The 288,358-nt window shown below is 46.3% G+C and overlaps 2 protein-coding genes across 2 annotated transcripts; one reads left to right on the plus strand and one right to left on the minus strand.

Moving 5' to 3' along the window:
- Nucleotides 1-95,121: 95,121 nt before the first annotated feature.
- Nucleotides 95,122-129,765, minus strand: TXNDC9 (thioredoxin domain containing 9). Its single transcript, XM_069757522.1, has 5 exons — nucleotides 129,627-129,765; nucleotides 118,984-119,182; nucleotides 114,180-114,298; nucleotides 105,783-106,037; nucleotides 95,122-97,858 (listed from the first exon to the last, which is right to left on the minus strand). The coding sequence occupies exons 2-5, from the start codon at nucleotides 119,158-119,160 to the stop codon at nucleotides 97,738-97,740; spliced, it is 672 nt and encodes a 223-aa protein (XP_069613623.1). The 5' UTR covers nucleotides 119,161-119,182; nucleotides 129,627-129,765; the 3' UTR covers nucleotides 95,122-97,737.
- A 471-nt stretch (nucleotides 129,766-130,236) lies between these two features.
- Nucleotides 130,237-222,686, plus strand: EIF5B (eukaryotic translation initiation factor 5B). The gene is made up of 24 exons (XM_069757523.1): nucleotides 130,237-130,359; nucleotides 156,822-156,935; nucleotides 167,264-167,342; nucleotides 167,600-168,212; nucleotides 168,350-168,561; nucleotides 170,259-170,409; nucleotides 178,620-178,718; nucleotides 178,953-179,039; nucleotides 194,890-194,949; nucleotides 195,514-195,839; nucleotides 196,063-196,170; nucleotides 198,589-198,699; nucleotides 198,819-198,886; nucleotides 199,849-199,990; nucleotides 201,662-201,793; nucleotides 208,418-208,600; nucleotides 208,692-208,853; nucleotides 209,255-209,386; nucleotides 209,493-209,624; nucleotides 212,506-212,582; nucleotides 213,380-213,544; nucleotides 216,789-216,927; nucleotides 218,907-219,068; nucleotides 221,968-222,686. The coding sequence occupies exons 1-24, from the start codon at nucleotides 130,325-130,327 to the stop codon at nucleotides 222,073-222,075; spliced, it is 3,597 nt and encodes a 1,198-aa protein (XP_069613624.1). The 5' UTR covers nucleotides 130,237-130,324; the 3' UTR covers nucleotides 222,076-222,686.
- The last annotated feature ends 65,672 nt before the right edge of the window (nucleotides 222,687-288,358 follow it).

Below are 288,358 nucleotides of genomic sequence, written 5' to 3' on the forward strand. Positions count from 1 at the left end.
GAATAATCATTGGAATCTCTAATGAATTTTCTTTTCTTCCGATCCATAATCTGTTCCTCCAGAGTAGCTATCCTTTCATTAATTTTCGCCATTAAATTCTCAAACTGTGCAGCTGTTTTATATTCACTTATGGCAGAGTTTACTTCCTCCAGTTCCTGCTGTATATTTTTAAGTTTATTGTCCTCATACTTAATGATGAGTTTCATCAAGTTTAAAGAGCAGTTACTTAGTATGGAATTCCACTCCTCAGTAAACTCTGCCGAGTAGGTGGTTGTGGGCAGCTTTTTAATCCGCAATCCTCTCGGGATCATATCTTTTGACACATAGTTGTTTAATGTGGTTTGATCCCACCATACTTTAGTCTCTTGTGTCATGAGTGTTTCTAATTTGTTCATACTCTCATTAAGGGTTGATACACCCGAATCTCCCTCTGGTTGTGTGGAGAACACCTGTGCTGCTTTCCGCAGTCTTTCTCTGGATAAATCCATAGCCACACTTATATGCAAGATGATCAATAACAAAACTCCGCATCTATAGGCAATCCAACCGAATTTATAAGTACAACAGTACCCAAGTCCAATTTCAAGGGAGCAGTACTGGTAGCACGGTAGTCCAGCAATAAATATAACATAGAAAAGGGGTATGTAACCAGCTCACCAGTAATCACCGCAGGTGCACGGAACTCCGCTGCAGACAGGCGAAATGTTCATACTTGAAGAAAAGGATCACAGTTCCAGCTCCTTAAAACGATTAGTTTATTAAGTTCAAAAATATAAAATCCAAATATCCAAAGTGAATAAACTCCCAGCGGTTGGTGCCAAGATGGCGAAGACTGACTGGCAACGCGTTTCGATCACATTGATCTTTATCCGAGCCTCATGTCAGTATGGTTGCGTCTTTCCTATATAGGGAGACTTGTCCAACCATGACACAGATTTAAGTCATATGACTACCTCGAAGGTCCTGTCTAAAACCAAATACTATTACAATAGAAATGCAATAAAACAGTAAAAATAAAAATAATCATCTTTAGCAATAGTGTAGCATAATTTCGTTTCTCTTATTTAGTCCCATTGGAGCCCGGGTATTCAATTGCAGAATCCAATACGCTTCCCGTGTGAGAAGTCGGCGTCTAATATCACCGCCGCGGGGGGAGGAATTGACCCTTTCTATTCCCTGGACCTGAAGACAGCTTATGCTGCGTGCATGATGAATGACAAAGTGTTTTGATGCCGCTGACATGTTTCTATTTTGGTTATCCGTATTTTTTATATCATATAGATGTTCCCTTATGCGTATTTTTAATTTTCTGGATGTACATCCAACATACATTAGATTGCATTCTGTGCATCTGATGTTATATATTACGTTGGACGAGTTGCAATTAATATATTGCTTTATATCAAATTCCATAGTTCTATCCGCATTATGGAAAGTTTTAGCACTGGCAGCCACTTTACATGTGCCACAATTTTGTATGCCGCATCTAAAAAATCCTGGATAATTCAACCAGGTTTTTTTATTTCTTTCCGAACTGAACATGCTAGGAGCTATTTTGCTGCCAATCGTTGGAGCCCTCCTGGACACAACATTAATACCCGAATTCAAAATTTCGTATAATTGATCATCCTCATACAATAATGGCAAGTATTTGTAAATGATATTTTTAATTTTAGGGAACTGGGGACTATATTGAAAACATATATATGGTTTCTTGTTTATTTGTACATTATCTTTATTTTTTTGGGGTGCAATTAGCTCTTTTCGATTTTTTTCATTAACAATTCCCTTAGCCCGATCAATTGTCCATTGAGGATATTTACGGCATTTTAATTTTTTCGTTATCTGATTGAACTCACCATTTAGATCTTTTGATGAGCTACAATTACGCTTGATCCTGGTGAGTTCGCCCACAGGTATTGATTTAATTGTGTGCTTGCTATGACTACTATGGGCATGCAAAATTGTGTTTCCCCTAACTGGTTTATGATGTGTTTTAGTTACAATTCCCTGATCAACATGTCCTGTAAGTTCCAGATCTAAAAAAGAAATACTATTTTTATCCACTTTGTGCGTAAATCTAATGTTATACACATTACAATTCAAGTACTCCAAAAAGTGTGGTATGGTAGATACATCCCCCTCCCAAATTATGAGGGTATCATCTATGTATCTACCATACCACACCAGATGCTCCAGAAAAGGATTAGCCACAGAAAATACATACTCCATCTCCCAAAAGGCCATGACTAAATTTGCGAGGGAGGGTGAATATTTAGCACCCATGGCCACTCCTGCTTGCTGAACAAAAAACTGACCATCAAATGAAAAATAATTATTAGTCATAAGAAAATGTATAACCATAAGCAAATATTCAATCAGGTCCACAGAATAATTACTATGTTTCTCAAGATGATATTGTATAGCCCTCATTGCCACATCATGCGGAATGCACGTATATAAGGATATCACGTCGCAACACAGCCATGAGTAATTAGACTGCCAGACTTTATTCTCAAAGATACATAGGACCTCTTTGGAATCCCATAGTAGTCATAGCAAGCACACAATTAAATCAATACCTGTGGGCGAACTCACCAGGATCAAGCGTAATTGTAGCTCATCAAAAGATCTAAATGGTGAGTTCAATCAGATAACGAAAAAATTTAAATGCCGTAAATATCCTCAATGGACAATTGATCGGGCTAAGGGAATTGTTAATGAAAAAAATCGAAAAGAGCTAATTGCACCCCAAAAAAATAAAGATAATGTACAAATAAACAAGAAACCATATATATGTTTTCAATATAGTCCCCAGTTCCCTAAAATTAAAAATATCATTTACAAATACTTGCCATTATTGTATGAGGATGATCAATTATACGAAATTTTGAATTCGGGTATTAATGTTGTGTCCAGGAGGGCTCCAACGATTGGCAGCAAAATAGCTCCTAGCATGTTCAGTTCGGAAAGAAATAAAAAAACCTGGTTGAATTATCCAGGATTTTTTAGATGCGGCATACAAAATTGTGGCACATGTAAAGTGGCTGCCAGTGCTAAAACTTTCCATAATGCGGATAGAACTATGGAATTTGATATAAAGCAATATATTAATTGCAACTCGTCCAACGTAATATATAACATCAGATGCACAGAATGCAATCTAATGTATGTTGGATGTACATCCAGAAAATTAAAAATACGCATAAGGGAACATCTATATGATATAAAAAATACGGATAACCAAAATAGAAACATGTCAGCGGCATCAAAACACTTTGTCATTCATCATGCACGCAGCATAAGCTGTCTTCAGGTCCAGGGAATAGAAAGGGTCAATTCCTCCCCCCGCGGCGGTGATATTAGATGCCGACTTCTCACACGGGAAGCGTATTGGATTCTGCAATTGAATACCCGGGCTCCAATGGGACTAAATAAGAGAAACGAAATTATGCTACACTATTGCTAAAGATGATTATTTTTATTTTTACTGTTTTATTGCATTTCTATTGTAATAGTATTTGGTTTTAGACAGGACCTTCGAGGTAGTCATATGACTTAAATCTGTGTCATGGTTGGACAAGTCTCCCTATATAGGAAAGACACAACCATACTGACATGAGGCTCGGATAAAGATCAATGTGATCGAAACGCGTTGCCAGTCAGTCTTCGCCATCTTGGCACCAACCGCTGGGAGTTTATTCACTTTGGATATTTGGATTTTATATTTTTGAACTTAATAAACTAATCGTTTTAAGGAGCTGGAACTGTGATCCTTTTCTTCAAGTATGAACATTTCGCCTGTCTGCAGCGGAGTTCCGTGCACCTGCGGTGATTACTGGTGAGCTGGTTACATACCCCTTTTCTATGTTATATTTATTGCTGGACTACCGTGCTACCAGTACTGCTCCCTTGAAATTGGACTTGGGTACTGTTGTACTTATAAATTCGGTTGGATTGCCTATAGATGCGGAGTTTTGTTATTGATCATCTTGCATATAAGTGTGGCTATGGATTTATCCAGAGAAAGACTGCGGAAAGCAGCACAGGTGTTCTCCACACAACCAGAGGGAGATTCGGGTGTATCAACCCTTAATGAGAGTATGAACAAATTAGAAACACTCATGACACAAGAGACTAAAGTATGGTGGGATCAAACCACATTAAACAACTATGTGTCAAAAGATATGATCCCGAGAGGATTGCGGATTAAAAAGCTGCCCACAACCACCTACTCGGCAGAGTTTACTGAGGAGTGGAATTCCATACTAAGTAACTGCTCTTTAAACTTGATGAAACTCATCATTAAGTATGAGGACAATAAACTTAAAAATATACAGCAGGAACTGGAGGAAGTAAACTCTGCCATAAGTGAATATAAAACAGCTGCACAGTTTGAGAATTTAATGGCGAAAATTAATGAAAGGATAGCTACTCTGGAGGAACAGATTATGGATCGGAAGAAAAGAAAATTCATTAGAGATTCCAATGATTATTCTACGAATAAAGTTTATGACTGGGGTAATTGGACTAATATAAACAAAAATCCGAAGTCAATATTGAAACAAAATCAATTTCAACATAAAAAGAAAAGCTTTAAAAAAAGAACAAAGTCACATGTATATTTTACATCATCAGATCCGGAATCTTCAGATAATCAAGGTAGCGCTTCAGATGTTTCTTTGAATGAAAATAGAACATGTACCTCGAAAGATGGTCACCACCAGGCAAAAAACGTAAGAGGCGGGGGGGGAGGAAGCACAGACGAAGGGGGGATGGTAACACGCAACAAGAAATTACATGCGAAGTAAATGAATATACTAATGTGTTGAACTTATCGTCAAAACCCCTATCATCTGATCAAATCCAAGTTTTATCGTTGGGATTAAATTTTGTCCCTGATCAGGACTTTGATTTATTTACTACCGTTATGGATACCAACAAATTCGTGAGAAATTTGACTATCAGGAAGCACTTTCGGAATGAGGACAACTATATGGAGGACTCTAATCAAGAGGAAACTAGTGCTCCAAATAGACTAGAAAATGAATTTTCGTTTATGGACTTTAAGGAACAAGTAGCTTTAATTGCCTTACAGGATCTCGGTGCCTCAGCATTGCCAGATCATGACAGGGTGCATTTTTCTCAAAATTTTACGACTAAAAATCCATACTTTTATCCAGTCCAGACTAGATCTGAATGTATGGACAGATTCCAAGAAAGTGTCGAAAAAGAATTAAAACGATTATATGAGGACACAATAAGTAAAAGGAATAGTAGTCAAAAAAATATATCTATAAAACATCGCAAAGCAATAAAAGAACTTCAAGACATGTCAGACTTAACTATTAAGATGTCAGATAAAGGGGGAGTAGTTGTGGTACTCAACACAACGGATTATCAGAAGAAGATGGTAGAATTATTATCTGATCACACAATATACAAAAAATTGAAATATAATCCCTCTCAGGAAATTATTGACAAAAGAGATCAAATCATAAAAGAAGGACAGAATTTGGGGGTATTAACCAAAAAGCAAATAGAATACCTTACAGTACGAAATCCGGTTATCCCCATCATTTATGGGGTACCAAAAATACACAAAAAAGAAGGTATTCCCCCCATGCGTCCCATTGTGTCCGGAATCGGATCATGTAACGAAAAACTTTGCCAGTGGGTCGATTCTCTCCTCCAACCACTGGTCAAACGCACTCCAGGACACATCAGGGATTCCAAAGAGGTCCTATGTATCTTTGAGAATAAAGTCTGGCAGTCTAATTACTCATGGCTGTGTTGCGACGTGATATCCTTATATACGTGCATTCCGCATGATCTGGCAATGAGGGCTATACAATATCATCTTGAGAAACATAGTAATTATTCTGTGGACCTGATTGAATATTTGCTTATGGTTATACATTTTCTTATGACTAATAATTATTTTTCATTTGATGGTCAGTTTTTTGTTCAGCAAGCAGGAGTGGCCATGGGTGCTAAATATTCACCCTCCCTCGCAAATTTAGTCATGGCCTTTTGGGAGATGGAGTATGTATTTTCTGTGGCTAATCCTTTTCTGGAGCATCTGGTGTGGTATGGTAGATACATAGATGATACCCTCATAATTTGGGAGGGGGATGTATCTACCATACCACACTTTTTGGAGTACTTGAATTGTAATGTGTATAACATTAGATTTACGCACAAAGTGGATAAAAATAGTATTTCTTTTTTAGATCTGGAACTTACAGGACATGTTGATCAGGGAATTGTAACTAAAACACATCATAAACCAGTTAGGGGAAACACAATTTTGCATGCCCATAGTAGTCATAGCAAGCACACAATTAAATCAATACCTGTGGGCGAACTCACCAGGATCAAGCGTAATTGTAGCTCATCAAAAGATCTAAATGGTGAGTTCAATCAGATAACGAAAAAATTAAAATGCCGTAAATATCCTCAATGGACAATTGATCGGGCTAAGGGAATTGTTAATGAAAAAAATCGAAAAGAGCTAATTGCACCCCAAAAAAATAAAGATAATGTACAAATAAACAAGAAACCATATATATGTTTTCAATATAGTCCCCAGTTCCCTAAAATTAAAAATATCATTTACAAATACTTGCCATTATTGTATGAGGATGATCAATTATACGAAATTTTGAATTCGGGTATTAATGTTGTGTCCAGGAGGGCTCCAACGATTGGCAGCAAAATAGCTCCTAGCATGTTCAGTTCGGAAAGAAATAAAAAAACCTGGTTGAATTATCCAGGATTTTTTAGATGCGGCATACAAAATTGTGGCACATGTAAAGTGGCTGCCAGTGCTAAAACTTTCCATAATGCGGATAGAACTATGGAATTTGATATAAAGCAATATATTAATTGCAACTCGTCCAACGTAATATATAACATCAGATGCACAGAATGCAATCTAATGTATGTTGGATGTACATCCAGAAAATTAAAAATACGCATAAGGGAACATCTATATGATATAAAAAATACGGATAACCAAAATAGAAACATGTCAGCGGCATCAAAACACTTTGTCATTCATCATGCACGCAGCATAAGCTGTCTTCAGGTCCAGGGAATAGAAAGGGTCAATTCCTCCCCCCGCGGCGGTGATATTAGACGCCGACTTCTCACACGGGAAGCGTATTGGATTCTGCAATTGAATACCCGGGCTCCAATGGGACTAAATAAGAGAAACGAAATTATGCTACACTATTGCTAAAGATGATTATTTTTATTTTTACTGTTTTATTGCATTTCTATTGTAATAGTATTTGGTTTTAGACAGGACCTTCGAGGTAGTCATATGACTTAAATCTGTGTCATGGTTGGACAAGTCTCCCTATATAGGAAAGACGCAACCATACTGACATGAGGCTCGGATAAAGATCAATGTGATCGAAACGCGTTGCCAGTCAGTCTTCGCCATCTTGGCACCAACCGCTGGGAGTTTATTCACTTTGGATATTTGGATTTTATATTTTTGAACTTAATAAACTAATCGTTTTAAGGAGCTGGAACTGTGATCCTTTTCTTCAAGTATGAACATTTCGCCTGTCTGCAGCGGAGTTCCGTGCACCTGCGGTGATTACTGGTGAGCTGGTTACATACCCCTTTTCTATGTTATATTTATTGCTGGACTACCGTGCTACCAGTACTGCTCCCTTGAAATTGGACTTGGGTACTGTTGTACTTATAAATTCGGTTGGATTGCCTATAGATGCGGAGTTTTGTTATTGATCATCTTGCATATAAGTGTGGCTATGGATTTATCCAGAGAAAGACTGCGGAAAGCAGCACAGGTGTTCTCCACACAACCAGAGGGAGATTCGGGTGTATCAACCCTTAATGAGAGTATGAACAAATTAGAAACACTCATGACACAAGAGACTAAAGTATGGTGGGATCAAACCACATTAAACAACTATGTGTCAAAAGATATGATCCCGAGAGGATTGCGGATTAAAAAGCTGCCCACAACCACCTACTCGGCAGAGTTTACTGAGGAGTGGAATTCCATACTAAGTAACTGCTCTTTAAACTTGATGAAACTCATCATTAAGTATGAGGACAATAAACTTAAAAATATACAGCAGGAACTGGAGGAAGTAAACTCTGCCATAAGTGAATATAAAACAGCTGCACAGTTTGAGAATTTAATGGCGAAAATTAATGAAAGGATAGCTACTCTGGAGGAACAGATTATGGATCGGAAGAAAAGAAAATTCATTAGAGATTCCAATGATTATTCTACGAATAAAGTTTATGACTGGGGTAATTGGACTAATATAAACAAAAATCCGAAGTCAATATTGAAACAAAATCAATTTCAACATAAAAAGAAAAGCTTTAAAAAAAGAACAAAGTCACATGTATATTTTACATCATCAGATCCGGAATCTTCAGATAATCAAGGTAGCGCTTCAGATGTTTCTTTGAATGAAAATAGAACATGTACCTCGAAAGATGGTCACCGCCAGGCAAAAAACGTAAGAGGCGGGGGGGGAGGAAGCACAGACGAAGGGGGGATGGTAACACGCAACAAGAAATTACATGCGAAGTAAATGAATATACTAATGTGTTGAACTTATCGTCAAAACCCCTATCATCTGATCAAATCCAAGTTTTATCGTTGGGATTAAATTTTGTCCCTGATCAGGACTTTGATTTATTTACTACCATTATGGATACCAACAAATTCGTGAGAAATTTGACTATCAGGAAGCACTTTCGGAATGAGGACAACTATATGGAGGACTCTAATCAAGAGGAAACTAGTGCTCCAAATAGACTAGAAAATGAATTTTCGTTTATGGACTTTAAGGAACAAGTAGCTTTAATTGCCTTACAGGATCTCGGTGCCTCAGCATTGCCAGATCATGACAGGGTGCATTTTTCTCAAAATTTTACGACTAAAAATCCATACTTTTATCCAGTCCAGACTAGATCTGAATGTATGGACAGATTCCAAGAAAGTGTCGAAAAAGAATTAAAACGATTATATGAGGACACAATAAGTAAAAGGAATAGTAGTCAAAAAAATATATCTATAAAACATCGCAAAGCAATAAAAGAACTTCAAGACATGTCAGACTTAACTATTAAGATGTCAGATAAAGGGGGAGTAGTTGTGGTACTCAACACAACGGATTATCAGAAGAAGATGGTAGAATTATTATCTGATCACACAATATACAAAAAATTGAAATATAATCCCTCTCAGGAAATTATTGACAAAAGAGATCAAATCATAAAAGAAGGACAGAATTTGGGGGTATTAACCAAAAAGCAAATAGAATACCTTACAGTACGAAATCCGGTTATCCCCATCATTTATGGGGTACCAAAAATACACAAAAAAGAAGGTATTCCCCCCATGCGTCCCATTGTGTCCGGAATCGGATCATGTAACGAAAAACTTTGCCAGTGGGTCGATTCTCTCCTCCAACCACTGGTCAAACGCACTCCAGGACACATCAGGGATTCCAAAGAGGTCCTATGTATCTTTGAGAATAAAGTCTGGCAGTCTAATTACTCATGGCTGTGTTGCGACGTGATATCCTTATATACGTGCATTCCGCATGATCTGGCAATGAGGGCTATACAATATCATCTTGAGAAACATAGTAATTATTCTGTGGACCTGATTGAATATTTGCTTATGGTTATACATTTTCTTATGACTAATAATTATTTTTCATTTGATGGTCAGTTTTTTGTTCAGCAAGCAGGAGTGGCCATGGGTGCTAAATATTCACCCTCCCTCGCAAATTTAGTCATGGCCTTTTGGGAGATGGAGTATGTATTTTCTGTGGCTAATCCTTTTCTGGAGCATCTGGTGTGGTATGGTAGATACATAGATGATACCCTCATAATTTGGGAGGGGGATGTATCTACCATACCACACTTTTTGGAGTACTTGAATTGTAATGTGTATAACATTAGATTTACGCACAAAGTGGATAAAAATAGTATTTCTTTTTTAGATCTGGCACTTACAGGACATGTTGATCAGGGAATTGTAACTAAAACACATCATAAACCAGTTAGGGGAAACACAATTTTGCATGCCCATAGTAGTCATAGCAAGCACACAATTAAATCAATACCTGTGGGCGAACTCACCAGGATCAAGCGTAATTGTAGCTCATCAAAAGATCTAAATGGTGAGTTCAATCAGATAACGAAAAAATTAAAATGCCGTAAATATCCTCAATGGACAATTGATCGGGCTAAGGGAATTGTTAATGAAAAAAATCGAAAAGAGCTAATTGCACCCCAAAAAAATAAAGATAATGTACAAATAAACAAGAAACCATATATATGTTTTCAATATAGTCCCCAGTTCCCTAAAATTAAAAATATCATTTACAAATACTTGCCATTATTGTATGAGGATGATCAATTATACGAAATTTTGAATTCGGGTATTAATGTTGTGTCCAGGAGGGCTCCAACGATTGGCAGCAAAATAGCTCCTAGCATGTTCAGTTCGGAAAGAAATAAAAAAAACCTGGTTGAATTATCCAGGATTTTTTAGATGCGGCATACAAAATTGTGGCACATGTAAAGTGGCTGCCAGTGCTAAAACTTTCCATAATGCGGATAGAACTATGGAATTTGATATAAAGCAATATATTAATTGCAACTCGTCCAACGTAATATATAACATCAGATGCACAGAATGCAATCTAATGTATGTTGGATGTACATCCAGAAAATTAAAAATACGCATAAGGGAACATCTATATGATATAAAAAATACGGATAACCAAAATAGAAACATGTCAGCGGCATCAAAACACTTTGTCATTCATCATGCACGCAGCATAAGCTGTCTTCAGGTCCAGGGAATAGAAAGGGTCAATTCCTCCCCCCGCGGCGGTGATATTAGACGCCGACTTCTCACACGGGAAGCGTATTGGATTCTGCAATTGAATACCCGGGCTCCAATGGGACTAAATAAGAGAAACGAAATTATGCTACACTATTGCTAAAGATGATTATTTTTATTTTTACTGTTTTATTGCATTTCTATTGTAATAGTATTTGGTTTTAGACAGGACCTTCGAGGTAGTCATATGACTTAAATCTGTGTCATGGTTGGACAAGTCTCCCTATATAGGAAAGACGCAACCATACTGACATGAGGCTCGGATAAAGATCAATGTGATCGAAACGCGTTGCCAGTCAGTCTTCGCCATCTTGGCACCAACCGCTGGGAGTTTATTCACTTTGGATATTTGGATTTTATATTTTTGAACTTAATAAACTAATCGTTTTAAGGAGCTGGAACTGTGATCCTTTTCTTCAAGTATGAACACTATATTATTGTCCGGTACGGCAATGTATTTGCAAAAAGAGCATAATGCACATATTGAATCAAAACAAAGCCATATAAAAGCACAAGCCAAAATTGCACTCGTGCCTGTAAGGCTGGGTTCACACTGCGTTAAAGCAGCCGGCTCAACACATGCGTTAAACGGGCTGCGTTAACCCAAGTGCCGAAATTCGCTCGTGCTAGCGCAGATAGAGCATCTGCTAGCACTATATCCACTAGCGGTGACGGACCCGGAAAGGCTGCAGCATGCATCCCAGGGTCCGTCACTTAATGACAGCACATCGCTAGCGCACGCTCATTATGGGTGTGCGCTAGCGATGCGCCTGAAATAGGGGATAATGGCAGCGTTAACAGACTGCGTTACACAGCCTTATGCCGGGGTGTAACGCAGTCCATCTAACGGACTGCCAGAATGTTATCTGAACCCAGCCTAATGTAACATATTCTGTACCATCCTGAAAAGCCAGTACCTTATGCCTAGTACATATTACCTGTGTCCGCACTGTCTCCACAAATGAAATGCCCCGTGGCACCCTCAAACTCCTGACCCCAGTGCGGACACAGGTTATATGTACTAGGCATAGGGTACTGGAATATGTTACATTACAGGCACGAGTGCAGCTTTGGCATGTGCTATTATATGGCTTTGTTTTGATTCAATAGCTGCATGTGGATTTTTACAACTATAAATTATGCTCTTTTTGCAAATGAAAAGGGGAGAAGCCAGCACTGCTTGTGGTCAGAACGCAATACAAAAGTGGACAAGCACATATTAATTTCTAACTGTATATCAAAATGAGACATTTAGCAAACAATTGATCAATTCTTTGAGCCATCCCGCCACTTGACAGCATTCTCATAATGGGGCAGTCCTACTCTACAATTTTTATATTCGCTGTGCATTATGGCCTCCTAAATATGTTGGAAGCAAGAACACATTAATCCCACTTTACCTTTTTTATATTCGCTGTGCCATTACAGCCTCCTAAATGTATTAAAAGCGGGACCATATTGAATGCAAACTGTACCTGTAGCGTTCCAGAATCACACCCATGGCGCCAGAAAGAGTACGTGCAGATAAAGATCGACCAGGTCCTAACATAGACCTTTCAGATCTGACCTCCACACTGCCTGACCAGCACCACAGATGAAGGGTGAGACAGGCCCAGACACAGGTGCACAATCAAACAGCCTGCGGCAGGGCAGGGCTGCTGTATGTGTATACAGCAGCCTAGATCATTCTCAATGAAAACAGAAAGAATGGCGTGCATGACCCAGCGCACACGGCAACAGTGGTGGTCAGCCACAAACCAATATCAAAATAAAAGGGAAGAAGCCAGCGCTGCTTATGGTCAGAATGCAATACATAAAGTGCAAATGCACATATTGATTTCTAACTGTATATCATAATGAGACATTTAGCAAACAATTAATCAATTCTTTGATCTGGCACAGCGAATATAAAATACGTAGAGTAGGACTGCCCCAGTATGAGAATGCCTTGGCGTGGTGGGGTGGCTCAAAGAATTGATCAATTGTTTGCTAAATGTCTCATTCCCAGCGTGGCTTATGCTTCGGCTACCCCTGAACCGGACACTGTGAGCACACAGACCCCGATCCAGAGTGAGGACGCACTCTATGTAGTACCCGGTGGTAGCCGATACCCAACAGGGCTACCCCCACCGGTACTACCCCCAGAACTCCAATAAACCTCAGAGCCCTGAAAAACTGTACATAGTTTAAAACCATTCTCTTTTTGCTAAAAACCCGTTAAGGGTTAACATTTAAAGGGATCCCTTCGTTTACCCGGAATCCCTATTTGTTCCAGTTTGCACAAGTTTTTGCATTTGTTTTATATCAAAGAACATTGAAATCATGAACTGTGCATGATTAGAACTTGTTTGTACATAGTTTGCACCTTCTTAAAGGTGCTCTCTACTGGTTTTACAAGAAAGAAGACTTTGCGAAGAAACTTACTGATGACGACGTGAAAGTTTCTCTTGTCTTAAAGTTTATAAGTGACTTGTTGATTGTTGGCACTACCTCAGGAGAAAAGACTTGAGTTTCCCTCTTAAAAGGGAATGTTCATTTGTTGCACCATGCCAAGAAGTGATAATGTTGCCTTAAGAAGTTAGATACTCGTAATGATTTTATAGTGATAGTATGTAGCCAGAAAGTTAGGTGATAAATTGTTTAATGATGTACTTTAAATAAAATTGAGGTTTTAGGAAGAAAGATGCAGTAGGCCCGTAGGGGTAGACAGATAGTCCTGCATGTGAAGAAGAGGAATGAGGAAAATGTTGATTTGCACACTAAGGGTTAATGATAGTATACCCTTAGAGGGTAGTTGCACTTAGCAAATAGAATACCTGTATGGGTAATTACGTTCCATAGTAAGATAGTAATTGTCTCTTTTCTATTTTGCCTTAACCCCTTTAGCCCCAAGGGTGGTTTGCACGTTAATGACCGGGCCAATTATTACAATTCTGACCACTGTCCCTTTATGAGGTTATAACTCTGGAACGCTTCAACGGATCCCAGTGATTCTGAGATTGTTTTCTTGTAACATATTGTACTTCATGATAGTGGTAAAATTTCTTCGATATAACTTGCGTTTATTTGTGAAAAAAACGGAAATTTGGCGAAAATTTTGAAAATTTCGCAATTTTCCAACTTTGAATTTTTATTCTGTTAAACCAGAGAGTTAAGTGACACAATATAGTTAATAAATAACATTACCCACATGTCTACTTTACATCAGCACAATTTTGGAAACAAAATTTTTTTTTTCTAGGAAGTTACAAGGGTTAAAATTTGATAAGCAATTTCTCATTTTTACAACAAAATTTACAAAACCATTTTTTTTAGGGACCACCTCACATTTGAAGTCATTTTGAGGGGTCTATATGGCAGAAAATACCCAAAAGTGACACCATTCTAAAAACTGCACCCCTCAAGCTGCTCAAAACCACATTCAAGAAGTTTATTAACCCTTCAGGTGTTTCACAGCAGCAGAAGCAACATGGAAGGAAAAAATTTACATTTTACTTTTTAGTCACAAAAATGTTCTTTCAGCAATAATTTTTTTAATTTCCCAAGGGTAAAAAGAGAAAATGGACCTTAAGAGTTGTTGTCCAATTTGTCGTGAATACGCTGATACCCCACATGTGAGGGGGAACCACTTTTTGGGCGCATGGCAGGGCTTAGAAGGAAAGGAGTGCCGTTTGACATTTTCAAGCTAAAATTGGCTGGAATTGAGATCGGACGCCATGTCGCGTTTGGAGAGCCCTTGATGTGCCTAAACAGTGGAAATCCCCCACAAGTGACCCCATTTTGGAAACTAGACCCCCTAAGGAACTTATCTAGTTGTGTCGTGAGCACTTTTATCCCCCAAGTGCTTCACGAAAGTTTATAACTCCCGGGCGTGAAAATAAAAAATCCTATTTTTTCCACAAACATGATGGTTTAGTCCCCAATTTTTTATTTTCTCAAAGGTAAAAGGAGAAATTGGACCCCAAAAGTTGTTGTCCAATTTGTCCTGAGTACGCTGATACCCCATATGTGGGGGGGAACCACTGTTTGGGCGCATGGCAGGGCTCAGAAGGAAAGGAGCGCCGATTGACATTTTCAAGCTAAAATTGGCTGGAATTGAGATCGGACGCCATGTCGCGTTTGGACAGCCCCTGATGTGCCTAAACAGTGGAAACCCCCCACAAGTGACCCCATTTTGGAAACTAGACCCCCTAAGGAACTTATCTAGTTGTGTCGTGAGCACTTTTATCCCCCAAGTGCTTCACGAAAGTTTATAATGCCCGGGCGTGAAAATAAAAAATCCTATTTTTTCCACAAACATGATGGTTTAGTCCCCAATTTTTTATTTTCTCAAAGGTAAAAGGAGAAATTGGACCCCAAAAGTTGTTGTCCAATTTGTCCTGAGTACGCTGATACCCCATATGTGGGGGGGAACCACTGTTTGGGCGCATGGCAGGGCTCAGAAGGAAAGGAGCACCGTTTGACATTTTCAAGCTAAAATTGTCTGGAATTGAGATCGCACGCCATGTCGCGTTTGGACAGCCCCTGATGTGCCTAAACAGTGAAAACCCCCCACAAGTGACCCCATTTTGGAAACTAGACCCCCTAAGGAACTTATCTAGGTGTGTGGTGAGCACTTTTATCCCCCAAGTGCTTCACTAAAGTCTATGATGCCCGGTGTGAAAATAAAAAATTCTATTTTTTCCCCCACAAAAATGATCTTTCAGCCCCCAATTTTTTATTTTCCCAAGGGTAACAGGAGAAATTGGACCCCAAAAGTTGTTGTCCAATTTGTCCTGAGTACGCTGGTACCCCATATGTGGGAGAAAACTACTGTTTGGGCACACTTCGGGGCTCGGAAGGGAAGTAGTGACGTTTTGGAATGCAGACTTTGATGGAATTGTCTGCAGGCATCATGTGCCATTTGGTGAGCCCCTGATGTGCCTAAACAGTAGAATCTCCCCACAAGTGACCCCATTTTGGAAACTTGACCCCCTAAGGAACTTATTTAGGTGTGTCGTGAGAATTTTGAACCTCCAAGTGCTTCACTAAAGTCTATGATGCCCGGTGTGAAAATAAAAAATTCTATTTTTTCCCCCACAAAAATGATCTTTCAGCCCCCAATTTTTTATTTTCCCAAGGGTAACAGGAGAAATTGGACCCCAAAAGTTGTTGTTGAATTTGTCCTGAGTACGCTGGTACCCCATATGTGGGAGAAAACTACTGTTTGGGCACACTTCGGGGCTCGGAAGGGAAGTAGTGACGTCTTGGAATGCAGACTTTGATGGAATTGTCTGCAGGCATCATGTGCCATTTGGTGAGCCCCTGATGTGCCTAAACAGTAGAATCTCCCCACAAGTGACCCCATTTTGGAAACTTGACCCCCTAAGGAACTTATCTAGGTGTGTCGTGAGAATTTTGAACCTCCAAGTGGTTCACTAAAGTCTATGATGCCCGGTGTGAAAATAAAAAATTCTATTTTTTCCCCCACAAAAATGATCTTTCAGCCCCCAATTTTTTATTTTCCCAAGGGTAACAGGAGAAATTGGACCCCAAAAGTTGTTGTCCAATATGTTCTGAGTACGCTAGTACCCCATATGTGGGAAAAAACTGTTTGGGCACTTCGGGACTCAGAAGGGAAGCAGTGACGATTTGGAATGCAGACTTTGATGGACTAGTTCTGAGGGCGTCATGTTCCGTTTGCAGAGCCCCTGATGTGCCTAAACAGTAAAAAAAAACCACAAGTGACATCATTTTGGAACCTAGACCCCCAAGGAACTTACTTAGATGTGCCCCCTCTTTGGAACTAATCTACTGGTTCCTGTTAAGTAAATTAGTAGTGCATGGAGGTGTGGTACAATTTGAAGCAGTCCTTCATACACAGGCCAGGTTTGTCGGGGCAGGTGTCGCATTGATAGATGGTGTCCTTGCATACTCCTCTTTTGTAGCACACTCGGCACCTTTTTTGCGGCTTACTTTTTCTATCAGTTGGCGGGACCACCCCCGGAAAATGCTGACCTGGTATGATACGAGCACCCTCAGTTCCGGAAGTACTGGGGCCTGCTCCTTCCCTCGTGCCTAATATCAGGGCCTTAACCACTACCTCCTGGAACTGAAGGTACGATGTATCAGTGTGTCGTGCACATCGTGACAGCAGGAAAGCGTTGAGCATTGCCATTTGTACGATGTACACGGACAGCTTTTTGTACCACACCTTGGCCTTCCTCAAAGCACTGTACGGTTGGAGGAGTTGATCGGAGAGATCAACGCCCCCCATGTTTTTGTTGTACCCCAGTACACAGTCCGGTTTGCAGACCTGTGTTGAGGTACCCCGTACACTGCTGAGGGCACTGCCATCACCGTGTATGGTGGTCAAGAGAAGGACATCCCTCTTGTCCTTGTACTTGACCACCAGCAGGTGGTCGCTACATTGGGCTTTGCTCTCACCTTTTCTGAGCATCTGCCCAAGTAGCGTCTTCGGGAGGCCTCTCTGAATTTTGCGGACAGTACCGCAGGCTGCGGTACCTCGCGCAGAGAGGGATTTGTAGAGTGGGATGCTGGTATAAAAGTTATCAGTATAGAGGTGATAACCTTTATCCAGCAGTGGGTGCACCAAATCCCACACAATTTTCCCACTCACTCCCAGGATGGAAGGACACTCAGGCGGTTCAATCCTGCTGTCCTTCCCTTCGTACACTCTAAAGCTGTAGGTGTACCCTGAGGTACTCTCACACAGCTTGTAGAGTTTGATTCCGTACCTGGCCCTTTTGCTGGGCAGGTATTGACGGAATCTGAGCCGCCCCTTAAAATGAACCAAGGACTCATCCACACAGATGTCCCTTTTGGGCACGTACACTTCAGCAAACTTTTTGCTGAAGTGTTCGATGACCGGCCGAACTTTGTACAGACGGTCAAAATTGGGGTCATCTCGTGCGGGACACCGTGCATTATCGTTGTAATGCAAAAACTTATGGATGGCCTCAAAACGCGTCCGAACCATGACCATTCGGAAAACTGGAGTGTTATATAAAATATCTACACTCCAATATTGCCGAATTTCTGGCTTCTTCACGATCCCCATATGGAGGACCAGGCCCCAAAACTGCGTCATTTCAACTGCGTCTACAGGAGACCAGTTAGAAAATGATGAACGGGGGTTTTGCTCCAAAAATTGCCAAGCATACAAATTAGTTTGCTCCACCATGAGGTTAACGAAAGCCTCAGAGAAAAAGACTTTGAAAAAGTCTATTTCTGTGAGGCCGGTGGTGTCAAACTTGATTCCTGATTCTGCCACAAAATCAGGAATCAGTGGCTCGTAATTTTCGGGGGGCGAGGTCCATATGGGGTCCGAAGAGGGTCGCGCTGGTTCATTTTCAGGAGTGGGCGCTGCCTGATCTTCTCTCCTGGGGCGTCTGCGTGGCGGTTCCGCAGGACCCAAGGAGGAAGATGAGGAGGAGGAAGAGGATGAAGAATCTGAAGAGTAAAGGAATGTGGGATCCTCTCCCTCGCTATCAGTGTCGGAGGCAAGGAAAGCATATGCCTCCTCCAATGAATAGCGCTGCTGGGACGAACGGGACATTTTTTGTGTGATTATGGTGCTTGGGTGTAATATTTATTGATAACTGTGTACGTGTGGGGGGGGATAGTGTTTGGTGCAAACTATTCTGAAAGGAAAAAGCTAAAGGGAAAAAAAAGTCTAAAACAGCAGGCCCTAGCTCTGATAAGTGAACTGCGTCACTTATCAAAGTTCGGCGGCTGCTGGGTGTGTGAACGGGGATGTGTAAAAAAAAAAAAAAGATATGAAGGGCACGGGTTCAGACGCAGCGGCGGGGTGCGTGGATGGGGATGTGGGAAAAAAAAAAAAGAAATGAAAGGCACGGGTTCAGACGCAGCGGCGGGGTGCGTGGACGGGGATGTGGGAAAAAAAAAAAAAGAAATGAAAGGCACGGGTTCAGACGCAGCGGCGGAGTGCGTGGACGGGGATGTGGGAAAAAAAAAAGAAATGAAAGGCACGGGTTCAGACGCAGCGGCGGGGTGCGTGGATGGGGATGTGGGAAAAAAAAAAGAAATGAAAGGCACGGGTTCAGACGCAGCGGCGGGGTGCATGGACGGGGATGTGGGAAAAAAAAAAAGAAATGAAAGGCACGGGTTTCAGACGCAGCGGCGGGGTGCGTGGACGGGGATGTGGGAAAAAAAAAAAAGAAATGAAAGGCACGGGTTCAGACGCAGCGGCGGAGTGCGTGGACGGGGATGTGGGAAAAAAAAAAGAAATGAAAGGCACGGGTTCAGACGCAGCGGCGGGGTGCGTGGACGGGGATGTGGGAAAGAAAAGCGAGCACGAGTGTTGATCGGTGAACTGCGTCACCAATCAACGCTCGGCGGCTGCTATATTTGGGCACGGACGGACGCGGCGCAAAGTGGGGGTGGAGGGGGAAGGGGAAGGGGGGGGAGGGGTAAGGGGGGGTGAAGTAAGATCGGACCGGGATCGGGGATGAACACTTACGGTTGTAGTCTCTCTTCTTTCTTCTTTCTTCTGTCTTCTTTCTTTAGCAAGAATTGTGGTGTCACAGGCTACTGTGGCACCACAAGTCTCAGCACAGGAGGGGATCTGTCAGCGTGACCGCTCTTCAGGAATCCTCACCAAGTGTGAGGATTCCTGAAGAGCAGTCAGACAGGTCAGGGACAGGTGAGACAGGTCACAGAGCGGTCACACCGCTGCTGTGACCTGTCATTGGTGGGATCGAATGATCACATCGATCCCACCAATCAGAGGTGGCCCTGGTGACGCCGGTGTCGCTAGGCACCAGCCTATGATCGGAGCTCACAGCTCCGATCATAGGCAGGTCACCGGCAGGTCACCAGCAAGTGACCGGCAGGTGACCGGCAGGTCACCATCAGGGCACAGCGCGGGCACACCGCTGCTGTGCCCTGATTGGCAGAGCTGCAGGAGGTGGTGGGGGAGGTGGCAGGCAGATGAGGCTGGATTTCCAAGCAGGGCACAGCGCGGTAACACCGCCGCTGTGCCCTGCGATCGGCGCGATCGACGGCGATCGATGTGATCGTCGATCGCGCCGATCCGGCGGGACTGTTCCTGATTGGCGCGATCGACGATCACATCGATCGCGCCAATCACAGCTGCAGGATCCGGAGCCTTCCTCAGCTGCCCTGCGGCTCCGGATCAGGCACTTTCAGGCAGGGCACAGCGCGGTAACACCGCCGCTATGCCCTGCGATTGGCGCGATCGATGTGATCGTCGATCGCGCCAATCCGGGGGTTTTGGCCGGTGCCTGGGTTGCCAGTACATCGGTACTCGATCCTAGCCTGGAACCTCACTGTTTCAGCCAAGCTGATTGGCTGAAACAATGAGAAAGGCTGTGATTGGCTGTTCAGAACTGAACAGCCAATCACAGCGATTGGGAGGCGGGGGAGGGGACGCCATACCCCAGGATGCCGAGGCCATCTTCCATGAGGTAAGATGGCGTCGGAATTTTAATGTGATCACCGCGACTTAAGTCGCAGTGTCGCATTAAAGGGCATGACGTACTATCCCGTCCCTGGTCATGGGGGCCCACCCCACCTGGACGGGATAGTACGTCTGATGTCAGAAAGGGGTTAAAAGGTAATCCGCATAAGGGATGGTGGCAGTGTTCTGGATCACTGCATTGAGAAACACGTGATGGTGTCTCCGCGGTGTTGGATATTTTGATCTCCCCGAGGTCATTCATCCATATGTTTATAGTCCTTTTACTAGGCACTGCTCCTAATAGCCAGTTTCCTACTCCACACTGATGAGGAGCAAATACCCCGAAACAGCTGTCTGTGGATGGATACCATGTTTTGGCATAGGTGGTTTTCCTTTTTGGATGCTGCCCTTCCCGTGGTTGTTCCTTCCCGGTGAAAGACCTGGCTATTTATTGCTTGCGTTGAGAAACACGTGATGGTGTCTCCGCGGCTTTTCTACATGCATTTGCATATTTCCCATAAGGGATGGGGGCAGTGTTCTGGATCACTGCATTGAGAAACACATGATGGTGTCTGTTGTGAATTCTGCTCTTGGGTTCCCTCCAGTGGTTGTAGCTGGGAATGCAGTTGTCTCCGAGTCACAGTCCTGGCCAGGTGTATCTGCTAATTGCTGTTCTGACTGGGATATTTAAGTGTTCAGGATTCATTAGCCCTTGCCAGTAGTCAAAGTTCCTTGTGAAGTGTTGGATCACTTTCTGGCTTCTTCTGCTAGCTGCCAAATTCAGCAAAGATAAGTGTTTGGTTTTTTGTGTCTGTGGCACACTGCTGTGTGCTTGTTTTTGTTTGTATTCCTGCTCTGATTGTAGGATTCGCTGGAGTTGCAGATATACGCTCCTACATCTTTAGTTAGATGCAGGAAGTTTTTGTATATTCTGCTGTGGATATTTTTTGAAGGGTTTTAATACTGACCGCACAGAACTCTGTCCTATCCTGTCCTATTTAGCTAGAAGTGGCCTCCTGTGCTAAATCCTATTTTTCTGCCTGTGTATGTTTTTTCCTCTCCGACTCACCGCCAATATTTGTGGGGGGCTGTCTATCCTTTGGGAATCTGCTCTGAGGCAAGATAATATTCCTATTTCCATCTTTAGGGGTATTTAGTCCTCCGGCTGTGACGAGGTGTCTAGGATTGTTAGGTACACTCCACGGCTACTTCTAGTTGCGGTGTTAAGTTCAGGATTGCGGTCAGTATAGTGACCACCTTCTCCAGTGAAAGTTCTCATGCTGCTCCAAGGTCACCGGATCATAACAGGTGTCTCCGCGGTGTTGGATGTTTTGATCTCCCCGAGATCATTCATCCTTATGTTTATAGTCCTTTTACTAGACACTGCTCATAATAGCCAGTTTCCTACTCCACACTGATGAGGGGTAAATACCCCGAAACAGCTGTCTGTGGATGGATACCATGTTTTGGCATAGGTGGTTTTCCTTTTTGGATGCTGCCCTTCCCGTGGTTGTTCCTTCCCGGTGAAAGACCTGGCTATTTATTGCTTGCGTTGAGAAACACGTGATGGTGTCTCCGCGGCTTTCCTACATGCATTTTCTATCAATATAGTCTGGAGTCAGAGCGTGCACTACAGATCACGTACACAATTGTCTTTATTACATCATCATAAAGCTCAGTATCTTAAGCGTCAGTCAGTAATGTTAAGGTTGTGGGTTCGAGACCTGGTGTGACTCACAGAAACAAAGAATTACATTTTTTTGTAATTGCTTATTATATTTTTACTTGTTTTTGGGAACAAAAAAAAATCATTTTCTTCACCTCAGTATACAGGAACCATAGAAATACATTGTTACGCACAATATATCTCTATGGACATGTGAGTTCAAGTCCCAGGGAGACACAGAAATGAACAGCAGTGAATATTTAATTTATACACTGAACAGAGAGATGTGGCCCCACCCCTGAGGAAGAGGAGCTGCGGAACGATGAAGATAGCGAAGAGAGACGAGTATAGAATCTGGGAAAAAAACCTCTGATGTGACAGGATGAGGGACTGAGCCCTCAAAGCGAGACAGTCCTGCTTAATCCTGGACAGTTGGGAGCTATGCCTGTACATCTACACTTGGTGGCAATTTATGCTGCTTCTGTAGCTATCTGCTAAGGATGAATGCAGATTTTAACTCTATATACTGGAAGCTTCAGAATGGAGCAAACAAAATGACAGTATGGTGATAACTGAGATTAGAAATAAATGTTGTTGCCACTGCAGAGTGGCTGTCAATCAGCACCTCAGGTTCTTTGCCTGTGAGTCTAGAATCACTATTATCGAAATATTGAATGTGTGAACGTGGCCTTACAGTCATGTGCCGACGAGATGCACTTCCTAATTCTCTCAATGCTCAGTGAAAAACTGAGAGAAGCAGGAACAAAAGCTTGTTGTCACATGACCGTAAGTATGAAAATCGCATATGAGTGAAGTGAACATGTGATGACTGCTGGAACCAGCAAGCAGAGCTGAATCCTGACAGTGAGTATATTACACAATGTTAGGTTTGGCATGCTACAGGGTTTGAGATGAAAATCTGGAGTCACTGTAGGTAATTGCATGCTTCTGAATTCTCAAAGTGCGCACTTGCTAAGACTGTGGCCGCCGGGTCCCCTGCAACTCACCTTGTCATCCCCGCTCCTGCATCCCGACGTGCTGCTAGTCTGGGGTTGCGGCGTGTCTCTCCTGCGCTGCCGGTCTCGCAGTCGGCGACGGTACTTCGCTTCTCAGTAAAACAACTATATTAATTTGGTATTACCATAATTGTTGTGATGGAATTGTATATTTCTAATTAAATAATAATAATTAAATAGCACTTGTCATATATGTAATGGTTAAATGGGACCAATATCCATAAACTCATCTCTTAAGATGGGACATGTCACCATCATATTGAGGTCTGAAGAATTGCTTAATTATGAATGAAAGGAAACAAGAGCTTGCACTTCATTTCAATGCGTATTCAGCTATGACCTTCTGCTGGGAACACGTAATTGAAGTTGGTTATCAACTGAAGAACAGACAAGATGTCTGGACTCAGTTTATACCAGAGATGATGTTCCAGATGTGGACATGATGTCCCAGATGTGTTCAATCGGATTCAGGTCTGGGGAACGGGAGGGCCAGTCCATAGCTTCAATGCCTTCATCTTGCAGGAACTGCTGACACACTCCAGCCACATGAGGTCTGGCATTGTCCTGCATTAGGAGGAACCCAGGGCCATCAGCACCAGCATATGGTCTCACAAGGGGTCTGAGGATCTCATTTCGGTACCTAATGGCAGTCAGGCTACCTCTGGCAAGCACACCATTACTGAGCCACTGCCAAACTGGTCATGTTGAAGGATGTTGCAGGCAGCAGATCGCTCTCCACGGTGTCTCCAGACTCTGTCACGTCTGTCACATGTGCTCAGTGAGAACCTGCTTTCATCTGTGAAGAGCACAGGGCGCCAGTGGCAAATTTGCCAATCCTGTTCTGTGGCAAATGCCAATTTTCCTGCACGGTGTTGGGCTGTGAGCACAACCCCCATCTGTGGACGACAGGCACTCAAACCATCCTCATGGAGTCGGTTTACAAACATTTGTGCAGACACATGCACATTTGTGGCCTGCTGGAGGTCATTTTGCAGGGCTCTGGCAGTGCTCCTCTTGTTCCTCCTTGCACAAAGGCTGAGGTAGCGGTCCTGCTGCTGGGTTGTTGCCCTCCTACCGCCCCCTCCACGTCTCCTGGTGTACAGGCCTGTCTCCTGGTAGCGCCTCCAGCCTCTGGACACTACGCTGACAGACACAGCAAACCTTCTTGCCACAGCTCGCATTAATGTGCCATCCTGGATGAGCTGCACTACCTGAGCCACTTGTGTGGGTTGTAGAGTCCGTCTCATGCTACCATGAGTGTGAAAGCACAACCAACATTCAAAAGTGACCAGAACATCAGACAGAAAGCATTGGTACTGAGATGTGGTCTGTGGTCCCCACCTGCAGAACCACTCCTTTATTGAGTGTGTCTTGATAATTGCCAATAATTTCCATCTGTTGTCTATTCTATTTGCACAACAGCATGTGAAATTGATTGTCAAACAGTGTTGCTTCCTAAATGGACAGTTTGATTTCATGGAAGTTTGATTTATTTGGAGTCTTATTGTTGTTTAAGTGTTCCCTTTATTTTTTTGAGCAGTGTAGTGTATTGAGGGCTATGTAGGGGCCGTTAAACTGTTTGCAAGTATATGTGGGCAGAAGTTTTACCTAGGTTTCCCCCTAAGCACATATGCGTTTTGGACACTTACAGTCACATGCCAACGAGCTGCTCTCCCTATTTTTCTCACTGTTCAATGAAAAACTGAGAAAAGTAGGAAGAAAAGCTCGTCACACGATCTTAAGCAAGAAAATCAAATATGAGTGAAATAGCTAGAACCTGCAAGCAGAGCTGAATCCTGACAGTGAGTGTATTACACGCCGTTAGGATTGGCTACAGGGCTTTATTTTATCATTTAAGTCACTCTATGTGACTGCATGCTTCTGAGTTCTTACAGCGCATGTACTGCTCACTTTTAGCTTTTAGGATACTCCCTTGCCAATGGCAAGAGTGGACGATAAAGTATGCGATTTGTATACTTTGGCCACATTCCAACTAGACATGTCCAGTCTCGATCATTTGGGCACTTGCATTGGTAGCATACATGGGATTAAACCTCTCAGTCATGCTACTATTAAACCCTACACAATAGAATGAATGTGTAAACTACTTTCCAGGGCTTTGTCAGCATTGCTGCAGTGTCAGATCTGCTGACATCCCTTAAAAGAGGTGAAATCCACCCCAAAGTGATCTGACTTATGCGTGACCCATGAAGACTGGTTGTGTTATTTCTGTCACACATTTATTATGCACTGTTCACTTATCTTGATATTTCTCATCAGATCTATTGTTTATCTATAGTTATCAATATTTACAATATATTTTGTAAATAACATTGTGCCTTTAGGTACCGTCACACTAGACGATATCGCTAGCGATCCGTGACGTTGCAGCGTCCTCGCTAGCGATATCGTCCAGTGTGACAGGCAGCAGCGATCAGGCCCCTGCTGTGCTGTCGCTGGTCGGGGAAGAAAGTCCAGAACTTTATTTCGTCGCTGGACTCCCCCGTAGACATCGCTGAATCGGCGTGTGTGACACCGATTCAGCGATGTCTTCGCTGGTAACCAGGGTAAACATCGGGTAACTAAGCGCAGGGCCGCGCTTAGTAACCCGATGTTTACCCTGGTTACCATCGTTAAAGTAAAAAAAACAACCGCTACATACTTAGGCTACGTTCACATTTGCGTTGCGCGCCGGTGCGTCGGCGACGCAACGCACGACGCACAAAAAACGCGCGCAAAACGCGCGCAAAAACGCTGCGTTTTGCGACGCGTGCGTCGTTTTTTGACGAAAATCGGACGCACGAAAAATGCAACTTGTTGCATTTTCTTGCGTCCGACGCTAGCGTCGGAAACGACGCACGTGTCGAAAAACGCGACCAAAAAAACGCACGCGTCCCCTATGTTAAACATAGGGGCGCGTCGCCGCTGCGTCGCCGCTGCGTCGCCGACGCAACAGCGACGCACATTAGCGTAACGCTAATGTGAACGTAGCCTTACCTACCGCTGTCTGTCCCCGGCGCTCTGCTTCTCTGGTCTGGCTGTGAGCACAGCGGCCGGAAAGCAGAGCGGTGACGTCACCGCTCTGCTTTCCGGCTGCCCGGCGCTCACAGCCAGACCAGAGAAGCAGAGCGCCGAGGACAGACAGCGGTAGGTAAGTATGTAGCGTTTGTTTTTTTTACTTTTAGGATGGTAACCAGGGTAAACATCGGGTTACTAAGCGCGGCCCTGCGCTTAGTAACCCGATGTTTACCCTGGTTACCGGAGACATCGGGATCGTTGGTCGCTGGAGAGCTGTCTGTGTGACAGCTCTCCAGCGACCAAACAGCGACGCTGCAGCGATCCGGATCGTTGTCGGTATCGCTGCAGCGTCGCTTAGTGTGACGGTACCTTAAGTCTGGTTTGCTTTCCTTTGCAGAAAGTTTCTCCAGTAAAGTTTCGAAAATCAGCAGCTAGTTGAAGTCTCTGTAAGGGTGTGTGTGGCGTCTGCTTTCACTCTTCAGCTTTTATAAGGCATTGGGGAACTGAAACTGACAGTATTGTGTAACAGAACAAAAGAAATGCCACCTCCTTTCAAAGAGCATACAAAAGAAATCAAACTGAAAGAAATTGCTACATTTTCAGATTATTTTTTTAATTGGACAGAATAAAAATATAAAAAATGAAATAAACACAGTAAATGGGGAAAAATGATGCTGCATGCTACAGGCACTTTAACCTTCTATATTGTTCCTCACACGACATGCAAAAACATTACAAGAGATGAAAGACCATAGAAATTAGCACAACATAAAAAATGCTCATATCCCTAGAACTGTATGGTAGATTAAAAAAACAAACAAAAAAAACCAAAACAAAATTATCAGAGGATCAGTAGGAATAACAGAAGGGCAAAAACTGCCCACTTTTGACCTAATGACAGTTTACACTGCTTTGACAAAATGTATATATGACATATAAAACACTGTTCTAAAGCTTCTCTGGTGCAGACAACTATACAAAAAAATATTATAAAAGGATTGTAATCATTAAAGACATCCTAGCAGATATATGGCAGAAAAAGCTGGAAAAAAAGCTATTTACATGTATAATATATTATAGTCTGTTAAATAAAGATGCTTAAAGTAATTTCTACCATTTAACCCCTTAGTGACGGAGCCAATTTTGTACTTAATGACCAGGCCAATTTTCACAATTCCGACCACTGTCACTTTATGAGGTTATAGCTCTGGAACGCTTCAACAGATCCCACTGATTCTGTGTGGTTTTTTTAATGACATTGTACTTCATATTAGAGGTAACATTTCTTTGATCTGACTTCCGTTTATGAAAAAAAGGAAATTTGGCAAAAATTTAGAAAATTTTGCAATTTTCAAACTTTTAATTTGTGCGCCCTTAAATCACAGAGATATGTCACACAAAATCGTTAGTAAATAACATTTCCCAGATGTCTACTTTACATCAGCACAATTTTAGAAACATCATTTTTTTTGTTAGGACATTATAAGGGCTAAGGCTATGTGCACACGTTGCGGTTTGGTGTGTGGATTTTTCCGCACTGTTTTTGAAAAATCCGCAGGTAAAATGCACTGCGGATTACCCGCGGATTTACTGCGGTTTTTGTGCGGATTCCACCTGCGGATTCCTATTGAGGAGCAGGTGTAAACCACCGCGAAATCCGCACAAAGAATTGACATGCTGTGGAAAAAACAACACTACGTTTCCGTGCGGTATTTTCCGCAGCATGTGCACTGCGGATTTTGTTTTCCATACGTTTACATGGTACTGTGCATGGAAAACTGCTGCAGATCTGCAGAAAAATCTGCAACATCTGCACATAGCCTTAAAGTTGACCAGTGATTTCTCATTTTTCCAACAAAATTTACAAAACCATTTTTTTAGGGACCACCTCACATTTGAAGTGAGTTTGGGGTATCAATATGACAGAAAATACCCAAAAGTGACACCATTCTAAAAGCTGCACCCCTCAAGGTGCTCAAAACCACACACAAGAAGTTTATTAACTCTTCAGGTGATTCACGAGAACTAAAGGAATGTGGAAGGAAAAAATGAACATTTTACTTTTTTCATAAAAAAATTTAATTTAGACCCAAACTTTTTTATTTTCACAAGGGTATCAGGAGAAAATGGACCACAAAATTTGATGTGCAATTTCTCCAGAGTACATCGATACCCCGTATGTGGGGGAAAGCCATTGTTTGGGCGCATGACAGGGCTGAGAATGGAGGGAGCACCGTTTGACTTTTTTAATGCAAAATTGGCTGGAATCAATGGCGGGCGCCATGTCGCGTTTGGAGACCCCCTGATGTACCTAGACAGTGGAACCCCCCCCAATTGTAACTCCAACCCTAACACAGACCTAACCCCAACCCTAAACACAGCACACCCCTAACCCTAATCCCAACCCTATCCACAACCATAACCCCAACACACCCTTAATAATACTAATTTTATTTATATAGTGCCAACATATTCTGCAGCACTTTACATTATAGAGGGGACTTATACAGACAATAGACATTACAGCACAACAATAAACACAGATCAAAACAGATACCAAGAGGAATGAGGGCCCTGCTCGCAAGCTTACAATCTATGAGGGGAAAAAGGGAGACACAAGAGATGGATGGTAACAATTGCTTTAGTTATTCGGACCAGCCATAGTGTAAGGCTCAGGTGTTCATGTAAAGCTGCATGAACCAGTTATCAGCCTAAGTATGTAGCAGTATAGACACAGAGAGCTATTAACTGCATAAAGTGTATGAGAACATGATGTGAGGAACCTGATTATGGTTGAAGTTTTTTGAATAGCCACACAGGGACAGTTAGGTTAATGCACTGAGGCTGTAGGCCAGTCTGAACAAATGCGTTTTTAGGGTACGCTTAGAACTGTGGGGATTAATCGTATTAACCTGGGTAGTGCATTCCAAATAATTGGCGCAGCACGTGAAAAGTCTTGGAGACGGGAGTGGGAGGTTCTGATTAATGAGGATGTTAACCTCAGGTCATTAGCAGAATGGAAGGTGGTAGGGTAGGGTGGTAGGGTGAGAACAGGGAGGAGACTGATGGGGTATTCAGGAACCCTCATAGTTTATCCTCACATATATATGAATCGTTACATGACTTGTGTTTCACCTCTCTTCTCTGAATCACTGTACTCTGAAAAGTTATGTGATCTACTGACAAACCCTATATTGCTTAAGGGAATAGTTAATAATGGTGTTGGTGGTGGGAGCTATCAGATAGTAATGATTAATGAGCGTTGTTCACCATAATTATACTAATTATCTACATTTTTGAATGAGAATGATAATTTGCCATGTGAGAATAGGTTGTTATCCAATCAATGGTTTGTACACCACATTGATGTGAACGCCCTAAGATGAAAGGGTGTATAATATTAGCTATGGAATAAAGGATTATCATTGTTTTCTATGCAGATACAATTTGTCTCTGTGTGAATTCATCATCCGCTCGAGCGTCCTCATAATAATATTTGGAAACCATCCAATATACTCTGGTCCACTTGAGACCACCCTGACGAAGGCACGCCGCCGAAACGCGCGTAGGGGCTGTGGCACCATCTCCTGAGCACCAGCAAGGATCTAAACTTGATTTACATATGGTTCTCATTGTTACAAGTATGAGTGGGTCGAGGGAGCCAGGTATGCCACTATGGCTTGATGTCCTATATTAGGCATCTGTAGTATCTGCTTTCTAAATTCTCACATACAACTATATTTACTTTGGGAACATGTTAATGTGGACTCTATTGTGTCTTTGTAAAGCTGGTTTCTCAGTAGTGGTGCCACATATATTTGTTTGGCTCACAGTCTGAGCACTTTTTTGGCTACCAGATTTTAATTGTGTATGTTTAAATGGTTTTTAGGCAATATTTTTTGTACAATAAAGATTGGTTCAAGATACGCACTTTTTTGTATGCTTTCTTTATATCTATAGCGTAGAACATGTGCTGACTACGCATTTATGTGGACGCTGTATTATTAATTGTTGGAATATGCGTCCTATAGAATAAGGGGTATTTGTTAAGTTTTCCCTAACAAGATGTAGGGTGGTGCTAAGCCATGGAGTGTTTGTAGATAAGGGTAATAAGTTTGTACTGGATTCTGGAGTGGATGGGTAACCAGTGTAATGACTGATACAAGGCAGAGGCATCGGTATAACGATTGGTGAGGAATATGATCCTGGCTGCAGCATTCAGGACAGATTGGAGCGGGGAGAGCTTGGTAAGAGGGAGGCCGATTACCCTTAATAATAATCTTTATTTTTATATAGCGCTAACATATTCCGCAGCGCTTTACAGTTTTGCACACATTATCATCACTGTCCCCGATTGGGCTCACAATCTAGAATTCCTATCAGTATGTCTTTGGAATGTGGGAGGAAACCGGAGTGCCCGGAGGAAACCCACGCAAACACGGAGAGAACATACAAACTCTTTGCAGATGTTGTCCTGGGTGGGATTGGAACCCAGGACCCCAGCGCTGCAAGGCTGTAGTGCTAACCACTGCGCCACCGTGCTGCCTTAACCCTTATCCCAACCCTAACCATAATCTCAATCATAACCATAACCCATAACATGACATTTTTAGATCGCTTTCTATTCCAATTTTTTGTAAGGCAGAATGAACAAAAACCAGCATCTCAGAGATTTTTTTTTTTTTAATGTTGTTCACCGTGTGGCAAAAGTTATAACACACCTTAATTCTGCGGGTCAGTACGATTACAGCAGTACCACATTTTTATAAATTTTTAATGTTTTGGCGCTTTTACACAATGAAAAATTTTATTGAAAAAATATTGTTTTTGCATCGCTTTATTCTGAGATTTGTAACTTTTTTTTATTTTTCCACTGATGGAGCTGTATGGCAGCTTGTATTTTTGGGGGACAAAATGAAGTTTTCAGCAATACAATTTTTATTTACATTTGCCTTGACTGCATTTTTTTTCCAGCGGTCTGATGAAAAAACATACTTTGCCACTTATTTATTTATTTTTTTTACAGAGCTCACTCTAGGGATTAACTAATGTGACATTTTTGTCGATCAGTTAATTCCGGATGCGGCGATACAAAATATGTGTACTTTTTTTTCCTACATTAAAAAGGAGATTTTTGTGAATTCACTGTAAAATCTTTTTTTCCGAGCCAATCATTGGGGGATGGGACACTAAGTAAACACAAAGAGTTAACTCCTCCTCTGCAGTATACACCCCTTGACTGGCCAGTAACGACTCAGTTCGGTAGTAAAGCAGTAGGAGTAAAACCAAGACAAGTAAACTGTGTCCAAAACTGAGGAACAAAATACAACAACAAACAGCCAATAGGCTAACAGGGTGGGTGCTGTGTCCCCCAATGATTGGCTCAGAGAAAAAGATTTTACGGTGAGTACACAAAAATCTCCTTTTCTCCTACGCCTCATTGGGGGACACAGGACCATGGAACGTCCTAAAGCAGTCCCTGGGTGGGGAGCAATTGCACTGCCAGAACCACATGTACCAATGGCTTACTGAGGTACCGCTGTCTGCAGAATGCGCCTGCCAAGGGCAGCGTCTGCTGAAGTCTGGGTATGGATGTGATAGTGCTTCGTGAAGGTATGCAGACTGGACCAAGTCGCAGCTTTACAAAGCTGTTGTGCAGAAGCCTGGTGCCAAATGGCCCAAGATGCACTGACCGTCCGAGTCGAATGCTCCTTTATCCCTGCTGGGACAGGGGTGTTCCTGACGCGGTAGGATTCCTGAATAGTGGAGCGAATCCACTTGGCTAGAGTGACCTTTGAGGTGGGTAGACCTTTCCTATGTCCCTCTGGAAGCACGAACAGGACATTCGCCTTACGGAAGGGAGCCGTGTGAGATATGTACCACTGAAGAGCTCTAACCACATCCAGAGTATGGAGAGCTTTCGTGATACAATGGGTTGGTGCAGGACAGAATGACGGCAAGATGATGTCCTCATTTAGATTAAAGGAGACGACTTTAAGTATGAAAGAGGGAGAGGTTCTCAAGACTACCTTGTCTGGGTGAAGGGGGGTCAGCAAGAGAGCCACCAACTCAGAAACTCTCCTGATTGATGTAATCGCCACGAGAAAGACCACCTTCCATGAAAGGAGGGTGAGAGAGATGTCCTGCAATGGTTTGAAAGGGGCCTCCTGAAGAACTCCGAGAACCAAGTTAGGATCCCATGACACCAAAGGCATTCTATAGGGAGCGACCACCCGGGAGACTCCTTGGATGAACGTTTTAACCAGCAGTCTGGAAGCGATCTTTCGTTGGAATAGAACAGACAATGCGGACATTTGTCCCTTGAGCAAGCTTAGGGCAAGGCCTGACTCTAAACCTGATTGGAGAAACTCCAGAATGGACGGAAGGGAAAAAACCAGAGGAGAACGTCCATGGATATTGCACCATGAAAAGAAAATGCGCCTGGTGCGATGATAAATGCACATGGATACGGGTTTCCAACCGTGTTAAATATTAATTATTAATTGAATTATTCTCAATTCTGTACTGAGCACATTGCGTCTTGCTGACATTACAAAAAGCTATTTCTGTATATATAGCTCAGAGTATAAGTTAACACCATATAGAGGGAACACGTGATCTGTGGGACATATAAATAACGTCTCTTAGTAGGTGGAGGGGGGTCGTCACATTGCTTGTCACGTGGGGAACTGTCACCTCCTGACTTCACCATCATTCTCCATGGACATCAGACAAGTCACACAAGGAAGGAACAGCTGATAGCCATGGTTTTACTCCATGAAAGAAAGATGACTTCTCCATCTCAGAAACGATGAGGAACAAGCGCTGATATTTATAAATGGACAATCTGTTCGTAACTATTTCATCTATTTTTCTGTTTTGCTGCAATGTGGTTTTTCTGTCGACAATTCAATAAACCACTACATTTTTTAATGAAAATATCATGACATTTTTTCTTTAAGAGTAACGCACCTAGTAAAGTCCTAATTAAATAAATGTGCGAAATAAGCATATTTAACATTGGCCAAGCCAGCCAGTTTTGATTTTTTTGTGCTATTTTTGCATGAATTTCCTTCACCTTGCACACGGGGGAAAAGAAGAGCTTTGCTAGATATTGTGCAAGTTTTCAGGAATTCCACTGCAAAACTTCAAGTCACAAAGATCTCACAGAACCTACGAGTAAGTAAACTTAACAGGTGCCAGACGGATTGACAAGCACTAGCATTGGAAGTGCTGAAAACAGACGTGCTGATGACCAGAGCCCAGCGTTGTTTAACAAAGGAATTGCAAGCTGCGATATTTCAAGGTAAGAAAAATGGATTTATTTAATTCGTATGCTAAATCAAGTCAGATGGAATTTGTACGTTTGTACAAATCTAGCTTAGAAATATTTTGGCTTAGCTTATTTGCAGAATGCAAGATAGCAAATCTAAAGATAGATTCTAAGCTAGTATCTAGGAAAAAAGAAAAAGAGCAAATTAAAAATGTTTTACATATGGTTTATGTATTTCACAAGTACGTTACAGGGAAGTCCAAAAAAGACTGTGTAGAAAGAATTTCTAAGGAAATTAATGATGTTCCCAAGATTTACTGTAATGTAAAGAGTGAACAAGATGTGACACACGTGTCTGTAATGGCTACTTAAGGTGACCTTGTGTCTCATGATGAAAAACAAGATGGAGGAAACGTAGGAGACAGGACAACTGACAAAGATGATGTACAAGAAACAGATGTACAAGGGTCACTAAAAATAGAAGACAACTTGGAGTCCCAACAACAACTTCAAACTAAATCTAGGAAAATCTTGTTAAAATTATGCAAAATCATTCCTGCATATGATGATAAAATCTATCTGTGCAGAAATTCAGAGATATTTGAGAGTCTTGCTGATAAGTTTGATTTGACTAATGAGGAGAAAAATCAGTTGTTTAAAATGTGGCTTCCAGTAACTTTTTCCAGAAGGTTCTCATTAAAAATGCAGAATGATGAGTTCCATGAAGAAATGACTGATGTAGAAAGATTAAAAATTTTGATATTCTGTGGATTAAAAGAAAATTATCTAGATATTGATATTCTTCTAAAATTGAAGATTGGCCGGAAAGAATGTACTTTTACATTCATGTCCATATTTGAAAGGTTGTACAAAACTGTCATTACAAATTTCAATAAACAATCAATGATAAATTGTTTTGTAAACAAATTTGGATTCCTAAATTCTGCATCTCGTGTTATTGTGTCACAAAAAGATTCTTTATTTAAATGTGCGCAATCCCTTGATTTTTCTAGAAAACATGAGAATTTTGAAAGAAAATCAAATTATACTAAAACAGACATAATTAAATCTTATCAGAAGCCAAAATCCAAATTTCCAAATCTGAATTATACCCAAAATCACATCTATGAAGTACGAAAAAAATTACATATTTGTTATAAGCCCTATAAAAAAATGCAGGAGTCCTCCACTGAAGCTGCTCTGAAAGGGTTAAAAGCTGAAGGTTCAGATCTGTCTGTAAAGATGGCGGAAATTGACAGACAGAAACAGGTGAGCATGGGGGGTGAGCTGAACACTCCATTATCACAGCTCTCCAAAGATCTAAAAATGACAATTTTAAATAGAGCTTTTCAACAAATTATTGACAGAGATACATTTTGGCTTAGGAATTTGCTAAAAATGTAATTATATTATATGATGTGAAAATGAGTTATACAATGTATTATTTATTAATATGTAATTATTTTATACAATATAATTCTGCAATTATATATATTAATATAATATATAGTAAATACTGTAGCATATTTGTATAAGTAGAAATTATATTAACTGTATTTTTATATGTATAGTGAAATAATTAAAATTTACTCCAGTAATAATACTTAGAATTACATTAAATATATTTATTAAATATACATATGTATACGATATTTTAATTAGTTTGGTTTTAAATAAATATGAAATTAACCTTCATCTTTTATTTTTCCTTAGAGTTTTCATTTTAAAGCAGGAATTGAACAAAAAACCTCTTATATGGATTTATGTCTTTATTTACACAGAAAGTTATAATAACTGCAAGATTTATATATTTAACACTTAAAAGAAATAATAAGTAACTAACATTTTAAAATTTGTGTACTGTAAATTTTTTCCTGTAACAATCTAAAACTTGTTTTTTTTCCTTTGCATGGTAATAATAATATATTTTTTTTCTCCACTGCATCACATGACATGTCACACCCCCGTTTCAATTTAGAGCTGTAAGAAGAAGCTTTAGAAGCTCCTCAACCTTTACAAGTCAAATGGATTCAGTTGCAGGCCCTGTACAAAATATAGCTGTAGAACAAATGCTCAAGTTCTTATGAGTCCTATCTATAGGTTAGAACAAAGTGTAAGATAATGTGTATTTGGGGAATATTCAAAGATATATTAAAATATTAAATTTAATAGTTTACAATGCGCATTGATAATTAGGATACAATATTTTGGGTTAATATACATGTATTCTTATTCTTTGTATGTGAAATATGTAATTTCAACTTCTATGTGTGTCACAGTCTGAGAGACAGATGACAGATGAGTGTATGAGCAGCTGCTAAGAGTGAAGTTAACGTAAAACTAATGTGGAAAGTATGCACAATATGAAAGAGGCCTCATGATTCATGGTATGTTGGAAAAAAAAACTTGTGTTTATGGAAAATAATGCGATTCAGTTAAATTATTACAATATTAAGATATATTTAAATATTATCTACTCAACATATATTTATATATTTCTTTAGTGATTATTATTTCTTGATTTAGTTAATAATTACAATCATACATCAATATGGTTTATCAAGAAAATCTACATTTAGTACAACATTTTTCCAAATGATAATTTTTTGATATTCAGTGTTTTTTTAATGGTTACATAGATGGGTACACATCTTCAAACAAATATAAGTCATGAAGCTGATATGACAGTTATAAAATTAATTATTTTTAATTTTATTTTTTACAAATTAATTTTTTTATTAAATTTTTTTATATTAAGGGGGAAATGTGTTTTTGATCCTGATTACACCGTCACATTTCATCAATACCTCTTCTTCACACATTTTAATAAAGAAGAAATATTAGTAAGGTACTATTGGGTATAATAACATTAAGTATTATAAAAGTCATTTTTTCTCTAATGAAGGATATTATATGCAAAGTTGCATAATTTCAATATTTTGGTAATCCAAGGTTATGACAACATCTAGATAATGGAAATATTAAGGGAATGTGTTATTGAGACATAACATCTCCATTTATCATCAACATATAAAGGCCTTATTTTTATTTTTATTCTCACTTTTATTTTTCATTTTTCATTTTGTCTTACTTCATTTTTATTCTCTATCTCAAGAAGATAAAAATAATATTTAACCCCGTTACCCCCAAGGGTGGTTTGCACATTAATGACCAGGCCAATTTTTACAATTCTGACCACTGTCCCTTTATGAGGTTATAACTCTGGAAAGCTTCAACAGATCCCAGTGATTCTGACATTGTTTTCTCGGAACATATTGTACTTCATGATAGTGTTAACATTTCTTTGATATTATCTGCGTTTATTTGTTAAAAAAAGCACAAATTTGGCGAAAATTTTGAAAATTTTGCAATTTTCCAACTTTGAATTTTTATGCAATTAAATCACAGAGATATGTCACAAAAATACTTAATAAGTAACATTTCCCACATGTCTACTTTATATCAGCACAATTTTGGAACCAAAATTTTTTATGTTAGGGAGTTATAAGGGTTAAAAGTTGACCAGCAATTTCTCATTTTTTTAGGGACCACATCTCATTTGAAGTCATTTTGAGGGGTCTATATGATAGAAAATACCCAAGTGTGACACCATTCTAAAAACTGCACCCCTTAAGGTGCTCAAAACCACATTCAAGAAGTTTATTAACCCTTCAGGTGTTTCACAGGAATTTTTGGAATGTTTAAATAAAAATGAACATTTAACTTTTTTTCACAAAAAATTTACTTCAGCTCCAATTTGTTTTATTTTACCAAGGGTAACAGGAGAATATGGACCCAAAAGTTGTTGTACAATTTGTCCTGAGTACGCCGATACCCCATATGTGGGGGTAAACCACTGTTTTGGTGCAAGACAGAGCTCGTAAGCGAAGGAGCGCCATTTGACGTTTCAATGCAAAATTGACTGGAATTGAGATGGGACACCATGTTGCGTTTGGAGAGCCACTAATGTGCCTAAACATTGAAACCCCCAAGTGACACCATTTTGGAAAGTAGACCCGCTAAGGAACTTATCTAGAGGTGTGGTGAGCACTTTGACCCACCAAGTGCTTCATAGAAGTTTATAATGCAGAACCGTAAAAACAAAAAATAAATGTTTTCACAAAAATTATCTTTTTGCCCCCAATTTTTTAATTCCCCAAGGGTAAGAGAAGAAATTGGACCCCGAAAGTTGTTGTACAATTTGTCCTGAGTACATTGATACCCCATATGTGGGGGTAAACCACTGTTTGGGCGCATGGGAGAGCTCGGAAGGGAAGGATCGCCGTTTGACTTTTCAATGCAAAATTGACAGGAATTACGATGGGATGCCATGTTGCATTTGGAGAGCCACTGATGTGCCTAAATATTGAAACCCCCCACAAGTGACACCATTTTGGAAAGTAGACCCCCTAAGGAACTAGAGGTGTGGTGAGCACTTTGACCCACCAAGGGCTTCACTGAAGTTTATAATGCAGAGCAGTAAAAATAAAACAAAAATTTTTTCCCACAAAAATTATTTTTTAGCCCCCAGTTTTGTATTTTCCTGAGGGTAACAGGAGAAATTGGACCCCAAAAGTTGTTGTCCAATTTGTCCTGAGTACGCTGATATCCCATATGTGGGGGGAACCACCGTTTGGGCACATGGGAGGGCTCGGAAGGGAAGGAGCGCCATTTGGAATGCAGACTTAGATGGAATGGTCTGCAGGCATCACATTGCGTTTGCAGAGCCCCTAATGTACCTAAACAGTAGAAACCCCCCACAAGTGACCCCATATTGGAAACTAGACCCCCCCAAGGAACTTCTCTAGATGTGTTGTGGGAACTTTGAACCCCCAAGTGTTTCACTACAGTTTATAACGCAGAGCCGTGAAAATAAAAAATCTTTTTTTCCCCACAAAATTATTTTTAGCCCCCAGTTTTGTATTTTCCCAAGGGTAACAGGAGAAATTGGACCCCAAAAGTTGTTGTCCAATTTGTCCTGAGTATGCTGATACCCCATATGTTGGGGTAAACCCCTGTTTAGGCAAACGGGAGAGCTCGGAAGGAAAGGAGCACTGTTTTACTTTTTCAACGCAGAATTGGCTGGAATTGAGATCGGACGCTATCTCACGATTGGAGAGCCCCTGATGTGCCTAAACAGTGGAAACGCCCCAAATTATAACTGAAACCCTAATCCAAACACACCCCCAATGCTAATCCCAACGGTAACCCTAACCACACCTCTAACCTAGACACACCCCTAACCCTAATCCCAACCATATTCCCAACCGTAAATGTAATCCACACCCTAACCCTAACTTTAGCCCCAACCCTAACCCTAACTTTAGCCCCAACCCTAACTGTAGCCTAAACCCTAGCCCCAATCCTAACCCTAGCCCTAACCCTAACCCTAATGGGAAAATGGAAATAAATACATTTTTTTAATTTTTAAATTTTTCCCTAACTAAGGGGGGTGAGGGGAGTTTGAGTTACTTTTATAGCGGGTTATTTAGCGAATTTTTTTATGATTGGCAGCCGTCACACACTGAAAGATGCTTTTTATTGCAAAAAATATTTTTTGTGTTACCACATTTTGAGAGCTATAATTTTTCCATATTTGAGTCCACAGAGTCACATGAGGTCTTGTTTTTTGCGGGACGAGTTGATGTTTTTATTGGTAACATTTTCGGGCACGTGACATTTTTTAATTGCTTTTTATTCCTATTTTTGTGAGGCAGAATGACCAAAAAGCAGCTATTCATGAATTTCTTTTGGGGGAGGCGTTTATACCGTTCTGCGTTTGGTAAAACTGATAAAGCAGTTTTATTCTTCGGGTCAGTACGATTACAGCGATACCTCATTTATATTTTTTTATGTTTTGGCGCTTTTATACGATAAAAACTATTTTATAGAAAAAATAATTATTTTTGCATCGCTTTATTCTGAGGACTATAACTTTTATATTTTTTCGCTGATGATGCTGTATGGCAGCTCATTTTTTGCGGGACAAGATGACGTTTTCAGCGGTACCATGGTTATTTATATCCGTATTTTTGATCGCGTGTTATTCCACTTTTAGTTTGGCGGTATGAGAATAAAGCGTTGTTTTTTTGCCTCGTTTCTTTTTTTCACGGTATTCACTGAAGGGGTTAACTAGCAATATAGTTTTATAGGTGGGGTTGTTACGGACGCGGTGATACAAAATATGTGTACTTTTATTGTTTTTTTTATTTAGATAAAGAAATGTATTCATAGGAACTATATTTTTTTTTTTGGGGGGGGGGAATTTTTTTTACATTTTTTTTACACATTGGAATATTTTTTTTTACACTATAACATTGCCCCAGGGGGGGACATCATGTTATAGTGTAAGATCGCTGATCTGACACTTTGCTGTGCACGGTGTCAGATCAGCTATCTGACGTACACTTTTCCTATGCTTCCCGGCGCCTGCTCTGAGCAGGCAGTGAAGCCACCTCCCTGCAGGACCCGGATGCCGCAGCCATCTTGGATCCGGACCTGCATGGAGGAGGAGGTAAGAGATCCTTGCAGCAATGCGATCACATCGCGTTGCTGTGGGGGTCTCAGGGAAGCCCGCAGGGAGCCCCATCCCTGCGCGATGCTTCCCTATACCGCCGGCACACCGCGATCATGTTTGATCGCGGTGTGCCGGGGGTTAATGTGCCGGGGGCGGTCCGTGACCGCTCCTGGCACATAGTGCCGGATGTCAGCTGCGATAGGCAGCTGACACCCAGCCGCGATCGGCCGCGCTTCCCCCGTGAGCGCGGCCGATCGCTATGACGTACTATCCCGTCGAGGGTCAGATAGGCCCAGGTCACCTCGACGGGATAGTAAGTCTAAGGTCAGAAAGGGGTTAATAAAGTAATGTCTAGTACATGAATATTTCTTTATTATATATAGTGATCATATGGTTTCATTATATAAGAAATGTTTCAATTCTGAGTTAAATATAATAATTCTTTCACTCATTCATTCATTTATTCATATATATTCTTATTTTGGTTCATGGCTATACATTTTTACATATTATTGGTCTACTAAATATAGTTTATTAATAAAGTTTTAGTAATAAAGATGGAAACACTTGTTACATAAAAGACACACTGACATTTATGGGTTCCAAAAGAAATTACACCTATGACATAGAAATGTCCTATCACATGAAGAATATGGTTAATAATGTATTATCATTTTTTATTATTATTTTATTTTTCCAAATATGAATTCCATATTAATATTTTGATAATAATTATATGGATATTATTGATTGCTATGGTAAGCTATGATATTACAAGTTAGAAAAATTACCAGATTTGATACACAATACGGAATGAAGACTTCAATCAAGATACTGAAGTTCCGTTAATAAAGACTTTTCATATTTCTAAATTCAATTGATTCTTAAAAGTTTCAAGAAGAAAAAGCCATTATCCAGAAGTTCCACAAGGTAACAATGCAATGATTTCTGAGTAATATTAGACTGTGTCAAATACAATTCATGTCACCACTGACCATCACAACTGCAGCATCCACCAATGACTACTACAACTGTGGCATCCATCACCGACAACTATGAGCACTGTATCTAAACTGACAACCACAATTGGAGAGGATGATGATTCTATGATGCTAAGATGAACTGTTTATCATGTTTTATGATGTTCCAGTGGTTTCTTATCACCTTTAAGAATTCCATCAAAGCTGGTGAACAATCAGGTAATTGTCAGGACCCTACAACCCTGACATGTGTCCTGCGCACTAAGGACTGGTTATGATGCTATGTTTAGCAAGGAAGAGTCAATTTAAACCTTGCTGTGCTGACCAAAGATGTCACACCTGTTCCAAGACCAGTGCGGATGATATGGAAGGATTCAAGATGATTTCCAAGGTAAGTCCAGGTCTCTAAAGGTGACACTGCACAGATATTAAAGTTACATTTCATCTATGAACTTTGTTTTCTTATCAACATTTTAATTTATGGACTTTGATTGACACATGACACACAGTCTCTACAAAATCTACAAGATATCATCTATTTCAAAAGAATTATAATAAAGATTGTTTTAACCCCTTCATGACCCAGCCTATTTTGACCTTAAAGACCTTGCCGTTTTTTGCAATTCTGACCAGTGTCCCTTTATGAGGTAATAACTCATGAACGCTTCAACGGATCCTAGCGGTTCTGAGATTGTTTTTTCGTGACATATTGGGCTTCATGTTAGTGGTAAATTTAGGTCAATAAATTCTGCGTTTATTTGTGATAAAAACGGAAATTTGGCGAAAATTTTGAAAATTTCGCAATTTTCACATTTTGAATTTTTATTCTGTTAAACCAGAGAGATATGTGACACAAAATAGTTAATAAATAACATTTCCCACATGTTTACTTTACATCAGCACAATTTTGGAAACAAAATTTTTTTTTGTTAGGAAGTTATAAGGGTTAAAATTTGACCAGCGATTTGTCATTTTTACAACGAAATTTACAAAACCATTTTTTTTAGGGACCACCTCACATTTGAAGTCAGTTTGAGGGGTCTATATGGCTGAAAATACCCCAAAGTGAAACCATTCTAAAAACTGCACCCCTCAAGGTACTCAAAACCACATTCAAGAAGTTTATTAACCCTTCAGGTGCTTCACAGCAGCAGAAGCAACATGGAAGGAAAAAATGAACATTTAACTTTTTAGTCACAAAAATTATCTTTTAGCAACAATTTTTTTATTTTCCCAATGGTAAAAGGAGTAACTGAACCACGAAAGTTGTTGTCCAATTTGTCCTGAGTACGCTGATACCTCATATGTGGGGGTAAACCACTGTTTGGGCGCACGGCAGGGCTTGGAAGGGAAGGAGCGCCATTTGACTTTTTGAATCAAAAATTGGCTCCACTCTTTAGCGGACACCATGTCACGTTTGGAGAGCCCCCGTGTGCCTAAAAATTGGAGCTCCCCCACAAGTGACCCCATTTTGGAAACTAGACGCCCCAAGGAACTTATCTAGATGCATAGTGAGCACTTTGAACCCCCAGGTGCTTCACAAATTAATCCGTAAAAATGAAAAAGTACTTTTTTTTCACAAAAAAATTCTTTTAGCCTCAATTTTTTCATTTTCACATGGGCAACAGGATAAAATGGATCCTAAAATGTGTTGGGCAATTTCTCCTGAGTACACCAATACCTCACATGTGGGGGTAAACCACTGTTTGGGCACATGGTAAGGCTCGGAAGGGAAGGAGCGCCATTTGACTTTTTGAATGAAAAATTATTTCCATCGTTAGCGGACACCATGTCGCGTTTGGAGAGCTCCTGTGTGCCTAAACATTGGCGCTCCCCCACAAGTGACCCCATTTTGGAAACTATACCCCCCCAAGAAACTTATTTAGATGCCTAGTGAGCACTTTAAACCCTCAGGTGCTTCACAAATTGATCTGTAAAAATGAAAAAGTACTTTTTTTTCACAAAAAAATTCTTTTCGCCTCAATTTTTTCATTTTCACATGGGCAGTAGGGTAAAATGGATCATAAAATTTGTTGGGCAATTTCTCCCGAGTACGTCGATACCTCATATGTGGGGGTAAACCACTGTTTGGGCACTCGGCAGGGCTCGGAAGGGAAGGCGCGCCATTTGACTTTTTGAATGGAAAATTAGCTCCAATTGTTAGCGGACACCATGTCGCGTTTGGAGAGCCCCTGTGTGCCTAAACATTGGAGCTCCCCCACAAGTGACCCCATTTTGGAAACTAGACCCCCCAAGGAACTTATCTAGATGCATATTGAGCACTTTAAACCCCCAGGTGCTTCACAGAAGTTTATAACGCAGAGCCATGAAAATAAAAAATAATTTTTCTTTCCTCAAAAATGATTTTTTAGCCTGGAATTTCCTATTTTGCCAAGGATAATAGGAGAAATTGGACCCCAAATATTGTTGTCCTGTTTGTCCTGAGTACGCAGATACCCCATATGTGGGGGTAAACCACTGTTTGGGCGCACGGCAGGGCTCGGAAGGGATGGCACACCATTTGGCTTTTTAAATGGAAAATTAGCTCCAATCATTAGCGGACACCATGTCACGTTTGGAGAGCCCCTGTGTGCCTAAACATTGGAGATCCCCCAGAAATGACACCATTTTGGAAACTAGACCCCCAAAGGAACTAATCTAGATGTGTGGTGAGGACTTTGAACCCCCAAGTGCTTCACAGAAGTTTATAACGCAGAGCCATGAAAAAAAAAAAAATTATTTTCTCAAAAATGATCTTTTAGCCTGCAATTTTTTATTTTCCCAAGGGTAACAGGAGAAATTTGACCCCAAAAGTTGTTGTCCAGTTTCTCCTGAGTACGATGATACCCCACATGTGGGGGTAAATCACTGTTTGGGCACATGCCGGGGCTCGGAAGTGAAGTAGTGACGTTTTGAAATGCAGACTTTGATGGAATGCTCTGTGGGCGTCACGTTGCGTTTGCAGAGCCCCTGATGTGGCTTAACAGTAGAAACCCCCCACAAGTGATCCCATTTTGGAAACTAGACCCCCAAAGGAACTTATCTAGATGTGTGGTGAGCACTTTGAACCCCCAAGTGCTTCATAGAAGTTTATAATGCAGAGCCGTGAAAATAATAAATACGTTTTCTTTCCTCAAAAATAATTATTTAGCCCAGAATTTTTTAATTTTCCCAAGGGTAACAGGAGAAATTTGACCCCAATATTTGTTGTCCAGTTTCTCCTGAGTACGGTGATACCCCATATGTGGGGGTAAACTACTGTTTGGGCACATGCCGGGGCTTGGAATTGAAGTAGTGACGTTTTGAAATGCAGACTTTGATGGAATGCTCTGCGGGCGTCACGTTGCGTTTGCAGAGCCCCTGATGTGCCTAAACAGTAGAAACCCCCCACAAGTGACCCCATTTTGGAAACTAGACCCCGAAAGGAACTTATCTAGATGTGTGGTGAGCACTTTGAACCCCCAAGTGCTTCATAGAAGTTTATAATGCAGAGCCGTGAAAATAATAAATACGTTTTCTTTCCTCAAAAATAATTATTTAGCCCAGAATTTTTTATTTTCCCAAGGGTTACAGGAGAAATTGGACCCCAAAAGTTGTTGTCCAGTTTCTCCTGAGTACGCTGATACCCCATGAGTGGGGGTAAACCACTGTTTGGGCACACGTCGGGGCTCAGAAGGGAAGTAGTGACTTTTGAAATGCAGACTTTGATGGAATGGTCTGCGGGTGTCACGTTGCGTTTGCAGAGCCCCTGGTGTGCCTAAACAGTAGAAACCCCCACAAGTGACCCCATTTTAGAAACTAGACCCCCCAAGGAACTTATCTAGATGTGTGGTGAGCACTTTGAACCCCCAAGTGCTTCACAGACGTTTACAACGCAGAGCCGTGAAAATAAAAAATCATTTTTCTTTCCTCAAAAATTATGTTTTAGCAAGCATTTTTTTTGATTCACAAGGGTAACAGGAGAAATTGGACCCCAGTAATTGTTGCGCAGTTTGTCCTGAGTATGCTGGTACTCCATATGTGGGGGTAATCCACTGTTTGGGCACACGTCAGGGCTCGGAAGTGAGGGAGCACCATTTGACTTTTTGAATACGAGATTGGCTGGAATCAATGGTGGCGCCATGTTGCGTTTGGAGACCCCTGATGTGCCTAAACAGTGGTAACCCCTCAATTCTACCTCCAACACTAACCCCAACACACCCCTAACCCTAATCCCAACTGTAGCCATAACCCTAAACACAACCCTAACCGCAACACACCCCTAACCACAACCCTAACCCCAACACACCCCTAACCATAACCACAACCCTAATTCCAACCCTAACCCTAAGGCTATGTGCCCACGTTGCGGATTCGTGTGAGATATTTTCGCACCATTTTTGAAAAATCCGCGGGTAAAAGGCACTGCGTTTTACCTGCGGATTTTCCGCGGATTTCCAGTGTTTTTTGTGCGGATTTCACCTGCGGATTCCTATTGAGGAACAGGTGTAAAACGCTGCGGAATCCGCACAAAGAATTGACATGCTGCGGAAAATACAACGCAGCTTTTCCGCGCTGTATTTTCCGCACCATGGGCACAGCGGATTTGGTTTTTCATATGTTTACATGGTACTGTAAACCTGATTGAACACTGCTGCGGATCCGCAGCCAAATCCGCAACGTGTGCACATAGCCTAATTCTAAAGGTATGTGCACACGCTGCGGAAAACGCTGCGGATCCGCAGCAGTTTCCCATGAGTTTACAGTTCAATGTAAACCTACGGGAAACAAAAATCGCTGTGCCCATGCTGCGGAAAAACTGCACGGAAACGCAGCGGTTTACATTCCGCAGCATGTCACTTCTTTGTGCGGATTCCGCAGCGGTTTTACAACTGCTCAAATAGAAAATTGCAGTTGTAAAACCGCAGTGAAATGCGCAGAAAAACCGCGGTAAATCCGCCATAAATCCGCAGCGGTTTAGCACTGCGGATTTATCAAATCCGCAGCGGAAAAATCCGCAGAGGACCAGAATACGTGTGCACATACCGAAACCCTAACCCTAGCCCTAACCCTACCCCTAGCCCTAACCCTACCCCTAACCCTACCCCTAACCCTACCCCTAACCCTATTCTAACATTAGTGGAAAAAAAAAATTTCTTTATTTTTTTATTGTCCCTACCTATGGGGGTGACAAAGGGGGGGGGGGGGTCATTTATTATTTTTTTTATTTTGATCACTGAGATAGATTATATCTCAGTGATCAAAATGCACTTTGGAACGAATCTGCCGGCCGGCAGATTCGGCGGGCGCACTGCGCATGCGCCCGCCATTTTGGAAGATGGCGGCGCCCAGGGAGAAGACGGACGGGACCCCAGCTGGATCGGTAAGTATGATGGGGTGGGGGGGGACCACGGGGGGGGATCGGAGCACGGGGGGGGAATCGGAGTGCGGGAGGGGTGGAACGGAGCACGGGGGGCGTGGAACGGAGCACGGGGGGGCTGGAACGGAGCACGGGGGGTGGAACGGAGCACCGGGGGGGGGGTGGATCGGAGTGCAGGGGGGGTGATTGGAGCACGGGGGGGGCGGACAAGAGACTGGGGGGAGCGGAGCACTGGACGGAGGGGAGCCGGAGCAGTGTACCGGCCAGATCGGGGGGCTGGGGGGGCGATCGGTGGGGTGGGGTGGGGGCACACTAGTATTTCCAGCCATGGCCGATGATATTTCAGCATCGGCCATGGCTGGATTGTAATATTTCACCCGTTATAATAGGTGAAATATTACAAATCGCTCTGATTGGCAGTTTCACTTTCAACAGCCAATCAGAGCGATCGTAGCCACGAGGGGGTGAAGCCACCCCCCCTGGGCTAAACTACCACTCCCCCTGTCCCTGCAGATCGGGTGAAATGGGAGTTAACCCTTTCACCCGATCTGCAGGGACGCGATCTTTCCATGACGCCGCATAGGCGTCATGGGTCGGAATGGCACCGACTTTCATGACGCCTACGTGGCGTCATGGGTCGGGAAGGGGTTAAAAGAACCAACAAGAAGACATCAAGATGAAAACCAGATGACGTCAGACCTGAGATGCTTCAAATATATATAGGGAAGTATAATTATATATTTTATATGAATATTAGTCACGGCTTACCATAACATGAATTTACCTATCATTATATTATTGAGTACGTATAACAATATTGTTATTATTTATATTATTATTATGAACATTAAATTATTTTGCCAAAGAAATAGAAAAGAAGAGAGAAAATCTAATATGTTTACTTTGAGGGTTCCAATCAATGTCTGTCACCCTCAAAAGGGGGAATTGTTAAATATTAATTATTAATTGAATTATTCTTATTCTCAATTCTGTACTGAGCACATTGCTTCTTGCTGACATTACAAAAAGCTATTTCTGTATATATAGCTCAGAGTATAAGTTAACACCATATAGAGGGAACACGTGATCTGTGGGAAATATAAATAACGTCTCTCAGGAGGTGGAGGGGGGTCGTCACATTGTTTGTCACGTGGGGAACTGTCACCTCCTGACTTCACCATCATTCTCCATGGACATCAGACAAGTCACACAAGGAAGGAACAGCTGATAGCCATGATTTTACTCCATGAAAGCAAGATGACTTCTCCATCTCAGAAACGATGAGGAACAAGCGCTGATATTTATAAATGGACAATCTGTTTGTAACTATTTCATCTATTTTTCTGTTTTGCTGCAATGTGGTTTTTCTGTGGACAATTCAATAAACCACTACATTTTTTATGAAAATATCATGACATTTTTTCTTTAAGAGTAACGCACCTGGTAAAATCCTAATTAAATAAATGTGCGAAATAAGCATATTTAACATAGCGCGAATCATGGTAGAAGAAACCCCTAAAGAGAACCCAGCTTGGGCTAAAATCCAGGATTCAACAGCCACACCGTCAAAGACAAGGCCCCGGAGTTCTGGTGGCAAATCGGGCCCTGTGAGAGAAGATCCGTGCGATCTGGAAGGCGCCAGGGGATGTCGGCGACCATTTGGACGAGTTCCGCGTACCATGCTCGGTGCGGGCAGTCTGGTGCGACGAGAATCACCGGTCTCCCCTCAGCTCTGATCTTCTTGATGACTCTCGGGAGCAGAGAAAGAGGAGGAAAGATGTACGGCAGCTGGAACCGCTGCCATGACAGAACCAGTGCATCTGCTCTGACGGCGCGAGGATCGCGGGATCGAGCAATGAACTGGGGAACTTGGTTGTTGAGCCTCGAGGCCATGAGATCCACATCCGGCATTCCCCAGCGAAGACAAATCTGCTGGAAGACTTCCAGATGGAGGGACCACTTGCCCGCGGCAAGACCTTGGCCACTGAGGAAGTCCGCTTCCCAATTCTCCACACCCGGAATGTGGATCGCCGAGATGAGGGAATGATTGGTCTCGGCCCAGCAAAGAATATGGACGACTTCGCACATGGCTGCCCTGCTGCGGGTTCCCCCTTGCCGGTTGATGTATGCTACGGCCGTGGCGTTATCAGATTGGATCCTGATGGGATGTCCTGCGAGAAGTTGATTAAAATTGCGTAGGGTGATACTTAGCTTAACAGAACAAATCCACCAATTAGAAAACAAACATAAACGAGACCTTGAGGCCAGCACATTTGCTAGGCTCTCCTCGGCCAGACAAAAACTGCTAACTATTATAGACCAAAAATCCAAATGCCTCAGAGAAAGATTCAAGAGCCGCTTTTACCAGCTAGGCAATAAAAGTGGTAGACTCTTGGCCAGAGCCCTTAATCAACGTAATCCCAATACCTACATTCCTTTTATTAAAAACAAAGAGGGGAAGAAAGTTTTTAATACCAGAGATATTCTTTACAACTTCAGCGAATACTACAAATCTCTATATAACATAGCGGGTCACTATAAAGAGGCTCCACTACATTCTCTCCGTAATAAAATCAAATCCTATTTACAGGAACATAAATTACCCACTCTACCTGAAGGTGATCTACTTGATCTTGAAAAGGAATTCTCAGTGGAAGAGGTATCTGAGACCATCGGCGCCTTGAAACAGGGCAAGAGCCCGGGCCCTGACGGGTACTCAGCAGGCTTTTACAAGTCATTCAACACACTGCTTAGTCCAATACTTCTGAAGGCCTGTAATTATGTCTCTCTTGGGGGCTCGTTCCCTACACAGGCACTCATCGCTCACATAACAGTTCTCCCTAAGCCGGGCAAGGACCCTTCTACGTGCGATAATTACCGCCCGATCTCTTTAATAAACCTAGATATTAAAATATATGCAAAAATGTTAGCCAATAGACTATGTCCCCTTTTACCAAAACTAATAAACCAGGACCAAGTGGGCTTCGTTCCAGGTCGAGAGGCGAGAGACAACACAATCCGAACTATCTCTCTAATTGACAGAGCGGGCAGAGAGGGGGACCCCCTGTGTATCATGTCAATTGATGCTGAAAAGGCCTTTGACCGGGTCCATTGGGAATTTATTTCTCAGACCCTAGAGGAAATCGGCCTAAAAGAAAACATGCTGCGTAGGATCTCCGCCTTGTATTCTTCCCCTAGTGCTCAGGTCAAGGTAAACGGCACACTATCGGATATGTTCCCGATCAGAAACGGTACAAGGCAGGGGTGCCCACTCTCTCCCCTCCTATATATCCTAACAATGGAACATTTAGCTGTGGCCTTGAGAAACAACCCATCAATTAATGGTATAAAACTACGTTCTGAAGAGCATAAGCTAGCACTTTTTGCAGATGACATCCTGCTATATATTACGTCCCCCTCCACGAGTCTACCAAACATAATTTCGGAGCTACATAAATTCGGCCACCTAAGTAACTTCAAAATGAATTCCCATAAATCAGAAATCCTAAACATTTCACTCCAACTCCCTTTGGTGGATCAATTAAGGAAGACCTTCCCATTTAAATGGTGCTTTGATTCCCTTACTTATTTAGGTATTAAAATAACAAGCAAAACGTCTAAACTGTTTGAAACCAACCTTGCACCAACCCTACGGAAAACAAACTCAGACTTGGAGAAGTGGCACAAGCTCCAATTGTCCTGGTTGGGTAGGATCAACGCTGTTAAGATGGACCTCCTGCCTCGCCTCTTATATTTTTTCCAAACAATCCCCCTATACCTACCAGCTTCCTTCTTTTCCCGCCTCAAACAAATAATCACTCGTTTTATTTGGTCTCATAATCGGGCCCGTATTTCATATACAACATTAAGTAGATCTAAACTGACGGGTGGATTGGGTCTCCCGGATCTCGCGATTTATAGTTATGCATCAATGGGAACTTGTATCCTGGACCTTTATCACAGTAAAAACAACAAAAAGTGGGTAAACCTAGAAAACGATCTTAATGGATGCGACTCCCAAGTTGTTCTTTGGACAGGAGGCAGGGGGCTAGGACCAGGCACCTACATACCCTTCCTCACGCGAAACATATTGCAGCTTATTAAAAACCGAAACAAGGACCTTCAGATCACAACTCTCCCGGGCCCCTTAATTCCAATCTATGACAATTCTGCTTTTCCGGCGGGACTGAATAGAGAGACATTTCTAAATAAGAGAAAAGATTCCAAACCCATCATCCACGACTACTTAAAAGAAACTGGGATGAAGTCCCTTCGGGAATTATTCCCAGAGGAGGAATCTCACTCTGTTGATTGGTTCTTCTATGAACAACTAAAAAGTTATATCCACTCAATATCTAAACAAGCCAATATCAGCAGGCCGCTAACTCCCTTTGAGATGCTTTGCATATCAGCAAATCCCCCGGATCATACTGTCTCGCTGCTATATAAAATCTTCCAAGAGGGGAGGGCTCCACTGCAGGGTTGGCCATTGTTTTTCTCGAAATGGGAGGACGATCTGGGAAGGCCCTTGTCATCTGAAGACAGGGGAAAAATTCTTCTCTTCTCGTCTAGATCGTCATTATGCGCGGTATCACAGGAGAGGAGCTATAAGATTCTGGCAAGATGGTATAGATGCCCCTCCATGGTGCATGCGGTGTTCCCCACGACTCCTGACACCTGTTGGAGATGCTTAAAGGCAATAGGCTCTTGCATGCATATCTGGTGGGACTGCCCCCCCATAAAGGATTTGTGGTTGGCCGTCTTTGAACTTCATAATAAGCTGTCTATCACACAGATCCAACCTTCACCAAGTATAGCATTGTTGTCTTTATGCGACTTGTCAATATCTAGGTTCAAGAGGGGTATCCTCAGACACTTTCTTACCGCAGTCAGAAATCTGATCCCTCGGTTTTGGAAACAAGAAAAATTTCCTTCCCGTCCAGAATTTGTGGCAGAACTTAATAACATTTATAGAATGGAGCAGCTGATAAACCAGTCACCAGGTAATGCAGAAAAAATCTACAACGTATGGGCCCCCTGGATCGCTTTTAGGGAAACTCCTGAACTAGATCTCTGGGTTTCCAGAACCCGACACATTATATAGCTTATTTTCGTGTACGTCCGGGCCATTTCTTGACATGCGTTCTGTCCGCTGGGGTGCGGAGGCAGCCACACTCCTTCCCTGAATTTCCCACACCCTCTTCCATCCCTCTCTTTTTCTCCCTACCCTCCTTTCTTTCCCCTCTCTGACTTTCTATGTTTGTCCTCCCTATATCCAGTTTGATTATGTATGTGTATGTGTATGTATGTATGTATGTGTATATATGTATGTACAGTGGGGCAAAAAAGTATTTAGTCAGTCAGCAATAGTGCAAGTTCCACCACTTAAAAAGATGAGAGGCGTCTGTAATTTACATCATAGGTAGACCTCAACTATGGGAGACAAACTGAGAAAAAAAAAAATCCAGAAAATCACATTGTCTGTTTTTTTAACATTTTATTTGCATATTATGGTGGAAAATAAGTATTTGGTCAGAAACAAAATTTCATCTCAATACTTTGTAATATATCCTTTGCTGGCAATGACAGAGGTCAAACGTTTTCTGTAAGTCTTCACAAGGTTGCCACACACTGTTGTTGGTATGTTGGCCCATTCCTCCATGCAGATCTCCTCTAGAGCAGTGATGTTTTTGGCTTTTCGCTTGGCAACACGGACTTTCAACTCCCTCCAAAGGTTTTTTACAGGGTTGAGATCTGGAGACTGGCTAGGCCACTCCAGGACCTTGAAATGCTTCTTACGAAGCCACTCCTTCGTTGCCCTGGCGGTGTGCTTTGGATCATTGTCATGTTGAAAGACCCAGCCACGTTTCATCTTCAATGCCCTTGCTGATGGAAGGAGGTTTGCACTCAAAATCTCACGATACATGGCCCCATTCATTCTTTCATGTACCCGGATCAGTCGTCCTGGCCCCTTTGCAGAGAAACAGCCCCAAAGCATGATGTTTCCATCACCATGCTTTACAGTAGGTATGGTGTTTGATGGATGCAACTCAGTATTCTTTTTCCTCAAAACACGACAAGTTGTGTTTCTACCAAACAGTTCCAGTTTGGTTTCATCAGACCATAGGACATTCTCCCAAAACTCCTCTGGATCATCCAAATGCTCTCTAGCAAACTTCAGACGGGCCCGGACATGTACTGGCTTAAGCAGTGGGACACGTCTGGCACTGCAGGATCTGAGTCCATGGTGGCGTAGTGTGTTACTTATGGTAGGCCTTGTTACATTGGTCCCAGCTCTCTGCAGTTCATTCACTAGGTCCCCCCGCGTGGTTCTGGGATTTTTGCTCACCGTTCTTGTGATCATTCTGACCCCACGGGGTGGGATTTTGCGTGGAGCCCCAGATCGAGGGAGATTATCAGTGGTCTTGTATGTCTTCCATTTTCTAATTATTGCTCCCACTGTTGATTTCTTCACTCCAAGCTGGTAGGCTATTGCAGATTCAGTCTTCCCAGCCTGGTGCAGGGCTACAATTTTGTTTCTGGTGTCCTTTGACAGCTCTTTGGTCTTCACCATAGTGGAGTTTGGAGTCAGACTGTTTGAGGGTGTGCACAGGTGTCTTTTTATACTGATAACAAGTTTAAACAGGTGCCATTACTACAGGTAATGAGTGGAGGAAAGAGGAGACTCTTAAAGAAGAAGTTACAGGTCTGTGAGAGCCAGAAATCTTGATTGTTTGTTTCTGACCAAATACTTATTTTCCACCATAATATGCAAATAAAATGATAAAAAAACAGACAATGTGATTTTCTGGATTTCTTTTTCTCAGTTTGTCTCCCATAGTTGAGGTCTACCTATGATGTAAACTACAGACCCCTCTCATCTTTTTAAGTGGTGGAACTTGCACTATTGCTGACTGACTAAACACTTTTTTGCCCCACTGTATGTATATATATATATATATATATATATATATATTTTTTTTTTTTTTTTTTTGTATAGTAAATGAATACAAAGGAACCTATCAATGGTTACCAACTATCCCGGCTGTTTTCTATTGTTATTACCTCATAATCTCAGGACAGCCAATAGCAGTATCAATCAGAAAGTTAAATTATAAGTCTTAAATGCTGTAACAATGCTCCTCTTGTTTGACTTGTAATTACTGCCTATCATTGCACAGATTTTCCAGTTTGTATTGTTTACCTTTATTCTTTATTGCTGTGTTCAATAAAAATGATTTATACAAAATTGCGTAGGGTGAGCCTGATCGCTCGAATCTCCAAGACATTGATTGGGAGAGGAGACTCTTGCGCGGACCATCGACCCTGTGCTGTGTGGTGATTGAAAAGAGAGGCTGGCATCCGTGGTCACCACCAACCAGCGCACTGGAAGAAAAGACCTCTCTTGGTGCAGGGAGGACTGTAGCGTCCACCACCTGGGGGATTTCCTGACCTGTGAAGATAGGCGAAAGCGACGGTCGAGGGAAAATGTACTACTGTCCCAGGCTAACAGAGCCTGTTGCAAGGGACGGAGATGAAACTGTTGCGGCCACCATCTTCCCGAGGATGCGCATAGCGAAGCGGATGGAGTGCGGGACTGGGTGTGAGAGCTTGCCTGCCCCCTGTTGTACGGACAAGACCTTCTCTGGAGGGAGAATGACTAACCCGTGGGAAGAATCCAAAATCATGCCTAGGAAGCAGATTTGCTGGGCTGGAACCGGAGATGATTTCTCGAAGTTGATTTTCCAACCCAGGCGAGAAAGAGAATCCACAGTTATCCTGACAGACTCTGCGCATGCATAGTGGGAAGGCCCTTTGATCAATAGGTCATCCAGGTATGGGAGAACTACCACTCCCCGAGCCTGAAGAATGGCCAAGACAGCTGCCATGACTTTTGAGAACACTCTGGGGGCAGCGGCGAGTCCAAAAGGTAAGGCCACAAACTGGAAATGTTCATCCTGGACTGCGAAGCACAGGAACTGCTAATGAGAGGACCAGATCAGGATGTGGAGATAGGCGTCCTTGATGTCTATGAATGCAAGGAACTCTCCTCTTTCCAGAGACGCGACAATGGAACGGAGCGAGTCCATTCTGAAGTGTCGAACCCGTACGAACTTATTTAGCAGTTTGAGATCCAGGATGTGCCGCAGAGTTCCGTCCTTTTTTGGGACCACGAATAGGTTTGAGTAGAATCCCCTGAACCTCTGCTCTCGAGGAACCGGAACGATGACACCGTCCCTTCGAAGCGCCTGTATGCTCTGAAGGAGATGTGACGCCCTTGCTTTGGGGAGGAGAAAACTAGAAGAAGTGTGGAGGGGTATGGAGGAAAACCTGGTCTTGTATCCGGAGGACACGAGCTCTCTGACCCACTCATCTTGGACGACCGAGAGCCAATTTTGGCAAAACAAGAGAAGACGTCCACCTACTCTGTCGGTGTCCGCCGGACATGACGACGAGTCATTGAGTAGAAGGTTTAGCGGGTGCGGATGCCTTGGAGCCAGAGGGTCTCGGTCTGGGCTTTTAGGAACGATTAGGTCTGTATGAGACCTGGGGATTTCTGTTTCCCCACCTTCCCAAACCAGGGGAAGAGGAGGACCAACCGGAGTTGTTATGAAAGGATCGGAATCGAAATTACTGTTGATTGCGAAAGGGCCGTGTAGGTTTTTGCTGAGGAAGGAATTTACTCTTCCCTCCGGTAGCATCAGAAATTATTTGGTCTAGCTTTTCTCCAAATAAACGGCCAGCGTGGTAAGGTAAAGAAGTCAGTGACTTTTTAGAGGCAGAATCTGCACGCCAATCCCTGAGCCACAAGGCCTTCTTGATGGAAATTGTGTTTGCGGCCGCTTGAGCTGCGCAATTAGCCGCATCTATAGAAGCGTTGACAACAAAGTCTCCAGTCTGAGCTATCTGGTCAGCGAGTCTGCCGCCTCTGGGGGAAGATTACTGCCGTGGACAGCAGAGGTTAACACCTCTGCCCAGGCAACCATTGCCTTAGCCACCCAGGTAGCCGCAAAAGATGGAAGGAGTGCTGCTCCTGAGGCTTCAAAGACTGAGCGAGCCAGGTAGTCAATCTGACGGTCAGAAGGGTTTTTGACCGATGAACCGTCGGACAAGGATAGGTCTGTTTTGGATGCGACGCGTGATACGGCAGGATCTACAGAAGGGGAGAGAAGACACTCCTTCATCAAGTCCTTGGAGAAGGGATATTTGGCTTCTGTGGCATTTTGGGCCATAAAATGCTTATCCGGATGTTCCGTGTTTTTGGACGATGTCCTGGAACTCAGGGTAATTAGCAAATATTTTTTGGACACGTTTAGTCTTTTTAAAAGACACTACGTGTTCCTGAGTGGAGGCAGATTCCTCTTCTACCATCAGCGATTTATTGACTGCCTCAATAAGGGAGTCAAGTGTATCCTGACCTATCGAGGAGTCCTGCATTAAAGACTCCTCTGATTCATATTCCGAATCATGTACCCTGCAAGCATCGGGAGAAGGGGAGTGAGAGGTGGAGCTCCCCGATGCTGAAGCTGGAGCGTGTACGGGGGCGAGACATGGGCCCTTTTCCTAGAACCCCGAGATTCTCAAAGCAAAGTATGGCCCCTGTGGTCGGACGGCCCTGCACCGGCGGCAGATTCTGTTGTGGTCGACGGAGGGGAGTTCTGGTTTATAGAGGATCCCCGGAAGGATTCCAGTGCCGTGGCCAATGAATCCATGGAACGCGACAACGAAGCGGCCCACTCAGGAGGGTTAGGCCCTACTGGGTCGGTGGAGACATTGGAGGGGTGAGGCAGAAGGCGGCTGTGCACTGGCCGGGTCACAGTTCTGGCACAAAGGGGTAGTGTGAGCACGTAGCAGAGAAGAATTGCAAGTGGCACATGCGGTAAAAAATACAGTGTGCTTTTGTTGCCCCTTTTTGCCTCCTTAGATTGAGACATAGTATATGTCTGTGCCTCCAAAATATTGCAATAGCAGGGATGCAGAGAAGGGGTTAAGCGTTTTCCTATAGGGAGGAGCAGCTTACCCACGGTCCTGTGTTGGTGTCCCCAGGGAGGAAGGAGGAAGCGTTTGTGCTGAATTCCACGCAGGAGAGGAGTCCCAAGATGGCACCCGAGACTTGCAGGGCTGTTCTCGTTCAGAACGAGAAGCGCCTAAGCAGTGGGCGGGGCTCAAGCAGTGGGTGGGAATTATAAACGCAGCCTAGTCTGGCTGAAAAGTCGGGGACTAAATTTGTGCAGGCTGCCGGCGCCACGCGCCGGCGGGCGCGGTGTACCACCGAATGATCGCCGCTGTCACCAATCAGCGGCGCCTCTCCCCAGGGACCTGGACAGCATCCTCCCACGCTGCAGCATGAGGAGGGGACTACTCACCGAGCCTCGGTGCGACCTCCAGCTCAATTGGTCCTCCCTGCGCCGGAGAATGGAGAGCGTCATATGTGTGCCTGCCGCAGGGGACTTACGGCTACCGTGGGGACTACAAGACGCCGAGGTGAGGGCTTGAGTGCGGTGGAGCCCGGGAGATGCACATGAGAGGTATACTCTATTTGCTCGTCCACCTATATTGGGGAGATCGGGACCGTATAGGACTGGTCTAGCTTAGGCGTGCCCCATTCGTCGCAGGAGAGGTACGGGGAGGTATACTTGCCATGCTCGCCTGTTGATGGTTCGGGGGAGAGCGGACCCTAAAAAGGAGTCCGTCGCTCCCTTCACTCCGTTAGATAAAAAATAAAAATTTACAGATAATAAAAAATAAAATAAATGGTGGGGTCTGAACAGACCCAAGTGCCTCCTACAGACACTAAGCAAGAACTGAGTCGTTACTGGCCAGTCAAGGGGTGTATACTGCAGAGGAGGCGTTAACTCTTTGTGTTTACTTAGTGTCCTCCTAGTGGCAAGCAGCATAACACCCATGGTCCTGTGTTCCCCAATGAGGCGTAGGAGAAATACATGTTTATGGGTACTTTTTTTATTATTTTGTGATTTTATTTCAATATTTTTCCATTTTTTAAAATTTGTTTTACCCCTTTTTACTTAGCTTCTCTATGGAACTTTTACTTTTTTAACTTTGATCGCTGGCATATGCATTGTAATGCTTCATACCTGTCAGTGCTGCACAGACAGAAGCATCTTAGACCATGCTCTGAGCATGATCTTAGATGCTTTCTATAGCTTGGTGACCTGGGGATTGTCATGACGACCCTGGGTCACCATGGCAACTATCAGGGCCATACAATAACATCACGGGGGCGCCGATCTGAAGGGAGAGGGAGACCCCCTTCCTAATAAATGCTGCGATCGTTATTGATTGCAGAATTTAAAGGATTAAACAGCCGGGAGTGGTGAGGGCGTCATCCTTGGCTGTTTCTGCAGAGCTCGGCAGTTAGTAGCACAGAGTTCCTGTAGTGATCGGCAGGGAGGTGATATTTCAGCACCTTCTGCGCGATCATGCTGTGATTGGTCAGTGAGATTGACTGATCACAGCAATCTGAGTGTGGGGACCTCTGGCCTGGGTCCACGCACCTCTTCCCGTGCCACTCAGTCGTCACTGACAGGTGTTGGTGAAGCGATGGCCGGGGGACCACCACTGTGCAGGAAGACTACTGTACACAAGATGAGGTGCAAACAACAAAGGACAGATTTATTGGGAGACAGGGAATGGAAGGGACAAGGAAGGTGCAAACGGGATTACAATAACAAAAGATATTGCACATGAGTAATCTACTCTGTAAAATAACACAGTGCTGAAACAATTAGAAACTCAGTATCTGTTTCACAAGCAACTTTACACAATAAAAAGGTATATTGATGCTACTCTGCATATAACCTTCCTGGCCTTTACTACGCAGGCCACACGGCTACCGTGCTCTAACTACTGAAGCCTGCACTAGGCCCTAACAGGTGCACCAAACAGGAACAACTCACGGTGATGTTGGGGACACCAATACAGTCCCAGGGGGCCCCCGAAGTCCAAAACGGTGGTGCGCACAGATTCCTGTCAGCTCTACGAAGCGTGGTCTTCTCCTTGCCTCTGGATCCTAGGGATGATCCCGGAAATTGTAAGTCCCTTTCTCAGTATCTTCGTGGCTTCACAAACTAGCACAGGACAGCCACCTCTGCTGTAACCCAGAAAAGTCTTGCAAAGTTCACAAGTAAGCTTTCATACCAAGCTGTGGGACCTTTCTTGAAGCAAAATAACGCACAGTTCTCTCTCTCTCTCTTGCAGCTTCTGAACACCAGCACAGTTCAGGCTCAACACTTCCCCTCCTCCTGGGGCAGTTTATCTCCACCGTCTAGCAGGGGGAAGCAGGACATTCCATCGTACCAGACAAGGGGGTGCTGTCTATTAAAGTGGCAGCGTGTTTCCGTCCATAACAGCACTACCCTCTTACATGCCTCCCTTCTTAATGATGGTCGTCCTTGGCCATCACAGCATCAGGGTAAAAGTGTAATGGAGGAGGCAACAAAGGTGTAAAAACAGACAGAGCACACTGTTCTACATATCGGACTGGTGGAACCCCTGCATTAGACCTCTGGGATCTCCGAAGCTCTTGGCTGTCAGGCAAGGCTTGACTATCTTCCAGAGGAACACTTGTTGCAGGGGACATTGTGAGCTCTGGTCTGGTCTCATCCTCGCATGGCGGTACTGGTACATCCATGGGACTACCGTCTCTGGGCAGCTGAGGATCCCCTACTGTGTCAGGCACGGTCCACCACTCATCATCGATTTGGTCATCAGGAATGACAGATTCCGGAAGTGGAGTGGCGCCTTCAGGCGACAATGGCATAGAACAGACCTCAGACCGGCAAGGCCGCAGCATATTTCTGTGAAGTACTCTAGGGGCGGATGCCCCATTCTCAGTCTGTACCTTGTAGACAGGGCCGTTAGCATACACTCGCTCGATAACCTTGTACGGCTGTACTTCCCATCTCTCACTTAGTTTTCCTTTAGGGCGTTTCTCTCTGACCAGTACCCGGTCTCCAGGTTGGAGCGGTAACTCTTGAATCGGTTTGCGGGCCGTGTGTTCTTTTTCTTGCAGTTGCTGACCCGCCAACCGCCGTATCATTTGCAAACGTTGCCGATGCTCTTTCACCCATGACAGTTCGCTCCTCTGGCTGTTCCAAATTCAGCTCGATGATCTCTCGTCCGGCTCTTCCAAACAACAGTAGATAGGGGGTATAACCCGTGGTGGAGTGGACCCGATTGTTGTAGATCCAGACCAATTCTGGCAGATAGTCTGGCCAACACACCTTCTTATTCTCCTCCAATGTTCTCAGCATCTGAAGCAAGGTTCTGTTGAAGCGTTCACAAGCTCCATTGCCTTGAGAATGGTAAGGGGTGGTCTGGGAACGCTCGATGCCATACATGCGATACAATTCTTCCATCACCTTGCCTTGGAAACATGCGCCTTGGTCGGAGTGGATGCGCTTTGGGCACCCATACACCTGGATGAAGTATTGACAGATGGCTCGCACCGCCGATTCTGCAGTCTGGTCTCTAGTCGGAGTGACTACTGCGAACTTAGAGAAATGATCGGTCATCACCAAACAGTATTGCAGCCCCCGGGCCGAGTGTCCCACGAGGAGGTAGTCGATCATCAAGACTTCCAACGGTTCCTTAGTTTGTATGGTCTGGATGGGTGCCCTCTGTTCAGTACTCTTAATGAGGTCACATACTCGACACTGCCGGCAAACCTCTTCCACCACAAGCTCCAACCGGGGGCAATACACATACCGCTGCAACCATTGGTAGGTCTTTGTGGGGCCGAAGTGTGCTCCGAATTCGTGGGCTTCTTTAGCTGTTTCTTGAGCCATTCTTCCTGGGATGACCACTTGCCACCTTACTTCCATATCTTTTGGCTGTTGTCTCTTACGATATAGTACTGACTCTCGCACTTCCAGTCTATCCCACTGGTGTAACACACTCCTCATTTCAGAGTCCAGATTATCTCTCTCTTGTTTGCCAGGCTTCCGCTTTTGCGTTACCCACCATTTCATCTGTCTCAGCCCTTCGTCTTCATCCTGAATGTGTCCCCATTCCTCATTGGTTCTCCCCAGGGACCGGGGTAATGCGCAGGCCTCCCTTCTTGACTGGGCCACAACCATTGGGGGCTTGAATTTATTGAAGTCTGGGGTTTCCTCCTCTTCGAGTTGCTCATCAAGATCCCCCACTGGAGTCTCCACAGGCACTCTTGACAGCCCATCCGCATTTGCGTTTTCGGTAGCAGAGCGATAACGGATGGTAAAGTCGAACTTGGCCAGGCGGGCCATCCACCATTGTTCTAAGGCCCCCAGTTTAGCATTCTCGAGGTGGGCCAGGGGATTATTGTCTGTTCGAACTTGAATTTTAGTACCTGTCAGGAAGCCTGCAAACTTTTCTGTCATGGCCCACACCAGGGCCAGGAGCTCTAGCCGGAAGGAGCTGTAATTGTGAGGGTTTCTTTCGCTGTCTCGCAGGGACCTGCTAGCATACCCGATAACTCTCTCATGTCCATCCTGTATCTGAGAAAGTACTGCACCGAGTCCATGGTCCATGAAGGCTACCATCGATGTACAACAGGAACGGTTGATCGAAGTCTGCGTAGGCCAAAATCGGGGCCGAAGTAAAGGCATTCTTTATAGCCTGGAAGGCCTCGTGTTGTCGCTGTTCCCATGGGATGCGCTGGGTCTTCGGCACTCCAGTGGTCCCCCTCAGCAACTCATTGAGAGGACCAGCCACCTTCGCAAAGTCTTTAACAAACCGGTGGTAGTACCCCGTGTGTCCCAGGAAGGCTTGGAGTTCTCTCACTGTTTGAGGGACTGGCCACTTCTGGATAGCAGCCACTTTTTCTGGCGAGGGTAGAACTCCATCTTGTGACACTATGTGGCCTAGGTACTCGATCTCCCTCTTGAAGAGGTGGCAGTTTTTTGGCTTCAACTTCAGGTTATGAGCCCGCAGTCTTCCGAGTACCTGTCCAAGTCGGGCAAGGTAGTCTTCGAATGAGGATGAAAACACAATGATGTCATCCAGATAGATCAGGGTAGCCTCGAAATTTAAATCTCCCAAACACTTTTCCATCAGCCGTTGAAAGGTGCCTGGAGCATTGGAGAGCCCAAAGGGCATCCGGTTAAACTCGAACAGTCCCATAGAGAGGATGAAGGCGGTTTTCTCTCTGTCTTTCTCTGCCACGGCTACTTGCCAGTATCCGCTTGCTAGGTCCAGGGTGGAGAAGTACTTGGCTTTCCCCAATGCTGTCAAGGATTCCTCAATGCGGGGCAACGGATACGAGTCTCGAACAGTGCAGGCATTGAGTTTCCTGTAGTCTACGCAGAACCGGATGGTCCCATCCTTTTTCTCGACGAGCACCACTGGGGCTGCCCAAGGGCTCTGACTACTCTGCACCACTCCTGAATCCAGCATCTGCCTCAGTAGAGTTTTCACCTCCTGGTACATCTTGGGCGGGATCTGCCGGTATCGTTCTCGAATTGGACGAGCTTCCCCAGTCGGAATCTCATGCGTGATGGCTTCAGTACAGCCGAAATCTTTGGCGTGACGGGCGAATGCGGCCTGATTTTCCCACAGCATAGTTTCTATTGCTTGTACACGCTCAGGGCCCATAGCCTTCACATCCACTTCCATTTGCTCAAGGATGACCCGTCCACTCCACTCCGGGGATGGTGTCTCTTCGTCCCCTGCAGCAACTGCTAGGGTCCACCCCACGCCTTCTTTCGGCGATAAAGACATCTCCTTCTGACTCACCACTTCACCCTTATGTAAGTACACCAGGGCCAGATCTGTCCCTCGTGGCAAGGTGACCTCCTTGGGGCTCACATTCAAAGCTCTTAAGGGGACATGTCCTCGCTGGACCACAGCTATCGTACGAGCTATCATGACTTCTTGATCCACTCCTCCACCTACCACAGGCTGAACAACCACTTCCAACCCATCAAGGTTGCGGTGAGTCCCCACTGGAAGGTATACTATAGTTTCTCACTCGGGAGGTAGGATTACAGGTTCTTTACCAGGAGCCTGGATGACCCCTACTGTCTGATAAGATGGTACACTCTTCTGCGTCCCACAGACGCGGATCAGTCGTTGAAGGGCTTCTTGAGTAGGCTTATGTGGAGTAGCCTTCTTCCAATATCCAGGTCCCCGTTTGGTAAACATAATCTGATCGAGTTCACGTAGGATATTCATTCCCAGTACTACAGGCACATCTTCCTTGACAGGCTCAGGGACTAGCACGATCCCTTTTCTTCCAACTTCTTGCCCACAGATTCGAATATTCATCCACACGACCCCTGTGACCGGAATTGGTTGTTGGTTAGCAGCAAACAAGCGAATCAATGTCTCTATTTCTGGCTTGGCCAGGTTCTGGAAATGCTGCTTGAAGTACGCTTCTGGCATCGTTGTCACTTGTGACCCGGTATCTACCAGGCAATCCACCAGAACTCCTTCAAATTCAGCATGTAGGATGGGGCTCCCAGCGATCAAGTGTTCGTTATGATATGGAGCGGCCTCTCTTCTCGCCTCCCCCGCAGAGTGCCGCACTACTGCGGGGGTTGGTAGTTTAATGGCGGCTTCCACTGGCCTTGAGTATAGTTCCGACAGTCTCTGGCAAGGTGCCCCCGTCCTCCACACTCCCAGCATTGAATGCCTCCTACTCGCCGAGGGGTACTTCGAGCCTGTCCTCGTGCCGCCGATGCCTGATGGGAGGGGGCTTGTTCCCACTGATCCCTTGTCGATCGGGCTGAAGAACAGTTGCATGAGTATGGTGGGTCAGTCTCTTGTAGTTCCCCCACTCTTCGCTCCATCTGGGTCATTTTCTCTTGCACGTTAACAAGGGACCGCTGCAAGTCTTGCACTACCTGGACCAGCACCTCTTGATGGTTTGGGTCCCCTCTGGAATTGGTGCCCTGGACACGCATCACTCCAGATACATAGCTTTCTTCTTTACTTCGGGCCACTGTTTCCACCAGAACTTGACGAAACGTAAAGGCTGGATCTGCCCGGACCCGTTCTGACAGTGCTTGCCTCAAGGATGTGCTGTGTAGTCCCAGGATGAATTGCTCCCTGAGTATCCGGTCTTTAGAGCCCATGCCGCCAAATCCATCTGCCTCCTTTCTGTGCACCTCTTCGAACACTTCTTGCAGTGCTGTTGCTTACTGAGAAATTCCTTCTTCTTCCCGCTGCAGCCTAGAGAAAAATTTGGCGCGAAGATGTCCCGCGCTTGCAGTCTCGCTGTAGATCTCTTCCAGGAACTTCACTAGCTCCTTCAGGGTGCTGCGGGTGAGTTCTGGTTGTAGGCAGACGTTTCTGCGGGCTTCCCCCTCTAGGACAGTTAAAGAAATGTCCGCTTCAAGGTCTGGGCTGATGTTATAAATCTTCAGGGTGCATTGCAGCCGGGACACCCAGTCGGACAGTGGGATATTCTTGCCGTCAAACTTTGGGAGCACACTAAATATGGTGCCCACAGGGAGTGTCCTTGCAGGGGTTCCACCAATGCCCACAGCATCCCCATTAATGTTAGCATTCCCGCCATTGCTGTCTGCTGCCTCCATCTTGGTGACAGTACCCTGCTCGCAGCGCCACTTGAAGCGATGGCCGGGGGACCACCACGGTGCAGGAAGACTACTGTACACAAGATGAGGTGCAAACAACAAAGGACAGATTTATTGGGAGACAGGGAATGGAAGGGACAAGGAAGGTGCAAACAGGGGATTATAATAACAAAAGATATTGCACATGAGTAATCTACTCTGTAAAATAACACAGTGCTTAAACAATTAGAAACTCAGTATCTGTCTCACAAGCAACTTTATACAATAAAAAGGTATACTGATGCTACTCTGCATATAACCTTCCTGGCCTTTACTACACAGGCCACACGGCTACCGTGCTCTAACTACTGAAGCCTGCACTAGGCCCTAACAGGTGCACCAAACAGGAACAACTCACGGTGATGTTGGGGACACCAGTACAGTCCCAGGGGGCCCCCGAAGTCCAAAACGGTGGTGCGCACAAATTCCTGTCAGCTCTACGAAGCGTGGTCTTCTCCTTGCCTCTGGATCCTAGGGATGATCCCGGAAATTGTAAGTCCCCTTCTCAGTATCGTTGTGGCTTCACAAGCTAGCACAGGACAGCCACCTCTGCTGTAACCCAGAAAAGTCTTGCAAAGTTCACAAGTAAGCTTTCATCCCAAGCTGTGGGACCTTTCTTGTAGCAAAATAACACACAGTTCTCTCTCACTCTCTTGCAGCTTCTGAACACCAGCACAGTTCAGGCTCAACACTTCCCCTCCTCCTGGGGCCAGGGCTGCCACTAGAAATTTTGGGGCCCCATACTGGCAAAATTTTCGGGGTCCCCTTGAGACTCCGCCCAGGCTCCACCCCAGCCCCGCCTCCAGGCTCCACCCCTCGAACTGTCCACAGTCCCACCGCTCTCTCTTGGAAAATCTCCACTTCTCACCTATCACACATTGACAGTTCCCATCACCAGATCACACATATAGCCGGCAGCTTTTGTTTTGTCCAAAAGATTTTTTAAGCCGCCACCATAACACGGTAGACACTTTTGGCCGGGCCCTACTCTGCTGTAACCCATTAAATATTTGTTAAAATATGCAATACAATTTAGGTATATTTTTATTTATTTTTCAATTTTTAAAATTACCTATAATATCACATACAAGGAACAAATACCACAACACTATGACCAGATGACATATTACCACCACAGTGATCGAATAATATAAAATACAAGGAACAAATACCGCTACATCATGACCAGACCACATATTACCACCACATAGTGACTGAATACTACAATACTGATCAGTAATAAAAAAAAATCCCACAATACTATCACCATCAGTGCCATTATACACAGGAGATCTGTACTTAGTATGCAGTGTCTGTGTACAGGTAATACAGTGATCACTGGTGACATTGTACACAGGACCTCTGTATATAGTATACAGTGTATAGTGTCAGTGTATAGGTAACACTGACTCACCAGTGACGTCTCTAGGTGAAGTCCTTCATCTTTCATCCAGCACAGACCGCCATCACTTCATCCAGCCAGGACTCGTCTCTGCAGGAAATAGCACAGTTATCTCGAGTTCCGCTTGTAGAACACATTACTTAATTTTCCCAGCCTCTACATTACACCACATGAAGAAGACGACATAGTATCACTCTACACAGTAACAGGACCGCCCCCCATTTAAAACAGTATACTCAAAAAATAAAATAAATACATCACTGCAATAATAATATCCCTTAATTAGCCTCTATGGTAATATTTGCCATCCTAGCCCCCGTGTGTCTCATTCCAGGCTCCAGCCATATGTTCTCCCATCCTGCCCCATATGATCTCCCCATCCTGCCCCATCTGTCTCCATCGTATCCATCCTGCCCCATCTGTCTCCAATCCTGCCCCATCTGTCTCCATTCTGCCCCATCTGTTTCCAATCCTGCCCCATCTGTGTCCAGCACTCTGCCCCATCTGTTTCCAATCCTGCCCCATCTGTGTCCAGCACTCTGCCCCATCTGTTTCCAATCCTGCCCCATCTGTGTCCAGCACTCTGCCCCATCTGTTTCCAATCCTGCCCCATCTGTGTCCAGCACTCTGCCCCATCTGTTTCCAATCCTGCCCCAATCTGTGTCCAGCACTCTGCCCCATCTGTGTCCAATCCTGCCCCATCTGTGTCCAGCACTCTGCCCCATCTGTGTCCAGCACTCTGCCCCATCTGTGTCCAGCACTCTGCCCCATCTGTGTCCAGCACTCTGCCCCATCTGTGTCCAGCACTCTGCCCCATCTGTTTCCAATCCTGCCTCATCTGTGTCCAGCACTCTGCCCCATCTGTGTCCAGCACTCTGCCCCATCTGTGTCCAGCACTCTGTCCCATCTGTGTCCAGCACTCTGCCCCATCTGTTTCCAATCCTGCCCCATCTGTGTCCAGCACTCTGCCCCATCTGTTTCCAATCCTGCCCCAATCTGTGTCCAGCACTCTGCCCCATCTGTGTCCAATCCTGCCCCATCTGTGTCCAGCACTCTGCCCCATCTGTGTCCAGCACTCTGCCCCATCTGTTTCCAATCCTGCCTCATCTGTGTCCAGCACTCTGCCCCATCTGTGTCCAGCACTCTGCCCCATCTGTGTCCAATCCTGCCCCATCTGTGTCCAGCACTCTGCCCCATCTGTGTCCAGCACTCTGCCCCATCTGTTTCCAATCCTGCCTCATCTGTGTCCAGCACTCTGCCCCATCTGTGTCCAGCACTCTGCCCCATCTGTTTCCAATCCTGCCTCATCTCTGTCCAGCACTCTGCCCCATCTCTGTCCAGCACTCTGCCCCATCTCTGTCCAGCACTCTGCCCCATCTCTGTCCAGCACTCTGCCCCATCGGTGTCCAGCACTCTGCCCCATCTGTGTCCAGCACTCTGCCCCATCTGTGTCCAGCACTCTGCCCCATCTGTTTCCAATCCTGCCTCATCTGTGTCCAGCACTCTGCCCCATCTGTGTCAAGCACTCTGCCCCATCTGTTTCCAATCCTGCCTCATCGCTGTCCAGCACTCTGCCCCATCTCTGTCCAGCACTCTGCCCCATCTCTGTCCAGCACTCTGCCCCATCTCTGTCCAGCACTCTGCCCCATCTCTGTCCAGCACTCTGCCCCATCTCTGTCCAGCACTCTGCCCCATCTCTGTCCAACACTCTGCCCCATCTCTGTCCAGCACTCTGCCCCATCTCTGTCCAGCACTCTGCCCCATCTCTGTCCAGCACTCTGCCCCATCTCTGTCTAGCACTCTGCCCCATCTCTGTCCAGCACTCTGCCCCATCTCTGTCCAGCTTTTTGCCTCTGTGTCCAGCGTTCTTCCCAGGGCCCCCCGGATCGCCGCTCTCAAGAAAAAAAAAAAAAAGAAGTTCTTCTTACCTGCCGCGCTCCTGCGGCGGGCGAAGTTCCTTGTCTCCATGCAGCTGCAGCGTGCACTCGCCGGCGACTGACAATGATGTCAGACGCCGGCGACATGCATGCACGCTGCGGCTGACGTCAGCTGCCAGCCTCAGATTGGCTGGCGGCTGTTAACTATTGACGTGCGGGCCCGCGGGCCCGCACGTCAATAGCTTTAAACAGCTGCAGCGTCGGCGCTAAGGGCCCGGTTATCCTGCGGCTGCCGGTAGGGGCCCGGTGAGCAGATGAGACGGGGCCCGATGCGGGCCCCCTCTGCCCACCGGGCCCCATACGCCAGTCACGGCCGTCATGCCCTGATGGCGGCCCTGCCTGGGGCAGTTTATCTCCACCGTCTAGCAGGAGGAAGCAGGACATTCCATCGTACCAGACAAGGGGGTGCTGTCTATTAAAGTGGCAGCGTGTTTCCATCCATAACAGCACTACCCTCTTACATTGGCATGGAACCGTCACTGCATGTTTGATCGTAAAGTGGTTAATGCATTGCAGGATGTAATAGGTCACCATCATAAAGGCAGAGGCAACATTAGTGCAATATAATGATTAAACAACCACTCAAATGCCTACCATTCATGGAGAGGGTGGTCGTTTAGTCTTATACAGTAAATGCACACAGATAAAAACTCATTCATACGTCTGTTTTTCATGTATGAGTGCTGTCCTATTTTGTGTGAGGATAGCATGCATACCTATAAGGCCGGCATCACACTAGCGAGTTTTACGGACATATGAGCGCAGAAAATACGTCCAGAAAATACGCATTGCACACGGCCCAATGATTCTCTATGGGGCAGTGCAGCGCCCCAGAGACCTGGTCATTGCAGTATGACGCTCTGCAAGCACAAAGGAGTACCAGTAGGAGTCGTGCTGTGAGACCGAGGCAACATCCTACTGAGGCACGTAGCTGGTGGCCGGAACACCGCGGGAGTAACTGACTCTAGGCCTTACTTCGAACTCCGCAGGACAGTTAATTATAGGTTGGCTGTCTACCTTAAATTTCCTAAGAAGACATAGGGGGCAACAGTGGGAGAGGGGCGTCTCTAGGGTCCCGGAAGACCTCCAGGCCTTTCTGTCATACGGGTGCGTCCTAGCCAAAACATACTGGTGGACGAGAAACTAGCAACATCTGGAACTAAAGAAAGAGAGAGAGCTGTAGAGAACGAACGAACGAGAACAGCAGTTGTGAGGACTATTCCGAATGTTCAGCAGGGTAGGACTACAACACACAGGCGCTAGTGGTGGGCAACGATTTCCATCTGCGAGGGAAACTCTGGCCATCAGACCGGCCGGTCTCTGATAGCCCTGTTAAACGTGCTCTGGATTGAGGATCCTGAAGTCTTCAGTAAAGAGGTAAAGAGACTGCAACCTTGTGTCCTCGTTATTGCCTGCACCTCACACCATCACCATCCACCTTACTGGGAAGCCCTGGGGACACACTTCACCTGTGGGAAGGTATACCATCCAGCTGCCATTCCATCACCCCAGCGGACCCCACAGCAGCGTCGGTCACCCTGACCGAACACCACAGGTGGCGTCACGAACCCCTGACAGACTGCATCACCTTTATTGGACGCCCCTTAGCAGGGTTGCGGACCAGGTCTAGCCACCGTGACAGCCTCAGAACCGAACCAGGGAGGCCCGCTACCGAGAACGCGTGGCCCTGTGTCTGGGGGGCGCTCCAACTTGGCGTCACGAACAGGATCATACTTAAGCCTGAGAAGCAGGTCATGTGTGCCTTGGAACTGTGATTGAATTGTGCATAAACTGTGATCTGTTGCAAAGACTGTGTATTGCTATTTGCCACAAGATTCCCGCCAAAACCGCCGCCATTGCCGCGCCACGAGTAGCGCAGGAGAAGAAGAAGGGCGTGGAAGTGGGTGTGAGCAAGCTGAAGAGCGCGAAAAGTAATGGCCGCCCAGTCTAAATATTTCTGTACTTTGAGGACGTGTCCGTCAGCAGCCGAGATCTGCCTCCTGATCCTCAGTGGAGGGCAGAGACAAAGAAAACGAAACTGCCCACGAAAGAGAGAGCGGGAAAAGGACAAGGAGGGAGAAGAAGTAAGACATGTGGGACAGTTGGCCCCGACTTCCTGCAGGCCGGAGTGGACGAGCTCAGCGATCAACTCCGGCGGACGCAGCTGAGCACTGAGGCCGGGCGGAAGGAGACCGTCATCAGGATCCTCACCAGACGTCTGTCGGCAGCCTCGTGTGGTCCGGAGCGAGAAAGAAGTTCCAGCGCTCCGAAGCCAGAAAGCAAGGCCCTGCCGGAAAGCGAGATGCTGCAAACAGAGATGACAACGCCACAGTGCAAGGCCCCGCAGTCAGCGTTCCAGATCCCAGTGGAGACGGAGCAGGCCGGCACCGGAGGGACCCCATCTGAAGCAGGTATGAAGAACGACCCTGCCCCAGTGACAGAAGACCTACTGATAAGCTCCGTAGCAGCGCCACCTGCTGCCATGACTAAGACTAACTCTGAACTGACAAATCCTAATCCTACTACCACAGTGGGCATTATTGCCGCTACTGAACCTACTACCAAAATTGACACTCTAACCCAGATTATACCTGAAAAACCGATTAGTGACATTGATACCGCATCGGATGAGAAAAGAGATATGCAAAGCCATAAGACCCCCATCTGGAGTGAGAGAGCTCCTTATGTGGCACCTGGTAGCCGCCAGTATCCAGCTGGGCTACCCCCTGAGTTACAGCACTAAACCTTGAAACCCCGACAAATGTAAATAGTTAACTGTTTCCTGCTTTTGCTGCCTTAAACCCGTCCAGGGTTATTCCTTAAAAGGGGTCCCTTTGTTTACCCGGGATCCCTATTGTTTATAGTTCTTTTTCTATTTTTGCACAAGTTCATCATTGTTTAAAAGACTGCCGGATCATGGACGGTGAATGATTCAAAACTGTTTTGTATATAGTTTGCACCTTCTTAAAGGTGCTCTCTACTGGTTTTACAAGCGAAAGAAGACTTTGCGAAGATAATGCTTCTGGACATGGCGCAGAAGGTCTTGCTTTCAGTGGACTTGCAGACAGAGAGAATCTGCACTACTTTCTAGAGACTTGGGTCCCTCTTAAAGGGAATGGTTACATGATTGCTCTAATAAAAGTTGAAACGTTAATAATGTTGAAATTTAGAAAGGTTGATAATGTTGATAGAGACTGAGGACAGGAAAGTTTGAAAGTGAACCCGTAGGGGTTAGAGAGAGAGTCCTCCTGAGAACTGTAGAAAGATGGTCGGCACAATGACAGTAGGCCCAGCCAAGGAGCTAGGCGGTCCTGCATTGGTGAAGCTAGAACGGAAAGAAAAGTTGAGTTATTTATATAGTATTTTATAGTAGGCCTTTAGTGGGTTCAGCTTATACGCCCTTAAAGGAAAAGTAAAATTATTGTTCAGAGTTTGCACTTGGTAGAATACCCGGCTGGGTACTGAGAGTTATTTATAGTCAGAATGTTATTTAAAAATATTTAACCTTGTTTTTGTTTGTAACGTTCAAGTGTCCTCACCTCCCATAAAGGGAAGCATTGTTCTATTTACTTGTTTTAGCATTACAAAAATGTTGTATGTCTTTTGCTGCTATGTATTGTTGTTCTTCTTCCCAGTCCAGGAGTACTGGATTTAACCGGGAAGGGGGGGGGGGGGAGTGCAGCGCCCCAGAGACCTGGTCATTGCAGTATGACGCTCTGCCACTAAGGGGAGTGATGGTACGTCTGATGGCACTAAAGGAGTTCTCCTGACCAGGCATCACCAGAACACATTACACTTCACACTCCGGCCACTAGGGGGAGAAAAAGGCTTTATTTATTGGGCCACTCCTCACACTGGTAAAACTAGGGCTTGGGGAGGAAGTTAGTCAGAAGCTGACTGGGTTGGATTCAGGCAACATCCCGTGGCAGGGGGTGCTGCAGGGAGAAGACACAGGGGGGTCCCTGTCAGGCGTGGGAACCTGGCAGGTGCCTAGCGAACAGAACGTAACGGAACCGCGCCTGCACTACCTTGCGGCGGTATCCTAAGAAAGAGACAAGAAGGGAAGGATATTGTGGAACAGTGTAAACGAGATCAAGCACAAAGGAGTACCAGTAGGAGTCGTGCCGTGAGACCGAGGCAACATCCTACTGAGGCGCACCGCGGGAGTAACTGACTCTAGGCCTTACTTCGAACTCCGCAGGACAGTTAATTATAGGTTGGCTGTCTACCTTAAATTTCCTAAGAAGACATAGGGGGCAACAGTGGGAGAGGGGCGTCTCTAGGGTCCCGGAAGACCTCCAGGCCTTTCCGTCATACGGGTGCGTCCTAGCCAAAACATACTGGGGGACGAGAAACTAGCAACATCTGGAACTAAAGAAAGAGAGAGAGCTGTAGAGAACGAACGAACGAGAACAGCAGTTGTGAGGACTATTCCGAATGCTCAGCAGGGTAGGACTACAACACACAGGCGCTAGTGGTGGGCAACGATTTCCATCTGCGAGGGAAACTCTGGAAGTGTCCATCAGACCGGCCGGTCTCTGATAGCCCTGTTAAACGTGCTCTGGATTGAGGATCCTGAAGTCTTCAGTAAAGAGGTAAAGAGACTGCAACCTTGTGTCCTCGTTATTGTCTGCACCTCACACCATCACCATCCACCTTACTGGGAAGCCCTGGGGACACACTTCACCTGTGGGAAGGTATACCATCCAGCTGCCATTCCATCACCCCAGCGGACCCCACAGCAGCATCGGTCACCCTGACCGAACACCACAGGTGGCGTCACGAACCCCTGACAGACTGCATCACCTTTATTGGACGCCCCTTAGCAGGGTCGCGGACCGGGTCTAGCCACCGTGACAGCCTCAGAACCGAACCAGGGAGGCCCGTTACCGAGAACGTGTGGCCCTGTGTCTGGGGGGCGCTCCAGCAGCTCCTATCTGCCATATATTCCGCATCCGTAATATACACTATGTTACGGGCGTAGAAAATCGCAGCATGCTGCGTTTGTCAGCGTATTGCGCAAAAAATACGCCAATGAAAGTCTATGGGGGCGAGAAAATTACGGATTACACATGAACCATGCTTGTGACTTGCGAGAAATAAGCAGCGGTGTCCTATAGAAAAGCCGGCAATTCAGCACGGTGTACAGTAAAATCACACTGACAGAATAGAATAGGTAGAATAACAGGATTTTTGGTTGCTTACCGTAAAATCTGTTTCTCGGAGCCTTCATTGAGGGACACAGGAACCATGGGTGTATGCTGCTGCCACTAGGAGGCTGACACTATGCAAATAAAAAAGTTAGCTCCTCCTCTGCAGTGTACACCCCACCGACTGGCATTAAGAACTTCAGTTAGTGAGAAAGCAGTAGGAGAAAAACAATAAGGTTGAAATAACATAACCACAAACATGAGAACTGCAATCATCAAAACAGTAATAGAACACAGAAACTGACTAATATGGGAGGGTGCTGTGTCCCTCAATGAAGGCTCCAAGAAACAGATTTTACGGTAAGCAACTAAAAATCCTGTTTTCTCTATCGCCTCATTGGGGGACACAGGAACCATGGGACGTCCCAAAGCAATCCCTGGGGTGGGAAAAACAGACTTCCATCAGGTCAGAGGACTCACCACTGCCGCCTGCAAGATCCTTCTGCCTAGGCTGGCGTCCGCCGAAGCATAGGTATGGCCTTTGTAAAATTTGGCCACCGTGTGGATGGAAGACCAGGTTGCCGCTTTGCAAAGCCGTAGGATGGAAGCCCTGTGGTGCATCGCCCAGGAGGCGCCGACTGCCCGGGTGGAGTGAGCCCTAACCCCAGGAGGGGCACTCTGTTCTTGACCCGTTAAGCCTCCAAAATTGCCGTTCTGATCCAGCGAGCAATAGTCGCCTTGGAAGCCGGCAGGCCTCTACGCATGCCATCAGGAATGATGAAAAGAGAGTCTGTCTTCCGAAAGGAAGTCATTCTAGCCCAGACCCTCACCGCCCTGACGAGGTCTAGCTTGTTCAACAATCGCTCCATAGGATGAATCGGAGCTGGACAAGGAAGGTAGGACGATGTCCTCGTTGAGGTGGAAGGTGGAAATCACCTTAGGAAGGAGGTCGGCAACAAAAGGCCGCCAACTTGGAAACGCACCGGATAGAGGTGATGGCCAAGAAAGGCACCAGGATAGAACTGACAGGGAACCTCCCTGAGGGGCTCAAAGGGGGAACCCATCAGAACCTCCAGCACAAGATTAAGATCCCGTGAATCCACAGGAGCCCTGTATGTAGGGACAACATGGGCTACTCCCTGAAGGAAGATCTTGAGCTGTGGCCGAGAAAATAACGTCTTCTGGAAGAGGATGGAGAGCGCAGAAACATGGCCCTTTAGAGAACTAAGGGCAACGCCCGCATCCAATCCTGCCTGAAGGAAGGCCAAAATAGAGGGAAGAAAAAAAGGGCATAGGTGGAACAAGATTGGACTCGCTCCAGCGAAAATAGGCTGTCCAAGTTCGATAGTAGATCCTGGAAGGCAAAGACTCCCGAGCCTGGATCATGGTGTGAATCACTTGCTCCTGAGACAGCACACCGGATCGGTCTGGAAGCCTCCAGGGAGCGTCCGTGAGAAGGTTGATGATCTCTGCGAACCAAGATCTCCTGGGCCAATCCAGAAAGATAAGGATGACCGTTACCCCCTCCGCTTTGATCTTCAATAGTTTGGGAACAAGAGGAAGGGAGGGAACAGATAGGGAGGCAAGAACTGCAACCAAAGAATGGCCAGAGCGTCAACACCCACCGCGAGAGGATCGTGGGATCTGGAGACGAAACGAGGGACCTTCCTATACAGACGAGACGCCATGAGGTCCACATCCGACGTCCCCCATTGAAGGCAAATTTGTTGGAAGACCTCCTGATGCAGGGACCATTTCCCTGTCGCAAGGCCCTCGCGGCTGAGGAAGTCGGCAGCCCAATTGTCTACACCGGGGATATGCACCACGGATGTTGCTGGAAAACCGTCACATCCCCCAAAGGAGGATCTTGGAGACCTCGGGAAATGCCAAGGAACTCCGAATCCCTCCTTGGTGTTTGACATATGCCACAGCCATGGCATTGTCCATCTGAATTCGGACTGGTAGACCCATGAGAAGTCTCTCCCAGTGAAGGAGGGACAGGTAAAAAGGCCCGTATTCCGAGGACATTGACCGGCAGCGAAGACTCCAGCGCCGACCAACGTCCCCAGACAGAGTCCGGGGATGAAAAACGGCCCCCCAGCCGAGAAGGCTGGAATCCGTTGTCACAACCTGCCAGAAACGGAAGGAAGGACCGACCTAGGAAGATGAGAGGAGACGTCAGACACCATTTGAGGGACCGTTTGACTCAGGGCGAAAGACGAATTGGACGATCCAGAGAAAGGACAGACTTGTCCCACTGCCAAAGGGTCGCCTGCTGAAGAGGTTGTGAGTGGAATTGAGCTAAGGGGATCGCTTGCGATGTTGCCACCATTCTTCCCAGGGCCTTTATGGCCATTCTGAAGGATGTAAGCTGGGTACCCTGAAACAAGCGAATTTTCCGGCGGAGCAAAGCTCTCTTCTCCTCGGAAAGAAAAAACCTGGTTCGACAGGTTCGGACAGCATGCCTAGGAACACGAGGCACTGAGTCAGAATAAGGAAAGACTTCTTCTTGTTGACAAGCTGCCCGTAACGGGACAGGGTGTCGAGAATGATGGACAAGCTTTCCTGGACCTGAGAAAAGGATGGAGTCTTGAAGAGAATATCATCGAGGTACGGAACGAGTACCAGACCTCTCACCCTCCAGATGACCAGCGAGGCTGCCATGATCTTTGTAAATATACTATAAACACAAGGATGAATGACCTCGGAGAGATCAAAACATCCAACACCGCCGAGACACCATCACGTGTTTCTCAACGCAGTGATCCAGAACACTGCTCCCATCCCTTATGGGAAATATGCAAATGCATGTAGAAAAGCCGCGGAGACACCATCACGTGTTTCTCAATGCAAGCAATAAATAGCCAGGTCTTTCACCGGGAAGGAACAACCACGGGAAGGGCAGCATCCAAAAAGGAAAATCACCTATGCCAAAACATGGTATCCATCCACAGACAGCTGTTTCGGGGTATTTGCCCCTCATCAGTGTGGAGTAGGAAACTGGCTATTAGGAGCAGTGCCTAGTAAAAGGATTATAAACATAAGGATGAATGACCTCGGGGAGATTAAAACATCCAACACCGCGGAGACACCATCACGTGTTTCTCAACGCAGTGATCCAGAACACTGCTCCCATCCCTTATGGGAAATATGCAAATGCATGTAGAAAAGCCGCGGAGACACCATCACGTGTTTCTCAATGCAAGCAATAAATAGCCAGGTCTTTCACCGGGAAGGAACAACCACGGGAAGGGCAGCATCCAAAAAGGAAAATCACCTATGCCAAAACATGGTATCCATCCACAGACAGCTGTTTCGGGGTATTTGCCCCTCATCAGTGTGGAGTAGGAAACTGGCTATTAGGAGCAGTGCCTAGTAAAAGGATTATAAACATAAGGATGAATGACCTCGGGGAGATTAAAACATCCAACACCGCGGAGACACCATCACGTGTTTCTCAACGCAGTGATCCAGAACACTGCTCCCATCCCTTATGGGAAATATGCAAATGCATGTAGAAAAGGCGCGGAGACACCATCACGTGTTTCTCAACGCAAGCAATAAATAGCCAGATCTTTCACCGGGAAGGAACCACGGGAAGGGCAGCATCCAAAAAGGAAAACCACCTATGCCAAAACATGATATCCATCCACAGACAGCTGTTTCGGGGTATTTGCCCCTCATCATTGTGGAGTAGGAAACTGGCTATTAGGAGCAGTGCCTAGTAAAAGGACTATAAATATAAGGATGAATGACCTCGGGGAGATCAAAACATCCAACACCGCGGAGACACCATCACGTGTTTTTCAATGCAGTGATCCTGAACACTGCTCCCATCCCTTATGGGAAATATGCAAATGCATGTAGAAAAGGCGCGGAGACACTATCGGGGTCGTCACGACAACATCCTTCCTTCACCAGTCATTCCAAATCAGAATAAAAGCATTGGTACCAGATAAGAATGAGTCAGACAAAGGCTGGTTCAAACTCATTGCATGCTCGTGTGTCTACATAGTGTAGCAACGTCACAGCAACTGACTTTATTTTCTAATACACAACATTATATGATCTATTGGGGGAAGGTGTGCAGAGGGCGGGGATAGGCAGGGTTTAAGCAATGTATCTAGTATTCAGTCTTTCTGGTTGGCTCTGACATCATCTGATGAATCTTCCTTCTCCACGTCGCTTTAAGTATCATTTCAAGAGAAATGATACTTGTCCTTCTGGAATGTGTAACTTGCTTCTTCAGCAGAGTGAATCTGGGACAAAGGTGAATACTGGCAGCCATCTTAAATACAGTTAAATTTACATTAGTAAGCATGAAGGGAAAAACTTATTGTTTCACAGCATAAGAATATATAAAAGTACAAAAGAGTATAAAGAAAATATATTTTCACCTTGACAATCCCCCCTAAACACTAAGTTTTTCCCTAAAAAGAAAGATCCTTCGAGACTGTCCATGTGATGGGGAAAGGGGAGGTGGATTTCTTCATCCAGACACCTCAGAAGCTCTCCCCTTGTGAGAGGCCTCCAGGCAGCTGAACCCTTCACTAGCTTCACATGGAGTTCTCCCGATGTCCCTAAACTAACTCTCTTAGCATCATCTGAGAGTAAAGGGTTTTGTCTATCTTCTTGAGGGGGACATACTTGGGGATCTCCCCTTGATCAGTGCCATCGTACTCTAGTGGGTCTACTTCTTGGTTGAGGAAGGTGCCAGTCGGAGTTGCCTCAGTGATAACCTTTTTATACAGGGGAATAACACAACAGAGGATTATTGATCTAACTACAAGAAGGGCAATCAGTACTAGACAAGCTTGTTGGAGGAATCCTTTGAGCCCACCCAACCAACCGGAAAAGAAAGATGTGTCTACTCCAGCATTAGTTTTTAATTCTGCTGCTAACCCATTTATCTTTTTAAGGGCTATCATGGTCTTTCCATTTACCCCAGAGTTCTGAGGGATATAGGTACAATATTCCTCTCCCACCATCCCACAGACTCCTCCTTTCTCAGCTAAGATCGTATCAAGGGCTAGTCGGTTTTGGAGAGTCATTCTAGTGTTAGGGCCCAATTCCTCAACTATACCTTGGAAAGCATCACAGATAAAATTGACAAACCTTTGTTCACTGTAATATATGTAATTGATCCAATCAACATTTTTATTAATCTGCACTTGTGGATTAAAGAAGCAAAGCTAGCATAGATCTGGTTCTGGGCTTTAAATTGGTCAGGCACCCCCCTTGGCACTCCAATGCCATCGACATATACCAATAGATCTTCTTCATAACTCATATGGAGCTGATCGAGACTTCTCCTCTTTCTGGTATATTCATCAGGTATCTCCGGATCCCAAGGTAAAATCTTGAACTGCACAGCTAGTTTAACAAGGGTGCATTGACCTGTCCAGGCATTAGGCAACCTAGGACGGAGCTTACCATCTCCACATAACCAATAAATGTCGTACATATACTGTGTATGATTAGCTAGCAAGTCAGTATCTAGGGAACTGTTCTCTTTGCAGAAACCTGTCTCGAAGACCCCTACTGGTGTACCTGTAGTGTCGTGGGAATTATAGCAGGTATAATTATCAGCTAACACAGTTATCCCTCCTGGGACCTTTAGTTTAGGTGCTTCATGAATTAGTGGGACATAATCTGAGCAATCAGTGGGCTTTAAACCCTTCAACAGATTCATAACACAGGCAGTAGTATTAAGTATATCCAATATATCCCAAATTTGATCATCTGGACAATCTGTGGCCCTAACCAATTTATCCCACATTTGTATAACTGACAATTTTATTGGCTATACCCATCTGTACTACTAATCTTTCATGATATTGTACAAACTTATTATTCAAGGATATTGGGGAATTTAGACTGTCCCATGCGGTTACCAATATTATTATATGGAAATACGAAAAACTAAAACATTATGTCCCCTTGTTTGCTACTAGTCTGTTTGACCAGCTTGCAGTGCGATGCGTGGATCCACGTCGGCCTTCCTTCCAGCTTTACTGACATAGGAGTAATGAGGAGGACTTGGTAGGGACCGTCATACAAGGGTTCTAGTCCGTGTTTTCTGACATAGCTTTTCACGACCACAAAACCACCAGGCTTCAAATTGTGACCAGTGTCGGTTTCTGCTGAATCTGGAAGGGAAGAAGAAACTAAAACATGGGTGTTAGCAACATTTTTACTAAGTTGAATAACATATTGAACAGCACGGTAAGTTTCTTCTGACAACTACTGAGACTGGAAATTTGCAACTGAGAACCTAGCACCAAACAATATCTCATATGGGGGCAGGCCATATTTTGCAATAGGGGTAGTACGAATGTGTAAGAGCCCTGGCCATGGAGCCGTAGTCTCCTGCATCATTTTGGTCAATTGTCCCTTCAGTGTGCCGTTCAGCCTCCTAACTTTCCCACTGGATTGTGGATGGTACGGAGTATGGAGGGCTACAGTGGATCCAAGCATTGTCAGAACCTCCTGATACGATACACATGACAAGAAAAGGCCGGGCCTTGGTCACTTTCGACAACTTCTGGAACACCATATCTGCATATAACTTCCATCACCAGTTTCTTTGCTGTGATCTTTGCAGTCACGTTGGTAACGGGGAATACTTCTGGCCAACTGGAGAACATATCGACAACCACCAGACAATATTCATACCTTCAGACTTAGGCAACGTGATGTGGTCCACCTGGAGCTTTTGGAAAGGATAGTCGGGCTTAGCAAGGTGCTTCGGGGTTACACATTGAAGTTGACCAGGATTGCAGGTCTGACAGATACCTCGATGTGTGGGCCCATGCGCCCACGTGGCAATAGCAGGGTACATCCGCTTAGGGAGACACACAAGTTGGTCCCTTTTCCAGCGACCATTGTCCATACGTGCTCCATCAGCTTTCCACTGCTTCACTTCTTCCTTTGGAGACATTCTCTGCATCGTCATTAAGCGGTCTTGCGGGGTCCGGCAGAAAACCTCAGTCTGGCATAGATCATCAGGTTCCTGTAGAGTCAGTGTTTCTTGTAACTGTTTACGCTGAGAGCGTGTGGTCACCATAGCTGGTATGGTCTGTTCAACGGGCAGAAGAGCAGCGGCTTTTGCTTGCATATCCGCAAAGGCGTTACCACCAGTCTGTGGACTGTTCCATAGTACCATGCTCCTTAACTTTGATAATGGCCACCTGGGTAGGTAATTTGATTGAGTCCATGAGGGCTTTAACAGCTTCAGCATTCTTCACTGAGTCCCGGCAGTAGTAACAAACCCTCGATTGGCCCATAGGGCTCCGAAATCATGAGCAATACCAAATGCATACTGTGAGTCCGTGTATATATCAGCCCGTCTGTCTTTGGCCAAAGTACATGTAGTAGACAGATCCTGAAGTTCTGCTTCTTGTGCTGACAGGGAGGGAGAGAGTGCAGCTCCGTGCACTACAGTATCTTCCGTAGTAACAGCGTATCCTGTGTGGAATCTGCCAAAATCATCACCATATTTTGAACAGTCTTTCAGGGCCTTGTAGAGAGGCAGCATTATGCGGGATGCGTCCGGTATCCACTGACACAATAAGTACATAGTCCAAGGAAACGCTGGAGCTCGGTCACATCTTTTGTAGCTGACAGCTATTTTTCTTTCTTCTGTGAGGTGTCTGGCACCCTGAAGGAGACAGTGACCCAAAAATATCACTTGACCAAGGCAGAACCGAAGTTTCGAGGCCGAAACCCGACAGTTCAGATCTGCCAGATACTTGTGAAAACTAACAGTGGCAACAATGGCTTCCTGCTCTGTCTGTGCACACAACAAAAAAAAATTACCCACATACTGAAGCAGCGTGACATAGGGATATTCTAACTGCCAGGGTTAACGACACTATCCCCCCTATTTTTTTTTTTTTCAAACTGATCGGGAAAGGGCATGTAAGATACAGGTTTCATTATATTCATCTGCATAGGGGTTATATAACGTAAATACCATTTGACCATCATCTTGGCTCACCAACTCTCTAGGTCTGCTCAGGTGCACTTATACGTCCATCATATTGTCTTTGTCTGTAAGATGGGAAAGGTTTGTTCTCAGGGTCAGCCAATTATTTTAGCGTAGCTAGCTAGTCAGAGGGCTTCCAGGGATAATACTCCTGTATCTGTCTTACACTACCTGATGTGGTTGGTTCTCTGGTGGTGGGGTGACTAGATGACCGGTTGGGGGTGACATGACTTGCTGGTCTACAGCTCCTTCCCAAAAGGATTACTGTCAGCTTACTCCCAAAAGTTAATGTCCCCACTACCCACTAACCACAATCCTGTGTCAGCTTCTTATATCACTACATGTGATCTTGTCTGGACAGGATTCAGTGTAATTCACTTAGGTTGGGTTGCAGCACAGATTATACAAATATTTCTCCAGTCTGGGTTTGTCTGACCGCAATGTTTACAAGTCCATCTGTCTTATCTTGGTCTGAGAATTAACATGGCGAGGGAGATTTCCAGACACAGGGTTAAAATGGATATTGGAGTATGAGACTGGATTTGTGTAAGGGAGGGGGGCTGGAGCTGAAGTCTAGTGGGCCACTGATAAGGAACAGAGCTGGGAGCTGTGTCCTTGCAGCTGTGGGGGGGGGGGAGGGCTGAGAGTGGTGGGGGCTAGAGAGCGCAGCTGCTGATACAGAATGGGTTAAGTTCTTCTGGAAACTTTGTACTACTTTTAATGCATCGTCCGGAGTGGAATTCTCGATGTCAGGTCTAACTGACATTATTGCCTCTTTCAATTCAGATTTAAAACTCTGACATCAAAACTACCACAAAAACGTGTGAATGGGCTTTATTATACAGTGAAAACCCCAGATCTTTAAACACTACCATAAGACGCCCATAGAACTTCTCGGCAGTCTAGGATATTTTGGTGCCTTGGGGTTAAGGGGCACAGAGCTTACAGTCGGGTGAAGAGACTTAATTTCCTGGGGAGGGACCATATTACCTAACAGGGAGCCCCCCTGTACCAAATTTCTTATTGATTGCTTTCCCAACACATTAATCTCAGTCACTTTCTCAGTTCCTTCTTGCACCACAAAACATCCAGTTTTTTTTTTTTTGTCATAGCAATAGACAACTTTCCTTTTTTTTTTTTCAACGTAACAAAACAGATCTGAATTCACTTTCTCTGTTAATCCTTAATTTGCTATATATATCAACCATTCAACTTGAAACAGGTGAATCTTTTACCAATTTTTTCAATTACACTGATAACCAAACAATCTCCTAAAACAAAACACATTTCACTTTAAACTTACAATAATTCTTACTACACAAGGAGAGGACGCAGCGACTCGACCCCCTCCATGCTAGAAACACGGAACAGATAAGAACATCACAGCATTCCTCAACACAAAGAAGAAAGGCACAGCGCAGCTGTTTGACCCCTCCCATCGGGTGTCTCGGAAAACCACACAGAGTAACGGAATACAGCAGTTCTCAGACTTAATTAATTTCTACAAAACCTTCACACAACTCATATGCCAGAACACCCTAGGAAAACTAATGATTGAGGTATTTTATAACCAAACACGGGCTCTGCATCCTTTCATCTTTCCTCTCCATCAACCTTTTTCCATTCCTCGTTCTTTAAACCTCGCGCAACTCGCAGATGAGCTTGCGCTTGTTCTAACAGTCCTTTATCTTTCAACATGCCCTTTTTGTTCTCTATGAGATGGTGCCATGTAGACGGCTGCAATCTCCCTGTCGAGGGCAATCCTACATGCTTGTACAACCTCTCAACATTCTTGACTGCCTTCTTGCCCTCTGGTGACTCTACTATTGTCTTGACTTCCACAGCATCCTCATCTAACCTGTGGGGCACGGACTTCTTCTGCTTCAAGAGACGCAACATGGCTCACAGAATACTATGCCCTGCTGCAGCCCAGGATCGCTGACAGCGGTAACAACACGGTATTCCCAACAAAAAAAAACAACACGGAGCCTCGCGTTCGACGTGTTATGAATAAAGAGCCTCGCGCTCGATATCCTGTCCCTAACCCCTGAACACCAGTGATTAACAGTCTACCCTGTCACGATATTCTAAACAGTCGGGAGGCGGTCTCCTAGTGAGAGCCCTCCACAGAAAAACAGGTGGTCCCCTCTCGGGACGTCTTAATTACCTAGTTGGTACAATATCACAGAGGCTGCGTCTCCTGTCCCTTTCTCAAAGCTGCCCCCAATCCACAACTTCCTCAATCTTTCACTCTATCACTACTAGGCAATAGTCACGGGTAGGGTGGTTGAATGGAGTACAATGACCGGTGGAGGAGGTGTGGTGTCCACGAGGACGTGCAGAGTGCGACGTCTCTCAGTTGCTGGTTCGAAGCGTGGCACGAGATCGCGCTCGGTCTCACCACTCGACCGGTCACTCCCCAGACCCAAGGAGACCACAGACTAACCAATAATGGCTGAAACACTAGCAAGTGTGACACATACATAGTATGTGATCTCCACTTACCATGTTTGGAGGGTGATCAGTCCTCGAGGTCAGCCACTACGGGTGTCGTCCACGGACGTCCAGGCATGGGTCCAGGGGGTCTCGGATCGCGGGCCACGCCCCACGTTGGTTGCGCCAAATTGTCGGGGTCGTCACGACAATATCCTTCCTTCACCAGTCATTCCAAATCAGAATAAAAGCATTGGTACCAGATAAGAATGAGTCAGACAAAGGCTGGTTCAAACTCATTGCATGCTCCACGTCGCTTTAAGTATCATTTCAAGAGAAATGATACTTGTCCTTCTGGAATGTGTAACTTGCTTCTTCAGCAGAGTGAATCTGGGACAAAGGTGAATACTGGCAGCCATCTTAAATACAGTTAAATTTACATTAGTAAGCATGAAGGGAAAAACTTATTGTTTCACAGCATAAGAATATATAAAAGTACAAAAGAGTATAAAGAAAATATATTTTCACCTTGACAACACCATCACGTGTTTCTCAACGCAAGCAATAAATAGCCAGGTCTTTCACCGGGAAGGAACAACCACGGGAAGGGCAGCATCCAAAAAGGAAAACCAGCTATGCCAAAACATGGTATCCATCCACAGACAGCTCGGGGTATTTGCCCCTCATCAGTGTCTTTGTAAAGACCATGGGAGCAGCTGCGAGACTGAAAGGCAGGGCTACAAACTGTGAATGCTCCTGATGTACCGCAAAACGCAGGAATCTGTGATATCCTGGAAATATAGGAACATGAAAATAGGCATCCAGAATGTCAATGGAGTACAGAAATTCCTATGCCTCCATGGAAGTGATTACTGAACGAAGGGGTACCATTCTGATAGTCGCAGGCGAACCCTTTTATTCAGTAACTTGAGATCTGGGATTAGTCCGAGTAGAAGCCTGTGAATCCTTCTCTTTTTGAAAAGGGAACGATTCCCCCCGCGCTGAGGATAGAGGCTATGGCTACAAGGAAACCCGGAACCAAAGTCGGGTCTTTTGGAGGGCGAGATAAGAAGAAAACGATCCCAGGGTTGAAAAACAAAATCAATTTTGTATCCCGAGGATACACTTCCCTGACCCATGTATCCTCCATCGCCGTAAGTCAAACGCCTTTGAAGAAAGGAAGACGACTGCCCAGCGTGGGAGACGCACTGGGATCTCAGTGAGAATCATGCCGAGGTACATCTTCTAGGTCTAGACCTGGTGGATCTTCCTTGGGAATAGCGGGAGCGCCATGAAGAAGTGGGCCTAAAGGAAAACTTCTTCCTATCTTGGCGCTCTTGCGACCTCTGCTGTAGAGGAAGAGGTCGGCGAGGTTTGGATTGGGGGAGAAGGGAACTTGTCCCCCCCGGTCGCGTCCTTAATAATTTGGTCCGGTCTGGAACCAAAAGACGCGATCCCTGAAAGGGCCAGGTGGTAAGGGACTTCTTAGAAAAACAGGACCGCTTGCCAGGCCTTAAGCCAAACTGTCCGGCGGATGGCAACGACATTGGTGGATGCATGAGCTGCAGGAGACGCGGCATCCAGGGAGGCAGAGACCAAATACTCACTCGCGTGAGAAATCCGGTTGGCAAGCTCCGCTAGCTGTTCTGGTTGGGCCCAGCCAGAATGCCTTACGGAGTTGCTTTGCCCATTTGGCCACAGACTTTTAAACCCATGAGGAGGCAAAAGCCAGGCAAAAGGTGGACGCAGCAGCTTCGAAGGCTGACTTCGCAAAGGATTCTAAAAGTCTACCATTAGATTCCTTCAAAGATGCCGCACCAGGAAAAGGGCCAGACTGTATGGTGGCCCATGTGTTTTTGGTTGTGTAGGTAGATGGTCTGAAGACTGGCGGGTCCACGGAGGGAGAAGCTGTCCAGTTTGCGGTGCTCTGGGGAAAAAAGATATAACACGCCGAGGCGCTGTCCTCTTTGAAAGCATCTGGTCGGATTCTCTCTTTCCCTGGCCATCAGCTCCTCATATTCAGAATGAGGGGCGAAAACTTTGGAAGGTGGCTTGGATCGTCTAAACGAAACCACCTGATCTGCGGGTTCCATAGTGGAGTCTTTGATGCCACAGGTCTGGTTAACTGCAGCAATGAGGTTCTGAACCATATCCCTCATGCTAGTGATTTGGTTAGAATCCAGCTTCAAAACATCTTCCGAAGGCGCCTCCGAGAACGCTTCGCCTGACTTGGGGGAGGAAGACTGGAAAAAACAACTCAGACCAGCGTTCCTGTCTAGATCCTTTGCGGCCAATATTGGTAGGCTCGGACGGACCTTCCTGTGACCTGTTGGCTACAGCGGAAGTCGTCAGGGGCAACCTATCAAGCACAGACACTAGGGTCTGAAACACTTGGGTGAGATCGCAGGGATTGGGACAGAGAGGAGACCCACCCTGGGATAGGGAACTCACTCCCTCGGACAGCAGGGGTGTCCAGGGCGGTGGGCACCGTGGAGCTGTTGTAGCCCAGGCAGAGGGAGGGAAGTCTGCATATGTAGGGCGAACATACAAAGTGATGGACCAAGATAGCAGAAGAAGCAGGAGGACGGGAGCGTTCTCCCTTAGAGTTAGACTTGGTGCCAGAGGGTTAGGGGACGGAAGCAGAGGGAAGTGTCAGTCTGCTGTGCAGATATACTCACAGCAGATGTCCTGTATCTTCCAGGCTGTAGAGGAGCAGGTCCTGCAGACAGATGCACCGCTGGATGTGACGACCCATGGCGACGCCAGAGAAAACAGAAAAGGCGTGATGCAGGTAAAAGGCCCGCTCATTAAAACCGGAAGAGGAGTGGGGCCGACAGCGCAAGCCCTGGACAGGAAGATGGCGCCGGCTGTAGATAGAGTGGTGGCTGGGAAGAAGTGGGCGGAGACAAGCGCACACACCCGGGGGACAAATATGGCGCCAGATGCGGGCACTGCTATGGGGGCGGAGCTAGGCACCGCTGCAGGAAGAAGGTACAGGTGGGAGAAAGCCCGCCCGAAGGAGAGCAAATGGGGGGCGGAGTTGCTGCACCAGAGTAGGCCCGAGAAGCCGGGGCCTAAATTAGAAACCGGTGACCGCCAGAATGTGCCTCTGAAAAGGTATCCCCTCAAGCGCCGGAGCCCGCGTCCAGATGGGGGGGGAGGAGGAGAGGGGGCCTGAGCAGGGCTAAAAGTCCCGCTGAAAGCCCTGGTATTTCCCCTAGGAAAAAGGCCCCCCACTTCCCTAACCTAAAGGTTCTGAGGGAAATAGATGGCGCACCTTCTAAATACTCACCTTCTTCATCTGTATATCTTCTTCCGGAAAAACCTGAGGAAAAGGAGAAATATACCTCATTATTCCGGAATGCAAAAAAGACGTCCAGAACTTGCTGTGGACATCCTCGTCTCCTCCAACCGACAGGCTCTGATGGGCGAGTGGGTGGGGGACGGAGCTAGGACCGGACTTCTGAGCACGCTTGTGTGCTAGGATCATGGTCCTGCTGAGATATCTATGAGGATACGGGGTGGCAGTACACGCCGTACTCATAGTCCATAATTTGGGACTACAAGTGTGACTGTTCACCCTGTATCCCTCCGGAAAACCTGAAAGAAAACAACGCACATTGAGGTAGATAAGGGTCTAATGAAAGACCCGTGTCCACCTCCTACTAACATTAAGCTAAACTGAAGTTCTTAATGCCAGTCGGTGGGATGTACACTGCAGAGGAGGAGCTAACTTTTTTATTTGCATAGTGTCAGCCTCCTACTGACAGCAGCATACACCCATGGTTCCTGTGTCCCCCAATGAGGCGATAGAGAAAAATGTGTACACATAGCATAGGTATATATATATATATATATATATATATATATATATATATATATATATATATATACATATATACATATATATATATATATACATATATATATATATATATATACACAGTTAGGCCCATATATATTTGGACAGAGACAACATTTTTCTAACTTTGGTTATCGACATTACCACAATGAATTTTAAACAAAACAATTCAGATGCAGTTGAAGTTTAGACTTTAAGCTTTCATTTGAGGGTATCCACATTAAAATTGGAGGAAGGGTTTTGGAGTTTCCGCTGTAATAAAAGAAGGGATATGAGATGGTTTACTGTATGTAAACCATGTCTCATATCCTGTCGGGTTTGTGAAGGAGATAGGAAAAGCCGACAATTGAATTACCGGCTTTTCTGCTATCTAGCGCTGAATGAAATATAAATATATATATGTGTCTCACTGATATATATATATATATATATATATATATGACTGTATATGTTTTTAATAATATTTGAGCCGATGAATCCATGATATGTCCATTTTGCAAGCCTGCGAGAAAAAAAATCGCCATACGAAAGCCATACGGATGACACACGGATAAATTTGTGCGTAAAAATCGCTTCCTCGCATTGAATACGGAACAGTGTTTTGGGACAATTACTGCGTATTAAGGCCGTAAAAAACGGACCGTATTTACTTACGCCACGCCTAGTGTGACGCCGGCCTTACAGTCAATGATGCTGATGTTCACATGTCAGATGTTTTTCTTTGACCGAGTGAGCCATGCAAAATCGTAGAGACATATCCAATATTAACAAGGGCGGATACTGACAGCTTGGGGCCCCGCTGCAAGAAATGTGTCTGGGCCCCCTCCTTCTATGGCGACAAAGCTACAGAAATATATATATATATATATATATATATATATATACACACATATATATATATATATGCACATACTGCACATAGTGTGACACACACACACACATATATATATATATACATATATATATATATATACATATATATATATATATATATATATATATATATATATATATATATATACACACACACACATATATATACATCTTACATATATATCTTATTTATACAGTTAGGTCCATATATATTTGGACAGAGACAACATTTTTCTAATTTTGGTTATAGACATTACCACAATGAATTTTAAAGAAAACAATTCAGATGCACTTGAAGTTCAGACTTTTAGCTTTCATTTGAGGGTATCCACATTAAAATTGGATGAAGGGTTTAGGAATTTCAGCTCCTTAACATGTGCCACCCTGTTTTTAAAGGGACCAAAAGTAATCTGCAGCGTTTCCGCGCGGTTTTTACCGCAGCATGTGCACTGCGTTTTTTGTTTCCCATAGGTTTACATTGTTCTGTAAACTCATGGGAAACTGCTGCAGATCCGCAGCGGTCAAATCCGCTGCGGATCCGCAGCAAAATCCGCAAAGTGTGAATATAGCCTTAAGGTACTTGTGCAGTGGCGTAACTACCGCGGTCGCAGCGGTCGCCACTGCGACGGGGCCCGGCAGGTCAGGGGCCCGCCGCCCGGTAGGTCAGACCGGCAGCGATACTACATAGCGGCGCGCACTATCCCTCCAGCTGGCCCTTTAAATGTTCTTGTATGCTCGTGTTTAGTTGCTCGCACTGACAAGGGCCGCCCACGGCGGCCGGCGTCAGTGCGGGTCGCGGGAGCAATGAGCATGGCCGCGGTTTTTGATCCTGCCGCCTGCGTGTGCTCGTCTGCTGCTGCTGCCCTTGCGAGCGCGGGCAAGCAGGAGACCCCGCGTGCACACTGCGATATTTGAAAAGGCTGGAGCGCAGTAGGGCGCGCGCCTCCACCTGTGTCTGACGCTGGCGGCCCGAACCAGCGTCAGAGAAGACTGCGTGCTCGCCAATGCTGCCTGGCTGCGGCCTGGATCCTCTACCGCCGACGCTGGAACCTCCACCTGTGTGTCTGACGCTAGCCGGCCTGAACCAGCGTCAGAGAAGACTGCTCTGCCTCTCACCAATGCTGCCAGCCTGCCTGGGATCCTCTACCGCCGATGCTGGGACCCGACCCACCTCAGCCCTTTATCCTACCTTCCCCCCATCTCAGGGACCTGGGTAAGTCCCACGATGATTTTTTTTTAATGTGTATATACAGCAGTTGCACCTATATAATGTGTAAAGACTGCTATATATACAATATATAGGTGATACTGCTGTATATAATCACCGTATCACCTATATAATGTATGTATAGCAGCCTATATACATTATATAGGGAATGCTGCTATTGATTTATATAGATTGTATAGGTGACACTGCGGTGTGTATATATATATATATATATATATATATATATATATATATATATATATATATATATATATATATATATACACACACACACACACAATTGTACACATATACACAGCAGTATCACCTATATAACGTATATACACATCAGTAGCAGTATTCACTATATAATGTATATAGACTGCTATACATACATTATAGGTGATACAGTGATTATATACAGCAGTATCACCTATATAATGTGTATATATATGTCTATATACATTATATAGGAAATACTGCTATTGATGTGTATATTCGTTATATAGGCCATACTGGTGTGTGTGTATATATACACACACACACACGTACATATATACACAGCAGTATCACCTATATTTAACGTATATACACATCAGTAGTAGTATTGCCTATAGAATGTATATAGACTGCTGTATATACAATATATAAGTGATACTGGCTGCTTCTGTATATAATGATAGTATCACCTATATAATGTATATACAGCAGTCTGTATACATTCTATAGGCAATACTGCTACTGATGGGTATATTCGTTATAGGTGACACTGCGGACGGTGTATGTATATATATACACACACAGATACCCAGCAGTATCACCTATATATAACGTATATACAGTAGCAGTATCTTCTGTAAAATATATATAGACTGCTGTATGTACAATATATGTGATACTGGCTGCTTCTGTATATAATGATAGTATCACCTATATAATGTATATACAGCAGTCTATATACATTCTATAGGCAATACTGCTACTGATGTGTATATTCGTTATAGTTGACACTGCGGACGGTGTATTTATATACACACACACACACACAGCAGTATCACCTATATATAACATATATACAGTAGCAGTATTTCCTATAGAATGTGTATAGATTGCTGTATATACATTATATAGGTGATACTATCATTATATACAGCAGTAGCAGTATATATAACGTGTATCCAACATTTGCAGTATCATCTGTGTAATGCATAGACTACTTCATATTCGTTATATAGGTGATACTGCTGTATATAGTCGCAGTATCTATCTATATAATCGTCTAAGGGTCACTTCCGTCTGTTTGTCTGTCATGGAAAGCCGGCCGCGACCAATCATCGACAGGCACAGTCCGGCCACGAATTGGCCCCTCCCTACTCCCCTCCAGTCAGTGCCCCCATAGCGGTTTAGCAGTCCGTTAAACGGACTGCGTTACACCGTGGCATAACACGGTGTAATGCAGTCTGTTACCGCTGCTATTAACCCTGTGTGACCAACTATTTACTATTGATGCTGCCTATGCAGCATCAATAGTAAAAAGATCTAATGTTAAAAATAATTAAAAAAAAAAAAAAATCGTGCTATTCTCACCTTCCGGTGCCTTTCCCGCTGCTCCTCGCGACGCTCCGGTCCCAATATATTTAATATATGGAGGACTATGTGGAGTGTATAATACTAAATGGAGGACTGAGGAGTGTATTATACTATATGGAGGATTATGAGCAGTGTATTATACTATATGGAGCACTACGAAGAGTGTATTATGCTATATGGAGCACTATGAGGAGTGTATTTTAATATACGGAGCCTGAGGAGTGTATTATACTATATGGAGGACTGAGGAGTGTATTATACTATATGGGGGACTATGGGGAGTGTATTATACTATAAGGAGGACTATGGGGGTGCATTATACTGTACTTCTTATATGTCTCCCCATGACTTCTATGTTAGCCCCTGATGAGTATAATGGTTTATTTTCTTTTATACATTACATAACAATGGCAGTACAGGGGACAAATATATGCCAGGATGCGGCACTGGATAGTTATGCAACTGAGGTCACACTATACAACTTTGCAATAAAGCTATAGTGTGCAAAATTAATAGGGAAAATGTTAATTTGGGTGGAAAATATTTTGGCATGGTGGGGGGGCCCCATTTGAAAGTTCGCACCGGGGCCCATAACTTTGTAGTTACGCCACTGTACTTGTGGCTAGACCAACCTCCAACCCGTTTTGTAAAAATTCTAATATGGATTTAAGAGGGACCTCTTCCCCTATTTTAGTACCGGATGATGAAAGGAATTTCTTCCATATCTTCCCAAACTGCTTTGTTGTAGTCAGTTTCCTACTTTTTAAAAGAGTAGATACCAGCCCTTGAGAGAAACCTCTGCTTTCTAGTAGCTTCCTCTCAAATGCCAGGCTGTCAAGTGTAAGCTCGTAACTTGTGGATGGTGAACTGGGCCCTGGGAGAGTAAGGCTGGGGTCACATTGCGTTTTGGTCAGAGCGCTAACGGACAGCGTTGCACGGCGAAATTAACGCCATGCAACGCGTCCGTTAGCGCTCCCATTGCCCGCAATGTACCAGCGCATTGCTAGCGCGTGTCATTTTCGGCACGCGCTAGCGACGCGCCGGTCTTTTGTAGCGCGCCTCGGACGCTGCTTGCAGCGTCCGCGGCGCGCCCGAGGTCCGTTCCCCGCTCTCGCAGATCGGGGATCTGCGAGAGCGGGGACGTTAACGCGACCCCGAAACGCGACCCTTTAAAAACATTGCGTTAGCGCAATCCGCTAGCGCTAGCGCTAAACGGATTGCACTAACGCAATGTGACCCTAGCCTAAGTTTGGGAGATCTGGGAGTACCCACGGGTCGGATATCGATATTCTCCTCATGCAAGAGAACCAAGGCCTCTTTGGCCAGAACGGGGCTATTAAGATCACATGAGCCCCGTCCTCCCGAATCTTCCTCCGCACTGCCGGAATCAGCGCAAATGGGGGAAACGCGTAAGCCAGCTGATGTAGCCATGGAATCAGGAACGCATCCAACGCCATTGGTTTCCCCAGTGGGGTTATGGAGCAAAAAGAGTTTACTTTTTTGTTTAGGTTGTTTGTAAAGAGGTCTGTGTTGGGTACCCCCCATTTTTCTGTAATCTGGGTGAATATTGCTTGATTTTTCCCAGAAGGAGCAAGATTCATTCTCAAAAGGGTACTTTCTTTTTGGTGTTAACGCCTTCCTTATGGGTTTTTTCCCACTCTTTTTTGATTAGTGCGGATATTGTATCGTTAAGGGGAAAGGCTCTCCTCTTTTTTTGCTCAAGACCTCCGAACATGATGTCCTGTACCGATCTTTTGGGCTGAGAGTCCACTAACCCCATAGTGCTTCTAACGGCTTTAATGAGGCCGTCAGTGTCTTTCAGGGGAAAACAATTGTGACCCTAAGATGAAGAAAAGGATGATGAAGAAGAAGAACAGCAGTCAATCGTATCTCAGTCTACATCATCACTGTCCGTATTAGACACAGGAGACGGGGATCTGTGCCTAGACTTCCTCCGTTTTTTCCCCTTTTAAGGGATCTAAAGGTGTCTTCTACCTGATTTTTTATCAGGGTTTTAAGGTCGGCTGCAAACCCAGGAAGCCCTTCGGACACTGTCTGCTGTATACACGTGTTACAAAGTCTTTTCTCCCAGGTAGCTGGAAGATCTTCTCTACAAAGAGTACAAATCCTATGCTTAGTTTTGCCTAAGCTTTTCTTCCCCTAAAGAGAGACAAATATACCCTTACTGTCACTGACTTTCACGAAGATCACTTACCACCTCACAGACCCATAAATACCGGTTGGGGATGCTCTGCATCTGTCTTTTTGCCGGACGCCGTACTGGACTCCTTGCTATGCTGGGACCTTTGGCGTTCTTTACCGGTATCTTTGTGTCCTTTCTGCTGTCGCCGCTTTTGCTGCTGCTGCGGCGATGCTGGTGGTGGTGATTCAGGTAAGGGTAATGCCCCCAGGTCGCTCATACTTGCAGTGGCTGTGCTGCGCTGTAGGCTGCCGCGGCTTTGTGCTGTGGCTGTGCTGCGGCTGTAGGCTGCTGTGCCACCGAAGCAGCTAAGCAGGGCACCTTTTATGCGGCGGTGATTCCCGCCGCCTAATTTAATCCTGCGCAGTAGCGCTGTTTGCTGGCGCATGCACAATGGCCCACCATCGCGGTAATCCTGGCCAAATCCCGCGCATGCGCAGTTGGTTCCAAGATGGCGCCGCGCATAGCGCGTGTGGAACGCTGCACACCGGAGCCTCCAGATTTCTTTTGCAGCTTGCAGCTGTTTTTCAGGAGGGAGAGCGCCACTCTCCCCGCAGCCACAGAGGGACCCCCCTGGATTGCTGTTTTTTTTAGTATCTTTCCCGAGGAGGTGGCCGCAAGCTCCCTGCCACCTCCCCCGCACACCCTAGAGGCCCAATAGCCCCAGCGGTGGCGCTTCGGGTCACCACACCAGCCGAGGCAGGGGGACCCCCGCTGCCTGAGTCGGACTGATTGGCCCCGGAATCCCACGACGACGTCCTTCTCGTAGGTGAGTCTGTAGGTCTCCCATCAAGGACAGGAAACCAACTGATGTGGGAGAGTGGTACCGCCTTTTTATCTGTAGGTTTCCTGTCCTTGGTGGGCGGATCCCCTCTCACCGTGGTGCCGTCGTGGGCATCAGAGAAATTACTGCTCTTGTGAACAGTTAAGCAAATTGAAGATGAAATTATCTCTAAAAGTTCTAAAGTTAAAGATGGCACATTTCCTTTGTATGTTAGGAAAGAAAATATTTTCATCTTGTAAATTTTAAAAATTACAGAGTGGCATCTTTAAGTGATTGGTAAGATGATCTTTCAAAACTTTTTTTATGAAGCTTCTGTAGAAATTTGCAAAGCCTATAAAGCATTGGATGTCTTTTCAACTTCTTGGTAGGCCAGTGAACCACAGCTCTGATTTTTCTAGAATCCATGCTCAGACCTTCTGTGGAGATATCTCCAAGAAATTGCATCTAGGTTAGTTCAAATTCACATTTTTCCGATTTTCATATAGAGATGATTTTCTTTGCTCCAGGACTAACTGGACAAGCCTATGATGTCCCTCAACGGTATCTATAAATATAAGAATGTCATCAAGATAAGCAACACAAAATGGTCGAAGAAATCTCAAAATACATCATTAATGAAGTGCTGAAAGGTGGCATATCTAGTACTAAAGGTGGTCTTCCACACATGCCTTGGGCGAATCCGTTTGAGATAAGCCCCTCTTTGATCAAGTTTGGTAAAAAATCTTGGCAGAACAGAGCATCTCCAACAGCTCAGCAATTATGGAGAGTGGGTAATCTTATTTCTCTGTAAAAAATACATGGCCGCAGAGTTGAGTTTTTATTCTCTACAAAGAACTAGGGTGCTGGGGATGAGGAAGGTCGAATGAAGCCTTTCTCTAAATTTTCATCCAGGTATTCTCTTAGTACTTTCAATTCTGGTACAGAAAGATTGTAAGCTCACCTAAACTGAATGGTTGCTCCAGGAACCAATTCAATGGGCAGGTGTAAGGACGATGAGGAGGTAGTTGGTTAGCTTTTTTCTTACTGCAGACATCAGTGAACTGCGGGTGCTGATGTGGTAGTTTGTCATAATTCTGATGAGAAATGTCAGAGACTTGGATTGTTTGAGAACAGATGGATTAGTATGACAGTTGTTGTTACAGTACTCAGAGGGAAAGGTAATGAATGGTTCTTGATGCACAGTTGATTAAAGGGTTTTGAATTGAAAACCTGGGATTCCAAGAACAACCGCAAACTTTAAAGAAATAATATGAAAACTAACAGCTTCACGATGATCAGGTTCAATACAGACTTTAAGTTAAATTGTCTCATGAGTGACAGGTCCATTAGATAAAGGTGATCCATCCACAGTTTACATATTTATTGGTATGGATTTAGTCCTTGCAATGTTATCAAGTGTGAATTATAAGTCCATGAAATTCCCTTCTGCTCCAGAATCTAAAAAAGCAGAGCATTGTATTTTTTGTCTCCCAAACCTGTATGGGAATGACAATATGAGAAGATGGTAAAAGTATTTTGTCTTTATTCTGCATTACAGATGAGAAAGGTCTATATTGCTTGCAGTCTTAACATATGGCCGACTTTACCAGGATACGGTAAAAAATTAAATAGGTACACTTTAATAGTAATGCAATGGTCACAAGTTTGTTTAAAGAAATGTGTCCTCATCAGATCTAGAATGGCACCACACTATTGCTGTGTACACCACTAGATCGTCCTCTAACTGACAACAAGTTGTCGTCTTTTCAAAGATTTTGTATCACAATACTGGTATTTTACAGGAAAAGTCCTATTAAGTGATCTGCTGATTGCAGTAGGTTCATCTTCTCTAAACCCAGGAGAGCAGCTATTAGCATACTGAACATTCTGGTGATAAGCTGAGACATTGCCAGAAATAGAAACGGATATCAAATGTAAATAAATAAACACAAGGAAAATATAATTCTTTAGTTTCATCTTTATTTTTAGTCTGTTTAGAAAAAGATCTTAAGTATTTAGTTATGAAAATGGTTTGCATTGCCATATTGATCCTTATAATAAGGCCCAAGGTTCGTACAGAAGGTAACATGGAAGAGAAACTGAATTTATTTGAAGCCTATAAAAGTTCAGTCCCAAGTGGAAACCCATGACCTTTATGCAAACATGTTTTAGAGAGAAGCACACAAGTAGGAGTTCATTTAAAGTACCTGCCATAAATAGTCTGTGGCTTGTCAGAAGGGAATCAGGGTATCACTTAAATGAAGCAGTCTAACTCAGCTGAGCACTGCACCCCTTCAATTCTACTTGACTGTTTCTTGGTACACGTAAATGAAACCTTTCATCTCAGAAAATGCTATTGACCTGTAGATATGAGATTAATCTGCAGATTAATAGTGTTACAATGCCAACCTACTGAAAGTGGGGATACCTGGAGAAAATGAACGTATTTCCTCCCTGGAGCCGCCAGTTTTAAAGAGGATTTACACTATGGATTTAACCCCCTTTCACATGTCCTAAGGCCGGGTTCACATTGCTTTAATAGCAGCCCATTAAACACATACGTTAACGGGCTGCTGTTAACGCAAGTGCCGTTATAGAGCATCTGCTAGCTCTTCCTGTGCTAGCGGTGACGGACCAGGAAACGCTGCAGGCCGCGTCTCAGGGTCCGTCACTCAATGACGGCACATGGCTAACGCACGCCCATTATGGGCGTGCGCTAGCGATGCGTCCGACATTGCATTCAATGGCGGCGTTACCGGACTACGTTACACCACGGTGTAACGTAGTCCGTCTAGCAGACGCCATTAATGCTATGTGAACCCAGCCTAACTCTTCCTAATAATCCGTTTTCTAATATACTTCTATTACCTGCACTGCTGCTGTAAACTCATCTCTGTGTGGCTCTTCTAGTCCTCTGTTGCTATGCAGCCACAGCTACTTCTGATCTGGGTACCAGAGCCGGACGAACCGAGTAGCGCACGTCAATGCAGTCTGATCATGCATGCTCAGATAAGACTTCATTCTCCTCTTTTGCCTGGATGCTGCCGATGCTTTGGAGTACTGACCCTTCAGCTGACAAGCGCTGTGATGTGCTGATAATCATTAAAAAACATATCACAGGGCTTGTCAGCTGAAGGGACAGCACTTCAAAGCTTTGGCAGGATTCAGGCAGAGGAGGAGAGTGAAGCTTGGTCATGCATGGTGCATACTAAGGGTATGTGCACACGCTGCGGATTTTGCTGCGGACCCGCAGCGGATTGGTCGCTGCAGATTCGCAGCAATTTTCCATGCGTTTACAGTACAATGTAAACCTATGGAAAACAAAATCCGCAGTGCACATGCAGCGGAAAAAAAACGCACGGAAACGTAGCGTTGTTTATTCCGCAGCATGTCAATTCTTTGTGTGGATTCCGCAGCGGTTTACACCTGCTCCATAATAGGTATCCGCAGGTGTAAACCCGCATGTGAAATCAGCAAAAAAAAAAAAAAAAAAAGTGGTAAATCCACGGTAATTCCACAGTGCGGATTACCTGCAGATTTACCAAAATCAGACCGGAAAAATCTGCAGAATAATCTGCAGCGTGGGCACATACCCATACTCTGCAAAAGCGTTGAAGTTGGGTCCCTTCAGCTGAAAATCCCGATATATTTTCTAATGATCAGCGACACACAGCAACGTTTGTCAGCTGAAGGGACGACACTCAAAAGCATCAGCAAGAAGCAGGCAGAGGAGGAGAGTGCCGTCACTCACTGGGAGGTAGCCCCATCATCACTAATGACGTGCGCTACTCACTGTGTCCAATTCCAGTCGCAAGATCGGAAATGGCAGTGTCTGCATTACAACAGATTACTATAAGACCTGCTCCGAGATGAACTTACCAAAACAGGGCAGGTAATAGATGTTAGAAAACTGATTATTATGAAGAGTTAGGACATATGAAAGGTGGTTAAATTAGTAGTAGAAAACTTCTAAGAAGTAGGGGATGATTAAAGACATTACTCAAACCATGCTCAGTCAACTCTTAGCGGTGGCAGCAAGCATGCCACTTTAGCTGTTCAGTGAGCTGTCAATCAAAAAGCAGGAGCATGCCTACAGAAGCTGCTGACAGTATATTGAGCAGTGACTGTATCCACTAAGTGCACGCCTCCATGACAAAGCTGGTGGAACTTTCTGATTTAATAAATACCATGTAAATTGTTTATAGGGAACCTAAGTGCTAATTTATTGGTTTATCTCTCCAATAACTCATGGGTGTAAATTAAGAAAAACAAAAACATTTTGCTGTAGATGTATTCTAATCATGTAAGCCATAAAAGGACCCTTCATGTTTATGTCATGTTTGTTGTAAAGAAATAGCTGGGATTAAAAAAAAACTCATTTTAGAGCAGGACGTCAAATGCCAACCTCAACAAATAAACCGAGCTTGTATGAATACTTTTTAATAGGCCAATGTATTTGCACTTCTGTATGGATGGATTGCATATCCCCAGGGAACGATGATCAATGACCTATATCATTTTAGAATCGGACATATAAAGAAGGCTCAGTCACAGAGGAACATGAAGATGTATGCCTAATCGTCATCATCGGAGTCTGAATCGTATTTCTTTCCTCGTATACTTTTCTTCTCCAGCTTTGTGAAGTTAGAACCATATTTCTTCTGACTTTGAAAAGGTGGCTCCATAAGATTTCCACTAGAAAAAAAACAAAAAAAACCCCATAACTAGCCGCAGGATAATAATAAAAAACAACAAAAAAAACTATACACAGAGGTAATAATCTGGCCTTAGTGTATGCATACATCTTAGGCTACGTTCACATTTGTGTTGTGCGCCGCTGCGTCGGCAACGCAACGCACAACGCAAATAAAAACGCACCAAAATGCACGCAAAAACGCTGCGCTTTGCGACGCATGCGTCGTTTTTTGCCGAAATTTGGACGCAAGAAAAATGCAACTTGTTGCGGTTTCTGCGGCCGACGCTTGCGGCAAAAAAAACGCATGCGTCGCACAACGCAGCACAACGCATGTCCATGCGTCCCCCATGTTAAATATAGGGGCGCATGACGCATGTGTCGCCGCTGCGTCGCCCGACGCAAACACGCAAAACGCTAATGTGCACGTAGCCTTACAGTCAAGAGATTACAAGGGTTGTCCTTTTGTATGCACTATGAGGATCCTGGTGATGCATACAATCTTAAAAAAATAATAAAGCACCTAAATATTTTTCTTTCCCTTACAAAGCATTTCAAACCCAAAGTAAAGAACAGTGATGAGCGAATGTGCTTGAATAAGGTGTTATGCGAGCATGCTTGGGTGCTAACCGAGTGTCTTCGGCATGCTTGAATAATATGTTAGAGTCCTCGCGGCTTTGCGACATCTGCAACACATGCAGGGATTGCATAATAAACAGGCAAGCCATGCATAGGTTGTGGCTGTCGAACCGCCGTGAGACATGCAGCCGCAGGGAGTCGAAGATATTTTTCTAGCACGTTGAAGACACTTGGCACCTGAGCATGCTCAGATATGAGTAACACCTTATCTGAGCATGTTTGCTCATCACTAGTCAAAAGCATTAAGCTACTTACTGGTAGCAGCATTTTTCGGAGGCCCATGACAGCACTATGAGAGAGGGGATCCGCCCTTCAGGAACAGGAAACCTACAGATACAAAAGGGCGGCACCTCTCCCCCTGCATCAGTTGTATATTAGAGCCTGAGAGGACTACCGCGGTTAGTAGCACACAAACATACATTATATACAGTTTATGTACAAAAATAATCCATCATATTGAACTATATACCACACGTGAGATCTATCTATCTCATTATATACATTATAGGAAGTGCAACCCCCACGTGAATAGGGAGGGAACTAAGGGTGCTGTCATGGGCCTCCGAAAAATGCTGCTACCAGTAAGTAGCTTAATGCTTTATTCGGACTCCCATGACAGCACTACGAGAGAATTACAGAGATGTAAACTACCTTAGGGAGGGACTATAGCCTGTAGCACCCTTAACCCGAAGGTGAGATCAGAAGAGAACCCCAAGTCCAACCTATAGTGCTTGAAAAAGGTGGAAGGGGATGACCACGTAGCCGCCTTACATATCTGGTCGATGGAAACTCCAGATCTTTCAGCCCAGGATGTAGCCATGGCCCGGGTGGAATGTGCCCTCAGATTCTGCGGAACAGGACCTCCACCTGCAGTATAAGCCAGAGAGATAGCCTCCCTAATCCACTTCGCTAACGTGCACTTTGACACTCTAAGACCTTTCCTGGGACCTTGGAAGGATAGAAACAAAGCCTCCTCTCTCTTCCAAGCATCAGTGACTGAAATATATTCTAAGAGACATCTCCTAACATCTAACGTATGGAGTAACTGTTCTTTGGAATTAGAAGGATTAGGGAGAAATGATGGTAGAACTATCTCCTGAGATCTATGAAAATCTGAGACCACTTTAGGTAAATAAGCTGGATCTGGTCTGAGGACTACTCTGTCCTGTAGAAACTCTGTATAGGGGGACAGCCTAGAAAGAGCCTGTATGTCTCCTACCCTACGAGCAGATGTAATTGCCACCAAAAATGCTGTTTTGAGGGATAGTAATTTAAGTGAGGCTGAATGTAAAGGCTCAAACGGTTCTTTAGTCAAAGCAGAGAGGACTAGATTGAGATCCCAAGGCATTGACCTATTCCTGTGTATAGGTCTGGACCTACTAGCTGCTTTGATGAACCTTGATACCCAATAATTACCAGCAATGTTACAAGAAAATAGGGCCCCTAGGGCTGAGACTTGTACTTTTAGCGTACTCGTGGATAGATTTAGCTCTAGCCCTCTCTGCAGGAATTCTAGAATCTGGTTAATTGGTAAACCCTCTTCGATATTAAAATTTGAAGAGGCCAGAAACTTCCTCCAAGTTCTAGAGTAGATCTTAGTTGTTATGAGTTTTCTACTCTTCATAAGGGTATCAATGAGATTTGGAGAAAATCCTCTGTTTTTTAACAGTGACCTCTCAAAGACCATGCCGTCAAATGGAGACCCTTCACTTGTGGATGGTTGATCGGACCTTGATGAAGTAGGTCCGGGATGTCCGGCAGTACCCAGGGGTCTTCCACCGACATGGTCCTGAGCCAGGAGAACCAAGCTCTTCGGGGCCAGAACGGAGCGATCAGTATGATTCTCGCTTGATCCTCCCTTATCTTTCTGACCACCAGAGGCAACAGGTTTAGCGGGGGGAACGCATATGCCAATCGGAAATCCCATCTGATCAGGAAGGCATCCACTGCCAGCGGATATTCCCTGGGATTCAAGGAACAGAATATTTTCGTTTTTCTGTTGTCCTTGCTGGCAAATAAGTCCACCTCTGGATGACCCCACCTGCGGACAATTTGGTTGAAGATTTTTGAGTTCAGAGACCATTCTCCTTGTCTTAAGGTGTTTCGACTTAGAAAGTCCGCCCTTATATTTTCCTTCCCTTTTATATGCACTGCTGTTAAAGATAGAAAATGGTCTTCCGCTATCCGGAGCAGGCGGTCCGCTATTTCCATCAGGAACTCGGAGCGTGTTCCACCTTGGTGATTCACGTAGGCCACTGCCACCTGGTTGTCGGAGAGGATTTTGACATGGTGACCCTGTAGATACACGAGGAGTTCCTTAATTGAGAATTCAATTGCCATCAACTCCTTCTGATTGGAAGAGGCTGACATTTGGGGGTCCCATAGACCCTGGACTACCACGTCACCCATGTGTGCCCCCCACCCCGTGGGGCTGGCGTCTGTTGTGATTACCCGAGTCACCTGAGTCACCCAGGGAACTCCTGCTGACAGATTGTCTTCCTCTAGCCACCATCTAAGAGATGTAAGAACCCCTGGACTCAATGTCATCTGACCCTGCAAGGAACCCTGTAAGACCCTATCATAATGTAGTACGTCAAACTGTAAAGGCCTGGAGTGGAACTGGGCCCAACGGACGGCGGGGATACAGGAAGTTAGGGAACCTAACAAAGACATAGCCTGTCTAAGGGTCATGGATGGTTTATTAATTGCTTTTAACACCTGTTGTTGGATATGAAGCAATTTATCAGGCGGAAGACAGCATTGTTGGGACTCGGAATTTAACAGCAGCCCTAGGAACCTCTGGGTCTTTAGGGGTTGCAATCGGGATTTATCATAATTTATGATCCAGCCCAGATTTTCCAGTTTAAATATAGCTGTTTTAACCTGAGCCAGGCAATGGTCTACTGAGTTCCCCACTATTAGGAAATCATCCAGATAAGGAACAATGAGAATATCGGATTCACGTAAGTGCGCCATAACCTCCGCAACTACTTTAGTAAATACCCGGGGAGACGTTGAGAGGCCGAAGGGAAGGGCTCTAAATTGAAAATGGCGAACAATACCTCCCATAGACACCGCCACACGTAGAAACTTCTGGAAGTTTTCGTGGATAGGAACATGATAGTATGCATCCTTTAAGTCCACAACTACCATGAAGCAGTGTTTAAACAACATCTTTATTGCAGAACTGATTGACTCCATTTTAAACGTGTTATTAACCAGGTATTCATTAAGGGATTTAAGATTGATAATAGTCCTGAACGACTTGTCTGGTTTTTGAATCAAAAAAAGAGGAGAGTAGAATCCTCTTCCTCTCTCTGACTCCGGAACCTCAATCAGTACATTTTTACGGCATAAAGTCATGACCTCTGACTCTAAGGCCGTCTGCTCAATAGTGGAGGAACGCAAGGGGGTTAACATAAACTTATCACGAGGCCAATGAACAAATTCCAATTTTAGGCCTTCCGATACAATACCTCGGACCCAGACACTATTCGTGATGTTAGTCCAAGCGGAAGAGAAGGTTGACAATCTCCCTCCCACAGGGATTGCTAGTCATTGGTCTGGTTTCTTACGTTCTTTTGAGGAACGGCGAAACATGTAACCCGTACCTCTCCTGCGTCTATCCTCCCATCTAAAATTTTCTCTAGAGGGTGAGGATGCGCGCTTCCTTCCACGACCAAATCTCCTTCTGTTAAATGGACGCCGGTAAGAAGCTGATGACAAATTAGGAAATTTCTTCTTATCATCTCCAGCCTTTTCGAGCAGCTCATCCAAGGTTGGCCCAAAGAGATATTCCCCTTTACATGGGATAGCGCATAATTTGGATCTTGACTGGATATCCCCCGACCAACACTTCAACCATAAGGCTCTACGAGCCGCGTTGGAGAGTCCTGCTGCTCTGGCCGCCATTCTGACCGAGTCCACCGACGCGTCCGACAAGAAAGCCGCAGCATCCTGAATCACTGGAAGCGCACCTAGAATAGAATTCCTGGAGGCGCCTTCTTTAAGCTGGGATTCCAACTGTTCCAACCAGACCATTAGGGATCTGGCTGTACAAGTCGCAGCCACTGCTGGCCTCAAGGATCCGGCTGCCATCTCCCACGTACCCTTAAGGAAGATCTCCGCCTTCCTGTCAAGAGGGTCTTTAAGGGACCCCATGTCCTCGAAAGGTAAAGCTGCTTTCTTAGATGCCTTCGCCACCGCCGCATCTAATTTAGGGGCCTTGTCCCAGGTATCCACATCCGTATCTTCAAAGGGATACCTGCGCTTTAAAGCCGGTGGCAAAGAACCTTTCTTCTCCGGTTTTTTCCATTCCCGGAGAATCAGGTCTTGAATCTTATCAATCACCGGGAAGGATCTGCGTTTCTTGTGTTCCAAGCCGCTGAACATTAGCTCCTGACGGGAAAGCTGAGTCTTAGGCTCTTCTAGGCCCATCGTACCTCTGACCGACTTGACTAACTTATCCACCCGGTCCAGAGGCAGACAGAATCGGCCAGATTCCTCTTCTGATGACGAGGAAGAGAGATTTGAGCGATAAGAACCTTCCTCTTTATCTTCCTCTGACGAATCAGAGATCACCGAGGCTCTCTGTTTTGAACTTCCCGCCTGGGACATAGACCGCAGGGATTCCCTTACTTCTGTACGGATCATCTCACGCAGATTAGCCGTAGAAGCAGATTCTTCCGCTACCTAGGGGAGGACAATAAGGGAGATACCATCTATCTAGCCTGATGTCACTCAACCCTTCCACTCCTGTAAACCTCACCGTCTGTTGTATACAGGAGGCACACAATTTTTTAGGGTAGGAATCTGGTAAGGGAACTTCACATAGGGCACACTCCTTATGTTTCGACTTTGCACTTCTCTTCCCCTAGAATGACAAAGTATAAGGGGCCCGCGTCACTGAGTGAACATTCACGTAGATCACTTACCAGTGTACGTGAAAGAGAAAGGTACCGGAACACGAGGGGGCTCCTTGCCAGTCGAAGCTCTAGATCCTTGCCTGGACGAGCTTTTACGGCTGGACTGGTCACTTCTGATATCCTTTCCCACGGCTTCCTGCCGTACTTTATCCAGAAGTTGAGGCTGCTGCTCACCATCATCTGCCATGATGAAGCTGTGGCCAAAAGCAGGGTTCTATCGCCAACACCTGCTTATATCCCCCTGTATTCCGGTCAGCAGGCCATCTGGCGTGTCCCCATTGGTTCCTGATGATCAGGCTGCAGCTGGGAGGTTAGCGGTGGTAGTACAGAAGAACCGGCGACCGGACCATGGGCGCCGCCATCTTGGAAAGACCGCGCATGCGCAGTCAACCCGCAAACCGGAAGCGCCTGCCGGCTCCACCCCCGGCGCCCCAGCGTTCCGGAAACGCTCAGTGAGCGATGCAGGACGCCGGGAATGCCCAGCAGTGCTCCGGACGGCGCCCACTTCCGACGCCGCAACCACACCACCGCACCTCACTGCCGCCGTCTGCTCAGGGGGGGGGAAATGAAACTTACCAACGCCGGCTTCCGGAGACAAGGAATCCTCCGGACCCTGCTCCCTGCTGCCAACGCCACTGACGTGCAGTCCAGCCTGGACCACCGTGGCGTCTCCAGGACTTTCCGCACCGGTCGAGGTAGGAGACCCCCCCGCTACCAGATTCGACCGGCCGGCCTGGGCTCCTTACGAGATGAAATCTGTAGGATCCTGTCCCTCCAGGAACAGGAAACCAACTGATGCAGGGGGAGAGGTGCCGCCCTTTTGTATCTGTAGGTTTCCTGTTCCTGAAGGGCGGATCCCCTCTCTCATAGTGCTGTCATGGGAGTCCGAATAAAAGAAATTTGTAGCTGGTTTTTCCCAAACAATGGGCAATACAGTCGCAGTGACAACTGTACCATGCCAGAAGAGTATTGTGCGCCGATCTCACCCTAATTACCGTATATACTCAAGTATAAGCCGAGATTTTCAGCCCATTTTTTTGGGCTGAAAGTCCCCCTCTCGGCTTATACTCGAGTCATATACAGGGAGGTCAGCAGGGGAGGGGGAGCGTGGGGGGGGGGGATGTAATTATACTTACCTGCTCCTGGTGCGGTCCCTGCAGTCCCTGGCTTCCCCGGCGCTGCAGCTTCTTCCTGTACTGAGTGGTCACATGGCACCGCACATTACAGAAATGAATATGCGGCTCCACCTCCCATAGGGGTGGAGCCGCATATTCACTGCTGTAAATGAGCGGTAACTGTGACCGCTCAATACAGGAAGAAGATGCAGCGCCGGGGAAGCCAGGGACTGCAGGGTCCGCACCAGGAGCAGGTAAGTATACGGGGAGCGCAGCGCTGCGTGATATTTACCTGCTCCTCGATCCGGTGCGGCTCCGTCTGCAGCGCCCTCTGGCAGTGACGCTCAGGTCAGAGGGCGCGGTGACGTAGTCAGTGCGTGCCCTCTGCTGAGCGTCAGTACTGAAGACGGAGCCGCATGAGGAGCAGGTAAATATTGAAAGCGCCGGCGTCCTGAGCGAAGAGAGGCGAGTATGTGATTTTTTTTTATTGCAGCAGCATTATATAAGGCACAGCTTTCTATGGAGCATCCATGGGGCAATAAAGAACGGTGCAGAGCATTCTATATGGGGCACAGCTTTCTATAGCGCAATAATGAACGGTGCAGAGCATTCTATATGGGGCACAGCTTTCTATGGAGCATCTATGGGGCCATAATGAATGGTGCAGAGCATTATATATGGCACAGCTTTATATGGAGCATCTATGGGGCCATAATGAACGGTGCAGAGCATTATATGTGGCACAGCTTTATATGGAGCATCTATGGGGCAACAATGAACGGTGCAGAGCATTATATGTGGCACAGCTTTATATGGAGCATCTTATGGGGCAATAACGAACGGTATGGAACATCTATTTTTATTTTTGAAATTTATCGGTAGCTGCTGCATTTCCTACCCTAGGCTTATACTCGAGTCAATAAGTTTTCCCAGTTTTTTGTGGCAAAATTAGGGGGGGGTCGGCTTATACTCGGGTCGGCTTATACTCGAGTATATATGGTAATTAGATCCTTGCCCAATCCGCTCAATACTAACTGTACCGCCCAACATCTATGAGCCAAGCACCATGCCAGATGTGCAGGTACAAGGTAAAGAATGAGGTATGTCTGGTCTTGCATCTTATATCGATACTAAGTAGCTTTTAGGTTGGGCTATAAGTCCAACTGAACTCTGTATCAAACCTATAGAAACAATACACTAAATGGAGGCAGAAAAAGAGCCTGCACCTAGACTGAAACATGTCCTACCTGTAAGTAATTATATCGGCACATCCAAGTCTCCATTCCAAGGTCTCTGTAGTGAACTCATCTGTATTCCCCAAGTCAGTAAAGCCAACAATATAATCTCTCGTTTTTCCATCCTTCACTAGTGCCAGAGTTGGGATGACTTTAATTCGCAGTCGTTCACATAAGAATGGAGCCTTCTCCACGTTCAGTTTCAGGAATTTGGTTTCGAAATGCTTCTTGGCGAGAACTGCCAGGTGTTTGTCCAGGATCTTGCATCTATTGAAAAAGGAGCAAAAATTCAGTAATCATTTACCATGATTTTTTTAAACAGTGTATAATAAGTTTGATACTTCCTTCCATATACTGATTTCACTTTTTTATTTTTTATTTTTTAAAGCTTGGATTTCTGTGAGTGAATAGACATACACATACACTCCATAGGCTTCTATGATAAAAGTAACATTTGGCTCAAGCATAGAGCTCTGTGTGATCCAGCAAGTGGGAATAGCCCAGAAGATGACCAGTGCGTCGATGGAAACCGGAGAAGCAATCTGGGAGTACATTAATGCACCTGCACTACAGATGCATTCACACAGATTTAGCCAATACAACTTTAAAGGGATTTATTTTTTATTGAATTTTGTTTATTAAGTTTAGGAAGCACTGAAAGAAATGTCTGCTCCCTTCCTAGTGATGGTGTGATTGCCAGGAGGGAGCAGAACCTGCCATGTTATAGCAGACCTAGATCAGCTCTGCAGTGTGGGCAGGAGACTGATTTTTCCGTGCTATTGAGGCCAATATGCCAACCCCATTAGACAGAGGAAAATAGGCATCAGACCTACCGGTAAACGTGTTTCCAGGAGTCCATCCTTACAGCACCCTGGAGGACGTCCTTCTCCTCCTCCTTGCCGGGACAGGAAACACACGAGAGTTTAAAGGTCCGGTCCCACCCCCAATTCCTCAGTGTTGTAACAAGAACCATCTCATGAAAAATGCAAATAACACTTTAGTGACAGGATCATATCACATATAAAAAAGACGGGGGAGGTGGGGGGGGGGGGGAGAACTGCCAGTGCTGTCAGGATGGACTCCTGGAAACATAATTGCAGGTAGGTCTAATGCCTATTTTCCAGGTCGTCCCCCCTGACAGCGCCCTGGAGAGTACCAAAGCACCTCGTTAAGGCGGGATTACCGCTTGGAGGACCTTTCTCCCGAACTTTAGGTTTCAGGAGGGAGTTCAAGGTTTCAAAAAGTCGTTTTGGGTTGTTGGATAGTGAGGTGATGAGGGTGGTGAAGTAGGATTGTTTGGCCAGAGAAAGGGCAGAGTTATAGGTTTTGAGCATGAACTTATAGTGGATGACGTCTTCTGCTAAGAGAGATTTTCTCCACTGTCGCTCTGCACACCTTGAGCAACGCTGAAGAACGCGTGTTTGCATAGAGTGCCAGGGCAGCCGTTGTCTGTGTCGGGTCTTTCTGCGTGTAGAAGGTGCTGCTTCATCCAGTTCGCATCTCAGCTTCAGGAAAATGGCCGCCGCATTTTCGGCTATTGCGCATGCAAGAACCACTACGCCAACGCCGGGAAGATAAGCAAGAGGTGGGGGAGAAACAGCCATTTCACCACGCCCTTTTGACCAGACCAGCGTTATTGACAGGCGAAAACGGCGACTTTGGTAAGGTATTTCGGCAGCATAGGTGGGGACTCAGGGGACACAAAATACACTATTGTAATGCACAGTTCAGGCCCTATTTAACGGTATTTTTATCTCATACTGAAAAAACGGGGTGACAGGTTCCCTTTAAAGTGTCATGTGCCAGAGATATAGCAGGCAGCCAATATTAGTAATTAATGCATAAGTGCATATTGCTAACATAAGTGAGGAATGGAGAAAGGCTGGGAATGGAGGCAATACATAACCTGCGTAGGCAGTGTAGAACCAGACGCGCGTTTCGCATTTAGCTTCTTCGTTGGGGAAATGTACTACAATTTCTGGAAGATATCCTGGTTCAGCTCCCACTCTGTTGGGCACACCCGCCGTCTGCTCAGGTAATCTGCTATCATGTTCTGAGAGCCTTCCAGGTGGATTGCCGTTATGGATAGAACTGTACCTTCTGCCCAGCTGAATATTGTTTCTGCTAGGTCCTGCAGTGGTCGATGTCTCGGGCCTCCGTGATGTTTCAAGAATGAGACCGTTGTAGGAAAATATTCTGACATCACAATTTGAGAGCGTGAACCGATTTAGTCTTAAGGCCTCCCAAACGGCATACAGTTCTTTGAAGTTGGAGGATCTGTCTCTGATGTTTACTGGCCACCAGCCCTGGAGGATTCTGCCTTGTAGATGAGCTCCCCAGCTCCATGCGCTGGCGTCCGTAGTGACCACTACGTAGGGGGAGGTGAACCATAATACGCCCATCTTTAGGTTCTCGGTCTGTGTCTACCAGTGGAGAGACCTCCATACTGGTCCTGATAGCCTCAAGGGAGCGTCTAGTGAAGATTGGCGGCGATCCCAAATGGACAGAATCTGTCTCTGCAGCGGTCTTGTGTGTGACTGTGCCCATCTGACATGATATACATGCCGTCATTAGGCCTAGTACTTTCATAGCGATGCTTATGGAAATTCGATGTTCCTGTAAGTACCTGACTCGGACTCGAATTGTCTCCTGCTTGTCCTCTGGTAGGTGTGTCTGGAGTCTAGACACACTACCAAGAAGATTTTCTGTGTTCTGGAAACAGGTCAGACTTCTGCCAGTTTATGACCTAGCCTAGATGTTCCATTACTGATATTGTCAGGATCCTGTGATCCGTCAAAGCTTCTACTGATTTTGCCACGAGGAGAAAGTCGTTCAGGTATGGAATTATTATGATACCCTGGCTTCTCAGGAAGGCCACCACCTTTGTGAAGATACGGGGTGCCGAAGCCAGCCCGAAGAGGTCTTGAAACTGGTAGTGGCAGGTCCGGGTTGGCAGTGCTACCGCAAACCTTAGCAGATTCTGTGATGAGGGATGCACCAGGACCTGATAGTAGGCACTCTTCAGGTCGAGAGTGCACATTACAGTGTCCTGATCTATGAGATGAACTGCCAACCGCATAGATTCCATTCGGAATCTTTTGTATCTTACCCAGGCATTCAAAGGCTTTAGATTTATAATAGTGCGGGGTTCGCCGGACGGCTTTGTGATGGCGAATAGGGATGAATAGTGCCTCCTTCCTATTTCTGACAGAGGAACCGGAATTATGACTGCCGCACTGAGCATGTACTGTAAGTCTATCAGTATGGCAGAATCTTCCGAGAACATGGTAGGAGCGATGTACCTTTCTGGAGGAGGGGCGTAAAGCTCTATGCTGTATACCTCTGACAAGGTTCTGCGAACCCACCGATTCTGAGAGATTTGGGCCCAATTTCCTGCAAAGTGACGTAGCCTTCCCCCAATGCAATTGGCGTCATTGGGTCCTGGTTTTGGAGGTCGGGCTAAAGAAGAAACCTCTGTTCTTATTACCCTGGCTACGGGAGCCCTTGTAGGAACCTCTGATGGACCTACTCTGCCCTCTGAAATCATACTGCTTCCTGGAGAAGAATCCTCTCCGAAAAGGCTGGGGCCGTTTAGGTTTGTCCTCAGGGAACCCCTTCTTTTTGTCAGAGGCTGATTCAAGGATACTATCTAATGCTGGTCCAAATACCCTTTGCCCTGAGAATGGGATGGAACAGAGCTTGGTCTTAGAGGCATTATCTCCTGACCAGGACCTTAACCATACAGCCCTCCTAGCAGCATTAGATAGAGAACGGTTTCTGGCTGAAAATCTAACCGACTCAGCCGTCATATCAGATAGGAATGCCATGGCCGACTTCATAATACTTCAATGGTCCTCTGAGGCCACTCACAAAGATGGCCACACGCTGGACCTCATTTTCACCCGCCTCTGCTCCCTTACTAATCTCATTAACGCACCCCTCCCCCTGTCTGACCACAACCTACTGACATTCTCTTCCCTCTCCTCTCCTAGTGTGCAACCCCCACTCCACAAACTCCCTCGCAGAAATCTCAAACATCTCAACTTACAATCACTCTCGGAGTCCCTTCTCCCTCTCACAGACATAGCCTCCCTTCATGACACAGATGCTGCTGCCACTTTTTATAACACCACAATAACAGCAACACTCGATTCGGCCGCCCCGCTCATGCATAGTAAAACTCGTACAATTAACAGGCAGCCCTGGCTGACCAGCCTGACCAAAGAATTAAGACGGGCTTCCAGGATTGCTGAGCGGAGATGGAAGCAATCCCGCTCTGCTGACCACTTCACTACATACAAGCAGTCCCTCGCCAGCTTCAAATCTGCACTCACTGCCGCAAAACAAACTTACTTCTCATCTCTCATATCCTCCCTGTCTCACAACCCTAAACAGCTTTTCAACACTTTCAATTCTCTACTCCGTCCCCCAGCACCTCCTCCCTCCCCCCTCATTTCTGCTGAAGACTTCGCCTCTTTCTTTAAACAGAAGATCGATACGATCAGAGAAAGCTTTGGCCCACAGCGCCCACTGCCCCTCTTAGCTGCTCAACCCTGCTCCTCCAAAACCAGCTTCTCCACCATGACAGAAGATCAGCTCTCCACCCTCCTGTCAAGATCACACCTCACCACCTGCACGCTTGACCCGCTCCCATCCCACCTCATCCCTAACCTTTCCATGGTCTTCATCCCAACCCTAACGCACCTCTTCAACCTCTCACTCACAACAGGTGTCTTCCCCTCATCCTTCAAGCATGCCAAGATCACACCCATCCTCAAAAAGCCCTCCCTTGACCCATCCTCTGTGTCTAGCTATCGCCCGATATCTCTTCTCCCTTATGCCTCCAAATTGCTGGAGCAACACGTCCATCTTGAACTGTCCTTCCAACTCTCCTCCTGCTCCCTCTTTGATCGGTTACAATCAGGCTTCCGTCCCCATCACTCAACTGAAACTGCCCTAACTAAAGTCACCAATGACCTACTAACTGCCAGGAGCAAGCGACACTACTCTATCCTTCTCCTGGACCTGTTTTCTGCCTTTGACACTGTGGACCACTCCCTTTTGCTACAAATTCTCTCATCTCTTGGCATCACAGACTTGGCCCTTTCCTGGATCTCGTCATATCTGACAGACCGAACATTCAGTGTCTCCCTCCCCCACACCACCTCCTCACTTCGCCCCTTGTCAGTCGGTGTTCCTCAAGGCTCTGTTCTAGGACCCCTACTCTTCTCCATCTACAGCTCATAGAATCCCACGGTATGCAGTACCATCTCTACGCTGATGACACGCAGATCTACCTATCCGGACCTGACCTCACCTCCTTACTTACCAAAACCCTGCACTGTCTGTCTGCTATTTCAGCCTTCTTTTCTGCTCGCTTTCTACAACTGAACATGGACAAAACAGAATTCATCATCTTTCCCCCATCTCACTCTACCCTTCCACCAGACCTATCCATCAATGTCAATGGCTGCTCACTTTCCCCAGTCCCACACGCCCGGTGCCTCGGGGTGATCCTCGACTCTGCCCTCTCTTTCAAGCCACATATCCAAGCCCTTGCCTCCTCCTGCCGTCTCAAACTCAAAAATATTTCCCGGATCCGTGCTTTCCTTGACCGCAAAAACGCTAGTGCATGCCCTTATCATCTCCCGCCTCGACTACTGCAACCTCCTACTCTCTGGACTCCCCTCTAGCACTCTGGCACCGCTCCAATCCATCCTACACTCTGCTGCCCGACTAATCTACCCGTCTCCCCGCTATTCCCCAGCCTCTCCCCTATGTCAAGCCCTTCACTGGCTTCCTATTGCCCAGAGACTCCAGTTCAAAACCCTCACAATGAGAAACAAAGCCATCCACAACCTTTCTCCTCCATACATCTGTGACATGATCTCCCGGTACCTATCTACACGCAACCTCCGATCCTCTCAATACCTCCTTCTCTACTCCCCTCTCATCTCTTCTTCCCACAACCGCATCCAAGATTTCTCCCGTGCTTGCCCCATACTCTGGAACTCTCTACCCCAACACATCAGACTCTCGCCTACCATAGAAACCTTCAAAAAGAACCTGAAGACCCACCTCTTCCGACAAGCCTACAGCCTGCAGTGATCCTGAAGTTACTGAACCGCCGCGCAACCTGCCCTACCCTCTCCTAGTGTTTCATCACCCATCCCCTGCAGACTGTGAGCCCTCGCGGGCAGGGTCCTCCCTCCTTATGTACCCGTGTGCCTGTTATCTGCTCATGTTTAATGTATTTGTCTATATTTGCCTCGTATTCACATGTAAAGCGCCATGGAATAAATGGCGCTATAAAAATTTATAATAATAATAATAATAATAATAATAGGAAGGCAACTCAGAATGTCGGATCTAGGGGTCTTATTGGACAAACGTTCTTCCAACTGACCCATCCATAGGTACATAGATCTGCCCACTGAAGTGGCTGCTATGTTTGTCCTAATTAGGGCCGCGGAAGCTTCCCAGGCCCTCTTCAGGAGAATGTCGGCTTTTCTGTCCATAGGGTCACGCAAGTTAGAAGAGTCCTCAAAAGGTATGGCAGTCTTTTTGGTGACCTTTGCTACGGGAACATCAATTTTTGGGATTTCCTCCCATAACTTGACTTCCTCGGGGTCAAATGGTAAGCGGCCCTTAAAGTCACGAGATAGCACCAGCCGGCGCTCAGCATCCTTCCACTCCTCTAGAACCATAGCCTTAATATGTTCACTTATAGGGAAAACTGTCTGATTTCGCGACATAAGTCCCCCGAACATCAAGTCCTGTTAGACTTCACCGAGACCTTGCCGTTTTTTTTTAGCTGTGGCTGGGGGAGCAGTGGCGGTTCCCTTATCCTAAAGGACATAAGATAGGGAGTAACAGGCTAGAAGGCGTGCTGGCATCTTTATCGGAGGTGAGGGTGGAGTGCGCCAGGCGCACTTACCCCTCCGTCCTCGATCATGTCTCCTTCCATAGATGCTATCCGAAGCTGGAGCCAGAAGCAGCCCGGCACGACGCTGGACACCATCGTAAGAAGCGACCACGCTGCTATGCGTTCCACCGCTGGAGCACTCGCTCTACCCAGCTTTCAACACGTCACCGGAAGTGACGTTACCGGAACTGATGATACCAAAAGTGACGCGGCTCCACCGAGACTCCAGAAGCTGCCCGCTCGGAAGCTCTGCGTGCCACGCTGGATGTAGCATTACAAGGACAGCGCCCCCCACGCTGACTGCAAAACGCTATTCCCGCCAGGATCTTCATCCTTGTGGCACCGCGTCCTGAGCCGAGAGCCTCCCACCGGGAGGAACGGCTCTATCCCAGAGCCTCTTCCTGCTCCAGGCCTTTGGGGTAGAGGAACTCCCCCCTAGGAAGTTTCAACCCTGAGCCTCTTGACAGGGGGAAGGATATTGGAAAGCCGCACGATCCCCCTGAGCCCGGTAAGCTTGCGCAGCTCTTCTCGTGTGTCCCTCCATGCAGGGGCAGGAAAAACACTGAGGAATTGGGGGTGGGACCGGACCTTTAAACTCTTGTGTGTTTCCTGTGCCGGCAAGGAGGTGGAGGACGTCCTCCAGGGTGTTGTCAGGAGGGACGTCCTGGAAAATATAAATATTTAAAATCTTGAGATGCCCTCAAAGGTCTTTACTACCTTATAAAAGGCTCAATATGTGAAACAAAAATCAGGAAGGAAATGTTTATTTGCATATCACCCCACCTAACGAAGAAAACAATAAAAACATTTGTCTGGTAAAGAGAATCTAAATAAATGCTTCAGAAGGGCCACACAAATTTTAAATGCATCTTAGTAGTCTTTTGACATCATTAAAGGGAACCGGTCACCCCCAAAATCGATGGTGAGGCAAGTTCACCGTCATCAGGGGCTTATCTACAGCATTCTGTAATGCTGTAGATAAGCCGCCGATGTTACCTGAAAGAGGAGAAAAAGACGTTAGATTATACTCACCCAGGGGCGATCCTGCTGCAGTCTGGTCAAATGGGTGTCTCAGGTCCGCTCCGGTGCCTCCCATCTTCATCAGATGACGTCCATCTTCATCTCTGACCTTTCCGGCGCCTGCGCACTGCAGTACTTTGCTCTGCCCTCAACACGGCAGACAAAGTACACATGCGCCGGAGCCACAGAGTGAAGACCAGAAGAGGATGTCATCTGATGAAGATGGGAGGGACCGGAGCGGACCTGAGACACCCATTTGACCAGACCGCAGCGGGACCGCCCCTGGGTGAGTATAATCTAACCTCTTTTTCTCCTCTTTCAGGTTACATCGGGGGCTTATCTACAGCATTACAGAATGCTGTAGATAAGCCCCTGATGATTATGAGCTTAGCTCACCCGCGATTTTCGGGGTGACAGGTTCCCTTTAAAGTAATAAAAATAAAACGGGTACATTTTTGCAATACCTAAAAGTAGAATCTTTGTAAAAATGGCAGATCACATTTTTACTTTCCTTCACTTCCGTGAAGAACTCTCTCTCACTTGGTATTTCTCTGTATTCTCCGTGCCCTTTGGATATCCATTCCTGAGCAAAAAAAAAAAAAAAGAATAGTCAGGACGCTAATCATTCTATTTGACACCACTTTCAAGCAATGATTTTCCTTAAACACAAAGTAATGGGGTACAACATCTGGATGAAGCAGAAGGAGATAGAACTGGAAAACTGCCTCTCCTGCTAAAGGATTATTCACACGGCCGTATTTTCAGTCCGAGTGCTGTCTGTGAAAAAAAAAAAAAAAAAAAAAAAAAAAAAAAAAAAAGGACAGCACCCGGATCAATGTTATTCCATGGGGCACTGTCTACGACCATTTTTTTTTTTTCATAGACTAAATCTGGGTATAAAAAAAAAAAAAAAAAAACCACAAACAAAACCAACATGCACCAGTTGCTTTTGTAAATTGGAAGAGACTTGCAAATTCAAACAAAAAAAAACAAACAAAAAGAAAAAAACCAGATATTGATGCCACAAGGACACAATACAGCATCAGATTTTTACGGATACATTGTAATTCTGCAATATAGGAAACTGTAAATTCACTTGGAACCACTGATGCAACAATACACTGCAATGACATAAATGGGGTTAAATTATACTTTTATTTGGACAGTGTCAGTCTTTTCAGATGGGCACAAATAAGTAGTCTGGATCCATGATCACTGTTAGAGAAAAAAAACAAACAAAAACACAGACCATTTGAACTCAGTCCATGTCATTGCAGTCTATAGCTGTCTGAATCGCAGAAAACACCCTGGACGCACTGTATATGCAGGGCCTGACCAACTGCATTTATATGTGAGTTGCCTTACAGGGAACGTTTCAACCACAAAAATATTTTTCAACAATTGAAAAAGCGCACAGTATCAATATTTTAGTAAAAATAAATTATATACACACACAATGTGCTGTGGACAACAAAATGGCACCTTGCTTGGGTTTAACTTTTTTTTAGTTTATAATTTTTAACGTTCACATTTCACACTATATAACCTATTGAATAAATTATTCAGTTTTCTACAGTCACGTGGATACCTAATGTGTGCAGTTTTTTTTTTGTTACAGGTAAGCAATAATGTAAAAACACAGATTGTATTGTATCTTTTGTTGCAAATGTTTTATATATATATATATATATATTTTTTTATTTATTTTACATAATTTGTCCCTACCGAGATCATAAGAAATCTCTGGGGGAACATGTGCTTTTCTTTTTCCACCCACTAACTGTGGCATCCATAGGAGCTCCAGTTACAGGGCAAAACAGCACCCTAAAGTGATATACTGTAAAGGCCCCTTCACACTCAGCGACGCTGCAGCGATACCGACAACGATGTCGATCGCTGCAGCGTCGCTGTTTGGTCGCTGGAGAGCTGTCACACAGACAGCTCTCCAGCGACCAACGATCCCGAGGTCCCCGGTAACCAGGGTAAACATCGGGTTACTAAGCGCAGGGCCGCGCTTAGTAACCCGATGTTTACCCTGGTTACCAGCGTAAAAGTAAAAAAAACAAACAGTACATACTTACCTTCTGCTGTCTGTCCCCGGCGCTCAGCTTCTCTGCACTCCTCCTGCACTGTCTGTGAGCACAGCGGCCGGAAAGCAGAGCGGTGACGTCACCGCTCTGCTTTCCGGCTGACCAACGCTCACAGCCAGTGCAGGAGGAGTGCAGAGAAGCTGAGCGCCGGGGACAGACAGCAGAAGGTAAGTATGTAGTGTTTGTTTTTTTTACTTTTACGCTGGTAACCAGGGTAAACATCGGGTTACTAAGCGCGGCCCTGCGCTTAGTAACCCGATGTTTACCCTGGTTACCAGTGAAGACATCGCTGGATCGGTGTCACACACGCCGATCCAGCGATGTTTGCAGGGAGTCCAGCGACGAAATAAAGTTCTGGACTTTCCTCAGCGACCAACGATCTCCCAGCAGGGGCCCGATCGTTGGTCGCTGTCACACAGAACGATTTCCTTAACGATATCGTTGCTACGTCACAAAAAGCAACGATATCGTTAACGATATCGTTATGTGTGAAGGTACCTTAAGAGACTGGCTGAGCTGATCAAGGTCAGCTTTTACCAAGTAGCCTTGATGTGCAGGGCAGAGACCAAGCGATCATGTGGTCACCAGGTCACACGGCATAATCGGCACCGCTCACTGAGTGCTATGTAATCAACCACTTAGGTCTTCTTCCCAGGGTCTCTGGCTTTGTACTGCTAAACTGCAAGGACCAGAGCTTAAAGGTACCTTCACACATAGCAACTTTCCAACGAGAACGACAACGATCTGTGACGTTACAGCGTCCTGGATAGCGATCTCGTTGTGTTTGACACGCAGCAGTGATCAGGATCCTGCTGTGACATCGCTGGTTGTAGCTGAAAGTCCAGAACTTTATTTGGTCGTCAGGTCGGCGTGATTCGTCATGTTTGACAGCAAAAGCAACGATGCCTGCAATGTTTTTTCACAGAGCTGACAACCAGCGAGAACGATAAGTACGTCACTGGATCGCTCCTGCATCGTTCTGGAGTTGCTGTGTTTGACATCTCTACAGCGACGCTCCAGCGACCTAGTTTAGGTCGGATCGTTGTCTATATCGCTGGAGCGTCGCTAAATGTGACGGTACCTTAAGGCTGTGTGCACACATTGCTGATTTTTTGCGTTTTTTCGCTAAAAAAACGCATACATTATGCATCCCATCATTTAGAATGCATTCCGCAGTTTTTGTGCACATGATGCGTTTTTTTTCCGCAAAAAAAACGTATCGCATTAAAAAAAACACAGCATGTTCATTCATTTTGTGGATTTCCCACTATATCATTGCATTTGGAAACCTCCGGAAAAATCCGCAAAAAAAAACGCATGCGGATTTCTTGCAGAAAATGTCCTGTTTTGCTCAGGAAATTTCTGCAAGAAATCCTAAACGTGTGCACATAGCCTTATAATGGCACTTGGTCATTTATTTGGATAAAGAACGGTTTTAGGAAAGGTTTCCAAATACGCTTTTTTGGTTTTATTCCTCATGCACAATCTATCCCCTTCAGGTGCTTTCTCTAATTTTTAGAGGTCTTTGAGCTGGTGAGATTAGCTGCTTTGATGACTCTCATACACAGAACCAGAGGGATTCCGGTTCTCGTATGACAAAAGCAGTAAGGTTTTTAATATTAAGTGTTAGGACTGTCCCAATTAGGGTGTCCATGAAGTGGTGGGATTTTCATTTTCATTTTAATTAAAAAAAAAAAACACGTTGACTAAGTACCCTACTTTCCATGCACTTCTGCGGTTTATTTATTTACTGCAGGGTATTCAATCATTATGTTTCTGTCTCTGGTTTAATTTCTGTTCAGTGGCGCTTACATGCTGCATGCACACCAGTTTGTATCCCAGCTCATCTCTTTAGGTTTTCTTCTAAACCTGAGTAGGATGTGTTCAAGTGCAGTAGCAGCATGGAAGATGGTATACAGCAGTACTCAGCTTTGTAGCTGTGAATGCAGTGCAGGAATTAGGTAAAAAATTTGATATACGGTACACTGCAGCATAATCTGCGAGTTTCTCAACATGTTGAGTGCTCTTCATTCCTTCCTTCCCACAGACATCACAGTAAGCTGGGAGTAAAAGTACCTTCACACTAAACAACGCTGCAGCGATCCAGACAACGATCCGGATCGCTGCAGCGTCGCTGTTTGGTCGCTGGAGAGCTGTCACACAGACCGCTCTCCAGCGACCAACGATGCCGGTAACCAGGGTAAACATCGGGTTACTAAGCGCAGGGCCGCGCTTAGTAACCCGATGTTTACCCTGGATACCATCCTAAAAGTTAAAAAAAACAACCACTACATACTTACCTACCGCTGTCTGTCCCCGGCGCTGTGCTTCTCTGTACTGGCTGTGAGCACAGCGGCCGGAAAGCAGAGCGGTGACGTCACCGCTCTGCTTTCCGGCCGCTGTGCTCACAGTGAGTGCAGGAAAGCACAGCGCCGGGGGACAGACAGCGGAAGGTAAGTATGAAGCGTTTTTTTTTTTTTTTTACTTTTAGGATGGTATTCAGGGTAAACATCGGGTTACTAAGCGTGGCCCTGCGCTTAGTAACCCGATGTTTACCCTGGTTACCAGCGAAGACATCGCTGAATCGGTGTGACACCGATTCAGCGATGTCAGCGGGAGAGCCAGCGACCAAAGAAAGTGCTGGCCTTCTAGCCCCGACCAACGACATCACAGCAGGATTCTGATCGCTGCTGCGTGTCAAACTGAACGATATTGCTAGCGAGGACGCTGCAACGTCACGGATCGCTAGCGATATCGTTTAGTGTGAAGGTACCTTTAGGCTGCTTTGACCAAGACAGATTTAAGCTGTTTTTCAGAGTGAATGATAATTCTAGTGCCAATGGAAGTAAGATATTGCCCTGATGAGGTGCATTAAAAAGCTTCTTCTTGCCACCAGTATTATTGATTTATGCAAGGTCTGCTGAAACAGTAGTGACCATTAAGCCCCTAGATGCTGATCTACAAAGCAACTGCGGCAAACAGCTGGTAATGATGGGGGTGGGGTGTAGACTAAGTTAGGCAGACAGCATAAGTCCTACACATCTTATCGCTCTTCTTGTGCAGAGAGAACGGTCCAAAGTAGGAAATCCCCTCCTTGATCTTCATATACACCAATATGGATCATGGACAGACGATGCCCTTCAGACAAATATCTGACATTGTGACCAGTGTAAGTTACCTGCTTTTGCTGCTGAGCCTTCTTTAATGCCTCCAGACGCTTCTCTTTTAGACGTTCCATTTCATCTTCATCCATCTGATCCAGCTTATCCAGTTCTGCATCTAATTGTTCTTCCATCAGTTTGGCGGTTTGCAGTAACTGATTCTCCATGACTTTGGCAAACATGTCGGCTGCCATCTTTTCAGCAAGTTGCTTTAGCCTGAAAAAAAAAATCTATTATAAACCAAAAAAAATCACTAATGCTCCAGTTGTACTGTACATAGAAGCGGTTCCCACTAATATTATATTGATGACCTATCCTTAAGATATAGCCCCCTCTATACACAATAGATAGCTTCTAGCCAAATGACGGCTCTCCCCCCAGAATCCTCTCAAACACAGAAGCACTTGTCTCAACCAAAATCTCCAGTGTTCTCTATCAGACTCCTCTGGTACCAATTATCTTAAAAACAAAATGATTGGCAGTCATATGTATGGAGCCTGTAGGGATTCACTCTCTCTGGTCAGCATTAGGTAGCCTTCACACAATCAATGCAGTTTTAGTCCACACAAACATGTTTTTAATGCTTTCCCCAGGTTACACAGCACCAAAACAAACTCAAACATAAATCCCTAGCCTTGTCCAGAAAAGACCAAAGACCTTGGCTACTCAAACTGCTGAGCTAGCCCCAGCTCGGTCACACAAAAGAGCTATTGTTTATAGCAACCACTGATACTTGCGGTTCTCTGCACGCGGCCGTACATTTAATCATGATCACATGTCAGATTACAGTCCTTTCTCCCTGAGAAGACTTCATACACACAAGAGCCATGATCCCACCAGGCTAGGTATCCCCTTCAGACTGAGCTTCAGCAGCTCCCAGCGTCAACCAGAAATGTGTAACTCCGGGCACAGCTCACATTGAACAGGCAGGAGCTTCCACATGGTTCACTGTAGCTCTCAAAAACAGACTGCTTATTGAAGTTTCCATTCATTCTCGCTCAGCTACAGTTCACATTTTGGCTGGTCTCTCACCAGTAGCACAGAACTGTACTCCGCATTCAGCAGACTGACCGACCATGAAGCTACTTAACCCTGTTCTACCTGGCTTTCCTAAAAGCTTTATGAGTCTAAATAGCTCCAGTGCCAATGTGAAAATTGAAAGATTACCCTTCTTTTTTTTTCGAAATATGATATGGAAAAAAAATGACATGTCTTAACACATGCAAGACAAAAACCCGATTTAAAACACAGGTCACTTTCAGCTACACATTTTCTTTAACCCCTTAATCCCATATGACGTACTATCCCGTCGAGGTGGGGTGGGCTTTAATTCCCACCGACGGGATAGTACGTCATAGGCGATCGGCCGCGCTCACGGGGGGAGCGCGGCCGAGTGTCAGCTGCCTATCGCAGCTGACATCCGGCACTATGTGCCAGGAGCGGTCACGGACCGCCCCCGGCACATTAACCCCCAAACATGATCGCGATGTGCCTGCGGTATAGGGAAGCATTGCGCAGGGAGGGGGCTCCCTGCGGGCTTCCCTGAGCCCCCTGCAGCAACGCGATGTGATCGCGTTGCTGCGAGGGTCTCCTACCTCCTTCCTCCTTGCTGGACCCGGATCCAAGATGGCCACGGCATCCGGGTCCTGCAGGGAGGGAGGTGGCTTACCAAGTGCCTGCTCAGAGCAGGCACTTGGTAACGCTGCACTGCTCTCAGACAGATCGGTGATCTGTCAGAGTGCTGTACAAACTGGCAGATCACCGATCTGTACTGTCCCCCCTTGGGACAAAGTAAAAAAGTAAAAAAAATTTTTTCCAAATGTGTAAAAAAAAATAAAAAATTCCTAAATAATGAAAAAATAAAATATTATTCCCATAAATACATTTCTTTATCTAAATAATAAAAAAAAAACAATACAAGTACACATATTTAGTATCGCCGCGTCCGTAACGACCCGACCTATAAAACTGGCCCACTAGTTAACCCCTTCAGTAAACACCGTAAGAAAAAAAAAAAACGAGGCAAAAAACAATGCTTTATTATCATACCACCGAACAAAAAGTGGAATAACACGCGATCAAAAAGACAGATATAAATAACCATGGTACCACTGAAAGCGTCATCTTGTCCTGCAAAATACGAGCCGCCATACAGCATCATCAGCGAAAAAATAAAAAAGTTATAGTCCTGAGAATAAAGCGATGCAAAAATAATTATTTTTTCTATAAAATAGTTTTTATCGTATAAAAGCGCCAAAACATTAAAAAATGATTTAAATGAGGTATCGCTGTAATCGTACTGACCCGAAGAATAAAACTGCTTTATCAATTTTACCAAACGCGGAACGGTATAAACGCCTCCTCCAAAAGAAATTCATGAATAGCTGGTTTTTGGTCATTCTGCCTCACAAAAATCGTAATAAAAAGCGATCTAAAAATGTCACGTGCCCGAAAATGTTACCAATAAAAACGTCAACTCGTCCCGTCCCGCAAAAAACAAGACCTCACATGACTCTGTGGACCAAAATATGGAAAAATTATAGCTCTCAAAATGTGGTAACGCAAAAAATATTTTTTGCAATAAAAAGCGTCTTTCAGTGTGTGACGGCTGCCAATCATAAAAATCCGCTAAAAAACCCGCTATAAAAGTAAATCAAACCCCCCTAGTTAGGGAAAAATTTAAAAAATGTATTTATTTCCATTTTCCCATTAGGGTTAGGGCCACAGTTAGGGTTGGGGCTAAAGTTACGGTTAGACGGTTTAGATTACATTTACAGTTGGGAATAGGTTAGGGATTAGGGTTAGGGGTGTGTCAGGGTTAGAGGTGTGGTTAGGGTTACTGTTGGGATTAGGGTTAGGGGTGTGTTTGGATTAGGGTTTCAGTTATAATTGAGGGGTTTCCACTGTTTAGGCACATCAGGGGCTCTCCAAACGCGACATGGCGTCCGATCTCAATTCCAGCCAATTCTGCGTTGAAAAAGTAAAACAGTGCTCCTTCCCTTCTGAGCTCTCCCGTGTGCCCAAACAGGGGTTTACCCCAACATATGGGGTGTCAGCGTACTCAGGACAAATAGGACAACAAATACAAAACTGGGGGCTAAAAAATATTTTTTGTGGGAAAAAAAAGATTTTTTATTTTCAAGGCTCTGCGTTATAAACTGTAGTGAAACACTTGGGGGTTCAAAGTTCTCACAACACATCTAGATAAGTTCCTTGGGGGGTCTAGTTTCCAATATGGGGTCACTTGTGGGGGGTTTCTACTGTTTAGGTACATTAGGGGCTCTGCAAACGCAATGTGACACCTGCAGACCAATCCATCTAAAGGTACTGTCACACTAGACGATATCGCTAGCGATCCGTGACGTTGCAGCGTCCTCGCTAGCGATATCGTCCAGTGTGACAGGCAGCAGCGATCAGGCCCCTGCTGGGAGATCGCTGGTCGGGGAAGAAAGTCCAAAACTTTATTTCGTCGCTGGACTCCCCGTAGACATCGCTGAATCGGCGTGTGTGACACCGATTCAGCGATGTCTTCACTGGTAACCAGGGTAAACATCGGGTAACTAAGCGCAGGGCCGCGCTTAGTAACCCGCTGTTTACCCTGGTTACCAGCGTAAAAAAACAAACAGTACATACTTACATTCAGCTGTCTGTCCCTTGCCGTCTGGTTCCTGCACTGACTGCTGGCCGTAAAGTGAAAGCAGAGCACAGCCACAGCGGTGAGTCACCGCTGTGTGACTCTGTGCTGTGCGACTCACCGCTGTGCTGTGCTTTCACTTTCACTTTACGGCCAGCAGTCAGTGCAGGAACCAGACGGCAAGGGACAGACAGCTGAATGTAAGTATGTACTGTTTGTTTTTTTACGCTGGTAACCAGGGTAAACATCGGGTTACTAAGTGCGGCCCTGCGCTTAGTTACCCGATGTTTACCCTGGTTACCGGGGACCTCGGGATCGTTGGTCGCTGGAGAGCTGTCTGTGTGACAGCTCTCCAGCGACCAAACAGCGACGCTGCAGCGATCCGGATCGTTGTCGGTATCGCTGCAGCGTCGCTAAGTGTGACGGTACCTTAAGTCTGCATTCCAAATGGCGCTCCTTCCCTTCCGAGCCCTCCCATGCGGCCAAACGGTGGTTCCCCCCCCACATATGGGGTATCAGCGCACTCAGGACAAATTGGACAACAACTTTTGGGGTCGAATTTCTCTTCTTACCCTCGGGAAAATACAAAACTGGGGGCTAAAAAATAATTTTTGTGGGAAAAAAAGTTGTTTTATTTTTACGGCTCTGCATTATAAACTTCTGTGAAGCCCTTGGTGGGTCAAAGCGCTCACCACACCTCTAGATAAATTCCTTAGGGGGTCTACTTTCCAAAATGGTGTCACTTGTGGGGGGTTTCAATGTTTAGGCACATCAGTGGCTCTCCAAACGCAACATGGTGTCCCATCTCAATTCCTGTCAATTTTGCATTGAAAAGTCAAACGGCGCTCCTTCCCTTCTGAGCTCTCCCATTCACCCAAACAGTGGTTTACCCCCACATATGGGGTATCAGCGTACTCAGGACAAATTGTACAACAACTTTTGGGGTCCAATTTCTTCTCTTACCCTTGGGAAAATAAAAAATTGGGGGCGAAAAGATAATTTTTGTGAAAAAATATGATTTATTATTTTTACGGTTCTGCATTATAAACTTCTGTGAAGCACTTGGTGGGTCAAAGTGCTCACCACACCTCTAGATAAGTTCCTTAGGGGGTCTACTTTCCAAAATGGTGTCACTTGTGGGGGGTTTCAATGTTTAGGCACATCAGGGGCTCTCCAAATGCAACATGGTGTCCCATCTCTATTCCAGTCAATTTTGCATTGAAAAGTCAAATGGCGCTCCTTCGCTTCCGAGCTCTGTCAAGCGCCCAAACAGTGGTTTACCCCCACATATGGGGTTTCGGTGTACTCAGGACAAATTGTACAACAACTTTTGGGGTCCATTTCTCCTGTTACCCTTGGTAAAATAAAACAAATTGGAGCTGAAGTAAATTTTTTGTGAAAAAAAGTTAAATGTTCATTTTTATTTAAACATTCCAAAAATTCCTGTGAAGCACCAGAAGGGTTAATAATAAACTTCTTGAATATGGTTTTGAGCACCTTGAGGGGTGCAGTTTTTAGAATGGTGTCACACTTGGGTATTTTCTATCATATAGACCCCTCAAAATGACTTCAAATGTGATGTGGTCCATAAAAAAAAAATGGTGTTGTAGAAATGAGAAATTGCTGGTCAACTTTTAACCCTTATAACTCCCTAACAAAAAAAAAAATTTTGGTTCCAAAATTGTGCTGATGTAAAGTAGACATGTGGGAAATGTTACTTATTAAGTATATTGTGGGACATATCTCTGTGATTTAATTGCATAAAAATTCAAAGTTGGAAAATTGCGAAATTTTCATAATTTTTCCCAAATTTCCGTTTTTTTTCACAAACAAACGCAGGTACTATCAAAGAATTTTTACCACTATCATGAAGTACAATATGTCCCGAGAAAACAATGTCAGAATCACTGGGATCTGTTGAAGCGTTCCAGAGTTATAACCTCATAAAGGGACAGTGGTCAGAATTGTAAAAATTGGCCCGGTCATTAACGTGCAAACCACCCTCGGGGCTTAAGAGTTAAGGTGCTCTGACATGCACTGATAGATCAAATTATGAACAAAGGATTGGTGGGTTGAAAATTTGTATTGAGTAATTAATGAAGGGTTTGCAACAACCAAGCATATGGCATAGTGTTGATGATTTCTGTAAAGCGCTGTGAAGGTACTACATACAAACTTTTAATAAACTGAGCATAAATCAATAGTCCAGTGAATGCTTTCTCTGTATGCTTCATGTTTTAGTTTGGTTTTCCTCTGAGCTCATGACTGGAGCAGTTAGTTGATCTGATGCTCTTCAGGTTACTAGCTACTAATTACCAGCAGTTTCAGTTTCCTACTGGGGTAGGATTCAGCACAAACTTGCTCCCTCTTCATAGACTGTCAAGCATCATGATGTGACACATTTACTGAGCTGTACCCTGAGAAACGCTCTGAGGTTGAAAGTTAAGAATAAAGCTAATAACATATATTACAAAACGTTTTATTTGTCATCATCTGTACTACTGATTTATGCAAAGTTTATTTTATTTCTATACAAAATTACACAAGGCCCGTGCCGTAATCCCCTCCACTCACCGCTCACACAGGGTTAATGGCAGCAGTAACGGCCCGCGGTGTAACGCACTCCGTTACCGCCGCTATTAACCCTGTGTGTCCCCAAATATTTACTATTGATGCTGCCTATGCAGCATCAATAATAAAAATATGTCAAGTTAAAAATAATAAAAAAAATCAAAAAACCTGCTATACTCACCCTCCGCCGCTCCTCGCCACGCTCCCGGGACCGCTCCATTGCAAGCGGCAGCTTCTGGTCCGGCTGGAGTGCGACAAGGACCTGCCGTGACGTCACGGTCATGTGACCGCGACGTCATCATAGGTCCTGCTCACACCAGCCCTGGGACCAGAAGCTGCCACTTGCAATGGAGCGGTCCCGGGAGCGTGGCGAGGAGCGGGAAAGGCGGCGGAGGGTGAGTATAGCAGGACTTCAACGGGCCTTCGGAGGGTGAGTATATGTTTATTTATTTTTTTAAGTCTCTATACTACGTGGCTCTGTGCTGGGCAATATACTACGTGGCTGGGCAATATACTACGTGGGACATGCATATTCTAGAATACCCGAAGCGTTAGAATCGGGCCACCATCCAAAACTTATAATATATATATATATATATATGCAGTGGGGCAAAAAAGTATTTAGTCAGTCAGCAATAGTGCAAGTTCCACCACTTAAAAAGATGAGAGGCGTCTGTAATTTACATCATAGGTAGACCTCAACTATGGGAGACAAACTGAGAAAAAAAAATCCAGAAAATCACATTGTCTGTTTTTTTTAACATTTTATTTGCATATTATGGTGGAAAATAAGTATTTGGTCAGAAACAAACAATCAAGATTTCTGGCTCTCACAGACCTGTAACTTCTTCTTTAAGAGTCTCCTCTTCCCTCCACTCATTACCTGTAGTAATGGCACCTGTTTAAACTTGTTATCAGTATAAAAAGACACCTGTGCACACCCTCAAACAGTCTGACTCCAAACTCCACTATGGTGAAGACCAAAGAGCTGTCAAAGGACACCAGAAACAAAATTGTAGCCCTGCACCAGGCTGGGAAGACTGAATCTGCAATAGCCAACCAGCTTGGAGTGAAGAAATCAACAGTGGGAGCAATAATTAGAAAATGGAAGACATACAAGACCACTGATAATCTCCCTCGATCTGGGGCTCCACGCAAAATCCCACCCCGTGGGGTCAGAATGATCACAAGAACGGTGAGCAAAAATCCCAGAACCACGCGGGGGGACCTAGTGAATGAACTGCAGAGAGCTGGGACCAATGTAACAAGGCCTACCATAAGTAACACACTATGCCACCATGGACTCAGATCCTGCAGTGCCAGACGTGTCCCACTGCTTAAGCCAGTACATGTCCGGGCTCGTCTGAAGTTTGCTAGAGAGCATTTGGATGATCCAGAGGAGTTTTGGGAGAATGTCCTATGGTCTGATGAAACCAAACTGGAACTGTTTGGTAGAAACACAACTTGTCGTGTTTGGAGGAAAAAGAATACTGAGTTGCATCCATCAAACACCATACCTACTGTAAAGCATGGTGGTGGAAACATCATGCTTTGGGGCTGTTTCTCTGCAAAGGGGCCAGGACGACTGATCCGGGTACATGAAAGAATGAATGGGGCCAGGTATCGTGAGATTTTGAGTGCAAACCTCCTTCCATCAGCAAGGGCATTGAATATGAAATGTGGCTAGGTCTTTCAACATGACAATGATCCAAAGCACACCGCCAGGGCAACGAAGGAGTGGCTTCGTAAGAAGCATTTCAAGGTCCTGGAGTGGCCTAGCCAGTCTCCAGATCTCAACCCTATAGAAAACCTTTGGAGGGAGTTGAAAGTCCATGTTGCCAAGCGAAAAGCCAAAAACATCACTGCTCTAGAGGAGATCTGCATGGAGGAATGGGCCAACATACCAACAGTGTGTGGCAACCTTGTGAAGACTTACAGAAAACGTTTGACCTCTGTCAGTGCCAACAAAGGATATATTACAAAGTATTGAGATGAAATTTTTTTTCTGAACAAATACTTATTTTCCACCATAATATGCAAATAAAATGTTAAAAAAACAGACAATGTGATTTTCTGGATTTTTTTTTCTCAGTTTGTCTCCCATAGTTGAGGTCTACCTATGATGTAAATTACAGACGCCTCTCATCTTTTTAAGTGGTGGAACTTGCACTATTGCTGACTGACTAAATACTTTTTTGCCCCACTGTATGTGTGTATATATATATATATATATATATATATATATATATATATATATATATATATATATATATATATATAGTATATATCTATTTTGAGAACAACTTTAGCTGATTACAGAATGTCTAAGCAGCTTCTTATGAAGTCTGCTGTATTTGAGCATTTCACGTTAGCTCATGATAAATATTTTGTGTGTCAGTGTATGACAGATGAACACAAATGCTGTGAGCTCAACATCAGTGCATACTAAGGCAGTGATAAAAGTGCTCCTACGAGAGCTTCCAATCTAAAAAAAAAACATTTACAACGCTGTCACCTAGAAGTTTACAAAGCTTTGACTGAGAAAGATCACAGCAGCACCAAGAAACCAGAGACCAGCACTTCCCGCCAGGCAAAGGACAAGGAAAGAGCGTCTCAAACGTCAGTTACAAGATATTTTGTAAGTGACAAAGTTACTGTAACAATGACAGCAGATATGTTTAAAAGACAGTGTACCGTTATTATTTGCACGACCAGGTTTTACAGCTCTTAATGGAGAAATGGCCCGCAAACTTGGTGTTTCTCTGGAAAGAGAAAGTTAGGGTACGTCCCCACAGGTTGGATGATGTTTACATCTGCAGCGTCCCAATGTTACAGCATAGTGGACGGGGTTTCAAGAAATCCAATACCCACTATGCATGCACCAACACCTTATCTGCGGAGACGGACGTGTGACGCGTCTTTCCAGACCGCAGCATATCAATTTATCTTGCGGAGCCGAGAGTCTCCACAAGATAAACGTCACCCATACAATGTATTGGACGCAGTGATTACGCACCATACTGCACCGTGAGAGGTCTCATGTACTGAGGGGACACTATACTGCACTGCAGGGACACCATCCTGCACTGCGGGGACACCATCCTGAACTGCGGGGACACCATCCTGAACTGCGGGGACACCATCCTGAACTGCGGGGACACCATCCTGAACTGCGGGGACACCATCCTGAACTGCGGGGACACCATCCTGCACTGTGGGGACACCATCCTGAACTGCGGGGACACCATCCTAAACTGCGGGGACACCATCCTGAACTGCGGGGACACCATCCTGCACTGTGGGGACACCATCCTGCACTGGGAGGACACCATCCTGAACTGCGGGGACACCATCCTGAACTGCGGGGACACCATCCTGCACTGCGAGGACACCATCCTGAACTGGGAGGACACCATCCTGCACTGTGGGGACACCATCCTGCACTGGGAGGACACCATCCTGCACTGGGAGAACACCATCCTGAACTGCGGGGACACCATCCTGAACTGCGGGGACACCATCCTGCACTGCGGGTACACCATCCTGCACTGCGGGGACACCATCCTGCACTGCGGGGACACCATCCTGAACTGCGGGGACACCATCCTGCACTGCGGGGACACCATCCTGAACTAGGAGGACACCATCCTGAACTAGGAGGACACCATCCTGCACTGCGAGGACACCATCCTGAACTAGGAGGACACCATCCTGCACTGTGGGGACACCATCCTGCACTGTGGGGACACCATCCTGAACTAGGAGGACACCATCCTGCACTGGGAGGACACCATCCTGCACTGTGGGGACACCATCCTGCACTGCGACTACACCATCCTGCACTGCCAACTGTCTGATGTACTGTGGAAGGGAGGGGGAATCATTTTGTGAGGGGAATGTACTGTGGGGGCATCATACTGTGTTTGGGGGGGTGAATTTTGATTTGCACATTATAATGCATGGCAGGGGTCTCCTGTGTGCGCGGATCACCGTGGGACCATGGAGGCAGCCCTTTATATGTAGGATATCATAAGTCCCCATTCATAGACTAAAGTCAGCCTGATCGGCCGATAGCGGTGGGTTTGGCAGACGGTATAATGATGATGATGGGGGAGATAAGTATCCAGTAATGTCGACCCTTTTGTTGTTGGAGATAACAGCAGAGATGGCTCTCAGAGAGCACAGGGTCGGGGGGAGCAGTGTCCCCTTACTTCCGATCTCACTGTGGGGGGCATGGGATGGCACTTGGTAGCAGTCTCGGTTAATACTGACAGTCACGGTCAGATGCGGCAGTGACACAATCATGGCTGTCACCTCAGATACGATGACAATGAGAAGGGAGCGGTCGCTAAGGTAACGGCCACCGCTGTGGGCCGTGCAGAGGCCGCGTCCGGTACCACTAAGGAGGGGTCTCTGCCCCCGCTCCTGGTATCCCCTATGTAGTCCCCACATTACCTGCTGTCCTCACACCGTCGCGTTCACACCGGGCACCGTAGCGACTAAAAAGAAGTTGATATTTTGAGGGAATGATGTCACCGGAAGGGGCGGGGCCTGCTTCAGTCCAGTGAAGACCCGGTAGCAGGAAGCGTCTCCTCTCTTCACGCAGGACTGAAGCAGGCCCCGCCTCTTCCGGTGACATCATTCCCTTATAACTCCGTTCTAGTCACTGCCCTGCTGCCAGGACAATCAAACCTCCTCCAGCGGGTTACGCAGGCTCTCTGCTAAACGGAAGTCACGTGCGCCTTACGCATGACGCTTAAGTGCGGCCGTCGCCATTTTTGTTTCTGGCACGAAATGATGAAAAATGTCTATCCAGTTGTATCCATGCGCCCATCCATCGAGCTTTATCCTCCTTCCTAGACTATACATCCGCTTTTCATGATGTATTATAAAGGAGCATTTCTCGCAACATGGCTCAGATTAATCATTGACTAGGGCCGACACTGCGCTTCCAGTTCAGAACGCTCTCTAGTACGGTGCAATCAATGACGCAACCTTGTGCGAGCAGACGCCTCACCCTATTGGCTGTACGCGGGCAGTAACCGGTGACGATGCGCCGGGGAGTAAGGTCGTGCGCATGCGCAGAAGAAAGCACTAGCAGCTTGTGGGCACCATATGCAGCGAGGTGGTAGAGCTACACTGGCATAGGCACCATGGGCAAGAAGCAGAAGAGCAAGGCCGAGGAGAGGTAAGAGCGGGGAGCGCCCGGGGCCGCTGTGTGGGCAGCTGGCGGGTGGGAATGGCCGCACCGGTGCGATGCTGCTCCGAGGCCTATGAGCGGCGCCTGCGGGGCTGAGGGAAGGGAGGTCCCGGTATTGCAGCATGCAGTGCCCGGGGCAGGATTCTGCATGGCCAGTGTCTGCGCTCCATTACAGTCTGGTGTTCTCTGTTATCAGCCACCCAAGCAAACTGAGGTACTGCCGCCTCCCATATACCCAGCTATGGCATGTCTGTGGTGCCCCATTCCTGAGAGTGGACAGAGGACCTCCCCTGCGGGGTGACAGGCTCCGCCGCCTTACATCTGGGCGCTGCTGGCGGAACCGCCGACATTTTCTAGATAGAACGTTTAGGTATAAAGTTGACAGTAATTTAAAGGGCAAGTATCCGTATTTGGATGTGGTGCACGCGTCCTGGTGACACATCCCGGGCCGGTTTGTTCTCAGCACACGGACTCGTATTGTTTAATTGATCCAGACAAACATCAGTGTTACACGTGGATCGGTGTCTCCGGCGGACGTGGCCTGTTCTCATCCATTGTAATCAGACTCCTTTCCATGTCCGTGTTCCACATAGGTGTTGTGTTTGTTTGTTTCACAGATGCCACACATGCCCATAATAATCTGTGGTGCTGCTCACATGTCCGTCTTATTTTTGGCAGCACAGGTGGCAAAGACCAATACAAGTCTGTGAGAAACACATGCAGCACACGGATAGCATCTATGTACCATCCGTGTGCTGTCTGTATTTAACACTGCAACGTCTAGGAGGAGAGTTGTCATTTACTTTATCCATCCATGAAAAACACTGATGGTAAAAACAGACACACAGATGACACACTACTGGCACAGGCGGGGACACACTGATGACACGCTGATGGTAAGAACGGACACACTGATGGTAAAAAAGGACACACTAATAGCACACTGGTAAAAACGGACACACTGATGGTAAGAACGGACACACTGATGGTAAGAACGGACACACTGATGGTAAGGACGGACGCACAGATGGTAAGAACGGACACACTGATGGTAAGAACGGACACACTGATGGTAAGAACGGACACACTGATGGTAAGAACGGACACACTGATGGTAAGAACGGACACACTGATGGTAAGAACGGACACACTGATGGTAAGAACGGACACACTGATGGTAAAATCGGACACACTAATAACACACTGATGGTAAAATCGGACACACTGATGGTAAGAACGGACACACTGATGGTAAAAAAGGACACACTAATAACACACTGGTAAAAACGGACACGCTGATGACACGCTGATGGCAAAAAGGGGCACGCTGATGACACGCTGATGGCAAAAAGGGGCACGCTGATGACACGCTGATGGCAAAAAGGGGCACGCTGATGACACGCTGATGGCAAAAAGGGGCACGCTGATGACACGCTGATGGCAAAAAGGGGCACGCTGATGACACGCTGATGGCAAAAAGGGGCACGCTGATGACACGCTGATGGCAAAAAGGGGCACGCTGATGACACGCTGATGGCAAAAAGGGGCACGCTGATGACACGCTGATGGCAAAAAGGGGCACGCTGATGACACGCTGATGGCAAAAAGGGGCACGCTGATGACACGCTGATGGCAAAAAGGGGCACGCTGATGACACGCTGATGGCAAAAAGGGGCACGCTGATGACACGCTGATGGCAAAAAGGGGCACGCTGATGACACGCTGATGGTAAAAACGGATACACTGATGAGACGCTGATGGTAAAAACGGACTCACTGATGGTAAAAACGGATACACTGACACACTGATGGTAAAAAATGAACACACTGATGGTAAAAACGGACACACTGATGATACACTGATGGTAAAAACGGACACGCTGATGGCACACTGGTAAAAACGAACACACTAATGGTAAAAACGGACACTGATAACACACTGATGGTAAAAAAAAGACGCACTAATGGTAAAAATGAACTCTGATGGTAAAAACGGACACACTGATGACACACTGGTAAAAACTGACACACTGGTAAAAACGGACACACTGATGGTAAAAACGAACACACTGATGGTAAAAACAGACACACTGATAGCACACTGATGTTAAAAACAAAGACACTGATGACACACTGCTGGCAGAGACGGGCACAATGATGTCACCGGTACAGTTTTTTTCATGTATGTGTTTTATACGGACATGTGAAGAAGGCCTGAAAGGGAACTTGTCACCCCCAAAATCGAAGGACAGCTAAGCCTATCGGCATCAGGGGCTTGTCTACAGTATTCTGCAATGCTATAGATAAGCAATTAAACTCATAAAGTAAACCTCAGGAAAAAATATGTATAAAACCACTATTTATTGTTTAAAATAAAGGCGACGAACCCAACCCATAGTGACCAATAAACCAAAAAAAACAACCAAGAAAACATGCAAAAAAGTGCTATAAAAACACCATTGAACTAATGAGGTAGGCTATATGACCCTAGTAAGGTAGACTAGATACTCTTCTACCTAGCTGCGGAGGTTGACACCCTAGGGGGAACGTACTGGCGCCCACGCTCCACGATGACTGTCCCTAGGGGCCCTAGTGTACCCTACACCAACTAATGGCCACCTCTACCCAGCATCTAAAGGATCCTCTGGTGCTATACAGCAGGGGTCCCCAACTCCAGTCCTCAAGGCCCACCAACAGGTCATGTTTTCAGGATTTCCTTAGTCTTGCCCAGGTAATAATTGCAGCACCTGTGCAATGCAAAGGAAATCCTGAAAACATGACCTGTTGGTGGGCCTTGAGGACTGGAGTTGGGGACCCCTGCTATACAGAGATCTACTGCACTAGGGAAAGCCTGTACCCCAAAATGAACAATGAAGATGATAGACACCTATGGCGGTAGGTGAAAATGCTAACAGCACAACAGATAGTACTCCAGTACTCCACAATAGCGGGTAGCTGCACAAGATAAGATATATTGCTACCAGGCCAATCTGCCTAATACACTCTTACTGGAGCATCTTAATTTGGTACCCCCAATACACCATCGATAGCTTTGTCAAATCAAGACATTAGTGTGTATATGAATCGATAGTACTCATCTGCCGGCATATTCACTCTACCACCATCTATGAACCACGCCTCAACGCGTTTCGCCTGCCATGGCTCTTCAGGAGGCCAGATATAAAGATGCGTAGTGTGACTAATGATAATGGATGACTTAAGCGCCCAGTCTCACCTTAGCTGCTTATATAGCCATCACCGGACTTACTTCCTCGCGGTGCCGTCTCCCCACTTCCTGTGGCGTGCCTCCAGTTGGACTGCGCATGTCCACTGCGATCTGCGCATCAAGGACTGCGCATGTCCATTAAAAACTGCGCACTGAGGACACTGTCTGTAGCCCACTGCGCAGACATCTCCGCGTGTGCCCCAGGCGGAGGATAACATTACGATACCGCGCATGACAGCGTCAAACAGCGTGGTGCCCCCAGCCAAATGGACACACGCGGCAGCCGCCCCGCCTATCACACAGGTCCGGCGGCACATACGATGCAGGGACAGGTACTGCGCATGTCAGAATTGCTTCACACATCATATTCCCGCTGGCCCTCTACACGGATACAGCGGAAAGCATCGCCCCCCAAGGCTATAAGGCAACATAGATAGCACCCCAACAAAGCCTTTATTCAATACCGTAGGTATATATATTCCTCTACCCATAGATTTTTTGCGGTGCATTATGAAAGATTACACTTTGACTCTATAAATATAAAGAATCAAAAATAAAGCAAATCCCGGGGGACCCCCAGACGTGTGACAGCATAGACCACACACCCGCAGGAAAACCCCAACCGAAGGTTGTACACAAATAACGTACAAAACATAGTACGAATAATGCCGACGTACAGGTTGGGCATAAGATAAAATCTTACGGGTTTCAAAAATGAAGAATTACATACCCTGGGCCAACAGAAAATAGGGCACCGAGAGAGAATATATACAGATATCATACGGAAATGGTGGATAGTAGACGGTGAGACACTGATACAATAAAGAAAATAAATATCCTGAGAATGCAAATGCATATTAAATGCGTCATGGAAATCCATGTGAATCCCCAAACATGGGGACCCCATCGAAAACAATGGTTAGGCCATAAATTCAATTCAGCCGAACCTATGGGCAGTAAAAGGTCGCACATCAACAAGTATTACAATATAGGTGAAAGGTTACAGAAAACATGTATAGGATATTTGTTCGTTAATCCCCTTTGGTTCAAGAGACTCCATCCTAAAGATCCATTCACATTCACGTCTCAGAATCAGTCTATCCAGGTTTCCTCCTCTTGGGTTCACTCTCACCACCTCTAGGATGCTGAATCTCACCCCTGTTGGATCTTCACTATGGTGGATATGCATATGTTTCGCCAGTGGGGTGTCCCTCTTATGGCGAATATCGCCCATATGGAGGAAGGTAAAGGCCCTTTTACTTCATTAAAAAATAGAAGTGTAAAGATGCCACCACACGGTGACACCAGTAATATAGATTTGTTTACTCTTCTGGTGGAAAGAGACCTTAAAAAATTGAGGCGAACGGACTGGCAGACTGGGGACAATCTCACAGAAGACGAACGTAAAGCACTGGATGGCCTTAAGTCGAATGATCTGTTGATCATAAAGCCCTCCGATAAAGGGGGGTAATTTAGTGATCATGTGATCATTCTGAGTACCGAGCGATCTGTGTCTCCATCCTACAAGACAGGACTACGTATGCAGTACTCACCACTAACCCCCTGGATCTTTTTAAAAATGAACTAAGGTTAATTCTAGAGGATGCGCTAGTGTGCCAACTTATCTCACGGGGTGAATTTGACTTCATGCTACCACAATTTCCCCTAACTGCTACCTTTTACGCACTACCTAAGGTGCATAAGGGTTATCATCCCCTGAAAGGACGTCCCATTGTGTCTGGGGTTGATTCCCTGACACAGAATTGCGGACTATGTGTTGATCAAGTCCTCAGCCCATTTGTCACTGCTATGCCGTCCTATCTTAGGGATACGTCGGATCTGCTTCTAAAGTTGGAGGGGGTGAACTTGGGAAGAGACGCCTGGCTTACTTCCATTGATATAGAGGCGCTATATAGCAGTATCCCACATCAGGCAGGCATTGAGGGAGTTAGGTTTTTTCTGAAACAAAGATCTATTAGATGCAGAGAACATAACGACTTCGTCATAACATTGCTTGAATATATACTTACCCATAATGCCTTCACCTTCGATGGGAAGTACTTCCACCAGCTCAGGGGCACAGCGATGGGGTGCCCTTGTGCCCCATCGTATGCAAATTTGTTCCTGGGCTGGTGGGAGGAAACCATCGTGTTTGGGGATGAAGAGAGGTGGTGGTATAAATTTATTTCCATCTGGTATAGATATATCGACGATGTGTTTATGGTATGGACTGGCACGAAAGAGGAGTTTACAATGTTTATGGGCTGCTTGAACATCAATGAGGTGGGCCTTAAATTCACATCGGAGATCAGTAAGATAGAGCTAGCGTTTTTGGACATAAAAATTGTGAAAGAGGAGTGTGGGCAAGTAGCTACGAGCATCTATCGAAAGCCAACAAGCACTAACAGTCTGCTACACTGGGACAGTCACCATCCGGTCTCCCTCAAGAGGGGTATACCTAAGGGGCAATTCCTCAGATTGAGGAGGAACTGTTCCAGGGATGACACATTTAGGAGCCAATCTGGCGATATGTTCGACAGGTTCAGAGAGAAGGGATACCCGAGACCTATTGTGAGTAGGGCCTATGACTTTGCAAGGAGAGCAGACAGACAAGGGTTGTTGCAGAAACACAGGAGGACGGAGGTCGAGGACACTGTAAGGGTCATTGGCACATTTGATACACAGCATCATGAGGTCAGAAGGGCCTTTGCTAGACATTGGGATATTCTGAAATTAGATCCAGATCTGACTGATGTGGTGGGTGAACGCCCCAATATAACGTTCAGAAAGGGCCGCTCCATTAAAGATCTGCTGGTACATAGCCAATACCAACGACCCAAACCCGCTGGTACCTGGCTGGATAGGAGGCCTTGTGGCTTCTTTAGGTGCGGAGATTGTAGTCTGTGTCAGTGGATGAAACGATGTAAACAGGTTCGGAGCTCCACTACAGGGAGAATTTTCTACCAACGGGATTTTTCAACCTGTAAAACCAATGGTGTGGTATATGTGGCGTCCTGCTCCTGCCCAAAGGATTATGTTGGGAAAACCAAGAGGGAGTTTAGGAGAAGGGTGGGGGAACATATGGGCGATATTCGCCATAAGAGGGACACCCCACTGGCGAAACATATGCATATCCACCATAGTGAAGATCCAACAGGGGTGAGATTCAGCATCCTAGAGGTGGTGAGAGTGAACCCAAGAGGAGGAAACCTGGATAGACTGATTCTGAGACGTGAATGTGAATGGATCTTTAGGATGGAGTCTCTTGAACCAAAGGGGATTAACGAACAAATATCCTATACATGTTTTCTGTAACCTTTCACCTATATTGTAATACTTGTTGATGTGCGACCTTTTACTGCCCATAGGTTCGGCTGAATTGAATTTATGGCCTAACCATTGTTTTCGATGGGGTCCCCATGTTTGGGGATTCACATGGATTTCCATGACGCATTTAATATGCATTTGCATTCTCAGGATATTTATTTTCTTTATTGTATCAGTGTCTCACCGTCTACTATCCACCATTTCCGTATGATATCTGTATATATTCTCTCTCGGTGCCCTATTTTCTGTTGGCCCAGGGTATGTAATTCTTCATTTTTGAAACCCGTAAGATTTTATCTTATGCCCAACCTGTACGTCGGCATTATTCGTACTATGTTTTGTACGTTATTTGTGTACAACCTTCGGTTGGGGTTTTCCTGCGGGTGTGTGGTCTATGCTGTCACACGTCTGGGGGTCCCCCGGGATTTGCTTTATTTTTGATTCTTTATATTTATAGAGTCAAAGTGTAATCTTTCATAATGCACCGCAAAAAATCTATGGGTAGAGGAATATATATACCTACGGTATTGAATAAAGGCTTTGTTGGGGTGCTATCTATGTTGCCTTATAGCCTTGGGGGGCGATGCTTTCCGCTGTATCCGTGTAGAGGGCCAGCGGGAATATGATGTGTGAAGCAATTCTGACATGCGCAGTACCTGTCCCTGCATCGTATGTGCCGCCGGACCTGTGTGATAGGCGGGGCGGCTGCCGCGTGTGTCCATTTGGCTGGGGGCACCACGCTGTTTGACGCTGTCATGCGCGGTATCGTAATGTTATCCTCCGCCTGGGGCACACGCGGAGATGTCTGCGCAGTGGGCTACAGACAGTGTCCTCAGTGCGCAGTTTTTAATGGACATGCGCAGTCCTTGATGCGCAGATCGCAGTGGACATGCGCAGTCCAACTGGAGGCACGCCACAGGAAGTGGGGAGACGGCACCGCGAGGAAGTAAGTCCGGTGATGGCTATATAAGCAGCTAAGGTGAGACTGGGCGCTTAAGTCATCCATTATCATTAGTCACACTACGCATCTTTATATCTGGCCTCCTGAAGAGCCATGGCAGGCGAAACGCGTTGAGGCGTGGTTCATAGATGGTGGTAGAGTGAATATGCCGGCAGATGAGTACTATCGATTCATATACACACTAATGTCTTGATTTGACAAAGCTATCGATGGTGTATTGGGGGTACCAAATTAAGATGCTCCAGTAAGAGTGTATTAGGCAGATTGGCCTGGTAGCAATATATCTTATCTTGTGCAGCTACCCGCTATTGTTGAATACTGGAGTACTATCTGTTGTGCTGATGTTAGCATTTTCACCTACCGCCATAGGTGTCTATCATCTTCATTGTTCATTTTGGGGTACAGGCTTTCCCTAGTGCAGTAGATCTCTGTATAGCACCAGAGGATCCTTTAGATGCTGGGTAGAGGTGGCCATTAGTTGGTGTAGGGTACACTAGGGCCCCTAGGGACAGTCATCGTGGAGCGGGGGCGCCAGTACGTTCCCCCTAGGGTGTCAACCTCCGCAGCTAGGTAGAAGAGTATCTAGTCTACCTTACTAGGGTCATATAGCCTACCCCATTAGTTCAATGGTGTTTTTATAGCACTTTTTTTGCATGTTTTCTTGGTTGTTTTTTTTGGTTTATTGGTCACTATGGGTTGGGTTCATCGCCTTTATTTTAAACAATAAATAGTGGTTTTATACATATTTTTTCCTGAGGTTTACTTTATGAGTTTAATTGTATATACCTCGTGCCTATAGATATTTTGTTGAGTATTTTTGAATGCTATAGATAAGCCCCCGATGTTTCCTGAAAGATGAGAAAAAGAGGTTAGATTATACTCACCTGGGGGGGCGGTCCCGCTGCGGCCGGTCCGATGGGTGTCGTGGTCCGGGGCCTCCCATCTTCTTACGATGACGTCCTCTTCTTGTATTCACACTGCGGCTCCTGCGCAGGCGTACTTTGTCTGCCCTGTTGAGCAGCCGCGGCAGGAAGACAAGAAGAGGACGTCATCGGAAGAAGATGGGAGGCCCCGGACCGTGACACCCATCGGATCGGACCGCCCCTGGGTGAGTATAATCTAACCTCTTTTTCTCATCTTTCAGGATACATTGGGGGGGGGCTTATCTACAGCATTCCAGAATGCTGTAGATAAGCCCCTGATGCCGGTGGGCTTAGCTCACCTTCGATTTTGGGGGTGACCGGTTTCCTTTCATCTCATTACTTAGTTTATTATAATAACTACAATTTCACTTATCACTAAGGGCAAACATCAGCTTTCAATGTGAATACTATTCTGTAACCATCCTGACATGTTATTTCCATCACTGGATACTAGTACAATTCTTGGAGTTATTTAATCCTTACTCAATTACCTGGGAAAACCGGATGGACAAAGCTTACTGCATTCTAGAAGCAATGAATGATACCAAGTTCATGCTAATGGCACAATGTGGTCATAATTAATTGCTTCTATGGGAGAGTGTTATGGGCTTTGTTACCTATAGGGGTCAGTTGTGATCATTGCCTACTGTAAGTGCTGGACCTTTTGATATCTGCCTTCAGGCTTATAAAGGTGTCAATGTAATATGAGGCTCATTGGTCTGTAATGTCCAAAAAACAAATCCCCCAAAATGCTAACAATCCAAATATGTTTACATTGATTCAAAAGAGTATTCTGTTATCCAAAAATGACCACTTGTCCACTGCATAGAAAACAATAATTTGGTCTGTGAGTGTCGCAGACAGAGAATGAAGTGGCAGGGCACGTGCTGCTCCATGCAACCTCTTCTGGCCATGCTATTATAGTTTGGGGAGGAGGGGGCACAAGTCTTCTAATCTGGCAATCAGTGGGGCTGTCTGAATCTCCCTGGCCAACAATCACCCATGTATCCAGTGGCCATGTTCTATGATGTATGCAGACCAGAATATTCCTTTAAACAATAGTTTTTTTGATTATGCGTTTCCTTTAAACTGCCCTGTAGAGCCAAAGGTAAGGTCAGAGTCAGACGGCCGCATAACTCGGTCAGGGATCGCAATGCTCAGACTGGCCGGCAGCTCTTCTGATCCAAACTCGACAGCATGTGTTTCTATGCAGCTGTCACACTCTGGTCAGGAGAGCCAACAGCTAGTCCAAGCATTGTGTAATCCCTGTCTGACTCTTCCCTAAGTATGAGGTGCCTTCTACATTTTCCTCTTTGCCATCGAGATATTGTATGAGCCCCCATGATTACACTATTTTTACCACCTGTATTGCGTAAAGACGCACTAATCTTCTCAGAATTCTGGTCCAGCATCCACATCAGTAGTCCATGACGTTCGAAAGGGGATCAGGTGAACCTTTACTTACCGGAATCCCCAAAGCCTTGTGTGCATCACTTCACAAAGACGTTGAGCTTTGCCTACAAATCAGAAAAGGTGCTGGTGATTTTGGCAGGCAGGAGGTGCTGTCTGCAGAGGTCCTGTCCGTCACCTACAGACCTCTAACATGGCTTGCTCGTCTACTGGTGAGGTCTGCACCTAAACCGGAGGTTTCTCCTCTTATTGCCCTAGGGATTCATTCTCACCCCTGATCCGTTCCATACATTGTCTAGTCCCTGCATTTTTTGCTGACCGGTCCTGGTTTTGAGCCTCCCACCTCCCTCCTTTTGTATCTAGAATCCATGTTTCTTCTACCATTTTAAAAAATGTTCTTTACTTGCGTATTACGGAGCTATGGGATCGTGCTGTAGCTTTGTGGTATATTGTCAGATAGTAATCGTGGACTCATTGATGGCTCTGTGTCTGAGCAGCCCTTTAGTTAGTAGGTTGTCATTAGCTAGGTGTTTCTTTGGAATCATTGCTGAAAGCCGTGATGACCTCATGGTTCCTGCCTGGCCCCGCTGGGGCTCTGCTGATGCTGTATAATACATGTCATGCTTCCCACTGGTTTCCAGAAGAGGGAAAAAAAATCCGGTATACTAATATGGCTAGAGGTATTCTAGCTATATACATTTGTTTCCTCCTCTGCAGAGATAGTACATATTATTCTTAGTGCTCACTGCATTATTGCACTTAGCCAATAGTGAATACATCAGCATCATCAGAGGCCTCCGTTCACCAGAGGCCTTAGTGCTTTCTTCTAGCTTACATCTGGCTAGTGTGTATCAGCATGCTTGTCCTTTATTGGGCAACCCCTTATGAATGCTCCAACTAAGCTACGTGAAACTTAAAAAAAAATCACTCTTATTCCTGGATATCTGTTTGCAAAATTGTGAAGACTGCAGCAGATTAGCGGCCACTGATGGGATGCAGCGCTCCCGTGACATTGTTTGTCATGAAATCACTGAGGGATATAGATCTCAGAGCGGAGGTAGTACAAATGAGAAATAAGTATACCTTTATTTTAATATTTTATACCGTACATTAGAGCTATTCATAAAGGGTTGGCAAGTAATGGACACCCATTTCCATATATTGGAAAGCTTGGCAGACTGTATTTTCCTGAACAGAGGCCGCTGCAAACATTCTACTATACATTTCCTTCCGATCCATCTCTATAGTAGACCGTTGGCTAGGCTTCCATCCACACTGGCCATTGTTAGGCCAATACCACCTGCTTGTACACACTTGACAGTGGCTACAAAAGCATCCATCCAATCGCTAAAGCTGGAAATGAAGAACTAATAAAGGGTATTTCTATATACGTATTTGATCATTTGGTGTTAATCAGTCTTATGATATGAATATACTGAGACAGGTTCACCAAAATTGCTCAATGTGTAGACAATGTAAGGCTTTGTTCACATGTCAAGTAATTACTGGATGAATGGATCCGTTTTTGGTTTACTGGATCCAGTCAGCAAAAAATGAATCTGTTACAAAAGAAAGAAAATTGGATGGTTAATGGATCCTTTTGGACTTACTCAGTGGTCCTCCTCAGCCACCCACACAGACGGACATACCCTAGACCTGGTCTTCACCCGTCTCTGCTCTCTATCTAACTTCACCACCTCCCTTCTCCCTCGATCCGACCACCATCTGCTCACTCTCTCATCCCTGTCCTCCTCACCGGTCACCCATGTCCAGCAACTTGCGCACCCCCACAGAAACCTTGCACACCTAGACTCCCACACGCTCTCTGACTCTATCCTACCACTGGCATCCATATCCTCACTCCATGACACAGACAGTGCCGCTGCTTTCTACAATGCCACTCTCGCATCAGCTATTGACACAGTTGCCCCTCTCGTCCATGGCAGAGTGCGACGTATCAATAGACAACCTTGGCACAATAACACCACTAAAAAGCTCCGTCAAGTGTCCAGGGTTGCAGAGCGGCGTTGGAAGAAAACACACTCGCAAGACAACTTCATTGCATTCAAACAGGCAACACTCACTTTTAAATCTGCTCTCACCTCTACTAAACAGGTCTACGTCACAACCTCCATATCTTCCCTATCCTACAATCCCAAACAGTTATTCAAAACCTTTTAACTCCCCCCCCCAATACCCCTCCAACCTCCCTCATCTCTGCTGAGGACTTTGCCGCACACTTTAAAAATAAGATCGACCAAACAAGGCAAGTCTTCATTGTTCACCACAACCCCTTTGTATACCAGACCAATGCCCAAACCCTATAACCTCCCTCTCCTTGATCGCTGAAGGGGAGCTTAATTGTCTCCTCTCCAAATCGCACCTCACCACCTGTGTGCTTGACCCCATCCCATCCCACCTCCTCCCCAACCTACCACCACACTTTCCCATCCCTAACCCACTTCTTCAACCTATCACTAACTTCTGGCACCTTCCCTTCTGCTTTCAAACATGCCACAATCACACCTATCCTTAAAAAGGCAACTCTCGACCAAACAGCTATGTCCAGCTATCACCCAATATCGCTACTTCCATTCGCTTCCAAAATTTTGGAGCAGCATGTCCATGCTGAACTTTCCTCCCACCTCTCATCTTACTTGTTCTTTGACAATCTGCAATCTGGTTTCCGCGCCCCCATCACTCAACTGAGACAGCCCTGACCAAAATCACTAATGACCTACTTACAGCCAAAGCTAACGGACAATACTCTGTACTCCTCCTTCTAGACCTGTCCTCTGCTTTTGAAACAGTTGACCACTGCCTCCTACTACAGATCCTCTACTCTTTTGGCATTAAAGACCTTGCCCTATCCTGCATCTTCTCATACCTTTCCAACCGCACATTAAGCGTCTCCCACACTACCTTCTCATCCCACCCTCTCTCTGTTGGAGTCCCCCAAGGCTCTGTTCTAGGACCCCTACTCTTCTCAACCTGTGCACTTGGCCTGGGACAACTCATAAAGTTCCATGGATTCCAGTACCACCTTTATGCTGATGACACTCAGATCTACCTTTCTGGCCCAGACGTCACCTCTCTGCTGTCCAGAATCCCGGAGTGTCTATCAGCCATATCCTCCTTCTTCTCCTCTCGCTTCCTCAAACTCAATGTGGACAAATCTTAACTCATCATCTTTCCTCCATCTCATAGATCTTCCTTACCTGACCTATCTATTGCAATTAACGACATCATGCTTTCCCCCGTACCGGAAGTCCGCTGCCTCGGAGTAACTTTTGACTCTGCCCTGTCCTTCAAACCACACATCCAAGCTCTGTCGCCTCCAGCTCAAAAATATCTCCAGAGTCCGTCCTTTCCTCAACTGTCAATCTACTAAAATGCTTGTGCATGCCCTCATCATCTCCCACCTACTGCAACATACTTTTCTGTGGCCTCCCTGCGACACCATTGCACCTCTTCAGTCCATTCTTAACTCTGCTGCCCGACTGATTAATCTCTCTCCTCGCTACTCCTCCGCTTCCCCCCTCTGCAAATCTCTTCACTGGCTCCCATTCCCTCGGCGTATCCAGTTCAAATGACTAATACTGACCTACAAAGCCATCCATAACCTGTCTCCTCCATATATCTCTGAACTAATCTTCCGATATCTTTCCTCACGTAATCTCCGGTCCTCCCAAGACCTCCTTCTCTCCTCCACACTTATCCGCTCCTCACCCAACCGCCTCCAAGACTTCTCCAGAATATCCCCCATCCTCTGGAATTCTTTGCCCCAACACATCCGACTATCAACCACATTCGGATCCTTCAGACAGAACCTGAAAACCCACCTCTTCAAGAAAGCCTACAGCCTGCACTGACCCCGCTGCCGCCTCACCACTACTGAAGCTACTGCCTCACCAACACCGGAGCTCCTGCAACCCTCAACCTATTGTCTCCTTCCCCACCATCCTGTAGAATGTAAGCCCGCAAGGGCAGGGTCCTCGCCCCTCTGTATCAGTCTGTCATTGTTAGTTTGCTTACTGTAAGGCTAGGGTCACATTGCGTTAGTGCAATCCGTTTAGCGCTAGCGGATTGCGCTAACGCAATGTTTTTAAAGGGTCGCGTTTCGGGGTCGCGTTAACGTCCCCGCTCTCGCAGATCCCCGATCTGCGAGAGCGGGGAACGGACCTCGGGCGCGCCGCGGACGCTGCAAGCAGCGTCCGAGGCGCGCTACAAAAGACCGGCGCGTCGCTAGCGCGTGCCGAAAATGACACGCGCTAGCAATGCGCTGGTACATTGCGGGCAATGGGAGCGCTAACGGACGCGTTGCATGGCGTTAATTTCGCCGTGCAACGCTGTCCGTTAGCGCTCTGACCAAAACGCAATGTGACCCCAGCCTTAGAGATATCTGTAATTTGTATGTAACCCATTCTCATGTACAGCACCATGGAATTAATGGTGCTATATAAATAATAATACGGTAATCATTTTCCATAGACTTCAGCGTTAACTGATCTCTGCTGGTTCATTTATTTATTTATTTTTTAGGCTATGTGCACACGTTCAGGATTTCTTGCAGAAAATTCCTGAGAATTCCGGACATTTTCTGCAAGAAATCCGCATGCGTTTTTGCCGCAGTTTTGACGCGTTTTTGCCGCGGTTTTGACGCTTTTTGCTGCGTTTTTTTCTGGACACTTCCCAATGCATTTTGGAGTGGGAAATCCGCAAAAAAAACAGAAAATTAATGAACATGCTGCGTTTTTTGCCGCGATGCGTTTTTTTTGCGGAAAAAAACGCATCATGTGTATAAAACATGCGGAATTCATTCTAAATGATGGGATGCTTATTGTATGCGGGTTTTTTTGCGGTTTTATAGCGTTTTTATCGGGAAAAACCGCGAAAAAAACCGCAACGTGTGAACACAGCTTTAAACGGATTAAAAAGTTGTCTGCTGCTGGATCAGTTCTAACTGATCACTACTAGACATATGAACATGACCTCAAGGTAGTCTCGGCACTAAAGGGAACCTGTCACCCCCAAAATCGAAGGTGAGCTAAGGCCACCAGCATCAGGGGCTTATCTACAGCATTCTGTAATGCTGTAGATAAGTCCCCGATGTATCCTGAAAGATGAAAAAGAGGTTAGATTATACTCACCCAGGGGCGGTCCCGTCGCGGTCCGGTCCGGGGCCTCCCATCTTCTTACTATGACATCCTCTTGTCTTCACTCTGTGGCTCTGGCGCAGGCGTACTTTGTCTGCCTTGTTGAGGGCAGAGCAAAGTACTGCAGTGCGCAGGCATCGGGAAAGGTCAGAGAGGCCCTGCGCACTGCAATACTTTGCTCTGCCCTCAACAGGGCAGACAAAGTATGCCTGCACCGGAGCTGAGACAGGAAGACCAGAAGAGGACGTCATCGTAAGATGATGGGAGACCCCGGACCCAGACCGCGACGCCCATCGGATCGGACTGCCCCTGAGTGAGTATAATGTAACCTATTTTTCTCATCTTCCAGGAAACATCATGGGCTTATCTACAGCATCTACAGAATGCTGTAGATAAGCCCCTGATGCAGCTGGGCTTAGCTCACGGTCTTCGATTTTGGGGGTGACAGGTTCCTTTTAAGTGAGCCAAGTATATTACACTAACTTATGCTGGATGGTACATCTGGTGCTCCATTATACCACCCATTAGTTGGCTTAGGGCTCCGTCTCACTTGCGATAAATACGTCCGAGTCTCGCAGGTTAAAACCCTGCTATGGCGCCGGCACTCCAGGGCAGAGCATGCAGCCACACAGCAATACATTGAGCTGCACGCTCCGCTCTGGAGTGCTGGCGCCATAGCAGGGTTTTAACCTGCGAGAATCGGACTTATTTCTCGCTAGTGAGAAGGAGCCCTTATTCTGAGGCTATCTCAGACACAGTGTTTATTGCAGTGTGGCATTTTAACCCCTTAATGACCGCCAATACATCTTTTTACTGACCTGAGATATAAGAGACTAGCATCCCCATACAGGTGACAATCCAGCTGCTGTTGGCTATCCACTATAGCTGACAACTTGCTGCATTAGCCACGATCAGTGTTGGCACCGTACATATGTTTAACCCCTTAGATGCTGCTGTTGTCAATAATGACTACAACATATAAATGGTTAACAGTGTGGGGGCTCCCGTCGGCACTCTGAGATCATGATCGTGTGGTCCTGATGTTTGCCATGACCAGTCACAGCCAATTTTCGACTTTACTCTGCCGACTACAGCGGCCTGTTTAGAAGTCGGCAACATTTAAGTGGTAGAAATACATTTTTTCATTCCTGTCATGCCACTTTGCATTCATTCTTTAACATCACTTGAAGGGTTACTAAACTGTGACAGAGGTTTTCAATAGGTCAGGGGGTGCTGTTTTTAAAATGGTATCACCTTTGGGCATTTCCTAATATATAGGACCCTCAAAGTCACTTCAAACCTGAATAGGTCCTTCCAAAAAAAAAAAAAAAGTTTTGTAAATTTCTTTGAAAAAATGAAAAATTACTGCTGCATTTTTAAACCTCCTAAAAGGCTAGCAAAATAAAATAACATTTTAGAAATGGTGCTGATGTAAGGCAAACGTGGTAAATGTTATTTATTAATGTTTTTCTGTGTTATGACTATCTGGATCATTCAAAGTTTCAAAATTGCAAATTTTTTTTTACATTTTTGTCAAATTTCTGATTTTTTTTTATAAATAAGCACAAAACATAGACATAAATTTACCATTAACATAAAGTGTAATATCACAAAAAATATATCACAAAAAACAGTCTCAAAATCACTGGGATATGTTGAAGCATTCCAGAGTTATTACTACATAAAGGGACATTGGTCAAATTTCAGAAATTTGGCCCGGTCACTAAGAGGTTAATTAAACTTGATGTTGAATCCATTCACTTCCTATTGGTTAAGTGACTGTTGTGTGCACAGGTGTACCTGGTGATGTTGAGGGAGGATCTAAATTGATCCTTCACGGTTGACTCAGTGATTTCCAAATTAATCTACAGGGCGTTGCCGGCAACTGAAAATGACCAGACAGACGTGTGCCTCTGTATGGGGGATCGAGCAGATCTCTGGGCCCCCGTTTATTGTGTATCACTCTTCATAGTCATAGAAATTATACTTCAACCAATCAGCATAAGAACACGCTCACAGTTCTTAACCTATAAGAATGCAGGAAAAACTTAATCCATGAGGATACAAAAAAAATGGAAACTACAGATATGGTCATGTCTTCTTGGCATAAAAAAGACATACTAACAGGTGCCTCAGTCTTGTATAGCAATACACCCCCGAGTCCCCTCCCTGGCTCGAGTTAGAACACTCAAGGTCTTTATACCAATTATGAACCATAGCCTAGTTGAATAACAGACTTATGAAAAACCAGATAAAATTACTTCATGGCAGCTATAACCTTTTACCTAATTAAATAACAGAATGTATCTTTAACCAACAAGAAAATGGAGTCAAAGCACAAAATGGAGAATCTTTCTTAATTTGTTCCTTCACAGTGATATGGATAGTAATTTGTGTGCATAGTTGTAATATTATACTCTGCAAGCCCTCATTTTATATTTTTGCAGGTTTTTGTACACTGCCCCTTTTTACAGTAAGCTAGAAAGCTTAAAGGGAATCGGTCACCACTTTTATGGCATAGCAGCTAAAAATACAACCTTATTGAGCGTCTGCTATGCATTCCCGTGCGACAACTCTCGCCTGCTCAGAAATATAGCCATGAGCTTATGTACCGGAACTATGTTTGCCAGCGCATGCACACTTCTGTTTTTCGGCTTTGCCCGCAGTTGGGCAAAGCGTATTGCGCCAACGCACAAGGCTATATTTCTGAGCATGCGTGCGTTTTCGCATAGGACAAGGTGTTACCTATGAAGTAGGACGGCAACCAACAGCCGATGGGTGTGATGTAGAGACCAGAAACCAGTCGGTCCGGACTGAGAAATTGCCATACAGTGCGGGACATAAAAACACGTTTTTGTGAGTATACAAGGGGAGTCAGGGGGTTCTATAATGATGTAGGGAATGTATTGCACACACTTAATAAGGCAATATTTTTAGCTGCTATGCCATAAAAGTGATGACAGATTCCCTTTAGTAGATGCAATGAAATCATGTGTGAACAAGTTTAGTGACTCCTGACGATGCATCGGGAAGTTGAGACCGAGCCACTCGTCACCATTGAGCAAACACAATATGTACAATACCTGCTGGCCAACGGCTAGTCGGTTATACAGATGTTACTTACAATGTTGTCAGCGCTATGTTGTAATGTTTGATAGGCAGAGATCAATGTAAAACTTGACGTTGTTTAAGAGTATTGCTGGTGTGATGGTGCATGTGTGTCCTAATGGGTTATCTGAAGCTGTGACAGTGACTTTGAAGTCCGTAGAACCAGAGTATAGTCATTGAGCTAGCCAAGGGAAGCGTCCTGTGGATAAGTGAGCGTGGCCGACAAACTCTTCACAGTTTACGCCAAAACAAAAGTTGTCTGTTACAGCAGGAGTTGGCAAAGCTGTTGAATGATGCATCAAATTTATTTTGGATCCTGGATCAAGACTGACGTGCAAATGCCGATCTTGATGAATCCGTGCCCCATAGCCTAATGCACTTCTGCCTTGAATTTTATATTATTTAAAGTTTCTTCTTTTTGAGTAGCTGACCTTTTTTTTTATGGCCGAGGTTTAGATACCTTTTTTGAGTGTAACGCATCTAATGTTTGCATATCTGACCCCTCATAGGGTTTTTTTTTATAGGTATTTGCAAATGAGACATGCCATAACCCACCAATTTCCATTTCCTAGGATGCGAGTATACAGATATCCATTGATAGGAGTGCTAACTCAAGGACCACGAATATAATATCCTCCCTATATACGGTACCTTTCTACTAAACTCCAGGATTGCTTCTACTCAACTTGCTGTAGAGAGTAAATGGCGGCAGTTAATCCCCTCTATCACTGATGATCAGTGGAATGATGCCCTAGAGGCACATGCGATGGTGTCGCCGGCTGCAAATAACAAGTTAATTCAACTGTACAGTCATGGTCAAAAGTATTGACACCCCTGCAATTCTGTCAGATAATACTCATTTTCTTCCTGAAAATGATTGCAAACACAAATTATTTGCTATTATTATCTTCATTTAATTTGTCTTAAGTGAAAAAACACAAAAGAGAATGAAGCAAAAAGCAAAACATTGATCATTTCAAACAAAACTCCAAAAATGGGCCAGACAAAAGTATTGGCACCCTCAGCCTAATACTTGGTTGCACAACCATTATTAGCCAAAATAACTGCGACCAACCGCTTCCGGTAACCATCAATGAGTTTCTTACAATGCTCTGCTGGAATTTTAGACCATTCTTCTTTGGCAAACTGCTCCAGGTCCCTGATATTTGAAGGGTGCCTTCTCTAAACTGCCATTTTTAGATCTCTCCACAGTTGTTATATGGGATTCAGGTCTTGACTCATTGCTGGCCACCTTAGAAATCTCCAGTGCTTTCTCTCAAACCATTTTCTGTTGCTTTTTGAAGTGTTTTGGGTGATTGTCCTGCTGGAAGACCCATGACCTCTGAGGGAGACCCAACTTTCTCACACTGGGCCCTACATTATGCTGCAAAACTTGTTGGTAGTCTTCGGACTTCATAATGCCATGCACACGGTCAAGCAGTCCAGTGCCAGAGGCAGCAAAGCAACCCCAAAACATCAGGGAACCTCCACCATGTTTGACTGTAGAGACCGTGTTCTTTTCTTTGAATGCCTCTTTTTTTTCTCCTGTAAACTCTATGTTGATGCCTTTGCCCAAAAAGCTCTACTTTTGTCTCATCTGACCAGACAACATTCTTCCAAAACGTTTTAGGTAAGTTTTGGCAAACTCCAGCCTGGCTTTTTTATGTCTCGGGGTAAGAAATGGGGTCTTCTTGGGTCTCCTACCATACAGTCCCTTTTCATTTAGATGCCGACGGATAGTACAGGTTGACACTGTTGTACCCTCGGACTGCAGGGCAGCTTGAACTTGTTTGGATGTTAGTCGAGGTTCTTTATCCAACATCCGCACAATCTTGCGTTGAAATCTCTTGTCAATTTTTCTTTTCCGTCCACATCTAGGGAGGTTAGCCACAGTGTCATGGGCTTTAAACTTCTTGATGACACTGCACACGGTAGACACAGGAACATTCAGGTCTTTGGAGATGGACTTGTAGCCTTGAGATTGCTCATGCTTCCTTACAATTTGGTTTCTCAAGTCCTCAGACAGTTCTTTGGTCTTCTTTCTTTTCTCCATGCTCAATGTGGTACACACAAGGACACATGACAGAGGTTGAGTCAACTTTAATCCATGTCAACTGGCTGCAAGTGTGATTTAGTTATTACCAACACCTGTTAGGGGCCACAGGTAAGTTACAGGTGCTGTTAATTACACAAATTAGAGAAGCATCACATGATTTTTTGAACAGTGCCAATACTTTTGTCCACCCCCTTTTTATGTTTGGTGTGGAATTTTATCCAATTTGGCTTTAGGACAATTCTTTTTGTGTTTTTTCATTTAAGACAAATTAAATGAAGATAATAATACCAAATAATTTGTGTTTGCAATCATTTTCAGGAAGAAAATGAGTATTATCTGACAGAATTGCAGGGGTGTCAATACTTTTGGCCATGACTGTATATACTTCACCAATCCTACTTGACCCGAGTAGACTACATAGATTTAGCAGATTGGTAACTGATGAATGTCATCGGTGTGGGGAATCGGGAGCGGACTTCTGGCATCTTATCGGGAATTGTGGGATAATACATAGATACCGGAGTGAAGTGATTACTGCATTGGAACGGATAATTGGGATACCAATTGATTGTAGTCCAGAGTTGTGTATCTTGGGAATTGTGGATGAAGAACAATGGGTGGGTGCATTATGATAGAATACTTCTCCGGGAAGTTCTATTGGCAGAAAGGCAAAGCATTAAGATGGATGGGGAGGAAGCCTCCTACTATTAACCAGTGGAAAAAAATAGTGAATGATATAATCCCATATGAGAATATATTATATAGAAATAGAGGATGTCCCCAGAAATTCCATAAGATATGGGAGAGATGGTATGATTCACCCTTAATGTGCCTATCTCCTAATGACTTCATCTAGCTCACGACACGAACCCTGATGTATATTCTTCCAGTATATGGAAAGTGATGGTATATGTAGACTTAAGGAGTGTGTTTTTATGACCCGAATTGGTGAGTTCTGATCCTGTAAGTGCCTTGTTTTTTGCTGATATTTATAGTATTTGCCTATATTTGCCCACTTTTCACTGTAAAGTGCGATGGAATAAATGGCGCTATAAAAAATGTATGAGAATAATTGTCTAAGGGTCACTTCGTCTTTTTGTCTGTCCTTCTGTCTGTCTGTCATGGATATTCATTGGTCCGGCCTCTGTCTGTCATGGAAATCAAAGTCGCTGATTGGTCGCAGCAAAACAGCCACGACCAATCAGCGACAGGTACAGTTTGGCGGAAAAATGGACGCTCCTTACTCCCCGCAGTCAGTGCCTGGCGCCCGCTCCATACTCCCCTCCACTCACCGCTCACACAGGGTTAATGCCAGCAGTAACGGACCGCGTTATGCCACGGGTAACTCACTCCGTTACCGCCGCTATTAACCCTGTGTGACCAAGTTTTTACTATTGATGCTGCCTATGCAGCATCAATAGTAAAAAGATCTAATGTTAAAAATAAAAAAACAAACAAAAAAACTTGCTATTCTCACCTTCCGTAGTATGACGATGCGCTCGCGACTGCCGCCAGCTTCCGGTCCCAGAGATGCATTGCGAAATTACCCAGAAGACTTAGCGGTCTCGCGAGACCGCTAAGTGATCTGGGTAATTTTGCAATTCATCCTGGGAACGCAAGATGGCGGCAGCCGCGCGTTCATCGCCAGAGGTTTGCTGGATCCCGCCGGGTGAGTATATAACTTTTTTATTTTAATTATTTTTTTTTAACAGGGATATGGTGCCCACACTGCTAAATACTACGTGGGCTGTGTTAGATACCGTGTGGCTGCTATATACTACCTGGCCAGTGTTAGATACTATGTGGGCTGTGTTCTATACTGCATGGGCTGCGTTATATACTACATGGCTGCTATATACTACGTGGGCAGTGTTATATACTACGTGGCTGTGTTCTATACTGCGTGCTATATACTACGTGGCCACTGTTAGATACTATGTGGGCTGTGTTCTATACTGCATGGGCTGCGTTATATACTACATGGCTGCTATATACTACGTGGGCAGTGTTATATACTACGTGGCTGTGTTCTATACTGCGTGCTATATACTACGTGGCCACTGTTAGATACTATGTGGGCTGTGCTATATAATACGTGGCCAGTGTTACATACTCTGTGGGCTGTGCTATATACTGCGTGGCTGCTATATACTGCGTGGCTGCTATATACTGCGTGGCTGCTATATACTACATGGGCTGTGTTATTTACTGCTTGGCCTATATTAACGCATTGGATATTCTACAATATGTATGTATGTATATAGCAGCCACATGGTATATACCACAGGCCACGTAGTGCTCCTGTATACTACGTGGCCTGTGCTATATACTATGTGGCTGCTATATACATGCATACATATTCTAGAATACCCGATGTGTTAGAATCGGGCCACCATCTAGTATGATAATAAATACCGTATATACAGTGGGGCAAAAAAGTATTTAGTCAGTCAGCAATAGTGCAAGTTCCACCACTTAAAAAGATGAGAGGCGTCTGTAATTTACATCATAGGTAGACCTCAACTATGGGAGACAAACTGAGAACAAAAAATCCAGAAAATCACATTGTCTGTTTTTTTAACAATTTATTTGCATATTATGGTGGAAAATAAGTATTTGGTCAGAAACAAACAATCAAGATTTCTGGCTCTCACAGACCTGTAACTTCTTCTTTAAGAGTCTCCTCTTTCCTCCACTCATTACCTGTAGTAATGGCACCTGTTTAAACTTGTTATCAGTATAAAAAGACACCTGTGCACACCCTCAAACAGTCTGACTACAAACTCCACTATGGTGAAGACCAAAGAGCTGTCAAAGGACACCAGAAACAAAATTGTAGCCCTGCACCAGGCTGGGAAGACTGAATCTGCAATAGCCAACCAGCTTGGAGTGAAGAAATCAACAGTGGGAGCAATAATTAGAAAATGGAAGACATACAAGACCACTGATAATCTCCCTCGATCTGGGGCTCCACGCAAAATCCCACCCCGTGGGGTCAGAATGATCACAAGAACGGTGAGCAAAAATCCCAGAACCATGCGGGGGGACCTAGTGAATGAACTGCAGAGAGCTGAGACCAATGTAACAAGGCCTACCATAAGTAACACACTACGCCACCATGGACGCAGATCCTGCAGTGCCAGACGTGTCCCACTGCTTAAGCCAGTACATGTCCGGGCCCGTCTGAAGTTTGCTAGAGAGCATTTGGATGATCCAGAGGAGTTTTGGGAGAATGTCCTATGGTCTGATGAAACCAAACTGGAACTGTTTAGTAGAAACACAACTTGTCGTGTTTGGAGGAAAAAGAATACTGAGTTGCATCCATCAAACCCCATACCTACTGTAAAGCATGGTGGTGGAAACATCATGCTTTGGGGCTGTTTCTCTGCAAAGGGGCCAGGACGACTGATCCGGGTACATGAAAGAATGAATGGGGCCATGTATCATGAGATTTTGAGTGCAAACCTCCTTCCATCAGCAAGGGCATTGAAGATGAAAGGTGGCTGGGTCTTTCAACATGACAATGATCCAAAGCACACCGCCAGGGCAACGAAGGAGTGGCTTCGTAAGAAGCATTTCAAGGTCCTGGAGTGGCCTAGCCAGTCTCCAGATCTCAACCCTATAGAAAACCTTTGGAGGGAGTTGAAAGTCCGTGTTGCCAAGCGAAAAGCCAAAATCATCACTGCTCTAGAGGAGATCTGCATGGAGGAATGGGCCAACATACCAACAACAGTGTGTGGCAACCTTGTGAAGACTTACAGAAAACGTTTGACCTCTGTCATTGCCAACAAAGGATATATTACAAAGTATTGAGATGAAATTTTGTTTCTGACCAAATACTTATTTTCCACCATAATATGCAAATAAATTGTTAAAAAAACAGACAATGTGATTTTCTGGATTTTTTTTTCTCAGTTTGTCTCCCATAGTTGAGGTCTACCTATGATGTAAATTACAGACGCCCCTCATCTTTTTAAGTGGTGGAACTTGCACTATTGCTGACTGACTAAATACTTTTTTGCCCCACTGTACTTGAGTATAAGCCGAGATTTTCAGCCCACTTTTTTGGGCTGAAAGTCCCCCTCTTGGCTTATACTCGAGTCATAACCAGGGGTCGGCAGGGGAGGGGGAGCTGGGGCTGTCTAATTATACTCGCCTACTCCTGGCGCGGTCCCCGGAGGTCCCTGGCTTCCACGGCGCCGGCAGCAAAAATTCTTCCTGTACTGAGCGGTCACATGGTACTGCTCATTACAGTAATGAATATGCGGCTCCACCTCCCATAGAGGGGGAGCTACATATTCATTACTGTAATGAGCGGTAAAGGTGACTGCTCAGTACAGGATGAAGTTGCGGCGTCGGGGAAGCAGGGACTGCACAACGACAGGAGCAGATGAGTATAACGGGGAGGGGAGCGCTGCGCTGCGCGATATTCACCTGCTCCTTGTTCCGGGCGCTGCTCTGTCTTCAGCAGTGACGCTCAGGTCGGATGGCGCAGTGACGTGGTTAGTGCGCACTCTCTGCCTGAACGTCAGTGCTGAAGATGGAGTGGCGCTGGAACAAGGAGCAGGTGACTATTGAAAGTGCCAGGGGCCTGAGCGACGGAGATGTGAGTATGTGATTTTTTTTTTTTTTTTTTTTTTAATCGCAGCAACAGCAAATGGGGCAAGTGTCTGTATGGAGCATCTATGGGGCCATAACGTTTGTGCAGCACTATATGGGGCCATAACGTTTGTGCAGCACTATATGGGGCCATAACGTTTGTGCAGCACTATATGGGGCCATAACGTTTGTGCAGCACTATATGGGGCCATAACGTTTGTGCAGCACTATATGGGGCCATAACGTTTGTGCAGCACTATATGGGGCCATAACGTTTGTGCAGCACTATATGGGGCCATAACGTTTGTGCAGCACTATATGGGGCCATAATGTTTGTGCAGCACTATATGGGGCCATAACGTTTGTGCAGCACTATATGGGGCCATAACGTTTGTGCAGCACTATATGGGGCCATAACGTTTGTGCAGCACTATATGGGGCCATAACGTGTTTGCAGCACTATATGGGGCCATAACGTTTGTGCAGCACTATATGGGGCAAATGAGCATCTTATGGGGCCATTATTAACCTTTATGCAGCATTATATGGGGCATATTTTAATATGGAGCATCTTATGGGGCCCATCATGAACTATATGGAGCATTATATGGGGCTCCTGATTCAATATGGATATTCAAAAACACTTAATCTACTGATGTCTCAATTAATTTTCCTTTTATTGGTATCTATTTTTACTTTTGACATTTACCGGTAGCTGCTGCATTTCCCACCCTAGGCTTATACTCGAGTCATTAAGTTTTCCCAGTTTTTTGTGGCAAAATTAGGGGGTCGGCTTATACTCGGGTCGGCTTGTACTCGAGTATAAGGTAATAATAATAATAATTCTGATAAAGACCCTGTTAATTTGAGTGTGCAAATGCTTTGTAATGGAAATTGTCTTAATATGCTATGTTCCATTCTGTTTGTTCGCTTCTCTTTATTTGTTTATCATTATTGAGCTTGTAATGTTACTTACATGGTATTGTGGAAGGTGACTTTATGGATCATTCTGACCTTACACTGTGATATTATATGTTTTCTTATCCCGTGGAATCTTTCAATAAAAAGAGTTAACAAAAAAAAGGTTTTGATATCTAGTTAATGGATTGCATGGACAGCCCTTTTATTGCTGAGTTTGGGAAGTTCCCTCTTTCTGACTCAATCACTTGCAACCTTCTGCACTGCTATATAACGAGATAAGCGCAGCTTTTTGTCACCTCCTGACTGGCAGTGGGAGAAAATGCTTACTTTGCTTGATTGATCAGAGAAGTACGGTACTTATGTTTATATATTTGTTCGCTAATTATTTTATCCCCCTTTTTTGTATTGTATGTTGGTCATTATGTAATGTTATCATTTTTCTTCCTTATTTTTCGCCTTGTCTTGCACTCATGATCCCAAATATCAGTGTCTGTGAAGCACGGCTTTTCATGCCTGATATTTAGAAGCCAAAACTAGAATTGGGTGACAGAGAAATATACGTCTTACACCATCCTTGGTCTTGTCTTTTAGTGCAGTGTTGTCTGTACAAGTGGTATTGTGTTTGCTGAATATTTACAGTATTTTGCCAACTGTATGAATTTTGCATTAATATCTTGTAACGGCCCTAATTTTTTCATAACAATATTCTAAAAGGAAGTTACATTCTGATCTCATACTGAAGTTTTTTGTTTTTTTTCCCTTAGCGGCAAGGATGATGTTGACATTGATGCCCTCGCTGCAGAGATAGAGGGCGCTGGAGCTTCCAAAGAGCAAAAAAGTAAAGCGAAAAAGAAAAACAAGAAAAAGCAAGAATTTGAGTGAGTTTAATTTTTGTTTCATTTGATGTAGGTGCATCAGACAGACTAGCGTCTTCTTAGGCTGGGTTGTTCTCACCGGTAAATTGCTACATCCTGAAATGTGTCTTCATTAGTGATGAGCGAATGTGCTTGGATAAGGTGTTATCTGAGCATGCTCGGGTGCTAATGCAGTATCTTCGGTGTCCTTGAATACTATGTTCGAGTCCCCGCAGCTGCATGTCTGTTCGACAGCCGCAATACGTGCATGTACTGCTTGTTTTAGACAATCCCTGCATGCATGTGTTGCGGCTGTCAGACAGACATGCAGCTGCGGGGACTCGAACAAAAATATAATCAGATTGCTCAATATTGCAACAAACAACCAATATTTTCATATCGACAAATGAGAAATTAGTCTGAAAATTCCAACAAAGAAATTAGAATGAAAAAGAGGGAAAGAAACATTTGTGGGAAACCATATGAATATGGAACTCTAAAAATAAAAAAGGAAGATAGAATTCTTAAAAAAAATAATATATATATTGGAAAACGAAGGGGGGGGGGGGAGATGTGGGAAGTAAGGCGACACAGCACCACCCCATGGCTCATCACTAGTCTTCATGTATATTGCAAGGCTATGCTCACACAGCTGTATTTTTGGTCCAAGTGCTGTCCATGAAACAAACAGCATGTTATTCAATCATGGATCGAATGTCCATGTGCAAGAAAAAAAAATCGCATCATTTTTCAAGTCTCTTCTGTATTTTGGATGAGACGTGCCTATTCAAGTCTATGGGTGCACACAAAAAATCAGATCTGATCTTCTGTATAGAATGTGATTTTCTTTATCGCCTCTCATTGGGGGACACAGGAACCATGGGTGTATGCTGCTGCCACTAGGAGGCTGACACTATGCAAATAAAAAAGTTAGCTTCTCCTCTGCAGTGTACACCCCACCGACTGGCATTATACTTTTCAGTTTAGCTTAGTGTCAGTAGGAGGTGAACACGGGTCTTTCATTAGACCCTTATCTACCTCAATGTGCGTCGTTTTTCTTTCAGGTTTCCGGAAGGGATATAGGGTGAGCAGTCACACCTGTAGTCCCACATTATGGACTATGAGTACGTACGGCGTGTACTGCCACCCCGTATCCTAATAGATCCTTCTCCAGGACCAAGAGCCTAGCACACAAGCGTGCTTAGAAGTCCGGTCCTGGCTCCGTCCCTCACCCACTCGCCCACCAGAGCCTGTCGGCTGTGGAGACGAGGACGTCCATCAGCTCCCTGTACGTCTCATCCCCTTTTAAGGTTAGTACCGGCGTGGGATGTTTGAGGTAAGTATTTCCCATCCCATCCCAGATATTTCAGGGGGTCTTACTAGGGGCTCCCATATCCCTGGTCGTCGTTTGCATGGATTCCCGCAGCATGACCTGGGTTTGCAGATTTATTGCTGCAGATCTTCTCCCATGACCTGCCTTCTATCGGACGCAGGGCCCCTATAGGCTGCCGCGCCGTTTGCCTACCGGCGCCGCGTTTCCATCCGTCCAGCCAGACCTTCAGATTCTTCTCCCCGCGGCGCACTGCCTCTGCGCCGCGGTTTTTCAGGGGGCACACCGGCGCTGCGGCCCTGACAGGCCGACGCACCGCTTCTTCCTGCGGTGTGCTGCTCTGGCGCTGCAGGGGGTTTTCTCTGCAGCGCTCTTCAAGCGGCACAGCCTGGTAGGCTACTGCACCGCCTGTTTTTCTTGTGGCGCACCATTCCGGTGCACCTTTCCGGCGCCACGGCTCCTCTCCGCCGCCTCCTAATCTACTTCCGGTTTGCGCGCTCCTTCACTTCCGCTTCTGCGGGCGGGCTTTTTCCCGCCCGACATACTGTGTCCTGCCCACCGGCGCCTCTGTGTCTGGCTCCGCCCCTTTCCTCCAGGGACACTCTTCTGGTGTGCGCACCGCTTTGCAGCAGCAGCAGCTCACGCAGCGCACCCCGCACCCTCGCACGCATCTTCTGTGGGCACAGCACGATCTGCGCAGAATACAGCACCTCAGGGCAGGAGTTCTCCACCGACAAGTGGGACATCTTCCAGGACCTGGTCCGTGAGTAGCTGCACTGCAGACTGACACCCCCCTCTGCCCCACTGTCCCCTAACCCACTGGCATCTTCTTCAGGGACCTCTCAAAATGTCAACCTCTAAAGGGGGCCGCTCTCGTCCCCCTACTTCTTCATCTTCTGCCTTAGTCAAGTACTTTGCATGTTTGTCCTGTAACAGCAAACTTCCCTCAGGTCAGTCCTCTCCGCTATGTCAGTCCTGCAGCAACTCGATTGTTCCCACCGCCCATGATCCCCCGGCTGGTCCGCCCGAGAGTGATACCCCCATCCCAGGCTGGGCCTCCACTCTGTCACAATCAGTGGCCAATTTAACACGGGTGTCTCAAACCCTGGTGTCTGTGCTGGATCGGTTACCCCTGCAGACCCCTGCAGTGGCCAGCGGGTCGCAGGAACCACCACCCGAGCCCTCCTTGATGAGCCACAAAAGGTCCAGACAGGAACGTCGGTCTGAGTCCTCTTCTCGCTCCATCTCGCCACACGGCCCTCCCCTGCGGTCGGTGTCCCCTCGATCCTCCTCCCCTGAGTCAGGCGAGGCATTCTCTGATGCGCCCTCGGAGGATATTTCGGAGCTGGATTCTAACCAAATCGCCACCATGAGGGATTTGGTCCAGAATCTCATTGGGGCAATAAACCAAACGTGTGGCATAAAGGATCCCTCTATGGAACCCGCAGATCAGGCGGTTTCGTTTAGACGGGCCAAACCACCTTCCAAGTTTTTTGCTCCTCATCCTGAATTCGAGGAAATCTTGTCCAGAGAGAGAGAGAACCCGACTAGACGTTTTCAGAGGGGAAAACGCCTGGGTGTGTTATATCCCTTTTCTCCAGAACTTACCGCCAATTGGACAGTCTCTCCCTTGGTGGATCCCCCTGTTTCCAGGCTGTCCACCAACACGGTGCTTAAACTGTCCGGCGGAGCATCTCTGAAGGACTCCAACGATAGAGTTATAGAATCCTTTGCGAAGTCAGCCTTTGAAGCGGCTGCAGCGGCTCTATGCCCAGCTTTTGCTTCTACTTGGGTTTCTAAATCCATTTCCAAATGGGCCAAAGATCTCCGTCGAGGTATCCTGGACGGGGCGCCTCCCGTGCAACTAGCGGAGCTTACCAACCAGATTTCCCACGCTGGTGAATACCTTGCCATGCGCCGGACCGTTTGGCTCAAGGCCTGGCAGGCGGACTTATCTTCCAAAAAGTCCCTTACTAGTCTGCCCTTTCAGGGCTCTCGTCTCTTTGGTTCCCAGCTGGACCAAATCATTAAGGATGCCACCGGGGGTACAAGTTCTCTTCTCCCCCAGGCTAAGCCTCGTCGCCCTCCTCCTAGACATCAGTTTTGCTCCTTTCGGCCTTTTCGTCGCTTCGCTGCGTCAAACTCCTTTTCCCAGCAGCAACAGAGGCCACAGGCACGTCAAGAGAAGAAGGCGGTGTCCTTTAGGCCCACTCCGTCCTGGCGTCCTCGCTATTCCCAGGGTAGATCCTCCAGGCCCAGGACTGGAAGATCCACCTCGGCATGACTCTCGGCAAGACTCCAGCCCAACTCCCAGGTTGGGCGGCCGTCTTCTCCTTTTCAGGGACGTCTGGATTTCCGCAGTAGAGGACGCATGGGTCAGGGAAGTTGTATCCTCGGGATACAAGATAGAGTTCGCTTCCCGACCCCGGGATCGTTTCTTCCAATCCCGTCCTCCAAGAGATCCCGCTCTAGTTCCGGGTTTCTTCGCAGCCATCGCTTCTCTGCTCAAATCCGGGGTAATCGTTCTTGTCCCAGAAAAATAACGGTTCACGGGTTTCTACTCGAACCTTTTTGTGGTACCGAAAAAAGACGGCAAGGTTCGCCCCATTCTGGACCTCAAATTGCTGAACAGGAGAGTTCGTCTGAGACACTTCAGGATGGAATCCCTTCGTTCAGTAATTGCTTCCATGGAGGCCCAGGAATTTCTATGCTCAATAGATATCCAGGACGCCTACCTCCATGTCCTGATATTTCACGGACATCACCGTTTCCTGCGCTTTGCAGTGCAACGGGAACATTTTCAGTTTGTCGCCCTGCCGTTCAGTCTCGCATCCGCTCCAAGGGTGTTCACGAAGATTATGGCGGCGCTGATGGCCATCTTGAGAGTCAGAGGCCTGGTCCTTTTTCCTTACCTCGACGACAACCTCATCAAGGCTCCGTCCTTTTCTCATGCTCACGAAAGCCTGTCCATTGTTCTCGATGCCTTAGCCCGTTTCGGGTGGCTGGTCAACCGGAAGAAGTCCTGCCTTTTTCCTTCTCAGCGCATCATCTTTCTGGGCATGCTCTTCGACACTCGTCCTTCCGAAAGACAAGAGATCCACTCTTTGTCGGGACATGCGCTTGCTCCAGGGTCCTCGGCCTCCCTCCCTCCGATCGGCCATGAAGGTTCTGGGGAGGATGGTAGCTACATTGGAAGCGATTCCCTTTGCCCAATTTCATTCGCGATCCCTTCAGCAAGCCATTCTGTCTGTGGGACAGGTCTGTCTTCTCCCTGGATCGGCCGATCAGACTCTCTTCTCGGGTCAAGCGGTCTCTCAACTGGTGGCTGACGTCACCTCTCATCTCCCAGGGCAGGTCCTTCCTTCCAGTTCACTGGCAGGTGGTGACAACGGACGCCAGCCTGCTCGGCTGGGGTGCGGTTTTTCGCCACCTGACGGTTCAGGGCCATTGGTCGTCGCAGGACTCATCTCTGCCAATCAATGTCCTTGAAATTCGGGCCATCTTTCTGTCCCTCCGCCACTGGGAAAGGATTCTCAGGGGCCTGCCAGTCCGGATCCAGACAGACAACGAAACGGCTGTGGCATATGTCAACCATCAGGGGGGACCCGGAGCTCCTTGGCCCTTGCCGAGATATCCAAGATCCTCCTTTGGGCAGAGGCAACGGTTCCGGTGATATCCGCGGTGCATATCCCCGGCGTGGACAACTGGGCTGCCGACTTCCTCAGCCGCGAGGGCCTCGCGGCAGGGGAATGGTCCTTGCATCCGGAGGTCTTCCATCAGATTTGTCTTCGATGGGAGACTCCGGACGTGGATCTCACGGCGTCTCGAATGAACAGGAAGGTTCCGCAGTTCGTCTCCAGGTCTCGCGATCCTCTCGCAGTGGTCGTCGATGCTCTGGCCATTCCTTGGTCACAGTTCGGGCTGCCCTAACTGTTCCCACCCCTTCCATTACTTCCCAAACTGTTGAAGAAGATCAAAGCGGAAGGGGTGCCGGTCATCCTGATCGCCCCGGATTGGCCCAGGAGAGCTTGGTTTGCGGAGCTCGTCAACCTTCTCGCGGACGCTCCCTGCCGCCTTCCAGACAGGCCCGATCTGCTGTCTCAGGGTCCGATCTGCCACCCGAATTCTCGGTCGCTCAGTTTAACGGCGTGGCTGTTGAGACCGCGGTTCTAAGAGCGTCCGGCCTTTCGGACCGGGTGATTCACACCATGATTCAGGCTCGGAAGCCTTCGTCTTCCAGGATCTACTACCGTACCTGGAAGGCTTACTTCCGTTGGTGCGAGTCCAACCGCGTTCCATCTATGGCTTTTTCCCTGCCTTCTCTTTTGGCCTTCCTTCAGGCAGGACTGGATTCGGGCCTGGCTCTTAGCTCCCTGAAGGGTCAGGTCTCTGCGCTTTCCATCCTCTTTCAGAAGACTTTAGCTTCTCGGCCACAGGTTAAGACCTTCCTTCAAGGAGTAGCCCACGCTGTCCCGCCGTACAGGGCCCCTGTGGATGCATGGGATTTAAACCTGGTACTGGACGTTCTGAGGGTTTCACCCTTTGAGCCTCTTAGGGAGATTCCTCTATCAGTTCTATCTTGGAAGGTGACCTTTCTTGTGGCCATCACTTCTATTCGCCGCGTTTCCGAGTTGGCGGCCCTGTCTTGCCGTCCTCCGTTCTTTGTCATCCACCAGGACAAGGTGGTCCTCAGGCCTCCGCCTTCTTTTCTTCCTAAGGTGGTTTCCACCTTCCACCTCAACGAGGACATCATTCTACCTTCCTTTTGTCCAGCTCCGACTCATCCTCTGGAGCGATCGTTGAACAAGCTGGACCTCGTCATGGCAGTGAGGATCTATCTGGATAGAACGTCCACTTTCCGGAAGACGGATTCTTTTTTCGTCATTCCTCATGGCACGCGCAGAGGCCAACCGGCTTCTAAAGCGACTATTGCTCGCTGGATCAGAATGGCAATTTTGGAGGCTTACCGGGTCAAGAACAGAGTGCCCCCTCCTGGGATTAAGGCTCACTCTACCCGGGCAGTCAGCGCCTCCTGGGCGGTGCACCACAGGGCTTCTGCCCTACAGCTTTGCAAAGCGGCAACTTGGTCTTCCATCCACACGTTCGCCAAATTTTACAAGGTCCATACCTACGCTTCGGCGGACGCCAGCCTAGGCAGAAGGATCTTGCAGGCGGCAGTGGTGAGTCCTCTGACCTGATGGAAGTCTGTCTTTCCCACCCCTGGGACTGCTTTGGGACGTCCCATGGTTCCTGTGTCCCCCAATGAGAGGCGATAAAGAAAACAGGATTTTTGGTTGCTTACCGTAAAATCTGTTTCTTGGAGCCTCCATTGGGGGACACAGCTCCCTCCCAATGTTTCCTGTTTTATGTTCTATAACTGTTCTCACGTTTACAGTTCTCAAGTTTGTGTTTATGGTTTTCAACCTTGTTCATTATCTCCTACTGCTTTCTCACTAACTGAAGAGTATAATGCCAGTCGGTGGGGTGTACACTGCAGAGGAGGAGCTAACTTTTTTATTTGCATAGTGTCAGCCTCCTAGTGGCAGCAGCATACACCCATGGTTCCTGTGTCCCCCAATGGAGGCTCCAAGAAACAGATTTTACGGTAAGCAACCAAAAATCCTGTTTTTATGAATGCATTGCTATTATTAACATAAGAGACATAATTTGATCTTTGTGTATTTTAATAACTACTATATAGCTGATGATATAAATGCAATCGGTACACAAAAATAAACAACTAGATGAGAGGAAGACCCCATTGCTTTTATTTGTTTTCATTTGAGATTTGCTTTCTAAATGCAAAATTAAGCTACTTTGTTTAAACAAAAGTCTTGCCTTTTAGGGTATGTGCCCACATTGCAGATTTGCACGGTGGCTCAGTGGTTCAAATCCCACCAAGGACAACATCTGCAATGAGTTTCTGTTCTCCCCGTGTTTGTGTGGGTTTCCTCCGGGTTCTCCGGTTTCCTCCCACATTCCAAAGACCTAGTGATAAAGAATTTAGATTATGGGGCCCATCAGGGACAGTGATGATAATGTCTGGATGGTAGATAGTTAGGTAGATGGATAAATAAATAACACCAATGTATACCGATGTTTAGTAATAAACTTAATAAAATGGTACATAAAGAGTTAAATAAAGACACACACGCACACAAACTCTGCCTTAGGCCGGGGTCACACTTGGGAGAAACTCACACGAGTCTCACACCTCAATACTTGGCACTGCCGCCGGCACTCGGACTGGAGCATTCAGCTGCATAGAAATACATGCTTCTGCACGCTCCGGTCCCGAGTGCCGGCGGCAGTGCTGGGTATTGAGATGCAAGTGTGACCCCCCCCCCCCCCCCCAACCTTAAATGCAATATCTGTTTAATTTATTAAAAAAATTGCGTGGGCTCACGTGCAATTTTCTGCGCCAGAGAGGAAAAGCAGCGACTAGAAGCCAATGCTTATAGCCTGGGAAGGGGTTAATACCGATGGATCTTCCCAGCTATGAATATCAGCCCGCAGCTGTATATTTACCCTTTACTGGCTATTAAAATAGAGGGACCCCCCAAAAAAAAAACTGTGAGGTCCCCCTATAATTTATAGCCAGAAAAGGCTATGCAGACGGCTGCGGGCTGATGTTCATAGCCTTGGAAGGGACCATTGCCAACCCGCCCCCGGCTACAAACATCAGCTCACAGCTGCCCCAGAAATGGCCTCTCTCTTCCCACTGCCCTGTAGCGGGGGCATATGGGGTAATAGGTAATGTGAATAATTGAGGACCACATATCTTGAAAACAAGATGCAAAATTACTTGAATATCCAAATGAGGAAAAGTATACCTGTATACCATGTTAGCCGGTAGATAGAAAATATAGCAAAATTGAGACCTTAGTGATGGATACCTCTTAATGGCTTACTGAAAAGATGGTAATAAATGGCAGCTTTCTAGACTCCTAAAGTCTCTTTATCACGCGTCAGTATAACACAAAATCTGAAGTCACATATTTATACACAACTGGTTAAAGAATAGTGAAGTAATAACACAGTGATGTGAAATAGAACTATCAGTATGGGAAGGGTTGAAACAGTTGTGGCTGTAAATTTTTATTACTCTGTCGCCTCACTATGCATAATCTGAAAAAGATTAACCGTGGCTCCTCCTCTGCAGTATACACCCCTGGACGGCGTCAGCCTTCTCCAGTTTTTGCTTAGAGTCGCATAGGAGGCACACTTAAGATTTTTTTTACTCCGTTTTTTCCGACGGATTACAGATGAAGAAAAGTGGGTCTCCTGTGAGACTCCCGGCACAGCTGCTTCCTCGGCCCCTATTACGGGGTGCCCGGTTGAAGTCGAGATGGCTTTTTCCCCATGTCGCTCCTTCCCCAGTCCCTCGGGTGCTGGTTCAAAGTCGAGAACACCCCTCCTTCCCCAATTCCTTTTGGTTTATGGGTTGAGGTCGAGGCGAGGATGAAGCCCCCTGAAGGTGACAACAGCACCCTCCCTATTCCCCCTCTGGGGGCATTAGGTTGAGACGCCTCAGGTAGGGCCTGTACAGGCAGCATTTTGCAGCTCCCAGTAATGGGCCAGCACACTGTGCCTGCATCCAGGGACCCCAGCCCAGCTGCGGGCTCCTGTCGGGGCCGGGGGAGTGCAGGCAGGCATGGCACAATAGAGGCACAGGGCTCCCTGTATCTGTGGCAGCACCAGCTCTATACTGCCTCAGGGGGACCCCTCACAGGGCCCCCCCTTCCGCTTATTGCCCCAACGCTATCCTGCCTTAAAATCGGGGGGGGGTGGGAGGGGCGGTTCTGATCCGACCCCCTCCCGGACTTCCGCGTCGGCCTGGAGCCTTTCTGGGCATCAGGCATCTAATTTAGGCGCCGGCTTAGACGCTCCGGACCATATGATGCACCCCAAATTTTGGGGTGGAAAATGGGAGAAATAACATTTTTATAAGATGGGGGCTGTCTTATTGTCCGCATTTAAGGTACTGTATCTTACCTGAGGGCCGGCGGTGGTACAGCGAGGTCATAGGAGGCATGGTCCCTTCCTCAGGAAGCCGGCGGCAGCAGAAGTGGGGCAATGCTGCAGTCTCTGGGTGTGATGCTGCGTGTCCGGTGTCGGCAGTGAGGCAGAGCATGGAGCAAGGTCCTTTCTTCAGGATACCGGCGGCAGAAATGTGATGACGGTGCGGCCCGGTGTCAACGGTGAGCAGAACCGAGTGCATTACTGGTTTCCCTGCGGCCATCGTCCTGAAGCCGTGGGCTGCCGGAGGCTTCAGGGAAATGGGTGCCGGAGGCCGTGCATGCTCAGATTGAGATCTCGGTGGCCATTTTCCTGAAGCCGAGTGCCGCCGAGATTTCAATCTTCCCACGTGCGGTCTCCGGCGGCCATTCCCTGAAGCCTTCGGCAGCCCACGGCTTCAGGAAGATGGCCGTAGGGAAACATGTGATGCACTCGGCTCTGCTCACCGTGGACACCGGGCCGCGTCGTCGTCAGACTCACCACATTTCTGCTGCTGGCATCCTGAGGAAGGGACCCTGCTCAGGTGCACTCCGCACCGCCGCAGCATTGCCACACCTCTGTGATGAGGGCGAAAGTTTTATTGTCTCCTATTGAGGTGGATTAATAAAAATGTTCAAACTCTGTATCCCTGAACTGCTCCAATATGTACTGTTTCTCCTCTTCCCATACTGCTAGTTCTGCTTCATGTCGCTCATCTCGTTACTGCACTATTCTATGCCCTATTGTGTAGAATATGTGACTCTTCAGATTTTGTGTTATACTGATGAAGAGACCTGAGGAGTCTGAAGAGCTGCTATTTATTACTATCCTCTCAGTTTGCCATTAAAAGGTATCAACCACCTAGGACACTCAATGTCTTAATAATTTTCTATCCAAATGAGATTTTTTTTATATAGCTTTCTGTACTGTATGTATGAAAAAAGCAATGAAAATGTGCCTTTTCAGGCTTGGGGGTAGATAGCCTGGTCTTGAACTTTTAAACAAGATTGTCTTTCACTTGTAGTGAAGATGATATTCTGAAAGAGCTTGAGGAACTGTCGCTGGAAAATCAAGGAGGGAAATCCAATAAGGATTCTGCACAGGTTTGTTATTTTCAGTAATTTATAAGGGTTAGTGTTAGGCGTTAAAGCTTATCGATAGTGAAAGTGTGTCATTTGGAAGAGCATGTGCCCTGTGAACATGATTGTGAGTAATATCACTGCCTTTCCCCTGTCTGGACATCAGAATGCATGGATACTTTGGGTTCAGCAGGTGAATTAGTGCTATATTGTGGTCGCTGGGTATAGTGGCAATATTTATGTTTAAATGATCCTTTTAACAAAGCTTGTTTGGTTTGTAGAAACCAGAAATAGAAGAGACAGAAGCTATCCCGCCAAAGCAGGAGAAGAAAAAGAAGGGACAGAAGGGCAAGAAGGCCAGCTTCGATGAAGATGACGACAATAGTGATGAAATGGAAAGCAAAAATGCAAAAGCTAGAAAAGAAGAAAATACCAAAAACTTGTCAGAGAGTGAAGATTATGATGATGATGATGATGATCATTTTAATAAAACTTCAAAGAAGCGTAAAGGCAAAAATGAGGCGATCAATAAAAATCCACAGGTCTCCGAGGAAGCTAAGGATCATGATAAGGAGAAAGTAGATATTCCCGGATATAGTGATGAGGACTCTGATGATTTCAGCCGAGGTAAGAAAGGGAAGAAGAAGGAACCAAAAGCCAAGCCTGTTACCAAAGCTGATAGCGAAGAGGAAGGGGAGTTCAAAATAAAAACAGCGGCACAGAAGAAAGCTGAAAAAAAGGAACGAGAGCGGAAGAAAAGAGAGGAGGAAAAAGAAAAGGCCAAATTGAAGAAGCAGAAGGATAAAGACACTGAAGTCTCTAAAAGAGAGCCTGAAGAAGAGGCGGCATCTAAGAAGTCTGCGGTAGAAGCAGAAGCTGCAGAAGTAGAGGATGGTATGTGCATACTCTGTAGATACTGTGATCCTCGGGATCGTGTATTATCTGCCTCATGGTAACCACTGGTGTCATTGTGGCTCCTGGCCTATGCTTAGATGCCTATAAAGTGTCTTTATTATCGTTGTCTCCCACAGATGATGATGGTGACAAGAAGAAAAAAGACAAAAAAAAGAAGAAAGGGGAGAAAGAAGAGAAGGACAAAAAAAAGAAGGGCCCTAGTTCAGCGACAGTGAAAGCCATGCAGGAAGCTCTCGCTAAAATGAAGGAGGAGGAAGAACGGCTTAAAAGAGAAGAGGAGGAGCGACAGAGGCGGCTAGAAGAGATGGAAGCCAAGCGTCTAGAAGAGGTACTTACATTCTAGGGCATTGTGATGTGGGGAATGAGATCAAGCCACCTTACTGGCTCTTCAGAAAAATGGCAACTGATTGACAGTGGCTTATTTACCACAGGAGGAATTTCTTATATGAGGTTTAAGCTGGAAATGCAGATAACTCCATACTTTCTGTGCTCTCAGTGACAACATTTTAACAATTCTTGCATAGGTCACCAAATTGTTCATCCTTATAGTTAACCTCTTCCCCACATTGGACATACTGTTGGATTCCCAGATCCCCCTTGATTCAGGCTCCCACTGGTTACCTTGCATTATTGCCGACAGAGCCTGGCTGTGTCACACAGCCATCATCTGCTTTTAAAAGTAGTGAGTGAATTTGAGTTCCACCTGCTGTTATTAACTTCCCAAATGCTGCGGTCAGTCTTTTACAGCGGTATTTAATTCACGCGAAAAGGTGGTATTCCTTGTGCCCATTGGTCCCCTGCGATGCGTCTGCGGGTTGATATGGTAGCCAGGAACTTACTAAAAAATACACCTCCCCCCATGCGCTGTGCCTTGCTTCACTGAATATCGTCCTGTTTCTGGCATTCACAGGAGACCATGATTATTACTACATACTTCAATTCTGTGGTATTGCAGTAAATAGTATAAGTGATTGTACGATTGTGGGTTCAGTGCCCCTAAGACAACTTAGAAAGTTTAAGAAAAAGTTATTTTTCTTTATAAATATAGAGAAATCAATTAAAAGTATAGAAATAAGCATATCGCTGATTCTTGAAAAGTCCGATCTATCAAAATAAAGTTAACCTGATCCATAAACGACGTAAAGAAAAAAAAAACAGGTTCTTTTTTTTGGTCTATACAAAAAATGCAATAAGAAGCGATTAAAAACATTGTATCTACCCCAAAATGGTATCAATATACCGTAAACGTCTGCTCACCGTGCAAAAAACATGCCTTCTCGGCTTCCGTGGCTATAAAATAAAAATGTTACGGGTTTCAGAAAACAGCGACACAAATGTCTTAATTTTTTTTCCAACTCTTAATGAAAATACTATGCATGTTTCATATTGTTATAATGGTGGTAACCTCAGGAATCATGGTTCCAAATAATGTTTACCGCATAATGCTGTAATTTGGATTCCCCCCCTTCATTTTCCAGTACAATGGTTACAATGGTAGCATGAATGTCATTCTAAACTACGACTCGCCTTGCCAAAAATCAAGCCCACATATGGCTATGTGAAGAAAAAAAAATAAAGTTTTGGCCCTTGGAAGAAAGGGAGTAAAAAAGTGAAAATGCAAAAATGGAAACTCTCCATGTTGTGAAGAGGTTGAATCCTTTTTTAAAAATACTCTTTGAAGATGTTATCGGTGGGAGTCTGCAGGTGGTCACCCTCTAATTCCTGGGGCATGTGTCCAGATTTTTTTTTTCTCAACATCCCACTTTGGTTTGATTTCCGTTATTTACAGCCATATGAATTGCCCAATAGTTCTCCTCCTTTTAAATTGAGGAAGTCCCAGGTGGATCCTATTAGAAATTGAGTGAGGCAGGCAGGCCCCTTTTTGGATCTGTTTTGTACAATGAGTACAGCTTATAATACAAATGAAATCTATAATGACCATGTTAGCAGCCTAACATTGTGGTAATAGTTACATGGTCAATAGTAATGGGTATAGATTTTGAAATTACCTGATGCACTTCACAGGAACGTCTGGAGCAAGAACGGAAAGAAAAGAAAAAGCAGAAAGAGAAGGAAAGGAAAGAGCGTCTAAAAAAAGAAGGGAAGCTCCTGACAAAATCTCAAAAAGAGGCACGCGCTCGTGCTGTGGCAACGTTGAAGGTCCTTCAAGCGCAGGGTAGGTATCTATGACTATCACCTTGTCATTTGCTGTCTATATTAGATACATCAGCAGGATTCTGCTCAGTAACCTACTGACACTGTCAGGTTGGCACCATTATACTGATTACAATGATACCTGAGATGATGAAATCCGTCTTGTGGTTGTTGTATAATCTGTCTTTGTAGATTTCAGTTAATGATATGCTCGTGCTCTGGGGCGGCCTGTTGGGGGTCTTCATCTAGTGCTCTGATTACATATTAATCATATTACATATTAATTATAGCTTATGACAGGGCACTGATTTCTCAGCGTTCTGCCCCCTATTTTACATACTGCATATCATATTGTGTGGTTACCAAAAAAAATTCAACTTCATCAAAATGGCGCCTATGCTGTAACATGATACATGCGTATATGCATTTATGCTTTATGCCTATACTATTGTCGGGTAAAAAAAACAAAACAAAATAAAAATGTATCTCCATCAAAATGGCAGTGCCTGAGCAGTAGCGTCTATCACATTCTGATAGATGCTATTGTGTAGGTTCCACCGCCATTTTGCTAGAGGGAAAAAAATATTTAGCTCCATCAGAATGGCGCCGGCGGCGCAGTAGCATTTATAGGAATGCAATAGAAGCTACTTTGAATAGTATATGCATAAATCATGAATGCATGCATCATGCTACAGCGCGGCCACCTGCTCCATTTTGATGAAGTTGAATTTTTTTTGTAACCCTAGAATAGTATATACAGTATGTAAAATCAGTCCCTCAGTGACCGGTCATAAGCCATCAGCATAAATACCTAATCAGAGGACCACGTAAAGATGCTGCGATGAGCGCGAGCATATCATTGACTGAAAACTACAAATACAGATTATACAACAACCACAAGACAGATTTCATCAACCAGGTTATCATTTTAACCCCTTTCTGCCATCGGACGGGATAGTACGTCCTATGGCAGATCCTCTGCTTTTGATGCGGGCTCCTGTTTTGAACATCTGACCTGTGCCCACAATAAGCGCGGGCAGAATCGCGAACCACCCGCCGCTATTAACTAGTTAAATGGCGCTGTCAAACGCTGACAGCGGCATTTAACAAGCACTTCCGGCCATCGGGCATGAAATGTGTGTATTGGTGACCCCCCATCACGTGATCGGGGGTCATCGGTGCGTCGGCAATGGTTGTTGATGCCGGATTGCACCCTGTGGTCGGCGCTCAGAGCAATGCAGTAATTCTGCGACATAGGGGCGATCTGAGCATAGCCCCTATGTAGCAGTGCCGATCAGGCTATGCCAGCTTCCAGCCTCCCATGGAGACTATTGAAGCATGGCAAAAGTAAAAAAAAAAAAAAAATGTTTTAAAAAAATATATAAAAGTTCAAATCATCCCCCTTTCACCCCATTCAAAATAATAAAAAAAAAAAATCAGACATACACATATTTGGTATCGAGGCGTTCAGAATCTCCCGATCTATCAATAAAAAAAGGATTAACCTGTTTGCTGAACAGCATAGTGAGAATAAAATTCAAAACGCCAGAATTACGTTTTTTTTGTCGCCGCAACATTGAATTAAAATGCATTAAGCCCTCACCCGACCTGAGATACCAAAAAATGGAGACTCTACGGGTCTCGGAAAATTGCTAAAAAAATTAAAACATTTCACAAAGTTTGGAATTTTTTTTTTCACCACTTAAATAAAAAATAACCTAGACATGTTTGGTGTCTATGAACTCATAATGACCTGGAGAATCACAATGGCAGGTCAGTTTTAGCATTTAGTGAACCTAGCAATGCAAAGAAGCCACACAAAAAACAAGTGTGGGATTGCACTTTTTTGCAATTTCACAGCACTTGGAATTTTTCTCCTTCGCCTCATTGGGGGACACAGGACTGTGGGGTGTATGCTTCTGCCGCCAGGAGGCTGACACTAAGTAGACATAAAAAAAGTTAGCTCCTCCTCTGGCGTATACACCCTGACACTGGCTACCAGAGAATCCAGTTCTTGCTTAGTGTCTGAAGGAGGCACACCTCTGGGTCCCGGATCCTCGGACCCTTATTTCTTTCAAACTTCATATGGATTGAGAGGGGCGACGGATCCTTTTGAGGGTCCGATCTCCCCAAACCAGCAACGGGCAAGCACGTGCGAGTATCTCCACGTATCCTTTCCCGCGACGTGGGATTGCACTCCGGACTTGGCCCTGACCACCCTAAGGTATTTAAGACCATAGGCTGTACAGGTGCTCTCTGATGTCCGTGTGATCCCCCTGATTTCTACACCTAAGTTCTGCTGTGGTGTTAGAGGGGTGGTGGACGGTCCCTCTCCTTTTCCCAAAGGTGGAAAATGGAGCTAGCGTTAACACAGAGTCATATTCTCTGCCCTCCTCCGCTAGCCCTCTTTTCTCAGAGGGTTCAGCTTGCAAAAATAGGGGACGGATAGGAAAGGGGCTCCTGATGCAAGCGATTTTTACCTCCTAGGCAGCTCCAGGCGTCCCTGCGCCGATCGGCGCCAGGTAATGAGCGGCTCCGCAGTCTCCCTTCAGCGCTGCGGCTCGTCCGGCGCTAGTCGGCGCCGCAGCAGTACAGTGCGGCCGGCGCCGCGGCCTTTCAGGGGCTCCAGGCTCCGGCCTGGCGTCCCGGGTGCTCTTCCGGGTCATTCTGGCCCGGCTTCCACCCAGAACAGACCGCGCTGTGAGGCTCCGCCCCCTCCGGCGCGTTTACTTCCGGTCCGCCCTCTCCTCTCCATGCTGGGGAAAATCGAGGTCCCGGCTTCGGCCTACTACAGGCCGCTCCAACGCTGCAATCATGGCGTTTCTGCCCCCTGAAGACAGCTGGGGATCAAGGCGGCACATTTTGTGTTCGGTTCCACACTGCAACACAGGACTGGGGTAAGTGCTTCCCCCTCCAGCCTGACAGTTGAAGCGCTGTTGTTTTCCCAGTCTAAAGCCCTGGGTATAGCTTTTACAGAATCACTATGTCTAGATAGGTCAAGTCTCACACGGTCCTATATACCGTTTGTGTAGCTTGCCGTGCTGCCCTCCCGTATGCCCAGAGCAATCGTCTCTGTGAGGTCTGTGACTCTGAACGCGCTCAGGAGCCCCCCCCCCCCCCCCCCCGAGTTCCCCAGCAATCTCTCCAGCTCCTGCCCGTCATGCAAAGGCTGGGACTTTTCCACCGGAATGGGTCACGTCCTTTTCGCCCTAACTGAAGCAATCAAGTCCGTTCAGACCCCGGCGGTCAGGGTCTGCAGCCCATCTGTCTCAGAGAAGGCCTCAGGGTCTCAAAAGCCTTCGGCCTGCAGGGCCGCGCTCAAACTAGACAGACGCGTGGAAAGCAAGTTCGCACAGCGTCGCTCGGGCCGTCTGGGGCTTCGGCACCCTGGAGGTCCGTATCTCACTCGCCTTCCTCAGTAGAGGCGGAGAAATTGAGACAGACTATGAGTCAGAAGTTTCCCTTATCTTTGAGGCTCCGGGGTTTCAGGAGTCTGTCGATAGCCTGATTGAGACTGTCAATTCAGTTCCTGGGGTTAGAAGACGAACTCGCCTTACCCTCTGATCACAAGGTCTCATTTTAGCGGGCCAATCGGTCCCATAGGGTTTTTTTCCTCTCTCCCCGAGTTTGAGGACCTGATTCGGAATCGGGAGCTCCCGGACAAGCTTTTTATCGGAGCAGGAAAAAAAAAAAAAAACTTTGAAGGCTAGGTATCCCTTTGCTACTGAGTTATGTAGTAAATGGGCAGAAGATCCTTCAGTAGATCCCCCGGTGTCTCGTTTAGCCTCTAGCACTTTGCTATCTCTCCCTAATGGCTTGTCCATTAAGGATCCTACGGATCGTCATATAGAGAGCTTAACTAGTTCCAATTTTTGAGGCTTCAAGTTCAGCATTTTTTTCCTCTTTTGCAGCATCTTGGGTTACTAAGGCTATATTGTCTTGGTCAGAGTCTTTAACAAAGGCTCTTCAAGAAAGGGATTTGCCAGCAGAGCTGTCAGAAATGTTTTTCTCAGATGCTCTTGTGGGTAGCTATCTGATCAATGCATCCTTTGATGCTGCAGACTGTACCTTCTTCTGCTGCGGCTAATGCAATTGCCATTAGAAGGGCGCTCTGGTTAAGTACATGGGCCGATTCTACTTCTAAAAGTCTTTCAACCTTACCCTGCCAGGGGAGTGGCTTATTCAAAAAATAAAAAAAGCTGGATCAGCTTATCTCCAACTCCACAGGTGGGAAGAGCTAGCTTTCTCCTCAGCAGAGGATTAGACAGCCTTTGCGTCGCCAATTCCAGGCTCGCTTCAGATCCTTTCGTAATACTAGATGGGCTCCAGCATCGGGCTCTGCGGAGCAGGGTCGACCCAATCAGGATCGAGACAATCGAGTCTCCTATACGGCCCATCAGGGGGGAAAGATGCTTTCCCAGTCAACTATATCCAGAGAATCTAGGACTCAAAAGTGTTTGGAGACCTCCTCGGAGTGCCTCCAACAGAGTAGGCGGAAGTCTACTTTTGTTTCTCCAGGTCTGGCTTTAAGTTATCCACGACCAGTGGGTGGGAGAGCTCGTATCTTCAGGTTACAAGATAGAGCTAGTCTGTCAGCCTTCTCCCCGGTTCTTTCCAGGTCCGGGTCCCACTGACAAGACCAGTACAATTCCAAAGGGTCCCTTTGTCTCTGCGGGGTTATTTCTCCTGTTCCAAGAGAAGAAGGGTTTCAAGGATTTTATTCCAATCTTTTCGTAGTACCCAAAAAGGACGGGATAGTAAGACCCATTCTGGATCTGAAACGCTTAAACAGGTTTGTCCGCGTTCGTCACTTTCGGATGAAATCTCTCTGGTCAGTTATTGCCTCATGGAAAAGGGAGAGTTCTTGGCCTCAATAGACATTCAGGATGTGTGCCTACATATTCCCATTTTTTTCTTCTCATCAAAGATTTCTCCGGTTCGCCCTAAACAACCTACACTTCTAGTTCACGGCTTTACCCTTCGGGCTGGCCTCCGCTCCCAGGGTGTTCACGAAGGTCATGTTATCTGCGGTGTCCATTCTGCACTCTCGAGGGATAGTAGTCTTGCCTTATATAAACGATCCTCTGATCAAAGGACCGTCCTTTCAGGCTTGCAAGTAAAAGGCCAGCTTGTTCTAGACTCCCTTTCTCGTTTTGGTTGGCTAGTAAATTTAAGGAAGTCATCCCTAGATCTATCTCGGAGGATTTCATTTCTAGGCGTGATTTTCGACTCCTCTCAAGTCCTGTCGATCCTTTCCCAGGACAAAGTCCTAGCCCTTCAGCGGAGGTGAGGAATCTCCAGTTACCGTACCCTCATACGATCCGATTCTGTATGAGGGTGTTAGGAAGGATGGTTGCAGCTGTAGAAGCGGTACCATTTGCACAGCTTCACCTTCGACCTCTCCAGCATGCAATCTTAGCAGTATGGAACAAGAATCAACTCTCTCTCAACCGCAGTTTTCTGTTGTCTCCCCAGGTTAGGCAGTCTCTTTCATGGTGATTAAACAGCTCGTCCCTACTGGGGGGGGGGGAAGCTTTTTCCCCCAACCTATTGGCTGGTAAGTAACAACTGACGCCAGTCTCTTCCGTTGGGGAGCAGTGTTTTTTTCACCACACAGCTCAGGGGCGTTGGTCTCCTCAGGAATCAGATCTCCCCATCTATCTCTTAGAGATTCGGGCGGTTCGACTAGCTTTGCATTATTTTTGCTATCTTTTGGCGGGTCGCCCGGTCCGAATTCAATCGGACTACACCACTGCCGTGGCCTGCATAAATCTTCAGGGGGGCACCCGCAGCAAGGCAGCCATGCAAGAGGTAAAAGAAATTCTGTTCTGGGCTGAGAGGAATCACTCGGTGATTCCCGCAGTCCACATCCCGAGCGAAGAGAACTGGGCGGCAGATTTCCTCAGCCGTCCGGGTCTGGCGTCAAGGGTATGGTCTCTCCATCCTGAAGTATTTCAGCAAATATGCCATCTATGGGGGACTCTGGATGTGGATCTAATGGCATCCAAGTGGAATGCCAAGGTACCCAGACTTGTCTCCCGGTAGCGAGATCCGCAGGCGATCGCCGTGGATGCGCCAGTACTAACTTGGAACCAGTTTCATCTCTCTTATCTGTCCCTCCTCTGGTGCTGCTTCCAAGGGTAATCAAGAAGATCAAGTCAGAAGGAGCGCCGGCTATTCTGATCGCTCCGGGTTGGCCATGGCGAGCCTGGTATGCAGACCTAGTACAGCTTTTCGCTGGAGTTCCGTGACTGCTCCCCAATTGTCCAGATCTTCTATCTCAAGGGCCGTTTTTACCACCAGAACTCAGGGGTCCTACGTTTGACGGCCTGGCCGTTGAATCTTGGGTTTTTAACTCAGGCAGGTTTCTCCCAAGAGGTATCAGATACCATGATTAATGCATGTAAAACCGTTTCGGCCAGAATTTCTTTACACTTGGAAAGTCTTTCTTTCTTGGTGTAGAGGGCGCGGGCTGCCTCCTGTGCGTTTTTCCAATTTCTCCAAGCAGGACTGGATTCAGGGCTTGCTCCAAGTACTCTTAAAAGGCAAATTTCAGCATTATCGGTCTTTCTTTGATTTTTTAGCGTAGGATTGCTACTACCTGTCAGGTCAGGACCTTTTTTTTCAGGGAGTCGTTCATATGGTCCCTACTTATAAGTCTCCTTTGGAAGCTTGGGACCTTAATTTAGTCTTAAGGGCCTTGCAGGAGGCTCCCTTAGAGCCTCTTGAGGATATTTCCTTGACTTTCCTTTCTTGGAAAGTCTTATTTTTAGTGGCCTTAACTTCCATAAGGCGGGGTATCAGAACTGTCAGCCCTGTCCTGTCGTACTCCCTTTCTACGTTTTCTTCAGGACAAGGTAGTATTCGGACCAGTACCTTCCTTTTTGCCGAAGGTTGTTTCCTCGTTCCATTTTAATGAGGATATATTCTTCCTTCTTTTTGCCTGACGCCTACGCACCGTGGTAAAAAAAAAAAAAAAAAAAGCTCTCCATACGTTGGACCTGGTGAGAGCGCTGAGGAGATACATTTCCCGTACAGCTCCTTTCCGTCAGATGGATGCTCTGTTTGTCCTCCCAGAAGGTCGCAGGAAGGAATGCGCGGCCTCAAAATCTACCCTGGCCAGGTGGATACGTGCGGCCATTCTGGAGGCCTATCGCACCAAGGGCATGATGGTTCCGGCTGGAATCAAAGCTCACTCCACTAGAGCAGTGGGGGGCTTCCTGGGCGATTCGGCATCAGGCCTCAGCAGAACAGGTTTGCAAAGCTGCAACCTGGTCTAGTTTGCATACCTTTGTCAAACATTATAACGTCCTCTCCCAGATCTCTGCAGATGCAAGTCTGAGTAGAAGGATTCTTCAAGCGGCGGTAACGCTCTTATAGACAACAGTAGTCTGGATAATTATTATTGGTGAGTTAATTTCCCACCCAGGGACTGCTTTAGGACATCCCACAGTCCTGTGTCCCCCAATGAGGCGAAGGAGAAATGGGGATTTTTGTGTTACTCACCGTAAAATCCTTTTCTCCGAGACGCTCATTGGGGGACACAGCTCCCTCCCTGGTGGCTACTGTCTTTTTGTATCTGATATTATCAGAGTGAGGTTTTTTCTAGACTTAAGTTTTCTGTATTTATGCTGATAATATTATTTTTATTTCTCCTACTGCTTTTGCACCAATCTGGATTCTCTGGTAGCCAGTGTCAGGGTGTATACGACGGAGGAGGAGCTAACTTTTTTTATACCTACTTAGTGTCAGCCTCCTGGCGGCAGAAGCATACACCCCAGTCCTGTGTCCCCCAATGAGCGTCTCGGAGAAAAGGATTTTACGGTGAGTAACACAAAAATCCCTATTTTTCCGGTTTTCTAGTACACGACATGCTAAAACAAATGATGTCATTCAAAAGTTCAACTCGTCCCTCAAAAAATAAGCCCTCACATGGCTATATTAACGGAAAAAAAAGTTATGGCCCTGGGAAGGAGGGGAGCGAAAAATGAAAATGCAAAACTGAAAAAAGCTTCTGGAGTTAAGGGGTTAATCAGTATAACTGTGCCGATCTGACACTGTAGGTTACTGTACACAATCCTGCTGACAGGTTCCCTTTAAGTAAGCCATTAGATCTGATGATGAAGTATATTGTATTTTTTGCTCGGCATACTTTAGTATTATTAAGCTTAATTATTAAGTACATGCAATTCTTTCTCCTTTTTTCGAACTGAAATCTTTTTTTTTTTTAAGGAGTTGAAGTGCCATCTAAAGACTCTGTGCCAAAGAAAAAGCCAATCTATGAGGATAAAAAGAAGAAGAAGCCACAACAGCAGACTCCAAATAAGGAGGGTAAGTTTGGGCTTCCATTTTATAGACAGTTTTTTTTTTTAATACTAGTTTTCTATTTGTAAATCTTGTATTTTACGTCAGACACAGTAAAAGTGGTGATCTTCTTGGTATAATGGTTAGGAAGATTATTGAATATTTGTATTTTTTATTACACTACATCAACTTGTTTTTGAGGGAGAATAATTAATACAATGAACATTTTAATGTGGGTTCTTTTTATTTCTTTATTTTTAGAACCAATGGAGGCAAGTTCTCCAGTTGATGATCCTGAATCTCCAGTGCTTGAAAAAGAAGAGCCCCCTTTGTCTGCAGAACCTCCTGGTGAGTGATGAGCAGTGTCTGATTACAGTTCTTTTTGTTACACCCAATATAAAGACATCTTGTAGTGTAGAGTGCTTCCATTTCTTGTAACGTAGAATGCTATAAATAATTGTTCACTCCAGCGTCCCTCAAGCACCTGTGCTTTAGAGCAGGGGTCCCCAACTCCAGTCCTCAAGGCCCACCAACATGTCATGTTTTCAGGATTTCCTTAGTCTTGCCCAGGTAATAATTGCATCACCTGTGCAATGCAAAGGAAATCCTGAAAACATGACCTGTTGGTGGGCCTTGAGGACTGGAGTTGGGGACCCCTGCTTTAGAGGCACCAGGGCTGTTCTGCCATCACCAGAACTTGGTGAAAAGCAGATCACTGGAAGTTCTCATTTGGGCAGAACCCAAATTAATTGTGAGAACTTATCTCCCTAATTTAAGGGAACCTGTCACCTGGTATGGCTTACGAGTTACGGCCACCCCCCCTTTCCTGGCTTATATACAGAATTCTATAATGCTGTATATCTGCCCCCGATCCGACCTGTATAAGAAGAAGAATATCTTTTATTATACTCCCCTGCAGGGCGGTCCGGTTCGAGGGGTGTCGCAGGTCCTGATTTACCGGTACATCGTAAATACATTATATTTGCATTGTATGTAAATGTGTTCCTGACTTTGATACAGGATCACATGCTGAGCCCGCACATGACTGTTAAAATCAATCATCGTATACTGTACCTTTAACTGGTGGAGTGGTGCTTCACCTGCATTTATTAACCTGTTAAATCCTGCTGTCAATATCTGACAGTGCGTCGGGGGAGGTAAGGAAGGGGGAGTAATATCTGAATTTTTTTTTCACAGCTTAAAGAAAAATAAAAATAAATATGCAGGTTTGGTATCTGCGTACTCATACTGTCCTGGGGAATCATACTGCCATGTCAGTTTGACTATATAGATAAGCATGGAAAATAAAAAATAAAAAAAATTGTGGAAAACTTTTTTTTTTTGCAACTTCACCGCACTTCTTCAGTTTTCTAGTACGCTATATCGTAAAATAAATGGTGTCATTCTAAAATACAGCTCGACCCTCAAAAAGAAGTGCTACCAGTCATTTTCAGAACCCTACATGTAATTTGACTGCCAGACGGTACACAAACCAATGGAGTACGTCCTGTCCTTATTATTCTCAACATTAGGTAAGAATAAGACATGCTCTTGAGTTTCACCAATCTCATTCTCGGACCCCTCATTTTCACCAACGTGTGAAGGTTGTGGGAGACTCTGGGTCGGTGTACTGTCAGATGAAAAATCGGACAGCACCCGAATAGTGGATTGTACACTAGGCAATTGCATTAACGAAGAAATGAAAACCAATCCACCAGTCAGCATTTCTCCGTCTCCTCAAGCACATAAATGTGCTGTTGGTTTGTATACGTATGAGGCAACAAGAACATGGAGGTCTGGAAATGCTGCCAGGTCCTTCAGGGCTAGGTTCAAGAGCTGCTTGATTATTAAGTATTCACTACTTGGATATTGACCATCTATACGTAGGATAGTCCATTAATATCTGATCAGTTGGTGGTCCGGCACTCCTGTCGTGCTGCGGTTATTATCACACTAGTGGAAATCCCTTTAATAGCTGTTTGATAAATTGCCAAATTCCACCTATAGAATAATGTATAGCCCCCATACCTGGTGCCCTGCTTTTGATCCACAATGCCGCAGATGCGCGGGTCTCCTTGGGTGAAGGCCGCAGCCGCGCGGGTCTCCTTGGGTGAAGGCCGCAGCCGCGCGGGTCTCCTTGGGTGAAGGCCGCAGCCGCGCGGGTCTCCTTGGGTGAAGGCCGCAGCCGCGCGGGTCTCCTTGGGTGACTGATGCAGCCGTGCAGGTCTCCTTGGGTGACGGCCGCAGCCGCGCAGGTCTCCTTGGGTGACGGCCGCAGCCGCACAGAGTGTGTAGTGGAAAATCTAAATCCTACACCTCTACTCTTCCCATGTAACTGCAGTGAGCATTTCTGACTAGCCCCAGCATTTGGGATTTGGATATGCGTTAGTTACCTATTGGCAAATTCCTTACCTGGGTCGGAGGGTCGCTTTGTTCTTGCTGTGGTTGATATTGATTCCTTACATAAGTTCACTTATTGGTATGTTTGCCTGATGGCTTTGATAATTGCCTTTTTCTATTTCCAAAACTGAAGTGTTTCTCACAAACTTTCCAGACTTGTTTCTCCAGTGTGACTCTAATCAGGATAGTGGGACAGATAAAGAAGGTATTACATGAGCATTTCAGCATGGCAAGACCTCTGTTTGTTGTGAGCTTTGCTTCTAATCTGTAGCTTGGTTATATAGCCATTAGCTTTCCTATAGTCCCATGTAAGCCCCTCCTTTAGATTAGTATTCCATATACACCCGCTGTCTATTTTTTAAATTTGCTAATCTGCATTGCTTTTAGTCAATATCAATAGTAAAGATGCAGCCTTAAAATAGAGGTATATTACAAAACTGCCCGACCACCTCCTACATTATTAATTCAGTTCTGCTGGTAAAATCTTATAGCAATGAACAATCTTTGAAAACCGCTCTGATTAGTGATTGAACTGCCCAGCAGTTATTATTATTTATTCTCTGTAGCAAAGACTTCTCCTTTCTCCAATATTCACTCCTGGCTTGGCTCAAAAAAATTATATAAAAACCGCAATGTGTTTTCAGTGTTTTATTTCCCTTTGTTTTACTATTTTACTTTGAAAGTCTTTTTTCTATTATAGTACAAATCATTTTTTGTTGTTTTTTTTTTTTTTTAAACGTTTCAATGCTCTAGATACAATTTTTTTCTGGCAAAAAGAAAATCTGTGTGAAGGAAGCTTACAGAATGGTCTGGACAGAAATGAGACTAAGATTTTGCCATTTCAAACCTTACTAAAGGCATGCTTAATAGATTTGCTAATTATAGGACTTCATCACTGCATGTCTATAGTAAAATATTAATAAATCTAGAGTGTGTGATTTTGATCTTTGATGTACTTCTGCCTGTCCTTTTTTAATTTATATTATTATTATTTATTTTTTTCTCTACATATGTTTTCTATCCCCTTAAGGTACCGTCACATTAAGCGACGCTGCAGCGATCCAGACAACGATCCCGGTCGCTGCAGCGTCGCTGTGTGGTCGCTGGAGAGCTGTCACACAGACAGCTCTCCAGCGACCAACGATGCCGGTCCCCTGGTAACCAGGGTAAACATCGGGGTTACTAAGCGCAGGGCCGCGCTTAGTAACCCGATGTTTACCCTGGTTACCAGCGTAAACGTAAAAAAACAAACAAACACTACATACTTACCTTCCGGTGTCTGTCCCCCGACACTGTGCTTCTCTGCACTGACTGTGAGCGCCAGCCGGAAAGCACAGCGGTGACGTCACCGCTGTGCTCTGCTTTCCGGCTGGCCGGCGCTCACAGTGCAGAGAAGCACAGCGCCGGAGGACAGACAGCGGAAGGTAAGTATGTAGTGTTTGTTTTTTTTATGTTTACGCTGGTAACCAGGGTAAACATCGGGTTACTAAGCGCGGCCCTGCGCTTAGTAACCCGATGTTTACCCTGGTTACCAGTGAAGACATCGCTGAATCGGCGTCACACACGCCGTTTCAGCGATGTCTGCGGGAGGTCCAGCGACAAAACAAAGTTCTGGACTTTCTGCGCCGACCAACGATGGCACAGCAGGATCCTGATCGCTGCTGCCTGTCAAACTGACCGATATCGCTAGCCAGGACGCTGCAACGTTACGGATCGCTAGTGATATCGTTTAGTGTGACGGTACCTTTAGGCTCTGTATCTCTGGGTATGTACTGTTCTGCAGAGACCCAGCATGTATAGGGCGTATTACAAGCAATGCAAATAGTATCAAAATGCGTCTCCTCCAAAACAGAAGAAAGCTCATCACAATGCCACCTATATAGCTGCCCTGTGCGCCAATGTTTGATCCATTGTAGATGCTTCAGATTTTCTCATATCCGTAGTCCTGATTCAAGGCTCCATGATTGGTTGGGCATTGACTTACAGGGAACCTTTATATAGGTGGCACTAGAGACCGTTTTCCTTCTTCTGGAGAATATTCAATTTTGAACGTTTGCTTTTTGGAGTTGGCGGATCAAAATAGAAGGACAGACATTGGGCCGTGTACAGACAAACCCATTGCTTGCTGGTTTCTCTAATTACTTGGGTAAAAACATATTTTTTGTGGAGTATGCAGAGTGTTTCCGCTTATACCTTTTGTGGCTATAGGAGACTGTACAAGTTTTATTAAATAATTTAAGTCCTCTTGTTTGCTCTTTAAGGGAATCTGGTTTTTGCCACTTAATTATAGAAGCAGAGACTCTGATTCCAGTGATGTATCATAAAATCATTGTTTTATGAGCAGGAAAATATTACTAGAAGACTAGTATTCCTGCTGCCAGGTCACACCCCCACTACTGATTGGCAGCTTTCTGCATATGCACAGTGTACACAGAAAGCTGCTAATCAGTGGTGTGGCTAGAAGGCTGACACTATGCAAATAAAGAAAAATAACTCCTCCTCGGCAGTATACACCCTTCCGACAGACACCAGGCAACTCAGTTTTTGCTTAGTGTCTGTAGGAGGCGGACCTGGATCTAATGCCAGATCCACATTTCTTTTTCTTTCAGGGATTGTGTGTGTTTATTAATCTTTTTCCCTTTTGTTTCAGATACACTTCTGGGGATTACAGGGTGCAGTTCTTCTCAATTTGATTCCCCGCATTAAGCGACCGAGAGAGCAGTGTGGTATCACCCACATCGCACCCTCTCTGATCCGCTGGGCAGGACTTTGTTTCATGTCACCCTGAGGTGTTCATGTTTACTTTCGGGGGCCAGTCCTTGCCTTTCCCCCGCCCCCCCATCCCCTCATCCCTCTGCCCGGAGTGGGCTGAGATGAAGAGAGTGGTCACCTGCGGTGATCTCCCCCCTGCGGGGTTGACGCCATCTTCTGCGCCCGTTGATATACCGCGGGAAGAAGGACCACATCTCCCAGGACCCTTTCTGCCATCTAGGGATCCTGATGCGTTCCTCATCCTCAGGTAGGAAGATCTTCAAGCAACAGCAGCCCCCCCCCAGTCCCTGCATCATCGCAATCTCCATGCAGGGGCACTTAACCTTATTATCCAGCAGCACTCTCCGCTGCACGGGCGCTCCGTTACTGGGCTACGGGATTCGGGGGCCTTCGGGCGCTCTTTTATTTAAATCTCGCGCCTCTTTCCTCGCAGCGCGCTTTTTCCACCATATTCCTTTCGGCAAGTCTCTGCCCCGGGAGGCCGCGCCCCTTCTTCTTCCTCATCCTAAGCGCTGGCACACCTTGCTTGCAGCCCAGTGCTGGTATTGGCCGTGCTCCGGCGGGCCACTCCCCCCTTTTCCCTGCCGGCCTATCGAGCGATTGCTTTCTCTTCAGCCGGCTACGCCCCACTGTTTGGCGCGTTCTCTGCAAGAGCAGATGCTCGCAGCCTGTGCTTTCCCGGCCAGCTGCCTCCTGTGCATCGCGTACTCTGGAATACCTCTACATAGGTGGGGGACACAGTGTAACTGCGCTTTTGCCAGGTCTGTAGATTTTTTTTGCTATTCTCCATCCCCGGCTGATTTTCCCCCAGGCAACATCGCCTGCTGGCATATTGCTTCAGGTACCTTTTTCACTATACCTATGCCCCACCCCGCAGGGGCCCCTGGCTATATCCCTACGGTAATTCACTACGCTTGTGCCCGCTGTAAGAAAAAGTGGGCTTCAGGCGAGCCCTCGCCTTTCTGTACGCCCTGCAGTCCTTCCATCATGTTCGTCTCTCAGGAGGCCCCTAATGCTCAGGATGAGTGCACTCCCCCGGAGTGGGCTGTTGCAATGTCTGTCAGTCTCCAACCTGACCTAAAGTGTCTCAGTCCCTGGTTCAGGTACTAGAACGTACTCCACTGCTGATTACTGCCACCAGTGCCACGAATGCTTCTCACGGCGATTCGCTCGCACCTGTCCAACACCCTCACAGGGGCAGACTTGAGAAAAGAACCAGAAAGCGTTTTCTGTCTAGTTCTTCATCCACTTCTCCGGATCCAACTGCGTCAGCCGGAATACCGCTCTCTACCCGTTCCTCCTCTTCGCAGGCGGACGTCGGGTCAGATGTATCCTCTGTCGGATTCTGACTCAGATGCAGATCAGACTTCCGCAACGCAGGATATGGTTGACAGCCTTATCTGAGCCATTATTCAAACGCTTGAGCTTAAGGAGGAAGAGGCAGCTTCTCTGGACATCTCCGTTTCTTTCAAACGGATGAAGTGTCCTTCTAGAGTTTTTCCCAATCATAAGGAATGTGATAACACTACGTCTAGACACTGGGAACTCCCTGGTAAACGTTTTCCAGGGAGGAAACGTTTAGACATTTTATACCCGTTTGCTGCAGAGCTTGTTAGCAAATGGTCCGAATCTCCTAAGGTAGATCCACCTGTGTCTAGATTATCCTCCCAAACAGTGCTGTCCATTCCTGACGCGGCGTCTCTAAAGGACCCAACGGACAGACAAATTGAGGCTCTAATCAAATCAGCTTTTGAAACTTCTGGTACCTCTCTCTGCCCCTATTTCGCCTCTACCTGGGTGGCGAAAGCGGTGTCGGCCTGGGCCAAAACCCTACGCAGAGGCATTGTAGCTGCGGCTCCCGCCCAGGAGCTAGCGGATTTAGCAGATCAGATTTCACTGGCTGGAAAATACCTTCTGGATGCGGCTGCTTGCTCTGCAAGGGCAAACAGCAATATTGTCGCCATTCGCCGTGTCCTTTGGCTGAAGGCGTGGAACGCAGATCCGCTTCCAAAAAATCCCTCACAGGTTTGCCTTTCCAGGGATCCAGGCTTTTTGGAGCGCATCTAGACCAAATGATCTCGGACGACAAGGGCGGTAAGAGCACTTCTCTTCCGCAATCTAAGCCTAGGCGTCCCTTCAATAGAAAGGGACCCCATTCCTTTTGCCCCTTTGCTCCTTCGCCTCCTCAGGTGGTGCTTCTCAGCATGACCGCTTTTCCACTCAAAGGGACCGAAGGAAGCCTTTCAGGCCTACCCCTCACTGGAGAGCTAAAGGTCGCTCCTCCAAATCTTCCAGTTCTCGCGACCACAGATTTTCTTCCAAATTACGTGTCACCTCCACCTGGAAATCTTTCCAGGGTGGGAGGCAGGCTTCTTCTGTTCACAGAGCCTTGGTTATCGGTGGTCGACGACGCCTGAGTCAGGGAGATTGTCACATCAGGTTACAAAATAGAATTTTTGTCTCCCCCAGGAAGACGTTTTTTTCCTCTCCCGCCCACCCAAACATCCCTCCCATGTCCCAGGGCTTTTTCAGGCGGTCGATTCCCTTCTCGCCTCAGGGGTAATCGTCCCAGTACCTTCCAAACAGCGGTTTTCCGGTTTTTACTCAAATCTATTTGTACTTCCGAAAAAAAAGATGTCTCTCTTCGCCCAATTTTGGACTTCAAACGGTTGAACCGCCACCACCTCCTCGGTGATCGCCTCCATGGAACCGGGAGAATTTCTGTGTTCTGTGGACATTCGGGATACGTATCTGCACATTCCGATTTGTGTTCAGCATCAGAGGTTCCTTTGTTTCGCGATCCAGGACCAACATTTCCAATTCATGGCTCTTCCTTTTGGCTTGGCGTCTGCCCCCAGAGTCTATACGAAGGTAATGGTGGCGGTCATGGTCATACTTTGGTCGAAGGGGATTCTCATAATCCCCTATCTCGACGATCTCCTTGTAAAGGGTCCGTCTCGCCGCGACTGCGGTCACAGTCTCCAGATCACTCTGAACACGTTAACCCGCCTCGGTTGGATAAAATGAACAAAAGTCCACCTTGATTCCGACCCAGCATCTAGAATTCCTGGGCATGGAATTCAACACCATTCAGGCTCAGGTCTTCCTCCCAAGGGAGAAATTCCTCTCTCTTCGGATTGGCATCAAAGTCCTAAAGCGTCCTACCCCTCTACCTCTATGGCTCGGCATGAGGGTTCTGGGCAAGATGGTCGCTTCCATGGAAGCGGTCCCTTATGCTCAGTTCCACTCTCATCCTCTCCAGCTGGCCCTTCTGTCAGTTTGGGACAGTATTCCACTCTCCTTAGACCGCCCAGTTCGCCCCCTCTCGATGTGAGATAGTCTCTTACTTGGTGGACGCTATCCACTTCCATTCTGCGCGGGAGATCGTTTCTCCTCCTCCGCTGGCAGGTCATCACCACCGACGCCAGTCTCCGGGGTGGGTGCGGTCATTCTCCACCTCACAGCCCACGGGTGCTGGACTGCTTAAGAGGCACGCCTCCCGATCAATCTCTTGGAAATCAGGGCTATTTTTCTAGCCCTCCTCCACTGGCAGCCCCTCCTCTCGGGAAAACCGGTCTGCATTCAGTCGGACAACGCCACAGCTGTGGCTTACATAAACCATCAGGGAGGGACTCGCAGCAAGCAAGTCATGACGGAGGTGGCAAAAATTCTGCAGTGTGCGGAGAACCATATCAGCTGTCCACATCCCAGGGGTGGACAATTGGGAAGCCGAATTTCTCAGCCGTCAGGGACTCATGTCAGGCGAGTGGGCTCTTCTCCCCGCTGTCTTCGACCAGATTTGCCAAAGGTAGGGCGTGCCGAACGTTGACCTAATGGCCTCCCGAGCAAACCACAAGGTTCCCCAGTACGTATCCAGATCCCGGAATCCGAGGGCCATCGGCTGCAATGCTCTCGTGATCTCGTGGGCCCTATTTCAGATGCCTTACCTGTTCCTGCCTCTTCCCTTGCTTCCATGGTTTGTAAAGAAGATAGTCAGAGGGCGTTCCTGTTCTCTTTGTAGGTCCATATTGGCCCCGCAGGGCCTGGTATGCGGAGCTAGTGAACATGTTATCGGACGTACCTTGGAGGCTCCCAGACCGACCGGATCTTCTATCGCAGGGTCCCCTCTTCCACCCGAGTCTCTGAATTTAATGGTATGGCCGTTGAGGCTGCGATCCTGAAGGACGCAGGTTTTTCTCAAAGTGTCATGCAAACCATAAGATCTAGGAAACCGGCATCTTCCCGTATCTACCATAGATGTTGGAAAGCCTTTTCCCCTACGCCTCATTGGGGGTCACAGGACCATGGGTGTTATGCTGCTTGCCACTAGGAGGACACTAAGTAAACACAAAGAGTTAACTCCTCCTCTGCAGTATACACCCCTAGACTGGCCAGTAACGACTCAGTTCTTACTTAGTGTCTGTAGGAGGCACTTGGGTCTGTTCTCAGACCCCAATGTTTTTTATTTTATTTTTATTTTTTCTGTAAATTTTTATTTTTAATTAACTGAGTGAAGGGGGCGACGGATTCCCTTTCACGGTCTGCTCTCCCCCGAACCATCAACAGGTGAGCACGGCGAGTATACCTCCCCGTACCTCTCTTGCGATGATTGGGGCACGCATAATCTACTCTAGGGCGACGGTTCCTATACGGTCCCTATCTCCCCCCTGTAAGATGGCGAGCACATAGAGTATACCTCTTATGTGCATCTCCCGGGCTCCCCGCAATTAAGCCCTCACCTGTTGGCGTCATGTAGTCCCCACAGTAGCCGTAAGCCCCCTGCGGCAGGCACATCCGTAAGTCCCCTGCGGCAAGCACACTTCAGGACTCTCTCCATCCCCGGCATAGGGAGGATCGATTGAGCTGGAGGTGGCTCCCTCCTCGGTGAGTACTACCCTTCCTCACGCTGCCAGCGTGGGAAGGTGCGGTCCGGGTCACTGGGGAGAGGGGCGATCGTTAGGTGCGGCGTCGCGGCCGTCGGCGTTCTCCGCCGGCCGGCTCCACTAATTTAGTCCCCGGCTTCTTCAGCCGGACTAGGCCACAATTCAAAAATCCTGACCACCGCCAGAGCCCCGACCACTACTCAGGCGCTTCTCGCTCTGAACGAGAAGAGCCCTGTAAATCTTGGGCGCCATCTTGGGACTCCACGGCTGCAGGGAAATACAGCCAAAAACGCTACTTCCCTCTCTTCATCCCTGGGGACACCAGCACAGGATCGTGGGTAAGCTGCTCCACTCCATAGGGAAAAGCTTAACCCCTTCTTTGCACTCATAGCCCTGCTATTAGCAGTTACTGGAGAATAGACATACACTATGTCTCAATCTAAGGAGGCTAAAAAGGGCAATAAAAAGCACACTGTGTTTTTTACTTCATGTGCCACTTTAAATTGTGCCAGAACCGTGACCCGGCCTGTGCGCAGCCGCCTTCTGCCCCCTCCGCCAATGTCTCCACCGGCCCCCGTCGAGCCTCACCCTCCTGAGTAGGCCGTGTCCTTGTCACGTTCAATGGATGAAGGAGTTGCTTCTCCTTCTGTGGATCCTGCTGTATCGCGACACACATCCAAAACGGTCATATCTCTGTCCGACGGTTCATCAGTCAAAAATCCCTCTGACCGTCAAATTGACTACCTGGCTCGTTCGGTCTTTTAGGCCTCAGGAGCAGCTCTCCTTCCATCTTTTGCCGCTACCTGGGTGGCTAAGGCAATGGTTGCCTGGGCAGAGGTGTTAACCTCTACCGTCCACGACAGTAATCTTCCCCCAGAGGCCGCCAGACTAGCTAACCAGATAGCTCAAGGCGGAGATTTCGTAGTTAACGCTTCCATAGATGCGGCTAATTGCGCAGCGCAAGCTGCTGCAAATGCAATCTCCATCAGGAGGGCCTTATGGCTCCGTGATTGTCGAGCAGATTCTGCTTCTAAAAAGTCTCTGACGTCTTTACCTTACCAAACTGGCCGTTTATTTGGGGAGAAACTAGACCAAATAATTTCTGATGCTACCGGAGGGAAGAGTAAATTTCTTCCTCAGCAAAAACCTGCCCGGCCTTTTCGTTATCAACAGCAGTTTCGATTCCGGTCCTTTCGTAACAACTTCACTTGGTCCTCCTCTTCCCCTGGTTCGGGGCGGCGGCAAAACAGAATTCCCCAGGTCTCATACAGACCAAACCGTTCCTGAAAACCCAGACCGAGACCTTCTGGCCCAAAGGCATCCACATCCCTTAAACCTTCTACACAATGACTTGTCGACGTGTCCGGCGGACGCCGACAAAGTAGGCAGACGCCTTCTTTCGTTCCGTCAAAATTGGCTCTCGGTCGTCCACGACGAGTGGGTCAGAGAGCTCGTGTCTTCCGGATACAAAATTGAGTTTTCTTCCATCCCCCTCCGCGCTTCTTCTTGTCTTCTCCCCCCAAATCAAGGGCATTACATCTTTTTCAGGCCATACAGGCGCTTCAAAGGGACGGTGTCATCATTCCGGTCCCTCGAGACCAAAGGTTCAAGGGGTTTTACTCCAACCTATTTGTGGTCTGAAAGAAGGACGGGACCCTACGTCCCATACTGGGCCTCAAACTGCTAAACAAATTCGTATGGGTCCGACACTTCAGAATGGACTCGCTCCGTTCCGTTGTTGCCTCCCTGGAAAAAGGAGAGTTCCTTGGATCCATAGACATCAAGAATGCTTATCTACATATTCCAATTTTTCCCTCTCATCAGCAGTTCCTGCGCTTCGCAGTCCAATAAGCAAACTTCCAGTTTGTGGCCTTGCCCTTTGGACTCGCCACTGCCCCCAGAGTCTTCACGAAGGTCATGGCGGCCGTCATGGCCATTCTTCACGCTCGGGGAGTGGTAGTTCTTTCGTATCTGGACAACCTATTAATCAATTGTCCGTCCCATTCTGCCTGCGAGGAGTCTGTAAGTATCACCGTGGATTCTCTTTCTCGCCTGGGTTGGAAAATCAACTTCGAGAAATCACCTCCAGTGCCGCCTCAGCAAATCTGCTTCCTGGGCATGATTTTGGACTCTCCCGCCCAGTCCCTCACTCCATTCGCTTTGCGATGCGCATCCTCGGGAAAATGGTTGCGGCGATGGAAGCCGTTCCGTTTGCGCAGTTCCATCTCCATCCCCTGCAACAGGAGCTGCTGTTAGCCTGGGACAGGAGTCCGTTTTCCCTCGACCGTCGTTTTCGCCTGTCCCCACAGGTCAGGCAGACCCTCAGGTGGTGGACGCTACAGTCCTCCCTGAACCAAGGGAAGTCCTTTCTCCCAGTGCGCTGGTTAGTGGTGACCACCGATGCCAGCCTTTTGGCTGGGGCGCAGTTTTCAATCACCGCACGGCACAAGGTCGTTGGTCCACAAGAGTCGCGTCTCCCAATCAATATCTTGGAGATTCGAGCGATCACACTTGCTTTACGCAACTTTCACCACCTTCTTGCAGGCCATCCCATCAGAATCCAATCCGACAACGCCACAGCCATGGCGTTTATAAACCGGCAAGGGGGAACCCGCAGCAGGGCAGCCATGCTCGAAGTCTCCCACATCCTGCGCTGGGCCGAGACCAATCACTCGCTCATCTCGGCGATCCACATACCGGGTGTGGAGAATTGGGAAGCGGACTTCCTCAGTCGCCAAGGTCTTGCCTCGGGCTAGTGGTCCCTCCATCTGGAGGTCTTCCAGCAGATTTGCCATCGCAAAGAGTATTCTCCATACTCTAAGTATAATAGAAGAGAAGAAAAAATGCGGCACTCACCCTGAGATAGCTGTGAAGATTGTGGTCTTTTATTGGAGAACAAATGAAGATAACATCCGTCAGGACATCAGGTATGTACGAGGGTGCGGTATAGGAGCTCGGACGACGGCCGTTTCGCACACGCAGGTGCTTCGACGGGTCCGGAGGTACGTCGAAGCACCTGCGTGTGCGAAACGGCCGTCGTCCGAGCTCCTATACCGCACCCTCGTACATACCTGATGTCCTGACGGATGTTATCTTCATTTGTTCTCCAATAAAAGACCACAATCTTCACAGCTATCTCGGGGTGAGTGCCGCATTTTTTCTTCTCTTCTATTATACTTGGATTACTTTGTGGACGTTTATGCTGAGCACCGGTCCCCTTAGCGATTGTGGCGCCTGAACACATAGCTGTCCGCTAATAGTCCTATCTACCTGGATTTGCTCTACCCTAGTGCCGTTCTACCTCTTATATTTTGACATTCTCCATACTCTTCCTCTGCTCCCGAGAGGCAATGCCCATGGACGTTCCCCTCTGGTTTTTTCCATTCCGTCAATTTTAGAGTTTCTCCAATCAGGTTTAGAGTCGGGCCTTGTCCTAGGCTCGCTCAAGGGACAAGTGTCCGCATTGTCTGTTTTATTCCAACGAATGATCGCTTCCTGACTGCCGGTTAGGACATTCATCCAAGGAGTGTCCCGGATGTTCCCTCCCTATAGAATGCCTTTGGCTTCATGGGATCTTAATTTGGTTCTCTGAGTTCTTCAGGAGGCCCCTTTCGAACCATTGCAGGACATTTCTCACCCTCCTTTCATGGAAGGTGGTCTTTCTCGTGGTGATTACGTCAATCAGGAGGTTTCTGAGTTGGCGGCCCTCTCTTGCCACCCCCCTTTTCTGATTTTTCACCCAGACAAGGTAGTTTTGAGAACCTCTCCCTCTTTCCTACCTAAAGTCGTCTCCTCCTTTCATCTAAATGAGGACATTGTCATTCTGTCCGGCGCCAACCCATCGTATCGAGAAAGCTCTCCATACTCTGGATGTGGTTGGAGCTCTTCGGCGGTACATATCTGCCACGGCTCCCTTTTGTAAGTCGGGTGTCCTGTTCGTGCTTTCGGAGGGAAAGGTCTACCTGCTTCAAAGGCTACTCTGGCCAAGTGGATCCGCTCCACTATTCAGGAATCCTATCGCGTCAGGAACACCCCTGTCCCAGCAGGGATTAAGGCGTATTCGACTCGGTCGGTCGGTGCTTCTTGGGCCATTCGGCACCAGGCTTCAGCACAACAGCTTTGTAAAGCTGTGACTTGGTCCAGTCTGCATACCTTCACAAAGCACGATCACGCTTCGGTAGACGCTGCCCTTGGCAGGCGTATTCTTCAGACGGCGGTACCTCAGTAAGCCAGTGGTACATGGGGTTTTTAGCAGTGCAATTGCTCCCCACCCAGGGACTGCTTTAGGACGTCCCATGGTCCTGTGTCTGCCAATGAGGCGTAGGAGAAAATGAGATTTTTGTGTACTCACCGTAAAATCTTTTTCTCCAAGCCAATCATTGGGGGACACAGCACCACCCTGTTAGCCTATTGGCTGGTTGTTGTTCTGGTTTGTTCCTCAGTTTTTGACATAGTTTACTTGTCTTGGTTTTTCTTATACTCCTACTGCTTTACTACCGAACTGGGTCGCTACTGGCCAGTCAAGGGGTGTATACTGCAGAGGAGGAGTTAACTCTTTGTGTTTACTTAGAGTCCTCCTAGTGGCAAGCAGCATAACACCCATGGTCCTGTGTCCCCCAATGATTGGCTCAGAGAAAAAGACTTTACGGTGAGTACACAAAAATCTCCTTTTTCCGATGGTGTGACGTCAACGGTCTATCCCTATGTTTTTTTCCCTTCCTTCGCTTCTCGGATTTCTTCAGTCGGGTATAGATGCGAACCTCTCCCTGAGCACGTTAAAGGGTCAGGTTTCTGCCTTGTCTATTCTCTTTCAAAGAGACCTTGCTTCTCTCCCCCAGGGGAGAACCTTCCTTCAGGGGGTTGCTCATGTTGCACCTCCTTACCATCCTCCGGTCGCTCCTTGGGACCTCAACCTTGTGCTCTGCACACTCCAGTGCACCAATTCGGGACATCTCTTTTTCGCTTCTTTCCTGGAAAGCAGCTTTTTTTGGTAGCCATCACCTCCATCAGGAGAGTTTCCGAGTTGGCGGCGTTGTCCTGTCGTTCTCCCTTTCTGGTCCTTCATCAGGACAAAGTTGTCCTTCGGCCTGTCCCTTCTTTTCTGCCAAAGGTGGTTTCAGCTTTTCACATCAATGAAGACATCGTCCTTCCTTCTTTGTGCCCTTCCCCGGTTCATCCTTTGGAGAAATCTTTCCACAATTTGGATGTGGTCAGAGCTATCCGGGTCTACCTTGCCAGAACTGCTCCTTTTCGTCAGTCCGACCCTCTGTTTGTCGTCTCGGAAGGTCGTCAGAAGGGGCTCCCCGCCTCTAAGTCCACAATTGCTCAGTGGATCCGTTCGGCGGTCCTGGAGGCATACTGTGTTCAAGGCAAACAGCCTCCCCCGGAGGTGAGGGCTCACTCTACCTGGGCTGTGAGAGCTGTTTGGGCAGTTCGTCACCAAGCTATGGCCTCGCAGGTTTGCAACTGTGAAATTCTACAAGGTGCACACTCAGGCTTCTGCGGATGCAGGCCTTGGTAGGAAGATACTGCAGGCGGTTTCGCACTGGCCGACCAAGTTCTCTATTCTTATTATCCCGCCCTGGGGACTGCTTTTGGACGTCCCATGGTTACCTGTGTCCCCCAATGAAGCGAGAAAGAAAGCGGGATTTTTGGTTCTTACCGTAAAATCTCTTTCTTGGAGCCTTCATTGGGGGACACAGCACCTTCCCTTTTATGTTGTACCGTATTGGCCAACGTGCCGTTGTTGTGGGTTGGTACATAGGTTGAGTTCTTTTTACTTGTTCCTACTACTGCTTTTGCACCAACTGAGTTGCCTGGTGCCTGTCGGAGGGTGTATACTGCAAGGTTATTTTTCTTTATTTGCATAGTGTCAGCCTCCTAGCGACAGCAGCATACACCCATGGTTCCTGTGTCCCCCAGTGAAGGCTCCAAGAAAGAGATTTTACGGTAAGAACCAAAAATCCCTCCTTTATCAAAGTTGCAGTAGAGTCAGGGTCTCTATTCCTACATCATGCTTCTCTAAGATGGGATAGCAAAACATGGTAACCAATTGGTCTTAACAGTTTATTGTAATATTTTTCTATTTGTGTCATTCCTGATCATACTCTAATTGTGTTTTTTATATTCTCTCTTACTCTTAGAAATTCAAGATGACTTTGGTGTAGATGACTGGGAAGCGAGAATCAGCGATGAAGAGAAAGGTATTTTTTTCCCTGATTTGCTTATTTGATTAGTTTTAATAGTTATATAATTTATTCTGTTAAATCTTCAGAATTGGGTTTAAACCTTCAGGAAGCGTGCAATCTTGTCAGGAGCTTAGATTTCTTAGATGGCAATCTGTATTTCTTCTAGGGTGGTTCCATTGAACACTAGGCCTTTTTCACCATATTAATCTAGATGTGCCCTTGTAACAGTTCACATTGGGATCACTGTAAAGTTAGAAGCTCATACCTCTTGTGGATTTTGCTTTTGATTTCACCTTATGAATTGCAAAACATGAAGATCAATGGCACACGTGCAATGTAAGTCATGCTGCCGAGTCTCAAATATGCACCAGATTAAAAATCTATACATAAATGAGGATTTGGAAAATCCAATTTACCATCATTGCACTGTAAATTGGCTGGAAATTTTGTGTGTAGACGTTGCTCCCTCAATCTTCAACTGCTGATCCCAGCCTTATTATTAGAAATAACCTGGCCAGAAAGCTTACGTCTTTGAATACCTACTCTGTCCAAAATAAGACTAGTGTGTTTCTTTGACAGATCCAAAAAAAGTTCACATAGAAGTTCAGGAGAAAAATGAAGACGAGGATGAAGATGATGAGGATGACGACGACGACGATGATGAAGATGATGATGCAGAAAGTGAGGAGGAGGATGATGATGATGATGACGAAGCTGATAGCAGTGAGGATGAAAAATCTTCAGAAGAGAAAAAAACTGAAAAGCCAACAGCATCTTTCTCTGCTGGAGGCAAACCAGCTGAGAAAAAGTCTATTGTAGAGCATAGTTCTGAGTCTGAGTCCGAATCTGATGACGACCGCACCAAAGAAGAACGGGCATATGATAAAGCAAAGAGGCGAATAGAGGTACTTGACATTGTTACTCTTCTTTTACTTATGTTTGCATTGACTTAGTAGCTTGTAGTTCAGTCTTCCGTTGTTTATTTTTTTTTAAACCGTGTTTTTTTGTTTTTACCTTTTCACTTAGCTTTAGTTTTAAAATGTGCAGTGGTTCTCCTCTGTTTACTTCTGTATAAGTACCACTCTTATCAAGTCTTACCTAGAACGGAGTTGACTTGTCTTATTTTAGAAACGACGTTTGGATAACCAGAAAACCATAAACACACAAGTTCTCCGGGCACCAGTTATATGTGTCCTTGGTCACGTGGACACTGGAAAGACTAAAATCCTTGACAAGGTATGTACCTGTTTTATATTGTTTGCCCACTACAATATTTATAATGACCAATCCTTAGAATAGGTCATGAATTTAAAGTCAGTGGTGGTCCGCCACCCAGCACCCCACCGATTACCCTTTATTAGCTTCTCAGATGGCCAGATGTTACCATCTTTGGCATCCTGCTCTGTACACTGATACCATACTGCTGCTCCTGGATATGAGAACATGTGATCATTGGGGTGCTGGGTGTCAGACCCCCACTGACCTCATATTCATGACCTTTAAGGATGGGCAGCATGGTGGCTGAGTGTTCAGCGCTGCGGTCTTGAATTCAAATACAAGAACAACATCTGCAAGGAATTTGTTCTCCCTGCGTTTGTGTGCGTTTCCTCCAAAACGCCAAAGTCATACTGATAGGGAAATGTGAACCCCAGTGGGGACAGTGATAAAGATGATGTCTGTAGTGTGCTGTGGAAACCAAGGCCCTTTATTAGGGAGTAAAATAAGTATAATAAAATAAGTCCTCATTTAATGAGATCCTGTCATCTGGACTTTATACCCCAGACTTATGACATGTACGTAGAGATTCTTTACTGTTGAGTAAATCCTTATCGATCTTGTAGAAATTCGTTTGCTGGTTTTAAGAAATCCATAGTTGTATTTGCATGCTGATAAGTTGCAAGTGCATTGGGGTGGGCTCTGCACTTGCAGCTCTTATTTGCCTTTTCCCTGCCTTCTGCCCCCTATCTATGACTGACAGGTAATTGGAACATGAGTGACCTGGAGGCAGGCAACAGGTGGGGGGTAGGGAGAGAGCAGTAGAGATGTAAGTGCAGAGTCTGCCCCACTGCACTTACATTAGCAGACAATTGCAACCATGGATATCTCAAACAGCAAAACGTATTTCTATAAACGCTGGATATAGGAAAGATATATATCTTGGTACCGTGTAAGGCTACGTTCACATTCGCGTCTTTGGACGCAGCGTCGCGGACGCAACGCACGAAAGACGCATGTAAAACGCAGGGTTTTTTGACGCATGCGTTCAACCTTTTTTTTATATATATAGGGTCTTTTCAGTGTCTAGACACCGTCTATACAAGAACGCATGCGTCATACAACGCACAACAACGCAAGTACTTGCGTCTTCTGCGTTGCCAATACACTTCAATGGGGTTTTCAACGATGCAAATGCAACGCAAGTGCGACGCATGCGTTTTTTTTAAATTTTGAACGCAGAAAAAATGCAACATGTTGCGTTTGCCACGCCCTGGCAGGTGCGTCGAAACGACGCATGCGTCGCGAAACGCACCAAAACGCATGACAACGCATGCCCATGCGTCCCCAATGTTAAAGAGAGGGGCGTATGACGCATGCGTTGTTTTGCGGCGACGACGCTGCGTCCAGACGCGAATGTGAACGTACCCTTAGCCAGTAGATAGAAAAATATTTAGAATTGAGAGTCCTCAGTGGTTGATACCTTTTAATGGCTAACTGAAATGATGGTAACAAATTGCAAGCTTTCGAGACTACTCAGGTCCCTTCATCAGGCATAGACTGTCTTTGCCTGAAGAAGAGACCTGAGTAGTCTCGAAAGCTTGCAATTTGTTAAATCTTTTCAGTTCGCCATTAAAAGGTATCAACCACTGAGGACTCTCAGTTCTAAATATTTTTCTATAAACACTGGAAGCTTTTACTTGGCATTAAAGCACCTGTACATACATGCAATTAGCATGGGGTGTAAAATCCTGATGACAGTTTCTCATTAAAAGAAGTGGGCAACCCCTAAAAGTTTCAGTGATAATGACATTTACATGTCCTACTCTAAGTTTGTGTGGCTGGGGGAAACATAGTTGTGTGGTTGACAGTCCTGTCATCAAAGCAAACGTATGCCACCTATGTGTTCTGCCTCTCCAGTGCTCAGTGGCAATGCTAAACCTTAGTGGGCACAAATTTTTATTTTTTTTATGTAGGGAAAGGGGGATGATAATGTAATTTAAGTTGCCATGTTTCAGAGCATAGAATAGCAATTGGTCATGGAAAGAAAGAGAAATATTCTGAAAACTATAATTTGAAAAATATTTTGCTTTTGAAGGCCCTAAAAATCCCAATTAGAAAGAAGTCGGTTAATTGGATCAATAGAACTGGGTATCAGAAATGCAATGAGAATGTTCTTCTGAGACCTTGTATGCTTTTCCGTTGATATGTAACCGGTATCGGAATACATAAGAATTTGCGCATGAGAATTTAAAAAGAAAAAAAAAAGCTTATGGTCACCCTGTGGAAAATATTCACCATCTAAATTGACCAGGATGTGTATATATGGAGAAAATGTTAACCTGAGTTTCACTCTTTTCGGAGAAGAAAATCATGGCCCATGATATGTTAATTTCTACACACCAATGTAAATTTTGTATTTTCTTTAAAAATTTCTAGCTGCGTCACACTCATGTCCAAGACAGTGAAGCTGGAGGGATCACTCAGCAGATAGGTGCCACGAATGTGCCCTTGGATGCTATAAAAGAACAGACAAAAATGGTTAAAAATGTAAGTACTACCTGAAATGATGGCTGCATTAAACTGTCTGAGCAATTCATGTATATATTGGCTAATTAATACCCATTCTGTAGTGAACGGATTTCTAAATGTTGTCATCTTTAATTCAGTTTGATAAGGACAATATGAAGATTCCAGGAATGCTCATCATTGATACACCAGGTCACGAGTCTTTCAGGTATCCTCTTGTCCACTACTTCTGAATTTGTACGAAAGTGTGCTGTTATCCAGGCTAGATAAGACTTGGGAGCATAGTATGGCGCAAAGTTATCTAACCTGTCCTCAAAATAGCTTCTTTCTTCTAGAAAAGTGTATTCCTGTAATACTAGACAGATGGGGCGTCGTCCTTGCCATCTTGATGAGATGTGTTGGAGTCATGCACTCTTGATACGTGAAGAGGAGTACGCCTCTTCATGATTTGGGAGCGCCGGACGAGTGGTGTAAACCTCTGTATGTGCCTCACCACGGATCCTACTCCCTTCTGGAGCAAGATTTGTGGCAGCTCTGACAAGATGGCGTGAGAACGCCACTAGCTGCAGAAGTTTAGCGCCGCTGCCAGTTGCGCCAAAATTATGCAACTTTTCAAAGCTTTTTATGGTAGAATACTGACAAAATCTTTAATGAATCTGGCCCATGGAGTAATGTTTGTGGAAGAAAACAGTCATGTTTCTAATCTCAGATTAGCCTCCCACATACACACCAGACTTGTTTCTGCCGAACCCTCCAATATGGAGTATTCGGCTGACTCCCTAATGTTTATGGAGGTGTCGATAGGTGATGTCCAAATTCGGACTGTTGATTGTATTGTTCTCCTGTTGATAAGCTGTTGGCAGACATGTCTGTCAGCGGGGGTTCTATTAGAGAACATATGAGCACTAGCCTATACCTATGTATGAGGAGATTGCTTCAACCATGCAATAATCTGAGGCCTCGATCTGCTGACAGTCATATTTTGTGTATGGCCCGTTTTTAATCTCCATTTCTTGCTACTGTTTTGAGCTAGTCGAAATTGTATGCAATGAAGACAAAGCTGTGATATTTGTCATGCATCTAAACTATATCCCTTGATTCAGTTTCTTTGTGCATGCCTCTAGGTCCTGATGTAACTAATTCGCACCATGTTGTTTGTTAATTTTCAAGTAATCTGAGGAACCGTGGAAGCTCTTTGTGTGACATTGCCATCCTGGTAGTAGATATCATGCATGGGTTGGAGCCACAGACAATCGAATCATTAAATTTATTGAAGACTAAGAAGTGTCCTTTTGTTGTAGCGCTAAATAAGGTAAGGAATGTGTTTTGTGTTTTATTTTTATTTTCTATTGTTTTATACACTGCTCAAAAAATAAAGGGAACACTAAAATCCCACATCCTAGATATTTCTGAATGAAATATTCCAGTTGCAAATCTTTATTAATTACATAGTTTAAGGCGTTGAGAACAATAAAGCATAAATGATCAATGTAAATCAAAATGAATATCCCTTGGAGGTCTGGATTTTGAATTATACTGAAAATCAAAGTGGAAAATCAAATTGCAGGCTGGTCCAACTTCAGTGGAAATGCCTCAAGACAAGGAAATAATTCTTAGTAGTGTGTGTGGCATCCATGTGCCTGTATGATCTCCTTACAACGCCTGGGTATGCTCCTGATGATATGACAGATGTTCTGAGAGATTTCCTCCCAGACCTGAATTAAAGCATCAGTCAACTGGACAATCTGTGGTGCAACGCGGCATTGTTGAATGGAACGAGACATGATGTGCTAGACTGAATTCAGGTCTGGGGAACGGGCGGGCCAGTCCAGAGCATCAGTGCCTTCATCATGCAGGAACTGCTGACACACTCCAGCCACATGAGGTCTGGCATTGTCCTGCATTAGGAGAAACCCAGGGCCAACAACACCAGCATATGGTCTCACAAGGGGTCTGAGGATCTCATCTCGGTACTTAATGGCAGTCAGGCTACCTCTGGCGAGCACATGGAGGGCTGTGCGGCCCTGCACAGAAATGCCTCCCCACACCATTACTGACCCAATACCAAATCAGTAATGCTGGAGGATGTTGCAGGCAGTAGAACGTCCTCCGCAGAATATCCAAGCTTTGTCACATGTGCTCAGTGTGAACCTGTTCTCATCCGTGAAAAGCACAGGGCGCCAATGTCAAATCTGCCAATTTTCATGTTGCCTGACAAATGCCAATCGCCCTGCCTGATGTTGAGCTGTAAGCACAACACCCACTTGTGGACGCAGGGCCCTCATACCACCGTCATGGCATCTGTTTCTGACAGTTTGAGCAGACACATGGATGTTGGTGGCATACTGGGGGTCAATTTGCAGGGCTCTGGCATTGCTCATCCTGTTCCTCCTTGCACAAAGGAGGAGGTAGTGGTCCTGCTGCCGGGTTGTTGCCCTCTTACAGCTCCCTTCACATGTCCTTGTGTACTGGCCTGTCTCCTAGTATTTGCTCCATACTGTGCACACTGTGCTTACAGACCCTTCTTGCCACAGCTCGCATTGATGTGCCATCCTAGATGAGCTGCACTACCTGAGCAACTTTTGTGGGTTGTACAGTAGACACTGCCTCATGCTACTGTAGCTCTAGGGGTGATAACAATAACAAAATGCAAAAGTGACCAAAACAGCCAAAAAGGATGAGAACAGAGAAATGGTCTGTGGTCATCCCCTGCAGAACCACTTCTTTATAGCCGTTGTGTTGCTAATTGCCTATAATTTCTACCTGTTGTCTGTTCCATTTGCACATCAGGAGAAATTGATTCACAATCAGTGTTGCTTCATAACTGGAGAGGTTAATTTTACAGAAGTGTGATTGACTTGGAGTTACATTGTGTTGTTTAAGTGTTCCCTTTATATTTTTTAGCAGTGTATTTTATGCCTTGAATTAGAGGCCAGTATTTTGTAATATTTCTAATTCTGGTGAGACGAATACTGTCTTTCAGGTTGATAGGTTGTACGACTGGAAGAAAAGTCCGGAAACTGATGTGGCTGCTACTTTAAAAAAACAGAAAAAAAATACTAAGGATGAGTTTGAAGAGCGCACCAAGGCCATTATTGTGGAATTTGCACAGCAGGTGAATAATAAGATTGAGTAGAGACACAACAACTTGTATTTATTTTTTATTTTTTCTAATTATTACAGATTTAAAAAAATTATGAGAATTGTGATTTCTTTCTCGCTTCATTGGGGGACACAGGTTACCATAGGTGTATGCGGCTGTTGCCAGGAGGCTGACACTATTATTATTATTATTATTATTATTATTATTATTTATTGTTATAGCGCCATTTATTCCATGGCGCTTTACATGTGAGGAGGGGTATACATAATAAAAACAAGTACAATAATCTTAAACAATACAAGTCATAACTGGTACAGGAGGAGAGAGGACCCTGCCCGCGAAGGCTCACAATCTACAAGGGATGGGTGAGAATACAGTAGGTGAGGGTAGAGCTGGTCATGCAGCGGTTTGGTCGATCGGTGGTAACTGCAGGTTGTAGGCTTGTCTGAAGAGGTGGGTCTTCAGGTTCTTTTTGAAGGTTTCGATGGTAGCCGAGAGTCTGATGTGTTGTGGTAGAGGGTTCCAGAGTAGGGGTGATACGCGAGAGAAATCTTGTATACGATTGTGGGAAGAGGAGATAAGGGGGGAGTAGAGTAGGAGATCTTGTGAGGATCGGAGGTTGCGGGTAGGTAAGTACACTATGCAAATAAGGAAAAAAATAACTCCTCCTCGGCAGTATACACCCATCGACAGGCACAAATCAACTCAGTTTTTGCTTAGTGTCTGTAGGAGGCGGACCTGGATCTAACCACCAGATCCTCATTATTTTCTTTTCAGGGTTTTTTGTGTGTTTATTAATCTTTTCCCTTTCTCTTTCAGAGTCACTTCTTCAGGTAACAGGGTGCAGCTTCTCACCCTGTTTTTCCCACGTTTATGTGACCGAGAGAGCAGTGTGGTATTACCCAAATCGCCCACTCTCGGACCCGCTGGCAGGACTTCGTTCCCATTCACCATTATGGGTGTTTCAGGGTGACTCTTGGTGGCTAGTCCTCGCCTTCTCCCCTCCTCACCCCTCTCCTTGGAGAGGGCTGAGAGGAAGACGGTGGTTACCGATGGTGACCTACCCCTTCTAGTAAGGGGTTGACGCCGTCTTCTGCGCTGTCCGGAGACGGCGCGGGAAGGAGGATCTTCTTTCCCAGGACCCTCTCTCCCGATGGCCTCTGACGCGATCCTCATCTATGAAGAGGAGCCTTATTCACAAGCAGGTAGTATGACCCCCCAGCTGCAGCGCTCACCGGTATACAGCCCCTTCTTCTTCTCCTCCTCCTTCCCAGCAGTAATTTTTCAAATTTCATACCCTTTTTCTTCTCAAGCGCATGGTTCCCGACATTTTGCAGCCTTCCTCTCCCTCGGCTGTTTTCCGTTCAGGCTACACCCCCCCCATCCCCTCCGGCATTTCTCCCATCGGCGTGCTCCTCTCCTCAATCAAAACCCCCCCCTCCCGCTTTGCCGGGCTAACCAATCTCTGCCATACTTTCAGCTTCCGTTGCTGGGGACGCCCCGCTTGGTCATGGCACTGGCGTTTGGCCCACTCTCAGGCTGGACATGCCCCCTCAGGCATGTCAGTCTATCAGGACACAGGTTTCGCTTCATTCAGCCAGGCACGCCCCCCCCCCCCCCCCTCTTTTTCTGCGCGCCCGGACCAATGGGCCAATTACAGGGAGGCCTGGTCGTTCCTGTCTCCTCAGGAGATTATCCCCGCCCACCTTTCGCCTCAGCACGTTGCATGGCCACAAGGAGCACAGCGTCCATCTTGCAGCCGAGATCCTGCAGTGTTTCCACCTATCCGGAGGGAGACGCAGCTACCTGCACTTCTGCAGCTTCCTTAGCGACCCGCAGGGTGACACAGCTACCTGCGCTGAAGCTGCTGCTTCATCGCTGGGTGTCTGGTAGGCTCTGCATACTCCTACCTGGCCACTTTTCTTCGGCCTTACTCCCCTCAGCAGTATCGCCTTCATAGCGTCCTGCTGCAGTTGTCACTCAGTCTCTACCTATGCCCAACCCCGCAAGGGCCTCTGGCTATAACCCTACAGTGACTCACTACACTTGTGCCCGCTGTAAGAGAAAGTGGGGCTTCAGGCCAGCAGTCGTCCTTCTGTCTGTCCTGCAGTCCTTCCACCATGTTTGCCCCTCAGGAGATCCCTAACGCCCGGGATGAGAGCACCCCCTCCTCCGGAGTGGGCTGTTGCCATGTCTCAGTCAGTCTCAGACCTGACTAAAGTATCACAGTCCCTGGTAAAGGTCCTGGAACGCATGCCGCATCTATCTGCCGCCACCAGTGCCACGAACGCCTCCCACGGCGATTCGCACGCACCTGACCACGGCCTTTACAGGGACAGATTAGAGAAAAGATCCAGGAAGCGGACTCTGTCTAGATCCTCATCCAGTTCACCGGACCCCGCTGCGGCATCCAGAATACCCCTCTACCCGTTCCCCCTGCTCGGAGGCGGATGTCGGGTCGGATGTAGTTTCTCAGTCGGAGTCTGACTCGGATGCGGATCAGACCTCTGGGAAGCAGGATATGGTAGATAGCCTTATTTCGGCTATTATTCAAACCCTCGAACTTAAGGAGGAAGATGCGGCTTCCCAGGATGACTCCGTTTCATTCATCCCTCCAGAGTTTTTCCCAATCACAAAGAGTTTGAGAATACTACCTCTAGACACTGGGAACTTCCCAGAAACCGTTTTCCGGGAAGAAAGCGTCTGGACATTTTATACCCATTTAGTTTAGATCTTGTCAGCAAATGGTCCGAATCCTCTAAGGTAGATCAGCTGGTATCACGCTTATCCTCGCAGACAGTTCTGTCCATCCCTGATGCGGCGTCACTCAAGAACGCTACGGACAGACAAATGGAGGCTTTAACCAAATCGGCTTTTGAGGCGTCTGGCGCTTCTGTCTGCCCTAATCTCGCCTCCTTTTGGGTGGCGAAGGCCGTATGTGCCTGGGCCAAGATACTTTGCAGGGGCATTGTGGCATTGACTCTTTCAGAGGAGCTAGCAGATTTAGCAGACCAGATTGCCCACGCAGGTAAATATCTCTTAAATGCCTCCTTGGATGCGGCTGCTTGCTCCGCAAGAGCAAACAGCAATATCATTGCCATTCGCCGCGTCCTTTGGCTAAAGATGTGGAATGCAGACCCTGCATCTAAAAAATCTCTCACTGGCCTACCGTTCCAGGGCTCCAGTCTCTTTGGGGCAAAGCTGGACCAGATCATCTTTGATGCCACTGGTGGTAAAAGCACCTCTCTACCTCAATCCAGACTAAAACGTCCCTTCAATAGAAAGGGACCCCAGCCTTTTCGCCCCTTTCGGCTTTTCTCTTCCTCAGGCGGTTTCTCACAGCAGGACCATTCTTCCGCTAAAGGGTAAAGAAGAAAACCTTCCTTCAGGCCTACCCCTCACTGGAGGCCTAAGAGCTGCCCCTCTAAGCCCTCCTTATCTCGCAGTCACAGATTTTCTTCTAAATGACGGGTCACCCCCCACCTGGAAATCTTTCCAGGGTGGGAGGCAGGCTTCTTCTTTTCAGGGAGGCTTGGTTATCTGTGGTTGACGCCTGGGTCAGGGAGATTGTTACATCAGACTACAAAATAGAATTTTCTTCGCCCCCAGGAAGACGCTTCTTCCTGTCTCGTCCACCAAAGCAGCCTTCTCATGCCCCAGGGCATCTCCAGGCCATCTCTTCCCTCCTCAGCTCAGGGGTGTTCGTTCCAGTTCCTTACCACGAGCGGTTTTCAGGTTTTTACTCAAACCTGTTCGTAGTCCCAAAAAAAAGACGGTTCACTCCGCCTGATCTTGGATCTCAAGCAGTTGAACCGCCACCTTCGGATTCGCCACTTCAAAATGGAGTTCTTGCGCTCGGTGATCGCCTCCATGGAATCGGGAAAATATCTTTGGTCGGTGGACATTCAGGATGCATACCTACCCATTCCTGTTTGTGTACAGCATCAGAGGTTCCTTCGTTTCGCGATCCAGAAGCACCATTACCAGTTCACAGCTCTCCCATTCGGCCTGGCGTCCGCTCCCAGGGTCTTCACAAAGGTCATGGCGGAGGTCATGGCCATCCTTGGATCAAAAGGGATCCTCATAATCCCCTATCTCGACGATCTCCTGGTCAAGGGCCCGTCTCGCCGGGACTGCGACCAGAGCCTGCAGATCACTCTGGACACTCTGATCCGTCTCGGTTGGATAACAACAAAGAGAAGTCTACCTTAATTCCTACTCAACGTCTTGTCTTGGGCATGGAACTCTACACCATCCAAGCCCAAGTCTTCCTTCCAAAGGAGAAGTTCTTATCTCCGGCAGGGCATCAAAGCCCTAAAGCGCCCTGTCCCTCTCCCCCAATGGCAGTCCCTCCTCTCGGGCAAACCGGTCCTCATTCAGTTGGACAACGCCACAGCCGTGGCTTACATAAACCACCAGGGCGGGACTCGCAGCAAGCAGGTCATGATAGAGGTGGCAAAGATTCTGCGTTGGGTGGAAAACCATGTCCCCGCCATATCAGCTGTCCACATTCCAGGGGTGGACAACTGGGAAGCCGATTTTCTGAGACGTCAGGGGCTCGTGTCAGGCGAGTGGTCAAACTTGTCAGAGATGGGCGGTTCCGGATGTCGACCTAATGGCTTCTCGAACGAACCACAAGGTTCCCCAGTACGTAGCAAAGGTCCTTGGACCCGATGGCCGTCGGCTGTGACGCACTTGTGAATTCGTGGTCCCAGTTCCAGATTTCTTATGTGTTTCCGCCTCTTCCCTTGATTCCAAGGATCGTAAAAAAGGTTTGTAGCTCCGGATTGGCCTCGGAGAGACTGGTAGGCAGAACTAGTGAACATACTATCGGACGTTCCCTGGAGGCTCCCAGACCATCCAGATCTTCTATTGCAAAGGGCCCCTCTTCCACCCGAATTCTCAGTCTATAAATTTAGTGGTATGGCCGCTGAGGACATAGTCCTAAGGAACGCAGGTTTTTCTCACAGCGTCATACAGGACATGATTAAGGCTAAAAAAACGGCATCTTCACTCATCTATCATATGTGTTGGAAAGCCTTCTTCCGATGGTGTGAAGACAGCGGTTTGTTTCCTATGACTTTTTCCCTTCCCTCAGTCCTTGGTTTTCTATAAACGGGTCTCGACTCGGGCCTTTCCCTAAGTACCTTAAAGGGTCAGGTGTCCGCTCTGTCCGTTCTCTTCCAAAGAGATCTGGCTTCTCTTTCTCAGGTGAAGACCTTCTTTCAGGGCGAGTCGCCCACATAACGCCCCCTTACCATTCTCTGGCTGATCCATGGGATCTCAATCTTGTCCTGGGTGCCCTCCAGCGCGCGCCTTTTGAACCAATTCAGGACATTTTTCTCCCTCCTTTCATGGAAAGTGGCCTTCCTGGTCGCCATCACCTCTATTAGGAGAGTCTCCGAGTTGGCTGCATTGTCCTGTCGTTCTCCTTTCCTGATTCTGCACCAGGATAAGTTGGTCCTCCGGCCTGTTCCTTCCTTTCTGCCAAAGGTAGTTTCAGCCTTTCACATTAACGAGGACATCGTCCTTCCTTGTGCCCTTCCCCATTTCATCCCTTGGAAAAATCTTTCCACAAACTGGATTTGGTAAGGGCTATTCAAGTCTATCTTTCCAGGACTGCTTCTTTTCGTCAGTCCGATCCTCTGTTTGTCGTATCTGAAGGTTGTCGAAAGGGGCTCCCAGCCTCTAAATCCACAATTGAACATTGGATTCGTTCAGCGGTTCTGGAGGCATACCATGTTCAGAACAAACAGTCTACTCCGGGGGTGAGGGCTCACTCGACCCAAGCTGTGGGAGCTTCCTGGGCCATTCGTCACCAGGCTTCGGCATTGCTGGTTTGCAAGGCCGCAACCTGTTCGTCGCCAAGGAGGAGTTATTTTTTTTTCCTTATTTGCATAGTGTCAGCCTCCTAGCGACAGCAGCATACACCCATGGTAACCTGTGTCCCCCAATGAAGGCTCCAAGAAGGAGATTTTATGTTAAGTACCAAAAATCCCTCTTTTAGTGGGACATTCTCTTTCAAATGGGATAAAATGTAACACTGGTTCACACTTAAACCATGTGTTAGTTAGGTGAAACTTGCAGGGCTTCACCAGACAGGGCCTCTTTTCTAAATGTATTCACTCATAGAAATGTATAATTTGGTGTCTCTTCCTGTTGTGACAACCCTTTATTTGACTTGACTTTGGGCCCAAGTAAAAAGGTTAAGATTCGAAAACAAGCGTTCCTAGGAATGCCTGTAATCGCCTGACGAACAAGCAAAAAATGCTTGATCGTCAGGTGAAGTGATTTTTAAGCAAGCTTAAAAATAATCGTTCTCAGCAGCACAGATGTATTATTTGCAAAGAACAATCAATTTAGCTATCGTTCTGTGCTCATGGAAGTGTGGTTGGTTGGTCTAACCAGGCTAATAAACGAGTGGATTATGGCTGTGGTCAGCCTGTTTAAATAGGCTATACTCCATGGACATACCAGCAGATGGGGTTAACATCAAGTGATTTGCATCAGATATGACAACATAATGAACCAGTAAGTTGGGTTGCTGGTTGTGTCATTTGACTTCTTGAGTTATGGTTATTTTTTGTGTAATTAACTTAAACTCTGGAGTAATTTGCAGTTCTTGTTTTAATCCAGGGCCTAAATGCCGCCTTGTTTTATGAGAATAAAGATCCACGCACATTTGTGTCTTTGGTCCCAACCTCAGCTCATACTGGAGATGGCATGGGCAATCTGATCTCCCTCCTAGTGGATCTCACTCAGACTATGCTTAATAAGAGACTGGCCCATTCAGAGGAGCTGAGAGCTCAAGTAATGGAGGTATGTAAATTAAAAAAAAAAAAACTACATTTGATCTTGTTTGTTGTAAAAGATGTAACTTCTTTTTATACAAATGTAATATTTTCACTAGGTGAAGGCTCTTCCAGGCATGGGTACGACCATTGATGTGATCTTGATCAATGGACGCCTAAAAGAAGGAGATACTGTCATTGTTCCAGGAGTAGAAGGGCCAATTGTCACACAGATCAGAGGACTTTTGCTTCCTCCTCCAATGAAAGAATTGCGAGTAAAGGTAAGTGATTTATTGTTGTGTATTATTATAGCAATTGTATTGTTAATGCATGTTTGTGAAATATTTCAGAATTGCTGTGTTTTGTTTGTCCTTTCCCCCCCCCCCAAAAAAAAAAAAAAATCAGTAAAGCAATTTATGTACGTACCCCAAAATGGATCCAATGAAAACTTCAGCCTTTCCATAAAAACATGTTCTTGCATAGCTCTGCTGCCAGAAAAAAAGTAAGGTTTTGTCTGTTTGAATGTGGTTGCAATATTTAATAGTGCCAGAATAACCAGAATAACCTTAACATGTACACCACATGGTTTATAAATCACCCCATAAAACCGGTCTGTCTCACCTTGAATAAAACTGTAAGATCGGTTCCGGATGGTTGATGACGTCTCCCTTCATTGTTTCAGAATCAGTATGAAAAGCACAAAGAGGTGCTTGCTGCCCAGGGAGTGAAGATTTTGGGCAAGGACTTGGAGAAAACATTGGCAGGTTTGCCACTTTTGGTTGCTCATAAAGACGATGAAGTCCCAGTCCTGAGGGTAAGTTTCGTTCTGTAAATGATCACATTTCCATTAGGCAACTTTCCGATTATTCCTTGTGTCTCAGAGCCAATGGCAAGAGCTATAACATTGTGTCTTTTGTAAGGATGAGCTCATCCATGAGCTGAAGCAGACACTGAATGCTATCAAGTTGGAAGAGAAGGGAGTTTATGTGCAAGCATCCACTCTGGGCTCCTTGGAGGCTCTGCTTGAATTTCTGAAAACCTCAGAAGTGCCAGTAAGATTTCTATTTTCTATACGGTCTGTCATACCTATGCTGCCAAAAAAACCTCTTCTGCATATGCAAATGACGGCTTAATCACAACCCGTACTCTGTAGGATTTCAATTTCTGTAGGTACAGCAGACTTTGCTATGGTTTTATTCATATATGAACTCCTAAAAGGCCTAAGAAATGGTTATGATGGTTAATTTAAAGGGGTTATTACCTACAGTAAATATTACCGGTGCCACTTTAGTCCGTATCTTCACGAGTTGACCCATACTGTGACTCGATGGAGCACTCGGCATCTTCTGTGGACAGTTTCTTTTTCAGTGCATTCCTACTAGAATCTAAACAAGGCTGTCATGAGAACACGTTGGAAAAAGTGATTACTAGTGATAAGCGGACGTTCTCTGATAATGTTATCCAAGCATGCTTGGGTTCTAACAGTGTCTCCGTCGTGCTCGAATACTATATGTTCTAGTCCCCGCGGCTGCATGTCTCGTAGCTGTTCGACAGCCGCAAAACATACAGGGATTGCCTTTTTTATGCAATCCCTGCATGTGTTGTGGCTGTTGAACAGCGACGAGACATGCAGCTGCGGGGACTCGAACATAGTATTCGATCATGCCAAGTACTCTCTTATCACCTGAACGTTCTCTGATAACGCCTTATCCGAGCTCGTTTGCTTATCACTAGTGATTACCCTTCCGCACGTGGGATGCTGTGTATTCTGGTTAGTCGGTGTAGGAACCGTACTGGAGACTATGGTGACTATGGTAAGTATATTAACAGCCAACAGCTGAGGGGATGGAGAGAGACAGAAGGCACGGGTTCGGTGTGGCGGATATTGACTCGGGTACTGGGGAGAGACTCATTGGTTCAAGGACTGGAGGCAGGTAGTTTTAGAAAACTGGGACTGTCATGCGCCACTCTGGCCCTGGTACACAAGGTGTGGGAGGAGATTAAAAGTATTACGGGCTTGGGGGCCCTGACTAATTACTCCCCTATATGGCAAAATTCAAAACTGACTGAATTTGACAAAATGGGGGAATTTAAAAACTGGACGAGGGAAGGAATTCAATACTTGTCCCAATTACAGGACTCGCGGGGACTAGTGACTTTTGAGAACTCATATTCCTCCTGTAGTTTATCTGAGACCTGTAGCTTCCAGTATAGACATCTCTGTCACGCTTGCCTAGCTCAGAGTAACACTGTTTCTATGATGGTCAAAAATACATATTGGTGGACTACGTGTGTAGTGACGGGGGAACAAAAGGAGTTATGGCAGGTATTTCTAAGGACTTAATGCACACCTTTTTAATCAATTACCTGATTAAGGCTAAAGAGAAGTGGGAAGACGAATTGGGACCGATAGAAGAGGATAAGTGGGAGGCGATTATGGAATACATACCCCAATTGTCACTGAGTGAGCCAGGTAGACTCTCACAAATATATGTTCCCTAGAGTGTACAGGACCCCTGAAAGACTATATAGGGCAGGACCGAGACAGACTTCTGTATGCCCTCGTTGTCAGGCTGGGAACTTACAGATAAACAAGGAAAAAATTGGAGTGAAAAAAATCCACCAAAAGATAATAAAATCAAAATAGTTTATTGAGACTATACATATATGGCACTGAAAAATATAACACAATAATGTCAGGACATAAGCTCCTTTGAATTGAGGACTCAAGTGCAGCAAACCACATGCAGACAGACAAGGCAGCAGGGTAAGATAAAATCAGAAACTAATAAAGTACTCGTGCATCCAGTACAATCTATATCCTCATACCCGTACCAAGGATAACCATGAGTATACTAATACAGTCAAAGTGACATATAGTGGCATACCATATTACCAATATCATCCCATGGCATCCACATAGAATATTAAGTGCAATTTAGTTTTTCTTACCCATAGCTGCCAAGTCCGCCGCACGTGTACCCCTACACGCGTTTCGCGTGGGCTTCGTCAGGGGCCTGTGATGGCTGGGTTATTCAGGCCTGCGGTCACCGGTATTTACATTAATACTGTCTTAAAGGTTTTGTTTGCTGGGATCTTACAGATGTTGTGGCAGTGCTTCACACCGGACTCATACTGGACAGTGGTTATTAACACTATAGAGGGAGTGTATGACTGTAGAATTGAGGGATCCTGGGGTTTGTATTTTAGGTTATAGGGAAGGAGATTCAGATTCAAAATCAGTTCATATTGGCGATAGCTAGGTTGTTATACATTGCATGTAATTTAATAGCTAGGCATTGGATAAATGAAGAACCGCCAACGATACAATAATTTTTTAGACAATCAGACTTTATTGTAAATATGGAAAAAGGTATTTACGCCAAAAGAAAAAGGGAAAAACGTTCAATGCATTGTGGACACTGTGGGTGGAAAGACGATGATCCCGAAAGGAAGGATGTACTTCTGAGTATTTGTTGCTGATGTTTCTATAAGGGGGAGGGAGGGGATGCGCTGTAATTGAAAATGTGTGACCTTGTTGGACATTGTAATGTCTGGACTCTGTTTCCTTGTTTGAGTTTCGTTAATAAAAATCTATCTGATTCGGAAAAAAAAGTATATTAACAGCCGCACATTTTATATAACAGTTATAAAGGGACTGAAAGTTAAACAGATTCATGGGAGTGCTACTTTAATACTTCTTCATGGGACAGTCCCTTTAATTGACCATTCCATCTATTTCCTATGCCTTTTTTTGGGTTCATGTGCTATAACAGGCTGCGGTTTACATAAAGTTTTGTAGTGGGCAATTTTAGTTTAGTAGATTTTTCATCTGATAAACTGTTTTCAAACTGTAAAGCGCTGCGGAATATGTTGGCGTTATATAAATAAAGATTATTATCTGATGTATGTCCATTTTTTCCATCCATACAGTATGCTGGAATTAATATTGGACCTGTACATAAAAGAGATGTCATGAAGGCCTCTGTGATGTTGGAGCATGATCCTCAGTAAGTTTCGATGCATGTTTTGTGTACAGTTTATAGAATGAGTGGGTGATGCTTTAATGGGAAATACATAAAGTTTATGTAAAGTCAACATTGACTTGTAGGATTGCTACCTTCCAATAGGTGGCACTAGAGTTCTAGTTCTCTTCCTCTCAGAAGAGACAATTTGCATAATTAGCATAGTTCCCTGAGGAGCATTGCGGCTTTAAGTCTCCTCATCTCGGCATGCTAATACTTCTTGGATATTTGTAAAAAGTCAATTACAGTGTTAAACCTTGTTTTTCTAAATTCTACAAAACTTGTGAAATTGTTTTATTGCACTAAAACCACAGAAGCAGCAAATGTTGTGAATCAAAATTTGTCAGTCTCTCAATTTTTCGCCATGACTTTACAATAGTTTGTAATGGAATAGTTCACATATGATCGGTTGGTTTGGGAGGAATGTTGTCAGGTTATACTACCTATCGCGGGAAGGAGTAGTTATTAAGGCATTTACGTTTTTGTAGAGGAGAATCCCAAACGTTGAGACGCTTGTAGAACGTAGAGTCCTGGCCACGTGTCTCACTATGAAGATGTTTTCTGTCCATTACTTTTTTGACTCCTTAATTTCAATACGTGCCTTTTATTGCTTCCTCTCACATAGCAAGCAGTAGTGTGGTTATTGGCTATTTATATAATGGGAAAATATGTTATGAGTCTCCGGCAAACTCTATTTATACTGAGTTATTAGATGGCAAATTATTTGCTTTTGAGTTTACATAGTACGGCATTGAATCCGTCTTTTTTTTTTCCCTCCCCAGGTATGCTGTAATATTAGCCTTTGATGTAAGAATTGAAAGAGAAGCTCAAGAAATGGCAGACAGTTTAGGCGTACGGATTTTTAGTGCTGAAATCATCTATCACTTGTTTGATGCCTTTACCAAATATAGACAGGATTACAAGAAACAGAAGCAAGAAGAGTTCAAGTAAGTCCTCGAGGCTCCCAATACTCAGCCTTTCCTACCGTAACTTGGTGCCATACTTTATTTAGCAGTCTGCTTCTTTCCACTGCCGATGTCCTCTCTCCAACCCACTGACCAGTTCTACTTCAATTAATAATATAGAATATTGGGGTGATCTCTTAAAGTGAGATCTTAGTGATTGCCTGCCCCTGACCTGATAAATATGAGCCAAGTGCATGCATAAAAGAAAGACATTGGACGCAGGGTCAGATGTGCACTCCTCTCTCGGCAAGAGCTGGCACAGAACTGGATTTTATTAGTATGAACAAAAGATCATGTAACAGGCAGGAAGAGTGTGTTTCTTCTCAGCAGCCATTGTATCAGTCTGTGATAGGTCCATGCTAGGTCTATTCCATATATGGTCTTCAGTGTATCCAGTGTATCCACATGTTTTGTGCTGAAAAAACCCCCTCAACTTATACTCAAGTGAGGGTCACAGAAGACAGAGGGGCAGCTGTGGAGCAGATCACAAGAGGCAGGAGCCGGCTGCTGCGGATAAAGCCTTTGCCCGATGCTAAAGAGAAATGAATATTCACTGCGCTGAATGGGGATGAGGGAGCCACTCAGACCAGGAGATGGGAATGATGGAGCCATGCAGACCATGATGGGAATGATGGAGCCATGCAGACCAGGATGAGAATGATGGAGCCACGCAGATCAGGATGAGGAGGGAGCCACGCAGACCAGGAGATGGGGATGAGGGAGCCACGCAGCCCAGGATGGGGATGAGGGAGCCACGCAGCCCAGGTTGGGGATGAGGGAGCCACGCAGCCCAGGATTGGGATGAGGGAGCCACGCAGCCCAGGATGGGGATGAGGGAGCCGCGCAGACCAGGTTGGGGATGACGGAGCCACGCAGACCAGGATGAGGAGGAAGCCACGCAGACCAGGAGATGGGGATGAGGGAGCCACGCAGCCAAGGATGGGGATGAGGGAGCCGCACAGACCAGGTTGGGGATGAGGGAGCCACGCAGCCCAGGTTGGGGATGAGGGAGCCACGCAGCCCAGGATGGGGATGAGGGAGCCACGCAGCCCAGGATGGGGATGAGGGAGCCGCGCAGACCAGGTTGGGGATGAGGAACCCATGCAGCCCAGGATGGGGATGAGGGAGCCACGCAGACCAGGATGGGGGTGACGGAGCCACGCAGACCAGGATGAGGAGGGAGCCACGCAGCCCAGGATGGGGATGAGGGAGCCGCGCAGACCAGGTTGGGGATGAGGGAGCCACGCAGCCCAGGATGGGGATGACGGAGCCACGCAGACCAGGATGAGGAGGGTGCCACGCAGACCAGGAGATGGGGATGAGGAAGCCACGCAGCCCAGGATGGGGATGAGGGAGCCGCGCAGACCAGGTTGGGGATGACAGAGCCACGCAAACTAGGATGGGAATGAGGGAGCCACACAGACCAGCTCGCAGACCAGGAGATGGGGATGATGCATACCTGGCTTATACTCAAGTCAATAAGTTTTCACAGTTTTTTTGTGATATTAGGTGCCTTGGCTTATACTCGGGTCAGCTTATACTCAAGCATATACGGTACTTTTAATGGTGAGAATGTCAAACGTGTCTAATCAAAGGTTTCACAGGGAACAATCTAGAGCAGAGGTCCCCAACTCCAGTCCTCAAGGCCCACCAACATGTCATGTTTTCAGGATTTCCTTAGTCTTAATTGCATCACCTGTGCAATGCAAAGGAAATCCTGAAAACATGACATGTTGGTGGGCCTTGAGGACTGGAGTTGGGGACCTCTGATCTAGAGCATATTGTTCAAATGAATTCCACTATGATGAATGCAGAGAAGCTTAAAGTGGGCCTGCCGTCATTTGTTGTTCTGCATACGTCAAGAATTATTTATTTATTTATTTTTTTAAATCGAGGTAATGATAAATACCGACACACAATATACAGTCATGCCCTAGATTTCATGTGGTGTTCAGCAGATATATAGGCAGTTCAGCAATATGAGAAATATAGAGAGGATAAACTGCAAAGCTTACCCTAGTAAAAATATCAATAGACCTGCAAATGGACAACAAAAGTTTTGCGCCCAACTGGCACTTCTTCCTGGACCCAGAATGTCTGTTGTCCTTATTTTGCCGGTTTTTACTGACTTACATGCTGTTTTTATTTGAAAATTTGGAATAGTCTATTGATATTTTTAGTTGGGTGAGTGGCACAGCTTATCGTCTCTACATTTTTCATTTTTTATTTAAATGCTTCTGACAGGGCAAAAAAATCTCCAGAAAAATTCTCTCCCCCCCCCCCTAAAAAAAGGGGGAACTTTTTTTTTTTTTTTTGCCAAGGGCCCTTTTGTACAAAATTACCCTGCTGTATTTGGTCAAACATTTAATTAACTCGCCCCTAAGGTGATGGCTGGAGCTGTTTCTTATAGAACTCAAACAATGGGAGGTGTTAGTATATACATCACATAGGGGAGAATAATACTGCTGCATATACATCACATAGGAGACACCAAGACTTCAGCATACACATCATATCTGAGACTATTGTATATACATCACATAGGGGACACCGAGACTGCCGTGTACACAATCACATAGGGGACACTGAGACTGCTGTATATACAACACAAGAGACATGGGGCTGCGGTATATAGATCACAAGAGGCATGGGGCTGAGGCATAGATATCACAGGGGACGCTGGGCTGGGGCTGAGGCATATATATCACAGGAGACGATGGGCTGGGGCTGAGGCATAGATATCACAGGAGACATTGTGCTGCCACTGTGGTCTTCCTCTACGGGACAGGAGTGCATTGCCCTCTAACTCCGGCCAAACACTGGCACTGGTTAGTGTGAGGACGTAATCTGTCATTGCACATGCCATAGCATTCAGTAGTGAACACTGTGCTTGCAGAATAAGAAGAAACTAAAGGGCCTTAAGCAGTCAGAACTCGGCTGCTGGCCTGAGGACTGTGGTCTCTGGGATTCTGCCCAGTGGCCGGAGAAGCGGATCCCTACCCCTATGCTACTACAAGTATTTGATTGCAAATGACAGGTTTACTTTACAGGCTTTGCCCACTGCTGAGCTTCCCTATTGAAATGACAGTTTGATTTCAATAGAAAGCCCCTTTTTAAACGGCTTTATTCTGTCACAATTAGCAATTGTTATGCATGTTTTGGATGCTTTTTTATATATAGACTTAGATGGTGACTTTTTTTCTTTTTACCCTTTTTTTTTTTTCAGACATATTGCTGTATTCCCATGTAAAATCAGAATTCTTCCACAGTTCATCTTTAATTCTCGGGATCCAATTGTCATGGGAGTGATTGTGGAAGCTGGTCAGCTTAAACAGGGAACACCCATATGTGTACCTAGTAAAAATGTAAGTCAACATTTTGGTCATTCATGTGAATGCTATCCTATGTTTATGAGCCCGTTAGTTACTAGACTATCCTCTATTAAATGCAAAGAAAATTACCTGAAATATCTAATTTCTCATGCCTTGAATAATACTATGCATAAAACATGTGCCTAATTTCGATACTTAATGATATGTTAGTATCTACTATATAATTGTCTAAGGGTCACTTCCGTCTGTCCTTCTGTCTGTCTGTCTGTCACGGTTATTCATTCGCTGATCGGTCTCGCCAGCTGCCTGTCATGGCTGCCGCGACCAATCAGCAACGGGCACAGTCCGGAAGAAAATGGCCGCTCCTTACTTCCTGCAGTCAGTGCCTGTCGCCCGCATACTCCCCTCCGGTCACCGCTAACACAGGGTTAATGCTGGCGGTAACGGACCGCGTTATGCCACGGGTAACGCACTCCGTTACCGCCGCTATTAACCCTGTGTGTCCCCAACTTTTTACTATTGACGCTATCTATGCGGCATCAATAGTAAAAAAATGTAATGTTAAAAATAATTTAAAAAACAAAAACAAACCTGCTATACTCTCCCTCCGTAGTCGCTCGCGCCAGCTGCCATCTTCCGTTGCAGGTTCCGGTGGCAAAGATGGTATGGGAGAAGGACCTGCCATGACGTCACGGTCATGTGACCGCGACGTCATCACAGGCCCTGCGCGAGAAGGACCTGCCATGACGTCACAGTCATGTGACCGCGATGTCATCACAGGCCCTGCGCGCCTGCGCTAGAAAGACCTGCCATGACGTCACGGTCATGTGACCGCGACGTCATCACAGGTCTTGCGCTCATACCAACCCTGGGACTGGAAGCTGCCGTGGACTACAAGGGGCCCTTGGAAAGGTGAGTATATGTTTATTTTTTATTTTTTAAACTGTGACAAACCTGGCTGGGCAATATACTACGTAACTGGGCAATATACTACGTGGCTCTGTGCTGTATACTACGTCACTGGGCAATATACTACGTGGCTGCGCAATATACTACGTCACTAGGCAATATACTACGTAACTGGGCAATATACTACGTGACTGGGCAATGTACTACGTGACTGGGCAATATACTACGTGACTGGGCCATATACTACGTGGGCTGTGCAATATACTACGTGACTGGGCAATATACTACGTGGGCTGTGCAATATACTACGTGACTGGGCAATATACTACGTGGACATGCATATTCTAGAATACCCGATGCGTTAGAATCAGGCCACCATCTAGTACAACATATTACCTGTTTGTCTGAACCTTAGCTAAGTGTATGCCCTAAAAATTAGATACATTTGGTGCACATGCAACCTTGATATATTCTGTTGACTAGGATAGGTGAGCAATGCTTTCTTTTTGTGCATGTGTCCTGACATGTATGTGCATATGTATTATCCGTACAGCTCACCTCCTGATGCAGAAGTGAGAGGCACAGACATCCCTTTTAAGTGGAATCTTTCACCATGTTTTTAGTACCCCATCTGAGAGCAGTATAATATAGGGGCAGATACCCTGATTCCAGCGATGTATCACGTACTGTGTTGCTTGCTGTCATTTTGATATAATCTATATTATCTGCTGCAGATCCAGCAGTTGTTAGAATGCTGAGTACTGTATACCCCGCCCACACCACTGATTGGTCACTTTCTGCTCATACACAGTGTACAGTCTAAAAGCAGCCAATCAGTGGTGTGGGCGGGGTTCTGGAGAGCTCATATATATGCTTGACTACCTGGCAGTCAGTTTACTAGTCCTTTTAATGATAATGTCGTGCTGATAATTCAGTGATTTTATGTAGTCTACACTAAGCAGCCCAGTAAAGTATACATAACTGAAATCGGGGTCCCTGTCTCTACGTTTTGGTGCTCCCAAACTAGGTGTCATAAACCTGGTGGCAATTTCCATTTTGGCAGTCTGCTTTATGAGGTCAATTTTTGTCTTTTGTCTTTTTAGTTTGTAGATATCGGAATAGTTACCAGTATTGAGATTAACCACAAAACTGTAGATGCAGCAAAAAAGGGCCAAGAGGTATGTGTGAAGATAGAACCTATCCCTGGGGAGTCTCCAAAGATGTTTGGAAGACATTTTGAGGCTACAGATTTCCTTGTTAGCAAGGTAAGTTATTAGGTCTGTTAGTGTGATTACGAAGTCAATTTTCCCAGGGTATATGCCAATTTTAAATACTGTAGGAAAGAACTTCAGTTGGTCTACTCCTATTCCTGCACGCCCACACTTCCCTGTTTTAATTTACCGTATTTTTCCGACCATAAGACGCACTTTTTTTCCTCCAAATTTGGGAGGAAAGTGTGGGTGCGTCTTATGGTACGGATGTAGCATGTGGGGAGGGGGGCAGCAGTGAGTGGGATCGCACTGTTGTCCCACTTCAGGATGTCCCCGCTGCCCAGAATCAGTGCTGGGGAAACCATGTGGTCCGGATGATTAAGTGCAGTGAATATTCATTAGCGGCTCCCCGCCCACCTATCAGCTGAGCGGTGAACCGGGAGCAGCAAATGAATACTGCACTTAAGCGGGGACACACATGGCTTCTCCAGCACGGATTCCTGCAGCAGCTGGGGAGGTCTGAGTGTCTGGGGGAGAGGAGGCAGCAGCAGGGGAGAGAGGAGATCGCTGCATACCTGCCTGCCATGCCTGGGCTGGACGCTGAGTGCTGTGCACAAACAGGACCTGTTTGATGTCAGGAGTGGGCGGCCTGGAGCATCACATGGCAGCTCAGAGCCCTCCCTCTTCTTGACATCATCACAGGTCCTTCAGCCTCTCCACTAGAATCTGCAGCTTCCTCATAACCTGTGCTGTGGAAAGGAAACGAGGGAAGGCTCTATGTGCAGTCATGGGATGCTTTTACCTCACCACAGTGTGGCTGGCTGCCACATTTAAGAGGTTAGTCTTTACAAAACACAATAAAGCACTCTGCCACTCCTTTGGTGAACTATATCTCCCAGCATGTCATAGGATCTGCAGGACATGCTGGGAGTTATAGTTCTCCCATGGGATTTTAAAGCAGCACTCCAGTGTTATTTTGCAGTGCTGGAGTGGTGCTTTCAATATAAGCCCTGTGCCCCCATTCTTATACTCACCCTCCAGCATCTTCATATAGTACTGTACAGATACCACACTGGTCCCGCAGCTTCCAACATAATAACATACTATTATATATAATAACACCACATATAATAGTATGTTATTTATGTTATTCAATATTTTACCACATTTTTTTGCTTCAAATATTTTTTTCCCAATTTTCCATCTCTAAAACCTGGGTGCGCCTTATAGTCCGGTGCGTCTTATAGTCCAAAATATACAGTAAATAGCACTTTTTAAAAAAAAAAAATCAGAATTAGAACTACCGAATGGAGTCATTTTGACTCCTGGCTTGTTTTTGTTTATTTTTAGAGTTTCTTGCTCCTGGTATTGTTGTAACTTTAGTTTATAGAATGTACAGTATATAGAATGCAAAATAGCAAGAATATCGTCAGGCTTTAGAGCAGTTCTTCCAGCCATATGAGCAATTAGAATAACAGCAGGCCGTATTCTACAGAAATTATGTAGTCCACTCGAGAGTTCATTGGTTCACTGACAGATGTCCTGTGTATGTGAAGTATATTTGCAAAAATGTTAATTATTCTAAGTCTAAGCCAACAATCATTCTAAACATACAAGAAATGAAAACTAAAAGCAATAATAACATTTAGCGACAAAGACTAGCAAGATATAGCAGGGAGTCAAAATGACTCCCTTTGGTAATTGAAGGTAAATTTTGAAAAAAACGTTTTTTTTTTTAAATTACTCAATTAGGATGCGAAAAAAGATTTTGTGACAAAAAATAATAAGTCACCGAGTCTCAAGCCGGAATTCGGAAAAATGTAGTCACAGAAGAGAAATAAAAATTGCGAGGAGTCAAAATGACTCCATCGGTAGTTCTAGTAGTGTTAATCCCAAAATTAAGTTATCCCCTATCTGTAAGGAACCCCCAAGAGAACTAGGGCCTGCTGAGCCCTGTTTTAAACGAAGCAGAAAAGTGCATGCTCGACCTATGAGCTATTCATTGTCTATGCGTCTGCCAGAGAAAGTAGAGTATGGCCTCCTGGGATCTAGAGCCCCATTCTTGGGATCACTGAAGGGTCTCCGCACTCGGTCCCCAGCGGTCAGTAAGTTATCCCATGTGCTTTTGGAATAAAATAACTTTTTAAGGCTAACTTCTCAGCCACTGCTTTTAAACTGTGATATGTTTCATACAGTGGTATGTTCTCACATTGAAAATATAGAAACTTATGTATCATAATCTGTGATGTTTAAACTTCCTAAGCTCAAAAAGTGTATGTCTATGATTAAGGAAAAAAAATAACAGCCCAATAAAAGCCAAAGTTCACACTTTGGGCCTCGGGTGATTGGAACCATGTGAATACATTTGAGGTTTACACCAAAAAAAGCTGTAAATATTCAGAAAGGGTATAGATATGCACAAAGCCTAATTTTCTTCACTTTAGGCTCATTTTATTATTGTATTTTGATCGTGACAAATGAGATTTTCCTTTTTTTTTTTTTTTTACTTTTGACTTGATCATGGACCACTAGTGAGGACCAAGCTTCACCATAGTCTAGCTATTGAGGCTCAAGTAGAAGACACTTAGACTACCATGTTTATAGACTGTCTTGAACTACTTTAACTAGAGCCTACAAGAGAAAAAAAAAAGTAAGCAAAAACCCTAATGTAACTAAGTAAAAAAACAAAAGTGCATTTAAATAACAGAGTTTTTAGTAATACTGTTTTTTGATCAAAAAATAGCACAAAAGCCATCGCACCGCGTCAAGGTAACTCTGATCGGGACAGTCCTACACTGTCTAATATTAAAACCTTACCATGTTTCAATGTTGACCTCCGTGTGAATAAGGGCAGACAAAAGGACTGGGCCCAACCAGAGGTTGCTGTTGATTGTCTCGTGTAACGTTCTTCTCTCTTGTATTTTCCTAATTTTCTGCTTTGCTTTTATTCCAGATCACCCGGCAGTCGATTGATGCTTTAAAAAATTGGTTCAGAGATGAGATGCAGAAAACAGACTGGCAACTCATAGTCGAATTGAAAAAAGTGTTTGAAATCATTTAAGGCTTTTTATCAACTGTTGGAGACCAGAGGAATTCTAACTTGTAAAGAGGTGAAATGCTGCAAAGAGAAGAACCAAGGATACTGAACCTGTGGTTTGGAAGAAGAAAATAAACGTAGTTTAAATTTGTTTTCCATGAGAAACCAAGAAATTTTACACTGGTTTGACAGTGCTCAATTTTACACATCCCCAGAGTTCCGGCGTGCCTGCCCACCCAAATACCACTCACACACTGGCTTCTGTTTTAAAAGGAAACAACTAGTCCCAATGTTTTATTACAGGTGTTCTCTTTTTTTACTTGTAAAATTGGCATTGCAGCATCGACGTTCTGCAGCATCTAAATTTGGATCTTCTGTTGTAAAAAGAATGAATTAAAAAAATCACTATTTATGCATATTCCCTGCCCCAGGACTGTGCTTTTTTCCATTGTTCTTTTGATTTGTGCCTACATATTTTATAAAGGTTAGCAGGAAAGCTTTACTCTGTATCTGCTTCTTGTTAATTGGTGATGTAAAGTGTACCGTGGGCAGCATTTCAGTGCTTGTACAGTTCCTGCCAACACTTCTCACTGTATTCATGACCTCCAGAGCCAGAAATAAAGTACATGGGCTTATTAGTAGTGTTTGTCATTTTCTACATTGTAGAGTCTTGCTGCCTTCACCTCTTGCCACTTGAAGATGCAAGTACATAAATTAAAGAAGAGTTGTGATTTGGTTCTGAAAATTAATTGCCAGAATTTTCTTGCAGGAGCCCATAGAGCAAAAAGGTCATTTCTCCTTCGCCTCATTGGGGGACACAGACCATGGGTGTATGCTGCTGCCATCAGGAGGCTGACACTAAGTAATACAAAGAAAGTTAGCTCCTCCCCTGCAGTATACACCCTCCTGCTGGCCCCCAGCTAACCAGTTCTTGCTTAGTGTCCGTAGGAGGCACACGGACGGGTCTGCTATTCAGACCCAAAGAATTTTCCTTTTTACCTTTTTTACCTTTTACAACGGACGAAGGGGGCGACGGATTCTTTCATGGTCCGATCTCCCCCGAACCAACAACAGGCGAGCACGGGAGTTTCACCTCTCCGTATCCTCTCCTGCGACGTGGGAAGCCACTGCCTGAGCTGATTTTAGGGGCGACTGGCCCCTTCATGGGCACCGATCTCCCCCCTCCCTTATCAGACGAGCACTGAAGTTTCACCTTCAGTATCCTCCTCTGCAGCCAGGCCTATTGCCGGACATTCAGCCCTGTCCACCAGGTTTTACCCTCGGCTGTACAGAGGCACCTTCCAACGTGGCGTCCGAGCAGCCCCCACTGCATCACCACTGAAAAAGCGGATGATGGAAGGAGGCAGACGGTTCCTCTCCACCCCTCTTCTGCAGGGATGGTGGATGGAGGCTCCCCAACCCCTACACCGTCCTATCTTCCCTGGCTCAGCTCTACCTGCAGCATGGGGTAAGTGCACGTGAAAAATTGAGTTTTCTGGCGGTCATAGGTGGGCTCCATAGCGCCAGGGTCCCCACAGAGCTTAGCGGTCCTTTCCCCTTCAGTCCGCGGGTGCGCGCCAGCCGAGTCTATAAATTTAGTCCCCGGCTTCGGCCCTGTTTAGGCCGCATTCCGGGAATCCCCGCCCCCCGCCTGCATCACTCTAGCGGCTCCGCCCCCCTATTCTGGCGCTTCTCATGCAGGACGAGCTCTCGGCGGCCATCTTCTCCCTGAGCCCAGAAGTTTCCGGTCCCTAGTTCTTCTGGATGGGGCTGCTGCCGGCGGTTTTCAGCGCTGTAGTCGGCGCTATTCCAGTCGGGGGACTCAGAATCCCGGTAAGGTGAATCGCTCCCTTCCCCCGCAGCCCCGCACGTCCGGCAGCATAAAGGGTCTAACATCACGGTTTTATATACTTGGGACCTGCATTCTCTCGGGTCCCCTGGTCTTTGAGTCTCATGTCCGGTGGCCGCTGGGCTTGACTCGTGCCCAGTAGCCGCTTCAATGCCCAGTGGTCGCTGGGCTTATAGGTGCTGCTACTGAACGGAGATTTATTGGATCCGTTATTGGATGCTGTGTTCCAACTACTCGGAAGTTCGAGCCCAACTTTCCCCAGTTTTTTCCATGGTGTTTCTCATAAACCCTTGACCTGCATTTCCTGGTCTTAAGGGTTCCCTAGGTTAAAAGGGGCATATTACCAGCAGAGCCGGTCACATTTCTCATAGTTCTTTATCAATTTAGCTCAGGAGCCTTCGCTGCCGCCTATTCCGGCTCCTCCCAGAGTACCTAGTTCCCCTCATGGGGTCCCACCTCTGGCATAATCTTTTAAAAAAAAAAAAATGCCCCGGTCTTGTCCAGCATTCCTGGTCTTAAAGGAGCATGACCAGCATTCCCGGTCTTAAAGGCACACGACCAGTATTCCTGGTCTTAAAGGCACATGACAAGTATGCCCTGGCCTTAAGGGCACGTGACCAGCATGCCCTGGCCTTTAAGGCACTTGGCTAGTATGCCCTGGCCTTGAAGGCATATTACCAGTATTTCCTGGTCTTATTGTCTCATGACCAGTATGCCCTGGTCTTAAATGCACGTGACCAGTACTCCTCGGTCTTAAACGCTAGTGAACAGTATGCCCTGGTCTTAAACTCCCATGACCAGTACGCCCTGGTTTTTAAAGGCACATGACCAGTATGCTCTGGTCTTAAAGGCACATGACCTGTATGCCCTGGTCTTAAGGCGTTTGTCCAGTATGCCGTGGTGTTTAAAGGTGACCAGTACGCCCTGCTCTTTAAGGATCTCGACCAGTATGCCCTGGTTTTAGAGACACGTGACCATTATACCCTGGACTTAAAGGCACATGACCAGTATGTCCTGGTCTTAAAGACGCATGATCAGTATGCCCTGGTCTCAAAGGCACATGACCAGTATGCCCTGGTCTTAAAGGCACATGCCCAGTATACCCTGGTCTTAAACGCAAATGACCAGTAGGCCCTGGTTTTAAGGGCCCATGACCAGTATGTCTTGGACTTAAAGGTGCATGTCAAGTTCGTCCTGTTTCTTAAAGGCACATGACCGGTAGGCCTTGGTTCTTAATGGCACATGACGCACAGGAACTGTATGTCCTCCTCTTAAAGGCACAAGACCAGTATTCCCTGGTCTTAAAGGCGCATGACTAGTATTGACTGGCCTTAAGGGCACATCAGCAATCCTAAACTGGTCTCCCTATCTGAACTCTGGAGCACTCAACATGCTCCCTATCCTACAATGGGAGTCGTCGGCTAGCAGGGGCCGCTAGTATTCTTGAATAACGTACAGGTTCTAGAAAATGGAAGTTTTCTTTTCCTGATCTCTCCCCCATGTTTTGTTGAGAACAATGCGGAATATGGATCGGATATTGCCTTGATTTGCCAGAGCTTCTGAGAAAGAGTGACTCTCTCTCTTTATATCATCAACAGGTTGACGGGCGATGCACTGGACAGAAACCTCTAAGTTGGATGCCATTCTGGGTCGGTTTTTTATGGCGACGGGTCCTTTAAGGGGCTCCGATTTCCACCCACACCTTCAACAGACGAGCATATGGATTGTCGCCTCCGTGTATCCTCTTCTGCATTCAGGCCTAACGCCAGACAACCTGCCCGGTCCACTCGGGGACTTCTACTCTGAGGATGTACGGAGGCACACATTTTTGGTGTCCAAGCACCCCCCCCCCTCCTTTTCTATCATCACTATTTAGCGGATGATGCAAGAAAGCGGACGATTCCTCTCCGCGTCCCTGTTAAGAGGACGGTGGATTGAGGGTTCCTAATTTTTCTACTCTGCACGACGATGGCTAGAGACCTGCTGGTCGCAGTCCCGCATTCTACCTCTTGGCAGTTTATCCGGGTAGAGTTTCTTGTGGTATACCTACCAGTATCCCTGCCTGATGTATCATCTTTTAAGATACCACAGACGGTCGGATAGCAAACCTAGTTCGTTCCGTCTTGTGGTTTCGGGTTCAGCGCTTTTCCCTCCCTTAGCCGCCACATGGGTTGCTTGACCAATGGTCTCCTGGTCAGAGACCTTTACTACTTCGTCTTCAACAATATAGCCGGCCAATCTATTTTTCTGAGCGGGAGACTAGCAAGGGATCGTATCTCCTCTACAGACCCAACCAGCAGTGGAAGCATTGTCCAGGATAGCCTAGATCTAAGGGATCTTGGTTCCTAAATGGAGGGAATCTAACAACCTTGGTCAAGGTCCTCCTTTTTTCTTATGGAGTTCCTCCGCTCAGTTATTACTTCATCAGAAAGAGGTGGACTTTTCTGGCATCCTTAGACATTCGGGATTCTTACCCTCACATGCCTATTTCTTCCCGCTACAACAATCTCTTCACCTTTCCATTTGCGAACAGCATTTTCTAGTCTCGTTCTTGTCTTCCGGCCTGGCTACCACACCAGAATGGTCGCAAGGGTCATGTTGGTTGTCGTGTGCTTCTTGCACCCTAGAAGCATGGTCGTCCTGCTCTATTTGGTCGACTTTGTAGCTGCTCTTCTAGGACTACGCTGAGTCGTCTATATCTCTTGCAATACCCTTTCTCTGGGCTGGCAGCTGAACTTAGACAAGTTTCTTTTCCTCTTTCCCAGTTCAGCAGATCCTCTTTGAGGATGATTATTCTCTCTCGAGTCAAGGTCGTGGCTCTTCTCCAAGAGCTTGCGCACTTGTTCTCTCATTCCCTCGGTTCATTCAGTTCGCTAGGAGGGTTCTGAGGAATTGGACAACAATGGAAGCAGTTTCCTTCGCTGCGCTTGTTTTCTGCAAATCTATCAGGCTTTCAAAGAGTATTCTCTGAGCTCCTTCCTCTCCCAGAGCCTTCTCCTGATCCAACGGCCATTGGGGGAATTCCAAGGCCAGTCTTCTTCTCCCGATCATTTCTCTGGAGTTCTGAACGGTACGTCTAATCCTACAGCAGGCCCACTTACCTTAGGCGGGTCTTCAGTTGGATATCGCCACGGCTGTGCCACTCGTTAACCATCTAGCAAGTACCCACAGTCAAGCGCCATGGCCCAGGTATCTCTCTCTCTACTGATGAGCCGAGATCTTTCATTCAGGGATCTCAACAGTACTTATCCCTGGAGTAGAGCTCTGGGCGGCAGACATATTCAGCCGTCAGGGTTTTCTCCTCTAGTGAGTGGGAACTTCACTCAGAAGTTTTCCATCGGATCTGCCTTCACTGGACTACTCCAGATGTAGGTCAGATGGCGTCCAAGCTGAACGCCAATGTACTCCGATTCATGGTTTGGCCTTGACTTCCAAGACCATCGCAGTGCTTGCTCTGTTCTTCCACGGTACCAATTTCTATATCTCCTCTTCTTCTACTTCTGAGATCTTTTTCGGAAGCAGGAAGGGCTCCAGGGATCCCGGGAGAACCGCACTGACCATGTCAGGGTTTGCTCGCTTACTGTTCTTCTAGTTTTCCGTCTTATTGCGACAAAACTGGAAAGATGGACTTTCTCGCAGGGAGCTTTAACCTGTAGTTCTTCCCTTCCGCGTACCGTTAGATCCGTGGGACCCTAACGTTCCTGGGCATCTTACAGTGGACTTCTTTTTTGGATCCGGACAGCCTTCACTATCAGGGAAGGTCTCTTCCCTTCTTTCTCTGCGTTCTTGTCCTACTGATGAGTCTTCGGAACTCGACGTTCTGTTCTTTGTCTTTTTTCCTTATTACCTCAAGGCAGGGTTGCCCTCAGGTCATCCCCTTCCCTCATTGCCAAGGTGGTATTGTATTCCCACTGTGGCAGGGGAATCGTTCTCTCATTTCTTTCGACTCCGCTCCACACACCTCGGAAGGGATCCTCCATAATCTGGAAGAAGTGTGTACTTCGAGTGGTACGTATCGAGAATGGCGTCCTGCCAAGGGTTGGACGCTTTACTTGGCTTTCTCGATGGTAAGTAGGCTTCCTGACGGTCGCAGGAAGGGGCTAGCTGTTTCTTCGGCCAGGTTAGCCTGGTGGATTGTTTTCTCCATCCAGGAGTCCTTCCGAGCTAGATTTCAGCCTATTTCCCTGTCTGAGGGCTCTAGGTTCCAGACTTCGGCAAGCACGACCGCAAGCTTGCGAACTCCTCCAGTCCGCATACATTCTTGAAGCATTTTTATTCACATACTTCTACAGATGTGAGTCGGGGCAGGCTGACCTTGCAGGCCGCGGTGGCGCACTTGTAAGTAGCGGTTACACGGCCTGATCTGATGTTGTCCCCACCCAGGGACTGCTTTGGGACGTCCCATGGTTTGTGTCCCCCAATGAGGCGAAGGAGAAATAGGGATTTTTGTGTACTCACCGTAAAATCCTTTTCTCCGAGCCATTCATTGGGGGACACAGCTCCCACCCTGTTATTAGCTTATGCTTTGTTTTATCTTTTGATATGTTATACTCTCATTTATAATGTTACATGCTATACGTTTATATGTTGCTATTGATCTCCTACTGCTTTTGCACCGAACTGGTTAGCTGGGGGCCAGCAGGAGGGTGTATACTGCAGGGGAGGAGCTAACTTTCTTTGTATTACTTAGTGTCAGCCTCCTGGTGGCAGCAGCATACACCCATGGTCTGTGTCCCCCAATGAATGGCTCGGAGAAAAGGATTTTACGGTGAGTACACAAAAATCCCTATTTTTATATAAACAGTTTTGCAGTCATCCGAACACCGATAACCTGTGTATGAGAGCATAAGACATGTGGCCAATAACCTAGAGCATACATGTGGGAAAACTGGAGGAAGGGGAGAAAGAGAGGGGGAGATACAAACAAGACATACGACAGATAACAAGTAAACCAGTGGACCGAGGTCCATTCAGGGAAACCCTGAGTCCAAAAGGTGAGAATCAAAAAACAGTTCACCTATGGGGCAAACAAATGCTGCGGATACACTCGAAAGAGGGACCAGCGCAGCTTAAAAAATGAGAAAAAAAGAAAACAAAATAAATCCGTGCGGGAAAATAGCCAGGAACCATAGGTGCAGTGGGCTCAGGCCACCTCCCAGTCCGGAGTAATGCGGGCCCTGGAGCCTCCGCCACCTCCAGGCCTAGACAGGTTCACAGAGACCGGAGAATCAGGAGTTGAGACCCCATTTGGAGAGAGCGGAAGCTGCGTGAAATGGCATCAGGCAGGTGGTGATCGATCCATCTTTGCGGATGAGGAGCTTGGTAGGAAACCCCCAGCGGTACTGGATGCCTTTCTCTCTGAGGATAGTAGTATAGGGGGCAAAGGCCCTCCGAAGGGCCAGAGTACCCGGAGAGAGATCTTGGAAAACAGAGATGTGTGCAAATCTTCCAGGGAGGGTTGGATTCTTCCTTAGAGCCTGGAGAAAATCTTCCTTCATTTCGTAAAAGTGTGTGCGTGCCAGCACGTCTCTTGGGACGGAGGGACCCAGGCCAGACGGTTTAGGGATCCTGTGCACACGGTCAATTATGATATCCTTTGGAGCAAACTGAGGGAGAGCTGCAGCTATAAAGTCCTGCAAAAATGGTTTCAAATCTCCTGCAGGGACAGATTCCTCAATGCCTCTGAGTTTGATGTTGTTTCTCCTGGACCTATCCTCCAGGTCCAGGGCTTTAGAGTGGGTTTTAGTGGCCAGGGTTTGCAGGGTCTCATGAGCGTCCCAGAGATCGTTATGGGAAGAGACCAGCTCCGCCATCTTGCGTTCCAGGCGGTCCGTGCGATTACCCAACTCCACCACTTCCCCTCTTAGTTCAGCCAACATAGAGCGCATATCCTCTTGAATGGAGGTTCTGAGGTCTCCAAGTAGGCCCTTGAGGAGAGCAGCAGTTACCGGACCGTCAGCTGAATTTGACGCTGCTCCGCCTGAATGCAACGCTGCTCCGCCTGGATGCAACGCCGCACCACTTGATTGCGACGCTTGAGCGTTGTGTTGCGAAGAGCGGGAAGGTCTGGGGGAGGACGGCGCCATCTTGGATTTCGGCGGTGGCTGTGGGGTGGCCGCAAAGAAATCAGGAATTCTCCTGGAGGGATCACGGGCGCCCGCTTTAGATTTCCCCATACACTCACCACCGCATCGGGAGCCGGTACCGATATCGCGGAGGTGAACGAGGACGCTGAGGAGGTAGATATGGGCCGCTTTAAGGTTCCTGGCTGCGGAGCTCCCGCTCTGTGCAACCTACTCCATCGGCAGTTAGGCCACGCCCCCAAAAAGGTCATTTTTAAAAAAGCTGCCATGGTATCTGTAAGAACATAAGAAGTATTTATCAAAATTGACAATTGTGAAACTTTTTTTTATATTTGTATGTTGTTCCTCTGTTATTCCTCCTAGAAATATATGAATAACCTGACAGTTGGGTGGTCTTCTTAGAGGGTTAGTCCATGCACACTCCTCCATAATCTGATACAGTCTGCACTGACACGCCAATAACAAAGGGAACAGAAATGCTCAGGTGTTTATAAAAGTGAAGGTAAATATAACAGATGAATGGCACAACTAAGGTCTATGAAAAGATTCTCCTGAATTATTTGATGGTAAATGCTTGTATTTACAAAAATAGACATGTTGTTGCCGACAGGTTCTCATTAATACCTTAACATTTCATTTTAAGCTGGGAGTTAAGGTACCGTCACACTGGACGATATCGCTAGCGATCCGTGACGTTGCAGCGTCCTGGCTAGCGATATCGTCCAGTGTGACACGCAGCAGCGATCAGGCCCCTGCTGTGATATCGCTGGTCGGGGCAGAAAGTCCAGCACTTTGTTCCGTCGCTGGGCGTCCCGCTAACATCGCTGAATCGGCGTGTGTGACGCCGATTCAGCGATGTCTTAGCTGGTAACCAGGGTAAACATCGGGTTACTAAGCGCAGGGCCGCGCTTAGTAACCCGATGTTTACCCTGGTTACCATTGTTAAAGTAAAAAAAAAACACTACATACTTACCTACCGCTGTCTGTCCCCGGCGCTCTGCTTCTATGCTCTGGCTGTGAGCGCCGGGAAGCCGGAAAGCAGAGCGGTGACGTCACCGTTCTGCTTTCCGGCCGCTGTGCTCACAGTGAGTGCAGGAAAGCAGAGCGCCGGGGACAGACAGCGGTAGGTAAGTATGTAGTGTTTGTTTTTTTTACTTTAACGATGGTAAACATCGGGTTACTAAGCGCGGCCCTGCGCTTAGTAACCCGATGCTTACCCTGGTTACCGGCATCGTTGGTCGCTGGAGAGCGGTCTGTGTGACAGCTCTCCAGCGACCAAACAGCGATGCTGCAACGATCCGGATCGTTGTCGGTATCGCTGCAACGTCGCTTAGTGTGACGGTACCTTTAGAGGTGCATGTGTGCAGCGACAGGGGGTTCTTGTTCCTAGTGTGTTGTACACACTGTACAGAAGGAGGGCTTTTCTGCAACCATTTGTCTTTCAGCTTAAGCCATAAATTCTGCTATTTTTTGTATTTAGTATTTAAATCAGTGGATCACACATAAAAAAAAAAAAAACAATACAAGACTGTAAAGATACTAAACTTTTTTTTTTTTAATCAGATACATTTTTATTAAGGAAAACAACTATAACATATATGACATCAAGCTATTGTTCACATATAGTCATATATTTTTATGAACAAAACTCCTTCCTCTCCCCCCCCCCTTCGAGACCCCCTCAGTGTCTTCCTCATTTCCCATCCAATATTCTTTCCCCAATCCATATACAATTGTATAGTATGAACTTCATCTATAACATAATGCATCCTCCCCACAAATCTAATTCCATTCTATCCATGGCTGCCATATCTTTTGAAATACGTCGAGTTTATTTCTCTTAGTATGTATACTTTTTTCAAATAAAATATGATCCGCCTGCGTAAGAAAGTCTCGTCTAGTCGGAGGCTCTTCTCTGATCCAGAACCGAGCTATCAATTTCCTTGCTATGAATAACAATGTAGCAATTGCCAGTTTGCCAATAGATACCGCTGCTAATTCTTCCACATAACCTAATATACAGACCAAAGGGTCTCTGGGAATGACACACCTATATATCAATTCAATCCGATTCAATACAACTGTCCAGAAGGCAGACAATCTAGGGCAATGCCACAGCATGTGTAACATGTCTGCCCGTTCCTGCGAACATCATGGATACTCGGAATCAGACCTCAAAGCCATCTTGAACAGTCTATCGGGAGTTCTGTAAGCTCTATGAATCACATATAATTGAGACATCCTCCCAGGTTCGCTAATAGAGATCTTAGGCACATATTCTAAAATAGATTCCCATCTATCATCATTTATCTCTCCCAATTCAGCTTCCCATTTCACTCTAGACTTGATGGGATGTTTAACTAGAAAGGTGAATAATAAATCTCTATACACTTCTGAAATTGCCCCCCTTGTCCTGCTGTTCTCCAAAATGGAAGCCAGCGTGATATCAATCTGGATCTCAATAAGTTTTCTCCGACATTGCGACTGATAAGCATGCTGAATTCTTTTATAATGATATAAATTTAAATGTGATAACTGGAATTCTGTTTGTAACTCCACGAATGACTTAAGTCTCCCTTGACCCATTAGTTGACCCATCCTTCTAATTCCTGCCTCTCTCCAGGGCCCAAATCCTTCCATTTGCTTAAATTCTTGTAAATTTATATTATCCCATATAGGAGAGTATTTGGTAAGGCCAGTGACACCCCTAATCTGTTTAACTTTTTCCCATACCTTATGAATTAGGAGAACAGTAGGAAACCGAGGACCCAGTTTTAAAAATTGCCCCCCTTCCAAACTCTCACCCAGAGGCCATTTCTCCTACGCCTCATTGGGGGACACAGGACCATGGGTGTTATGCTGCTGCCACTAGGAGTACACTAAGTAAACACAGAATAGCTCCTCCCCTGCAGTATACACCCTCCTGCTGGCTCTCAGTGAACCAGTTCTTGCTTAGTGTCTGTAGGAGGCACTTGGGTCTGCTTTCAGACCCCACCATTTTTATTTTAGCTTTTTACTTTTTATTCTATTTTTCTTTAACGGAGCGAATGGGGGCAACGGATCCTTTCTAGGTTCCGATCTCCCTCGAACCATCAACAGGCAAGTACGTGGAGCGTCCCTCCCATATCATTTCCTGCAACGTTTGATGCCAGCCCTGAGCTCACCTTACGGGCGACGGTTCCTTCGCATTCCGATCTCCCCCCTCCATAGCAGGCGACCACATGGAGTAGCCCTCCATCAACCTTTCCTGGAGCCAGGTGCATAGCCGGACATGATATATATGGCGTCCGTGCAGCCCCCTCTGCATCACCACTGATATAGCGGATGACGCATGGCGGCAGAAGCTCTCCACCCCCTCCCTGACTTTGGCGACGGTGGATTGAGCACTGGCCCACCGCATCTACCGTGATTACACTGCGGGGGCCGAGGCGCTGGGGGGGTCCTGGTCCCTGGCGTATGAGAGGTCCACACCTTAAGCCTGTGTCCGTGGGTGGTCCGTAGTTCGGACCCCATGAAGGAGTGCAGCTAATGTTGGCAATGCCTCGACTCCAGGGAGTGGTCTCTCCATCCGGAGATCTTCCACCAGATCTGCTGTCGTTGGGGAACCCCGGACGTGGATCTGATGGCCTCACGGCTGAACTCCAAGGTTCCCAACTTCATGGTTCGGTCCCACGATCCAGCAGCCATCGGGGCAGATGCTCTTGTACTCCCGTGGCATCATTTTCGGCTTCCGTACATATTTCCCCCGCTTGCTCTCCTGCCGAGAGTCATCAAGAAAATCAGAGCGGAGAGGGTAACGGTAATCCTGATTGCGCCAGATTGGCCACGCCGGGCGTGGTACGCGGAACTAGTTCAACTAGTTGCCGACGTTCCCTGGTGATTACCGATTTGCGCAGATCTGCTATCTCAAGGCCCTTTTTACCACCAGAACTCAGAGGCCCTGTGTTTGAGGCCATGGCCGTTGAGTCCTGGGTCCTAACCCAGGCAGGTTTCTCTCCAAAAGTCATAGCTACCATGATCAGCGCTAGAAAGCCTATGTCTATGCGTATCTATCATCGCACTTGGAAGACTTTCTTTTCTTGGTGTAGCAACCGAGGACGTTCTCCTCTACATTTTTCCATCCCTTCCATTCTCGAGTTCTTACAAACGGGTTTGGACTTGGGTCTCGCCCTTAGTTCTCTCAAGGGGCAGATGTCAGGCCTGTCTGTTCTCTTCCAACGCAGGATTGCCAACAGATTACAGGTCAAGACGTTTATTCAGGGAGTCTCCCATCGGGCGTCCCCCTATAGGACGCTGTTGGAACCATGGGATCTTAATCTGGTCCTCGGAGTTTTGCAACAGGCTCCTTTCGAACCTCTACAGGAGGTTTCCCTGTCTCTTCTTTCATGGAAAGTTGCTTTTCTGGTTGCGGTCACCTCTATTAGACGAATCTCCGAGCTGGCGGTTCTGTACTCTCAAGTTCCGTTCCTGAATTTTCATCAGGATAAGGTGGTTTTGAGGACATCCCCCTCTTTTCTACCGAAAGTTGTATCCTCTTTTCATCTCAATGAGGAGATTGTCTTACCGTCACTCTGTCCGGCACCAAGCTTCGGCAGCACAAGTTTGTAAGGCTGCGACTTGGTCCAGCCTGCATACCTTTACAAAACATTACCATATTCACTCAGGCCTCGGCAGATGCGACCGTCGGCAGATGAATTTTGCATGCGGCTGTGTCGCATCTGTAACTTGTGGGTACAAGCAGCAATTGCAGTTCATTGTTTCCCACCCAGGGACTGCTTTAGGATGTCCCATGGTCCTGTGTCCCCCAATGAGGAGTGGGAGAAAAGGAGTTTTTTGTGTACTCACCGTAAAATCTTTTTCTCCGAGCCAGTCATTGGGGGACACAGCACCCACCCTGTTAGCCTATTGGCTTTGGGTTTTTTGAGTTAACTTGGTTTTGGCATAGTTCATCCTTGTTAAATATTAAGCTCCTACTGCTTTGTTACCGAACTGGTTCACTGAGAGCCAGCAGGAGGGTGTATACTGCAGGGGAGGAGCTATTCTTTCTGTGTTTACTTAGTGTCCTCCTAATTGCAGCAGCATAACACCCATGGTCCTGTGTCCCCAAATGATTGGCTCGGAGAAAAGGATTTTACGGTGAGTACACAAAAATCTCCTTTTTCTAATCAAATATCTCAAACTACTGGGCGATTGCCCCTTTAACGTTTCCTCCCCCATCCTCCAATATGCTGGCATTGTGCTGATAAAAAAAATATACCCAAGGGTTAGGGCGCGCTAAGCCTCCTTCCTCTTTTGGTCTCTGCAAAGTTTCTTGTTTAAACCTTGGGCTTTCCTCCCCCTCCACCCCCCCATTTTAGTTCACAACAGCGATTTAATTTTGCGGAACCTACTCTGCGGGATCCAAATTGGAGAATTATGCAGTACATATAGCAGCTGTGGCATCACAATCATCTTTAAAAGTTTCACCCCTCCAATTACATAAAGATGTAATTTATTCCACACCGAAATTTTGGTACGTATTTTTTGTAACAGAGGGCTTAGATTAAGTTCAACAAACCTCGTCAGAGTAAGGACGATTTGTATCCCCAGATATTTAAATTTCGAAACTACCTTCAATATTGCTGACATTTCCACCTCCCCTGTACCCCTATCTACCTCATCAATGGGCATAATGCATGATTTGTCCCAATTGATTTTGATTCCAGAAAATTCCCCGAATTCCTCAATGCCACCGCGTTATCCAGATTCTCCCCTGAGTCCCCCAAAAATAACAAAATATCGTCAGCATACAAAGACACCTTCTCCTCCTTCATTCCATAGACAAATCCTTTTATCTCTCGTGCATCCCTTATTTTAGCGGCCAGGGTTTCCACGGCTAGGGCAAACAGCAACGGAGACAATGGGCACCCCTGCTTCGTACCCCTATGTAATGAGAAACTATCAGATAATTTATTATTTACTCTAATTTTTGCCGTTGGAGAGGAGTATAGCAACCCCACCCAAGATATAAACTTAGGCCTGAACCCAAGGCACAGCAAAACCGACCACAAGTAATTCCACTCTACACAATCAAAGGCCTTATGGGCATCCAAAGACACTACTACTCTCTTTCCAGCATTTTCGGCTGGAATTTGCATATTTAAATATAGCCTCCTTAAATTGATTGCTGTAGATTTATTGGGCATAAATCCAGATTGATCTGGGTGGATTACTTTATCAATCACATGGGTCAGTCTGTTGGCCAAGGTCTTCGCCAAAATCTTTATATCCACCGTAAGGAATGAGATTGGTCTGTAGGACTCCGGATTCAATGGATCCTTATCAGCTTTAGGAATGACCACAACAATGGCCTCTCATAGATGTAGGTAATATTCCTCTCTCCAACGACTCATTAAATACCTTTTCCAATTTAGTTATTACTTCTTCATTAAAAATTTTATACACCTGTCCCGGAATGCCGTCCGCCCCCTGGGCCTTATTACCCGCCATGTCCGCCAGTGCCACCCTCAACTCCTCCGCTGTAAGCGGCCTATCCATCCATTCTCTGTCTTCATCCCCTAGTCTAGGAAGCTTAATCGCGCTCATATACCTGTCCATCTCTTGACCTTTATGTATCTTTGAGGAGTATAGCTCACTGTAAAATAGTTTAACCCCTTAGTGACAGAGCCAATTTGGTACTTAATGACCAGGCCAATTTTTGCAATTCTGACCACTGTCACTTTATGAGGTTATAACTCTGGAACGCTTAAACGGATCCCGCTGATTCTGAGATTGTTTTTTCGTGACATATTGTACTTCATGTTAGTGGTAACATTTCTTCGATATTACTTGCGATTATTTATGAAAAAAACGGAAATATGGCGAAAATTTTTAAAATTTTGCAATTTTCAAACTTTGTATTTTTATGCCCTTAAATCAGAGAGATATGTCACGAAAAATAGTTAATAAATAACATTTCCCACATGTCTACATCAGCACAATTTTGGAAACAAAATTTTTTTTTGTTAGGGAGTTATAAGGGTTAAAAGTTGATCAGCAATTTCTCATTTTTACAACACCATTTTTTTTTAGGGACCACATCACATTTGAAGTCATTTTGAGGGGTCTATATGATAGAAAATAATGAAGTGTGACACCATTCTAAAAACTACACCCCTCAAGGTTCTCAAAACCACATTCAAGAAGTTTATTAACCCTTTACGTGCTTCACAGGAACTGAAACAATGTGGAAGGAAAAAATGAACATTTAACTTATTTTTTGCAAACATCTTAATTCAGAACCTTTTTTTTATTTTCACAAGTGTAAAAACAGAAATGTAACCATAAATTTTGTTATGCAATTTCTCCTGAATACGCCAATACCCCATATGTGGGGGTAAACCACTGTTAGGGTGCACCGCAGAACTTAGAAGTGAAGGAGCGCCGTTTGACTTTTTCAATGCAGAATTGGCTGGAATTGAGATCGGACGCCATGTTGCGTTTGGAGAGCGCCTGATGTGCCTAAACAGTGGAAACCCCCCGCAAGTGACACCATTTTGGAAACTAGACCCCTTAAGGAACTTATCTAGATGTGTGGTGAGCACTTTGAACCCCCAAGTGCTTCACAGAAGTTTATAACTGTGAAGAGCAGAACAAAAATGATTACCTCAATGAACAAAAATAAAAAAAAGAATTTGTGATAAATATTGACCTGTCCATTCAAGGACATTTTAGCTATACTGTAGTATGAAATCCTGTTTTTCTTGTCTGTGGAATTGCCTTTGTACTGTTTGTTGTGAAACTGCCGCCCACGAAACTGTTTTCTTTTCTTTCTTTCCTGTTTTGTCTCTTTGTTTAAACATGCAAAACTTGTATAACCACTAAACCTACTGAAACAATTATATAAAGAAGGGATAGCACCATTGAAGGCAGGCGTGCTTCAGAGACTTCCCAGTGATACACTATACAAGACGTGTCTTGTGTATTATTTCTGGTGATTCCCCACTTCCAAAGGCTGCTCCGACTGAGTGTGATCCCGACATTTCCTGGCGCCTGAACAGGGACCCGAGGTCTGTGTATTCCTTCAAGAACACCGGCAGAATACGAACGAAAAGAGAATCTGGGATAATGAACGGCAGATGAACAAAAACCTGGCCAGGTAAGAGACACTGTTAGATCTCTTATATCTGCCCTGCACAGTCCGTAAGATTTTCTGTGTCGTGTTCTTTAGCGGGTAGTTCTAGTAGAGGAGGATACCTATAGCTCGGGTTCTTGAACTATTTAGGAATTGATCACCTCACGGAGTACAGCATTGAATGAGAGTGAATGTGAATAGAAGGTGTGTGGAAGTTGGGAATAGCCCTATAAGCCGCCCAGGGGGTTGAAACAGAAGAAGTGACTGTCCCACTGGGCAACGTGGTTGCGTCCTTTCGGGGAGACCTCCGCGCCTATGTTCAATCTCTGATCCTGTCTTTGACAAAAACCTGGTGACGGATAAGTGTATGATAGTATGAGCCCAGGACAGATAAATTAGCCTGGGACAAGAATACGTTGTATGTGATAGTATAAGCCCAGGACAGATAAATTAGCCTGGGACAAGATACGTTGTATGTTCTTTTTCTTTTTCTGTCTGGTTGCATTTGTGTTGTTTGCTATAGGTGTAGGAATCAGGATTTTCTTACATCAACACAGTTTAAACATCCTAGCTCCTTAGGAAGAAGGTAACGAGGTATTCTCATACCCAAACGCCACCTAGGGCAAGAAAAAGACATCCTAGCTCCTTAGGAAGAAGGTAACGAGGTATTCTCATACCCAAACGCCACCTAGGGCAAGAAAGCTCAGGATAAGAAAATGGGGAATAAGCAAACAAAGTCGGAACCAGAAGAATTAGATATCTATACTATCATAAAGGAGAGAAGTGGTGAAGATGCCACTAAGGGGCTGAAAAAGATTTTTAGTAAGTTTGGAGTTACTAGGGCAGAAGCTTTTAGTAGAAAACTATGGGAAGGAATTCAGGAAAGGAAAAAAGGCATAATCAGAGACAAGAAATGGATAGATCAGATCCAAGCATTGATTGATGTCTCTAGGGTAGCAGAAAATGAGGGATGGACATATAATCAACAGAGTAAAAAGTGGTGTATTAGACCCACAGGCTGTGGAGAAAAACAAAATGTGGAATCTAAAAATACCCCACCCCCATACCTTAACCCACATGCCCCATCTTTTCTCCAAACACCACCTCAAAGTTTAGCCGGACCAGGAGGATGGGTATGTCCGCACTGTGGACAACAAAATCCAGACTGGAGAAATGATTGCCTAGCCTGTGGTACACCTAGACATGGCGCTGTACTTGCCCCTGTTAGGGTAGTACCAAGACCCTTTAGGGAACCTGGTGCTGACGGAGTAATGGGAACTAGATATCACCAAACTCGACAATATTTCCCTTGGTCCCCCGCTGAAGGCATGTCTCTCTTGCATAACGCACCAGATCCCACCCAGTGTCCAGTTAGATTTGCACAATATATACAGCAAATTATGCAGACTCACGCTGGAGTTTGGGCAGATGGAGAAGAATTATGTAGAATGAAAATGACTCCTGGACTCTTCCAGGAGCTATTAGCAAATCTACAGGTACATAGGCCCCAAGCAGGAGATGGTGCCTTACAAACGATAGAATCAGGTACACAATTTGTAGATCACTTAATGGTTTTCATGAGGGAGAGACAGAGGCAGAGAGGAACAACGGGAGTGGTGGCTCAGAAATCTGGACAATCAGTAGACAAATATTATCTAAGTGTAGAAAATAATTTCAGAGATGAAGGCATGGATCTAACCGCTCCAGGAATGATGAGGTTAGTTACAAAAACCTTTATAGATGGATTGTCTCCAAAAGTGAAGGAAAAGCTTAAGGCCGCAACCCCTGATTGGAGAACCTTGGAAGACCCACACCTGGCTAGACAGAAAGCTGTAGGGATAGAAATGGACTTAAGAGAAAATTCTAAGCCAGTAAGAATTGCACAGGCTAATACTGGCTCTGCTAATCAAAAGTTTACTTGTCATTACTGTAAGAAGCCAGGACATTTCCAAAGGGAATGTAGGAAGAGAAAAACAGATATAGATTCAGGAACCTTTGTACCCAAAAATAGGATAAATAACCCAGTGCCTGATCAAACAGACAGCTCAGAATGACTGAAAGTTATGCAGGTCTCTCTTCCTTCTAGAAGACCAATAATACAAGTTGAAGTTGAGGGTAAAAATGTACCTTTTCTGATAGATACGGGAGCAACATCCTCCATTTTAAATCAGGACTTTTTACCATATCCTGACAATATATCCTCAAAGGTTACATATGCAGAAGGGTATGATGGTAAAATTCAGGCGTTGCCCTTTACAAAACCTTTAAATGTGAGCTTTGGCCCTAAAACTTTTGTATCCAAATTTTTATTTGCTAAAGGTGCACCTACCTGCTTGTTGGGTACTGATGTCTTAAGTAAAATGCATGCAAACATCCATTTTAGAGAAGATGGCACAGTTATGCTGACCATCCCTGAAGATGCAGAAACTCTGGAACCATATATGTTAGAATACAGGCAATGGAGGATTTTCCCGAAATTTACACTCAACAAGCAAAAATTGACTTGTCTCGGGTTCCTGACAGCCTATGGGCAAAAGGAGACACTGATGTAGGATTTTTATCAGTAGCTCCTATACTGTTAGAAACTGCCCCGGGAACCATATTACCTCAGCTTAGGCAATACCCCATCAGCGCCCAGCAAGAACAGGCGATTTCTCAACAAATTCAGGATTATGTGTTACAAGGTGTTTTGGTAGAAATCAGGTCACCCGCCAATACACCCTTATATCCTGTTAAAAAGAAAGTGTCCTCCAAAGAAACTATGGTGAAATATCGCATGGTGCACGACTTACGGGAAATCAATAAGGTTTTGGCACCGGTCACCCCTGTGGTACCGAATCCTCATACCTTACTGTCTCAAATTCCCAGCACTGCTGCATATTTTACGGTAATTGACTTATCAAACGCATTTTTTTCTGTGCCACTACATAAGAACTGTTGGCATTTGTTTGCCTTTACATTCAAGGGTAAACAATTAGCATGGACATGATTGCCACAAGGTATGGTACACTCACCAACTTTGTACTCTGAAGCAATGCAGACCGTGCTAAAAAATTTCATCCCAGAACCAGGAGTAGTCATTCTACAGTATGTAGATGACTTACTTATTTGTTGCCCTGATGAGCAGACGGCAGTTACCTCAACTGTTAATTTCTTAATTTTCCTAGCGCAAGAAGGCTGTAAAGTAAATAGACAGAAACTCCAGGCTTGTCAACAAACAGTCGTGTTTTTAGGTCACTGCATATCACAGGGCATCAGACACCTCACACCTCAACGTACGGAAGCCATACGTAACATGCTTGAACCCAGGAATCACAAACAGCTGCGTGCTTTCCTAGGTATTGTTTCACACGGTAGACAGTGGATCATACATGCAAGTCAACTCATGCAGCCTTTATATGACTGTATTGCCAACACACCATATTCACTCAGTGAAGAGGCTAAACAGTCATTTTCCTCTTTGAAAACAGCACTGGTATCAGCTCCGGCTTTGGGACTCCCAGACTACACTAAACCTTTTCAATTGATGGCAGCTGAGATATCCTCACATGCTACAGGGGTGCTCACACAAAAACATGGAAACAAACAGAGACCTGTGGCATACATATCAGCTCACCTGGACCCTGTAGCTAGAGCCGCACCTTCTTGTGTAAGAGTAGTAGCCGCAATTTCACTGTTATTAGATAAAGCTTCTGAGATTGTTCTTGATCACCCACTTCTAGTTCAGACCACTCATGATGTACATGGCATTCTTAACCAGGTCCAACCTAAACATATTTCAATGGCCAGACACCTCCGTCTCCAATGTTCCCTACTACTGCCGCCCAACATTTCCTTTGCCAGGATTCAGACTCTTAATCTCGCGTCTTTGCTCCCTTTAGAGTCTGAGGGGGGTACCATACCTGAGGAAACTGCACTCTCCAACTCCTTTGAAACTGCACTCTCCAACTCCTTTGACCCATCAAAGTCAATGCATGATTGTGTACAATTAATGGAACAAGAGACTCAGGGCTTATGTAATGTACGTGACAAGGCACTCTGTAATGCTACATTTGAACTTTTCATAGATGGCAGTAGATATGCAGATATGAATGGACAATTTCATACAGGTTATGCGGTAGTAACTCAGCATGAAGTGCTGAAAGCAGAACCTCTCCTGTTGTGAATTCTGTGGCTGAGTTCACTTCTGTGGTCACAAGTGGTATTGCAGTCTCTGGGCTTCCTCCCTCAGGTGTTTTGGTGAGCTCGTTGGCTGCCTTGCTATTTAGCTCCACCTGAGTCTGTCTTCCTTGCTCCTTGTCAATGTTCCAGTGTTGGATCTGAGCTACTGCATCTTTCCTTGGGCCTGCTGCTCTGCTAGATAAGTGCTTCTAGTTTGTTTTCTGTTTTTTCTGTCCAGCTTGCTATTAACTTTTGCTGGAAGCTCTGAGAAGCAAAGGGGTGCACCGCCGTGCTGTTAGTTCGGCACGGTGGGTCTTTTTGCCCCTTTGCGTGGTTTTCGTTTTAGGGTTTTTTGTAGACTGCATAGTTCTCTTTGCTATCCTCGCTCTGTCTAGAATATCGGGCCTCACTTTGCTGAATCTATTTCATTCCTACGTTTGTCTTTTCATCTTGCTAACAGTCATTATATGTGGGGGGCTGCCTATTCCTTTGGGGTATTTCTCTGAGGTAAGTCAGGCTTGTATTTCTATCTTCAGGCTAGTCAGCTCCTCAGGCAGTGCCGAGTTGCATAGGTAGTTGATAGGCGCAATCCACTGCTGCTTATAGTTGTGTGAGGATAGATCAGGTACTGCAGTCTACAGAGATTCCACGTCTCAGAGCTCGTCCTATTGTTTTTGGTTATTGCCAGATCTCTGTATGTGCGCTGATTACTGCACGCTGTGTTGCCTGATTGCCGGCCATAACAGTACAAGGAGCCCTCCAATGATTTCCAATAGAGGGAAAAAAGAAATCCTGACATCATTTTTTTTTCTTAGCTCTGTCTTCAGTCTTTTTTTTCCCCTAGACATTAGAGTGCTTCAGGACACAGCTGTGGACATGGATATTCAGGCTCTGTGCTCCTCAATGGATAATCTCGTTGTAAATGTACAAAAGATTCAAGATACTATTGATCAGAAATCGATGCTAGAACCAAGAATTCCGATTCCTGATTTGTTTTTTGGTGACAGAACTAAGTTCCTGAGCTTCAGAAATAATTGTAAGCTATTTTTGGCCTTGAAACCTCATTCTTCTGGTAATCCTATTCAACAGGTTTTGATTATTATTTCTTTTTTGCGCGGCGACCCACAGGACTGGGCGTTTTCTCTTGCACCAGGAGATTCTGCATTGAGTAATGTTGATGCATTTTTCCAGGCGCTGGGATTGCTTTACGATGAGCCTAATTCAGTGGATCAAGCTGAGAAAAATCTGCTGGCTTTATGCCAGGGTCAGGATGATGTAGAAGTATATTGTCAGAAATTTAGGAAATGGTCAGTACTCACTCTGTGGAATGAATCTGCACTAGCGGCTTTGTTCAGAAAGGGTCTCTCTGAAGCTCTTAAGGATGTAATGGTGGGATTTCCTATGCCTGCTGGTTTGAATGAGTCTATGTCCTTGGCCATTCAGATCGGTCGTCGCTTGCGCGAGCGTAAATCTGTGCACCATCTGGCGGTATTGTCTGAGAGTAAGCCTGAGCCTATGCAGTGCGACAGGACTATGACTAAAGTAGAACGGCACGAACACAGACGTCTGAACAGACTGTGTTTCTATTGTGGTGATTCTACTCATGCTATTTCTAATTGTCCTAAACGCACTAGGCGGTTCGATAGCTCTGCCGTTATTGGTACTGTACAGTCCAAATTCCTTTTGTCCATTACCTTAATGTGCTCTTTGTCATCATATTCTGTCATGGCGTTTGTGGATTCAGGCGCTGCCCTGAATCTGATGGATTTGGATTATGCTAAACGTTGTGGATTTTTCTTGGAGCCTTTGCGGTGTCCTATTCCGTTGAGAGGAATTGATGCTACACCTTTGGCCAAGAATAAGCCTCAGTACTGGGCCCAGCTGACCATGTGCATGGCTCCTGCACATCAGGAAGTTATTCGCTTTTTGGTACTGCATAATTTGCATGATGTGGTCGTGTTGGGGTTGCCATGGCTACAAACCCATAATCCAGTATTGGATTGGAACTCTATGTCGGTAACCAGCTGGGGTTGTCAGGGAGTACATGGTGATGTTCCATTTTTGTCTATTTCGTCATCCATTCCTTCTGACATCCCAGAGTTCTTGTCGGACTTTCAGGATGTATTTGAAGAGTCCAAGTCTGATGCCCTACCTCCGCATAGGAATTGTGATTGTGCTATCGATTTGATTCCTGGTAGTAAATTCCCTAAGGGTCGTTTATTTAATTTGTCCGTACCTGAACACACCGCTATGCGCAGTTATGTGAAGGAGTCCCTGGAGAAGGGACATATTCGCCCATCGTCGTCACCATTGGGAGCAGGGTTCTTTTTTGTAGCCAAGAAGGATGGTTCGCTAAGACCGTGTATTGATTACCGCCTTCTTAATAAGATCACTGTTAAGTTTCAGTATCCCTTGCCATTGATTTCTGACTTGTTTGCTCGGATTAAGGGGGCTAGTTGGTTTACTAAGATTGATCTTCGTGGTGCGTATAATCTGGTGAGAATCAGGCAGGGAGATGAATGGAAAACGGCATTTAATACGCCCGAGGGTCATTTTGAGTATCTGGTGATGCCGTTCGGACTTGCCAATGCTCCATCTGTTTTTCAGTCTTTTATGCATGACATTTTCCGTGAGTATCTGGATAAATTCTTGATTGTTTACTTGGATGACATTTTGATCTTCTCAGATGATTGGGAGTCTCATGTGAAGCAAGTCAGAATGGTTTTCCAGGTACTGCGTGCTAATTCCTTGTTCGTGAAGGGATCAAAGTGTCTCTTCGGTGTGCAGAAAGTTTCATTTTTGGGGTTCATCTTTTCCCCTTCTACTATCGAGATGGATCCGGTTAAGGTTCAGGCCATCCAGGATTGGACTCAGCCGACATCTCTAAAAGGTCTGCAGAAATTCCTGGGCTTTGCTAATTTTTATCGTCGCTTCATCTGTAATTTTTCTAGCATTGCCAGACCATTGACCGATTTGACCAAGAAGGGTGCTGATTTGGTTAATTGGTCTTCTGCTGCCGTGGAAGCTTTTCAGGAGTTGAAGCGTCGTTTTTGCTGTGCCCCTGTGTTGTGTCAACCTGATGTTTCTCTTCCGTTCCAGGTCGAGGTTGATGCTTCTGAGATTGGTGCAGGGGCGGTTTTGTCACAGAGAGGTTCTGGTTGCTCAGTGTTCAAACCATGTGCTTTCTTTTCCAGGAAATTTTCTGCTGCTGAGCGTAATTATGATGTGGGCAACCGAGAGTTGCTGGCCATGAAGTGGGCATTCGAGGAGTGGCGTCATTGGCTTGAGGGTGCTAAGCATCGCGTGGTGGTTTTGACTGATCATAAGAACCTTACTTATCTTGAGTCTGCCAAGCGCTTGAATCCTAGACAGGCCCGTTGGTCGTTATTTTTTGCTCGTTTTGATTTTGTGATTTCATACCTTCCGGGCTCTAAAAATGTGAAGGCGGATGCTCTGTCTAGGAGTTTTGTGCCCGACTCTCCGGGGTTATCTGAGCCGGCGAGTATCCTCAAGGAAGGAGTCATTGTGTCTGCCATCTCCCCTGATTTGCGGAGAGTGTTGCAGAAATTTCAGGCTAATAAACCTGATCGTTGTCCGGCCGAGAAACTGTTCGTCCCTGATAGGTGGACTAGTAAAGTTATCTCTGAACTTCATTGTTCGGTGCTGGCCGGTCATCCAGGAATCTTTGGTACCAGGGAGTTGGTTGCTAGATCCTTCTGGTGGCCATCTCTGTCACGGGATGTGCGTGCTTTTGTGCAGTCCTGTGGAATTTGTGCTAGGGCTAAGCCCTGCTGTTCACGTGCCAGTGGGTTGCTTTTGCCCTTGCCGGTCCCAAAGAGGCCTTGGACACATATTTCGATGGATTTCATTTCTGACCTTCCCGTTTCTCAAAAAATGTCGGTCATTTGGGTGGTCTGTGATCGCTTTTCTAAAATGGTCCATCTGGTGCCCTTGGTTAAATTGCCTTCCTCCTCTGATTTGGTGCCTTTGTTCTTCCAGCATGTGGTTCGTTTACATGGCATTCCTGAGAATATTGTTTCTGACAGAGGTTCCCAGTTTGTCTCGAGGTTCTGGCGAGCCTTTTGTGGTAGGATGGGCATTGACCTATCTTTTTCCTCGGCCTTCCATCCTCAGACTAATGGCCAGACCGAACGAACCAATCAGACCTTGGAAACATATCTGAGATGTTTTGTTTCCGCTGACCAGGATGATTGGGTGTCATTTTTGCCGTTGGCTGAGTTCGCCCTTAATAATCGGGCCAGCTCGGCTACCTTGGTCTCTCCATTTTTCTGCAATTCTGGGTTCCATCCTCGTTTCTCTTCAGGACAGGTTGAGTCTTCGGACTGTCCTGGTGTGGATTATGTGGTGGACAGGTTGCAGCAGATCTGGACTCAGGTAGTGGACAATTTGACCTTGTCCCAGGAGAAGGCTCAGCTTTTCGCTAATCGCAGACGCCGTGTGGGACCCCGACTTCGTGTTGGGGATCTGGTTTGGTTATCTTCTCGTCATATTCCTATGAAGGTTTCCTCTCCTAAATTTAAACCTCGTTTTATTGGTCCGTATAGGATTTCTGAGATTCTCAATCCGGTGTCTTTTCGTCTGACCCTCCCAGACTCCTTTTCCATACATAATGTATTCCATAGGTCGTTGTTGAGGAGATACGTGGCACCTATGGTTCCATCTGTGGAGCCTCCTGCCCCTGTTTTGGTGGAGGGGGAATTGGAGTATATTGTGGAGAAGATTTTGGATTCTCGTGTCTCTAGACGGAAACTCCAGTATCTGGTCAAATGGAAGGGTTATGCTCAGGAAGATAATTCCTGGGTTTTTGCCTCTGATGTCCATGCCCCAGATCTTGTTCGTGCCTTTCATGTGGCTCATCCTGGTCGGCCTGGGGGTTCTGGTGAGGGTTCGGTGACCCCTCCTCAAGGGGGGGGTACTGTTGTGAATTCTGTGGCTGAGTTCACTTCTGTGGTCACAAGTGGTATTGCAGTCTCTGGGCTTCCTCCCTCAGGTGTTTTGGTGAGCTCGTTGGCTGCCTTGCTATTTAGCTCCACCTGAGTCTGTCTTCCTTGCTCCTTGTCAATGTTCCAGTGTTGGATCTGAGCTACTGCATCTTTCCTTGGGCCTGCTGCTCTGCTAGATAAGTGCTTCTAGTTTGTTTTCTGTTTTTTCTGTCCAGCTTGCTATTAACTTTTGCTGGAAGCTCTGAGAAGCAAAGGGGTGCACCGCCGTGCTGTTAGTTCGGCACGGTGGGTCTTTTTGCCCCTTTGCGTGGTTTTCGTTTTAGGGTTTTTTGTAGACTGCATAGTTCTCTTTGCTATCCTCGCTCTGTCTAGAATATCGGGCCTCACTTTGCTGAATCTATTTCATTCCTACGTTTGTCTTTTCATCTTGCTAACAGTCATTATATGTGGGGGGCTGCCTATTCCTTTGGGGTATTTCTCTGAGATAAGTCAGGCTTGTATTTCTATCTTCAGGCTAGTCAGCTCCTCAGGCAGTGCCGAGTTGCATAGGTAGTTGATAGGCGCAATCCACTGCTGCTTATAGTTGTGTGAGGATAGATCAGGTACTGCAGTCTACAGAGATTCCACGTCTCAGAGCTCGTCCTATTGTTTTTGGTTATTGCCAGATCTCTGTATGTGCGCTGATTACTGCACGCTGTGTTGCCTGATTGCCGGCCATAACACTCTCCCTGCTAATCAGTCTGCACAAGAAGCAGAACTTACGGCATTAGTTGAAGCTCTAAAAATAGCCAAAGATCAGACAGCAAACATATACACTGATTCTAGATATGCACATGGCATTATTTTCGATTTTGGCGTAATATGGAGAGCCAGAGGTTATATGACTGCTTCAGGCCAACCTGTTAAACATGCCTCCCTCATTAGACAGATTCTGGAGGCAGCACAAGAAACTAAAGAAATAGCGGTGATAAAGGTAGCTGCACATGTGAGACTCGACACCGAGGAAGCCAGGGGTAACGATAAAGCCGATAAGGCAGCAAAACAGGCAGCACGTAAACCCTTACATCATGCCCACACACTAGATAGCTCTGAAGATGATGAGGAAAGATTGAAGGAAGCTCAGAAACAGGTAGACGACGAAGAACGAGGGCAGTGGCAGAAAAAAGGGGCAGAAGATCAGCAAGGATTATGGAAAAAAGGAACTTTGTTGTGTTTACCCAGAGCCTGGTACCCCGCAGTGGCAAGTGACCTCCACCTACCCACGCATGTGTCGGCAAATGGTATGACGCTCAAGGTAAAAGAAAGGTGGTTGGCTCCAGGCTTTGGTAATTTTGCTCGGAACATGTGTGCTGCATGCGCTATATGCCTGGCACACAATCCAGGTCAGGCCATTAAAACCCCAACCAAGCATCATGTAAGACCACTGTATCCCTTTCAAAGACTCCAGATCGACTACATCCAACTTCCTAGGTACAATGGATACGAATATGTGCTTGTGTGTGTGGACATTTTCTCAGGGTGGCCAGAGGCTTATCCAGTTCGTAAAGCCTCAGCAAAAACTACTGCCATTAAAATAGCACATGAACTGATACCCCGTTACGGCATGCCTGAGGTGATCGAGTCAGATAGGGGTACCCATTTTACTGGGGAAATATTCCAGAATGTTATGAAAATGTTGGGAGTAGAAAACCAGTTTCACACTCCATATCATCCACAGAGTTCAGGTAAAGTGGAAAGATTAAATGGGACAATAAAATTAAAAATCCAGAAGGCCATGGCAGAAACAGGAAAGCCTTGGACCGAGTGTCTACCACTTGCCCTGTATTCCATCCGAAACACCCCAAGGGGGAAGGCTAAGCTGTCACCACATGAGATTCTTTTTGGTAGAGCAGCAAATTTGGGTTGTTATTTTCCACAACAACTGATGTTGAATACTGAGACTTTAACTGCTTATGTACAAGAATTACAAAAACGTTTAAATAAAGTGCATTCGCAAGTTTTTGCTTCCCTTCCAGATCCAGAAAATCTCGAAGGAGGCCACAAGTTGGAACCTGGTGATCAAGTCTACGTGAAAAGACACACCAGAAAGACTCTGGAACCGAGATTTGACGGACCTTTCCAAGTCCTGTTAACAACTCCAACAGCAGTCAAGCTTGAAGGAAAGGCATCATGGATACATGCAAGCCATTGCAAAAAAGCAGTATAAGACTCATGATATTGATGTTAATAATGTTAACCTCAACGGAGGCATGGGAAAGACTGAATTCTCTAGCCCCTTTGAACAATAGATTCGTACAACATCATAGAAAATTAGTGCATGACTTGTTAAATAATACGCAACCCCTGGCAGATTGTTGTATCTGTACCCATTCACCAGTATCAGCCACAAGTATACCTTTTCTAGCAGTTCCCGTGTCAGCTGAAGAAATATTCGCTTGGCCTAATTGTTCAGACAACCTGGCCAACAACCAACCTGGCAATACTAGACTATGGAATACTACAATCGCCATGCCAATTGTGGGATGGGTAGAATTTCCTTGGTGGCAGGGCAATCTTACAGGAAAAATAGACAACTTACAATATTTAGCATTCAAGGGAGGAAAATGGGTACCTAGGAATAAGACTGGATTAACTGATTTAGGACAGGTCCCCACTGAAAATCTACAGCTCAGTTTCAGTACAACCACCCCTTCCTCTGATGCTTTCAAACCTACAGTATTGGAAAGATAAAACAAAATAACAAAATAACTGATGAAGGAGCTGCGCGCTCCGAAACGCGCGTCGGGGTCAGGCCTGCCGCTCCTTGTACCTGTGCTGTTTATTGGAGGTATGTCATCCGCTATGTATATGCTGATAGATGCGTAACTCCTACTGTGTATCCTCCTTATGAGGGCACTTGCCCTAGATCTGCTGGACTATGTACTGTTTACATTTTCATGCGGGGAGATGGTATGTAATGCTATAATAACATAGCAGCACGGTCCTTGGACCTGGTTTTGGTCTGTTTTCTTGCATTTGCCATTTGGTTGCCTCTGTATCCCCTACTGTACCCCTGTTCTGTGTATGGTGTTATTTTAATGTTTTTCAATAAAGTGTTATTTTTTATGGGACCATATGGCTGCCTGTTCTCTTCTTTTTTTCTTTAGTATTGGAAAGATACATACATAATAGAAAATGGGAACATTCTGAGTTGTTCCCCCAAGGTGATGCAAACAGTTGTACAAGTAAGCCGGGGAACCTGGTTTGTAATGAATCCAATGAGTATGTCAACGGAATGCATGTATGTGGGAATCCCGCAGCCGGGTACTGTAGCCCCTTGGGACAAAAACCCTCTTGGTGTATGCTTCAGAATGTATCTAGTTTTGTGGATTTGGCTCACAGATTGGTATTGCAGCACTCAGCTTTGTGGGATCTGCCTGAGGGTACATTTTGGATATGTGGAGAAGGAGCATATAAATGGCTTCCCGTAGGTATAAAGGGTACTTGTACATTAGGACGCCTAACCCCGGCTACTTTCATAATTTCAAATAAACAAGTGAATATGCAAGCCGTGCCCAAGCACACACTGTATAAAAGAGCTGCAGATAACTCACCACGTCCCTCGGGGAGGCCGCATATAGTACAAATGGGAATTCCCAACAAAATTGCTAGTACCATTTTTATTTATCCTATGTTAACACAAATGTGGGATAAATTAGTTAGAGCCACGGATTATCTAGATGATCAGATTTGGGATATATTGGACATATTAAATACTAGTATAGCTGTACAGAATCAGCTTATAATAGTCACTAACCAACATACCCTGGTATTGGATTACCTAACTGCCTCACAAGGGGGTATGTGTCAAATCATCGGACCCACCTGCTGTCATTATATAGACCCGAATAGTACTATGAGTATGAGATTTAAATTAAAAGACGTACAACGACTCAGGGATCAGTATGACAAAGACAATGACCAAAATAAGGATAGCTGGTGGTCAGATACCTTTTCTTTTCTTAACCCGGCCAATTGGTTCAGAGGGATCGGTGGGTGGGTTACCGGGATTATGCAAAGCCTAATACATACAGTTATGGTTATTGTAATTATATATGTATTATTCAAGGTTGTACTCAAGGGTATCTCGGTATGCACAAATAAATTTTGTGTAATGGATGCGAGAATATAAAGCTTTTTTTTGTAATATCACAAAAAGAATGACTAAAATGATCGACAAGGTTTTGAATGGAATATGTCAAAGGGGGGATTGTGAAGAGCAGAACAAAAATGATTACCTCAATGAACAAAAATAAAAAAAAGAATTTGTGATAAATATTGACCTGTCCATTCAAGGACATTTTAGCTATAGTATGAAATCCTGTTTTTCTTGTCTGTGGAATTGCCTTTGTACTGTTTGTTGTGAAACTGCCGCCCACGAAACTGTTTTCTTTTCTTTTCTTTCTTTCCTGTTTTGTCTCTTTGTTTAAACATGCAAAACTTGTATAACCACTAAACCTACTGAAACAACTATATAAAGAAGGGATAGCACCTTGAAGGCAGGCGTGCTTCAGAGACTTCCCAGTGATACACTATACAAGACGCGTCTTGTGTATTATTTCTGGTGATTCCCCACTTCCAAAGGCTGCTCCGACTGAGTGTGATCCCGACAATAACGTAGAGCCGTGAAAATAAAAAATCGCTTTTGTTTACACAAAAATGATCTTTTTGCCCACAAATTCTTATTTTCACAAGGGTAACAGGAGAAATTAGACCACAAAAGTTGTTGTGCGATTTCTCCTGAATACGTCGATACCCCATATGTGAGGGTAAACCACTGTTTGGGCGCACCGCAGAGCTTGGAAGTGAAGGAGCGCCGTTTTACTTTTTCAATGTAGAATTGGCTGGAATTGAGATTGGACGCCATGTCGCGTTTGGAGAGCCCCTGATGTGCCTAAACAGTGGAAACCCCCCACATGTGACACCATTTTGGAAACTAGACCCCTTAAGGAACTTATCTAGATGTGTGGCGAGCACTTTGAACCCCCATGTGCTTCACAGAAGTTTATAACGTAGAGCCGTGAAAAAAAAAATTTGCATTTTTTCTACAAAAATGATCTTTTTGCCCACAAATTTTTATTTTCACAAGGGTAACAGGAGAAATTAGACCACTAAAGTTGTTGTGCAATTTCTCCTGAGTACGTCGATACCCAATATGTGGGGGTAAACCACTGTTTGGGCGCACCGCAGAGCTTGGAAGAGAAAGAGTGCCGTTTTACTTTTTCAATGTAGAATTGGCTGGAATTGAGATCGGACGCCATGTCGCGTTTGGAGAGCCCCTGATGTGCCTAAACAGTAGAAATCCCCCACAAGTGACCCCATTTTGGAAACTAGACCCCTTAAGGAACTTATCTAGATGTGTGGTGAGAACCTTGAATGCCCAAGTGCTTCACAGAAGTTTATAATGCAGAGCCGTGAAAATAAAAAATATTTTTTTTTTCCACAAAAAAGATTTTTTAGCCCCCAAGTTTTTATTTTCACAAGGGTAACAAGAGAAATTGGACCCCAAAAGTTGTTGTCCAATTTGTCCTGAGTATGCTGGTACCCCATATGTGGGGGTAAACCACTGTTTGGGCGCACGGCAGAGCTCGGAAGGAAGGAGCGCCGTTTTGGAATGCAGACTTTGATAGAATGGTCTGTGGGCATTATGTTGCGATTGCAGAGCCCCTGATATACCTAAACTGTAGTAACCCCCCACAAGTGACCCCATTTTGGAAACTAGACCCCCCCAAGGAACTTATATAGATGTGTGGTGAGAACTTTGAATGCCCAAGTGCTTCACAGAAGTTTAGAATGCAGAGTCGTGAAAATAAAAAATATTTTTTTTTTCACAAAAAAGATTTTGTAGCCCCCAAGTTTTTATTTTCACAAGGGTAACAAGAGAAATTGGACCCCAGAAGTTGTCCAATTTATCCCGAGTACGCTGATGCCCCATATGTGGGGGTAACCCACTGTTTGGGCGCACGGCAGAGCTCAGAAGGGAGGGAGCACCATTTGACTTTTTGAGCGTAAAATTGGCTGTCGTGTTTGGAGACCCCCTGATGTACCTAAACAGTGGAAACCCCCCAATTCTAGCTCCAACCCTAACCCCAACACACCCCTAACCCTAATCCCAACCTGATCCATAATCCTAATCACTAACCCTAACCATAATCACAACCCTTACCCCAAAACAACCCTAATGTCAACCCTAACCATAACCCTAATCAAAACCCTAAATCCAACACACCCCTAATCCTAATCTCAACCCTAACCTCAAACCTAACCCTAATCCCAATACACCCCTAATCACAACCCTAACCTTAACCCTAATCCCAAACCTAACCCTAATCCCAAGCGTAACCCTAATGCCAACCCTAACCCTAATACCAACCCTAATCCAAACCCTAACCCTAATCCCAGCTCTAACCCTAACTTTAGCCCCAACCCTAGCCCTAACTTTACCCCCAACCCTAACCCTAGCCCTAAGGCTACTTTCACACTTGCGTCGTTTGGCATTCCGTCGCAATCCGTCGTTTTGGACAAGAAATGGATCCTGCAAATGTGCCCGCAGGATGCGTTTTTTGCCCATAGACTTGTATTGCCGACGGATCGTGACAGATGGCCACACGTCGCGTCCATCGTGCACTGGATCAGTTGTGTTTTGGCGGAGCGTCGGCACAAAAAAACGTTCAATGAAACGTTTTTTTGTACGTCGCATCCGCCATTTCTGACCGCGCATGCGTGGCCGTAACTCCGCCCCCTCCTCCCCAGGACATAGATTGGGCAGCGGATGCGTTGAAAAACTACAGCTGCTGCCCACGTTGTGCACAATTTTCACAACGTGCGTCGGTATGTCGGGCCGACGTAAGTGTGAAAGAAGCCTAACCCTAAATTTAGCCCCAACCCTAACCCTAAATTTAGCCCCAACCCTAACCCTAAATTTAGCCCTAACCCTAGCCCTAACCCTACCCCTAACCCTACCCCTAACCCTACCCCTAACCCTACCCCTAACCCTAACCCTACCCCTAACCCTAACCCTAATTTTAGCCCCAACAGCTGTTCTCCTGCCGGCCGGCAGATGGAGACAGATGGCGGGCGCACTGGGCATGCGTCCGCCATGTTCTTCTGCCGGCGGCCAGGAGGAGCAGCAAGAGGATCCAGGGACCTAGGTGAGTATGCTAGGGTCCCCGAATCCCCCTATTTCTCTGTCCTCTGATGTGCGATCACATCAGAGGACAGAGAATTACACTTTACTTTTTTTTTTTTGCTGTCGCCGGTAAACAGTTAATTACCGGCGATCGCAAAACAGGGGTCGGTGATACCGACCCCGATCATGCTCTTTGGGGTCTCGGCTACCCCCGGCAGCCGAGACCCCAAAGATTCTCCCGGTGCCGGCCGGCGGGCGCACTGCGCATGCGCCCACCATTAATAAAAATACACGAATGTTGTTCAGGTAAAATTATATCATATAATATATAAATATAATAAAATCTATTTCTCTATAAAAACCTTAAGAACACCCAGTGCATTAGAGATGTAGTGAACCACTACCAAAAGTATAGAAAAATCAAGCTCTTCCCATGGTAAAAAATCCAAAAAACTAATCAAGACAAGGATATAATCATAAAATATAATTTTATTAAATTCCACATATAAAAACAATTTATTACAAGAGAAAAAAATGAAAAAAATAAATATCAATATATATGCAACCAAATAATTAATATGTGCCCCAATGCAACTGGCTATTTATAGTCTGAATCACCATAAGGTCACTACTCATTCCTACCACCTGTTACTAATATTAAAAAATATATATATTAAAAAAACAATTGAATAGAAAGTGAAAAAGTGCAATGTGCCTCAGTGCAATAACATACATGTGATGTAATGGATCTAGTTGTAATAGCTTGCAAGAAACAATAAAGTGCTACTGTAAAAAGTGTAAACACAGGACAGGTAGGCAGAAGCCAGAAGACACTTACTCTGATTATCTCTTATGTACTCCACTGTGGGTAGCCAGGACATTTAGGGGCACCCCGACGCGCGTTTCGGACGCACTTGCTCCTTCGTCAGGGGGACGAAGGAGCAAGTGCGTCCGAAACGCGCGTCGGGGTGCCCCTAAATGTCCTGGCTACCCACAGTGGAGTACATAAGAGATAATCAGAGTAAGTGTCTTCTGGCTTCTGCCTACCTGTCCTGTGTTTACACTTTTTACAGTAGCACTTTATTGTTTCTTGCAAGCTATTACAACTAGATCCATTACATCACATGTATGTTATTGCACTGAGGCACATTGCACTTTTTCACTTTCTATTCAATTGTTTTTTTAATATATATATTTTTTAATATTAGTAACAGGTGGTAGGAATGAGTAGTGACCTTATGGTGATTCAGACTATAAATAGCCAGTTGCATTGGGGCACATATTAATTATTTGGTTGCATATATATTGATATTTATTTTTTTCATTTTTTTCTCTTGTAATAAATTGTTTTTATATGTGGAATTTAATAAAATTATATTTTATGATTATATCCTTGTCTTGATTAGTTTTTTGGATTTTTTACCATGGGAAGAGCTTGATTTTTCTATGCGCCCACCATGTTGAAGATGGCGGCGCCCACCGGGAGACACGAGGAGCATCGGGGGAGCTAGGTGAGTATTGGGGGGCCACCTGGGACCCCTTTTCTCTGTCCTCCGATGTGCGATCACATCGGAGGACAGAGAAATTAAAAAGAGATCGCTTTTTTTTTTTTGCGATCGCCGGTAAACGGTTAATTACCGGCGATCGCAAATGCGGGGTGGGTTAAAAAACCCCCGAATCATGTTCTCTGGGGTCTCGGCTACCCTCGGCAGCCGAGACCCCGGAGAAAATCGGCCTCTGGGGGGCGCTATTGACTTTTTCCACAGCGCCGTTAATTAACGGCGCTGTGGTTTAAGTACCCTTAGCGGCCGCCGTTAAAAGGCGTATCGGCGGTCGCTAAGGGGTTAAATACATCCAAAATTTGATCCCCCTGTATAACCACATTACCTTCCTTTGTTTTAATTGTGTACACATATGAGGATTCCTGTTGTGCCGAAGCTACCACTGAGAGCAGGTGCCCCACTTTTTCACCCTCTGCATAAAATGCCTCGTTCTGAAATGCCCGCAGTCTCTCTGCCTTACGGATGTGACGTTTATTAACCTCCGACTGGGCCACTCCCATGCGGGTCTGTGTAGCTTTTGAACACTGCGCACCCAATGCCTCCTCCGCTGCCCTCAATTCCTCCATCACTGCTTTGTCTAGATTTTGAGACCTAGTCTTATATTGAGATACTTCTCTGAATAAAATCCCTCTCAAAAACGCCTTCATAGTATCCCAAACTATATGACCCTCTGCACTACCTTCGTTTATCCTAAAGAATTCTCCCAATTCCTCGCCTATCTTTCCCATATCCAACATCCGTAACCAAAAGGGGTGAATTTTCCATCCCTTACCTGCCAACCTCCCCTGTTCTCCCAATTGTAGAAATACCACCAGTGGACAATGATCCGATAGGACTCTGGGCAAATATTCCACTTCCTGTACCAAGTTATCCATCCCCTCATTTCCCAAAGCCACATCAATGCGAGACAAGGAACCATACGTCGTCGAGTAGCACGGGTAAGTGTAGTTCTCCATATTTCGAACTCTCCACAAGTCTATCCATCCAATTTCCCTCATGTAATTTCCAAAAGGTGTCACATTCCCTTCATCTCTGTTGCCTGTATGTTTACCCTTATCCCAATGATCATTTGCAATATTATTCACATTGCCTATTACAAGCAATGGGACCCCAGTCCATTTCCCTGATATGTCCAGAATTTTCTGTATCTTTTTTCCAGAAAACGGTGGAGGGATATACAAAGACACAATACATAATAATCTATTCAATATCTTACATACAATAAACACGTATTGCCCATCCTTGTCTATTATAACCTCCACTTCTTCATATGGAGTAGAAGTGTGAACTAGTATTGACACTCCTCTAGCATGGGCTGAGTACATCGAATGATAAAGCCTTCCTCACCCATCTTTTTTTTGTAACATAGCTACTTTGTCTTCTACCAGGTGTTTTTTTTTTTAATCAATTAGTGTTTATTGAAGATCTCCAAAACAATACAGTGCAGTCAAACAGTAATAACAGTAACAGAGGTCAACTAAAAATGACCAGAAATAAGTAAGGAGAAAAACCAAACCAATCAGAAAGGAAGAAGTAGGGGAGCGAAGCGGGGGGTAGGGGTTAGGGATAGGTATGGCAGGGGGAATAGTGGGGGAGGAAAGGAGTATAGGCATTCACAAGACATTATCTAGCAATTCAGTTATAGACAAGGGGTCCTGGCAAACTATGGCAGAATAAGAATATTACAAACACAAAAACAGACATGTCAATTATGCTTACTTATTCCCACTCAAGTAAACGATCAAACAAGGTGGTGCGGGTCAATAGAGGAATGACCACTGTGTAACCAAGGGTGCCAAATATTTTGTCTTTTGGTTTTGGCAGTCATGGAGTGAGCCAAGGCGAGTTCATATTGGCAGTGGACATTAAGTTTATTAATTAATTCACTAATATTGGGAGAATTAGTGTCTTTCCATCTTGAGGCGACTAATAACCTGGCAGTTATTAGAATATGTGATAGTGTACCTCGAAGTATGTGTGGAATGTCCTCCAGGCCGATGTGAAGAATGGCCTGCCTAGGTGACAGAGTCAGCTGGATCCCCAAGACCTGTGCAATTAAAAGGTCCATATCTCTCCACCAGGGCTGAAGAATTGGACACAACTACCAGGTGTGTTCCAGAGTTCCCCTGTGACCGCACCCCCTCCAACATTTGTCCGACCCGGCAGGGTCATAGTGAGCCACCTGAACCGGATATTGATACCATCTAAGGTGTAGTTTTTTCAATTGTTCGAGATGATTGACGCAGGCAGATACCCGTAATACTTCACCCAGTCCCTCCTCCCAATCTATCGGGTCAGATAGGAAGTCCAGATCCAGTTCCCTCTTGATCATATATGGCAGTTTAACATCTTCTGCTGGGTCGTTTAAGGCTTTATATAATATTGAAATTCCGATCGGGCCAGAGTCAGGCAACAAGAAATAACCATTAACCCTGTTATTTAAATGGGAGTTGAAGAAAGGCAAGTCTGGGGAATTATGAAGTAGATGATGTATCTGCAAATATTGATAGAAATATCTCCGGACATTCGGGAAGCTGGAGGCCAAGCGGTCAAAGGGGACAAGGCCAGCGGCACCCAGTATCTGGCGTAATGTTACGATTCCAGCATCAACCCAAGGCTGGAGATTAATAAATGGGTTGTGTGTCTCAAGGGCTTTTAAGGATAGGGAGTCATGAGATAATTTAATCAAGGAAGGGACCAGTGTCCTCCAATAGTGGAGTGCGATTTTCATGGTTGGTAAGGTAGGGGAATAATAAGTGATTGCAATAGATTCAGCCTCAAGAATCGTGCTGGTAGATGTAGTTTTGGCATAGTAGTTTTCTATTTGGAGCCATCTATGGTCTTTGTCCGCCTGCCACCAGTCTCTAAAGTTAGTATGGCCGCTCTATGGTACAGCATGAGGTTCGGCATTCCCAGCCCTCCCCATTTGTACGGATAGTACATCAAGGTCCTAGAGATTCTAGATTTTTTGTGTGACCAAATATAATCGTATGTCATAGTTTGTAATTTCAAAATCAAATGTTTGGGGATTTTTAATGGGATACACCTAAGGAGATACAGTATTTTAGGCAGGATCATCATTTTGAAAACATTAATCCTGGCAATCCAGGATGTCATCAGGGGCGGATTATCAGAGGGTCAATATGGGCGGTAGCCCAGGGCCCAGTGGTCTGGGGGGGCCCTGGGCTACCGCAGATTAACCCTCTGATAATAATCCTCTGTGACTGCCCGCCGGGCGGCGTTTATGTGCCCCCCGGACCTGGTGGGCAGAGAGAGGGGGCCCGCATTGGGCCCCTTCTCATCTGCTCACCGGGCCCCTTCCGGCGCTGCGGCGGTTTCCTATTGATGTGCGGGCGCGCGCCCGCACGTCAATAGTTAACAACAACAGCCGCCAGCCAATTGGAGGCTGGCCGCTGATGTCGGCCGCAGCGCACACGTCGCCGGCGTCTGACGTCATTGTCAGTTGCCGGCGAGTGTGCGCTGCTGCAGGGAGCTCGCCGCCTGGAGCGCGGACAGGTGAGGAGACTGCTTGTTTTGTTTTTTTTGTTTTTTTTTGGATCAGTTATCGGTGGACACACTGGGGGGCAATGCTGGAGGACACACTGGGGGGCAATGCTGGAGACACTGGGGCAGATTGGAGGACACACTGGGGGGCAATGCTGGAGACACTGGGGCAGATTGGAGGACACACTAAGGGCAATGCTGGAGACACTGGGGCAGATTGGAGGACACACTGGGGGCAATGCTGGAGACAGTGAGGCAGATTGGAGGACACACTGGGGGCAATGCTGGAGACGGGCAGATTGGAGGACACTGGGGGGGCAATGCTGGAGGACACAGTGGGGCAGATTGCTGGAGACAGAGGGCAGATTGCTGGAGACAGTGGGGCAGATTGCTGGAGACAGTGGGGCAGATTGCTGGAGACAGTGGGGCAGATTGGAGGACACACTGGGGGGGGGGCAATGCTGGAGACACTGGGGCAGATTGGAGGACACACTGGGGGCAATGCTGGAGACAGTGGGGCAGATTGGAGGACACACTGGGGGGCAATGCTGGAGACACTGGGGCACATTGGAGGACACACTGGGGGCAATGCTGGAGACAGTGGGGCAATGCTGGAGACAGTGGGGCCAGGGGCGGATTATCAGAGGGTCAATATGGGCGGTAGCCCAGGGCCCAGTGGTGTGGGGGGGCCCTGTGCTACCGCAGATTAACCCTCTGATAATAATCCTCTGTGACTGCCCGCCGGGCGGCGTTTATGTGCCCCCCGGACCCGGTGGGCAGAGAGAGGGGGCCCGCATTGGGCCCCTTCTCATCTGCTCACCGGGCCCCTTCCGGCGCTGCGGCGGTTTCCTATTGATGTGCGGGCACGCGCCCGCACGTCAATAGTTAACAACAACAGCCGCCAGCCAATTGGAGGCTGGCCGCTGATGTCGGACGCAGCGCACACGTCGCCGGCGTCTGACGTCATTGTCAGTCGCCGGCGAGTGTGCGCTGCTGCAGGGAGCTCGCCGCCTGGAGCGCGGACAGGTGAGGAGACTGCTTGTTTTTTGTTTTTTTGGTTTTTTTTTGGGATCAGTTATCGGTGGACACACTGGGGGGCAATGCTGGAGGACACACTGGGGGGCAATGCTGGAGGACACTGGGGCAGATTGGAGGACACACTGGGGGCAATGCTGGAGACAGTAGGGCAGATTGGAGGACACACTGGGGGGCAATGCTGGAGACACTGGGGCAGATTGGAGGACACACTAAGGGCAATGCTGGAGACACTGGGGCAGATTGGAGGACACACTGGGGGCAATGCTGGAGACACTGGGGCAGATTGGAGGACACACTGGGGGCAATGCTGGAGACAGTGGGGCAGATTGGAGGACACTGGGGGGGGGCAATGCTGGAGGACACAGTGGGGCAGATTGCTGGAGACAGTGGGGCAGATTGCTGGAGAGAGTGGGGCAGATTGCTGGAGAGAGTGGGGCAGATTGGAGGACACACTGGGGGGGGCAATGCTGGAGACACTGGGGCAGATTGGAGGACACACGGGGCGGGGCAGATTGGAGGACGCACTGGGGGGCAATGCTGGAGACACTGGGGCAGATTGGAGGACACACTGGGGGCAATGCTGGAGACAGTGGGGCAATGCTGGAGACAGTGGGGCAGATTGCTGGAGGACACACTGGGGGGCAATGCTGGAGGACACACTGGGGGCAATGCTGGAGACAGTGGGGCAGATTGCTGGAGACAGTGGGGCAGATTGCTGGAGACAGTGGGGCAGATTGCTGGAGACAGTGGGGCAGAATGCTGGAGACAGTGGGGCAGATTGGAGGACACACTGGGGGGGCAATGCTGGAGACACTGGGGCAGATTGGAGGACACACTGGGGGCAATGCTGGAGACAGTGGGGCAGATTGGAGGACACTGGGGGGCAATGCTGGAGTCACTGGGGCAGATTGGAGGACACACTGGGGGCAATGCTGGAGACAGTGGTGCAATGCTGGAGACAGTGGGGCAGATTGCTGGAGGACACACTGGGGGGCAATGCTGGAGGACACACTGGGGGGGATTGCTGGAGACAGTGGGGCAGATTGCTGGAGACAGTGGGGCAGATTGCTGGAGACAGTGGGGCAGATTGCTGGAGACAGTTGGGCAGATTGCTGGAGACAGTGGGGCAGATTGCTGGAGGACACACTGGGGGCAGATTGCTGGAGGACACACTGGGGGCAGATTGCTGGAGACACTGGGGCAGATTGCTGGAGACACTGGGGCAGATTGCTGGAGACACTGGGGCAGATTGCTGGAGACACTGGGGCAGATGATTGCTGGACACACTGGGACAATGCTGGATACACTGGGGCAGATGATTGCTGGACACACTGGGGCAATGCTGGAGACACTGGGCCAGATTGCTGGACACACTGGTGGTAATATGCTGGACACACTGGGGCAGATTGCTGGACACACTGTCTGGGGGCAATATGCTGGACATACTGGGGCAGATTGCTGGACACACTGGGGGTAATATGCTGGACACACTGGGGGTAATATGCTGGACACACTGGGGGCAGGACTGGAGGCATGGGCAGAATGTAGACACGGGGCATGATTGGAGACATGGGGCAGGATTGGATCATGGGGCAGGATGGATACGATGGAGACAGATGGGGCAGGATGGGGAGATCATATGGTGTAGAATGGATACTCATGAGTGCAGGATGGGAGAACATATGGCTGGAGCCAGGAATGAGATAAACGGAGCCAGGGTGGGGAATATTATTACCATAGGGGCTAATTAAGGGATATTATTACTGTAGTGATGTATTTATTTTATTTTTTGAGTATACTGTTTTAAATGGGGGGGCGGTCCTGTTATTGTGCAGAGTGACACTATATCGCCTTTTTATCTTCATGTGGTGTAATGTAGAAGTTGTGAAAAATTAAGTAATGTGTTCTGCAAGTGGAGCTCGAGATAACTGTGTTATTTCCTGCAGAAACGAGTCCTGGCTGGAAGAAATGATGGCGGTCTGTGCTGGATGAAAGATGAAGGACTTCACCTAGAGACATCACTGGTGAGTCAGTGTTGCCTATACACTGACACTATACACTGTATACTATATACAGCGGTCCTGTGTACAATGTCACCAGTGATCACTGTATTACCTATACACAGACAGTACTCAGTCACTATGTGGTGGTAATATGTGGTCTGGAAATGGTGTTGTGGTATTTGTCCCTTGTATGTGCTATTTGGTCACCAAGTGGTAATATGTGGTCTTGACATGGTGCAGTGGTATTTGTTCCTTGTATGTGATATTATTCGATCACTGTGGTTGTAATTTGTGGTCTGGTCATGGTGCGGTGATATTTGTTCCTTGTATGTGATATTATTCGATCACTGTGGTTGTAATTTGTGGTCTGGTCACGGTGCGGTTGTATTTGTTCCTTGTATGTGATATTATTGGTCAAGATATACCTAAATTGTATTGCAGATTTTAACAAATATTTAATAGGTTACAGTAGAGAAGGGCCCGGCCATTTTTCTGGAATAATCTGGTTCGGGTATATCATGACCCCCGTCACATGACCCCCGTCACATGACCCCCGTCACATGACCCCCGTCACATGACCCCCGTCACATGACCCCCGTCACATGACCGGGGGGGCCCACAGTGTGTGAACAGCCCGGGGCCCTGGCTACCCTTAATCCACCCCTGGATGTCATAACTTGTGAAAATGGTCAAGTTGTGCCCTAACCTGTGTGATCAATTTAGAGAAATTCTTCTCGACAATCTGTTCAGAGCCCGTCAATATAACTCCCAAGTACGGGACACCCTCTGTCATCCATTTAAATGGAAACTCAGCCTCCATTTTCGACTTAGCCGTGCATGGAACCGCCACCGGAAACAACAAGGACTTTGTGGGATTCAACCTGCAGTTCCAAGGTAATAGCTGTCAAGGATGTCTCCAAGTTGACACAGGATAGAATAACATCATCAGCGTACAAGCCAATTCTGTGCTCCATCTGTCCAACCCTGATGCCGGTGATATTAATAGGGGTTCTTATGTGTTCAGCGAGCGGCTCCATGCACAGTGCGAAAATAATAGGAGAGAGTGGGCAACCTTGACGAGTGCCATTAGTGATCTGAAACGGACCAGATAAAAAACCGGACGTCAAGACCCTGGCACAAGGAGTCGAGTACATAGCACAGATTGCTGAGAACATTGGGCCCGACAGTCCAAACCTTTCCAATACTGCCCGAAGATACCCCCAGTGCACCCTGTCAAAAGACTTCTCAGCATCAAGCGACAGGAATGGTAGGCAGACAGCTCTGTTATTTTAATCAGATTCAGCATGCGCCGCACTACATCTTTCGTCTCACGTCCAGCTACAAAACCCACTTGGTCCGGTGAAATTATAGCTGGGATAATAAGCTTTAGTCTGGACGCTATAATTGTAGTGAATATTTTGACATCCGAATTGAGCAGAGCAATGGGTCTAAAGTCACCAGGGTGTGTGAGGGGTTTCCCAGGCTTGGGTATGGTAGATATGGTAGCTTCCAAACCAGGAGCCGTCACAGTACCCGAGTCTCTCCACACCGAGAATAATCTCTGCAAATATGGAGTCAGCAACAGATAAAAGGATTTATAATAGTCATTCATAAGCCCGTCTAGGCCTGGGGCCTTATGAGATTTAGTTTGTTTAATCGTCGAGTTAATTTCTACATCTGTGAAGGGAGAATTAAGGTAGTTTAGCTGCTCAGATGTAATACGGGGTAATTTTATAGAGTCTAGATATTTATAAATAGATTGGTGATCCGGTTGGGGGGTGGAAGGGTCATCTTTTAAATTATACAAGCCGGTATAATATTCTGCAAACGCTTAGACTATGTCCTGAGGGCCTTCCCATTTTTATCTAAGATATGGTCCACTCTTGATTTAGCTTCCCTCTTACGTACTCTGCACGCCAGGAGTGCACCTGCCCTATCACCTGCGGCATATAGATTAGTCTTGAATTCTTCATGTTATGTGCATATCTGGCCAGGAGATTTTCTCTCAATTTAAACCTAATCTGATAGATCTCCTTGGAGATAGAAGGCGTGGGAGCAGACTTGTTGATGTTGTCTAAATATTGCAGGTGGGAAAGTAATACCTCTCTGCCACTCTCCCTCTTCCTTTTCAGGTAGGAAGCTTGTTGGAGAAGCACACCTCTAATCACTACTTCATGCGCCAACCATAAGGACTCATCAGAAACCTCTCCATTATCATTTATCTGAAAGTAGTGTTCCAACTCCGAAGAGATTCTATCTAAAGGTACCGTCACATTTAGCGACGCTGCAGCGATCCAGACAACAATCCCGATCGCTGCAGCGTCGCTGGAGAGCTGTCACACAGACAGCTCTCCAGCGACCAACGATCCCGAAGTCCCCTGGTAACCAGGGTAAACATCGGGTTACTAAGCGCAGGGCCGCGCTTAGTAACCCGATGTTTACCCTGGTTACCAGCGTAAACGTAAAAAAACAAACAAACACTACATACTTACATTCCGGTGTCTGTCCCCCGGCGCTGTGCTTCTCTGCACTGTGAGCGCCGGCCGGCCGTAAAGCACAGCGGTGATGTCACCGCTGTGCTTTCCGGCTGACGCTCAGTCAGTGCAGAGAAGCACAGCGCCGGGGGACAGACACCGGAATGTAAGTATGTAGTGTTTTTTTTTTTTACGTTTACGCTGGTAACCAGGGTAAACATCGGGTTACTAAGCGCGGCCCTGCGCTTAGTAATCCGATGTTTACTCTGGTTACCAGTGAAGACATCGCTGAATCGGCGTCACACACGCCGATTCAGCGATGTCGACGGGAGTCCAGCAATGAAATAAAGTTCTGGACTTTCTGCTCCGACCAACGATGGCACAGCAGGATCCTGATCGCTGCTGCCTGTCAAACTCAACGATATCGCTATCCAGGACGCTGCAACGTCACGGATCGCTAGCGACATCGTTCAGTGTGACGGTACCTTAACACCTCCCCATTCAACAGCAATGCGTCGTTTAATCGCCAACCTAAAGGCTGGGTTAGCTTGGTGTGCTAAAGTAAGAGTTAGGCTGCCATCACACTAGCAGTATTGGGTCAGTGTTTTACATCAGTATCTGTAAGTCAAAACCAGGAGTGGGTGATAAATGCAGAATTGGTGCATATGTTTCTATTATACTTTTCCTCTAATTGTTCCTCTCCTGGTTTTGGCTTACAAATACAGATGTAAAATACTGACCAAATACTGCTAGTGTGACGGCAGCCTTAGAGTGATGGGAGCGTGATCAGACCACATTATTAAGCCTATAGTTGCGGATCTACATCTGGACAAGGTTGCACTGTCTGTTAGAAAACAATCAATACGGGAGTATGTGGAATGCCTGGAAGAGTAAAAGGTATAATCCCTCTCCGATGCATGCGAATATCTCCAATAATCATGCAGGTGAAATTCACCTGTGAGGAGAGTCAAGTCCCCTCTAGGTTGTCTTCTACGAGAAGAGCAATCAAGGTCCACATGCATGGGGAGATTAAAGGGACACTGTCACCTGAATTTGGAGGGAACAATCTTCAGCCATGGAGGCGGGGTTTTCGGGTGTTTGATACACCCTTACCCGCTGGCTGCATGCTGGCTGCAATATTGGATTGAAGTTCATTCTCTGTCCTCCGTAGTACATGCCTGCAGCCAGCGGGTAAGGAAAGGGTGTATCAAACACCCGAAAACCCCGCCTCCATGGCTGAAGATTGTTCCCTCCAAGTTCAGGTGACAGTGTCCCTTTAAAGTCACCACATATTATATTGCTGCCCTTCACATTCTCAGAGACCTCATGAAGGGTTGTTCTCAGGAATTTATGTTGTCCCTCATTGGGAGCATAAAGATTTGTCAACGTGTGTAACTCACCATTCAATAAACACGTGATAGTTAAGCACCTACCCGTTGGGTCATTATTTTGCGCTATCAATTTAAAAGCGATTGTATTTTTCACCATGATGCACACACCAGCCTTTTTGGTTGGGCCATTAGCAAATAGAATGTGTGGGAAGAGTGGATGACGAAGCCCAAAATTATCCTCGACCAACAAATGGGTCTCCTGCAAGCAGATAATATCTGCCCTCGACCGCTTCACCTCCCTCCACATCATAGATCTCTTCTCAGGGGAGTTTAAACCCCTGACATTCAAAGAAAGAATTTGTAAAGTCATGGTACCATTATACTAAAGTCTATAATGCTGGTATTACCTAGTGACCCCACTGGCAGTGTACCAACCCTTATATACAAATAACTGCCAGTTCCATAATAACAATCAAAAATCAATATAGACAGAGAATGCCCGGGGATTTGGAGAGAAAAAACCTGGAGGGAAGAAAGGGGAAGGGCAAGTATGTAGTAAAAAGAACCAAAAAATAAAAAGAAGCAAAAACAAAGGGAAAAAAAACCCCAAAAAACTAAAACATATGTCAATATACGAGGAATCCTCGTAGGAACGTCCGGAACAGTCCAGACAGTCCGCAGAACAGAATCTGCGTGGAGGGGTGGAAGTGAGAGGTTCACAATCGAAAGGCCCACTGAGGGGTGCATAGGAGAGCTCAGCAATCCAGACACCGTCCGTGTGGCACTGTCAAACCGTAGACCAGTCTGAGGCTATTTTCTTTCCTGTATCCGCAGGTCTGGGAGCAAAGGGTATTTTCCAGGCCGTAAGCCTCTCTGCCTGTTTAGGCGAGGGGCAGGCGACTGTGCGTCCTTCATAAGTGATAATTAGTGTTGAGCGATACCTTCCGATATCGGAAAGTATCGGTATCGGTTTGGATCGGCCGATATTCAAAAAATATCGGATATCGCCGATACCGATACCCGATCCCAATGCAAGTCAATGGGACCAAAATATCGGAATTAAAATAAACCCTTTCTTTCCTTGTAGGTTCATTCTACATGAAGGAAAACAACTAAGAATAATGCCGGATGTATTTGGGGAGGTGGCGGAGACATTAAAGTCATAGAGGTTTATCCCAATCAAATAGAATAGCATGTTTTTTGTTTTTTTTTAAGACGTTCGGAGTGACAAAGATATTGACTATGTAAATTTTTTTTTTATTTTGTCAGATATTGATGTTTCACTATTCCACGCCCTTCCCCTTCTTTTTTTTCTTTTTTTTTTTCTTTTCCCACACTTTCATCTTCATCATCATCAGCATCTTTGACATCAACTTCTTCACCTTATTCATCTTCTTCTTCATCTTCTACCTATTTTTTTTTTTTTATTACATTCTTCATATTCATTTTATTCAACTATTATTATTCTTCTTATTCTACATATTCTTTTTATTCCACTGTTATTATTCTTCCTATTCTACTTCTTCATCATATTCTCATTTGTGACAGGCATTCCCGTAGTTGTTATCTATAAAAGTTTGAAGATTACACCTTCCGTTCTGCCAGTCACAAAAGTTACATTTGTCCGCGTTCAGTTTGGCCTGCAGCATCAGGCTTTATCCAGGGGCACCACGAGGAGGAACGGACTCACCCCCATACACTGCTTAGTCTTCTTCTGCATATAATTTAGATAATATCTTTTGCTCTGATATTAAGTCTTATGCTTAATGTTCTTCTGCTCTTTGTTCTGCAGCCTCTTGTTCTTCTGCTTCTCGGTCTTCCATGTTGTCGTCTCCAGGGTCGTCGTCTCCAGTGTCGTCATCTCCGCCGTCGTCGTCGTCGTCATCGGGGTGGTCTTCCGTGTCGTCGTCATCGTGGTGGTCTTCCGGGTCGTCGACGTTAGGGTCTTCAACTTGGAAATGTAGCAGAAGGTACAAGAAGGCTGAGAAAATGCCAAGAACCAGCTGATGGAACTGGAACTCGGATGGCTACCCGAAGGTTCAAGAGCCTATGGAACTACCGAGGACCAGCTGACGTTACTGGAACCCGGTTACTAAGCAGGAGGTACCCGTGCTAAAAAGCACTACCAAGGACCGCCTGACGTTGACGGAACTCGGATACCCAGAAGGAGGCACCTAAGCCAAAGGCTCTGCCCGGAACCAGCTGACGTTACTGGAACCAGGATGGGGAGCAGAAGGTACAAGAGCAAAAGACACTGCCGAGAACCAGCTGACGGTACTGGAACCCGGATGGGTAGCCGAAGGTCCAAGAGCCAATGGAACTACCGAGGACCAGCTGACGTTACTGGAACCCGGTTACTAAGCAGGAGGTACCCGTGCCTGAAAGCACTACCAAGGACCACCTGACGTTGGTGGAACTTGGATACCCAGAAGGAGGCACCTAAGCCAAAGGCTCTGCCCGGAACCAGCTGACGGTACTGGAACCAGGATGGGGAGCAGAAGGTACAAGAGCAAAAGACACTGCCGAGAACCAGCTGACGGTGCTGGAACCAGGTGGTGGACCCGAAGGCCCACAGGAGAGGAGAGAACAGCTAGGCCGCGAGGCAGCCGCAGTTACCGAACCCCAACAGTCCTACAGGGGGAGCTGGGCCTACTGGCACTACATAACCAGCCTTGACTACCAGTTCACGCAGCCCACATAGGAAGCTCCTAAACTGGAGGCACCCTGGAGTTGGCTAACTCGACCGCACCACGACGGGGCAAGCATAGGCGTCTCAGTGAAGTTGACACAACCCGGAAACAGCTGACGGTGCTGAAACCAGGCTTGGCACGAGGGAGTACCTGTGACAAGAACACTGCCGAGAACCAGCTGGCGGTGCTGGAACCCGGATGCGTTGCCCCAGTGTGCAAGAGCCAATGGCACGACCGAGGACCAGCTGACGGTGCTGGAACCCGGTTACTAAGCTGTAGGTGCCCGCGCTTAAAAGCACTACCAAGGACCGCCTGGCGTTGGCGGAACTCGGATACCCAGGAGGAGGCACCTAAGCCAAAGGCTCGGCCCGGAACCAGCTGACGGTGCTGGAACCAGGTGGTGGACCCGAAGGTCCACAGGAGAGGAGAGAACAGCTAGGCCGCGAGGCAGCCGCAGTTACCGAACCCCAACAGTCCTACAGGGGGAGCTGGGCCTACTGGCACTACAGAACCAGCCTTGACTACCAGTTCACGCAGCCCACATAGGAAGCTCCTAAACTGGAGGCACCCTGGAGTTGGCTAACCCGACCGCACCACGACGAGGCAAGCATAGGTGTCTCAGTGAGCTTGACACAACCCGGAAACAGCTGACGGTGCTGAAACCAGGCTTGGCACGAGGGAGTACCTGTGACAAAAACACTGCCGAGAACCAGCTGGCGGTGCTGGAACCCGGATGCGTTGCCCCAGTGTGCAAGAGCCAATGGCACGACCGAGGACCAGCTGACGGTGCTGGAACCCGGTTACTAAGCTGTAGGTGCCCGCGCTTAAAAGCACTACCAAGGACCGCCTGGCGTTGGCGGAACTCGGATACCCAGGAGGAGGCACCTAAGCCAAAGGCTCGGCCCGGAACCAGCTGACGGTGCTGGAACCAGGTGGTGGACCCGAAGGTCCACAGGAGAGGAGAGAACAGCTAGGCCGCGAGGCAGCCGCAGTTACCGAACCCCAACAGTCCTACAGGGGGAGCTGGGCCTACTGGCACTACAGAACCAGCCTTGACTACCAGTTCACGCAGCCCACATAGGAAGCTCCTAAACTGGAGGCACCCTGGAGTTGGCTAACCCGACCGCACCACGACGAGGCAAGCATAGGTGTCTCAGTGAGCTTGACACAACCCGGAAACAGCTGACGGTGCTGAAACCAGGCTTGGCACGAGGGAGTACCTGTGACAAAAACACTGCCGAGAACCAGCTGGCGGTGCTGGAACCCGGATGCGTTGCCCCAGTGTGCAAGAGCCAATGGCACGACCGAGGACCAGCTGACGGTGCTGGAACCCGGTTACTAAGCTGTAGGTGCCCGCGCTTAAAAGCACTACCAAGGACCGCCTGGCGTTGGCGGAACTCGGATACCCAGGAGGAGGCACCTAAGCCAAAGGCTCGGCCCGGAACCAGCTGACGGTGCTGGAACCAGGTGGTGGACCCGAAGGTCCACAGGAGAGGAGAGAACAGCTAGGCCGCGAGGCAGCCGCAGTTACCGAACCCCAACAGTCCTACAGGGGGAGCTGGGCCTACTGGCACTACAGAACCAGCCTTGACTACCAGTTCACGCAGCCCACATAGGAAGCTCCTAAACTGGAGGCACCCTGGAGTTGGCTAACCCGACCGCACCACGACGAGGCAAGCATAGGTGTCTCAGTGAGCTTGACACAACCCGGAAACAGCTGACGGTGCTGAAACCAGGCTTGGCACGAGGGAGTACCTGTGACAAAAACACTGCCGAGAACCAGCTGGCGGTGCTGGAACCCGGATGCGTTGCCCCAGTGTGCAAGAGCCAATGGCACGACCGAGGACCAGCTGACGGTGCTGGAACCCGGTTACTAAGCTGTAGGTGCCCGCGCTTAAAAGCACTACCAAGGACCGCCTGGCGTTGGCGGAACTCGGATACCCAGGAGGAGGCACCTAAGCCAAAGGCTCGGCCCGGAACCAGCTGACGGTGCTGGAACCAGGTGGTGGACCCGAAGGTCCACAGGAGAGGAGAGAACAGCTAGGCCGCGAGGCAGCCGCAGTTACCGAACCCCAACAGTCCTACAGGGGGAGCTGGGCCTACTGGCACTACAGAACCAGCCTTGACTACCAGTTCACGCAGCCCACATAGGAAGCTCCTAAACTGGAGGCACCCTGGAGTTGGCTAACCCGACCGCACCACGACGAGGCAAGCATAGGTGTCTCAGTGAGCTTGACACAACCCGGAAACAGCTGACGGTGCTGAAACCAGGCTTGGCACGAGGGAGTACCTGTGACAAAAACACTGCCGAGAACCAGCTGGCGGTGCTGGAACCCGGATGCGTTGCCCCAGTGTGCAAGAGCCAATGGCACGACCGAGGACCAGCTGACGGTGCTGGAACCCGGTTACTAAGCTGTAGGTGCCCGCGCTTAAAAGCACTACCAAGGACCGCCTGGCGTTGGCGGAACTCGGATACCCAGGAGGAGGCACCTAAGCCAAAGGCTCGGCCCGGAACCAGCTGACGGTGCTGGAACCAGGTGGTGGACCCGAAGGTCCACAGGAGAGGAGAGAACAGCTAGGCCGCGAGGCAGCCGCAGTTACCGAACCCCAACAGTCCTACAGGGGGAGCTGGGCCTACTGGCACTACAGAACCAGCCTTGACTACCAGTTCACGCAGCCCACATAGGAAGCTCCTAAACTGGAGGCACCCTGGAGTTGGCTAACCCGACCGCACCACGACGAGGCAAGCATAGGTGTCTCAGTGAAGTTGACACAACCCGGAAACAGCTGACGGTGCTGAAACCAGGCTTGGCACGAGGGAGTACCTGTGACAAGAACACTGCCGAGAACCAGCTGGCGGTGCTGGAACCCGGATGCGTTGCCTTGCCTATTAAAGATTGTCTTCCTAGAGCCCCAACTAGCGGTGTTGGAGCAAAGGGTAAGCAGGGGGAGATGAGTGTAGGCCGAAGCCTGCACTGGAGGCAGCTTTGTGTCTGCGTTGCGTTTGCAGGACACTTTGCCGGCTACACACTGGGGGAACAGCTGGCGTTGCTGAACCCCACTAACACAATGGCGTGTGTTTTTCTCTGTGCAGCTAGCACTTGCGGGCAAAAACTAGCGATGTTAGAGCCCGTGTTGAAGCAGGAGGAGGAGGAGAGGAGCAGAGTGTAGGCCGAAGCTTAGTTGAACCAATTTCAAAGGAAACCTTTAACCCCCCCCTCAGGTGTTACAAAGTACAAGAGACACACCTTGTGCAGTATTAATGCTGCACAAGTGAAAGGTTGCTCTATTAATTTGTCTACTTGCACACGCTGAATGAAAGACATACACAATTTACCCCATTCTACAGTCAAACTGTAGTGGATGCGTGACTTGGTTTTTTGATGAGACGCAGCACAGGTGTCCAAAATAACGCCTTGGTGCTTGGAGCAGCTTCCTGAGCGTTGTTATTTGCTGTACAGGAGTCTGCGCTCTTGTGTTATCCCTTGGCAATGCCCTGTTAGCGCTGCCCATCTTATGACATCATTTCATGTTGGCCGGTGCGGTTAACGATGGCCATAAATCCCAGACCCACAGTGTCTTTTCATAAAGCCACACTGCGGTGCTGGGATTCGTGGCCTTGAGCAGTAAATATTTTGGCCGCTCACACACGTCCTTACACCTGCTTCAGACTGGGCGGCCTCTGCTGATCCCTTCTTGCATGCCGCGGCCATGAGGCTGCACAGTCTGAAGAAGGCTGAAGGAGATGAGTTAAGACAGGCGAAGATATGCACTGCTCGTGCCCATCAATCACACCCTCGCAGTCAAAATAATTAAGACAACGAGGAGCATTTTATTCAGGCAGGGCGGACGAACAGGCGCAAGTAGCCAACCAATGATGTCAGAAGACGGGAAGCGCTACCAAGGGGGGTGCTGCGTATCATTAGAAAGGAAAGTCACACCTCAGGGACAGTGGAATGGTCTCAAAGAGACACATTTTGTACGTGTTGAGTTCCACGTGGGCAAGGAGAAAACATCAGCCACCTTGTACAAATGCAGCAGTACTGCTGTACAAGGTGGCTGTTATACATAGAAACACCTGGGGGTGGGGGCCAGGCTCCCTTCAATTTCAGTTCATGTGCCTGCGTGGCGTTTGCAGGTCACGTTGCAAGCTGCACAGCAGGGGAACAGCTGGCGGTGCTGAACCCCACTAACACATTGGCTGGTGTTTTTCTCTGTGCAGCTAGCATTTCCGGGCAAAAACTAGCGGTGTTTGAGCCCAGGGTCAGCAGGAGGAGGAGGAGAGGAGCAAAGTGTAGGCCGAAGCCTGCACTGGTGGCAGCTTTTGGTCGGTTGTGCCAGCGTGGCTTGTGCTGGACACGATGCCGGCTACACAGCGGGGGAACAGCTGGCGTTGCTGAACCCCACTAACACATTGGCTGGTGTTTTTCTCTGTGCAGCTAGCATTTCCGGGCAAAAACTAGCGTTGTTAGAGCCCAGGGTCAGCAGGAGGAGGAGAGGAGCAGAGTGTAGGCCGAAGCCTAGTTGAACCAATTTCAAAGGTTACCTTTAACCCCCCCTCAGGTGTTACAAAGAACAAGAGCCACTCCTTCTGCAGCATTAATGCTGCACAAGTAAAAGGTTGCTCTATTAATTTGTCTACTTGCACAAGCTGAATGCAACACGTAGACTATTTAGCCCATTATACTGTTTAACAGTAGTGGAGGCGTGACTTGTCTTTTTAAAGAAAAGCAGCACAGGTGTCGAAAACACCTTTTTGCATGGGCGCAGCTTCCTGAGCGTTGTTAGTTGCTGTACAGGAGTCTGCGCTCTTGTGATCCTTTGGCCATGCGCTGTGAGCGCTTCCTGTCTTATGACCTCATTTCATGTTGGCCGTTGCGGTTAGCGATGGACATGAATCCCAGACCCACAGTGTGTTTTTAAAAAATCACACTGCGGTGCTGGGATTCGTGCCCTGGTGCAGTAAATATGTTTGCCGCTCACACATGTCCTTACACCTGCTTCAGACTGGACGGCCTCATCTGATCCCTTATCGCCTGCCGAGGCCATGAGGACACCCAGTCTGAAGAAGGCGGAAGGAGATGAGTGAACACAGGCAAACATATGCACTGCACATGCCCATCAATCACACCCTCGCTGTCCAAAAAAATAAGACACCGAGGGGCGTTGTTTCGAGCAGGGGAGATGCACAGGCGCAGCCAGCTAACCAATGATGTCAAAAGACGGGCAGCGCTAACAAGGGTGGTGCTGCGTGTCATTACAAAGGAAAGTCACACCTCAGGGACATTGTAATGGTCTCTAATGAGACACATTTTGTACGTGTTGAGTTCCACGTGGGCAAGGAGAAAAAGTCAGCCACCTCGTACAAATGCAGCAGTACTGCTGTACAAGGTGGCTGTTATACATAGAAACACCTGTGGGTGGGGGGCAGGCTCCCTTCAATTTCAGTTCATGTGCCTGCGTGGCGTTTGCAGGTCACGTTGCAAGCTACACAGCAGGGGAACAGCTGGCGTTGCTGAACCCCACTGACACATTGACTGGTGTTTTTCTCTGTGCAGATTGCATGTCCGGGCAAAAACTAGCGGTGTTAGAGCCCAGGGTCAGCAGGAGGAGGAGGAGAGGAGCAAAGTGTAGGCCGAAGCCTGCACTGGTGGCAGCTTTTGGTCGGTTGTGCCAGCGTGGCTTGTGCTGGACACGATGCCGGCTACACAGCGGGGGAACAGCTGGCGGTGCTGAACCCCACTAACACATTGGCTGGTGTTTTTCTCTGTGCAGCTAGCATTTCCGGGCAAAAACTAGCGGTGTTTGAGCCCAGGGTCAGCAGGAGGAGTAGAGGAGCAGAGTGTAGGCCGAAGCCTAGTTGAACCAATTTCCAAGGTTACCTTTAACCCCCCCCCTCAGGTGTTGCAAGGTACAAGAGCCACACCTTGAACAGCATTAATGATGCACAAGTCAAAGGTTGCTCTATTTAATTTTGCTCCTTGCACACGCTGAATTAAACACGTACACTATTTAGCCCATTATACTGTCAAACAGTAGTGGAGGCGTGACTACTAGTCTTTTTAAGGAGACGCAGCACAGGTGTACAAATTTACACCTAGGTGCTGTGCGCAGATTCCTTACCGTTGTTATTTGCAGTACAGGAAACTGCGCTCTTGTGTTATCCCTTGGCAATACCCTGTTAGTGCAGGCCGTCTCATGACCTCATTTCATGTTGGCCGGTGCGGTTAACGATGGCCATAAATCCCAGACCCACAGTGGCTTTTCCTAAAGTCACACTGCGGTGCTGGGATTCGTGGCCTTGTGCAGTAAATATGTTCGCCGCTCACACATGTCCTTACACCTGCTTCAGACTGGGCGGCCTCAGCTGATCCCTTATCGCATGCCGCGGCCATGAGGCCGCACAGTCAGAAGAAGGCGGAAGGAGGGGAGTGAAAACAGGGGAACATATGCACTGCTCGTGCCCATCAATCACACCCTCGCAGTCAAAATATATGAGACAACGGGGGGCGTTGTGTCGGGCAGGGGGGACGCACAGGCACAGCCAGCCAACCAATGATGTCAGGAGACGGGCAGCGCTAACAATGGGGGTGCTGCGTGTCATTAAAAAGGAAAGTCACACCTCAGGGACATTGTAATGGTCTGTAATGAGACACATTTTGTACTTGTTGAGTTCCACGTGTGCAAGGAGAAAAAGTCAGCCACCTTGTACAAATGCAGCAGTACTGCTGTACAAGGTGGCTGTTATACATAGAAACACCTGGGGGGGTGGGGGGCAGGCTCCCTTCAATTTCAGTTCATGTGCCTGCGTGGCGTTTGCAGGTCACGTTGCAAGCTACACAGCAGGGGAACAGCTGGCGTTGCTGAACCCCACTGACACATTGACTGGTGTTTTTCTCTGTGCAGATTGCATGTCCGGGCAAAAACTAGCGGTGTTAGAGCCCAGGGTCAGCAGGAGGAGGAGGAGAGGAGCAAAGTGTAGGCCGAAGCCTGCACTGGTGGCAGCTTTTGTTCTGTTGTGCCAGCGTGGCTTGTGCTGGACACGTTGCCGACTACACAGCAGGGGAACAGCTGGCGGTGCTGAACCCCACTAACACATTGGCTGGTGTTTTTCTCTGTGCAGCTAGCATTTCCGGGCAAAAACTAGCGGTGTTTGAGCCCAGGGTCAGCAGGAGGAGTAGAGGAGCAGAGTGTAGGCCGAAGCCTAGTTGAACCAATTTCAAAGGTTACCTTTAACCCCCCCCTCAGGTGTTGCAAGGTACAAGAGCCACACCTTGAACAGCATTAATGATGCACAAGTCAAAGGTTGCTCTATTTAATTTTGCTCCTTGCACACGCTGAATTAAACACGTACACTATTTAGCCCATTATACTGTCAAACAGTTGTGGAGGCGTGACTTGTCTTTTTAACGAGACGCAGCACAGGTGTCAAAATTTGCACCTAGGTACTGGGCGCAGATTCCTGAGCGTTGTTATTTGCTGTACAGGAGTCTGCGCTCTTGTGTTATCCCTTGGCAATACCCTGTTAGTGCAGGCCGTCTCATGACCTCATTTCATGTTGGCCGGTGCGGTTAACGATGGCCATAAATCCCAGACCCACAGTGGCTTTTCCTAAAGTCACACTGCGGTGCTGGGATTCGTGGCCTTGTGCAGTAAATATGTTCGCCGCTCACACATGTCCTTACACCTGCTTCAGACTGGGCGGCCTCAGCTGATCCCTTATCGCATGCCGCGGCCATGAGGCCGCACAGTCAGAAGAAGGCGGAAGGAGGGGAGTGAAAACAGGGGAACATATGCACTGCTCGTGCCCATCAATCACACCCTCGCAGTCAAAATATATGAGACAACGGGGGGCGTTGTGTCGGGCAGGGGGGACGCACAGGCACAGCCAGCCAACCAATGATGTCAGGAGACGGGCAGCGCTAACAATGGGGGTGCTGCGTGTCATTACAAAGGAAAGTCACACCTCAGGGACATTGTAATGGTCTCTAATGAGACACATTTTGTACGTGTTGAGTTCCACGTGGGCAAGGAGAAAAAGTCAGCCACCTCGTACAAATGCAGCAGTACTGCTGTACAAGGTGGCTGATATACATAGAAACACCTGTGGGTGGGGGGCAGGCTCCCTTCAATTTCAGTTCATGTGCCTGCGTGGCGTTTGCAGGTCACGTTGCAAGCTACACAGCAGGGGAACAGCTGGCGTTGCTGAACCCCACTAACACATTGGCTGGTGTTTTTCTCTGTGCAGCTAGCATGTCCGGGCAGAAACTGGCGTTGTTTGAGCCCAGGGTCAGCAGGAGGAGGAGAGGAGCAAAGTGTAGGCCGAAGCCTGCACTGGTGGCAGCTTTTGGTCGGTTGTGCCAGCGTGGCTTGTGCTGGACACGATGCCGGCTACACAGCGGGGGAACAGCAGGCGGTGCTGAACCCCACTAACACATTGGCTGGTGTTTTTCTCTGTGCAGCTAGCATGTCCGGGCAGAAACTGGCGTTGTTTGAGCCCAGGGTCAGCAGGAGGAGGAGAGGAGCAAAGTGTAGGCCGAAGCCTGCACTGGTGGCAGCTTTTGGTCGGTTGTGCCAGCGTGGCTTGTGCTGGACACGTTGCCGACTACACAGCAGGGGAACAGCTGGCGGTGCTGAACCCCACTAACACATTGGCTGGTGTTTTTCTCTGTGCAGCTAGCATTTCCGGGCAAAAACTAGCGGTGTTTGAGCCCAGGGTCAGCAGGAGGAGTAGAGGAGCAGAGTGTAGGCCGAAGCCTAGTTGAACCAATTTCAAAGGTTACCTTTAACCCCCCCCTCAGGTGTTGCAAGGTACAAGAGCCACACCTTGTGCAGCATTAATGCTGCACAAGTAAAAGGTTGCTCTATTTGTTTTGCTCCTTGCACACGCTGACTAAAACACGTACACTATTTAGCCCATTATACTGTCAAACAGTTGTGGAGGCGTGACTTGTCTTTTTAACGAGACGCAGCACAGGTGTCAAAATTTGCACCTAGGTACTGGGCGCAGATTCCTGAGCGTTGTTATTTGCTGTACAGGAGTCTGCGCTATTGTGATCCCTTGGCCATGCGCTGTGAGCGCTTCCTGTCTTCTGACCTCATTTCATGTCGGCCGTTGCGGTTAGCGATGGACATGAATCCCAGACCCACAGTGTGTTTTTAAAAAATCACACTGCGGTGCTGGGATTCGTGCCCTGGTGCACTAAATATGTTTGCCGCTCACACATGTCCTTACACCTGCTTCAGACTGGGCGGCCTCATCTGATCCCTTATCGCCTGCCGCGGCCATGAGGACACCCAGTCTGAAGAAGGCGGAAGGAGATGAGTGAACACAGGCAAACATATGCACTGCACATGCCCATCAATCACACCCTCGCTGTCCAAAAAAATAAGACACCGAGGGCCGTTGTTTCGAGCAGGGGAGATGCACAGGCGCAGCCAGCTAACCAATGATGTCAAAAGACGGGCAGCGCTAACAAGGGTGGTGCTGCGTGTCATTACAAAGGAAAGTCACACCTCAGGGACATTGTAATGGTCTCTAATGAGACACATTTTGTACGTGTTGAGTTCCACGTGGGCAAGGAGAAAAAGTCAGCCACCTCGTACAAATGCAGCAGTACTGCTGTACAAGGTGGCTGATATACATAGAAACACCTGTGGGTGGGGGGCAGGCTCCCTTCAATTTCAGTTCATGTGCCTGCGTGGCGTTTGCAGGTCACGTTGCAAGCTACACAGCAGGGGAACAGCTGGCGTTGCTGAACCCCACTGACACATTGACTGGTGTTTTTCTCTGTGCAGATTGCATGTCCGGGCAAAAACTAGCGGTGTTAGAGCCCAGGGTCAGCAGGAGGAGGAGGAGAGGAGCAAAGTGTAGGCCGAAGCCTGCACTGGTGGCAGCTTTTGGTCGGTTGTGCCAGCGTGGCTTGTGCTGGACACGATGCCGGCTACACAGCGGGGGAACAGCAGGCAGTGCTGAACCCCACTAACACATTGGCTGGTGTTTTTCTCTGTGCAGCTAGCATGTCCGGGCAGAAACTGGCGTTGTTTGAGCCCAGGGTCAGCAGGAGGAGGAGAGGAGCAAAGTGTAGGCCGAAGCCTGCACTGGTGGCAGCTTTTGGTCGGTTGTGCCAGCGTGGCTTGTGCTGGACACGTTGCCGACTACACAGCAGGGGAACAGCTGGCGGTGCTGAACCCCACTAACACATTGGCTGGTGTTTTTCTCTGTGCAGCTAGCATTTCCGGGCAAAAACTAGCGGTGTTTGAGCCCAGGGTCAGCAGGAGGAGTAGAGGAGCAGAGTGTAGGCCGAAGCCTAGTTGAACCAATTTCAAAGGTTACCTTTAACCCCCCCCTCAGGTGTTGCAAGGTACAAGAGCCACACCTTGTGCAGCATTAATGCTGCACAAGTAAAAGGTTGCTCTATTTGTTTTGCTCCTTGCACACGCTGACTAAAACACGTACACTATTTAGCCCATTATACTGTCAAACAGTTGTGGAGGCGTGACTTGTCTTTTTAACGAGACGCAGCACAGGTGTCAAAATTTGCACCTAGGTACTGGGCGCAGATTCCTGAGCGTTGTTATTTGCTGTACAGGAGTCTGCGCTATTGTGATCCCTTGGCCATGCGCTGTGAGCGCTTCCTGTCTTCTGACCTCATTTCATGTCGGCCGTTGCGGTTAGCGATGGACATGAATCCCAGACCCACAGTGTGTTTTCAAACAATCACACTACGTGGCTGGGATTCGTGGCCTTGTGCAGTAAATAGGTTTGCCGCTTACACATGTCCTTACACCGGCTCCAGACTGGGCGGCCTCAGCTGATCCCTTATCGCCTACCACGGCCAGGAGGCCGCACAGTCTGAAGAAGGCGGAAGGAGATGAGTTAAGACAGGCGAACATATGCACTGCTCGTGCCCATAAACCACACCCTCGCTGACAAAATAAATATGACAACGAGGGGCGTTGTTTCTAGCAGGGCGGATGCACAGGCGCAGCCAGCTAACCATGATGACAAAAGACGGGAAACGCTACCAAGGGGGGTGCTGCGTATCATTACAAAGGAAAGTCACACCTCAGGGACAGTGGAATGGTCTCAATGAGACACATTTTGTACGTGTTGAGTTCCACGTGGGCAAGGAGAAAAAGTCAGCCACCTTGTACAAATGCAGCAGTACTGCTGTACTAGGTGGCTGTTATACATAGAAACACCTGGGGGGGTGGGGCCAGGTTCCCTTTTAATTTCAGTTCCTGTGCCTGCATGGCGTTTGCAGGTCACGTTGCCGGCTACACAGCAGGGGAACAGCTGGCGTTGCTGAACCCCACTAACACATTGGCTGGTGTTTTTCTCTGTGCAGCTAGCACTTCCGGGCAAAAACTAGCGGTGTTTGAGCCCAGGGTCAGCAGGAGGAGGAGAGGAGCAGAGTGTAGGCCGAAGCCTGCACTGGTGGCAGCTTTTGTTCTGTTGTGCCAGCGTGGCTTGTGCTGGACACGTTGCCGACTACACAGCAGGGGAACAGCTGGCGGTGCTGAACCCCACTGACACATCACCTAGTGTTTTTTTCTGTGTAGACAACACTTCCAGGTGGCAACTGACAGTGTTGAAACCCAGGGAATCAAAGAGGAGCAGAGTGTAGGCCGAAGCCTGCAGTGGAGCAAGTTGAAAGGGAACCTTTAACCCCCCCCCCCAGGCATTTGTTGCTGAAAGAGCCATCTTGTACAGCAGTAATACTGCACATGGAAAATGGTGGCTCCGAAAATTATGCTCCTTGCAAACGCTGAAGTACACACTCATATAATGTGTCCCCTCACACCGTCAAACCATCCCGGAAGTGGGACTTTCCTTTGTAATGTGACACAGCACAGCCGTCATTCCAACCCCCTTGGTGCCGGGCACCACCTCCTCAACGTTGTTTGGTTCTGTCACGGAGCCCGCACTGTAATGTTATCCCTTGGCCATGCACAGTTAGCGGTGCCCGTCTTCTGACATCATGTAGGTGTCAGGCTGGCAGTGCCTGTGCGTCCAAGCTGCCCGAGATCCAACCTTGCAGTGTCATCTAATGTAGTCCCACTGCGGGCCAGGGATCCATGGGCATGCGCAGTGCATATCATCGCCTCTCACTCACCTCCTTCCTGCTTCTTCAGACTGTGCGGCGTCACGGCCGTGGCATGCTATTAGGGATCAGCTGACGCCGCCTAGTCTGAAGAAGCGTGAAGAAGGGGAGTGAGAGGCTAGTATATGCACTGCGCATGGCCATGGATACCAGGCCCACTGTGGGATCACATTAGACGACACTGCGAGGTGTGATTTCGGGCAGCGTGGACGCACAGGCGCAGCCAGGACGACAACAAATGATGTCAGAGGACGGGCAGCGCAAACTGTGCATGGCCAAGGGATAACATAACAGCGCAGGGTCCATGACGGAATCAAACAACGCTAAGGAGGCAGCGCACGGTGCCAAGGGGGTAGCAATGACGGCTGTGCTGTGTCACATTACAAAGGAAAGTCCCACCTCCGGGACGGTTGGACGGTGTGAGGGGACACATTACATGAGTGTGTAGTTCAGCGTTTGCAAGGAGCATAATTTCAAGAGCGACCTTTCCCTTGTGCAGTATTAGTGCTGCACATGGTGGCTCTTTCAGTAACAAACGCCTAGGGGGGGGGGGGGGACAGGTCCCCTTACATTTTAGTTGTGCCAGCGTGGCGGTCGCATGACACGTTGCCGGATACACAGCTGGGGATCAGCTGACGTTACTGAACCCCAATAACAGAGGAGCGACTGTTGACTGTGCACACAGCACTTCCAGGCACCAACTGGCGGTGTTAGAGCCCAGGGACAGCAGGAGGAGCAGATTGGAGGTATTGCCGCACACACAGCTGGGGATCAGCTGACGTTACTGAACCCCAATAACAGAGGAGCGACTGTTGACTGTGCACACAGCACTTCCAGGCACCAACTGGCGGTGTTAGAGCCCAGGGACAGCAGGAGGAGCAGATTGGAGGTATTGCCGCACACACAGCTGGGGATCAGCTGACGTTACTGAACCCCAATAACAGAGGAGCGACTGTTGACTGTGCACACAGCACTTCCAGGCACCAACTGGCGGTGTTAGAGCCCAGGGACAGCAGGAGGAGCAGAGGAACAGAGTGTAGGCCGAAGCCTGATTGGAGCAAGTTGAAAGGAAACCTTTAACCCCCCCCCCCAAGACGTTTGTAGCTGAAAGAGCCATGTTGTGCAGCACTAAGGATGCAAAAGGAAAAGGTTGCTCTTTTAATTATGCTCCTTGCAAACACCGAAGTAAACACTAAAAATGTGTCCCTTTATACCGTTAAACCGTTCCGGAGGTGCGAATTTCCTTCGTAATGGGACACAGCACAGCTGTCATTCCTATCCCCTTGATGCCGTGCGCTGCCTCCTCAGCGTTGTTTTAAGCTGCCACGGAGCCTGCGCTGTTCTGTTAGCCCTTGGCCATGCCCAATTAGCGCTGCCTGTCTTCTGACATAATTTGGTGTCAGGCTGTCAGTGCCTGTGCGTCCACGCTGCTCCAGATCCCACCTCGCAGTCTCATCTAACGTAATCCCACTGCGGGCCTTGGAACCATGGGCATGCACAGTGCATAACCTCGACTCTCACTCCCCTCCTTCCCTCTTCTTCAGACTGTGCGGTGTCACGGCCGTGGCATGCTAGGGATCAGCTGACGGCGCACAGTCTAAAGAAGGCGGAGGGAAATGAGCGAGAGCCCGAGGGGAAGATATGCACTGCGCATGCCCATGGATCCCAGGCCCGCAGTGTGACTCAATCAGAAGACACTGCGAGGCGGGATCTCGGGCACCGCGGCCGCACAGGCGCAGCCAGCCTGACACCAAATTATGTCAGAAGACAGGCAGCGCAAATAGGGCATGCCCAAGGGATAACAGAACAGCGCAGGCTCCGTGACAGCTTAAAACAACGCTGAGGAGGCAGCGCATGGCACCAAGGGGGTAGGAATGACGGCTGTGCTGCGTCACATTACGAAGGAAAGTCCCAGCTCCGGGACGGTATAACGGTATCAGTGAACACATTTTATAAGTGTTAAGTTCTGCGTGTGCAAAGAGCTAAAAAAAAAGAGCTACCTTTTCCTTGTGCAGCATTACTGCTGCACAAGATGGCTCTTTCAGTAACAAACGACGGGGGGGGGGGGGGGGGGGACAGGTTCCCTTACATTTAGGTTGTTGTGCCAGCGTGGCGGTCGCAGGACACATTGCCGGCTACACAGCTGGGGATCAGCTGACGTTACTGAAACCCAATAACACTGGGTCGTATGTTTTTACTGTGCAGCCTGCACTTCTGAGCCGCAACTGGCGGTGTTGGAGCCCAGGAATAGCAGTTCAGGTGGTAGAAAGATGAACACAGCAGGAGACCTGGATGACACCCAATTACTTAATCAGGCAGAGGAGTGGCAAATTCCTGCGAGATCCAGGCCTGGTTCATTTTCAGGAAAGTAAGCCGGTCAACGTTATCGGAGGATAGTCGCATGCGACGGTCTGTTAGTACACCACCTGCGGCACTAAAGACACGTTCCGATAAGACACTAGCCGCAGGGCAAGCCAGCACCTCCAATGCATACTGGCTTAGCTCTGGCCATGTATCCAGCTTAGAGACCCAAAACTTGAACGGGGAAGAGCCGTCTGGGAGTACAGTAAGAGGGCAAGCCATGTAGTCTGTCACCATCTGACGGAACCGTTGCCTCCTGCTGACTGGAGCCGCCGGTGATGGTGTAGACATTTGGGGCGGGCACACAAAAGTGTGCCAGAGTTGTGCCATACTGGGCTTGCCTTGGGCAGAGGCACTGCTTCTGCTCCCTCTTTGGGCAGAGCCTCCCCCACTGCCTCGACGCACTGAGCTGCTTTGTAAAGCACTAGCAGCACTCCTCTCAGTTGGACAGGAGAAGATGATGGAATTCACCAGTGTGTCGTGGTACTCCCGCAATTTACGCTCCCGGGTCAACGCAGGGATGAGGTTTTGGACGTTGTCCCGGTAGCGAGGATCGAGGAGGGTGAACACCCAATAATCAGGCATGTTGAGAATGTGGTCGATGCGGCGGTCGTTTCTCAGGCACTGCAGCATGAAATCCACCATGTGCTGCAGAGTGCCAACCGGCCCAGAAACGCTGTCCCCTGCTTGAGACATGATCTCTGCCCGCTCGTCATCACCCCACCCTCGCTGTACACACTGACCACTGGACAATTGTGTCGCTCCCTCCTCTGGACGGAGCTCTTCCTCCTCCATTGACTCCTCCTCATCCTCCTCACAAATTGGCCCCTGCGTACCCCTTTGTGAGGAACCACGTGGCGCTGACTCTCCAGAAGCTGATGGAAAAGGTGACTCCTCATCCTCCACCTCTTCCACCACATCATCCCTTAACCCTTGCAAAGTTTGCTGAAGCAGGCAGATAAGGGGGACAGTTATGCTGACTAGTGCATCATCTGCACTTGCCATCCGCGTGGAATAATCAAAAGGACGCAAAACCTGGCAGACGTCCTTCATAGTGGCCCACTCTGTGGTTGTGAAGTCTGATCGGCGCTGACTGCGACTTCTTTGCGCCTGATGCAGCTGGTACTCCATAACTGCTTGCTGCTGCTCACACAACCGCTCCAACATATGTAACGTGGAATTCCACCGGGTAGGTAGGTCACATATGATGCGGTGTTCCGGAAGGCGGAATCGGCGCTGCAGAGCAGCAATGCGGGATCTGGCCAAGCTGGAACGCCGCAAGTGAGCACACTCTAGGCGGACCTTGTGCAGCAGGGCATCAAGATCCGGATAGTCCCTCAGAAAACTCTGCACAACCAAATTGAGCACATGTGCCAGACATGGGATGTGAGTGAGGTTGCCAAGGGCCAAAGCTGCCACCAGATTTCGGCCATTGTCACACACTACCATGCCTGGCTGGAGATTCGCTGGCAGTAACCACACATCGCTCTCCTGCTTTATGGCATTCCAGAGCTCCTGCGCTGTGTGGCTTCGATGCCCCAATGAAACTAGTTTCAAGACGGCCTGCTGACGTTTGGCCACGGCTGTGCTCATGTCGGTCATAGGTAAACGTTCACGGGTCCATGTGGGGGTGGACTGTGACGGATCCTGCAGAGAGGAATCAGAGGAACTGGTGTAAGAGGAGGAGTCGATGCGTACAGACTGGATTCCTGCAATCCTTGGAGTGGGCAGGACACGTCCTGCGCCACTCGCACGATCTGTACCTGGCTCAACAACATTAACCCAATGGGCAGTGAGGGAAACATATCGCCCCTGTCCATGCTGACTGGTCCACGCATCGGTGGTGAGGTGGACCTTGCTACTGACGGCGTTCAGTAGCGCATGTTTTATGTTTGCCTCAACATGCCTGTGCAGGGCAGGGACAGCCTGCCTGCTGAAGTAAAAGCGGCTGGGCACCTTGTACTGTGGGACTGCCAATGCCATCAAGTCACGGAAGCTGTCAGTCTCCACCAGCCTGAACGAGAGCATTTCCAGGGACAACAGTTTGGCAATGCCTGCATTCAGAGCCTGTGCTCGGGGGTGGTTGGCCGAGAATGCCCGCCTTTTCTCCCATGCCTGTACTACCGATGGCTGTAGAGTAGACTGGGAGTGTGAGGATGACTGGGAAGGTGGTGCTGTGGGTGGAATTACACAAGGTCTCTGGGAGGAAGCCAAACCAGCTGTGCGTGAGCTGGAGGAAGAGGCAACACGAGCTGAAGAGGTGGTAGCTGCCGCTGTTGGTTGGCCTACATCTTCAGTGTGTTTCTGTAACTCCACCGCGTGCCTGGTCCGCACATGTTTCCACATATTTGTGGTATTGAGGTTGCTGACATTTTTCCCTCTTTTTACTTTATGATGACACAGCTTGCATTTGACAAAACAAATGTCATCTGCAACTGTGTCAAAAAAGGACCAGGCACTGCAAGTCTTGGGAGCGCCCTTTTTGGCTTTGGAAAGAGACAGGCTCCTAACGGGTGCCAAAGTGGAGGCTACAGGCTCCGCAGTCTTCCCCCTCCCTCTCCCTCTTTGGCCCGTAAGAGGAAGCTCTTCCTCTGAGCTGCTCCCACCACCTTCCTGTTCCTCACGCCACGATGGGTCAAGGACCTCATCATCTCCACTACCCTCTGCCACCAACTGCTCCTCCTGGGTAGTCTCAGCAGCACAGTACGCACGAGAAAGCGGCACCTGAGTTTCATCATCAGATGCGTACTGCGCTGTGGTCACCGGAGGCACTGGCCCACCTGCCTCTTCAGAGTCAGAGAGAAAAAGGTGTTGGGCATCACTGCACACTGCCTCTTCTTCCATTTCTCCAATGCTGCTTGGCTGGCCCCCTGTTTCCAAGCCAAGAGATTCAGAGAACAGAAGTAGAGACGGCTCCTGTCCTGGGCTCTCTGACTGCCTGGCCAATTTGGCAGGTGGTGAAGAGACAGATGGCTGCTCTCCAGTGCTCTGTGCCTGAGAGGATGTGGCACTAACTGAAGTCGATGCCGAGGCGTTAGCTGCCATCCACCCGACAACGGCTTCAATTTGGTCTTCACGCAGCAGCGGTGCACGGCGCTCTCCGACAAAGCTGCGCATGAAGGACTGTTCCCTGCTGAAACTGAGTGACGACGAGTCACCGGCGCCCGCAGCAGGCACAGAATCACCACGTCCTCTCCCTGCTCCTCTCCCTGCTCCGCGCCCACGCCCACGTGCCTTACTCCCTGCCCTCTTCATCTTGGTTGACAGATAAAGATAAGCAGAAAAGTACTAAGGCCTTAGTGTGCTTATTCCTGTAATGCTCCTCCTAACAGGTGTAAGAAACACTAATGTTGTAAATTGTGGACTAAACTTTATTATTTTTCAAATGTGGCCTACACAAGTGTAAGTTGTGTTTGGTGAACTTAACCTTTTTTTTGGTGCAGATCGGGCTACAGAGCTAGTTTAAATCACACGGAGACCGTGCAGACAGCCGTAAACGGCGCTGCAAGGCCAAGAAACCCTCCTCTAGGTTATCCTATATAGTGTTTTTCCACTATTTAGCTGGATACAAGTGGAAAGACACTAATAGGAATTTTTTTTTTCAAATTTTAAACTGGCTGCACTATTTGAAAAAAAGGAAATTGTTTTTCAAGGTATGAGGCAGTAACGCACCCTGAGCTGAATCCAACCGGCTATGGCTGCACACAGACTACAGGGCGAGCTGGGCTCACACGGAGACCGTGCAGACAGCCGTAAACGGCGCTGCAAGGCCAAAAAACCCTCCTCTAGGTTATCCTATATAGTGTTTTTCCACTATTTAGCTGGATACGAGTGGAAAGACACTAATAGGAATTTTTTTTTTCAAATTTTAAACAGGCTGCACTATTTGAAAAAAAGGAAAATTTTTCTCAAGGTATGAGCCAGTAACGAACCCTGAGCTGAATCCAACCGGCTATGGCTGCACACAGACTACAGGGCGAGCTGGGCTCACACGGAGACCGTGCAGACAGCCGTAAACGGCGCTGCAAGGCCAAAAAACCCTCCTCTAGGTTATCCTATATAGTGTTTTTCCACTATTTAGCTGGATACGAGTGGAAAGACACTAATAGGAATTTTTTTTTTCAAATTTTAAACAGGCTGCACTATTTGAAAAAAAGGAAAATTTTTCTCAAGGTATGAGCCAGTAACGAACCCTGAGCTGAATCCAACCGGCTATGGCTGCACACAGACTACAGGGCGAGCTGGGCTCACACGGAGACCGTGCAGACAGCCGTAAACGGCGCTGCAAGGCCAAAAAACCCTCCTCTAGGTTATCCTATATAGTGTTTTTCCACTATTTAGCTGGATACGAGTGGAAAGACACTAATAGGAATTTTTTTTTTCAAATTTTAAACAGGCTGCACTATTTGAAAAAAAGGAAAATTTTTCTCAAGGTATGAGCCAGTAACGAACCCTGAGCTGAATCCAACCGGCTATGGCTGCACACAGACTACAGGGCGAGCTGGGCTCACACGGAGACCGTGCAGACAGCCGTAAACGGCGCTGCAAGGCCCAAAAACCCCCCTCTAGGTTATCCTATGTAGTGTTTTTCCACAATAGAGCTGGAGACTGGTGGAAAAACACTAATAGGAAATTTGAGAAAAAATGTGCAGCAGGCTGCACTAAGAGCAAAAAAGAACAACTGTGTGAGGCAGTGTGAACCCCCCCTGAGCTGAATACAACCGGGTATATGGCTGCACACAGACTACAGAGTGAGCTGCACACACACACACACAGAGACCTTGCAGAACGCTGTTAAAACAGCGCTGCAAGGCAAGAGCAAGGTGAACAGTGAAGAACACACAGCGTTTTGCTAAATTAGCCTTTGGAAAGGAAAATAAAGCAATTAGCTAGCTCAAC

The sequence above is a fragment of the Ranitomeya imitator genome, chromosome 3 (genome assembly GCF_032444005.1).
Source record: "Ranitomeya imitator isolate aRanImi1 chromosome 3, aRanImi1.pri, whole genome shotgun sequence".
Lineage (NCBI taxonomy): Eukaryota > Metazoa > Chordata > Amphibia > Anura > Dendrobatidae > Ranitomeya > Ranitomeya imitator.

Bases quoted from the DNA above. Each gene is read 5' to 3' on its own strand.
- TXNDC9 (XM_069757522.1), bottom strand. From the start codon at position 119,160: ATGGCAGCCGACATGTTTGCCAAAGTCATGGAGAATCAGTTACTGCAA. The intron at 106,038-114,179 runs GTATTGCAAAAA...CTTTTTCAATAG, and splicing joins TACAAAGATTCTACTTTTAG to ATGCAAGATCCTGGACAAAC. The intron at 97,859-105,782 runs GTAGGACATGTT...TTTTTTTTCTAG, and splicing joins GCCGATATAATTACTTACAG to TGGAAATCTTATGGAGCCAC.
- EIF5B (XM_069757523.1), top strand. From the start codon at position 130,325: ATGGGCAAGAAGCAGAAGAGCAAGGCCGAGGAGAG. The intron at 209,387-209,492 runs GTAAGTTTCGTT...GTCTTTTGTAAG, and splicing joins ATGAAGTCCCAGTCCTGAGG to GATGAGCTCATCCATGAGCT. The intron at 209,625-212,505 runs GTAAGATTTCTA...CCATCCATACAG, and splicing joins TGAAAACCTCAGAAGTGCCA to TATGCTGGAATTAATATTGG.